General features: G+C 46.6%; 1 long non-coding RNA gene across 1 annotated transcript; it reads left to right on the forward strand.

Moving 5' to 3' along the window:
- The first annotated feature begins 17,089 nt into the window (after window positions 1-17,089).
- Window positions 17,090-162,432, forward strand: LOC138750510 (uncharacterized). The gene is made up of 3 exons (XR_011349369.1): window positions 17,090-17,245; window positions 28,593-28,721; window positions 161,821-162,432. It is a non-coding gene; the product is annotated as an uncharacterized lncRNA (long non-coding RNA).
- The last annotated feature ends 125,926 nt before the right edge of the window (window positions 162,433-288,358 follow it).

Here is a 288,358-nt window from a genome sequence, read left to right on the forward strand (position 1 = left end):
CCTGTTCAAAACAGGTTCACCAGAAGTCCCCACTGTTCCGCTGCAGTTCCCCACCATTTTTCAACTGTTCCCCAATTGTTCTCCACTGTTTCCCACTGCTCCTCACCTGTTCCCCAACTGTTCCCCACCTGTTCTGTAGCTGTTTACCACCGGTTCCCCACTATTCACCACGGAGACTCTATGTTCCCCACTGTTCCCCTCATTTCCCAATCTGTTTCCAATTTTTCCCAACTGTTCCCCCATTTTCCACAGTTCGCTATCTGTTCTCCACCGCTCCCCACTATTCCCCACTGTTCCACAGTTTTCCAAACTGTTCCCCATATGTTCCCTCAGTTCCGCACTGTTCTCCGCTACTCCCCACTATTCCCCTTCATTCCCCATTATTATGCAGTGTTCACCACAGTTCCACACTGTTCCCCATTTGTTCCTCACTATTACTTACATGTTCGACATATGTTACCCACATGTTCGACACATGTTCCCCACAAGTCCCAACTGTAACCCAGCAGTTCCACACCATGTTTTCAATGTTCCCCACTATTCTGCAGTTTTCCCGACAGTTCACCACTGTTCCTCATTCCCCTCTGTTCCTAACTGTTCCCCAGCTGTTCTCCATTTCTTCTCCATCTGTTACCCACTGTTCCCCCCATTCTCCACAGTTCCCCATCTGTTCCCCTTTCCTCATTGTTCACCCCTGCTCCCCACTATTCCCCTCTGTTACCCACTGCTTGGCAGTGTTCCCCAAGGTTCCCCACTCCTCCCATCTTTTCCTCACTTTTTCCCACCTGTTAGATACATGTTCCCCACAAGTCCCCATTTTTCACCTGCAGTTCCCCACAATCTCTCCACTGTTCCCCATCAGTTTCCCATCTAATACCCACTGTTCTCCAGCTGATCCCGCAATGTTCCCCACCTGTTCGACACACGTCCCCAGCAGTTCTCCACCATCTCTCCACTTTTCCCGACGGTTCCCCATCAGTTTAACATTCCTCAGTGTTGCCCCCCTGCTCTCCAATAATCCCCCCCATTCCCCATTATTCTGCAGTGTTCTCTACGGTGAGGAAGAGATGGGGAACAGTGGGGATCACTGAAGAACAGTGGAGAACAGTGGAACAGAGATGAATAGGGGGGGCAGTGGGGAACAGATATTGAACTGCGGAGAATGTGGGAACAGTGGGGAACAGATTGGGGTAATGTGGGGAACCATGTGGAACAGTTGTCAAAAGTGGGGAACTGGTGGAAAACAACTGGGGAACAGTGGGGAGCAGGTGGGGAACAGTGGGAAAAAGTTTAGAACAGCCGGTGAACATGTGTCAAACAGTGGGAACAGTTCTGGAACAGCTGGAGAACAGTGAGGGACAATTCGGGAACAGCTGGATAATAGTGGTGAACAGATGGGGAACAGCTGGAGAACAGTGCGGAACAGGTGTACCACATTTGTTCCACCCTGTTGCCCATTTTTCACAATGTTCCCCACTTTTCCCCATCTGTTCCCCCACTGTTCCCCATTTATCCCAGCCCATAAGTACGACCATGACTAACTTGGACATACAGCAGGTGGCACCACAACTGGGCGGCCAACCTTACTTTGTGACATGTCTTTGGGCTACATTAGACCAGTGATTCCGGCATCTTGGAGGCAACACCTTTTTGACCAGATACACACCTTGTCTCATCCATCCATCAGAACATCTGTCAAGCACATGTCAAATAAATATGTATAGCATGGACTAAAAAAAGCTGTCGCATAATGGGTCTGCACAGGTACCTCCTGCCAGACTGCCAAAATTCAGTGACACACTAAGGCACCTCTTCAACCTTTCCCGCTGGTACACAGGCGGTTGGAACACGTGCATGTGGACCTGCTTGGATCATTGCCATTATCTCAAATTTTGAGATACATTCTAACAGTCAAAGAACGTTTCACACGCTGGTCAGAGGCTGTCCCGTTGCCATCCAGTGACACTGAGACAAGGGCAAGAGCATTCATTGTCGATTGGATGGCTAGATTTGGTTTTCCGACACACATTACTTCAGACCGTGGAGCACAATTCATCCACGGTCCAACGGACTTGTGGAATGTTTCTACTAGCAACTGAAGTCCGCACTTAAGGCCCGACTCACCGGTCTCAGTTAGGTTGATGAGTTGCCATGGATTCTATTGGGAGTGCACATCTCTTCAAAGGAAGATATGCCTGCATTGTCCACAGAGATGGTTGATGGTACGGTCCTTACAGTTTCATGGCACATTCATTTCACAACCAATTTTGACCTGAATTTTCTTCATAGATTTGACATGGAGTCACGATTAGCAAACCTTTTCCTACCCACTGGCATGGATCACCTAAACAGAATGTGCCCCACCATTCCTGGACGCTGATTTTGTTTTTGTGCACAGATAGGTCCCAGGAGCGCTGTTAGAATTACCATATGAGGGCCCTTTCCATGTGGCGAAGAAGGATGGGCTTGTGTATACTTTGGACATTAGGGGACATTCACAGCTCTTTAGTGTGGACTCAAGCCTGCCCATGAGAATTCCGCTTCACCTATTTCAGTGCCCCCAGCCCAGACGGTGAGTGGGTCCACCTCAGGTGCCTGTAGCTGATGTTTTAGTTTCTGCAAAGGTTCTGGGGAGGGAACTGGGTGGTGTAGCAGCTGAGTAGTAGGCCGAGGGGGCAAGGTACTTTGGCGGGCATGTGAAATCGTAAGATAGACAGCGGGGAACTCACCCATTTAATTGACTGTCCACGTGTGGTGCTGCATGGCGAGGAACGGCATGCCGGATGGCACTGGACACTCACAGGGCTTAATTTAAATCTGCGATCCCGTGGTTCAGAAGCAAACTCATAATGATGTCCCATGGAGCCTGGGACACACTAAATAAAAGAAGCCTGTAAAGTCTGAATAAAGCAGTCTGTGTTGACTAACCTTGTGTGTGTGTGTGTGTGTGTGTGTGTGTGTGTGTGTGTGTGTGTGTGTGTGTGTGTGTGTGTGTGTGTGTGTGTGTGTGTGTGTGTGTGTGTTGCTTTAGTAGCTCTATCGAAGTAGCCGCTACATATATAAATTTTTGGGATGATTATCCCACTTACTGGATACTTTTCTTCCATCTCACAGCCTGTGGGAAGAAGCTATTCCCCAGCCTGGCAGTCCTGATTTTGATGATAGACGTGGTTAAAGATGCTGTGCACTGGATGGAAATGGTCTTTTTACAATTCCTTGAGCCCTGTTTAAACAACACTCCAGTAAATGTCATCTACAGAAGAAAGGGAGACCCCAGTGATCCTCACAACTCTTTGCATCATTCCTGTCTGATGCTCTACAGCTACTAGACCATCCAATGATGCATCCAGACAGGAGACTCAACTGCGCTCCTGTAAAATCTCATGATGAGAGCCGTTGGCCTTGACCTTCTCAGTCTCCTTGGGAAGTTTAGGCGCTTTCTGACCAATAAAGATGTGTGTTTGTTTTGTGTATTAATACGTGTGCTGTATGAATGTGAATTTTATGTGATTGCATTGTCTATCCTTGCTCTTTAACACTCTTTAGTGGATAGAAGTAGTTATTGTACTTCAGGATGTACAACCATGTACAGATTCTCCTTAAATAGCCATTTGGCCCAGATGTCTATTCAGTACAAGAATACTTTCAATCTCAGGCACATTTTGAACAATAACACCATTCATTTTGCAACAACCGCAACTTAATTTTGCCAGTTGTTCAATGGCAAGCGACATGGGGAAAACACCACTGTCAACTCTTCAACCTTAAAGGAGTAATTTTATTCAAATGGGCAGTAGATCAAGAGCTGGAAACAGTGAAATCAGACAGAGGTGAGTGACTGCTTAAAATTAGAAACATTTGTGTTCATGCTATAGAGTATAAGGCTGCCCAGGAGGAATATAATATATTTTCTTTAAGTTTGAGTGCCCTCACTCTGGAGATGGATGATGCCAACAGACATGTTGCTGGAAGGGTGAGAGAATTTATATGGTAGCCCACAGGAAGCTCAAGTTTAGATCCACAGAGCACAGATGTTTAGCACAGTGGCCACCCGGCCTGTATTTGGTCTTGCTGATATCGACGTCAACTGAGTCGACCAATTGTAGTAGACTAGGTTGGATGGGGTGCATGTGAAACACTGCCTCACCTGGAAGGTCTGATTGTGGTCTTGGATGGAGGTGGCAAGAAATGGAGGGACAATTTTGGAAATTTCTGCAGTTCCAATGGGGAGTGCTTCGGGTGGAGTGGGTTAGATGTAGCAGGTTAGAGGATGGTGCTGAAGATGGAAGTGTTCAAGGATAATGTGTCAGATGTGGCAGCTGATGGGTGGTAAGTGAGAAATTTGAGGGATTCTGTCCTTGTTCTGCCGGAGAGGAGGTGGGGTAAGGGCAGAAAGAGAATTGGAGATATGGGTGCAGGATTTTTCAATGACAGTGTGGGAAAATCTGCATTTATTGAAGAAATAAGATATTCTGGGTGTTCTGGAGTTGACGATCTCATCTTGGGACTGTTACAGGCCAAGACGACCACAAAACCTAGCAGCAATAGAAAATCACCAAGACAAAGGATACTTAAACAAAGGTCATTTTAAATTTTCTTTAAACAAAAAAAGGATCAAATTTTAACTTATCACAATTAACTTAACAGTCTTACATTACCCCTTTCTCATTCTAAGTGCAGGTGTATTTAATGTGCATAAAGTTCTTTGACGAAACTCCAAGTTCATCAGTGTCTATCAATTCTTATACTGTGCACAGAATTCAACATTTATGAATTTGCACCAAGCTTTGGTACTTAAAGGTAAATGGTTACCCCTCCAGGAAGGCTCTTGTTGGTTTCAGAGAGGGATTTCTTGCTCATTGGACACACAAAAACTGATTCCCTCTGATCAACCACTTTGGGGTCTTGTCAATGAAGCCCATCAGGGTTTTCCAAATGATCACCTCTTCTGCAGGTCACCATAGAGTTCCTTTTATTTCCCTTATTTCAGGTGAAACACTCTTGCCAGCCATTTCCTCTTGTTTGGACAACAAAGTTTTTCAACAGGCTGAACAGAGAACTCACAAACCATCTTCAAAATGGGGTTTCAACAAGATGCCAGCTTGCCATCTCTCTCTCTTAGAAAAAGCCAATTTGGTCTCTCCTCTCTGCTTGCAAAAGCACATGACCTTCTTAGAACAGCAAACTGCAACCAGCCAGATTACTGCACCGGACCCAAACTTCTGAGTCCTTTCATCAGTTGCTTTAAAATCAATAATCCATTTACCCCTGCTTTTGAAATTCTTTAGCAAAGCAGTCTCCTTGTTTTGTCTTTGCAAATGTTCTTGGCATCTGAATGACTCTCTATCAGCAAAGCTCTTGCATTTTAAATAAGAGCTGTTTTGTGAAGTGTTTGTGTTTGTTTGTGACCTACACGACTCCTACAATCCATCTCTTTCAAAAACATATCAATATGCAATGTGGTGTCCTTGCAAAAAAATTAAGTGGGAAGAGGTATAATCCAGGTGTCTCTGGTGAGTGGAGTGTGTAATAGTTTGAAACTTGAACCTCTCTCTATTTCAGGAGACAATTTGCTGTCATGTAATTAAAAAGTGTCATATCACACAAAATTGCTTTTTTCCTGCTGTGAGGCAGACAGATTCTCCATTGGCAGAAATTGCCTGAAATGCCTCTTGCGCTCAGAGAAAGAAGCAAAAGAGAGTCGTGCTCTGCCCCCACTCACCCCCACCACCCTGAACCCTGGGCCAAGTCATTGAGGGTTTGTGGATTCTCTTTCAATGCTCACAGACCAATCCAAGCCATTGGCAATGTGAGCTCCTGTTTTTAACCTCTGACATGATTAGGAACCATTTAACATCCAATCGTATCCCAAGTCTGATACCTGATATCCTTTTAGCCAGTTTCGAACCAGCCTCCAGCAATCCACAACCTAATGTGAGTCCCTTGACTGCTTTCTCCAGAAGCTCACAGCCTGGGTTCCTCTCCTCAAATTACCAACAGCCTGTCACCTATGTGGGTCGTTCAGTTGCAGAACCCCTCACTGGTCTGCTTCCATGGTCACTCACCCATGGATTGAATCCTCTGCTACTCAGTTGTTGATGGTGTGTGGTCTTCCTGTTTTCTGATGCCCTGTGTTTGTCCTCCGCTTACCCAGAGATCATGGTGGTGAGGAAATCTAACACATCTAAATAAAAATGTTACAACTTAGAGGATAATCTCGCATGTCTAGAGGGATGAAAAGAGCATTATTACAAATTGAAGCCTAATATTTGAATATTCAGGTGTCAAATTTGCAAAAGCATAGAGTATATATTTCTCAAGCTATATGCAATTTTTTCTAAAGGAATACAACTTCGAAATTTTTGCATGTCATCTTGGTAACCCTAAAAGTATATCTGATTTCCAAGTAAGTGCAATATATTTCCTCATCTCCGCTAATACTTATTTAACAAATTTCAATTGATATATTAATAGTTTTAATTTGGGCCTTGTTCCTTCAGTATTTCCCAATAAAAGTAAGGTTGGATTTTGCAGAAAACAACTCCTGTAACTTGTTCCAAAAAATTTGTAATTCTCCCCAAAAAGATCTTGCATTAGGACAAAGCTAAGTTGAATGCAAGAAAATTGCTACATCTTCACCACACCTAAAACATTCATCTGATCAGTCTGATTTTATTCTATACAATTTCTCTAGTGTAAGAAGTAACTGTAGAAGAAACACTAGTTGTGAATTCCTTCATCACTGCTGCAGTGTGGAACTCTGGTCAATAGATCCAAAATGCTGAGTTGAAGTGAATTAATACAACTCCCCTGGATCACGTGATCTCTATTGCCAAATCAGCTTCTTGTAGAGCTTTTCAAATCCAATTGCTTGAGTCACCTGACTCCCGGTGCAGCTTTCAATAAAAGCCTTACTGACATCTGCTTCATGACTGATGTAAAAATAATTATACTGAACTAATTTATATCTTACATTGAGATCCTTATATGGATCTTCCCATATTTGCCAATCGATTACAATATTCAGAACCATTTCCCACCTTTGTCTCATCTTAAGAACTCCTCATTTAAAAGTTCCTCCTTGTAATAAAGAGGACATCATAGAAGTAAATTTTTTAACAATTCCTCTTTATAAGGAATTTCTATTTCAGTACAACATGGTTGGCCCTAACTTATCCTTCAAATATGCTCTTATTTGGAAATAGCAAAAAAGAATGCTATGAGTTATATATTTATTTCTCAGTTGCTCAAATTACATTAATTGATCCCTTTCATTACTATCTTCAACATTCATAATCCCCTTACAAACCATCTATCCAAAAATTGATGATCCTTTGAAAAAGATATGAGGATTTTGAATCAAAGCTATTCTGGGTGCTGTACATCCACTTACACCAATTTCATCATTTATTTTATTCCATATATGTATCAAAAATGGTGTATCTCTATCACCAACCATTAATTTCGATTCCCACTTGTATATAAATTCTTCTGCTTTTCTCTATCTTATTTTATTTGATGGTCATTTTTCCCTTTCAAAAAAAGAAGCAAAATATCTCATTTGAGCTGCTCAATGACAATTTTTTTTAAATTAGGAAGCTGTGGTCCTCTCAATGCAGAATTTGCATTGGTTCAATAACATGGGATTCAATTAGAAATGGGTTAACGTAACATAAAACCACTATGCAGACTGTTTTCTAAGAATAGAATACCAGAGTAGGTCTTCCGCAAGATAAAGATCACAAGATGTAGGCCCATTGAGTGTGTTCCACCATTTTTCCACAGCCCCACTGCCCAGCTTTCTCTCCATAACCCTTGATTCCTTGACTAATCAAATACCTCTCAATCTCTGCCTGAAATACACCTAATGACCTCAGTTCCACGATTCACGACCCGCTGACAAAATAAATTTTTCCACATCTGTTTTATATTGACACCCATTTATGCTGAAATTATGCTCTCTTGTCCTTAAATCTCCTACCATGGGAAACTTCTTTGCCATATGTACTCTGTCCAGGCCTTCCAGCATTTCAAATGCCTCTGAGGTCCCCCTTAGATTAATTTAATTTTGTGAGGCGTACTTTAGAGACTAAATATTTGGGCTTTTAATGGTGACCTATTTAAATGAACAAAATCTGATTAGAATTCGTTTATGGAAAGTTTGGAAGTTGCCACAAAAAAAAACGGAGCATATAAATTAGATGTTGTAATGAAGAGAAATGAACAATACAATGAGCCTTGTGTCATAGTATCTGACTCAGTCTACCGTACATCACCGTTAAACCTTCTCCTCACTGTGAACCTGGTACCACGGTATCTCCCTTAATCTACCATCCATCCCCATTAACCTTCTCCCCATTGTGAACTTGGTGTCACAGTATCAAACACAGTTTATCGTACATTACTGTTCAACTGTATGACGGATGTGAACCCAGTGTCCCAATATTTGACACAGTTTATCGTTCATCACTGTTAAAACTTTTTCCCTCTGTTCACCTGGTGTCACAGTATCCATCTCAATTTACCATACATCACCATTCATCCTTCTCCCCACTGTGAACCTGGGGTCACAGTATTTGACACAGTTTATCGTTCATTACTGTGAAACCTTCTCGCCCTGTGAACCTAGGGTCAAAGTATCTTGCACAGTTTATGGTCCAGCAGTGATTGACCTTCTCCCCATTGTGAATCCGGTTTCACAGTATCTGCCCCTGTCTTCCGTTCATCACCATAAAACCACTCCCCACAGTGAATCCGGTGTCACAGTATCTCATGGAGTTTATAGTATCTGTCTCAATCTGCCGTACATCACCATTAAACCATCTCTCCACAGTGAACCCGGTGTCATAATATCTGGAACTGTTTATCGTGTATCACTGTTAAACATTCTCATTACTGTGAACCCAGTGTCACAGTATCTGACATAGTTTATTGTACATCAATGTGGAACCTTCTCCCCACTGTGAACCTGGTGTCATAGTATATGCCAGAGTTGATTATATATCACCATTAAAACTTCATAATATTGTGAACATCGTGTCACAGTATTGCCACAGTTTATCATACATCACTGTTCATCCTTCTCCCCACTGTAAACCCATTGTCTCTCTATCTGCCACAGATTATCGTACATCGCCATTAAACCTCTTTCCCCTTTGAACCTTCTGTCAAAATATCTGCTACACATAATCCTACACTCTTAAATCCATAACAAATGGTTATCAGGTGTCACAGTACCTGGGACTGTTTATCGTACATTACTGTTAAATCTTCCACCACTGTGAACTCAATGTCACAGTATCTGCCTCACTCTAATGAACATCATAAAACCTTCTCCCCACTGTGAACCTGGTGTCTCTGCATCTGCCATAATGTATCATATATCACTGTTAAACCTACTCACTACTGTGTACCTGGTGTGAACAGTATCTGTCAAAGTGTACCATACATCCTCATTAAACATTCTCCCCACTGTGTAACTGGTGTCACAGTATCTGCCTCAGTCTGCCATACATCACCATTAAACCTTCTCCTTACTGTGAACCTGGTGTTACAGTACCTGACACAGTTTATCATACAGCACTTTTAAACTTTCTCCCCTCCTTGTACCTGGTGTTACAGTATCTGACACAGTTTATTGTACATCACTTTTTTACCATTTCGCTACTGTGAACCCAGTGTCACAAAATATGCCTGAGTCTACCGTCTATCACCATTAAACCATTTCTCCACTTTAAACTCGAAGTCACCGTATCCACCAAAGTTTATCGCACGTCACCATTAAAACTTCTCACCACTGTGAAACCTTTGTCACAGGATCTGTCTAACTCTACTGAACATCACCGTTAATCTTTCTCCCCACTATGAGACCCTTGTTACTGTATTTGGCACAGTTATTGTACATCACTTAAACCCTCTCAACACTGTGTACCTGGTATCATAATATCTGCTTCACTCTACAGTACATCACTGTTAAACCAACTGTCAAATTGGAGTCACTGTATCTGGCAGGAAGACCATTCCACTTCTGGCTTTTAGCAGACGGACTATTCCACATTCGGCATATGACAGACAGACCATTCCACATCAGGCATTTTCCAGGAAGGCCATTCCACATCATAAATCTGACAGGCAGAACATTCCACATCTGGCTTCTGGCAGGGTGACCATTTGACATCCGGAATCTGCCAGGTGGACCATATCACATCCGCCAAATGTCATGAAGCTAATTCCACATGCGGCATCTTGCAGACGGAACATTTTACATCTGCCATCAGGCAGGCAGCCCATTCCACAAATGGCATATTCCTGGTGGAGCTTTCAAAATCTGGCATCTAGCAGGTAGACCATTCCACATCTGGCATCTGTCCAGAAGTTAATTCTACATCCGGCATCTGGCCGGTGAACCATTACACATCCGGCAGCTGGCAGATGGACCATTCCACGTCTGGCATTTTACAGGGGGACCATTGCATATCTGGCATCTGTTAGGTGGACGTTTCCATATCCAGCAAATGGCAGGAAGCTGATACGACATTTGACATCTGGCAGGCAGACCATTCCGCATCCGGCATCTGGCAAGTGGTCCATTCCAAATCCGGCATCTCGCAGGTAGACAATTCCACATCTGGCATCTGTCAGGCAGACTAGTCAATATCTGGCATTAAGTGGGTGGATAATACCACATCTGGCATCTGGCAGGCCGACACTCCACATCCTGCATCTGGGGAAATAAAACATTCCACATCTGGCATCTGGCAGGTGGTCTATTCCACTCCAGCATCAGCCAGGTAAACCATTCCATATCCATCATCTGGCAGAGGATCATTCCACATCCTGCAACTGACAAGCATACCATTTCACATCTGGCATCTGGCACGAATTCCATTCCACATTCGGCATCTGTCCAGAAGATCATTCTACATCTTGCATCTCGTCGGTGTACCATTACACATCTGGCACGAAGTCCATTCCACATCCGGATTCTCACAGAAGGACCATTCCACCTCCGGCATCTGGCAGGTGGACCATTCCACGTCTGGCATCTCGCAGGGGGACGATTCCACATCCAGCATTACACCTCCGCAATTCCGCGCCACATTGGCCCTTCCCCTATATGGTTACATGCCCTGGTGGCTGCCACTGACGAGTGTATCCTATGTTGGCCGGTACAGCCCTTAATATTAGCCAATGGGGATTTGCATTTGGAATTTGGACTATTACTTAAAGACTAGTGGTGGGTCGGGCTAAGTGGGATCCTGTGATGGTGCCTCCCCCCCCCCCCCCTGAAACCAGTATGCATTCCACAATATCGTATCGCTGGAGGGCAGGAAGAGATTACTGCCACCATCAATGCTTTGCAAGAAGAAGGAGTAGTGAGGCCCTCAACATTGCCCTTTAATAGCCCTGTTTGGCCAGTGCAGAAGTCGGATGGCTCCTGGAGGATGACAGTTGATTATTGTTTCTTGAACAAACATGCCCCACCACTTGCTTCGGCAGTTCCGGACATTGTTACCCTTATTGAAAACATTGCTACTAGGAACTCAGGAATATGTTATGCTGTCATTGATCTCGCTAACGTCTTCTTCAGTATTCTTACAGACGAGGTCTCACAGGATCAGTTCACCTTTACCTGGAGGGGACGTCAGTATACCTTCACCCACCTCCCTCAGGGCTATGTACACTCTCCCACTACTTCCTGGGCTATGGCTAATGGACGAGTGGTATGGATGCCTGATTGGCAAAAGAATGACTGGCTGGTACATGACCGCTCAGTATGGGGAAAACATTTGTGGCAGCTGTTGTGGGATGCTTCCCATCATCGTGAGATAACCGTATATCACGTTGACGCCCATACCAATGCGACGACGAACATGGCACAACATAATGCAGTATCAGATCAGCTTGCCACTATCAGCCATGCCGATACCGTCCCCCTGGATCGATGGGCACATGAACAGAGTAGCCATTTGGGGGAGAAGGGATCAGCTATGTGGCCTGTACACATGCCTTACCCATCCATCAGAACAATGTCCGCATGGTCGAGCGGACATGCCCAGCATGCCAGCTTTTGAAGTCCCGCACTGTTCCTCCTCGTCTGCATGGTCGAATAAGACGGGGAGCTCACTCACCTGCAGTCTGGCAAATTGATTACATAGGCCCAATGCCAGATTGTATGGGTAAACGTTACGTCCTAGTAATGATTGACACCTTTTTGGGCCTGCTTTTTGCTTTTCCCACCAAGACGGCTGACCAAGCTAGCACTATCCAAGGACTAAACCATTAAATTTCTTGTTATGATGTACCAGAAGTAATTCAGTCTGATAATGGCTCGCACTTCTCCGGGAAGGCAATCTGTGATTGGGCAGCTGACAACAGTATCTTATGGGTCCTTCTTTCTTTGGCTTGGCTTCGCGGATGAAGATTTATGGAGGGGTAGTGTCCACGTCAGCTGCAGGCTCATTTGTGCTGACAAGTCTGATGCGGGACAGGCAGACACGGTTGCAGCGGTTGCAAGGGAAAATTGGTTGGTTGGGGTTGGGTGTTGGGTTTTTCCTCCTTTGTCTTTTGTCAGTGAGGTGGACTCTGCGGTCTTCTTCAAAGGAGGTTGCTGTCCGCCGAACTGTGAGGCGCCAAGATGCAGGGTTTGAGGCGATATTAGCCCACTGGTGGTGGTCATGTGGCAGGCACTAAGAGATTTCTTTAGGCAGTCCTTGTACCTCTTCTTTGCTGCACCTCTGTCTCAGTGGCCAGTGGAGAGCTTGCCATATAACACGATCTTGGGAAGGCGATGGTCCTCCATTCTGGAGACGTGACCTACCCAGTGCAGTTGGATCTTCAGCAGCGTGGATTCGATGCTGTTGGCCTCTGCCATCTCGAGTACTTCGCTGTTGGAGATGAAGTCGCTCCAATGAATGTTGAGGATGGAGCGGAGACAACGCTGGTGGAAGCATTCTAGGAGCCGTAGGTTATGCCGGTAGAGGACCCATTATTAGGAGCCGAACAGGAGTGTGGGTATGACAACGGCTCTGTATACACTAATCTTTGTGAGGTTTTTCAGTTGGTTGTTTTTCCAGACTCTTTTGTGTAGTCTTCCAAAGGCGCTATTTGCCTTGGCGAGTCTGTTGTCTATATCGTTGTCGATCCTTGCATCCGATGAAATGGTGCAGCTGAGATAGGTAAACTGGTTGACCGTTTTGAGTTTTGTGTGCCCGATGGAGATATGGGGGGGCTGGTAGTCATGGTGGGGAGCTGGCTGATGGAGGACCTCAGTTTTCTTCAGGCTGACTTCCAGGCCAAACATTTTGGCAGTTTCCGCAAAACTGAGAGCTAGCTCTGAATGGGCAACTAAATTGGCATCGTCTGCGAAGAGTAGTTCACGGACAAGTTGCTCTTGTGTCTTGGTGTGAGCTTGCAGGCGCCTCAGATTGAAGAGACTGCTATCCGTGCGGTACCAAATGTAAACAGCGTCTTCATTGTTGAGGTCTTTCATGGCTTGTTTCAGCATCATGCTGAAGAAGATTGAAAAGAGGGTTGGTGCCAGAACGCAGCCTTGTTAATGGAGAAGGGTTCAGAGAGCTCTTTGCTGTATCTGACCCGACCTTGTTGGTTTTCGTGTAGTTGGATAACTTATGGGTCCACCATATTCCTTATTACTCACAGGATGCCGGGTTAGTTGAATGAATGAATGGCTTACTGAAGGAACAAATTCGTTTGTTAACACCACTGGGGACCCTGAAGGGGTCGTCGCCTTTCCACCGACTTCTTCACGCTTCTGAACTACAGCCTATTCCAGAGGAAAAACAGTCATTGCCCCCCATTCCCGAGCTAGAGAATGTCGGACAAAAGGTATGGGTGACACCATCAGGTAGTGGCCCTCCTGTAAAAGGAGAAATAGTGACACCTGCCCAGGGTAACACTCAGTGGATAGCTATTGAGGGACAGGATGGTTTAGTTTGTTTAAATACCGAACGCTAATGGCACTGTGAGTGACATATGTCAGGCTTCTTTGTTCCAGGTCCTCCATCTTGTGCTCCTGCTGATCTGGCTTAACCGGTGCTTTGATGCCAGCAATTGGATTTGTAATGTCGAGGACGTTCTGAGGGAGTTGCCCGTGGGGGACACGGCCCGATGTATCCACTAATATATCGGATATTGTTAAACATGTTTCAAAATCTGTTGGTGAGCTTCAGCGTCTGGGTCTTGTGGCCCACAAGGATAGTTTGAGTTTGATTGGAACCCTTTTCCATGGTGAGCTGGTCCATTTGGTGGATTGTGCCACATTATTCTCCGTTGGTTGTCGCATTTTTGCTTGTTTTTGTGATTATCATAGTTTTAGTTTCTCTTTTTCACTCCTTCTGTACTCAAATGCTTGTAAGGTCCCGTAAGTGACAGGCTGCGACCAAGGGGTGGAATGTAATGGAAGATTTAAACCGTGTTTTTTATTTTTGCAGCCTTTGCTCCTGCAAGGCAGAGAACCAGCTTGTTGCATATGAATTAGTAGACATTATCTAAATTTACACTATGGGGCCCAGGGATGCATATGAATCAGTAGACATTATCCAACTTCCACCATGAGGCCCAGAGATGCAGTTGTCTTTTATTGGTCGCAGACTGTCAGGAGACCTTGAAGATAATTAAATCATTTGTTCAAAGAGATAAGATCTGAAGTAAACAACTTTTGGGTAATATAAGCCATGGTCCCACTGCTTAAAGAGTCCCTCTTTGAGACTCTCCAAGAGGTGGCAACATCTCTCAGCAAGAAGAAGAACTTCAAGATTCCAACCAACGTTCCGGTCCGGGGAGGTGGAGAAGCTGCTACCGGCGCCCAGACAACCTACTACAAGTGTGCAGTCGTCGCCTCGCTTTGGCAGTTGGGACCAGTCCAGGCATTGATAAGTATAATTGGGAAGGGCTTGCATTTTGTAGTGTGAATTCAGCTAGCTATTTAATAATAAAGACTTGTATAAACTGAACTGTTCTCGGTGTGTATGTGTGTGTGTGTGTGTATGTGTCTATTTTCTTTCGGTAGCTCAAACACTGTGACCAATCTAAAAAGAACAAAATGAGAGGAATAAGTTTACCCAAGACAACGGGCATGTGGATGTAAGGGAACAGAAGGTAAGGGGTGTGGTACAGGTAAGGGTTAGTTTGTTGTGGAGAACATTTACAAAGGTCAGTACAGCCTTTATGGGATAAAAGGCCTGTACTGGGCAACAATGGTTGATGTTATAATGGATGCAGAAGCTCTGGGAAGGGGTAAGGGAGGGACTGGCCAGGAAGTCTGCAGATTCTGGGGCCGAGGGCAATGCACAAACATGCTGTGGAAACTCATGGATAGTTTTGTGAGGAGCAGGTCTTGCTTCATGAGTCAAATTGAGTTTTTCGAGGAGGTGTCAAAGGAAATAGATGAAGGTAAAGGTGTATATGGGCTGCACGTGGATTTTAGTAAGGTGCTTGACAAGGACCCCACGGTGGCCTCATTCAGAATGTCAGGAGGCAGGGGATCCATGGAGCCTTGGCTGTGTGGATTCAGAAATGGCTTGTCTGCAGAAAACAGAGGGTAGTAGTAGATGGAACAATGACTAGCGGCGCTCCAAGGTGATCTACTCTGGGACCCCAGCACTTTGTGATTTTTATGAATGATGATGAGTGGAAGGGTGGGTACGTCAGCAGATGACACAGACCTGCACACTGCCAGATGACCAAAATGCAGACATGCGTGAAGACATTACCTTGGACAATGAGGATTTGGAGGTGTTCCAGAAGGCCAAGAACGCACTGGCCAACATCACTCTTCCATTAGACGCCAGGCCAAAGACACCCACTACTCTCACAGTAGACGCTTCCAGCACAGCAGTAGGGGGTGCACTGGAGCAATTCATCGAAGGGCAATGGCAGCCCCTTTCCTTCTTTAGCAGACACCTCTGGCCACCCGAACTCAACTACAGCGTCTTTGACTGAGAGCAATTGGTACTGTACCTGGCAGTCAGGCACTTCAGGTATTTTTGGAAGGTAGACAATTCAGGATGTTCATGGACCAGAAGTCATTAATTTTTGCCTTCCATAAGGTGTTGGACCCGTGATCGGCCAGGCAGCAGCAGCTCCTCTCATGAATCTGAGTTCACTACAGACATTCAACACATTTTGTGTGATGCACTGCCCCACCCCACAACCAAGTCTGTCCAGGCCCTGTCCCAGGGAATCGACTATTTAGCCCAAGGCAGGGGACAGCAGGAAGACCCTGAGATACTTGCATGCAGGACAGCGGTTTCCAGGCTCAGGCTGGAGGATGTTGACCTCGACCCTGGTAAGTAGATGCTCCTCTGTGACATTCCAATGGAAACGCCGCCTCATCGTGCTGACCACATGGAGATGGCAGGTTTTCGATGAGTTGCACAACCTGACGCACCCAGCCATCAGAACTTTCAAAATGGTGGTCAGTAGGATTGTCTTGCTGAGCCTCCGGAAACAGGTTGTCACGGGGCCAAGATCTGCACACTCTGCCAGATGACCAAAATGCAGAATACGTGAAGGCACCATCCCCAGACATTCGAGTCAGCACCACGTAGGTTCAGCCATGTCTACATTAACATTGTAGGGTCACTACTAGCCTCCCGCGGGGCAAGTTATCTTCTCACCATGATTGCCAGCTCCATGAGGTTCCCCGAGGAGGTCCAGCTAACTGACACAACCACTTGTGTCCTCCATTAAATTGGAAGCAGTAATAAATATGAAGGAGCGATTGATAATATATAGTCTCCCTTGTAGTTTGGGTGCAATGTATTTCTTGAGATCAGAGGAATCCAGGAGCCAGGACAAAGTGATCCTGTGTTTCCCAAGGATTTGATAGAGTTGGGGTAGTAGGAAGTGGAAGGGCCGAAGTGTTTACTGCTCCTTCGACTGCCTCTCTTTTCTGTCTTGCGATGCTGATTGGGTGCGACTGTGTGTTCCATCGCTCGCTGATTAGTTGCTTCAATTGCACGAGCCAATGGACTGATTCGGTGAGGCCGCTTTTGGATTGGACGCTGAAGTAGGGTTAGATTGATGGGCGGATTCGCGGGCTGATTGGCTCTTGCTGTGAGGAGGCGGGACGTTGGCGGTGGCGTCGTCAGCTCGGGGTCCGTCGCGTCGCCGAGGGCGCTAACGGGAAGAAGTTGGCGGCGGCGCCGGTACCTTCCTCAGCCGCGCGGTCCAGAGAAAGCGGGCGACCCGCAGCCCGATGGGCCCCACCGTTGAGCGGCCGGTACCTACGGGGTGTTTGGGTGGAGCCGGCGCGTCGGTGCGAGGCCTGATGGCGCCAACAGGGCGAGGCCGGAGGACGCGGGGTAACTGGCAGCGGGGTGGCGGGGGGGGGGAGAAGGGGAGGGGCAAGAAGGAGATTTGCACGTCTTTAGTTGGCGCATGCGCGATGGGTTCGCCACTTGGCGTTCGGTTCGCGCATGTGCGGTTGATACGCATGTGCCAAATGACGGCCCTAAGCGAACCCTTTGGGCAAGCGCCAACTGATGACTCGCGCATGCGCACAGAAATTAAGATGGCTTCCCCCAGCCGATGGACCCCGAGACACTGAGTCACAAATTCAATCCGCACATTTTGGGTCTTTCGTTCCCTGTGTCTCTGTTCTCGTTTGTCAAACCATTTGATTTTAAAAATAGGCTCTAAGACTTCAGGCACCGCACACGGGGAAAACTCCGACTTGCGACCATTGTGAGATCTGACTGATCCTTCAGTGTCCATGACGGTCGCAGGTCGGGGAGGGCCGTCTTGGACTGTCCGAGTGTTGCTCCGATTTCGCTTTTTTTTTGCTCGCCCGGTCGCTTGGCGTGCTACAATCTCAGTGTTTATAAGGGGGAAATTCTTTTAATGTTTCATTTACTTTTGCTACATAATTCTTCCTAGATTATCTGTGTAACATTGAAGGTTATGGGTTTTCATGAACAGCAATCATGATTTTACTCATAATTTGATGACGAAATGGATGGGAAACTTTTTGCTAATACTCCATGTGAATTGAAATAAAACTGAAGTGACAAACTTAGGAAGGTTTGTTTACCCTTCTTTTAAAGCAGGATGTCCAGATGATTTTCATCTTGCTTGCTGAATTAAAATGTGATTTGTCTGTTCTTAATGGCAGCTGCCATATTGGCATTGCAAGGAAAGATGGGAAATGGGTCAGGTCCTTGGTGGTCCCAGTAATGCAATGGAGAAAGATGTCACAGGGCTGAATGTGGTTTAGGGAGGGAGAGGGTGTTAATTTTTAGGAAACATATGTGTTCCGCCACCTATCAGTATTTTTTCTCAAATAGAAACTCCTGCTGGTAGAAGCCATTTCCTACTTTGAACAGGCCCAATGTCATTATCTAAGCAGATATTGTTACGAGCCCAAAGGACCCCAAAACCAGGCAGCAAAAGACATTCACCAAGACAGGTGGTTTTTAAAACAGAAGTTATTTTTAATCAACTTTAAACATGAAAATAGAATGAAACTTTAACTTAACTAACCCAAATTAACCCCCTTCTAATTCTAAGCACACATGTTTGTAATGTGTTTAAATTTTATGAAAAGTTCTTTGGTTCACAGTCCAATCTCACTTCTCCATCTTCCAAGTTCTCTGGATGCAGGCAATTCTTCTGCTGTGCACATAATTGATCATGTATAAATTTCACCAGGTTTTGGTGCTCGAAAGGTAAATATTTACTGCTCAGGAAGGTTCTTGTAGGGTTTGCAGAGAGTGATTTGTTGTTCCAGGATTTCCATAACTGAGGTACCACCATTAGTCACGTCAATGTCTCGCTGATGAAACTTGCCCCGTCAGGGTTTTCCAGATGGTAACTTCTTTCTTTAAGTGACCACAGAGTTCCATTTCTCTTATTCCAAACAACAGGAGTTCTTTCTTCTGCTCAAGCTGTGGTTAGATAAACAAAACCGGTGAGTGACTTTCCTGTAAGCGCCCTGCAGAAAGGTACTTGTAGTCATCCTGGCTCCATTTCCAAACAATGGTCATTCATTTTATTACATCAGTTCAGTTAACACCTAACCAAAATCGCAAATATTACCAAATTCTCCAAATATATTTATTCATTACAATATCACGTAAGGAGCAACTGGGTCGATGAACTACCTTGGGTTCTATTAGGAGTATGAACAGCTCCAAAAGAAAATCTGTCTGCATCATCTGTAGAATTGATGTTTCGTCCGGCCCTTATGGTTCCAGAAGATATTCAGTTCAGAAACAATTCAGTCATGGACGTCCTTCAACAACTCCGCAAGGGTACTGCTAACAGCAAACCATCCTCTACCAACTGGCATGGCAAAACTAGGCAACAAGTCCCCCAATCACTATTAAACACTGAATTTGTATTTGTACGAAGACAGATTCCAGGGGCACCGTTACTAAAACCACATGAAGGACCATTTTGTTTGATTAAGAGATATGGAGTGGTATATACATTGGACATCGGAGGGCATCCACAGCTATTCAGCGTGGAGAGACTTAAACCTGCCATATGGACCCTACTTCACCAGTTCAGTACTATCAACCCAGGCGACATGAACGTCTGCCTAACTCAAGCATATCTGGTATCTTAAGTTACAGTGACGATTTTGGGGGGGCATGATATAGCGAGTGCACAGCGCGGTATTACGAATTGCCACCGTCAGTTCCTAGACTTAACTGACACATCACGGGCTAACTGTGTAAACATTTTTCATCACCCTATAAACTTTTTCCCATTGTAAACCCGGTGTCACGGTATCTGTCTCAGACTCCTGCAAATCACCGTTGAACCTCCTACCCACTGTGTACCCGGAGTCAGAGTATATGCCTCAGTCTACCGAACATCACCATTAAAATGTCTCCCCACTGTTAACTCTGTGTCACGGTATCTGCAACAATGTATTGCGTTTCACGTTTAAACCTCTTCCACACTGTGAACCTGGTGTCACAGTACCTGTCACAGTTCATTGAACCTCAACGTTAAACCATCTCACTAATGTGAACCCAGTTTCACGGTATCCGCCTCAGTCTACCATACATCACTGTTAAACCTTCTACCCACTGTGAATCCGGTATAACAGTATATGCCAGAGTTTATTTTGTATCACCGATAAACTTTCTCCCCACTGTGAACCTGGTTTTCACAGTATCTGACACAGTTTATCCTTCATCACTGATAAACCTTCTCATTGATCTGAATCCGGTGTCACAGTTTCTGTCTCAGTGCGCCATACATCATTGTTAAAGCTGTCTCCCACGGATCCCCACTGTTTCCCATCAGTTTCCCACTGTTCCTCAGCTATTTCCCACCATTCCCCACTTTTCCCCATGGTTCCCCACTCTTCCACTCATTTCCCAATCTGTTCCCCCATTCTCCACAGTTCGCTATCTGTTCTCCACTACTCCCCACTATTCACCCCTGTTCTCCACTGTTTCTTAGTGATCCCCACTTTTCCCCACTGTTCCTTAGTGATCCCCACTTTTTCCCATCTCTTCCATCCATTCATCAATTTTTCCCACTGTTGCCCTCAATACACCATTGTTCCCCAACTGTTCCCCACTGTTCCTCACTGTTCCCCACCTGTCACATACTTTTGACCAATGTTCCACACGTTCTCCAATGTTCGCCTTTTGTTCCCCATTGCTCGCCCCGGTTACCCTGTGTTCCCCACAGTTCTTCACTGTTCCCCACTTTTCTCCAGCTGTTCCCAATCTATTCCCCACTGTTGCCCTCTGTTCCCTACTGTTCTCCATTTCTCCCACTTTTCCCTACTGTTCCACATTTCTTCCCCACTGTTCCCCACATGTCCCAACTGTTACCAACTGTACCCCATGGTTCCCCATTGTTGCCCATCAGATGCTCCTCTGTTTCCAATCTGTGCCCCATTTTTCCACACTGTTTCTCACAGTTCTCCACTGTTCACCATCTGTTCCCCACTGCTCCCCAGAATTACCCACTGTTCCCCATGGGTCCACTCTGTTCCCCATCTGTCCCCACAGTTCTCCAGCTGTCCCCCCTGTTCCACACTGTTCCGTACTTTTCTCCACTGTTCTGCATCTGTTCTGCCAAGTGCAAGTGAGGACAAAAATGCAAGGTGAAGACAAATGAATGTGTGGCTGAGGGGCTGGTGTAAAAGACAGGGTTTTGGCTTCTTGGACCATTGGGCTATCTTTTGGGGAAGGCATGACCTTTACAAAAAGAATGGGTTACACCTAAACTCAAAAGGGATCAATGTATTGGCAGCTAGGTTTGGTGCAGCCGTCGGATGCGGTTTAAACTAATTTGGCACTGGGATGGGAACCTGTATGATAAGCAAAGGACAGGAAAGATAAAATAGGAAAAGTTGGGTTAGGCAGCGAAAGTAAAAATCAGAAAGAGCAAGGAGGGTGAAAAAAGCAAATCTGAAGGCTTTATATCTTAATGCAAGAAGCATTTCGAACAAGGTAGATGAATTGGCTGTGGAAATTGAGACAAACAAATACGATTTGATTGGGATTACAAAACATGGCTGCAAGGTGGGCAAGCCTGGGAACTTAACATCCCGGGGTATACAATATTTAGGAGGGGTAGACAAGAAAGAAAAGGGGGTGGGGTAGCTTTGATGGTGAGAGAAGTAACGGACACAATTGACAGGAAGGATATTAACTCGGAAGATACGGAATCTATATGGGTAGAACTGAGGAATAGCAAGGGGTGGAAAACGTTAGTGGGTGTGGTATATAAGCCTCCAAATAGTAATGTAGAGGTGAGGGAAGGAATAATAAGGGAAATTAGAGAAACGTGCAATAAGGGAACAGCTGTCATCATGGGAGACTTTAATTTACATATCGATTGGACTAGCCAAATGAGTAAAAATACTGAGGAGGTGGAATTCCTTGAATGTTTAAGGGATGGTTATCTAGACCAATATGTCGAGGAACCAACTCGGGAGCAGGCCATTTTAGACTGGGTATTATTCAATGAAAAGGGGCTAATCAGCAAACTTCTTGTACAAGGCCCTTTGGGTAGGAGCGATCACAATATGATCGAATTCTCACTCGACATGGAGAGTGAAGAAATTATCACCGAGACTAAGGTCCTGAATTAAATAAAGAGAATTATGATGGTATGAGACGGGAGTTAAGTAAGATTGATTGGGTGGTTTATGGTGGGGTGGGGGGGGTGACGGTGGATAGACAATGGAAAGCATTCAAAGATCTAATGGAAGAATTGCAGAAATCATTTATACCGGTTTGGCATAAAAATAAACCAAGAAAAGTGACTCAACTGGGGATAACAAGGGAAATTAGAGACAGCATTAGGACCAAAGGGAGAACATATCAATTGGGCAAAAAAAGTACCAAATCCGAAGATTGGGAACAGTTCAAGATGCAGCAAAGGAGGAGAAAGGGATTAATCAAGAGGGCAAAAATAAATTATGAAAGTAAGCTTGCGGCAAACATAAAACCAACTGCAAAAGCTTTTATAGATATGTCAAGAGGAAAAGATTGGTGAAATCCAGAGTAGGTCCCTTGCAGTCAGAGTCAGGGGAATATATAATGGGGAATAAGGAAATGGCAGACCAATTAAATTGTTACTTTAGATCTGTTTTACAAGAGAGGATACAATAACCTCCCAAGGATGTTGGGAAACATAGACACTAATGCAAGGGAGGAGCTGAAATAAATCAGTATCTCTAAGGACATGGTCTTGGGGAAATTGAAGGGATTGAAGGCCGATAAATCCCAAGGGCCTGATAATCTACATCCTAGGGTACTTAAAGAAGTGGACATTCAGATAGCAGATGCTTTAAAAATTATTTTCCAGAACTCAATAGACTCAGGATCAGTACCCATGGATTGGAGGGTAGCTAATATTACCCCACTATTTAAAAAAGGGGTAGAGAAAAAGTGGGGAATTATAGGCCGGTGAGCCTTACATCAGTAAGGGGCAAAATGATGAAATCCATTATTAAGGATGTAATAGCGGAGCATATGACTAGCAGAGAAGGGATCGGAGAGAATCAACATGGATTTACAAAAGGTAAATTGTGCTTGACAAATCTATTGAAATTCTTTGAGATGGTGAGAGGTAAAATAGATGAGGGAGAGCCAGTGGATGTGCTGTACCTGGATTTCCAAAAGGCCTTCGATAAGGTTCCACATAAATGACTGGCATGCAAAATCAAGGCTCATGGGATTGTGGGGGGAAGGTATTTATGTGGATTTAACTGGCTGGCAGATAGAAGACAGAGAGTTGGGATAAACGGCTAATTTTCTGAGTGGCAGGCGGTGACCAGTGGGGTGCCACAGGGATCTGTACTGGGACCCCAGCTGTTCACAATTTACATTAATGATCTGGATGAGAGGATTGGATGTAATACCTCCAAATTTGCAGACGACACTAAGCTAGGAGAGGTTGTGTGCACTGAAGAGGGGGTCAGGAAGCTCCAGTGTGATTTGGATAAATTGGGGGACTGGGTAGATACATGTCAAATGCACTACAATGTGGATAAATGTGAGGTTATCCACCTTGGTAACACAAACCAGAGGGCAGATTACAATTTGAATGGCAATAGATTGGGAGATGGGGAAGTACAGAGAGACCTAGGGGTTCTTGTGCACCAGTCACTGAAGGCGAGCATGCAGGTACAGCAGGTGGTTAAAAAGGCAAGTGGTATGTTGGCCTTCACATCAAGAGGATTTGAGTATAGGAATAAGGATACCTTACTGCAATTGTACAGAGCCCTGGTGAGACCACACCTGGAGTATTGTGTGCACGTTTGGTCGCCTTATCTGTTCTTGCAATGGAGTGCAAAGGTGATTCACCAGGCTTTATACCTGGAATGACAGGAATAACTTCTGAGGAAAGATTGCACAATTTGGGATTGTACTCGCTGGAGTTTAGAAGATTGAGAGGGGATCTCATAGAGACATATAAAGTTCTGGCAGGACTGGACAGAATGGATGAGGAAGGGATGTTTCCAATGGTGGGGGAGTCCAGAACCCGGGGCCATGGTTCGAGGATAATAGGCAAACCATTTTGAACCGAGATGAGGAGGAATTTCTTTACCCAGAGGCTGGTGAATCTGTGCAATTCATTGCCACACAGAGCAGTAGAGGCAGGTTCATTGAATATATTTAAGAGGGAATTAGATATATTTCTTCAGTATAAGGGAATTAGGGGTTACGGAGAGAAGGCAGGGACGGGGTACTGAAATTTAAGATCAGCCATGATCTCATTGAATGGCGGAGAAGGCTCGAAGGGCCGAATGACCTACTCCTGCTCTGATCTTCTATGTTTCTGCCCTGTTGCCCATTTTCCCCAATCTTCCCCTCTGTTTTACACTGCTCTCCACTGTGCCCCTCTATTCCTCATTCTTCCCCTCTTCCCTTAGTTCTTCACTGTTCCCCACTGTTCCATAGTGTTCACATTGTTCCCCATGGGTCCATAGTGTTCCCCATCATTTCCTAATCTGCTTCCCACTGTTCCCCACAGTTCCCCACTGTTCTCCATTTGAACACCCTGCTCCACACTATTCCCTATTTTTCCCCACTATTCTGCATCTGTTCCACCCTGTTCCCCACTGTTCTCCAGCTGTCTCCGTTCCACATTTATCCCACTGTTCCACAACTATTCCCCACTGTTCCTGACTTTTCCCTTCTGTTCCCCATCTGTTACCAACATTTGTCCACTGTTACTCGCTTGTTCTCCACTGTTCGTCACCTGTTCTCAACTGCTCCCCACTGTGCCCCTCTGTTCCCCACTGCTCCTCTTTCTTCCCCCTGTTGGGGAACAGAGGAGCACAGTGGAGAACAGAAAGGAAAAGTGGGGAACTGTGGGGAATAGTCAGGAACAGGTGTGAACCTCTGGGGAACAGGTATATATGGGGAACAGATGGGGTACAGTGGAGAACATTGGGAAAAATGGGCAACAGTGCAGAACAGTTGATGGGGACCAGTGGGTTAAATGGGGAACAGAGGGCAAAAGTGGGGAACAGTGGGAATAATGCAGAACAGTGGGGAAAAGTAGGGAACCATGGGGAAAAGTATGGAACCGGGGGGACAGCTGGAGAAGATTGTGGAAGCGTGGGGAACACTGTAGAAAAATGGGGATCGGAGGGGAATAGTGGGGAGTGGGAGGGAACGAGGAAAGGAGAACAGTGGGGAACAATGTTCCGCACTGTTCCCCAACGTACACCCTGGTTCCCCATTGTTGACCAGCAGAAGCTCATCTGTTTTCCAACTGTGCCCCACTTTTCCACACTGTTTCTCACACTACGCCACTGTTCACCATCCATTCCCCACCGTGAAATATAAAGTGTTCACAATCCTTACTCTGGAGATAAAAGTTTTGAAGAACAGGTTCATCTTTATTTCGAGTCTGCAGAGTCGGGTGTCCCTGGTCTGGAGACACACTGGAAGTTCAGAATCATCACTCTTTTGTACAGTCCCATGCTCAACATCACCCCACCTTCATTTACCTTCTTCCAATCAGAATCCCAATACATTACAACATTCTCCTTCTCCCTTCCATCAATCCAGGTATCACTCAGTTCTTCCCTCTTCATACATTGCATGTTCATGTCTCTATGAGGCAATCGCAGTACTAGCTATAGACTATCTTAGGTCACTGTACCAACCTGAACCAGTTCCTTGCATCCTTGGGGCTTGAGATAAGAAGGGGCCCACTGGCTAGTACTGTCTACTCTCAAGCTCTTATCTACATACTTTGCATTCCATCATTTTTCACAGAATGGTGCGAGTTTAATCATATTCAACTGTTTTTCACAATTCCTCCTTTTTTCTCGTTATCATGTGTTTCTGATTAAACTGCATTATTGTTCACCTTTTGTTTCCTCAAATTGTACGAGTTGAATTTGTCGTTGTTCATCTGCCATGGGATTTTTTAATACCACCTGCTTCGCTCCAGTAGCTGAGCAAATGGATCTTGTGATAAAACATCGTAGGATGGCTGATCCAATCAATAAGCCCACTAGAATCATTCAGCCAGATATAGCAAAGTGCATTAACCATGGCACCCAACCTCCGAAATTCCAATCTCCCCATGTCCAATCACCTCCTTTTTTATATTTATCTCTAGTCTCCTGGATCTTCTCTCTACACTTTTTAATATGGACCACCAAATCCGAGATATTAGCTGATTCATCCAGGATGTATGTGTAACATTCAGAACCAATTAAAGGACAAGTCCTCCCTTTCTCTGTCAAAATAAAATCAAGGGCCATGCATTTTTGGAGGACTGTAAGTTGCATGGTGGCCATTTCTGCATTTATTGCCCGGACTTGGGATTGGACTTCCCCAAGTACCAGGTTCGTATTATTTACTAGTTCATCTAGGGTGGCTGCTATTTTTGAATCTCAACCGCACTTTGTGCAGCTCCATATGTTGGGAAAAACCTCCACATGAGACGATCTCCTTCAGTCACCCTTTTGCTTTTCCCATGGGACAAGCCTAGTACAGGTAGCTGATTAAGTTCACGGACATGGGGAATTAAGTAAGCCAGGTAATAACATCCACTCCAACCTTTAGGTGTACAGGTCAATATAAATCCTTTTGTCCGATTCCAACATTCCTTTTCTCCAGGTAACCATGAATAAATTTTACGTCCACACACCCAATATGTGCCATTCACCGGGTGTGGGATTCACAGTCGTGTGATGGTCTAATTCTTCATGAAATTGGAAATTCCTAGTTGGTTTCTCAAAAGGAAGCATCTCTCCAGACTGAGGAGTTGGTGACTTTGTTGGCTTTGGTCGTATCGACCACCCTTTGTATTTATCTTCAGTGGTTGGATCACTGTTGCTGGGCAAGATCTATATATCAAATAATTTGTGTAGGGAGAGAGGGATTGCTACTAAGGGGACTCCTGACTTGCCATGGTGTGGTATTTTTGCACAAACCCAACAATCTGTTTGATTTTGGTTCTTAGCATAATTAGTACATAGAGAGATAAAATAATTTTTAGGTTTAACACGCAAAGTTATGATATGTAAAAGTCAAATTGAAATAGTAAGCGCAAAAGTTTCATTATTGTAGTTTTCTTTTCTGTTCCTTTTTACTCCTCTATCCTTCCTTCTGTGGCTGGTGGTGGGACCATAGGTCCCTTTATTCTTTTTTTAAAGATTTTTTTCTTCACACTATGAGCCATATTCACCAAAATACCCACAAACGTTTCCCTCTTGAATATATAGTGTCATTTTTCTCCTTTTCCCCCCCCTCCCTTCCCTCCCTCCTTCCCACCCCCCTCCCCACTCACTAAACATTAAACATATACAATACAATAAACCCATTAAACAATGTCATCACACAATAAAATAGACAAGAAAATTGTGTCATCTACTTTTACACACTGGGTCAGTTCATTTCATCTACTTCTCATTCTGTCATTTCAAGAGGTGGTGGTCTGCGGTAGGACCTCTCTTTTGTGTTCCATGTACGGTTCCCAAATTTGTTCGAATACTGTGATGTTATTTCTTAAATTATATGTTATTTTTCCAATGGAATACATTTATTCATTTCCATGTACCATTGCTGTATTCTCAGGCTATCTTCTGATTTCCAGGTTGACATTGTACATTTTTTTGCTACAGCTAAGGCTATCATAATAAATCTTTTTTGCGCTTCATACAATAGTACTAGATATGGTCTGTTCCACCGGGGCTGAAGCTTTTCTTCTTTCCACGAATTGATCAGGACCCAGTCACCAGCATTCACAGAGTGGATAGGGAAATCCAGAGGAGGGCTCTGCACCAGCAGACGCTTAGCTTTTAAATCTGCAAGAGAACAAGAGACTGCCAGTCAATAATTCCTTAAAAACACATCATTATTTTTGACTGTAGGTATTCCTTCTATCCGCCCCAAATATGGGAGTCCAAATAACATCTCGTAAGGGGATATTTTAATGTTTTGTCATGGGGCTGTCCGAATTCTGAGAAGAGTTATTGGTAAGCACTTGGTCCAGGGTAATTTAGTCTCTTCTTTTAGTTATGTAATTTGCATTTTTAAAGTGGCATTCATTTGTTCCACTCTGGATGCCTTGGAGTATGCAGCTTCCATTTTATCCCTAAGGTTTCACAGACCTGTAAATTTTAGAAGCGAGGTGCTTTCCCCGATCTGAATTGATGGATTCGGCTATTCCATATCGGGGTACAATTTTTTCCAGAATTATATGCTTGTTCAGTGGCATTGACGGTGGGGAACGCTTCAACCCATCTCGTGAAATGGTCCACTACTGCTAGTAGAAATTTCCATCGCTGGACCTTAGGGAGTTTGGTGAAATCCACTTGTATCCGCTGAAATGGCCAGATTGCTAAAGGTGGTACTCCTCCAGCATAGCTTTCATAACTTTCTTATTAACCTTTAAACAGATCACACAGCGGTTCACTGCCTGTCTTGCTAGGATATAGACTCCTCTGCAGGCATAAGTTTGTAAGAATGCATCACACAGTGCTTGCACTCCCCAGTGGGAGCATGAGTGCAGTTCCCCTAGTATCTGCTGGGTGATTTCTTTATTTAACAATTGTCTTCCATCGGGGAGCCACCATTTTCCGTCTTCTTTGCTCCCATCTTTTCCATTTTTTTCTTCTTCAGGGAGGGAAAAGATAGGACCTTCTTCAGCCCTTCTCTGAGAGGGATCAGAGCCATCAGGTGGATGTACTTTTCCTGATTGTGCCGCTTGTCGGGCCAGTTCATCAGCCATCCGATTTCCTCGTGCTTTTGGTGAGTTCCCCTTCTGATGACCTGGTACATGTACTGTGGCAATTCTTTCTGGTTTGATTAATGCTTCCAAAGTCTTTTCAGTTAGTTGCTCATGAGCCAGTTCTTTTCATCTTGTTGTTATCATCCCTCGTTCTTTCCAAATTTTCCTAAATGTGTGTACCACTCCAAATGCATATTTCAAATCTGTACATATGTACCTTCCTGCCCTCCCAACAGTCCCCACAAGTCCCCAGAGTTCCCCATCAGTTCCCTATCTGTTCTAAACTGTTTCCCACTGTTTGTCACCTATTCCACACCTGTTCTCCATTGTTCTGCCTGCTGTTTCCCACCAGTTCCCCACTTTTCACTACTGTTCACCATGGTCCCCCACTGTTCCCCTCATTTCCCAATCTGTTCCCCACTTTTCTCCACTGTTCTCTCATTCTCCACAGTTCGCTATCCGTTCCCCACTGCTCCCCACTATTCCCCTCTGTTGCCCACTGTTCCGCAGAGATCTCCACTGTTCCCCATCCCTTCCTTCCATTCCTCAATTTTCCCCACTTCTGCCCTCCATAGTACAGTTCCCCACCTTTTTTACATGTTCCCCACTGTTCCCCATTGTTCCCCACCTGTCACACACTTTTTACCACTGTTCCCCACATTCTCCAATGTTCGCCAAATGTTCCCCACTGGTCTCCACTGTTACTCTCTGTTCCCCACTGTTACTCATTCATCCCCACTGTTCCCCACTGTTCTGCCGTTTTGCCCAATTCTCCACTTTTTTCTAATCTGTTCCCCCTGCTCCTTTGGCTCCCCTCTGTTCTGCAGTGTTCCCCACGCTTCCCACTTTTTCCAATCCATATCCCCTGCTCCCTTTGGTTCCACTCTATTGTGCAGTGCTCCCCACGATTCCCCACTTTTTCCAACCTGTACACCATGCTCCCTTTGGTTCCCCTCTGTCCTGCAGTGTTCCCCATGGTTCCCCACTTTTTCCAATATTTTCCCCCTGCTCCCTTTGGTTCCCCACTCTTCTGCATTTTTCCACACGGTTCCCCACTTCTTCCAATCCGTTTCCCCTGCTCCCTTTGTTTACCCACTGTTCTGCCTTTTTCCACTCCGTTCCCCACTTTTTCAATCCGTTCCCCCTGCTCCCTTTGGTTCCCCACTGTTCTGCAGTGTTCCCCATGGTTCCCCACATTTTCCAATCTGTTTCCCCTGCTGCCTTTGGTTCCCCTCTGTTCTGCAGTTTCCCCACGGTTCTCCACATTTTTTCCAATCTGTTCCCCCTGCTCCCTTTGGTTCCCCTCTGTCCTGCAGTGTTCTCCATTGTTCCCCTCTTTTTCCAATCCGTTACCCCTGCTCCCTTTGGTTCCCCTCTGTTCTGCAGTGATCCCCACGGTTCCCCACTTTTTCCAACCCGTTCCCCCTGCTCCCTTTGGTTCCCCTCTTTCCTGCAGTGTTCCCCATGGTTCCCCACTTTTTCCAATCCGTTCCTCCTATTCCTTTGGTTCAGCTCTGTTCTGCAGTGTTTCCCACAGTTCCCCACTTTTTCCAATCTGTTCCCCCTGCTCCCTTTGGTTTCACTCTGTTCTGGAGTGTTCCCCACGCTTCCCCACTTTTTCCAATCCATTTCCCCTGCTCCCTTTGGTTCCAATCTATTGTGCAGTGCTCCTCACGATTCCCCACTTTTTCCAATCTGTTCCGCGTGCTCCCTTTGGTTCCCCTCTTTCCTGCAGTGTACCCCACGATTCCCCACTTTTTCCAATCCGTTCCCACTGCTCCCTTTGGTTCCCCACTCTTCTGCATTTTTCCACAGGGTTCCCCACTTTTTACAATCTGTTCCCCCTGCTCCCTTTGTTTCCCCACTCTTCTGCATTTTTCCACACTGTTCTCCACTTTTTCAAATCTGTTTCCCCTGCTTCCTTTGGTTCCCCACTGTTCTGCAGTTTTCCACAATTCTCCACTTTTTTCTAATCTGTCCCCCCTTCTCCTTTGGCTCCCCTCTGTTCTGCTGTTTTCCCCACGGTTCTCCACATTTTTTCCAATCTGTTCCACCTGCTCCCTTTGGTTCTCCTGTGTTCTGCAGTTTTCCCTACGCTTCCCCACTTTTTCCAATCCGTTCCCCCTACTTCCTTTGGTTCACCTCTGTTCTGCAGTGTTCCCCACGGTTCTCCACTTTTTCCAGTCTGTTCCCCCTGCACCCTTTGGTTGCCCTCTGTTCTGGAGTGTTCCCCACGCTTCCCACTTTTTCCAATCCATTTCCCCTGCTCCCTTTGGTTCCACTCTATTGTGCAGTGCTCCCCACGATTCCCCACTTTTTCCAACCTGTACACCATGCTCCCTTTGGTTCCCCTCTATCCTGCAGTGTTCCCCACGGTTATTCACTTTTGCCAACCCGTTCCCCCTGCTCCCTTTGGTTCCGCTCTGTTCTGCATTGTTCCCCACGGTTCTCCACATTTTTTCTAATCTGTTCCTATGCTCCCTTTGGTTCATCTCTGTTCTGCAGTTTCCCCATGGTTCTCCACATTTTTTCCAATCTGTTCCCCCTGCTCCCTTTGGTTCCCCTCTGTTCTGCAGTGTTTCCCACGATTCCACACCTTTTCTAACCTGTACCGCCTGCTCCCTTTGGTTCCCCTCTGTCCTGCAGTGTTCCCCACTGTTCCCCACTTTTTACAATCCGATCCAGCTGCTCCCTTTCGTTCCCCTCTGTCCTGCATTTTTCATCACGGTTCCCCACTTTTTCAGATCTGTTCCCCCTGCTCCCTTTCGTTCCCGTCTGTCCTGCATTTTTCCCCACGGTTCCCCACTTCACCAATCCATTCCCCCTGCTCCCTTTGGTTCCCCTCTGTTCTGCATTTTTCCACACGGTTCCCCACTTCTTACAATCCGTTTCCCCAGCTCCCTTTGTTTACCCACTGTTCTGCATTTTTCCACTCTGTTCTCCACTTTTTTTAATCAGTTCCCCCTGCTCCCTTTGATTCCCCACTGTTCTGCAGTGTTCCCCATGGTTCCCCACTTTTTCCAATCCGTTTCCCCTGCTCCCTTTTGTTCCCCTCTGTTCTGCAGTGTTCCCCACAGTTCCCCACTTTTTCCAATCCGTTCCCCCTGCTCCCTTTTGTTCCACTCTGTTCTGCAGTTTTCCCCACAGTACCCCACTTTTTGCAATCCGCTCCCCCTGCCTCCTTTGATTCCTCTCTGTTCTGCAGTGTTCCCCACGCTTCCCACTTTTTCCAATCCATATCCCCTGCTACCTTTGGTTCCACTCTATTGTGCAGTGCTCCCCACGATTCCCCACTTTTTCCAAACTGTACACCATGCTGCCTTTGGTTCCCCTCTGTCCTGCAGTGTTCCCCATGGTTCCCCACTTTTAGCAATATTTTCCCCCTGCTCCCTTTGGTTCCCCACTCTTCTGCATTTTTCCACACGGTTCCCCACTTCTTCCAATCCGTTTCCCCTGCTCCCTTTGTTTACCCACTGTTCTGCATTTTTCCACTCCGTTCCCCACTTTTTTCAATCCGTTCCCCCTGCTCCCTTTGGTTCCCCACTGTTCTGCAGTGTTCCCCATGGTTCCCCACATTTTCCAATCTGTTTCCCCTGCTGCCTTTGGTTCCCCTCTGTTCTGCAGTTTCCCCACGGTTCTCCACATTTTTTCCAATCTGTTCCCCCTGCTCCCTTTGGTTCCCCTCTGTCCTGCAGTGTTCTCCATTGTTCCCCACTTTTTCCAATCCGTTACCCCTGCTCCCTTTGGTTCCCCTCTGTTCTGCAGTGATCCTCACGGTTCCCCACTTTTCCCAACCCGTTCCCCCGGCTCACTTTGGTTCCCCTCGGTTCTGCATTGTTCCCCACGGTTCCCCACATTTCCGAGCTGTTCCCCCTGCTCCCTTTGGTTCCGATCTGTTCTGCATTGTTCCCCACGGTTCTCCACATTTTTTCTAATCTGTTCCCATGCTCCCTTTGGTTCACCTCTGTTCTGCAGTTTCCCCATGGTTCTCCACATTTTTTCCAATCTGTTCCCCCTGCTCCCTTTCGTTCCCCTCTGTCCTGCAGTGTTCCCCATGGGCCTCACTATTTACAATCCGTTCCTGCTGCTCCCTTGTTTCCCCTCTGTCCTGCAGTGTTCTCCACCGTTCCATACTTTTTTCAATCCGTTCCCCCTGCTCCCTTTGGTTCCCCTCTGTACTGCAGTGTTCCCCACGGTTCCCCACTTATTCCAATCCGTTTTCCCTGCTCCCTTTGTTAACCCACTGTTCTGCATTTTTCCACACCGTTCCCCACTTTTTTCACTCTGTTCCCCCTGCTCCTTTTGGTTCTCCACTGTTCTGCAGTATTTCCCACGGTACCCCACTTTTTCCAATCTGTTCTGCCAGCTCCTTTGGTTTCCCTCTGTTCTGCAGTGTTCCCAACATTTCACCACTTTTACCAATCTGTTCCCTCTTCTCCATTTGGTTCCCCTCTGTCCTGCATTTTTCTCCACGGTTCCCCACTTCACCAATCCATTCCCCCTGTTCCCTTTGGTTCCCCTCTGTTCTGCATTTTTCCACACGGTTCCCCACTTCTTACAATCCGTTTCCCCTGCTCCCTTTGTTTACCCACTGTTCTGCATTTTTCCACTCTGTTCCCCACTTTTTTCAATCCGTTACCCCTGCTACCTTTGGTTCCCCACTGTTCTGCAGTGTTACCCATGGTTCCCCACTTTTTCCAATCCGTTTCCCCTGCTCCCTTTTGTTACCCTCTGTTCTGCAGTGTTCCCCACAGTTCCCCACTTTTTCCTATCCGTTCCCCCTGCTCCCTTTTGTTCCACTCTGTTCTGCATTGTTCCCCACGGTTTCCCACATGTCCGAGCTGTTCCCCCTGCACCCTTTGGTTCCCCTCTGTTCTGCAGTGTTCCCCAAGGTTCCCCACTTTTTCCAACTTTTACCCCCTGCTCCCTTTGGTTCCCCTCTTTCCTGCAGTGTTCCCCATGGTTCCCCATTTTTTCCAATCCGTTCCTCCTATTCCTTTGGTTCAGCTCTGTTCTGCAGAGTTTCCCACGGTTCCCCACATTTTCCAATCTGTTCCCCCTGCTCCCTTTGGTTCCACTCTGTTCTGGAGTGTTCCCCACGCTTCCCCAATTATTCCAATCCATTTCCCCTGCTCCCTTTGGTTCCAATCTATTGTGCAGTGCTCCTCACGATTCCCCACTTTTTCCAATCTGTTCCCCGTGCTCCCTTATATTCCCCTCTGTCCTGCAGTGTTCCCCACGATTCCCCACTTTTTCCAATCCGTTCCCCCTGCTCCCTTTGGTTCCCCATTCTTTTGCATTTTTCCACAGGGTTCCCCACTTTTTACAATCTGTTCCCCCTGCCCCCTTTATTTCCCCACTCTTCTGCATTTTTCCACACTGTTTTCCACATTTTCAAATCTGTTTCCCCTGCTCCCTTTGGTTCCCCACTGTTCTGCAGTTTTCCCAATTCTCCACTTTTTTCTAATCTGTCCCCCCTGCTACTTTGGCTCCCCTCTGTTCTGCTGTTTTCCCCACGGTTCCCCATTTTTTTCCAATCTGTTCCACCTGCTCCCTTTGGTTCTCCTGTGTTCTGCAGTTTTCCCTACGCTTCCCCACTTTTTCCAATCCGTTCCCCCTGCTCCCTTTGGTTCCTCTCTATATGCAGTGTTCCCCACGATTCTCCACTTTTTTTCCATTCTGTACCCCCTGCTCCCTCTGGTTCCCCTCTGCCCTGCAGTGTTCCCCATGGTTCCCCACTTTTTCCATTCCGTTCCCCCTACTTCCTTTGGTTCACCTCTGTTCTGCAGTGTTCCCCACGGTTCTCCACTTTTTACAGTCTGTTCCCCCTGCACCCTTTGGTTGCCCTCTGTTCTGGAGTGTTCCCCACGCTTCCCACTTTTTCCAATCCATTTCCCCTGCTCCCTTTGGTTCCACTCTATTGTGCAGTGCTCCCCACGATTCCCCACTTTTTCCAACCTGTACACCATGCTCCCTTTGGTTCCCCTCTGTCCTGCAGTGTTCCCCACGGTTATTCACTTTTTCCAACCCGTTCCCCCGGCTCCCTTTGGTTCCCCTCTGTTCTGCATTGTTCCCCACGGTTCCCCACATTTCTGAGCAGTTCCCCCTGCTCCCTTTGGTTCATCTCTGTTCTGCATTGTTCCCCACGGTTCTCCACATTTTTTCTAATCTGTTCCTATGCTTCCTTTGGTTCATCTCTGTTCTGCAGTTTCCCCATGGTTCTCCACATTTTTTCCAATCTGTTCCCCCTGCTCCCTTTGGTTCCCCTCTGTTCTGCAATGTTTCCCACGATTCCACACCTTTTACAACCTGTACCGCCTGCTCCCTTTGGTTCCCCACTGTCCTGCATTTTTCTTCACGGTTCCCCACTTTTTCAGATCCGTTCCCCCTGCTCCCTTTCGTTCCCCTCTGTCCTGCATTTTTCCCCACGGTTCCCCACTTCACCAATCCATTCCCCCTGCTCCCTTTGGTTCCCCTCTTTTCTGCATTTTTCCACACGGTTCCCCACTTCTTACAATCCGTTTCCCCTGCTCCCTTTGTTTACCCACTGTTCTGCATTTTTCCACTCTGTTCCCCACTTTTTTCAATCCGTTACCCCTGCTACCTTTGGTTCCCCACTGTTCTGCAGTGTTCCCCATGGTTCCCCACTTTTTCCAATCCGTTTCCCCTGCTCCCTTTTGTTACCCTCTGTTCTGCAGTGTTCCCCACAGTTCCCCACTTTTTCCTATCTGTTCCCCCTGCTCCCTTTTGTTCCACTTTGTTCTGCATTGTTCCCCACGGTTTCCCACATTTCCGAGCTGTTCCCCCTGCACCCTTTGGTTCCCCTCTGTTCTGCAGTGTTCCCCAAGGTTCCCCACTTTTTCCAACTTTTACCCCCTGCTCCCTTTGGTTCCCCTCTTTCCTGCAGTGTTCCCCATGGTTCCCCATTTTTTCCAATCCGTTCCTCCTATTCCTTTGGTTCAGCTCTGTTCTGCAGTGTTTCCCACGGTTCCCCACATTTTCCAATCTGTTCCCCCTGCTCCCTTTGGTTCCACTCTGTTCTGGAGTGTTCCCCACGCATCCCCAATTATTCCAATCCATTTCCCCTGCTCCCTTTGGTTCCAATCTATTGTGCAGTGCTCCTCACGATTCCCCACTTTTTCCAATCTGTTCCCCGTGCTCCCTTTGGTTCCCCTCTGTCCTGCAGTGTTCCCCACGATTCCCCACTTTTTCCAATCCGTTCCCCCTGCTCCCTTTGGTTCCCCACTCTTCTGCATTTTTCCACACTGTTTTCCACTTTTTCAAATCTGTTTCCCCTGCTCCCTTTGGTTCCCCACTTTTCTGCAGTTTTCCCCAATTCTCCACTTTTTTCTAATCTGTCCCCCCTGCTACTTTGGCTCCCCTCTGTTCTGCTGTTTTCCCCACGGTTCCCCACATTTTTTCCAATCTGTTCCACCTGCTCCCTTTGGTTCTCCTGTGTTCTGCAGTTTTCCCTACGCTTCCCCACTTTTTCCAATCCGTTCCCCCTGCTCCCTTTGGTTCCTCTCTATATGCAGTGTTCCCCACGATTCTCCACTTTTTTTTCCATTCTGTACCCCCTGCTCCCTCTGGTTCCCCTCTGCCCTGCAGTGTTCCCCATGGTTCCCCACTTTTTCCATTCCGTTCCCCTACTTCCTTTGGTTCACCTCTGTTCTGCAGTGTTCCCCACGGTTCTCCACTTTTTCCAGTCTGTTCCCCCTGCACCCTTTGGTTGCCCTCTGTTCTGGAGTGTTCCCCACGCTTCCCACTTTTTCCAATCCATTTCCCCTGCTCCCTTTGGTTCCACTCTATTGTGCAGTGCTCCCCACGATTCCCCACTTTTTCCAACCTGTACACCATGCTCCCTTTGGTTCCCCTCTGTCCTGCAGTGTTCCCCACGGTTATTCACTTTTTCCAACCCGTTCCCCCGGCTCCCTTTGGTTCCCCTCTGTTCTGCATTGTTCCCCACGGTTCCCCACATTTCTGAGCAGTTCCCCCTGCTCCCTTTGGTTCATCTCTGTTCTGCGTTGTTCCCCACGGTTCTCCACATTTTTTTTAATCTGTTCCTATGCTCCCTTTGGTTCATCTCTGTTCTGCAGTTTCCCCATGGTTCTCCACATTTTTTCCAATCTGTTCCCCCTGCTCCCTTTGGTTCCCCTCTGTTCTGCAATGTTTCCCACGATTCCACACCTTTTACAACCTGTACCGCCTGCTCCCTTTGGTTCCCCTCTGTCCTGCATTTCTCTTCACGGTTCCCCAGTTTTTCAGATCCGTTCCCCCTGCTCCCTTTGTTTACCCACTGTTCTGCATTTTTCCACTCTGTTCCCCACTTTTTTCAATCCGTTCCCCCTGCTCCCTTTGGTTCCCCTCTGTTCTGCAGTGTTCCCCAAGGTTCCCCACTTTTTCCAACTTTTACCCCCTGCTCCCTTTGGTTCCCCTCTTTCCTGCAGTATTCCCCATGGTTCCCCATTTTTTCCAATCCGTTCCTCCTATTCCTTTGGTTCAGCTCTGTTCTGCAGTGTTTCCCACGGTTCCCCACTTTTTCCAATCCATTTCCCCTGCTCCCTTTGGTTCCAATCTATTGTGCAGTGCTCCTCACGATTCCCCACTTTTTCCAATCTGTTCCGCGTGCTCCCTTTGGTTCCCCTCTGTCCTGCAGTTTTCCCCACGATTCCCCACTTTTTCCATTCCGTTCCCCCTGCTCCCTTTGGTTCCCCACTCTATTGCATTTTTCCACAGGGTTCCCCACTTTTTACAATCTGTTCCCCCTGCTCCCATTGTTTCCCCACTCTTCTGCATTTTTCCACACTGTTCTCCACTTTTTCAAATCTGTTTCCCCTGCTTCCTTTGGTTTCCCACTGTACTGCAGTTTTCCACAATTCTCCACTTTTTTCTAATCTGTCCCCCCTTCTCCTTTGTCTCCCCTCTGTTCTGCTGTTTTCCCCACGGTTCTCCACATTTTTTCCAATCTGTTCCACCTGCTCCCTTTGGTTCTCCTGTGTTCTGCAGTTTTCCCTACGCTTCCCCACTTTTTCCAATCCGTTCCCCCTGCTCCCTTTGGTTCCTCTCTATATGCATTGTTCCCCACGATTCTCCACTTTTTTTCCATTCTGTACCCCCTGCTCCCTCTGGTTCCCCTCTGCCCTGCAGTGTTCCCCATGGTTCCCCACTTTTTCCATTCCGTTCCCCCTACTTCCTTTGGTTCACCTCTGTTCTGCAGTGTTCCCCATGGTTCTCCACTTTTTCCAGTCTGTTCCCCCTGCACCCTTTGGTTGCCCTCTGTTCTGGAGTGTTCCCCACGCTTCCCACTTTTTCCAATCCATTTCCCCTGCTCCCTTTGGTTCCACTCTATTGTGCAGTGCTCCCCACGATTCCCCACTTTTTCCAACCTGTACCCCCTGCTCCCTTTGGTTCCCCTCTGTCCTGCAGTGTTCCCCACGGTTATTCTCTTTTTCCAACCCGTTCCCCCGGCTACCTTTGGTTCCCCTCTGTTCTGCATTGTTCCCCACGGTTCCCCACATTTCTGAGCAGTTCCCCCTGCTCCCTTTGGTTCCGCTCTGTTCTGCATTGTTCCCCACGGTTCTCCACATTTTTTCCAATCTGTTCCCCCTGCTCCCTTTGGTTCCCCTCTGTTCTGCAGTGTTTCCCACGATTCCACACCTTTTCCAACCTGTACCGCCTGCTCCCTTTGGTACCCCTCTGTCCTGCAGTGTTCCCCACGGTTCCCCACTTTTTACAATCCGTTCCAGCTGCTCCCTTTCGTTCCCCTCTGTCCTGCATTTTTCATCACGGTTCCCCACTTTTTCAGATCCGTTCCCCCTGCTCCCTTTCGTTCCCCTCTGTCCTGCATTTTTCCCCACGGTTCCCCACTTCACCAATCCATTCCCCCTGCTCCCTTTGGTTCCCCTCTGTTCTGCATTTTTCCACACGGTTCCCCACTTCTTACAATCCGTTTCCCCTGCTCCCTTTGTTTACCCACTGTTCTGCATTTTTCCACTCTGTTCCCCACTTTTTTCAATACGTTCCCCCTGCTCCCTTTGGTTCCCCACTGTTCTGCAGTGTTCCCCATGTTTCCCCACTTTTTCCAATCCGTTTCCCCTGCTCCCTTTTGTTCCCCTCTGTTCTGCAGTTTTCCCCACAGTACCCCACTTTTTGCAATCCGCTCCCCCTACCTCCTTTGATTCCTCTCTGTTCTGCAGGGTTCCCCACGCTTCCCACTTTTTCCAATCCATATCCCCTGCTCCCTTTGGTTCCACTCTATTGTGCAGTGTTCCCCATGGGCCCAATTTTAACAATCCGTTCCTCCTGCTCCCTTTGGTTCCCCTCTGTCCTTCAGTTTCCCCACGGCTCTCCACATTTTTTCCAATCTGTTCCCCCTGCTCCCTTTGGTTCCCCTTTGTTCTGCCGTGTTCCACACGATTCTCCACATTTTTTACATTCTGTACCCCCTGCTCTCTCTGGTTCCCCTCTGCCCTGCAGTGTTCCCCATGGTTCCCCACTTTTTCCATTCCGTTCCCCCTACTTCCTTTGGTTCACCTCTGTTCTGCAGTGTTCCCCACGGTTCCCCACTTTTTCCAATCTGTTCCCCCTGCTCCCTTTCGTTCCTCTCTGTTTTGGAGTGTTCCCCACGCTTCCCCACTTTTTCCAATACATTTCCCCTGCTCGCTTTGGCTCCCCTCTGTCCTGCAGTGTTCCCCACTATTTCCCACTGTTTGCAACCTGTACCCCCTGCTCACTTTGGTTCCCTTCTGTTCTTCAGTTTCCCCACGGTTCTCCACATTTTTTCCAATCTGTTCCCCCTGCTCCCTTTGGTTCCCCTCTGTCCTGCAGTGTTCCCCGACGATTCCCCACTTTTTCCAATCCATTCCCCCTTCTCCCTTTGGTTCGCCTCTGTTCTGCAGTGTTCCCCACGGTTCCCCACTTTTTCCACTCTGTTCCCCCTGCTCCCTTTCGTTCCTCTCTGTTTTGGAGTGTTCCCCACGCTTCCCCACTTTTTCCAATCCATTTCCCCTGCTCCCTTTGGCTCCCCTCTGTCCTGCAGTGTTCCCCACTATTTCCCACTTTTTCCAACCTGTACCCCCTGCTCACTTTGGTTCCCTTCTGTTCTTCAGTTTCCCCACGGTTCTCCACATTTTTTCCAATCTGTTTCCCCTGCTCCCTTTGGTTCCCCTCTGTCCTGCAGTGTTCCCCACGATTCCCCACTTTTTCCAATCCATTTCCCCTTCTCCCTTTGGTTCGCCTCTGTTCTGCAGTGTTTTCCACAGTTCTCCACCTTTTCCAATCCGTTCCCCCTGCTCCCTTTGGTTCCGCACTCTTCTGCATTTTTCCACACGGTTCCCCACTTCTTCCAATCCATTTCCCCTGCTCCCTTTGGTTCCCCTCTGTTCTGCATTGTTCCCCACGGTTTCCCACATTTTCGAGCTGTTCCCCGGCACCCTTTGGTTCTGATCAGTTCTGCAATGTTGCCCACGTTTCACCACATTTTTTCTAATCTTTTCCCATGCTCCCTTTGGTTCACCTCTGTTCTGCAGTGTTCCCCACAGTTCTCCACCTTTTCCAACACATTCACCCGGCTCTCTTTGGTTTCCCACTGTTTTGCAGTGTTCCCCACGGTTTCCCAATTTTTCCAATCTGTTCCCCCTTCTTCCCTTGGGTCACCTCTGTTCTGCAGTGTTCCCTACTGTTCCCCAATTTTTCCAATCCTTTCCCCCTGCTCCCTTTGGTTCCCCACTGATCTGCAGAACTCCCCACGATTCCCCACTTTTTCCAATCTGTTCCCCCTGCTCCCTTTGGTTCCCCACTGTTCTGCATTGTTCCACACGGTTTCACACTTTTCCGAGCTGTTCCCCCTGCCTCCTTTGGTTCCGCAGTGTTCCCCACGGTTCTCCACATTTTTTCCAATCTGTTCCCCCTGTTCCCTTTGGTTCCCCTCTGTTCTGCAGAGTTCCCCACGCATCCCCACTTTTTCCAACTTTTACCCCCTGCTCTCTTTGGTTCCCCTCTGTCCTTCAGTGTTCCCCATGGGAACAATTTTTTAAATCCGTTCCCCCTGCTCCCTTTGGTTCCCCTCTGTCCTGCAGTTTCCCCACGCCTCTCCACATTTTTTCCAATCTGTTCCCCCTGCTCCCTTTGGTTCCCCTTTGTTCTGCCGTGTTCCACACGATTCTCCACATTTTTTACATTCTGTACCCCCTGCTCTCTCTGGTTCCCCTCTGTCCTGCAGTGTTCCCCATGGTTCCCCACTTTTTCCATTCCGTTCCCCCTACTTCCTTTGGTTCACCTCTGTTCTGCAGTGTTCCCCACGGTTCCCCACTTTTTCCAATCTGTTCCCCCTGCTCCCTTTCGTTCCTCTCTGTTTTGGAGTGTTCCCCACGCTTCCCCACTTTTTCCAATCCATTTCCCCTGCTCGCTTTGGCTCCCCTCTGTCCTGCAGTGTTCCCCACTATTTCCCACTTTTTCCAACCTGTACCCCCTGCTCACTTTGGTTCCCTTCTGTTCTTCACTTTCCCCACGGTTCTCCACATTTTTTCCAATCTGTTCCCCCTGCTCCCTTTGGTTCCCCTCTGTCCTGCAGTGTTCCCCGACGATTCCCCACTTTTTCCAATCCATTCCCCCTTCTCCCTTTAGTTCGCCTCTGTTCTGCAGTGTTCCCCACGGTTCCCCACTTTTTCCACTCTGTTCCCCCTGCTCCCTTTCGTTCCTCTCTGTTTTGGAGTGTTCCCCACGCTTCCCCACTTTTTCCAATCCATTTCCCCTGCTCCCTTTGGCTCCCCTCTGTCCTGCAGTGTTCCCCACTATTTCCCACTTTTTCCAACCTGTACCCCCTGCTCACTTTGGTTCCCTTCTGTTCTTCAGTTTCCCCACGGTTCTCCACATTTTTTCCAATCTGTTTCCCCTGCTCCCTTTGGTTCCCCTCTGTCCTGCAGTGTTCCCCACGATTCCCCACTTTTTCCAATCCATTTCCCCTTCTCCCTTTGGTTCGCCTCTGTTCTGCAGTGTTTTCCACAGTTCTCCACCTTTTCCAATCCGTTCCCCCTGCTCCCTTTGGTTCCGCACTCTTCTGCATTTTTCCACACGGTTCCCCACTTCTTCCAATCCATTTCCCCTGCTCCCTTTGGTTCCCCTCTGTTCTGCATTGTTCCCCACGGTTTCCCACATTTTCGAGCTGTTCCCCGGCACCCTTTGGTTCTGATCAGTTCTGCAATGTTGCCCACGTTTCACCACATTTTTTCTAATCTTTTCCCATGCTCCCTTTGGTTCACCTCTGTTCTGCAGTGTTCCCCACAGTTCTCCACCTTTTCCAACACATTCACCCGGCTCTCTTTGGTTTCCCACTGTTTTGCAGTGTTCCCCACGGTTTCCCAATTTTTCCAATCTGTTCCCCCTTCTTCCCTTGGGTCACCTCTGTTCTGCAGTGTTCCCTACTGTTCCCCAATTTTTCCAATCCTTTCCCCCTGCTCCCTTTGGTTCCCCACTGATCTGCAGAACTCCCCACGATTCCCCACTTTTTCCAATCTGTTCCCCCTGCTCCCTTTGGTTCCCCACTGTTCTGCATTGTTCCACACGGTTTCCCACTTTTCCGAGATGTTCCCCCTGCCTCCTTTGGTTCCGCAGTGTTCCCCACGGTTCTCCACATTTTTTCCAATCTGTTCCCCCTGTTCCCTTTGGTTCCCCTCTGTTCTGCAGAGTTCCCCACGCATCCCCACTTTTTCCAACTTTTACCCCCTGCTCCCTTTGGTTCCCCTCTGTCCTGCAGTGTTCCCCATGGGAACAATTTTTTAAATCCGTTCCCCCTGCTCCCTTTGGTTCCCCTCTGTTCTGCATTTTTCCACACGGTTCCCCACTTCTTACAATCCGTTTCCCCTGCTCCCTTTGTTTACCCACTGTTCTGCATTTTTCCACTCTGTTCCCCACTTTTTTCAATACGTTCCCCCTGCTCCCTTTGGTTCCCCACTGTTCTGCAGTGTTCCCCATGGTTCCCCACTTTTTCCAATCCGTTTCCCCCGCTCCCTTTTGTTCCCCTCTGTTCTGCAGTTTTCCCCACAGTACCCCACTTTTTGCAATCCGCTCCCCCTACCTCCTTTGATTCCTCTCTGTTCTGCAGGGTTCCCCACGCTTCCCACTTTTTCCAATCCATATCCCCTGCTCCCTTTGGTTCCACTCTATTGTGCAGTGTTCCCCATGGGCCCAATTTTAACAATCCGTTCCTCCTGCTCCCTTTGGTTCCCCTCTGTCCTGCAGTTTCCCCACGGCTCTCCACATTTTTTCCAATCTGTTCCCCCTGCTCCCTTTGGTTCCCCTTTGTTCGGCCGTGTTCCACACGATCCTCCACATTTTTTACATTCTGTACTCCCTGCTCTCTCTGGTTCCCCTCTGCCCTGCAGTGTTCCCCATGGTTCCCCACTTTTTCCATCCGTTCCCCCTACTTCCTTTGGTTCACCTCTGTTCTGCAGTGTTCCCCACGGTTCCCCCACTTTTTCCAATCTGTTCCCCCTGCTCCCTTTCGTTCCTCTCTGTTTTGGAGTGTTCCCCACGCTTCCCCACTTTTTCCAATCCATTTCCCCTGCTCGCTTTGGCTCCCCTCTGTCCTGCAGTGTTCCCCACTATTTCCCACTTTTTCCAACCTGTACCCCCTGCTCACTTTGGTTCCCTTCTGTTCTTCAGTTTCCCCACGGTTCTCCACATTTTTTCCAATCTGTTCCCCCTGCTCCCTTTGGTTCCCCTCTGTCCTGCAGTGTTCCCCGACGATTCCCCACTTTTTCCAATCCATTCCCCCTTCTCCCTTTGGTTTGCCTCTGTTCTGCAGTGTTCCCCACGGTTCCCCACTTTTTCCACTCTGTTCCCCCTGCTCCCTTTCGTTCCTCTCTGTTTTGGAGTGTTCCCCACGCTTCCCCACTTTTTCCAATCCATTTCCCCTGCTCCCTTTGGCTCCCCTCTGTCCTGCAGTGTTCCCCACTATTTCCCACTTTTTCCAACCTGTACCCCCTGCTCACTTTGGTTCCCTTCTGTTCTTCAGTTTCCCCACGGTTCTCCACATTTTTTCCAATCTGTTTCCCCTGCTCCCTTTGGTTCCCCTCTGTCCTGCAGTGTTCCCCACGATTCCCCACTTTTTCCAATCCATTTCCCCTTCTCCCTTTGGTTCGCCTCTGTTTTGCAGTGTTTTCCACAGTTCTCCACCTTTTCCAATCCGTTCCCCCTGCTCCCTTTGGTTCCGCACTCTTCTGCATTTTTCCACACGGTTCCCCACTTCTTCCAATCCATTTCCCCTGCTCCCTTTGGTTCCCCTCTGTTCTGCATTGTTCCCCACGGTTTCCCACATTTTCGAGCTGTTCCCCGGCACCCTTTGGTTCTGATCAGTTCTGCAATGTTGCCCACGTTTCACCACATTTTTTCTAATCTTTTCCCATGCTCCCTTTGGTTCACCTCTGTTCTGCAGTGTTCCCCACAGTTCTCCACCTTTTCCAACACATTCACCCGGCTCTCTTTGGTTTCCCACTGTTTTGCAGTGTTCCCCACGGTTTCCCAATTTTTCCAATCTGTTCCCCCTTCTTCCCTTGGGTCACCTCTGTTCTGCAGTGTTCCCTACTGTTCCCCAATTTTTCCAATCCTTTCCCCCTGCTCCCTTTGGTTCCCCACTGATCTGCAGAACTCCCCACGATTCCCCACTTTTTCCAATCTGTTCCCCCTGCTCCCTTTGGTTCCCCACTGTTCTGCATTGTTCCACACGGTTTCCCACTTTTCCGAGCTGTTCCCCCTGCCTCCTTTGGTTCCGCAGTGTTCCCCACGGTTCTCCACATTTTTTCCAATCTGTTCCCCCTGTTCCCTTTGGTTCCCCACTTTTCTGCAGTTTTCCCCAATTCTCCACTTTTTTCTAATCTGTCCCCCCTGCTACTTTGGCTCCCCTCTGTTCTGCTGTTTTCCCCACGGTTCCCCACATTTTTTCCAATCTGTTCCACCTGCTCCCTTTGGTTCTCCTGTGTTCTGCAGTTTTCCCTACGCTTCCCCACTTTTTCCAATCCGTTCCCCCTGCTCCCTTTGGTTCCTCTCTATATGCAGTGTTCCCCACGATTCTCCACTTTTTTTTCCATTCTGTACCCCCTGCTCCCTCTGGTTCCCCTCTGCCCTGCAGTGTTCCCCATGGTTCCCCACTTTTTCCATTCCGTTCCCCTACTTCCTTTGGTTCACCTCTGTTCTGCAGTGTTCCCCACGGTTCTCCACTTTTTCCAGTCTGTTCCCCCTGCACCCTTTGGTTGCCCTCTGTTCTGGAGTGTTCCCCACGCTTCCCACTTTTTCCAATCCATTTCCCCTGCTCCCTTTGGTTCCACTCTATTGTGCAGTGCTCCCCACGATTCCCCACTTTTTCCAACCTGTACACCATGCTCCCTTTGGTTCCCCTCTGTCCTGCAGTGTTCCCCACGGTTATTCACTTTTTCCAACCCGTTCCCCCGGCTCCCTTTGGTTCCCCTCTGTTCTGCATTGTTCCCCACGGTTCCCCACATTTCTGAGCAGTTCCCCCTGCTCCCTTTGGTTCATCTCTGTTCTGCATTGTTCCCCACGGTTCTCCACATTTTTTTTAATCTGTTCCTATGCTTCCTTTGGTTCATCTCTGTTCTGCAGTTTCCCCATGGTTCTCCACATTTTTTCCAATCTGTTCCCCCTGCTCCCTTTGGTTCCCCTCTGTTCTGCAATGTTTCCCACGATTCCACACCTTTTACAACCTGTACCGCCTGCTCCCTTTGGTTCCCCTCTGTCCTGCATTTCTCTTCACGGTTCCCCAGTTTTTCAGATCCGTTCCCCCTGCTCCCTTTGTTTACCCACTGTTCTGCATTTTTCCACTCTGTTCCCCACTTTTTTCAATCCGTTCCCCCTGCTCCCTTTGGTTCCCCTCTGTTCTGCAGTGTTCCCCAAGGTTCCCCACTTTTTCCAACTTTTACCCCCTGCTCCCTTTGGTTCCCCTCTTTCCTGCAGTATTCCCCATGGTTCCCCATTTTTTCCAAACCGTTCCTCCTATTCCTTTGGTTCAGCTCTGTTCTGCAGTGTTTCCCACGGTTCCCCACTTTTTCCAATCCATTTCCCCTGCTCCCTTTGGTTCCAATCTATTGTGCAGTGCTCCTCACGATTCCCCACTTTTTCCAATCTGTTCCGTGTGCTCCCTTTGGTTCCCCTCTGTCCTGCAGTTTTCCCCACGATTCCCCACTTTTTCCATTCCGTTCCCCCTGCTCCCTTTGGTTCCCCACTCTATTGCATTTTTCCACAGGGTTCCCCACTTTCTACAATCTGTTCCCCCTGCTCCCATTGTTTCCCCACTCTTCTGCATTTTTCCACACTGTTCTCCACTTTTTCAAATCTGTTTCCCCTGCTTCCTTTGGTTTCCCACTGTACTGCAGTTTTCCACAATTCTCCACTTTTTTCTAATCTGTCCCCCCTTCTCCTTTGTCTCCCCTCTGTTCTGCTGTTTTCCCCACGGTTCTCCACATTTTTTCCAATCTGTTCCACCTGCTCCCTTTGGTTCTCCTGTGTTCTGCAGTTTTCCCTACGCTTCCCCACTTTTTCCATTCCGTTCCCCCTACTTCCTTTGGTTCACCTCTGTTCTGCAGTGTTCCCCATGGTTCTCCACTTTTTCCAGTCTGTTCCCCCTGCACCCTTTGGTTGCCCTCTGTTCTGGAGTGTTCCCCACGCTTCCCACTTTTTCCAATCCATTTCCCCTGCTCCCTTTGGTTCCACTCTATTGTGCAGTGCTCCCCACGATTCCCCACTTTTTCCAACCTGTACACCATGCTCCCTTTGGTTCCCCTCTGTCCTGCAGTGTTCCCCACGGTTATTCACTTTTTCCAACCCGTTCCCCCGGCTCCCTTTGGTTCCCCTCTGTTCTGCATTGTTCCCCACGGTTCCCCACATTTCTGAGCAGTTCCCCCTGCTCCCTTTGGTTCATCTCTGTTCTGCATTGTTCCCCACGGTTCTCCACATTTTTTTTAATCTGTTCCTATGCTCCCTTTGGTTCATCTCTGTTCTGCAGTTTCCCCATGGTTCTCCACATTTTTTCCAATCTGTTCCCCCTGCTCCCTTTGGTTCCCCTCTGTTCTGCAATGTTTCCCACGATTCCACACCTTTTACAACCTGTACCGCCTGCTCCCTTTGGTTCCCCTCTGTCCTGCATTTCTCTTCACGGTTCCCCAGTTTTTCAGATCCGTTCCCCCTGCTCCCTTTGTTTACCCACTGTTCTGCATTTTTCCACTCTGTTCCCCACTTTTTTCAATCCGTTCCCCCTGCTCCCTTTGGTTCCCCTCTGTTCTGCAGTGTTCCCCAAGGTTCCCCACTTTTTCCAACTTTTACCCCCTGCTCCCTTTGGTTCCCCTCTTTCCTGCAGTATTCCCCATGGTTCCCCATTTTTTCCAAACCGTTCCTCCTATTCCTTTGGTTCAGCTCTGTTCTGCAGTGTTTCCCACGGTTCCCCACTTTTTCCAATCCATTTCCCCTGCTCCCTTTGGTTCCAATCTATTGTGCAGTGCTCCTCACGATTCCCCACTTTTTCCAATCTGTTCCGTGTGCTCCCTTTGGTTCCCCTCTGTCCTGCAGTTTTCCCCACGATTCCCCACTTTTTCCATTCCGTTCCCCCTGCTCCCTTTGGTTCCCCACTCTATTGCATTTTTCCACAGGGTTCCCCACTTTCTACAATCTGTTCCCCCTGCTCCCATTGTTTCCCCACTCTTCTGCATTTTTCCACACTGTTCTCCACTTTTTCAAATCTGTTTCCCCTGCTTCCTTTCGTTTCCCACTGTACTGCAGTTTTCCACAATTCTCCACTTTTTTCTAATCTGTCCCCCCTTCTCCTTTGTCTCCCCTCTGTTCTGCTGTTTTCCCCACGGTTCTCCACATTTTTTCCAATCTGTTCCACCTGCTCCCTTTGGTTCTCCTGTGTTCTGCAGTTTTCCCTACGCTTCCCCACTTTTTCCAATCCGTTCCCCCTGCTCCCTTTGGTTCCTCTCTATATGCATTGTTCCCCACGATTCTCCACTTTTTTTCCATTCTGTACCCCCTGCTCCCTCTGGTTCCCCTCTGCCCTGCAGTGTTCCCCATGGTTCCCCACTTTTTCCATTCCGTTCCCCCTACTTCCTTTGGTTCACCTCTGTTCTGCAGTGTTCCCCATGGTTCTCCACTTTTACCAGTCTGTTCCCCCTGCACCCTTTGGTTGCCCTCTGTTCTGGAGTGTTCCCCACGCTTCCCACTTTTTCCAATCCATTTCCCCTGCTCCCTTTGGTTCCACTCTATTGTGCAGTGCTCCCCACGATTCCCCACTTTTTCCAACCTGTACCCCCTGCTCCCTTTGGTTCCCCTCTGTCCTGCAGTGTTCCCCACGGTTATTCTCTTTTTCCAACCCGTTCCCCCGGCTACCTTTGGTTCCCCTCTGTTCTGCATTGTTCCCCACGGTTCCCCACATTTCTGAGCAGTTCCCCCTGCTCCCTTTGGTTCCGCTCTGTTCTGCATTGTTCCCCACGGTTCTCCACATTTTTTCCAATCTGTTCCCCCTGCTCCCTTTGGTTCCCCTCTGTTCTGCAGTGTTTCCCACGATTCCACACCTTTTCCAACCTGTACCGCCTGCTCCCTTTGGTACCCCTCTGTTCTGCAGTGTTCCCCACGGTTCCCCACTTTTTACAATCCGTTCCAGCTGCTCCCTTTCGTTCCCCTCTGTCCTGCATTTTTCATCACGGTTCCCCACTTTTTCAGATCCGTTCCCCCTGCTCCCTTTCGTTCCCCTCTGTCCTGCATTTTTCCCCACGGTTCCCCACTTCACCAATCCATTCCCCCTGCTCCCTTTGGTTCCCCTCTGTTCTGCATTTTTCCACACGGTTCCCCACTTCTTACAATCCGTTTCCCCTGCTCCCTTTGTTTACCCACTGTTCTGCATTTTTCCACTCTGTTCCCCACTTTTTTCAATACGTTCCCCCTGCTCCCTTTGGTTCCCCACTGTTCTGCAGTGTTCCCCATGTTTCCCCACTTTTTCCAATCCGTTTCCCCTGCTCCCTTTTGTTCCCCTCTGTTCTGCAGTTTTCCCCACAGTACCCCACTTTTTGCAATCCGCTCCCCCTACCTCCTTTGATTCCTCTCTGTTCTGCAGGGTTCCCCACGCTTCCCACTTTTTCCAATCCATATCCCCTGCTCCCTTTGGTTCCACTCTATTGTGCAGTGTTCCCCATGGGCCCAATTTTAACAATCCGTTCCTCCTGCTCCATTTGGTTCCCCTCTGTCCTGCAGTTTCCCCACGGCTCTCCACATTTTTTCCAATCTGTTCCCCCTGCTCCCTTTGGTTCCCCTTTGTTCTGCCGTGTTCCACACGATTCTCCACATTTTTTACATTCTGTACCCCCTGCTCTCTCTGGTTCCCCTCTGCCCTGCAGTGTTCCCCATGGTTCCCCACTTTTTCCATTCCGTTCCCCCTACTTCCTTTGGTTCACCTCTGTTCTGCAGTGTTCCCCACGGTTCCCCACTTTTTCCAATCTGTTCCCCCTGCTCCCTTTCGTTCCTCTCTGTTTTGGAGTGTTCCCCACGCTTCCCCACTTTTTCCAATACATTTCCCCTGCTCGCTTTGGCTCCCCTCTGTCCTGCAGTGTTCCCCACTATTTCCCACTGTTTCCAACCTGTACCCCCTGCTCACTTTGGTTCCCTTCTGTTCTTCAGTTTCCCCACGGTTCTCCACATTTTTTCCAATCTGTTCCCCCTGCTCCCTTTGGTTCCCCTCTGTCCTGCAGTGTTCCCCGACGATTCCCCACTTTTTCCAATCCATTCCCCCTTCTCCCTTTGGTTCGCCTCTGTTCTGCAGTGTTCCCCACGGTTCCCCACTTTTTCCACTCTGTTCCCCCTGCTCCCTTTCGTTCCTCTCTGTTTTGGAGTGTTCCCCACGCTTCCCCACTTTTTCCAATCCATTTCCCCTGCTCCCTTTGGCTCCCCTCTGTCCTGCAGTGTTCCCCACTATTTCCCACTTTTTCCAACCTGTACCCCCTGCTCACTTTGGTTCCCTTCTGTTCTTCAGTTTCCCCACGGTTCTCCACATTTTTTCCAATCTGTTTCCCCTGCTCCCTTTGGTTCCCCTCTGTCCTGCAGTGTTCCCCACGATTCCCCACTTTTTCCAATCCATTTCCCCTTCTCCCTTTGGTTCGCCTCTGTTCTGCAGTGTTTTCCACAGTTCTCCACCTTTTCCAATCCGTTCCCCCTGCTCCCTTTGGTTCCGCACTCTTCTGCATTTTTCCACACGGTTCCCCACTTCTTCCAATCCATTTCCCCTGCTCCCTTTGGTTCCCCTCTGTTCTGCATTGTTCCCCACGGTTTCCCACATTTTCGAGCTGTTCCCCGGCACCCTTTGGTTCTGATCAGTTCTGCAATGTTGCCCACGTTTCACCACATTTTTTCTAATCTTTTCCCATGCTCCCTTTGGTTCACCTCTGTTCTGCAGTGTTCCCCACAGTTCTCCACCTTTTCCAACACATTCACCCGGCTCTCTTTGGTTTCCCACTGTTTTGCAGTGTTCCCCACGGTTTCCCAATTTTTCCAATCTGTTCCCCCTTCTTCCCTTGGGTCACCTCTGTTCTGCAGTGTTCCCTACTGTTCCCCAATTTTTCCAATCCTTTCCCCCTGCTCCCTTTGGTTCCCCACTGATCTGCAGAACTCCCCACGATTCCCCACTTTTTCCAATCTGTTCCCCCTGCTCCCTTTGGTTCCCCACTGTTCTGCATTGTTCCACACGGTTTCCCACTTTTCCGAGCTGTTCCCCCTGCCTCCTTTGGTTCCGCAGTGTTCCCCACGGTTCTCCACATTTTTTCCAATCTGTTCCCCCTGTTCCCTTTGGTTCCCCTCTGTTCTGCAGAGTTCCCCACGCATCCCCACTTTTTCCAACTTTTACCCCCTGCTCCCTTTGGTTCCCCTCTGTCCTGCAGTGTTCCCCATGGGAACAATTTTTTAAATCCGTTCCCCCTGCTCCCTTTGGTTCCCCTCTGTCCTGCAGTTTCCCCACGGCTCTCCACATTTTTTCCAATCTGTTCCCCCTGCTCCCTTTGGTTCCCCTTTGTTCTGCCGTGTTCCACACGATTCTCCACATTTTTTACATTCTGTACCCCCTGCTCTCTCTGGTTCCCCTCTGCCCTGCAGTGTTCCCCATGGTTCCCCACTTTTTCCATTCCGTTCCCCCTACTTCCTTTGGTTCACCTCTGTTCTGCAGTGTTCCCCACGGTTCCCCACTTTTTCCAATCTGTTCCCCCTGCTCCCTTTCGTTCCTCTCTGTTTTGGAGTGTTCCCCACGCTTCCCCACTTTTTCCAATACATTTCCCCTGCTCGCTTTGGCTCCCCTCTGTCCTGCAGTGTTCCCCACTATTTCCCACTGTTTCCAACCTGTACCCCCTGCTCACTTTGGTTCCCTTCTGTTCTTCAGTTTCCCCACGGTTCTCCACATTTTTTCCAATCTGTTCCCCCTGCTCCCTTTGGTTCCCCTCTGTCCTGCAGTGTTCCCCGACGATTCCCCACTTTTTCCAATCCATTCCCCCTTCTCCCTTTGGTTCGCCTCTGTTCTGCAGTGTTCCCCACGGTTCCCCACTTTTTCCACTCTGTTCCCCCTGCTCCCTTTCGTTCCTCTCTGTTTTGGAGTGTTCCCCACGCTTCCCCACTTTTTCCAATCCATTTCCCCTGCTCCCTTTGGCTCCCCTCTGTCCTGCAGTGTTCCCCACTATTTCCCACTTTTTCCAACCTGTACCCCCTGCTCACTTTGGTTCCCTTCTGTTCTTCAGTTTCCCCACGGTTCTCCACATTTTTTCCAATCTGTTTCCCCTGCTCCCTTTGGTTCCCCTCTGTCCTGCAGTGTTCCCCACGATTCCCCACTTTTTCCAATCCATTTCCCCTTCTCCCTTTGGTTCGCCTCTGTTCTGCAGTGTTTTCCACAGTTCTCCACCTTTTCCAATCCGTTCCCCCTGCTCCCTTTGGTTCCGCACTCTTCTGCATTTTTCCACACGGTTCCCCACTTCTTCCAATCCATTTCCCCTGCTCCCTTTGGTTCCCCTCTGTTCTGCATTGTTCCCCACGGTTTCCCACATTTTCGAGCTGTTCCCCGGCACCCTTTGGTTCTGATCAGTTCTGCAATGTTGCCCACGTTTCACCACATTTTTTCTAATCTTTTCCCATGCTCCCTTTGGTTCACCTCTGTTCTGCAGTGTTCCCCACAGTTCTCCACCTTTTCCAACACATTCACCCGGCTCTCTTTGGTTTCCCACTGTTTTGCAGTGTTCCCCACGGTTTCCCAATTTTTCCAATCTGTTCCCCCTTCTTCCCTTGGGTCACCTCTGTTCTGCAGTGTTCCCTACTGTTCCCCAATTTTTCCAATCCTTTCCCCCTGCTCCCTTTGGTTCCCCACTGATCTGCAGAACTCCCCACGATTCCCCACTTTTTCCAATCTGTTCCCCCTGCTTCCTTTGGTTCCCCACTGTTCTGCATTGTTCCACACGGTTTCCCACTTTTCCGAGCTGTTCCCCCTGCCTCCTTTGGTTCCGCAGTGTTCCCCACGGTTCTCCACATTTTTTCCAATCTGTTCCCCCTGTTCCCTTTGGTTCCCCTCTGTTCTGCAGAGTTCCCCACGCATCCCCACTTTTTCCAACTTTTACCCCCTGCTCCCTTTGGTTCCCCTCTGTCCTGCAGTGTTCCCCATGGGAACAATTTTTTAAATCCGTTCCCCCTGCTCCCTTTGGTTCCCCTCTGTTCTGCATTTTTCCACACGGTTCCCCACTTCTTACAATCCGTTTCCCCTGCTCCCTTTGTTTACCCACTGTTCTGCATTTTTCCACTCTGTTCCCCACTTTTTTCAATACGTTCCCCCTGCTCCCTTTGGTTCCCCACTGTTCTGCAGTGGTCCCCATGGTTCCCCACTTTTTCCAATCCGTTTCCCCTGCTCCCTTTTGTTCCCCTCTGTTCTGCAGTTTTCCCCACAGTACCCCACTTTTTGCAATCCGCTCCCCCTACCTCCTTTGATTCCTCTCTGTTCTGCAGGGTTCCCCACGCTTCCCACTTTTTCCAATCCATATCCCCTGCTCCCTTTGGTTCCACTCTATTGTGCAATGTTCCCCATGGGCCCAATTTTAACAATCCGTTCCTCCTGCTCCCTTTGGTTCCCCTCTGTCCTGCAGTTTCCCCACAGCTCTCCACATTTTTTCCAATCTGTTCCCCCTGCTCCCTTTGGTTCCCCTTTGTTCTGCCGTGTTCCACACGATTCTCCACATTTTTTACATTCTGTACCCCCTGCTCTCTCTGGTTCCCCTCTGCCCTGCAGTGTTCCCCATGGTTCCCCACTTTTTCCATTCCGTTCCCCCTACTTCCTTTGGTTCACCTCTGTTCTGCAGTGTTCCCCACGGTTCCCCACTTTTTCCAATCTGTTCCCCCTGCTCCCTTTCGTTCCTCTCTGTTTTGGAGTGTTCCCCACGCTTCCCCACTTTTTCCAATCCATTTCCCCTGCTCGCTTTGGCTCCCCTCTGTCCTGCAGTGTTCCCCACTATTTCCCACTTTTTCCAACCTGTACCCCCTGCTCACTTTGGTTCCCTTCTGTTCTTCAGTTTCCCCACGGTTCTCCACATTTTTTCCAATCTGTTCCCCCTGCTCCCTTTGGTTCCCCTCTGTCCTGCAGTGTTCCCCGACGATTCCCCACTTTTTCCAATCCATTCCCCCTTCTCCCTTTAGTTTCCTCTGTTCTGCAGTGTTCCCCACGGTTCCCCACTTTTTCCACTCTGTTCCCCCTGCTCCCTTTCGTTCCTCTCTGTTTTGGAGTGTTCCCCACGCTTCCCCACTTTTTCCAATCCATTTCCCCTGCTCCCTTTGGCTCCCCTCTGTCCTGCAGTGTTCCCCACTATTTCCCACTTTTTCCAACCTGTACCCCCTGCTCACTTTGGTTCCCTTCTGTTCTTCAGTTTCCCCACGGTTCTCCACATTTTTTCCAATCTGTTTCCCCTGCTCCCTTTGGTTCCCCTCTGTCCTGCAGTGTTCCCCACGATTCCCCACTTTTTCCAATCCATTTCCCCTTCTCCCTTTGGTTCGCCTCTGTTCTGCAGTGTTTTCCACAGTTCTCCACCTTTTCAAATCCGTTCCCCCTGCTCCCTTTGGTTCCGCACTCTTCTGCATTTTTCCACACGGTTCCCCACTTCTTCCAATCCATTTCCCCTGCTCCCTTTGGTTCCCCTCTGTTCTGCATTGTTCCCCACGGTTTCCCACATTTTCGAGCTGTTCCCCGGCACCCTTTGGTTCTGATCAGTTCTGCAATGTTGCCCACGTTTCACCACATTTTTTCTAATCTTTTCCCATGCTCCCTTTGGTTCACCTCTGTTCTGCAGTGTTCCCCACAGTTCTCCACCTTTTCCAACACATTCACCCGGCTCTCTTTGGTTTCCCACTGTTTTGCAGTGTTCCCCACGGTTTCCCAATTTTTCCAATCTGTTCCCCCTTCTTCCCTTGGGTCACCTCTGTTCTGCAGTGTTCCCTACTGTTCCCCAATTTTTCCAATCCTTTCCCCCTGCTCCCTTTGGTTCCCCACTGATCTGCAGAACTCCCCACGATTCCCCACTTTTTCCAATCTGTTCCCCCTGCTCCCTTTGGTTCCCCACTGTTCTGCATTGTTCCACACGGTTTCCCACTTTTCCGAGATGTTCCCCCTGCCTCCTTTGGTTCCGCAGTGTTCCCCACGGTTCTCCACATTTTTTCCAATCTGTTCCCCCTGTTCCCTTTGGTTCCCCTCTGTTCTGCAGAGTTCCCCACGCATCCCCACTTTTTCCAACTTTTACCCCCTGCTCCCTTTGGTTCCCCTCTGTCCTGCAGTGTTCCCCATGGGAACAATTTTTTAAATCCGTTCCCCCTGCTCCCTTTGGTTCCCCTCTGTTCTGCATTTTTCCACACGGTTCCCCACTTCTTACAATCCGTTTCCCCTGCTCCCTTTGTTTACCCACTGTTCTGCATTTTTCCACTCTGTTCCCCACTTTTTTCAATACGTTCCCCCTGCTCCCTTTTGTTCCCCTCTGTTCTGCAGTTTTCCCCACAGTACCCCACTTTTTGCAATCCGCTCCCCCTACCTCCTTTGATTCCTCTCTGTTCTGCAGGGTTCCCCACGCTTCCCACTTTTTCCAATCCATATCCCCTGCTCCCTTTGGTTCCACTCTATTGTGCAGTGTTCCCCATGGGCCCAATTTTAACAATCCGTTCCTCCTGCTCCCTTTGGTTCCCCTCTGTCCTGCAGTTTCCCCACGGCTCTCCACATTTTTTCCAATCTGTTCCCCCTGCTCCCTTTGGTTCCCCTTTGTTCGGCCGTGTTCCACACGATTCTCCACATTTTTTACATTCTGTACTCCCTGCTCTCTCTGGTTCCCCTCTGCCCTGCAGTGTTCCCCATGGTTCCCCACTTTTTCCATCCGTTCCCCCTACTTCCTTTGGTTCACCTCTGTTCTGCAGTGTTCCCCACGGTTCCCCCACTTTTTCCAATCTGTTCCCCCTGCTCCCTTTCGTTCCTCTCTGTTTTGGAGTGTTCCCCACGCTTCCCCACTTTTTCCAATCCATTTCCCCTGCTCGCTTTGGCTCCCCTCTGTCCTGCAGTGTTCCCCACTATTTCCCACTTTTTCCAACCTGTACCCCCTGCTCACTTTGGTTCCCTTCTGTTCTTCAGTTTCCCCACGGTTCTCCACATTTTTTCCAATCTGTTCCCCCTGCTCCCTTTGGTTCCCCTCTGTCCTGCAGTGTTCCCCGACGATTCCCCACTTTTTCCAATCCATTCCCCCTTCTCCCTTTGGTTTGCCTCTGTTCTGCAGTGTTCCCCACGGTTCCCCACTTTTTCCACTCTGTTCCCCCTGCTCCCTTTCGTTCCTCTCTGTTTTGGAGTGTTCCCCACGCTTCCCCACTTTTTCCAATCCATTTCCCCTGCTCCCTTTGGCTCCCCTCTGTCCTGCAGTGTTCCCCACTATTTCCCACTTTTTCCAACCTGTACCCCCTGCTCACTTTGGTTCCCTTCTGTTCTTCAGTTTCCCCACGGTTCTCCACATTTTTTCCAATCTGTTTCCCCTGCTCCCTTTGGTGCCCCTCTGTCCTGCAGTGTTCCCCACGATTCCCCACTTTTTCCAATCCATTTCCCCTTCTCCCTTTGGTTCGCCTCTGTTCTGCAGTGTTTTCCACAGTTCTCCACCTTTTCCAATCCGTTCCCCCTGCTCCCTTTGGTTCCGCACTCTTCTGCATTTTTCCACACGGTTCCCCACTTCTTCCAATCCATTTCCCCTGCTCCCTTTGGTTCCCCTCTGTTCTGCATTGTTCCCCACGGTTTCCCACATTTTCGAGCTGTTCCCCGGCACCCTTTGGTTCTGATCAGTTCTGCAATGTTGCCCACGTTTCACCACATTTTTTCTAATCTTTTCCCATGCTCCCTTTGGTTCACCTCTGTTCTGCAGTGTTCCCCACAGTTCTCCACCTTTTCCAACACATTCACCCGGCTCTCTTTGGTTTCCCACTGTTTTGCAGTGTTCCCCACGGTTTCCCAATTTTTCCAATCTGTTCCCCCTTCTTCCCTTGGGTCACCTCTGTTCTGCAGTGTTCCCTACTGTTCCCCAATTTTTCCAATCCTTTCCCCCTGCTCCCTTTGGTTCCCCACTGATCTGCAGAACTCCCCACGATTCCCCACTTTTTCCAATCTGTTCCCCCTGCTCCCTTTGGTTCCCCACTGTTCTGCATTGTTCCACACGGTTTCCCACTTTTCCGAGCTGTTCCCCCTGCCTCCTTTGGTTCCGCAGTGTTCCCCACGGTTCTCCACATTTTTTCCAATCTGTTCCCCCTGTTCCCTTTGGTTCCCCTCTGTTCTGCAGAGTTCCCCACGCATCCCCACTTTTTCCAACTTTTACCCCCTGCTCCCTTTGGTTCCCCTCTGTCCTGCAGTGTTCCCCATGGGAACAATTTTTTAAATCCGTTCCCCCTGCTCCCTTTGGTTCCCCTCTGTTCTGCATTTTTCCACACGGTTCCCCACTTCTTACAATCCGTTTCCCCTGCTCCCTTTGTTTACCCACTGTTCTGCATTTTTCCACTCTGTTCCCCACTTTTTTCAATACGTTCCCCCTGCTCCCTTTGGTTCCCCACTGTTCTGCAGTGTTCCCCATGGTTCCCCACTTTTTCCAATCCGTTTCCCCTGCTCCCTTTTGTTCCCCTCTGTTCTGCAGTTTTCCCCACAGTACCCCACTTTTTGCAATCCGCTCCCCCTACCTCCTTTGATTCCTCTCTGTTCTGCAGGGTTCCCCACGCTTCCCACTTTTTCCAATCCATATCCCCTGCTCCCTTTGGTTCCACTCTATTGTGCAATGTTCCCCATGGGCCCAATTTTAACAATCCGTTCCTCCTGCTCCCTTTGGTTCCCCTCTGTCCTGCAGTTTCCCCACGGCTCTCCACATTTTTTCCAAACTGTTCCCCCTGCTCCCTTTGGTTCCCCTTTGTTCTGCCGTGTTCCACACGATTCTCCACATTTTTTACATTCTGTACCCCCTGCTCCCTCTGGTTCCCCTCTGTCCTGCAGTGTTCCCCGACGATTCCCCACTTTTTCCAATCCATTCCCCCTTCTCCCTTTAGTTCGCCTCTGTTCTGCAGTGTTCCCCACGGTTCCCCACTTTTTCCACTCTGTTCCCCCTGCTCCCTTTCGTTCCTCTCTGTTTTGGAGTGTTCCCCACGCTTCCCCACTTTTTCCAATCCATTTCCCCTGCTCCCTTTGGCTCCCCTCTGTCCTGCAGTGTTCCCCACTATTTCCCACTTTTTCCAACCTGTACCCCCTGCTCACTTTGGTTCCCTTCTGTTCTTCAGTTTCCCCACGGTTTTCCACATTTTTTCCAATCTGTTTCCCCTGCTCCCTTTGGTTCCCCTCTGTCCTGCAGTGTTCCCCACGATTCCCCACTTTTTCCAATCCATTTCCCCTTCTCCCTTTGGTTCGCCTCTGTTCTGCAGTGTTTTCCACAGTTCTCCACCTTTTCCAATCCGTTCCCCCTGCTCCCTTTGGTTCCGCACTCTTCTGCATTTTTCCACACGGTTCCCCACTTCTTCCAATCCATTTCCCCTGCTCCCTTTGGTTCCCCTCTGTTCTGCATTGTTCCCCACGGTTTCCCACATTTTCGAGCTGTTCCCCGGCACCCTTTGGTTCTGATCAGTTCTGCAATGTTGCCCACGTTTCACCACATTTTTTCTAATCTTTTCCCATGCTCCCTTTGGTTCACCTCTGTTCTGCAGTGTTCCCCACAGTTCTCCACCTTTTCCACACATTCACCCGGCTCTCTTTGGTTTCCCACTGTTTTGCAGTGTTCCCCACGGTTTCCCAATTTTTCCAATCTGTTCCCCCTTCTTCCCTTGGGTCACCTCTGTTCTGCAGTGTTCCCTACTGTTCCCCAATTTTTCCAATCCTTTCCCCCTGCTCCCTTTGGTTCCCCACTGATCTGCAGAACTCCCCACGATTCCCCACTTTTTCCAATCTGTTCCCCCTGCTCCCTTTGGTTCCCCACTGTTCTGCATTGTTCCACACGGTTTCCCACTTTTCCGAGCTGTTCCCTCTGCCTCCTTTGGTTCCGCAGTGTTCCCCACGGTTCTCCACATTTTTTCCAATCTGTTCCCCCTGTTCCCTTTGGTTCCCCTCTGTTCTGCAGAGTTCCCCACGCATCCCCACTTTTTCCAACTTTTACCCCCTGCTCCCTTTGGTTCCCCTCTGTCCTGCAGTGTTCCCCATGGGAACAATTTTTTAAATCCGTTCCCCCTGCTCCCTTTGGTTCCCCTCTGTTCTGCATTTTTCCACACGGTTCCCCACTTCTTACAATCCGTTTCCCCTGCTCCCTTTGTTTACCCACTGTTCTGCATTTTTCCACTCTGTTCCCCACTTTTTTCAATACGTTCCCCCTGCTCCCTTTGGTTCCCCACTGTTCTGCAGTGTTCCCCATGGTTCCCCACTTTTTCCAATCCGTTTCCCCTGCTCCCTTTTGTTCCCCTCTGTTCTGCAGTTTTCCCCACAGTACCCCACTTTTTGCAATCCGCTCCCCCTACCTCCTTTGATTCCTCTCTGTTCTGCAGGGTTCCCCACGCTTCCCACTTTTTCCAATCCATATCCCCTGCTCCCTTTGGTTCCACTCTATTGTGCAGTGTTCCCCATGGGCCCAATTTTAACAATCCGTTCCTCCTGCTCCCTTTGGTTCCCCTCTGTCCTGCAGTTTCCCCACGGCTCTCCACATTTTTTCCAATCTGTTCCCCCTGCTCCCTTTGGTTCCCCTTTGTTCGGCCGTGTTCCACACGATTCTCCACATTTTTTACATTCTGTACTCCCTGCTCTCTCTGGTTCCCCTCTGCCCTGCAGTGTTCCCCATGGTTCCCCACTTTTTCCATCCGTTCCCCCTACTTCCTTTGGTTCACCTCTGTTCTGCAGTGTTCCCCACGGTTCCCCACTTTTTCCAATCTGTTCCCCCTGCTCCCTTTCGTTCCTCTCTGTTTTGGAGTGTTCCCCACGCTTCCCCACTTTTTCCAATCCATTTCCCCTGCTCGCTTTGGCTCCCCTCTGTCCTGCAGTGTTCCCCACTATTTCCCACTTTTTCCAACCTGTACCCCCTGCTCACTTTGGTTCCCTTCTGTTCTTCAGTTTCCCCACGGTTCTCCACATTTTTTCCAATCTGTTCCCCCTGCTCCCTTTGGTTCCCCTCTGTCCTGCAGTGTTCCCCGACGATTCCCCACTTTTTCCAATCCATTCCCCCTTCTCCCTTTGGTTCGCCTCTGTTCTGCAGTGTTCCCCACGGTTCCCCACTTTTTCCACTCTGTTCCCCCTGCTCCCTTTCGTTCCTCTCTGTTTTGGAGTGTTCCCCACGCTTCCCCACTTTTTCCAATCCATTTCCCCTGCTCCCTTTGGCTCCCCTCTGTCCTGCAGTGTTCCCCACTATTTCCCACTTTTTCCAACCTGTACCCCCTGCTCACTTTGGTTCCCTTCTGTTCTTCAGTTTCCCCACGGTTCTCCACATTTTTTCCAATCTGTTTCCCCTGCTCCCTTTGGTTCCCCTCTGTCCTGCAGTGTTCCCCACGATTCCCCACTTTTTCCAATCCATTTCCCCTTCTCCCTTTGGTTCGCCTCTGTTCTGCAGTGTTTTCCACAGTTCTCCACCTTTTCCAATCCGTTCCCCCTGCTCCCTTTGGTTCCGCACTCTTCTGCATTTTTCCACACGGTTCCCCACTTCTTCCAATCCATTTCCCCTGCTCCCTTTGGTTCCCCTCTGTTCTGCATTGTTCCCCACGGTTTCCCACATTTTCGAGCTGTTCCCCGGCACCCTTTGGTTCTGATCAGTTCTGCAATGTTGCCCACGTTTCACCACATTTTTTCTAATCTTTTCCCATGCTCCCTTTGGTTCACCTCTGTTCTGCAGTGTTCCCCACAGTTCTCCACCTTTTCCAACACATTCACCCGGCTCTCTTTGGTTTCCCACTGTTTTGCAGTGTTCCCCACGGTTTCCCAATTTTTCCAATCTGTTCCCCCTTCTTCCCTTGGGTCACCTCTGTTCTGCAGTGTTCCCTACTGTTCCCCAATTTTTCCAATCCTTTCCCCCTGCTCCCTTTGGTTCCCCACTGATCTGCAGAACTCCCCACGATTCCCCACTTTTTCCAATCTGTTCCCCCTGCTCCCTTTGGTTCCCCACTGTTCTGCATTGTTCCACACGGTTTCCCACTTTTCCGAGCTGTTCCCCCTGCCTCCTTTGGTTCCGCAGTGTTCCCCACGGTTCTCCACATTTTTTCCAATCTGTTCCCCCTGTTCCCTTTGGTTCCCCTCTGTTCTGCAGAGTTCCCCACGCATCCCCACTTTTTCCAACTTTTACCCCCTGCTCCCTTTGGTTCCCCTCTGTCCTGCAGTGTTCCCCATGGGAACAATTTTTTAAATCCGTTCCTCCTGCTCCCTTTGGTTCCCCTCTGTCCTGCAGTTTCCCCACGGTTCTCCACATTTTTTCCAATCTGTTCCCCCTGCTCGCTTTGGCTCCCCTCTGTCCTGCAGTGTTCCCCACTATTTCCCACTGTTTCCAACCTGTACCCCCTGCTCACTTTGGTTCCCTTCTGTTCTTCAGTTTCCCCACGATTCTCCACATTTTTTCCAATCTGTTTCCCCTGCTCCCTTTGGTTCCCCTCTGTCCTGCAGTGTTCCCCACGATTCCCCACTTTTTCCAATCCATTTCCCCTTCTCCCTTTGGTTCGCCTCTGTTCTGCAGTGTTTTCCACAGTTCTCCACCTTTTCCAATCCGTTCCCCCTGCTCCCTTTGGTTCCGCACTCTTCTGCATTTTTCCACACGGTTCCCCACTTCTTCCAATCCATTTCCCCTGCTCCCTTTGGTTCCCCTCTGTTCTGCATTGTTCCCCACGGTTTCCCACATTTTCGAGCTGTTCCCCCGCACCCTTTGGTTCTGATCAGTTCTGCAATGTTGCCCACGTTTCACCACATTTTTTCTAATCTTTTCCAATGCTCCCTTTGGTTCACCTCTGTTCTGCAGTGTTCCCCACAGTTCTCCACCTTTTCCAACACATTCACCCGGCTCTCTTTGGTTTCCCACTGTTTTGCAGTGTTCCCCACGGTTTCCCAATTTTTCCAATCTGTTCCCCCTTCTTCCCTTGGGTCACCTCTGTTCTGCAGTGTTCCCTACTGTTCCCCAATTTTTCCAATCCTTTCCCCCTGCTCCCTTTGGTTCCCCACTGATCTGCAGAACTACCCACGATTCCCCACTTTTTCCAATCTGTTCCCCCTGCTCCCTTTGGTTCCCCACTGTTCTGCATTGTTCCACACGGTTTCCCACTTTTCCGAGCTGTTCCCCCTGCCTCCTTTGGTTCCGCAGTGTTCCCCACGGTTCTCCACATTTTTTCCAATCTGTTCCCCCTGTTCCCTTTGGTTCCCCTCTGTTCTGCAGAGTTCCCCACGCATCCCCACTTTTTCCAACTTTTACCCCCTGCTCCCTTTGGTTCCCCTCTGTCCTGCAGTGTTCCCCATGGGAACAATTTTTTAAATCCGTTCCCCCTGCTCCCTTTGGTTCCCCTCTGTTCTGCATTTTTCCACACGGTTCCCCACTTCTTACAATCCGTTTCCCCTGCTCCCTTTGTTTACCCACTGTTCTGCATTTTTCCACTCTGTTCCCCACTTTTTTCAATACGTTCCCCCTGCTCCCTTTGGTTCCCCACTGTTCTGCAGTGGTCCCCATGGTTCCCCACTTTTTCCAATCCGTTTCCCCTGCTCCCTTTTGTTCCCCTCTGTTCTGCAGTTTTCCCCACAGTACCCCACTTTTTGCAATCCGCTCCCCCTACCTCCTTTGATTCCTCTCTGTTCTGCAGGGTTCCCCACGCTTCCCACTTTTTCCAATCCATATCCCCTGCTCCCTTTGGTTCCCCACTGATCTGCAGAACTACCCACGATTCCCCACTTTTTCCAATCTGTTCCCCCTGCTCCCTTTGGTTCCCCACTGTTCTGCATTGTTCCACACGGTTTCCCACTTTTCCGAGCTGTTCCCCCTGCCTCCTTTGGTTCCGCAGTGTTCCCCACGGTTCTCCACATTTTTTCCAATCTGTTCCCCCTGTTCCCTTTGGTTCCCCTCTGTTCTGCAGAGTTCCCCACGCATCCCCACTTTTTCCAACTTTTACCCCCTGCTCCCTTTGGTTCCCCTCTGTCCTGCAGTGTTCCCCATGGGAACAATTTTTTAAATCCGTTCCCCCTGCTCCCTTTGGTTCCCCTCTGTTCTGCATTTTTTCACACGGTTCCCCACTTCTTACAATCCGTTTCCCCTGCTCCCTTTGTTTACCCACTGTTCTGCATTTTTCCACTCTGTTCCCCACTTTTTTTAATACGTTCCCCCTGCTCCCTTTGGTTCCCCACTGTTCTGCAGTGTTCCCCATGGTTCCCCACTTTTTCCAATCCGTTTCCCCTGCTCCCTTTTGTTCCCCTCTGTTCTGCAGTTTTCCCCACAGTACCCCACTTTTTGCAATCCGCTCCCCCTACCTCCTTTGATTCCTCTCTGTTCTGCAGGGTTCCCCACGCTTCCCACTTTTTCCAATCCATATCCCCTGCTCCCTTTGGTTCCACTCTATTGTGCAGTGTTCCCCATGGGCCCAATTTTAACAATCCGTTCCTCCTGCTCCCTTTGGTTCCCCTCTGTCCTGCAGTTTCCCCACGGCTCTCCACATTTTTTCCAATCTGTTCCCCCTGCTCCCTTTGGTTCCCCTTTGTTCTGCCGTGTTCCACACGATTCTCCACATTTTTTACATTCTGTACCCCCTGCTCTCTCTGGTTCCCCTCTGCCCTGCAGTGTTCCCCATGGTTCCCCACTTTTTCCATTCCGTTCCCCCTACTTCCTTTGGTTCACCTCTGTTCTGCAGTGTTCCCCACGGTTCCCCACTTTTTCCAATCTGTTCCCCCTGCTCCCTTTCGTTCCTCTCTGTTTTGGAGTGTTCCCCACGCTTCCCCACTTTTTCCAATCCATTTCCCCTGCTCGCTTTGGCTCCCCTCTGTCCTGCAGTGTTCCCCACTATTTCCCACTTTTTCCAACCTGTACCCCCTGCTCACTTTGGTTCCCTTCTGTTCTTCAGTTTCCCCACGGTTCTCCACATTTTTTCCAATCTGTTCCCCCTGCTCCCTTTGGTTCCCCTCTGTCCTGCAGTGTTCCCCGACGATTCCCCACTTTTTCCAATCCATTCCCCCTTCTCCCTTTGGTTCGCCTCTGTTCTGCAGTGTTCCCCACGGTTCCCCACTTTTTCCACTCTGTTCTCCCTGCTCCCTTTCGTTCCTCTCTGTTTTGGAGTGTTCCCCACGCTTCCCCACTTTTTCCAATCCATTTCCCCTGCTCCCTTTGGCTCCCCTCTGTCCTGCAGTGTTCCCCACTATTTCCCACTTTTTCCAACCTGTACCCCCTGCTCACTTTGGTTCCCTTCTGTTCTTCAGTTTCCCCACGGTTCTCCACATTTTTTCCAATCTGTTTCCCCTGCTCCCTTTGGTTCCCCTCTGTCCTGCAGTGTTCCCCACGATTCCCCACTTTTTCCAATCCATTTCCCCTTCTCCCTTTGGTTCGCCTCTGTTCTGCAGTGTTTTCCACAGTTCTCCACCTTTTCCAATCCGTTCCCCCTGCTCCCTTTGGTTCCGCACTCTTCTGCATTTTTCCACACGGTTCCCCACTTCTTCCAATCCATTTCCCCTGCTCCCTTTGGTTCCCCTCTGTTCTGCATTGTTCCCCACGGTTTCCCACATTTTCGAGCTGTTCCCCGGCACCCTTTGGTTCTGATCAGTTCTGCAATGTTGCCCACGTTTCACCACATTTTTTCTAATCTTTTCCCATGCTCCCTTTGGTTCACCTCTGTTCTGCAGTGTTCCCCACAGTTCTCCACCTTTTCCAACACATTCACCCGGCTCTCTTTGGTTTCCCACTGTTTTGCAGTGTTCCCCACGGTTTCCCAATTTTTCCAATCTGTTCCCCCTTCTTCCCTTGGGTCACCTCTGTTCTGCAGTGTTCCCTACTGTTCCCCAATTTTTCCAATCCTTTCCCCCTGCTCCCTTTGGTTCCCCACTGATCTGCAGAACTCCCCACGATTCCCCACTTTTTCCAATCTGTTCCCCCTGCTCCCTTTGGTTCCCCACTGTTCTGCATTGTTCCACACGGTTTCCCACTTTTCCGAGCTGTTCCCCCTGCCTCCTTTGGTTCCGCAGTGTTCCCCACGGTTCTCCACATTTTTTCCAATCTGTTCCCCCTGTTCCCTTTGGTTCCCCTCTGTTCTGCAGAGTTCCCCACGCATCCCCACTTTTTCCAACTTTTACCCCCTGCTCCCTTTGGTTCCCCTCTGTCCTGCAGTGTTCCCCATGGGAACAATTTTTTAAATCCGTTCCTCCTGCTCCCTTTGGTTCCCCTCTGTCGTGCAGTTTCCCCACGGTTCTCCACATTTTTTCCAATCTGTTCCCCCTGCTCCCTTTGGTTCCCCTCTGTTCTGCAGTGTTCCCCACGATTCTCCACATTTTTTACATTCTGTACCCACTGCTCCCTTTGGTTCCCCTCTGTTCTTCAGTGTTCCCCACGCTTCCCCACTTTTTCCAATCCGTACCCCCTTGTCCCTTTGGCTCCCCTTTTTTCTGCTGTGTTCGCCACAGTTCCCCACTTTTTCCAATCCGTTCCCTCTGCTCCCTTTTGTTCCCCTCTGTTCTGCAGTTTTCCCCACAGTTCCCCCTTTTTCCAATCCGCTCCCCATGCTCCCTTTGATTCCCCTCTGTTCTGCAGTGTTCCCCATGGTTCCCCACTTTTTCGAATTCGTTCCTCCTACTTCCTTTGGTTCACCTCTGTTCTGCAGTGTTCCCCACAGTTCTCCACCTTTTCCAATCCGTTCCCCCTGCTCACTTTGGTTCCCCACTCTTCTGCATTTTTCCACACGCTTCCCCACCTTTCCATTCCGTTTCCCCTACTCCCTTTGTTTACCCACTGTTCTGCATTTTTCCACTTCGTTCCCAACTTTTTTCAATCCGTTCCCCCTGCTCCCCTTGTTTCCCCACTGTGCTGCAGTGTTCCCCACGGTTCTCCACTTTTTCCAATCCGTTTCCCCTGCTCCATTTGGTTCCCCTCTGTCCTGCAGTGTTCTCCACGGATCCCCTCTTTTTCCAATCCGTTACCCCTGCTCCCTTTGGTTCCCCTCTATTCTGCAATGATCCCCACGGTTCCCCTCGTTTTCCAACACATTCCCCTGGCTCCCTTTGGTTCCCCGCTGTTCTGCATTGTTCCCCACGTTTCCCCACATTACCGAGCTGTTCCACCTGCTCCCTTTGTTTCCGCTCTGTTCTGCATTGTTCCGCACGATTTTCCACATTTTTTCTAATCTGTTCCCATGCTCTCTTTGGTTCACCTCTGTTCTGCAGTTTCCCCATGGATCTCCAGATTTTTTCCAATCTCTTCCCCCTGCTCCCTTTGGTTCGCCTCTGTTCTGCATTGTTTCCCACGATTCCACACTTTTTCCAACCTGTACCCCCTGCTCCCTTTGGTTCCCCTCTGTCCTGCAGTGTTCCCCACGGTTCCCCACTTTTTCCAATTCGTTCCACCTGCTCCCTTTCGTTCCCCTCTGTCCTGCATTTTTCCCCACGGTTCCCCACTTTTTTAAATCCGTTCCCCCTGCTCCCTTTCGTTCCCCTCTGTCCTGCATTTTTCCCAACGGTTCCGCACTTTACCAATCAATTCCCCCTGCTCCCTTTGGTTCCCCTCTGTTCTGCATTGTTCCACACGGTTCCCCACTTTTTCCAATCCATTCCCCTGGCTCCCTTTGGTTCCCCGCTGTTCTGCATTGTTCCCCACGTTTCCCCACATTACCGAGCTGTTCCATCTGCTCCCTTTGTTTCCGCTCTGTTCTGCAGTGTTCCCCACAGTTCTCCACCATGTTCAATCCGTTTCCCTTGCTCCCTTTGGTTCCCCTCTGTTCTGCATTGTTCCCCACGGTTCCACTCATTTCCGAGCTGTTCCCCCTGCACCCTTTGGTTCCCCTCTGTTCTGCAATGTTCCCCAAGGTTCCCCACTTTTTCCAACTTTTACCCCCTGCTCCCTTTGGTTCCCCTCTTTCCTGCAGTGTTCCCCATGGTTCCCCACTTTTTCCATTCCGTTCCCCCTACTTCCTTTGGTTCACCTCTGTTCTGCAGTGTTACCCATGGTTCTCCACTTTTTCCAGTCTGTTCCCCCTGCACCCTTTGGTTGCCCTCTGTTCTGGAGTGTTCACTACGCTTCCCACTTTTTCCAATCCATTTCCCCTGCTCCCTTTGGTTCCACTCTATTGTGCAGTGCTCCCCACGATTCCCCACTTTTTCCAACCTGTACACCATGCTCCCTTTGGTTCCCCACTGTCCTGCAGTGTTCCCCACGGTTATTCACTTTTTCCAACCCGTTCCCCCGGCTCCCTTTGGTTCCCCTCTGTTCTGCATTGTTCCCCACGGTTCCCCACATTTCTGAGCAGTTCCCCCTGCTCCCTTTGGTTCCGCTCTGTTCTGCATTGTCCCCACGGTTCTCCACATTTTTTCTAATCTGTTCCTATGCTCCCTTTGGTTCATCTCTGTTCTGCAGTTTCCCCATGGTTCTCCACATTTTTTCCAATCTGTTCCCCCTGCTCCCTTTGGTTCCCCTCTGTTCTGCAGTGTTTCCCACGATTCCACACCTTTTCCAACCAGTACCGCCTGCTCCCTTTGGTTCCCCTCTGTCCTGCAGTGTTCCCCACGCTTCCCCACTTTTTCCCATCCATTTCCCCTGCTCCCTTTGGTTCCAATCTATTGTGCAGTGCTCCTCACGATTCCCCACTTTTTCCAATCTGTTCCGCGTGCTCCCTTTGGTTCCCCTCTGTCCTGCAGTGTTCCCCACGATTCCCCACTTTTTCTAATCCATTCCCCCTGCTCCTTTTGGTTCCCCACACTTTTGCATTTTTCCACAGGGTTCCCCACTTTTTACAATCTGTTCCCCCTGCTCCCTTTGTTTCCCCACTCTTCTGCATTTTTCCACACTGTTCTCCACTTTTTCAAATCTGTTTCCCCTGCTCCCTTTGGCTCCCCTCTGTCCTGCAGTGTTCCCCACTATTTCCCACTTTTTCCAACCTGTACCCCCTGCTCACTTTGGTTCCCTTCTGTTCTTCAGTTTCCCCACAGTTCTCCACATTTTTTCCAATCTGTTCCCCCTGCTCCCTTTGGTTCCCCTCTGTCATGCAGTGTTCCCCACGATTCCCCACTTTTTCCAATCCATTCCCCCTTCTCCCTTTGGTTCGCCTCTGTTCTGCAGTGTTCCCCACGGTTCCCCACTTTTTCCAATCTGTTCCCCCTGCTCCCTTTCGTTCCTCTCTGTTTTGGAGTGTTCCCCACGCTTCCCCACTTTTTCCAATCCATTCCCCCTTCTCCCTTTGGTTTGCCTCTGTTCTGCAGTGTTTTCCACAGTTCTCCACCTTTTCCAATCCGTTCCCCCTGCTCCCTTTGGTTCCGCACTCTTCTGCATTTTTCCACACGGTTCCCCACTTCTTCCAATCCATTTCCCCTGCTCCCTTTGGTTCCCCTCTGTTCTGCATTGTTCCCCACGGTTTCCCACATTTTCGAGCTGTTCCCCCGCACCCTTTGGTTCTGATCAGTTCTGCAATGTTGCCCACGTTTCACCACATTTTTTCTAATCTTTTCCCATGCTCCCTTTGGTTCACCTCTGTTCTGCAGTGTTCCCCACAGTTTTCCACCTTTTCCAACACATTCACCCGGCTCTCTTTGGCTTCCCACTGTTTTGCATTTTTCCCCACGGTTCCCCACTTTTTCCAATCCATTCCCCCTGCTCCCTTTGGTTCCCCTCTGTTCTGCATTGTTCCACACGGTTCCCTACTTTTTCAAATCCGTTCCCACTGCTCCCATTGGTTTCCCTCTGTTGTGCAGTGTTCCCACAGTTCTCTACCATTTTCAATCCGTTTCCCTTGCTCCCTTTGGTTCCCCTCTGTTCTGCATTGTTCCCCACGGTTCCCCACATTTTCGAGCTGTTTCCTCTGCACCCTTTGGTTCCCCTCTGTTCTGCAATGTTCCCCAAGGTACCCCACTTTTTCCAACTTTTACCCCCTGCTCCCTTTGGTTCCCCTCTTTCCTGCAGTGTTCCCCATGGTTCCCCACTTCCAATCCGTTCCTCCTATTCCTTTGGTTCAGCTCTGTTCTGCAGTGTTTCCCACGGTTCCCCACTTTTTCCAATCTGTTCCCCCTGCTCCCTTTCGTTCCACTCTGTTCTGGAGTGTTCCCCACGCTTCCCCACTTTTTCCAATCCATTTCCCCTGCTCCCTTTGGTTCCAATCTATTGTGCAGTGCTCCTCACGATTCCCCATTTTTTCCAATCTGTTCCCCGTGCTCCCTTTGGTTCTCCTCTGTCCTGCAGTGTTCCCCACGATTCCCCACTTTTTCCAATCCGTTCCCCTTGCTCCCTTTGGTTCCCCACTCTTCTGCATTTTTCCACAGGGTTCCCCACTTTTTACAATCTGTTCCCCCTGCTCCCTTTGTTTCCCCACTCTTCTGCATTTTTCCACACTGTTCTCCACTTTTTCAAATCTGTTTCCCCTGCTTCCTTTGGTTCCCCACTGTTCTGCAGTTTTCCCCAATTCTCCACTTTTTTCTAATCTGTCCCCCCTTCTCCTTTGGCTCCCCTCTGTTCTGCTGTTTTCCCCTCGGTTCTCCACATTTTTTCCAAACTGTTCCACCTGCTCCCTTTGGTTCTCCTGTGTTTTGCAGTTTTCCCTACGCATCCTCACTTTTTCAAATCCGTTCCCCCTGCTCCCTATGGTTCCTCTCTATATGCAGTGTTCCCCACGATTCTCCACTTTTTTTCCATTCTGTACCCCCTGCTCCCTCTGGTTGTCCTCTGCCCTGCAGTGTTCCCCATGGTTCCCCACTTTTTCCATTCCGTTCCCCCTACTTCCTTTGGTTCACCTCTGTTCTGCAGTGTTCCCCACGGTTCTCCACTTTTTCCAGTCTGTTCCCCCTGCACCCTTTGGTTGCCCTCTGTTCTGGAGTGTTCCCCACGCTTCCCACTTTTTGCAATCCATTTCCCCTGCTCCCTTTGTTTCCACTCTATTGTGCAGTGCTCCCCACGATTCCCCACTTTTTCCAACCTGTACACCATGCTCCCTTTGGTTCCCCTCTGTCCTGCAGTGTTCCCCACGGTTATTCACTTTTTCCAACCCGTTCCCCCGGCTCCCTTTGGTTCCCCTCTGTTCTGCATTGTTCCCCACATTTCTGAGCAGTTCCCCCTGCACCCTTTGGTTCCCCTCTGTCCTGCAGTGTTCCCCACGCTTCCCCACTTTTTCCCATCCATTTCCCCTGCTCCCTTTGGTTCCAATCTATTGTGCAGTGCTCCTCACGATTCCCCACTTTTTCCAATCTGTTCCGCGTGCTCCCTTTGGTTCCCCTCTGTCCTGCAGTGTTCCCCACGATTCCCCACTTTTTCTAATCCGTTCCCCCTGCTCCTTTTGGTTCCCCACACTTTTGCATTTTTCCACAGGGTTCCCCACTTTTTACAATCTGTTCCCCCTGCTCCCTTTGTTTCCCCACTCTTCTGCATTTTTCCACACTGTTCTCCACTTTTTCAAATCTGTTTCCCCTGCTCCCTTTGGCTCCCCTCTGTCCTGCAGTGTTCCCCACTATTTCCCACTTTTTCCAACCTGTACCCCCTGCTCACTTTGGTTCCCTTCTGTTCTTCAGTTTCCCCACAGTTCTCCACATTTTTTCCAATCTGTTCCCCCTGCTCCCTTTGGTTCCCCTCTGTCCTGCAGTGTTCCCCACGATTCCCCACTTTTTCCAATCCATTCCCCCTTCTCCCTTTGGTTCGCCTCTGTTCTGCAGTGTTCCCCACGGTTCCCCACTTTTTCCAATCTGTTCCCCCTGCTCCCTTTCGTTCCTCTCTGTTTTGGAGTGTTCCCCACGCTTCCCCACTTTTTCCAATCCATTTCCCCTGCTCCCTTTGGCTCCCCTCTGTCCTGCAGTGTTCCCCACTATTTCCCACTTTTTCCAACCTGTACCCCCTGCTCACTTTGGTTCCCTTCTGTTCTTCAGTTTCCCCACGGTTCTCCACATTTTTTCCAATCTGTTTCCCCTGCTCCCTTTGGTTCCCCTCTGTCCTGCAGTGTTCCCCACGATTCCCCACTTTTTCCAATCCATTCCCCCTTCTCCCTTTGGTTCGCCTCTGTTCTGCAGTGTTCCCCACGGTTCCCCACTTTTTCCAATCTGTTCCCCCTGCTCCCTTTCGTTCCTCTCTGTTTTGGAGTGTTCCCCACGCTTCCCCACTTTTTCCAATCCATTCCCCCTTCTCCCTTTGGTTTGCCTCTGTTCTGCAGTGTTTTCCACAGTTCTCCACCTTTTCCAATCCGTTCCCCCTGCTCCCTTTGGTTCCGCACTCTTCTGCATTTTTCCACACGGTTCCCCACTTCTTCCAATCCATTTCCCCTGCTCCCTTTGGTTCCCCTCTGTTCTGCATTGTTCCCCACGGTTTCCCACATTTTCGAGCTGTTCCCCCGCACCCTTTGGTTCTGATCTGTTCTGCAATGTTGCCCACGTTTCACCACATTTTTTCTAATCTTTTCCCATGCTCCCTTTGGTTCACCTCTGTTCTGCAGTGTTCCCCACAGTTTTCCACCTTTTCCAACACATTCACCCGGCTCTCTTTGGTTTCCCACTGTTTTGCATTTTTCTCCACGGTTCCCCACTTTTTCCAATCCATTCCCCCTGCTCCCTTTGGTTCCCCTCTGTTCTGCATTGTTCCACACGGTTCCCTACTTTTTCAAATCCGTTCCCACTGCTCCCATTGGTTTCCCTCTGTTGTGCAGTGTTCCCCACAGTTCTCTACCATTTTCAATCCGTTTCCCTTGCTCCCTTTGGTTCCCCTCTGTTCTGCATTGTTCCCCACGGTTCCCCACATTTCCGAGCTGTTCCCTCTGCACCCTTTGGTTCCCCTCTGTTCTGCAATGTTCCCCAAGGTTCCCCACTTTTTCCAACTTTTACCCCCTGCTCCCTTTGGTTCCCCTCTTTCCTGCAGTGTTCCCCATGGTTCCCCACTTCCAATCCTTTCCTCCTATTCCTTTGGTTCAGTTCTGTTCTGCAGTGTTTCCCACGGTTCCCCACTTTTTCCAATCTGTTCCCCCTGCTCCCTTTCGTTCCACTCTGTTCTGGAGTGTTCCCCACGCTTCCCCACTTTTTCCAATCCATTTCCCCTGCTCCCTTTGGTTCCAATCTATTGTGCAGTGCTCCTCACGATTCCCCATTTTTTCCAATCTGTTCCCGTGCTCCCTTTGGTTCTCCTCTGTCCTGCAGTGTTCCCCACGATTCCCCACTTTTTCCAATCCGTTCCCCTTGCTCCCTTTGGTTCCCCACTCTTCTGCATTTTTCCACAGGGTTCCCCACTTTTTACAATCTGTTCCCCCTGCTCCCTTTGTTTCCCCACTCTTCTGCATTTTTCCACACTGTTCTCCACTTTTTCAAATCTGTTTCCCCTGCTTCCTTTGGTTCCCCACAGTTCTGCAGTTTTCCCCAATTCTCCACTTTTTTCTAATCTGTCCCCCCTTCTCCTTTGGCTCCCCTCTGTTCTGCTGTTTTCCCCACGGTTCTCCACATTTTTTCCAATCTGTTCCACCTGCTCCCTTTGGTTCTCCTGTGTTCTGCAGTTTTCCCTACGCATCCTCACTTTTTCAAATCCGTTCCCCCTGCTCCCTTTGGTTCTTCTCTATATGCAGTGTTCCCCACGATTCTCCACTTTTTTTCCATTCTGTACCCCCTGCTCCCTCTGGTTCCCCTCTGCCCTGCAGTGTTCCCCATGGTTCCCCACTTTTTCCATTCCGTTCCCCCTACTTCCTTTGGTTCACCTCTGTTCTGCAGTGTTCCCCACGGTTCTCCACTTTTTCCAGTCTGTTCCCCCTGCACCCTTTGGTTGCCTTCTGTTCTGGAGTGTTCCCCACGCTTCCCACTTTTTGCAATCCATTTCCCCTGCTCCCTTTGGTTCCACTCTATTGTGCAGTTCTCCCCACGATTCCCCACTTTTTCCAACCTGTACACCATGCTCCCTTTGGTTCCCTTCTGTCCTGCAGTGTTCCCCACGGTTATTCACTTTTTCCAACCCGTTCCCCCGGCTCCCTTTGGTTCCCCTCTGTTCTGCATTGTTCCCCACGGTTCCCCACATTTCTGAGCAGTTCCCCCTGCTCCCTTTGTTTCCGCTCTGTTCTGCATTGTTCCCCACGCATCTCCACATTTTTTCTAATCTGTTCCTATGCTCCCTTTGGTTCATCTCTGTTCTGCAGTTTCCCCATGGTTCTCCACATTTTTTCCAATCTGTTCCACCTGCTCCCTTTGGTTCCCCTCTGTTCTGCAGTGTTTCGCACGATTCCACACCTTTTCCAACCTTTACCGCCTGCTCCCTTTGGTTCCCCTCTGTCCTGCAGTGTTCCCCACGGTTCCCCACTTTTTACAATCCGTTCCAGCTAATCCCTTTCGTTCCCCTCTGTCCTACATTTTTCATCACGGTTCCCCACTTTTTCAGATCCGTTCCCCCTGCTCCCTTTCGTTCCCCTCTGTCCTGCATTTTTCCCCACAGTTCCCCACTTCACCAATCCATTCACCCTGCTCCGTTTGGTTTACCTCTGTTCTGCATTTTTCCACATGGTTCCCCACTTCTTACAATCCGTTTCCCCTGCTCCCTTTGTTTACCCACTGTTCTGCATTTTTCCACTCTGTTCCCCACTTTTTTCAATCCGTTCCCCCTGCTCCCTTTGGTTCCCCACTGTTCTGCAGTGTTCCCCCTGGTTCCCCACTTTTTCCAATCCGTTTCCCCTGCTCCCTTTTGTTCCCCTCTGTTCTGCATTGTTCCCCACGGTTTCCCACATTTCCGAGCTGTTCCCCCTGCACCCTTTGGTTCCCCTCTGTTCTGCAGTGTTCCCCAAGGTTCCCCACTTTTTCCAACTTTTACCCCCTGCTCCCTTTGGTTCCTATCTTTCCTGCAGTGTTCCCCATGGTTCCCCATTTTTTCCAATCCGTTCCTCCTATTCCTTTGGTTCAGCTCTGTTCTGCAGTGTTTCCCACGGTTCCCCACTTTTTCCAATCCATTTCCCCTGCTCCCTTTGGTTCCAATCTATTGTGCAGTGCTCCTCACGATTCCCCACTTTTTCCAATCTGTTCCGCGTGCTCCCTTTGGTTCCCCTCTGTCCTGCAGTGTTCCCCACGGTTCCCCACTTTTTCTAATCCGTTCCCCCTGCTCCTTTTGGTTCCCCACACTTTTGCATTTTTCCACAGGGTTCCCCACTTTTTACAATCTGTTCCCCCTGCTCCCTTTGTTTCCCCACTCTTCTGCATTTTTCCACACTGTTCTCCACTTTTTCAAATCTGTTTCCCCTGCTCCCTTTGGCGCCCCTCTGTCCTGCAGTGTTCCCCACTATTTCCCACTTTTTCCAACCTGTACCCCCTGCTCACTTTGGTTCCCTTCTGTTCTTCAGTTTCCCCACAGTTCTCCACATTTTTTCCAATCTGTTCCCCCTGCTCCCTTTGGTTCCCCTCTGTCCTGCAGTGTTCCCCACGATTCCCCACTTTTTCCAATCCATTCCCCCTTCTCCCTTTGGTTCGCCTCTGTTCTGCAGTGTTCCCCACGGTTCCCCACTTTTTCCAATCTGTTCCCCCTGCTCCCTTTCGTTCCTCTCTGTTTTGGAGTGTTCCCCACGCTTCCCCACTTTTTCCAATCCATTTCCCCTGCTCCCTTTGGCTCCCCTTTGTCCTGCAGTGTTCCCCACTATTTCCCACTTTTTCCAACCTGTACCCCCTGCTCACTTTGGTTCCCTTCTGTTCTTCAGTTTCCCCACGGTTCTCCACATTTTTTCCAATCTGTTCCCCCTGCTCCCTTTGGTTCCCCTCTGTCCTGCAGTGTTCCCCACGATTCCCCACTTTTTCCAATCCATTCCCCCTTCTCCCTTTGGTTTGCCTCTGTTCTGCAGTGTTTTCCACAGTTCTCCACCTTTTCCAATCCGTTCCCCCTGCTCCCTTTGGTTCCGCACTCTTCTGCATTTTTCCACACGGTTCCCCACTTCTTCCAATCCATTTCCCCTGCTCCCTTTGGTTCCCCTCTGTTCTGCATTGTTCCCCACGGTTTCCCACATTTTCGAGCTGTTCCCCCGCACCCTTTGGTTCTGATCTGTTCTGCAATGTTGCCCACGTTTCACCACATTTTTTCTAATCTTTTCCCATGCTCCCTTTGGTTCACCTCTGTTCTGCAGTGTTCCCCACAGTTTTCCACCTTTTCCAACATATTCACCCGGCTCTCTTTGGTTTCCCACTGTTTTGCATTTTTCTCCACGGTTCCCCACTTTTTCCAATCCATTCCCCCTGCTCCCTTTGGTTCTCCTCTGTTCTGCATTGTTCCACACGGTTCCCTACTTTTTCAAATCCGTTCCCACTGCACCCATTGGTTTCCCTCTGTTGCGCAGTGTTCCCCACAGTTCTCTACCATTTTCAATCCGTTTCCCTTGCTCCCTTTGGTTCCCCTCTGTTCTGCATTGTTCCCCACGGTTCCCCACATTTCCGAGCTGTTCCCTCTGCACCCTTTGGTTCCCCTCTGTTCTGCAATGTTCCCAAAGGTTCCCCACTTTTTCCAACTTTTACCCCCTGCTCCCTTTGGTTCCCCTCTTTCCTGCAGTGTTCCCCATGGTTCCCCACTTCCAATCCGTTCCTCCTATTCCTTTGGTTCAGCTCTGTTCTGCAGTGTTTCCCACGGTTCCCCACTTTTTCCAATCTGTTCCCCCTGCTCCCTTTCGTTCCACTCTGTTCTGGAGTGTTCCCCACGCTTCCCCACTTTTTCCAATCCATTTCCCCTGCTCCCTTTGGTTCCAATCTATTGTGCAGTGCTCCTCACGATTCCCCATTTTTTCCAATCTGTTCCCCGTGCTCCCTTTGGTTCTCCTCTGTCCTGCAGTGTTCCCCACGATTCCCCACTTTTTCCAATCCGTTCCCCTTGCTCCCTTTGGTTCCCCACTCTTCTGCATTTTTCCACAGGGTTCCCCACTTTTTACAATCTGTTCCCCCTGCTCCCTTTGTTTCCCCACTCTTCTGCATTTTTCCACACTGTTCTCCACTTTTTCAAATCTGTTTCCCCTGCTTCCTTTGGTTCCCCACTGTTCTGCAGTTTTCCCCAATTCTCCACTTTTTTCTAATCTGTCCCCCCTTCTCCCTTGGCTCCCCTCTGTTCTGCTGTTTTCCCCACGGTTCTCCACATTTTTTCCAATCTGTTCCACCTGCTCCCTTTGGTTCTCCTGTGTTCTGCAGTTTTCCCTACGCATCCTCACTTTTTCAAATCCGTTCCCCCTGCTCCCTTTGGTTCCTCTCTATATGCAGTGTTCCCCACGATTCTCCACTTTTTTTCCATTCTGTACCCCCTGCTCCCTCTGGTTCCCCTCTGCCCTGCAGTGTTCCCCATGGTTCCCCACTTTTTCCATTCCGTTCCCCCTACTTCCTTTGGTTCACCTCTGTTCTGCAGTGTTCCCCACGGTTCTCCACTTTTTCCAGTCTGTTCCCCCTGCACCCTTTGGTTGCCCTCTGTTCTGGAGTGTTCCCCACGCTTCCCACTTTTTGCAATCCATTTCCCCTGCTCCCTTTGGTTCCACTCTATTGTGCAGTGCTCCCCACGATTCCCCACTTTTTCCAACCTGTACACCATGCTCCCTTTGGTTCCCCTCTGTCCTGCAGTGTTCCCCACGGTTATTCACTTTTTCCAACCCGTTCCCCCGGCTCCCTTTGGTTCCCCTCTGTTCTGCATTGTTCCCCACGGTTCCCCACATTTCTGAGCAGTTCCCCCTGCTCCCTTTGGTTCCGCTCTGTTCTGCATTGTTCCCCACGCATCTCCACATTTTTTCTAATCTGTTCCTATGCTCCCTTTGGTTCATCTCTGTTCTGCAGTTTCCCCATGGTTCTCCACATTTTTTCCAATCTGTTCCACCTGCTCCCTTTGGTTCCCCTCTGTTCTGCAGTGTTTCCCACGATTCCACACCTTTTCCAACCTTTACCGCCTGCTCCCTTTGGTTCCCCTCTGTCCTGCAGTGTTCCCCACGGTTCCCCACTTTTTACAATCCGTTCCAGCTAATCCCTTTCGTTCCCCTCTGTCCTACATTTTTCATCACGGTTCCCCACTTTTTCAGATCCGTTCCCCCTGCTCCCTTTCGTTCCCCTCTGTCCTGCATTTTTCCCCACAGTTCCCCACTTCACCAATCCATTCACCCTGCTCCGTTTGGTTTACCTCTGTTCTGCATTTTTCCTCACCGTTCCCCACTTCTTACAATCCGTTTCCCCTGCTCCCTTTGTTTACCCACTGTTCTGCATTTTTCCACTCTGTTCCCCACTTTTTTCAATCCGTTCCCCCTGCTCCCTTTGGTTCCCCACTGTTCTGCAGTGTTCCCCATGGTTCCCCACTTTTTCCAATCCGTTTCCCCTGCTCCCTTTTGTTCCCCTCTGTTCTGCATTGTTCCCAACGGTTTCCCACATTTCCGAGCTGTTCCCCCTGCACCCTTTGGTTCCCCTCTGTTCTGCAGTGTTCCCCAAGGTTCCCCACTTTTTCCAACTTTTACCCCCTGCTCCCTTTGGTTCCCCTCTTTCCTGCAGTGTTCCCCATGGTTCCCCATTTTTTCCAATCCGTTCCTCCTATTCCTTTGGTTCAGCTCTGTTCTGCAGTGTTTCCCACGGTTCCCCACTTTTTCCAATCCATTTCCCCTGCTCCCTTTGGTTCCAATCTATTGTGCAGTGCTCCTCACGATTCCCCACTTTTTCCAATCTGTTCCGCGTGCTCCCTTTGGTTCCCCTCTGTCCTGCAGTGTTCCCCACGATTCCCCACTTTTTCCATTCCGTTCCCCCTGCTCCCTTTGGTTCCCCACTCTTTTGCATTTTTCCACAGGGTTCCCCACTTTTTACAATCTGTTCCCCCTGCTCCCTTTGTTTCCCCACTCTTCTGCATTTTTCCACACTGTTCTCCACGTTTTCAAATCTGTTTCCCCTGCTTCCTTTGGTTCCCAACTGTTCTGCAGTTTTCCACAATTCTCCACTTTTTTCTAATCTGTCCCCCCTTCTCCTTTGGCTCCCCTCTGTTCTGCTGTTTTCCCCACGGTTCTCCACATTTTTTCCAATCTGTTCCACCTGCTCCCTTTGGTTCTCCTGTGTTCTGCAGTTTTCCCTACGCTTCCCCACTTTTTCCAATCCGTTCCCCCTGCTCCCTTTGGTTCCTCTCTATATGCAGTGTTCCCCACGATTCTCCACTTTTTTTCCATTCTGTACCCCCTGCTCCCTCTGGTTCCCCTCTGCCCTGCAGTGTTCCCCATGGTTCCCCACTTTTTCCATTCCGTTCCCCCTACTTCCTTTGGTTCACCTCTGTTCTGCAGTGTTCCCCACGGTTCTCCACTTTTTCCAGTCTGTTCCCCCTGCACCCTTTGGTTGCCCTCTGTTCTGGAGTGTTCCCCACGCTTCCCACTTTTTGCAATCCATTTCCCCTGCTCCCTTTGGTTCCACTCTATTGTGCAGTGCTCCCCACGATTCCCCACTTTTTCCAACCTGTACACCATGCTCCCTTTGGTTCCCCTCTGTCCTGCAGTGTTCCCCACGGTTATTCACTTTTTCCAACCCGTTCCCCCGGCTCCCTTTGGTTCCCCTCTGTTCTGCATTGTTCCCCACGGTTCCCCACATTTCTGAGCAGTTCCCCCTGCTCCCTTTGGTTCCGCTCTGTTCTGCATTGTTCCCCACGCATCTCCACATTTTTTCTAATCTGTTCCTATGCTCCCTTTGGTTCATCTCTGTTCTGCAGTTTCCCCATGGTTCTCCACATTTTTTCCAATCTGTTCCACCTGCTCCCTTTGGTTCCCCTCTGTTCTGCAGTGTTTGCCACGATTCCACACCTTTTCCAACCTTTACCGCCTGCTCCCTTTGGTTCCCCTCTGTCCTGCAGTGTTCCCCACGGTTCCCCACTTTTTACAATCCGTTCCAGCTAATCCCTTTCGTTCCCCTCTGTCCTACATTTTTCATCACGGTTCCCCACTTTTTCAGATCCGTTCCCCCTGCTCCCTTTCGTTCCCCTCTGTCCTGCATTTTTCCCCACAGTTCCCCACTTCACCAATCCATTCACCCTGCTCCGTTTGGTTTACCTCTGTTCTGCATTTTTCCTCACGGTTCCCCACTTCTTACAATCCGTTTCCCCTGCTCCCTTTGTTTACCCACTGTTCTGCATTTTTCCACTCTGTTCCCCACTTTTTTCAATCCGTTCCCCCTGCTCCCTTTGGTTCCCCACTGTTCTGCAGTGTTCCCCATGGTTCCCCACTTTTTCCAATCCGTTTCCCCTGCTCCCTTTTGTTCCCCTCTGTTCTGCATTGTTCCCCACGGTTTCCCACATTTCCGAGCTGTTCCCCCTGCACCCTTTGGTTCCCCTCTGTTCTGCAGTGTTCCCCAAGGTTCCCCACTTTTTCCAACTTTTACCCCCTGCTCCCTTTGGTTCCCCTCTTTCCTGCAGTGTTCCCCATGGTTCCCCATTTTTTCCAATCCGTTCCTCCTATTCCTTTGGTTCAGCTCTGTTCTGCAGTGTTTCCCACGGTTCCCCACTTTTTCCAATCCATTTCCCCTGCTCCCTTTGGTTCCAATCTATTGTGCAGTGCTCCTCATGATTCCCCACTTTTTCCAATCTGTTCCGCGTGCTCCCTTTGGTTCCCCTCTGTCCTGCAGTGTTCCCCACGATTCCCCACTTTTTCCATTCCGTTCCCCCTGCTCCCTTTGGTTCCCCACTCTTTTGCATTTTTCCACAGGGTTCCCCACTTTTTACAATCTGTTCCCCCTGCTCCCTTTGTTTCCCCACTCTTCTGCATTTTTCCACACTGTTCTCCACGTTTTCAAATCTGTTTCCCCTGCTTCCTTTGGTTCCCCACTGTTCTGCAGTTTTCCACAATTCTCCACTTTTTTCTAATCTGTCCCCCCTTCTCCTTTGGCTCCCCTCTGTTCTGCTGTTTTCCCCACGGTTCTCCACATTTTTTCCAATCTGTTCCACCTGCTCCCTTTGGTTCTCCTGTGTTCTGCAGGTTTCCCTACGCTTCCCCACTTTTTCCAATCCGTTCCCCCTGCTCCCTTTGGTTCCTCTCTATATGCAGTGTTCCCCACGATTCTCCACTTTTTTTCCATTCTGTACCCCCTGCTCCCTCTGGTTCCCCTCTGCCCTGCAGTGTTCCCCATGGTTCCCCACTTTTTCCATTCCGTTCCCCCTACTTCCTTTGGTTCACCTCTGTTCTGCAGTGTTCCCCACGGTTCTCCACTTTTTCCAGTCTGTTCCCCCTGCACCCTTTGGTTGCCCTCTGTTCTGGAGTGTTCACCACGCTTCCCACTTTTTCCAATCCATTTCCCCTGCTCCCTTTGGTTCCACTCTATTGTGCAGTGCTCCCCACGATTCCCCACTTTTTCCAACCTGTACACCATGCTCCCTTTGGTTCGCCTCCGTCCTGCAGTGTTCCCCACGGTTATTCACTTTTTCCAACCCGTTCCCCCGGCTACCTTTGGTTCCCCTCTGTTCTGCATTGTTCCCCACGGTTCCCCACATTTCTGAGCAGTTCCCCCTGCTCCCTTTGGTTCCGCTCTGTTCTGCATTGTTCCCCACGGTTCTCCACATTTTTTCTAATCTGTTCCTATGCTCCCTTTGGTTCATCTCTGTTCTGCAGTTTCCCCATGGTTCTCCACATTTTTTCCAATCTGTTACCCCTGCTCCCTTTGGTTCCCCTCTGTTCTGCAGTGTTTCCCACGATTCCACACCTTTTCCAACCTGTACCGCCTGCTCCCTTTGGTACCCCTCTGTCCTGCAGTGTTCCCCACGGTTCCCCACTTTTTACAATCCGTTCCAGCTGCTCCCTTTCGTTCCCCTCTGTCCTGCATTTTTCATCACGGTTCCCCACTTTTTCAGATCCGTTCCCCCTGCTCCCTTTCGTTCCCCTCTGTCCTGCATTTTTCCCCACGGTTCCCCACTTCACCAATCCATTCCCCCTGCTCCCTTTAGTTCCCCTCTGTTCTGCATTTTTTCACACGGTTCCCCACTTCTTACAATCCGTTTCCCCTGCTCCCTTTGTTTACCCACTGTTCTGCATTTTTCCACTCTGTTCCCCACTTTTTTCAATACGTTCCCCCTGCTCCCTTTGGTTCCCCACTGTTCTGCAGTGTTCCCCATGGTTCCCCACTTTTTCCAATCCGTTTCCCCTGCTCCCTTTTGTTCCCCTCTGTTCTGCAGTTTTCCCCACAGTACCCCACTTTTTGCAATCCGCTCCCCCTACCTCCTTTGATTCCTCTCTGTTCTGCAGGGTTCCCCACGCTTCCCACTTTTTCCAATCCATATCCCCTGCTCCCTTTGGTTCCACTCTATTGTGCAGTGTTCCCCATGGGCCCAATTTTAACAATCCGTTCCTCCTGCTCCCTTTGGTTCCCCTCTGTCCTGCAGTTTCCCCACGGCTCTCCACATTTTTTCCAATCTCTTCCCCCTGCTCCCTTTGGTTCCCCTTTGTTCTGCCGTGTTCCACACGATTCTCCACATTTTTTACATTCTGTACCCCCTGCTCTCTCTGGTTCCCTTCTGCCCTGCAGTGTTCCCCATGGTTCCCCACTTTTTCCATTCCGTTCCCCCTACTTCCTTTGGTTCACCTCTGTTCTGCAGTGTTCCCCACGGTTCCCCACTTTTTCCAATCTGTTCCCCCTGCTCCCTTTCGTTCCTCTCTGTTTTGGAGTGTTCCCCACGCTTCCCCACTTTTTCCAATCCATTTCCCCTGCTCGCTTTGGCTCCCCTCTGTCCTGCAGTGTTCCCCACTATTTCCCACTTTTTCCAACCTGTACCCCCTGCTCACTTTGGTTCCCTTCTGTTCTTCAGTTTCCCCACGGTTCTCCACATTTTTTCCAATCTGTTCCCCCTGCTCCCTTTGGTTCCCCTCTGTCCTGCAGTGTTCCCCACGATTCCCCACTTTTTCCAATCCATTCCCCCTTCTCCCTTTGGTTCGCCTCTGTTCTGCAGTGTTCCCCACGTTTCCCCACTTTTTCCACTCTGTTCCCCCTGCTCCCTTTCGTTCCTCTCTGTTTTGGAGTGTTCCCCACGCTTCCCCACTTTTTCCAATCCATTTCCCCTGCTCCCTTTGGCTCCCCTCTGTCCTGCAGTGTTCCCCACTATTTCCCACTTTTTCCAACCTGTACCCCCTGCTCACTTTGGTTCCCTTCTGTTCTTCAGTTTCCCCACAGTTCTCCACATTTTTTCCAATCTGTTCCCCCTGCTCCCTTTGGTTCCCCTCTGTCCTGCAGTGTTCCTCACGATTCCCCACTTTTTCCAATCCATTTCCCCTTCTCCCTTTGGTTCGCCTCTGTTCTGCAGTGTTTTCCACAGTTCTCCACCTTTTCCAATCCGTTCCCCCTGCTCCCTTTGGTTCCGCACTCTTCTGCATTTTTCCACACGGTTCCCCACTTCTTCCAATCCATTTCCCCTGCTCCCTTTGGTTCCCCTCTGTTCTGCATTGTTCCCCACGGTTTCCCACATTTTCGAGCTGTTCCCCCGCACCATTTGGTTCTGATCAGTTCTGCAATGTTGCCCACGTTTCACCACATTTTTTCTAATCTTTTCCCATGCTCCCTTTGGTTCACCTCTGTTCTGCAGTGTTCCCCACAGTTCTCCACCTTTTCCAACACATTCACCCGGCTCTCTTTGGTTTCCCACTGTTTTGCAGTGTTCCCCACGGTTTCCCAATTTTTCCAATCTGTTCCCCCTACTTCCCTTGGGTCACCTCTGTTCTGCAGTGTTCCCTACTGTTCCCCAATTTTTCCAATCCTTTCCGCCTGCTCCCTTTGGTTCCCCACTGATCTGCAGAACTCCCCACGATTCCCCACTTTTTCCAATCTGTTCCCCCTGCTCCCTTTGGTTCCCCACTGTTCTGCATTGTTCCACACGGTTTCCCACTTTTCCGAGCTGTTCCCCCTGCCTCCTTTGGTTCCGCAGTGTTCTCCACGGTTCTCCACATTTTTTCCAATCTGTTCCCCCTGTTCCCTTTGGTTCCCCTCTGTTCTGGAGAGTTCCCCACGCATCCCCACTTTTTCCAACTTTTACCCCCTGCTCCCTTTGGTTCCCCTCTGTCCTGCAGTGTTCCCCATGGGAACAATTTTTTAAATCCGTTCCTCCTGCTCCCTTTGGTTCCCCTCTGTCCTGCAGTTTCCCCACGGTTCTCCACATTTTTTACATTCTGTACCCACTGCTCCCTTTGGTTCCCCTCTGTTCTTCAGTGTTCCCCACGCTTCCCCACTTTTTCCAATCCGTACCCCCTTGTCCCTTTGGCTCCCCTTTTTTCTGCTGTGTTCGCCACAGTTCCCCACTTTTTCCAATCCGTTCCCCCTGCTCCCTTTTGTTCCCCTCTGTTCTGCAGTTTTCCCCACAGTTCCCCCTTTTTCCAATCCGCTCCCCATGCTCCCTTTGATTCCCCTCTGTTCTGCAGTGTTTCCCATGGTTCCCCACTTTTTCGAATTCGTTCCTCCTACTTCCTTTGGTTCACCTCTGTTCTGCAGTGTTCCCCACAGTTCTCCACCTTTTCCAATCCGTTCCCCCTGCTCACTTTGATTCCCCACTCTTCTGCATTTTTCCACACGGTTCCCCACCTTTCCATTCCGTTTCCCCTACTCCCTTTGTTTACCCACTGTTCTGCATTTTTCCACTTCGTTCCCAACTTTTTTCAATCCGTTCCCCCTGCTCCCCTTGTTTCCCCACTGTGCTGCAGTGTTCCCCACGGTTCTCCACTTTTTCCAATCCGTTACCCCTGCTCCCTTTGGTTCCCCTCTATTCTGCAATGATCCCCACGGTTCCCCTCGTTTTCCAACCCATTCCCCTGGCACCCTTTGGTTCCCCGCTGTTCTGCATTGTTCCCCACGTTTCCCCACATTACCGAGCTGTTCCACCTGCTCCCTTTGTTTCCGCTCTGTTCTGCATTGTTCCGCACGATTTTTCACATTTTTTCTAATCTGTTCCCATGCTCTCTTTGGTTCACCTCTGTTCTGCAGTTTCCCCATGGTTCTCCAGATTTTTTCCAATCTCTTCCCCCTGCTCCCTTTGGTTCGCCTCTGTTCTGCAGTGTTTCCCACGATTCCACACTTTTTCCAACCTGTACCCCCTGCTCCCTTTGGTTCCCCTCTGTCCTGCAATGTTCCCCACGGTTCCCCACTTTTTCCAATCCGTTCCACCTGCTCCCTTTCGTTCCCCTCTGTCCTGCATTTTTCCCCACGGTTCCCCACTTTTTTAAATCCGTTCCCCCTGCTCCCTTTCGTTCCCCTCTGTCCTGCATTTTTCCCCACGGTTCCGCACTTTACCAATCAATTCCCCCTGCTCCCTTTGGTTCCCCTCTGTTCTGCATTGTTCCACACGGTTCCCCACTTTTTCCAATCTGTTCCCACTGCTCCCATTGGTTCCCCTCTGTTCTGCAGTGTTCCCCACAGTTCTCCACCATGTTCAATCCGTTTCCCTTGCTCCCTTTGGTTCCCCTCTGTTCTGCATTGTTCCCCACGGTTCCACTCATTTCCGAGCTGTTCCCCCTGCACCCTTTGGTTCCCCACTGTTCTGCAATGTTCCCCAAGGTTCCCCACTTTTTCCAACTTTTACCCCCTGCTCCCTTTGGTTCCCCTCTTTCCTGCAGTGTTCCCCATGGTTCCCCACTTTTTCCATTCCGTTCCCCCTACTTCCTTTGGTTCACCTCTGTTCTGCAGTGTTACCCATGGTTCTCCACTTTTTCCAGTCTGTTCCCCCTGCACCCTTTGGTTGCCCTCTGTTCTGGAGTGTTCACCACGCTTCCCACTTTTTCCAATCCATTTCCCCTGCTCCCTTTGGTTCCACTCTATTGTGCAGTGCTCCCCACGATTCCCCACTTTTTCCAACCTGTACACCATGCTCCCTTTGGTTCCCCTCTGTCCTGCAGTGTTCCCCACGGTTATTCACTTTTTCCAACCCGTTCCCCCGGCTCCCTTTGGTTCCGCTCTGTTCTGCATTGTCCCCACGGTTCTCCACATTTTTTCTAATCTGTTCCTATGCTCCCTTTGGTTCATCTCTGTTCTGCAGTTTCCCCATGGTTCTCCACATTTTTTCCAATCTGTTCCCCCTGCTCCCTTTGGTTCCCCTCTGTTCTGCAGTGTTTCCCACGATTCCACACCTTTTCCAACCTGTACCGCCTGCTCCCTTTGGTTCCCCTCTGTCCTGCAGTGTTCCCCACGCTTCCCCACTTTTTCCTATCCATTTCCCCTGCTCCCTTTGGTTCCAATCTATTGTGCAATGCTCCTCACGATTCCCCACTTTTTCCAATCTGTTCCGCGTGCTCCCTTTGGTTCCCCTCTGTCCTGCAGTGTTCCCCACGATTCCCCACTTTTTCTAATCCGTTCCCCCTGCTCCTTTTGGTTCCCCACACTTTTGCATTTTTCCACAGGGTTCCCCACTTTTTACAATCTGTTCCCCCTGCTCCCTTTGTTTCCCCACTCTTCTGCATTTTTCCACACTGTTCTCCACTTTTTCAAATCTGTTTCCCCTGCTCCCTTTAGCTCCCCTCTGTCCTGCAGTGTTCCCCACTATTTCCCACTTTTTCCAACCTGTACCCCCTGCTCACTTTGGTTCCCTTCTGTTCTTCAGTTTCCCCACAGTTCTCCACATTTTTTCCAATCTGTTCCCGCTGCTCCCTTTGGTTCCCCTCTGTCCTGCAATGTTCCTCACGATTCTCCACTTTTTCCAATCCATTCCCCCTTCTCCCTTTGGTTCGCCTCTGTTCTGCAGTGTTCCCCACGGTTCCCCACTTTTTCCAATCTGTTCCCCCTGCTCCCTTTCGTTCCTCTCTGTTTTGGAGTGTTCCCCACGCTTCCCCACTTTTTCCAATCCATTTCACCTGCTCCCTTTGGCTCCCCTCTGTCCTGCAGTGTTCCCCACTATTTCCAAACTGTACCCCCTGCTCACTTTGGTTCCCTTCTGTTCTTCAGTTTCCCCATGGTTCTCCACATTTTTTCCAATCTGTTCCCCCTGCTCCCTTTGGTTCCCCTCTGTCCTGCAGTGTTCCCCACGATTCCCCACTTTTTCCAATCCATTCCCCCTTCTCCCTTTGGTTTGCCTCTGTTCTGCAGTGTTTTCCACAGTTCTCCACCTTTTCCAATCCGTTCCCCCTGCTCCGTTTGGTTCCGCACTCTTCTGCATTTTTCCACACGGTTCCCCACTTCTTCCAATCCATTTCCCCTGCTCCCTTTGGTTCCCCTCTGTTATGCATTGTTCCCCACAGTTTCCCACATTTTCGAGCTGTTCCCCCGCACCCTTTGGTTCTGATCAGTTCTGCAATGTTGCCCACGTTTCACCACATTTTTTCTAATCTTTTCCCATGCTCCCTTTGGTTCACCTCTGTTCTGCAGTGTTCCCCACAGTTCTCCACCTTTTCCAACACATTCACCCGGCTCTCTTTGGTTTCCCACTGTTTTGCAGTGTTCCCCACGGTTTCCCAATTTTTCCAATCTGTTCCCCCTACTTCCCTTGGGTCACCTCTGTTCTGCAGTGTTCCCTACTGTTCCCCAATTTTTCCAATCCTTCCCCCTGCTCCCTTTGGTTCCCCACTGATCTGCAGAACTCCCCACGATTCCCCACTTTTTCCAATCTGTTCCCCCTGCTCCCTTTGGTTCCCCACTGTTCTGCATTGTTCCACACGGTTTCCCACTTTTCCGAGCTGTTCCCCCTGCCTCCTTTGGTTCCGCAGTGTTCCCCACGGTTCTCCACATTTTTTCCAATCTGTTCCCCCTGTTCCCTTTGGTTCCCCTCTGTTCTGCAGAGTTCCCCACGCATCCCCACTTTTTCCAACTTTTACCCCCTGCTCCCTTTGGTTCCCCTCTGTCCTGCAGTGTTCCCCATGGGAACAATTTTTTAAATCCGTTCCTCCTGCTCCCTTTGGTTCCCCTCTGTCCTGCAGTTTCCCCACGGTTCTCCACATTTTTTCCAATCTGTTCCCCCTGCTCCCTTTGGTTCCCCTCTGTTCTGCAGTGTTCCCCACGATTCTCCACATTTTTTACATTCTGTACCCACTGCTCCCTTTGGTTCCCCTCTGTTCTTCAGTGTTCCCCACGCTTCCCCACTTTTTCCAATCCGTACCCCCTTGTCCCTTTGGCTCCCCTTTTTTCTGCTGTGTTCGCCACAGTTCCCCACTTTTTCCAATCCGTTCCCCCTGCTCCCTTTTGTTCCCCTCTGTTCTGCAGTTTTCCCCACAGTTCCCCCTTTTTCCAATCCGCTCCCCATGCTCCCTTTGATTCCCCTCTGTTCTGCAGTGTTCCCCATGGTTCCCCACTTTTTCGAATTCGTTCCTCCTACTTCCTTTGGTTCACCTCTGTTCTGCAGTGTTCCCCACAGTTCTCCACCTTTTCCAATCTGTTCCCCCTGCTCACTTTGGTTCCCCACTCTTCTGCATTTTTCCATACGGTTCCCCACCTTTCCATTCCGTTTCCCCTACTCCCTTTGTTTACCCACTGTTCTGCATTTTTCCACTTCGTTCCCAACTTTTTTCAATCCGTTCCCCCTGCTCCCCTTGTTTCCCCACTGTGCTGCAGTGTTCCCCACGGTTCTCCACTTTTTCCAATCCGTTTCCCCTGCTCCATTTGGTTCCCCTCTGTCCTGCAGTGTTCTCCACGGATCCCCTCTTTTTCCAATCCGTTACCCCTGCTCCCTTTGGTTCCCCTCTATTCTGCAATGATCCCCACGGTTCCCCTCGTTTTCCAACCCATTCCCCTGGCACCCTTTGGTTCCCCGCTGTTCTGCATTGTTCCCCACGTTTCCCCACATTACCGAGCTGTTCCACCTGCTCCCTTTGTTTCCGCTCTGTTCTGCATTGTTCCGCACGATTTTCCACATTTTTTCTAATCTGTTCCCATGCTCTCTTTGGTTCACCTCTGTTCTGCAGTTTCCCCATGGTTCTCCAGATTTTTTCCAATCTCTTCCCCCTGCTCCCTTTGGTTCGCCTCTGTTCTGCAGTGTTTCCCACGATTCCACACTTTTTCCAACCTGTACCCCCTGCTCCCTTTGGTTCCCCTCTGTCCTGCAGTGTTCCCCACGGTTCCCCACTTTTTCCAATCCGTTCCACCTGCTCCCTTTCGTTCCCCTCTGTCCTGCATTTTTCCCCACGGTTCCGCACTTTACCAATCAATTCCCCCTGCTCCCTTTTGTTCCCCTCTGTTCTGCATTGTTCCATACGGTTCCCCACTTTTTCCAATCTGTTCCCACTGCTCCCATTGGTTCCCCTCTGTTCTGCAGTGTTCCCCACAGTTCTCCACCATGTTCAATCCGTTTCCCTTGCTCCCTTTGGTTCCCCTCTGTTCTGCATTGTTCCCCACGGTTCCACTCATTTCCGAGCTGTTCCCCCTGCACCCTTTGGTTCCCCTCTGTTCTGCAATGTTCCCCAAGGTTCCCCACTTTTTCCAACTTTTACCCCCTGCTCCCTTTGGTTCCCCTCTTTCCTGCAGTGTTCCCCATGGTTCCCCACTTTTTCCATTCCGTTCCCCCTACTTCCTTTGGTTCATCTCTGTTCTGCAGTGTTACCCATGGTTCTCCACTTTTTCCAGTCTGTTCCCCCTGCACCCTTTGGTTGCCCTCTGTTCTGGAGTGTTCACCACGCTTCCCACTTTTTCCAATCCATTTCCCCTGCTCCCTTTGGTTCCACTCTATTGTGCAGTGCTCCCCACGATTCCCCACTTTTTCCAACCTGTACACCATGCTCCCTTTGGTTCCCCTCTGTCCTGCAGTGTTCCCCACGGTTATTCACTTTTTCCAACCCGTTCCCCCGGCTCCCTTTGGTTCCCCTCTGTTCTGCATTGTTCCCCACGGTTCCCCACATTTCTGAGCAGTTCCCCCTGCTCCCTTTGGTTCCGCTCTGTTCTGCATTGTCCCCACGGTTCTCCACATTTTTTCTAATCTGTTCCTATGCTCCCTTTGGTTCATCTCTGTTCTGCAGTTTCCCCATGGTTCTCCACATTTTTTCCAATCTGTTCCCCCTGCTCCCTTTGGTTCCCCTCTGTTCTGCAGTGTTTCCCACGATTCCACACCTTTTCCAACCTGTTCCGCCTGCTCCCTTTGGTTCCCCTCTGTCCTGCAGTGTTCCCCACGCTTCCCCACTTTTTCCCATCCATTTCCCCTGCTCCCTTTGGTTCCAATCTATTGTGCAGTGCTCCTCACGATTCCCCACTTTTTCTAATCTGTTCCGCGTGCTCCCTTTGGTTCCCCTCTGTCCTGCAGTGTTCCCCACGATTCCCCACTTTTTCTAATCCGTTCCCCCTGCTCCTTTTGGTTCCCCACACTTTTGCATTTTTCCACAGGGTTCCCCACTTTTTACAATCTGTTCCCCCTGCTCCCTTTGTTTCCCCACTCTTCTGCATTTTTCCACACTGTTCTCCACTTTTTCAAATCTGTTTCCCCTGCTCCCTTTGGCTCCACTCTGTCCTGCAGTGTTCCCCACTATTTCCCACTTTTTCCAACCTGTACCCCCTGCTCACTTTGGTTCCCTTTTGTTCTTCAGTTTCCCCACAGTTCTCCACATTTTTTCCAATCCATTTCCCCTGCTCCCTTTGGTTCCACTCTATTGTGCAGTGCTCCCCACGATTCCCCACTTTTTCCAACCTGTACACCATGCTCCCTTTGGTTCGCCTCCGTCCTGCAGTGTTCCCCACGGTTATTCACTTTTTCCAACCCGTTCCCCCGGCTACCTTTGGTTCCCCTCTGTTCTGCATTGTTCCCCACGGTTCCCCACATTTCTGAGCAGTTCCCCCTGCTCCCTTTGGTTCCGCTCTGTTCTGCATTGTTCCCCACGGTTCTCCACATTTTTTCTAATCTGTTCCTATGCTCCCTTTGGTTCATCTCTGTTCTGCAGTTTCCCCATGGTTCTCCACATTTTTTCCAATCTGTTACCCCTGCTCCCTTTGGTTCCCCTCTGTTCTGCAGTGTTTCCCACGATTCCACACCTTTTCCAACCTGTACCGCCTGCTCCCTTTGGTACCCCTCTGTCCTGCAGTGTTCCCCACGGTTCCCCACTTTTTACAATCCGTTCCAGCTGCTCCCTTTCGTTCCCCTCTGTCCTGCATTTTTCATCACGGTTCCCCACTTTTTCAGATCCGTTCCCCCTGCTCCCTTTCGTTCCCCTCTGTCCTGCATTTTTCCCCACGGTTCCCCACTTCACCAATCCATTCCCCCTGCTCCCTTTGGTTCCCCTCTGTTCTGCATTTTTTCACACGGTTCCCCACTTCTTACAATCCGTTTCCCCTGCTCCCTTTGTTTACCCACTGTTCTGCATTTTTCCACTCTGTTCCCCACTTTTTTCAATACGTTCCCCCTGCTCCCTTTGGTTCCCCACTGTTCTGCAGTGTTCCCCATGGTTCCCCACTTTTTCCAATCCGTTTCCCCTGCTCCCTTTTGTTCCCCTCTGTTCTGCAGTTTTCCCCACTGTACCCCACTTTTTGCAATCCGCTCCCCCTACCTCCTTTGATTCCTCTCTGTTCTGCAGGGTTCCCCACGCTTCCCACTTTTTCCAATCCATATCCCCTGCTCCCTTTGGTTCCACTCTATTGTGCAGTGTTCCCCATGGGCCCAATTTTAACAATCCGTTCCTCCTGCTCCCTTTGGTTCCCCTCTGTCCTGCAGTTTCCCCACGGCTCTCCACATTTTTTCCAATCTCTTCCCCCTGCTCCCTTTGGTTCCCCTTTGTTCTGCCGTGTTCCACACGATTCTCCACATTTTTTACATTCTGTACCCCCTGCTCTCTCTGGTTCCCCTCTGCCCTGCAGTGTTCCCCACGGTTCCCCACTTTTTCCAATCCGTTCCACCTGCTCCCTTTCGTTCCCCTCTGTCCTGCATTTTTCCCCACGGTTCCCCACTTTTTTAAATCCGTTCCCCCTGCTCCCTTTCGTTCCCCTCTGTCCTGCATTTTTCCCCACGGTTCCGCACTTTACCAATCAATTCCCCCTGCTCCCTTTGGTTCCCCTCTGTTCTGCATTGTTCCACACGGTTCCCCACTTTTTCCAATCTGTTCCCACTGCTCCCATTGGTTCCCCTCTGTTCTGCAGTGTTCCCCACAGTTCTCCACCATGTTCAATCCGTTTCCCTTGCTCCCTTTGGTTCCCCTCTGTTCTGCATTGTTCCCCACGGTTCCACTCATTTCCGAGCTGTTCCCCCTGCACCCTTTGGTTCCCCACTGTTCTGCAATGTTCCCCAAGGTTCCCCACTTTTTCCAACTTTTACCCCCTGCTCCCTTTGGTTCCCCTCTTTCCTGCAGTGTTCCCCATGGTTCCCCACTTTTTCCATTCCGTTCCCCCTACTTCCTTTGGTTCACCTCTGTTCTGCAGTGTTACCCATGGTTCTCCACTTTTTCTAGTCTGTTCCCCCTGCACCCTTTGGTTGCCCTCTGTTCTGGAGTGTTCACCACGCTTCCCACTTTTTCCAATCCATTTCCCCTGCTCCCTTTGGTTCCACTCTATTGTGCAGTGCTCCCCACGATTCCCCACTTTTTCCAACCTGTACACCATGCTCCCTTTGGTTCCCCTCTGTCCTGCAGTGTTCCCCACGGTTATTCACTTTTTCCAACCCGTTCCCCCGGCTCCCTTTGGTTCCGCTCTGTTCTGCATTGTCCCCACGGTTCTCCACATTTTTTCTAATCTGTTCCTATGCTCCCTTTGGTTCATCTCTGTTCTGCAGTTTCCCCATGGTTCTCCACATTTTTTCCAATCTGTTCCCCCTGCTCCCTTTGGTTCCCCTCTGTTCTGCAGTGTTTCCCACGATTCCACACCTTTTCCAACCTGTACCGCCTGCTCCCTTTGGTTCCCCTCTGTCCTGCAGTGTTCCCCACGCTTCCCCACTTTTTCCTATCCATTTCCCCTGCTCCCTTTGGTTCCAATCTATTGTGCAATGCTCCTCACGATTCCCCACTTTTTCCAATCTGTTCCGCGTGCTCCCTTTGGTTCCCCTCTGTCCTGCAGTGTTCCCCACGATTCCCCACTTTTTCTAATCCGTTCCCCCTGCTCCTTTTGGTTCCCCACACTTTTGCATTTTTCCACAGGGTTCCCCACTTTTTACAATCTGTTCCCCCTGCTCCCTTTGTTTCCCCACTCTTCTGCATTTTTCCACACTGTTCTCCACTTTTTCAAATCTGTTTCCCCTGCTCCCTTTAGCTCCCCTCTGTCCTGCAGTGTTCCCCACTATTTCCCACTTTTTCCAACCTGTACCCCCTGCTCACTTTGGTTCCCTTCTGTTCTTCAGTTTCCCCACAGTTCTCCACATTTTTTCCAATCTGTTCCCGCTGCTCCCTTTGGTTCCCCTCTGTCCTGCAATGTTCCTCACGATTCTCCACTTTTTCCAATCCATTCCCCCTTCTCCCTTTGGTTCGCCTCTGTTCTGCAGTGTTCCCCACGGTTCCCCACTTTTTCCAATCTGTTCCCCCTGCTCCCTTTCGTTCCTCTCTGTTTTGGAGTGTTCCCCACGCTTCCCCACTTTTTCCAATCCATTTCACCTGCTCCCTTTGGCTCCCCTCTGTCCTGCAGTGTTCCCCACTATTTCCCACTTTTTCCAAACTGTACCCCCTGCTCACTTTGGTTCCCTTCTGTTCTTCAGTTTCCCCATGGTTCTCCACATTTTTTCCAATCTGTTCCCCCTGCTCCCTTTGGTTCCCCTCTGTCCTGCAGTGTTCCCCACGATTCCCCACTTTTTCCAATCCATTCCCCCTTCTCCCTTTGGTTTGCCTCTGTTCTGCAGTGTTTTCCACAGTTCTCCACCTTTTCCAATCCGTTCCCCCTGCTCCGTTTGGTTCCGCACTCTTCTGCATTTTTCCACACGGTTCCCCACTTCTTCCAATCCATTTCCCCTGCTCCCTTTGGTTCCCCTCTGTTATGCATTGTTCCCCACAGTTTCCCACATTTTCGAGCTGTTCCCCCGCACCCTTTGGTTCTGATCAGTTCTGCAATGTTGCCCACGTTTCACCACATTTTTTCTAATCTTTTCCCATGCTCCCTTTGGTTCACCTCTGTTCTGCAGTGTTCCCCACAGTTCTCCACCTTTTCCAACACATTCACCCGGCTCTCTTTGGTTTCCCACTGTTTTGCAGTGTTCCCCACGGTTTCCCAATTTTTCCAATCTGTTCCCCCTACTTCCCTTGGGTCACCTCTGTTCTGCAGTGTTCCCTACTGTTCCCCAATTTTTCCAATCCTTCCCCCTGCTCCCTTTGGTTCCCCACTGATCTGCAGAACTCCCCACGATTCCCCACTTTTTCCAATCTGTTCCCCCTGCTCCCTTTGGTTCCCCACTGTTCTGCATTGTTCCACACGGTTTCCCACTTTTCCGAGCTGTTCCCCCTGCCTCCTTTGGTTCCGCAGTGTTCCCCACGGTTCTCCACATTTTTTCCAATCTGTTCCCCCTGTTCCCTTTGGTTCCCCTCTGTTCTGCAGAGTTCCCCACGCATCCCCACTTTTTCCAACTTTTACCCCCTGCTCCCTTTGGTTCCCCTCTGTCCTGCAGTGTTCCCCATGGGAACAATTTTTTAAATCCGTTCCTCCTGCTCCCTTTGGTTCCCCTCTGTCCTGCAGTTTCCCCACGGTTCTCCACATTTTTTCCAATCTGTTCCCCCTGCTCCCTTTGGTTCCCCTCTGTTCTGCAGTGTTCCCCACGATTCTCCACATTTTTTACATTCTGTACCCACTGCTCCCTTTGGTTCCCCTCTGTTCTTCAGTGTTCCCCACGCTTCCCCACTTTTTCCAATCCGTACCCCCTTGTCCCTTTGGCTCCCCTTTTTTCTGCTGTGTTCGCCACAGTTCCCCACTTTTTCCAATCCGTTCCCCCTGCTCCCTTTTGTTCCCCTCTGTTCTGCAGTTTTCCCCACAGTTCCCCCTTTTTCCAATCCGCTCCCCATGCTCCCTTTGATTCCCCTCTGTTCTGCAGTGTTCCCCATGGTTCCCCACTTTTTCGAATTCGTTCCTCCTACTTCCTTTGGTTCACCTCTGTTCTGCAGTGTTCCCCACAGTTCTCCACCTTTTCCAATCTGTTCCCCCTGCTCACTTTGGTTCCCCACTCTTCTGCATTTTTCCACACGGTTCCCCACCTTTCCATTCCGTTTCCCCTACTCCCTTTGTTTACCCACTGTTCTGCATTTTTCCACTTCGTTCCCAACTTTTTTCAATCCGTTCCCCCTGCTCCCCTTGTTTCCCCACTGTGCTGCAGTGTTCCCCACGGTTCTCCACTTTTTCCAATCCGTTTCCCCTGCTCCATTTGGTTCCCCTCTGTCCTGCAGTGTTCTCCACGGATCCCCTCTTTTTCCAATCCGTTACCCCTGCTCCCTTTGGTTCCCCTCTATTCTGCAATGATCCCCACGGTTCCCCTCGTTTTCCAACCCATTCCCCTGGCACCCTTTGGTTCCCCGCTGTTCTGCATTGTTCCCCACGTTTCCCCACATTACCGAGCTGTTCCACCTGCTCCCTTTGTTTCCGCTCTGTTCTGCATTGTTCCGCACGATTTTCCACATTTTTTCTAATCTGTTCCCATGCTCTCTTTGGTTCACCTCTGTTCTGCAGTTTCCCCATGGTTCTCCAGATTTTTTCCAATCTCTTCCCCCTGCTCCCTTTGGTTCGCCTCTGTTCTGCAGTGTTTCCCACGATTCCACACTTTTTCCAACCTGTACCCCCTGCTCCCTTTGGTTCCCCTCTGTCCTGCAGTGTTCCCCACGGTTCCCCACTTTTTCCAATCCGTTCCACCTGCTCCCTTTCGTTCCCCTCTGTCCTGCATTTTTCCCCACGGTTCCGCACTTTACCAATCAATTCCCCCTGCTCCCTTTTGTTCCCCTCTGTTCTGCATTGTTCCACACGGTTCCCCACTTTTTCCAATCTGTTCCCACTGCTCCCATTGGTTCCCCTCTGTTCTGCAGTGTTCCCCACAGTTCTCCACCATGTTCAATCCGTTTCCCTTGCTCCCTTTGGTTCCCCTCTGTTCTGCATTGTTCCCCACGGTTCCACTCATTTCCGAGCTGTTCCCCCTGCACCCTTTGGTTCCCCTCTGTTCTGCAATGTTCCCCAAGGTTCCCCACTTTTTCCAACTTTTACCCCCTGCTCCCTTTGGTTCCCCTCTTTCCTGCAGTGTTCCCCATGGTTCCCCACTTTTTCCATTCCGTTCCCCCTACTTCCTTTGGTTCATCTCTGTTCTGCAGTGTTACCCATGGTTCTCCACTTTTTCCAGTCTGTTCCCCCTGCACCCTTTGGTTGCCCTCTGTTCTGGAGTGTTCACCACGCTTCCCACTTTTTCCAATCCATTTCCCCTGCTCCCTTTGGTTCCACTCTATTGTGCAGTGCTCCCCACGATTCCCCACTTTTTCCAACCTGTACACCATGCTCCCTTTGGTTCCCCTCTGTCCTGCAGTGTTCCCCACGGTTATTCACTTTTTCCAACCCGTTCCCCCGGCTCCCTTTGGTTCCCCTCTGTTCTGCATTGTTCCCCACGGTTCCCCACATTTCTGAGCAGTTCCCCCTGCTCCCTTTGGTTCCGCTCTGTTCTGCATTGTCCCCACGGTTCTCCACATTTTTTCTAATCTGTTCCTATGCTCCCTTTGGTTCATCTCTGTTCTGCAGTTTCCCCATGGTTCTCCACATTTTTTCCAATCTGTTCCCCCTGCTCCCTTTGGTTCCCCTCTGTTCTGCAGTGTTTCCCACGATTCCACACCTTTTCCAACCTGTTCCGCCTGCTCCCTTTGGTTCCCCTCTGTCCTGCAGTGTTCCCCACGCTTCCCCACTTTTTCCCATCCATTTCCCCTGCTCCCTTTGGTTCCAATCTATTGTGCAGTGCTCCTCACGATTCCCCACTTTTTCTAATCTGTTCCGCGTGCTCCCTTTGGTTCCCCTCTGTCCTGCAGTGTTCCCCACGATTCCCCACTTTTTCTAATCCGTTCCCCCTGCTCCTTTTGGTTCCCCACACTTTTGCATTTTTCCACAGGGTTCCCCACTTTTTACAATCTGTTCCCCCTGCTCCCTTTGTTTCCCCACTCTTCTGCATTTTTCCACACTGTTCTCCACTTTTTCAAATCTGTTTCCCCTGCTCCCTTTGGCTCCACTCTGTCCTGCAGTGTTCCCCACTATTTCCCACTTTTTCCAACCTGTACCCCCTGCTCACTTTGGTTCCCTTTTGTTCTTCAGTTTCCCCACAGTTCTCCACATTTTTTCCAATCCATTTCCCCTGCTCCCTTTGGTTCCACTCTATTGTGCAGTGCTCCCCACGATTCCCCACTTTTTCCAACCTGTACACCATGCTCCCTTTGGTTCGCCTCCGTCCTGCAGTGTTCCCCACGGTTATTCACTTTTTCCAACCCGTTCCCCCGGCTACCTTTGGTTCCCCTCTGTTCTGCATTGTTCCCCACGGTTCCCCACATTTCTGAGCAGTTCCCCCTGCTCCCTTTGGTTCCGCTCTGTTCTGCATTGTTCCCCACGGTTCTCCACATTTTTTCTAATCTGTTCCTATGCTCCCTTTGGTTCATCTCTGTTCTGCAGTTTCCCCATGGTTCTCCACATTTTTTCCAATCTGTTACCCCTGCTCCCTTTGGTTCCCCTCTGTTCTGCAGTGTTTCCCACGATTCCACACCTTTTCCAACCTGTACCGCCTGCTCCCTTTGGTACCCCTCTGTCCTGCAGTGTTCCCCACGGTTCCCCACTTTTTACAATCCGTTCCAGCTGCTCCCTTTCGTTCCCCTCTGTCCTGCATTTTTCATCACGGTTCCCCACTTTTTCAGATCCGTTCCCCCTGCTCCCTTTCGTTCCCCTCTGTCCTGCATTTTTCCCCACGGTTCCCCACTTCACCAATCCATTCCCCCTGCTCCCTTTGGTTCCCCTCTGTTCTGCATTTTTTCACACGGTTCCCCACTTCTTACAATCCGTTTCCCCTGCTCCCTTTGTTTACCCACTGTTCTGCATTTTTCCACTCTGTTCCCCACTTTTTTCAATACGTTCCCCCTGCTCCCTTTGGTTCCCCACTGTTCTGCAGTGTTCCCCATGGTTCCCCACTTTTTCCAATCCGTTTCCCCTGCTCCCTTTTGTTCCCCTCTGTTCTGCAGTTTTCCCCACTGTACCCCACTTTTTGCAATCCGCTCCCCCTACCTCCTTTGATTCCTCTCTGTTCTGCAGGGTTCCCCACGCTTCCCACTTTTTCCAATCCATATCCCCTGCTCCCTTTGGTTCCACTCTATTGTGCAGTGTTCCCCATGGGCCCAATTTTAACAATCCGTTCCTCCTGCTCCCTTTGGTTCCCCTCTGTCCTGCAGTTTCCCCACGGCTCTCCACATTTTTTCCAATCTCTTCCCCCTGCTCCCTTTGGTTCCCCTTTGTTCTGCCGTGTTCCACACGATTCTCCACATTTTTTACATTCTGTACCCCCTGCTCTCTCTGGTTCCCCTCTGCCCTGCAGTGTTCCCCATGGTTCCCCACTTTTTCCATTCCGTTCCCCCTACTTCCTTTGGTTCACCTCTGTTCTGCAGTGTTCCCCACGGTTCCCCACTTTTTCCAATCTGTTCCCCCTGCTCCCTTTCGTTCCTCTCTGTTTTGGAGTGTTCCCCACGCTTCCCCACTTTTTCCAATCCATTTCCCCTGCTCGCTTTGGCTCCCCTCTGTCCTGCAGTGTTCCCCACTATTTCCCACTTTTTTCAACCTGTACCCCCTGCTCACTTTGGTTCCCTTCTGTTCTTCAGTTTCCCCACGGTTCTCCACATTTTTTCCAATCTGTTCCCCCTGCTCCCTTTGGTTCCCCTCTGTCCTGCAGTGTTCCCCACGATTCCCCACTTTTTCCAATCCATTCCCCCTTCTCCCTTTGGTTCGCCTCTGTTCTGCAGTGTTCCCCACGGTTCCCCACTTTTTCCACTCTGTTCCCCCTGCTCCCTTTCGTTCCTCTCTGTTTTGGAGTGTTCCCCACGCTTCCCCACTTTTTCCAATCCATTTCCCCTGCTCCCTTTGGCTCCCCTCTGTCCTGCAGTGTTCCCCACTATTTCCCACTTTTTCCAACCTGTACCCCCTGCTCACTTTGGTTCCCTTCTGTTCTTCAGTTTCCCCACAGTTCTCCACATTTTTTCCAATCTGTTCCCCCTGCTCCCTTTGGTTCCCCTCTGTCCTGCAGTGTTCCCCACGATTCCCCACTTTTTCTAATCCGTTCCCCCTGCTCCTTTTGGTTCCCCACACTTTTGCATTTTTCCACAGGGTTCCCCACTTTTTACAATCTGTTCCCCCTGCTCCCTTTGTTTCCCCACTCTTCTGCATTTTTCCACACTGTTCTCCACTTTTTCAAATCTGTTTCCCCTGCTCCCTTTAGCTCCCCTCTGTCCTGCAGTGTTCCCCACTATTTCCCACTTTTTCCAACCTGTACCCCCTGCTCACTTTGGTTCCCTTCTGTTCTTCAGTTTCCCCACAGTTCTCCACATTTTTTCCAATCTGTTCCCGCTGCTCCCTTTGGTTCCCCTCTGTCCTGCAATGTTCCTCACGATTCTCCACTTTTTCCAATCCATTCCCCCTTCTCCCTTTGGTTCGCCTCTGTTCTGCAGTGTTCCCCACGGTTCCCCACTTTTTCCAATCTGTTCCCCCTGCTCCCTTTCGTTCCTCTCTGTTTTGGAGTGTTCCCCACGCTTCCCCACTTTTTCCAATCCATTTCACCTGCTCCCTTTGGCTCCCCTCTGTCCTGCAGTGTTCCCCACTATTTCCCACTTTTTCCAAACTGTACCCCCTGCTCACTTTGGTTCCCTTCTGTTCTTCAGTTTCCCCATGGTTCTCCACATTTTTTCCAATCTGTTCCCCCTGCTCCCTTTGGTTCCCCTCTGTCCTGCAGTGTTCCCCACGATTCCCCACTTTTTCCAATCCATTCCCCCTTCTCCCTTTGGTTTGCCTCTGTTCTGCAGTGTTTTCCACAGTTCTCCACCTTTTCCAATCCGTTCCCCCTGCTCCGTTTGGTTCCGCACTCTTCTGCATTTTTCCACACGGTTCCCCACTTCTTCCAATCCATTTCCCCTGCTCCCTTTGGTTCCCCTCTGTTATGCATTGTTCCCCACAGTTTCCCACATTTTCGAGCTGTTCCCCCGCACCCTTTGGTTCTGATCAGTTCTGCAATGTTGCCCACGTTTCACCACATTTTTTCTAATCTTTTCCCATGCTCCCTTTGGTTCACCTCTGTTCTGCAGTGTTCCCCACAGTTCTCCACCTTTTCCAACACATTCACCCGGCTCTCTTTGGTTTCCCACTGTTTTGCAGTGTTCCCCACGGTTTCCCAATTTTTCCAATCTGTTCCCCCTACTTCCCTTGGGTCACCTCTGTTCTGCAGTGTTCCCTACTGTTCCCCAATTTTTCCAATCCTTCCCCCTGCTCCCTTTGGTTCCCCACTGATCTGCAGAACTCCCCACGATTCCCCACTTTTTCCAATCTGTTCCCCCTGCTCCCTTTGGTTCCCCACTGTTCTGCATTGTTCCACACGGTTTCCCACTTTTCCGAGCTGTTCCCCCTGCCTCCTTTGGTTCCGCAGTGTTCCCCACGGTTCTCCACATTTTTTCCAATCTGTTCCCCCTGTTCCCTTTGGTTCCCCTCTGTTCTGCAGAGTTCCCCACGCATCCCCACTTTTTCCAACTTTTACCCCCTGCTCCCTTTGGTTCCCCTCTGTCCTGCAGTGTTCCCCATGGGAACAATTTTTTAAATCCGTTCCTCCTGCTCCCTTTGGTTCCCCTCTGTCCTGCAGTTTCCCCACGGTTCTCCACATTTTTTCCAATCTGTTCCCCCTGCTCCCTTTGGTTCCCCTCTGTTCTGCAGTGTTCCCCACGATTCTCCACATTTTTTACATTCTGTACCCACTGCTCCCTTTGGTTCCCCTCTGTTCTTCAGTGTTCCCCACGCTTCCCCACTTTTTCCAATCCGTACCCCCTTGTCCCTTTGGCTCCCCTTTTTTCTGCTGTGTTCGCCACAGTTCCCCACTTTTTCCAATCCGTTCCCCCTGCTCCCTTTTGTTCCCCTCTGTTCTGCAGTTTTCCCCACAGTTCCCCCTTTTTCCAATCCGCTCCCCATGCTCCCTTTGATTCCCCTCTGTTCTGCAGTGTTCCCCATGGTTCCCCACTTTTTCGAATTCGTTCCTCCTACTTCCTTTGGTTCACCTCTGTTCTGCAGTGTTCCCCACGGTTCCCCACTTTTTACAATCCGTTCCAGCTGCTCCCTTTCGTTCCCCTCTGTCCTGCATTTTTCATCACGGTTCCCCACTTTTTCAGATCCGTTCCCCCTGCTCCCTTTCGTTCCCCTCTGTCCTGCATTTTTCCCCACGGTTCCCCACTTCACCAATCCATTCCCCCTGCTCCCTTTGGTTCCCCTCTGTTCTGCATTTTTTCACACGGTTCCCCACTTCTTACAATCCGTTTCCCCTGCTCCCTTTGTTTACCCACTGTTCTGCATTTTTCCACTCTGTTCCCCACTTTTTTCAATACGTTCCCCCTGCTCCCTTTGGTTCCCCACTGTTCTGCAGTGTTCCCCATGGTTCCCCACTTTTTCCAATCCGTTTCCCCTGCTCCCTTTTGTTCCCCTCTGTTCTGCAGTTTTCCCCACTGTACCCCACTTTTTGCAATCCGCTCCCCCTACCTCCTTTGATTCCTCTCTGTTCTGCAGGGTTCCCCACGCTTCCCACTTTTTCCAATCCATATCCCCTGCTCCCTTTGGTTCCACTCTATTGTGCAGTGTTCCCCATGGGCCCAATTTTAACAATCCGTTCCTCCTGCTCCCTTTGGTTCCCCTCTGTCCTGCAGTTTCCCCACGGCTCTCCACATTTTTTCCAATCTCTTCCCCCTGCTCCCTTTGGTTCCCCTTTGTTCTGCCGTGTTCCACACGATTCTCCACATTTTTTACATTCTGTACCCCCTGCTCTCTCTGGTTCCCCTCTGCCCTGCAGTGTTCCCCATGGTTCCCCACTTTTTCCATTCCGTTCCCCCTACTTCCTTTGGTTCACCTCTGTTCTGCAGTGTTCCCCACGGTTCCCCACTTTTTCCAATCTGTTCCCCCTGCTCCCTTTCGTTCCTCTCTGTTTTGGAGTGTTCCCCACGCTTCCCCACTTTTTCCAATCCATTTCCCCTGCTCGCTTTGGCTCCCCTCTGTCCTGCAGTGTTCCCCACTATTTCCCACTTTTTTCAACCTGTACCCCCTGCTCACTTTGGTTCCCTTCTGTTCTTCAGTTTCCCCACGGTTCTCCACATTTTTTCCAATCTGTTCCCCCTGCTCCCTTTGGTTCCCCTCTGTCCTGCAGTGTTCCCCACGATTCCCCACTTTTTCCAATCCATTCCCCCTTCTCCCTTTGGTTCGCCTCTGTTCTGCAGTGTTCCCCACGGTTCCCCACTTTTTCCACTCTGTTCCCCCTGCTCCCTTTCGTTCCTCTCTGTTTTGGAGTGTTCCCCACGCTTCCCCACTTTTTCCAATCCATTTCCCCTGCTCCCTTTGGCTCCCCTCTGTCCTGCAGTGTTCCCCACTATTTCCCACTTTTTCCAACCTGTACCCCCTGCTCACTTTGGTTCCCTTCTGTTCTTCAGTTTCCCCACAGTTCTCCACATTTTTTCCAATCTGTTCCCCCTGCTCCCTTTGGTTCCCCTCTGTCCTGCAGTGTTCCCCACGATTCCCCACTTTTTCTAATCCGTTCCCCCTGCTCCTTTTGGTTCCCCACACTTTTGCATTTTTCCACAGGGTTCCCCACTTTTTACAATCTGTTCCCCCTGCTCCCTTTGTTTCCCCACTCTTCTGCATTTTTCCACACTGTTCTCCACTTTTTCAAATCTGTTTCCCCTGCTCCCTTTAGCTCCCCTCTGTCCTGCAGTGTTCCCCACTATTTCCCACTTTTTCCAACCTGTACCCCCTGCTCACTTTGGTTCCCTTCTGTTCTTCAGTTTCCCCACAGTTCTCCACATTTTTTCCAATCTGTTCCCGCTGCTCCCTTTGGTTCCCCTCTGTCCTGCAATGTTCCTCACGATTCTCCACTTTTTCCAATCCATTCCCCCTTCTCCCTTTGGTTCGCCTCTGTTCTGCAGTGTTCCCCACGGTTCCCCACTTTTTCCAATCTGTTCCCCCTGCTCCCTTTCGTTCCTCTCTGTTTTGGAGTGTTCCCCACGCTTCCCCACTTTTTCCAATCCATTTCACCTGCTCCCTTTGGCTCCCCTCTGTCCTGCAGTGTTCCCCACTATTTCCCACTTTTTCCAAACTGTACCCCCTGCTCACTTTGGTTCCCTTCTGTTCTTCAGTTTCCCCATGGTTCTCCACATTTTTTCCAATCTGTTCCCCCTGCTCCCTTTGGTTCCCCTCTGTCCTGCAGTGTTCCCCACGATTCCCCACTTTTTCCAATCCATTCCCCCTTCTCCCTTTGGTTTGCCTCTGTTCTGCAGTGTTTTCCACAGTTCTCCACCTTTTCCAATCCGTTCCCCCTGCTCCGTTTGGTTCCGCACTCTTCTGCATTTTTCCACACGGTTCCCCACTTCTTCCAATCCATTTCCCCTGCTCCCTTTGGTTCCCCTCTGTTATGCATTGTTCCCCACAGTTTCCCACATTTTCGAGCTGTTCCCCCGCACCCTTTGGTTCTGATCAGTTCTGCAATGTTGCCCACGTTTCACCACATTTTTTCTAATCTTTTCCCATGCTCCCTTTGGTTCACCTCTGTTCTGCAGTGTTCCCCACAGTTCTCCACCTTTTCCAACACATTCACCCGGCTCTCTTTGGTTTCCCACTGTTTTGCAGTGTTCCCCACGGTTTCCCAATTTTTCCAATCTGTTCCCCCTACTTCCCTTGGGTCACCTCTGTTCTGCAGTGTTCCCTACTGTTCCCCAATTTTTCCAATCCTTCCCCCTGCTCCCTTTGGTTCCCCACTGATCTGCAGAACTCCCCACGATTCCCCACTTTTTCCAATCTGTTCCCCCTGCTCCCTTTGGTTCCCCACTGTTCTGCATTGTTCCACACGGTTTCCCACTTTTCCGAGCTGTTCCCCCTGCCTCCTTTGGTTCCGCAGTGTTCCCCACGGTTCTCCACATTTTTTCCAATCTGTTCCCCCTGTTCCCTTTGGTTCCCCTCTGTTCTGCAGAGTTCCCCACGCATCCCCACTTTTTCCAACTTTTACCCCCTGCTCCCTTTGGTTCCCCTCTGTCCTGCAGTGTTCCCCATGGGAACAATTTTTTAAATCCGTTCCTCCTGCTCCCTTTGGTTCCCCTCTGTCCTGCAGTTTCCCCACGGTTCTCCACATTTTTTCCAATCTGTTCCCCCTGCTCCCTTTGGTTCCCCTCTGTTCTGCAGTGTTCCCCACGATTCTCCACATTTTTTACATTCTGTACCCACTGCTCCCTTTGGTTCCCCTCTGTTCTTCAGTGTTCCCCACGCTTCCCCACTTTTTCCAATCCGTACCCCCTTGTCCCTTTGGCTCCCCTTTTTTCTGCTGTGTTCGCCACAGTTCCCCACTTTTTCCAATCCGTTCCCCCTGCTCCCTTTTGTTCCCCTCTGTTCTGCAGTTTTCCCCACAGTTCCCCCTTTTTCCAATCCGCTCCCCATGCTCCCTTTGATTCCCCTCTGTTCTGCAGTGTTCCCCATGGTTCCCCACTTTTTCGAATTCGTTCCTCCTACTTCCTTTGGTTCACCTCTGTTCTGCAGTGTTCCCCACAGTTCTCCACCTTTTCCAATCTGTTCCCCCTGCTCACTTTGGTTCCCCACTCTTCTGCATTTTTCCACACGGTTCCCCACCTTTCCATTCCGTTTCCCCTACTCCCTTTGTTTACCCACTGTTCTGCATTTTTCCACTTCGTTCCCAACTTTTTTCAATCCGTTCCCCCTGCTCCCCTTGTTTCCCCACTGTGCTGCAGTGTTCCCCACGGTTCTCCACTTTTTCCAATCCGTTTCCCCTGCTCCATTTGGTTCCCCTCTGTCCTGCAGTGTTCTCCACGGATCCCCTCTTTTTCCAATCCGTTACCCCTGCTCCCTTTGGTTCCCCTCTATTCTGCAATGATCCCCACGGTTCCCCTCGTTTTCCAACCCATTCCCCTGGCACCCTTTGGTTCCCCGCTGTTCTGCATTGTTCCCCACGTTTCCCCACATTACCGAGCTGTTCCACCTGCTCCCTTTGTTTCCGCTCTGTTCTGCATTGTTCCGCACGATTTTCCACATTTTTTCTAATCTGTTCCCATGCTCTCTTTGGTTCACCTCTGTTCTGCAGTTTCCCCATGGTTCTCCAGATTTTTTCCAATCTCTTCCCCCTGCTCCCTTTGGTTCGCCTCTGTTCTGCAGTGTTTCCCACGATTCCACACTTTTTCCAACCTGTACCCCCTGCTCCCTTTGGTTCCCCTCTGTCCTGCAGTGTTCCCCACGGTTCCCCACTTTTTCCAATCCGTTCCACCTGCTCCCTTTCGTTCCCCTCTGTCCTGCATTTTTCCCCACGGTTCCGCACTTTACCAATCAATTCCCCCTGCTCCCTTTTGTTCCCCTCTGTTCTGCATTGTTCCACACGGTTCCCCACTTTTTCCAATCTGTTCCCACTGCTCCCATTGGTTCCCCTCTGTTCTGCAGTGTTCCCCACAGTTCTCCACCATGTTCAATCCGTTTCCCTTGCTCCCTTTGGTTCCCCTCTGTTCTGCATTGTTCCCCACGGTTCCACTCATTTCCGAGCTGTTCCCCCTGCACCCTTTGGTTCCCCTCTGTTCTGCAATGTTCCCCAAGGTTCCCCACTTTTTCCAACTTTTACCCCCTGCTCCCTTTGGTTCCCCTCTTTCCTGCAGTGTTCCCCATGGTTCCCCACTTTTTCCATTCCGTTCCCCCTACTTCCTTTGGTTCATCTCTGTTCTGCAGTGTTACCCATGGTTCTCCACTTTTTCCAGTCTGTTCCCCCTGCACCCTTTGGTTGCCCTCTGTTCTGGAGTGTTCACCACGCTTCCCACTTTTTCCAATCCATTTCCCCTGCTCCCTTTGGTTCCACTCTATTGTGCAGTGCTCCCCACGATTCCCCACTTTTTCCAACCTGTACACCATGCTCCCTTTGGTTCCCCTCTGTCCTGCAGTGTTCCCCACGGTTATTCACTTTTTCCAACCCGTTCCCCCGGCTCCCTTTGGTTCCCCTCTGTTCTGCATTGTTCCCCACGGTTCCCCACATTTCTGAGCAGTTCCCCCTGCTCCCTTTGGTTCCGCTCTGTTCTGCATTGTCCCCACGGTTCTCCACATTTTTTCTAATCTGTTCCTATGCTCCCTTTGGTTCATCTCTGTTCTGCAGTTTCCCCATGGTTCTCCACATTTTTTCCAATCTGTTCCCCCTGCTCCCTTTGGTTCCCCTCTGTTCTGCAGTGTTTCCCACGATTCCACACCTTTTCCAACCTGTTCCGCCTGCTCCCTTTGGTTCCCCTCTGTCCTGCAGTGTTCCCCACGCTTCCCCACTTTTTCCCATCCATTTCCCCTGCTCCCTTTGGTTCCAATCTATTGTGCAGTGCTCCTCACGATTCCCCACTTTTTCTAATCTGTTCCGCGTGCTCCCTTTGGTTCCCCTCTGTCCTGCAGTGTTCCCCACGATTCCCCACTTTTTCTAATCCGTTCCCCCTGCTCCTTTTGGTTCCCCACACTTTTGCATTTTTCCACAGGGTTCCCCACTTTTTACAATCTGTTCCCCCTGCTCCCTTTGTTTCCCCACTCTTCTGCATTTTTCCACACTGTTCTCCACTTTTTCAAATCTGTTTCCCCTGCTCCCTTTGGCTCCACTCTGTCCTGCAGTGTTCCCCACTATTTCCCACTTTTTCCAACCTGTACCCCCTGCTCACTTTGGTTCCCTTTTGTTCTTCAGTTTCCCCACAGTTCTCCACATTTTTTCCAATCCATTTCCCCTGCTCCCTTTGGTTCCACTCTATTGTGCAGTGCTCCCCACGATTCCCCACTTTTTCCAACCTGTACACCATGCTCCCTTTGGTTCGCCTCCGTCCTGCAGTGTTCCCCACGGTTATTCACTTTTTCCAACCCGTTCCCCCGGCTACCTTTGGTTCCCCTCTGTTCTGCATTGTTCCCCACGGTTCCCCACATTTCTGAGCAGTTCCCCCTGCTCCCTTTGGTTCCGCTCTGTTCTGCATTGTTCCCCACGGTTCTCCACATTTTTTCTAATCTGTTCCTATGCTCCCTTTGGTTCATCTCTGTTCTGCAGTTTCCCCATGGTTCTCCACATTTTTTCCAATCTGTTACCCCTGCTCCCTTTGGTTCCCCTCTGTTCTGCAGTGTTTCCCACGATTCCACACCTTTTCCAACCTGTACCGCCTGCTCCCTTTGGTACCCCTCTGTCCTGCAGTGTTCCCCACGGTTCCCCACTTTTTACAATCCGTTCCAGCTGCTCCCTTTCGTTCCCCTCTGTCCTGCATTTTTCATCACGGTTCCCCACTTTTTCAGATCCGTTCCCCCTGCTCCCTTTCGTTCCCCTCTGTCCTGCATTTTTCCCCACGGTTCCCCACTTCACCAATCCATTCCCCCTGCTCCCTTTGGTTCCCCTCTGTTCTGCATTTTTTCACACGGTTCCCCACTTCTTACAATCCGTTTCCCCTGCTCCCTTTGTTTACCCACTGTTCTGCATTTTTCCACTCTGTTCCCCACTTTTTTCAATACGTTCCCCCTGCTCCCTTTGGTTCCCCACTGTTCTGCAGTGTTCCCCATGGTTCCCCACTTTTTCCAATCCGTTTCCCCTGCTCCCTTTTGTTCCCCTCTGTTCTGCAGTTTTCCCCACTGTACCCCACTTTTTGCAATCCGCTCCCCCTACCTCCTTTGATTCCTCTCTGTTCTGCAGGGTTCCCCACGCTTCCCACTTTTTCCAATCCATATCCCCTGCTCCCTTTGGTTCCACTCTATTGTGCAGTGTTCCCCATGGGCCCAATTTTAACAATCCGTTCCTCCTGCTCCCTTTGGTTCCCCTCTGTCCTGCAGTTTCCCCACGGCTCTCCACATTTTTTCCAATCTCTTCCCCCTGCTCCCTTTGGTTCCCCTTTGTTCTGCCGTGTTCCACACGATTCTCCACATTTTTTACATTCTGTACCCCCTGCTCTCTCTGGTTCCCCTCTGCCCTGCAGTGTTCCCCATGGTTCCCCACTTTTTCCATTCCGTTCCCCCTACTTCCTTTGGTTCACCTCTGTTCTGCAGTGTTCCCCACGGTTCCCCACTTTTTCCAATCTGTTCCCCCTGCTCCCTTTCGTTCCTCTCTGTTTTGGAGTGTTCCCCACGCTTCCCCACTTTTTCCAATCCATTTCCCCTGCTCGCTTTGGCTCCCCTCTGTCCTGCAGTGTTCCCCACTATTTCCCACTTTTTTCAACCTGTACCCCCTGCTCACTTTGGTTCCCTTCTGTTCTTCAGTTTCCCCACGGTTCTCCACATTTTTTCCAATCTGTTCCCCCTGCTCCCTTTGGTTCCCCTCTGTCCTGCAGTGTTCCCCACGATTCCCCACTTTTTCCAATCCATTCCCCCTTCTCCCTTTGGTTCGCCTCTGTTCTGCAGTGTTCCCCACGGTTCCCCACTTTTTCCACTCTGTTCCCCCTGCTCCCTTTCGTTCCTCTCTGTTTTGGAGTGTTCCCCACGCTTCCCCACTTTTTCCAATCCATTTCCCCTGCTCCCTTTGGCTCCCCTCTGTCCTGCAGTGTTCCCCACTATTTCCCACTTTTTCCAACCTGTACCCCCTGCTCACTTTGGTTCCCTTCTGTTCTTCAGTTTCCCCACAGTTCTCCACATTTTTTCCAATCTGTTCCCCCTGCTCCCTTTGGTTCCCCTCTGTCCTGCAGTGTTCCTCACGATTCCCCACTTTTTCCAATCCATTTCCCCTTCTCCCTTTGGTTCGCCTCTGTTCTGCAGTGTTTTCCACATTTCTCCACCTTTTCCAATCCGTTCCCCCTGCTCCCTTTGGTTCCGCACTCTTCTGCATTTTTCCACACGGTTCCCCACTTCTTCCAATCCATTTCCCCTGCTCCCTTTGGTTCCCCTCTGTTCTGCATTGTTCCCCACGGTTTCCCACATTTTCGAGCTGTTCCCCCGCACCATTTGGTTCTGATCAGTTCTGCAATGTTGCCCACGTTTCACCACATTTTTTCTAATCTTTTCCCATGCTCCCTTTGGTTCACCTCTGTTCTGCAGTGTTCCCCACAGTTCTCCACCTTTTCAAACACATTCACCCGGCTCTCTTTGGTTTCCCACTGTTTTGCAGTGTTCCCCACGGTTTCCCAATTTTTCCAATCTGTTCCCCCTACTTCCCTTGGGTCACCTCTGTTCTGCAGTGTTCCCTACTGTTCCCCAATTTTTCCAATCCTTTCCCCCTGCTCCCTTTGGTTCCCCACTGATCTGCAGAACTCCCCACGATTCCCCACTTTTTCCAATCTGTTCCCCCTGCTCCCTTTGGTTCCCCACTGTTCTGCATTGTTCCACACGGTTTCCCACTTTTCCGAGCTGTTCCCCCTGCCTCCTTTGGTTCCGCAGTGTTCTCCACGGTTCTCCACATTTTTCCCAATCTGTTCCCCCTGTTCCCTTTGGTTCCCCTCTGTTCTGGAGAGTTCCCCACGCATCCCCACTTTTTCCAACTTTTACCCCCTGCTCCCTTTGGTTCCCCTCTGTCCTGCAGTGTTCCCCATGGGAACAATTTTTTAAATCCGTTCCTCCTGCTCCCTTTGGTTCCCCTCTGTCCTGCAGTTTCCCCACGGTTCTCCACATTTTTTACATTCTGTACCCACTGCTCCCTTTGGTTCCCCTCTGTTCTTCAGTGTTCCCCACGCTTCCCCACTTTTTCCAATCCGTACCCCCTTGTCCCTTTGGCTCCCCTTTTTTCTGCTGTGTTCGCCACAGTTCCCCACTTTTTCCAATCCGTTCCCCCTGCTCCCTTTTGTTCCCCTCTGTTCTGCAGTTTTCCCCACAGTTCCCCCTTTTTCCAATCCGCTCCCCATGCTCCCTTTGATTCCCCTCTGTTCTGCAGTGTTTCCCATGGTTCCCCACTTTTTCGAATTCGTTCCTCCTACTTCCTTTGGTTCACCTCTGTTCTGCAGTGTTCCCCACAGTTCTCCACCTTTTCCAATCCGTTCCCCCTGCTCACTTTGATTCCCCACTCTTCTGCATTTTTCCACACGGTTCCCCACCTTTCCATTCCGTTTCCCCTACTCCCTTTGTTTACCCACTGTTCTGCATTTTTCCACTTCGTTCCCAACTTTTTTCAATCCGTTCCCCCTGCTCCCCTTGTTTCCCCACTGTGCTGCAGTGTTCCCCACGGTTCTCCACTTTTTCCAATCCGTTACCCCTGCTCCCTTTGGTTCCCCTCTATTCTGCAATGATCCCCACGGTTCCCCTCGTTTTCCAACCCATTCCCCTGGCACCCTTTGGTTCCCCGCTGTTCTGCATTGTTCCCCACGTTTCCCCACATTACCGAGCTGTTCCACCTGCTCCCTTTGTTTCCGCTCTGTTCTGCATTGTTCCGCACGATTTTCCACATTTTTTCTAATCTGTTCCCATGCTCTCTTTGGTTCACCTCTGTTCTGCAGTTTCCCCATGGTTCTCCAGATTTTTTCCAATCTCTTCCCCCTGCTCCCTTTGGTTCGCCTCTGTTCTGCAGTGTTTCCCACGATTCCACACTTTTTCCAACCTGTACCCCCTGCTCCCTTTGGTTCCCCTCTGTCCTGCAGTGTTCCCCACGGTTCCCCACTTTTTCCAATCCGTTCCACCTGCTCCCTTTCGTTCCCCTCTGTCCTGCATTTTTCCCCACGGTTCCCCACTTTTTTAAATCCGTTCCCCCTGCTCCCTTTCGTTCCCCTCTGTCCTGCATTTTTCCCCACGGTTCCGCACTTTACCAATCAATTCCCCCTGCTCCCTTTGGTTCCCCTCTGTTCTGCATTGTTCCACACGGTTCCCCACTTTTTCCAATCTGTTCCCACTGCTCCCATTGGTTCCCCTCTGTTCTGCAGTGTTCCCCACAGTTCTCCACCATGTTCAATCCGTTTCCCTTGCTCCCTTTGGTTCCCCTCTGTTCTGCATTGTTCCCCACGGTTCCACTCATTTCCGAGCTGTTCCCCCTGCACCCTTTGGTTCCCCACTGTTCTGCAATGTTCCCCAAGGTTCCCCACTTTTTCCAACTTTTACCCCCTGCTCCCTTTGGTTCCCCTCTTTCCTGCAGTGTTCCCCATGGTTCCCCAATTTTTCCATTCCGTTCCCCCTACTTCCTTTGGTTCACCTCTGTTCTGCAGTGTTACCCATGGTTCTCCACTTTTTCCAGTCTGTTCCCCCTGCACCCTTTGGTTGCCCTCTGTTCTGGAGTGTTCACCACGCTTCCCACTTTTTCCAATCCATTTCCCCTGCTCCCTTTGGTTCCACTCTATTGTGCAGTGCTCCCCACGATTCCCCACTTTTTCCAACCTGTACACCATGCTCCCTTTGGTTCCCCTCTGTCCTGCAGTGTTCCCCACGGTTATTCACTTTTTCCAACCCGTTCCCCCGGCTCCCTTTGGTTCCGCTCTGTTCTGCATTGTCCCCACGGTTCTCCACATTTTTTCTAATCTGTTCCTATGCTCCCTTTGGTTCATCTCTGTTCTGCAGTTTCCCCATGGTTCTCCACATTTTTTCCAATCTGTTCCCCCTGCTCCCTTTGGTTCCCCTCTGTTCTGCAGTGTTTCCCACGATTCCACACCTTTTCCAACCTGTACCGCCTGCTCCCTTTGGTTCCCCTCTGTCCTGCAGTGTTCCCCACGCTTCCCCACTTTTTCCCATCCATTTCCCCTGCTCCCTTTGGTTCCAATCTATTGTGCAATGCTCCTCACGATTCCCCACTTTTTCCAATCTGTTCCGCGTGCTCCCTTTGGTTCCCCTCTGTCCTGCAGTGTTCCCCACGATTCCCCACTTTTTCTAATCCGTTCCCCCTGCTCCTTTTGGTTCCCCACACTTTTGCATTTTTCCACAGGGTTCCCCACTTTTTACAATCTGTTCCCCCTGCTCCCTTTGTTTCCCCACTCTTCTGCATTTTTCCACACTGTTCTCCACTTTTTCAAATCTGTTTCCCCTGCTCCCTTTAGCTCCCCTCTGTCCTGCAGTGTTCCCCACTATTTCCCACTTTTTCCAACCTGTACCCCCTGCTCACTTTGGTTCCCTTCTGTTCTTCAGTTTCCCCACAGTTCTCCACATTTTTTCCAATCTGTTCCCGCTGCTCCCTTTGGTTCCCCTCTGTCCTGCAATGTTCCTCACGATTCCCCACTTTTTCCAATCCATTCCCCCTTCTCCCTTTGGTTCGCCTCTGTTCTGCAGTGTTCCCCACGGTTCCCCACTTTTTCCAATCTGTTCCCCCTGCTCCCTTTCGTTCCTCTCTGTTTTGGAGTGTTCCCCACGCTTCCCCACTTTTTCCAATCCATTTCACCTGCTCCCTTTGGCTCCCCTCTGTCCTGCAGTGTTCCCCACTATTTCCCACTTTTTCCAAACTGTACCCCCTGCTCACTTTGGTTCCCTTCTGTTCTTCAGTTTCCCCATGGTTCTCCACATTTTTTCCAATCTGTTCCCCCTGCTCCCTTTGGTTCCCCTCTGTCCTGCAGTGTTCCCCACGATTCCCCACTTTTTCCAATCCATTCCCCCTTCTCCCTTTGGTTTGCCTCTGTTCTGCAGTGTTTTCCACAGTTCTCCACCTTTTCCAATCCGTTCCCCCTGCTCCGTTTGGTTCCGCACTCTTCTGCATTTTTCCACACGGTTCCCCACTTCTTCCAATCCATTTCCCCTGCTCCCTTTGGTTCCCCTCTGTTATGCATTGTTCCCCACAGTTTCCCACATTTTCGAGCTGTTCCCCCGCACCCTTTGGTTCTGATCAGTTCTGCAATGTTGCCCACGTTTCACCACATTTTTTCTAATCTTTTCCCATGCTCCCTTTGGTTCACCTCTGTTCTGCAGTGTTCCCCACAGTTCTCCACCTTTTCCAACACATTCACCCGGCTCTCTTTGGTTTCCCACTGTTTTGCAGTGTTCCCCACGGTTTCCCAATTTTTCCAATCTGTTCCCCCTACTTCCCTTGGGTCACCTCTGTTCTGCAGTGTTCCCTACTGTTCCCCAATTTTTCCAATCCTTCCCCCTGCTCCCTTTGGTTCCCCACTGATCTGCAGAACTCCCCACGATTCCCCACTTTTTCCAATCTGTTCCCCCTGCTCCCTTTGGTTCCCCACTGTTCTGCATTGTTCCACACGGTTTCCCACTTTTCCGAGCTGTTCCCCCTGCCTCCTTTGGTTCCGCAGTGTTCCCCACGGTTCTCCACATTTTTTCCAATCTGTTCCCCCTGTTCCCTTTGGTTCCCCTCTGTTCTGCAGAGTTCCCCACGCATCCCCACTTTTTCCAACTTTTACCCCCTGCTCCCTTTGGTTCCCCTCTGTCCTGCAGTGTTCCCCATGGGAACAATTTTTTAAATCCGTTCCTCCTGCTCCCTTTGGTTCCCCTCTGTCCTGCAGTTTCCCCACGGTTCTCCACATTTTTTCCAATCTGTTCCCCCTGCTCCCTTTGGTTCCCCTCTGTTCTGCAGTGTTCCCCACGATTCTCCACATTTTTTACATTCTGTACCCACTGCTCCCTTTGGTTCCCCTCTGTTCTTCAGTGTTCCCCACGCTTCCCCACTTTTTCCAATCCGTACCCCCTTGTCCCTTTGGCTCCCCTTTTTTCTGCTGTGTTCGCCACAGTTCCCCACTTTTTCCAATCCGTTCCCCCTGCTCCCTTTTGTTCCCCTCTGTTCTGCAGTTTTCCCCACAGTTCCCCCTTTTTCCAATCCGCTCCCCATGCTCCCTTTGATTCCCCTCTGTTCTGCAGTGTTCCCCATGGTTCCCCACTTTTTCGAATTCGTTCCTCCTACTTCCTTTGGTTCACCTCTGTTCTGCAGTGTTCCCCACAGTTCTCCACCTTTTCCAATCTGTTCCCCCTGCTCACTTTGGTTCCCCACTCTTCTGCATTTTTCCACACGGTTCCCCACCTTTCCATTCCGTTTCCCCTACTCCCTTTGTTTACCCACTGTTCTGCATTTTTCCACTTCGTTCCCAACTTTTTTCAATCCGTTCCCCCTGCTCCCCTTGTTTCCCCACTGTGCTGCAGTGTTCCCCACGGTTCTCCACTTTTTCCAATCCGTTTCCCCTGCTCCATTTGGTTCCCCTCTGTCCTGCAGTGTTCTCCACGGATCCCCTCTTTTTCCAATCCGTTACCCCTGCTCCCTTTGGTTCCCCTCTATTCTGCAATGATCCCCACGGTTCCCCTCGTTTTCCAACCCATTCCCCTGGCACCCTTTGGTTCCCCGCTGTTCTGCATTGTTCCCCACGTTTCCCCACATTACCGAGCTGTTCCACCTGCTCCCTTTGTTTCCGCTCTGTTCTGCATTGTTCCGCACGATTTTCCACATTTTTTCTAATCTGTTCCCATGCTCTCTTTGGTTCACCTCTGTTCTGCAGTTTCCCCATGGTTCTCCAGATTTTTTCCAATCTCTTCCCCCTGCTCCCTTTGGTTCGCCTCTGTTCTGCAGTGTTTCCCACGATTCCACACTTTTTCCAACCTGTACCCCCTGCTCCCTTTGGTTCCTCTCTGTCCTGCAGTGTTCCCCACGGTTCCCCACTTTTTCCAATCCGTTCCACCTGCTCCCTTTCGTTCCCCTCTGTCCTGCATTTTTCCCCACGGTTCCGCACTTTACCAATCAATTCCCCCTGCTCCCTTTTGTTCCCCTCTGTTCTGCATTGTTCCACACGGTTCCCCACTTTTTCCAATCTGTTCCCACTGCTCCCATTGGTTCCCCTCTGTTCTGCAGTGTTCCCCACAGTTCTCCACCATGTTCAATCCGTTTCCCTTGCTCCCTTTGGTTCCCCTCTGTTCTGCATTGTTCCCCACGGTTCCACTCATTTCCGAGCTGTTCCCCCTGCACCCTTTGGTTCCCCTCTGTTCTGCAATGTTCCCCAAGGTTCCCCACTTTTTCCAACTTTTACCCCCTGCTCCCTTTGGTTCCCCTCTTTCCTGCAGTGTTCCCCATGGTTCCCCACTTTTTCCATTCCGTTCCCCCTACTTCCTTTGGTTCATCTCTGTTCTGCAGTGTTACCCATGGTTCTCCACTTTTTCCAGTCTGTTCCCCCTGCACCCTTTGGTTGCCCTCTGTTCTGGAGTGTTCACCACGCTTCCCACTTTTTCCAATCCATTTCCCCTGCTCCCTTTGGTTCCACTCTATTGTGCAGTGCTCCCCACGATTCCCCACTTTTTCCAACCTGTACACCATGCTCCCTTTGGTTCCCCTCTGTCCTGCAGTGTTCCCCACGGTTATTCACTTTTTCCAACCCGTTCCCCCGGCTCCCTTTGGTTCCCCTCTGTTCTGCATTGTTCCCCACGGTTCCCCACATTTCTGAGCAGTTCCCCCTGCTCCCTTTGGTTCCGCTCTGTTCTGCATTGTCCCCACGGTTCTCCACATTTTTTCTAATCTGTTCCTATGCTCCCTTTGGTTCATCTCTGTTCTGCAGTTTCCCCATGGTTCTCCACATTTTTTCCAATCTGTTCCCCCTGCTCCCTTTGGTTCCCCTCTGTTCTGCAGTGTTTCCCACGATTCCACACCTTTTCCAACCTGTTCCGCCTGCTCCCTTTGGTTCCCCTCTGTCCTGCAGTGTTCCCCACGCTTCCCCACTTTTTCCCATCCATTTCCCCTGCTCCCTTTGGTTCCAATCTATTGTGCAGTGCTCCTCACGATTCCCCACTTTTTCTAATCTGTTCCGCGTGCTCCCTTTGGTTCCCCTCTGTCCTGCAGTGTTCCCCACGATTCCCCACTTTTTCTAATCCGTTCCCCCTGCTCCTTTTGGTTCCCCACACTTTTGCATTTTTCCACAGGGTTCCCCACTTTTTACAATCTGTTCCCCCTGCTCCCTTTGTTTCCCCACTCTTCTGCATTTTTCCACACTGTTCTCCACTTTTTCAAATCTGTTTCCCCTGCTCCCTTTGGCTCCACTCTGTCCTGCAGTGTTCCCCACTATTTCCCACTTTTTCCAACCTGTACCCCCTGCTCACTTTGGTTCCCTTTTGTTCTTCAGTTTCCCCACAGTTCTCCACATTTTTTCCAATCCATTTCCCCTGCTCCCTTTGGTTCCACTCTATTGTGCAGTGCTCCCCACGATTCCCCACTTTTTCCAACCTGTACACCATGCTCCCTTTGGTTCGCCTCCGTCCTGCAGTGTTCCCCACGGTTATTCACTTTTTCCAACCCGTTCCCCCGGCTACCTTTGGTTCCCCTCTGTTCTGCATTGTTCCCCACGGTTCCCCACATTTCTGAGCAGTTCCCCCTGCTCCCTTTGGTTCCGCTCTGTTCTGCATTGTTCCCCACGGTTCTCCACATTTTTTCTAATCTGTTCCTATGCTCCCTTTGGTTCATCTCTGTTCTGCAGTTTCCCCATGGTTCTCCACATTTTTTCCAATCTGTTACCCCTGCTCCCTTTGGTTCCCCTCTGTTCTGCAGTGTTTCCCACGATTCCACACCTTTTCCAACCTGTACCGCCTGCTCCCTTTGGTACCCCTCTGTCCTGCAGTGTTCCCCACGGTTCCCCACTTTTTACAATCCGTTCCAGCTGCTCCCTTTCGTTCCCCTCTGTCCTGCATTTTTCATCACGGTTCCCCACTTTTTCAGATCCGTTCCCCCTGCTCCCTTTCGTTCCCCTCTGTCCTGCATTTTTCCCCACGGTTCCCCACTTCACCAATCCATTCCCCCTGCTCCCTTTAGTTCCCCTCTGTTCTGCATTTTTTCACACGGTTCCCCACTTCTTACAATCCGTTTCCCCTGCTCCCTTTGTTTACCCACTGTTCTGCATTTTTCCACTCTGTTCCCCACTTTTTTCAATACGTTCCCCCTGCTCCCTTTGGTTCCCCACTGTTCTGCAGTGTTCCCCATGGTTCCCCACTTTTTCCAATCCGTTTCCCCTGCTCCCTTTGGTTCCCCTCTGTCCTGCAGTTTCCCCACGGTTCTCCACATTTTTTCCAATCTGTTCCCCCTGCTCCCTTTGGTTCCCCTCTGTTCTGCAGTGTTCCCCACGATTCTCCACATTTTTTACATTCTGTACCCACTGCTCCCTTTGGTTCCCCTCTGTTCTTCAGTGTTCCCCACGCTTCCCCACTTTTTCCAATCCGTACCCCCTTGTCCCTTTGGCTCCCCTTTTTTCTGCTGTGTTCGCCACAGTTCCCCACTTTTTCCAATCCGTTCCCCCTGCTCCCTTTTGTTCCCCTCTGTTCTGCAGTTTTCCCCACAGTTCCCCCTTTTTCCAATCCGCTCCCCATGCTCCCTTTGATTCCCCTCTGTTCTGCAGTGTTCCCCATGGTTCCCCACTTTTTCGAATTCGTTCCTCCTACTTCCTTTGGTTCACCTCTGTTCTGCAGTGTTCCCCACAGTTCTCCACCTTTTCCAATCTGTTCCCCCTGCTCACTTTGGTTCCCCACTCTTCTGCATTTTTCCACACGGTTCCCCACCTTTCCATTCCGTTTCCCCTACTCCCTTTGTTTACCCACTGTTCTGCATTTTTCCACTTCGTTCCCAACTTTTTTCAATCCGTTCCCCCTGCTCCCCTTGTTTCCCCACTGTGCTGCAGTGTTCCCCACGGTTCTCCACTTTTTCCAATCCGTTTCCCCTGCTCCATTTGGTTCCCCTCTGTCCTGCAGTGTTCTCCACGGATCCCCTCTTTTTCCAATCCGTTACCCCTGCTCCCTTTGGTTCCCCTCTATTCTGCAATGATCCCCACGGTTCCCCTCGTTTTCCAACCCATTCCCCTGGCACCCTTTGGTTCCCCGCTGTTCTGCATTGTTCCCCACGTTTCCCCACATTACCGAGCTGTTCCACCTGCTCCCTTTGTTTCCGCTCTGTTCTGCATTGTTCCGCACGATTTTCCACATTTTTTCTAATCTGTTCCCATGCTCTCTTTGGTTCACCTCTGTTCTGCAGTTTCCCCATGGTTCTCCAGATTTTTTCCAATCTCTTCCCCCTGCTCCCTTTGGTTCGCCTCTGTTCTGCAGTGTTTCCCACGATTCCACACTTTTTCCAACCTGTACCCCCTGCTCCCTTTGGTTCCTCTCTGTCCTGCAGTGTTCCCCACGGTTCCCCACTTTTTCCAATCCGTTCCACCTGCTCCCTTTCGTTCCCCTCTGTCCTGCATTTTTCCCCACGGTTCCGCACTTTACCAATCAATTCCCCCTGCTCCCTTTTGTTCCCCTCTGTTCTGCATTGTTCCACACGGTTCCCCACTTTTTCCAATCTGTTCCCACTGCTCCCATTGGTTCCCCTCTGTTCTGCAGTGTTCCCCACAGTTCTCCACCATGTTCAATCCGTTTCCCTTGCTCCCTTTGGTTCCCCTCTGTTCTGCATTGTTCCCCACGGTTCCACTCATTTCCGAGCTGTTCCCCCTGCACCCTTTGGTTCCCCTCTGTTCTGCAATGTTCCCCAAGGTTCCCCACTTTTTCCAACTTTTACCCCCTGCTCCCTTTGGTTCCCCTCTTTCCTGCAGTGTTCCCCATGGTTCCCCACTTTTTCCATTCCGTTCCCCCTACTTCCTTTGGTTCATCTCTGTTCTGCAGTGTTACCCATGGTTCTCCACTTTTTCCAGTCTGTTCCCCCTGCACCCTTTGGTTGCCCTCTGTTCTGGAGTGTTCACCACGCTTCCCACTTTTTCCAATCCATTTCCCCTGCTCCCTTTGGTTCCACTCTATTGTGCAGTGCTCCCCACGATTCCCCACTTTTTCCAACCTGTACACCATGCTCCCTTTGGTTCCCCTCTGTCCTGCAGTGTTCCCCACGGTTATTCACTTTTTCCAACCCGTTCCCCCGGCTCCCTTTGGTTCCCCTCTGTTCTGCATTGTTCCCCACGGTTCCCCACATTTCTGAGCAGTTCCCCCTGCTCCCTTTGGTTCCGCTCTGTTCTGCATTGTCCCCACGGTTCTCCACATTTTTTCTAATCTGTTCCTATGCTCCCTTTGGTTCATCTCTGTTCTGCAGTTTCCCCATGGTTCTCCACATTTTTTCCAATCTGTACCCCCTGCTCCCTTTGGTTCCCCTCTGTTCTGCAGTGTTTCCCATGATTCCACACCTTTTCCAACCTGTTCCGCCTGCTCCCTTTGGTTCCCCTCTGTCCTGCAGTGTTCCCCACGCTTCCCCACTTTTTCCCATCCATTTCCCCTGCTCCCTTTGGTTCCAATCTATTGTGCAGTGCTCCTCACGATTCCCCACTTTTTCTAATCTGTTCCGCGTGCTCCCTTTGGTTCCCCTCTGTCCTGCAGTGTTCCCCACGATTCCCCACTTTTTCTAATCCGTTCCCCCTGCTCCTTTTGGTTCCCCACACTTTTGCATTTTTCCACAGGGTTCCCCACTTTTTACAATCTGTTCCCCCTGCTCCCTTTGTTTCCCCACTCTTCTGCATTTTTCCACACTGTTCTCCACTTTTTCAAATCTGTTTCCCCTGCTCCCTTTGGCTCCACTCTGTCCTGCAGTGTTCCCCACTATTTCCCACTTTTTCCAACCTGTACCCCCTGCTCACTTTGGTTCCCTTTTGTTCTTCAGTTTCCCCACAGTTCTCCACATTTTTTCCAATCCATTTCCCCTGCTCCCTTTGGTTCCACTCTATTGTGCAGTGCTCCCCACGATTCCCCACTTTTTCCAACCTGTACACCATGCTCCCTTTGGTTCGCCTCCGTCCTGCAGTGTTCCCCACGGTTATTCACTTTTTCCAACCCGTTCCCCCGGCTACCTTTGGTTCCCCTCTGTTCTGCATTGTTCCCCACGGTTCCCCACATTTCTGAGCAGTTCCCCCTGCTCCCTTTGGTTCCGCTCTGTTCTGCATTGTTCCCCACGGTTCTCCACATTTTTTCTAATCTGTTCCTATGCTCCCTTTGGTTCATCTCTGTTCTGCAGTTTCCCCATGGTTCTCCACATTTTTTCCAATCTGTTACCCCTGCTCCCTTTGGTTCCCCTCTGTTCTGCAGTGTTTCCCACGATTCCACACCTTTTCCAACCTGTACCGCCTGCTCCCTTTGGTACCCCTCTGTCCTGCAGTGTTCCCCACGGTTCCCCACTTTTTACAATCCGTTCCAGCTGCTCCCTTTCGTTCCCCTCTGTCCTGCATTTTTCATCACGGTTCCCCACTTTTTCAGATCCGTTCCCCCTGCTCCCTTTCGTTCCCCTCTGTCCTGCATTTTTCCCCACGGTTCCCCACTTCACCAATCCATTCCCCCTGCTCCCTTTAGTTCCCCTCTGTTCTGCATTTTTTCACACGGTTCCCCACTTCTTACAATCCGTTTCCCCTGCTCCCTTTGTTTACCCACTGTTCTGCATTTTTCCACTCTGTTCCCCACTTTTTTCAATACGTTCCCCCTGCTCCCTTTGGTTCCCCACTGTTCTGCAGTGTTCCCCATGGTTCCCCACTTTTTCCAATCCGTTTCCCCTGCTCCCTTTTGTTCCCCTCTGTTCTGCAGTTTTCCCCACAGTACCCCACTTTTTGCAATCCGCTCCCCCTACCTCCTTTGATTCCTCTCTGTTCTGCAGGGTTCCCCACGCTTCCCACTTTTTCCAATCCATATCCCCTGCTCCCTTTGGTTCCACTCTATTGTGCAGTGTTCCCCATGGGCCCAATTTTAACAATCCGTTCCTCCTGCTCCCTTTGGTTCCCCTCTGTCCTGCAGTTTCCCCACGGCTCTCCACATTTTTTCCAATCTCTTCCCCCTGCTCCCTTTGGTTCCCCTTTGTTCTGCCGTGTTCCACACGATTCTCCACATTTTTTACATTCTGTACCCCCTGCTCTCTCTGGTTCCCCTCTGCCCTGCAGTGTTCCCCATGGTTCCCCACTTTTTCCATTCCGTTCCCCCTACTTCCTTTGGTTCACCTCTGTTCTGCAGTGTTCCCCACGGTTCCCCACTTTTTCCAATCTGTTCCCCCTGCTCCCTTTCGTTCCTCTCTGTTTTGGAGTGTTCCCCACGCTTCCCCACTTTTTCCAATCCATTTCCCCTGCTCGCTTTGGCTCCCCTCTGTCCTGCAGTGTTCCCCACTATTTCCCACTTTTTCCAACCTGTACCCCCTGCTCACTTTGGTTCCCTTCTGTTCTTCAGTTTCCCCACGGTTCTCCACATTTTTTCCAATCTGTTCCCCCTGCTCCCTTTGGTTCCCCTCTGTCCTGCAGTGTTCCCCACGATTCCCCACTTTTTCCAATCCATTCCCCCTTCTCCCTTTGGTTCGCCTCTGTTCTGCAGTGTTCCCCACGGTTCCCCACTTTTTCCACTCTGTTCCCCCTGCTCCCTTTCGTTCCTCTCTGTTTTGGAGTGTTCCCCACGCTTCCCCACTTTTTCCAATCCATTTCCCCTGCTCCCTTTGGCTCCCCTCTGTCCTGCAGTGTTCCCCACTATTTCCCACTTTTTCCAACCTGTACCCCCTGCTCACTTTGGTTCCCTTCTGTTCTTCAGTTTCCCCACAGTTCTCCACATTTTTTCCAATCTGTTCCCCCTGCTCCCTTTGGTTCCCCTCTGTCCTGCAGTGTTCCTCACGATTCCCCACTTTTTCCAATCCATTTCCCCTTCTCCCTTTGGTTCGCCTCTGTTCTGCAGTGTTTTCCACAGTTCTCCACCTTTTCCAATCCGTTCCCCCTGCTCCCTTTGGTTCCGCACTCTTCTGCATTTTTCCACACGGTTCCCCACTTTTTCCAATCCGTTTCCCCTGCTCCCTTTTGTTCCCCTCTGTTCTGCATTGTTCCCCACGGTTTCCCACATTTTCGAGCTGTTCCCCCGCACCATTTGGTTCTGATCAGTTCTGCAATGTTGCCCACGTTTCACCACATTTTTTCTAATCTTTTCCCATGCTCCCTTTGGTTCACCTCTGTTCTGCAGTGTTCCCCACAGTTCTCCACCTTTTCCAACACATTCACCCGGCTCTCTTTGGTTTCCCACTGTTTTGCAGTGTTCCCCACGGTTTCCCAATTTTTCCAATCTGTTCCCCCTACTTCCCTTGGGTCACCTCTGTTCTGCAGTGTTCCCTACTGTTCCCCAATTTTTCCAATCCTTTCCCCCTGCTCCCTTTGGTTCCCCACTGATCTGCAGAACTCCCCACGATTCCCCACTTTTTCCAATCTGTTCCCCCTGCTCCCTTTGGTTCCCCACTGTTCTGCATTGTTCCACACGGTTTCCCACTTTTCCGAGCTGTTCCCCCTGCCTCCTTTGGTTCCGCAGTGTTCTCCACGGTTCTCCACATTTTTTCCAATCTGTTCCCCCTGTTCCCTTTGGTTCCCCTCTGTTCTGGAGAGTTCCCCACGCATCCCCACTTTTTCCAACTTTTACCCCCTGCTCCCTTTGGTTCCCCTCTGTCCTGCAGTGTTCCCCATGGGAACAATTTTTTAAATCCGTTCCTCCTGCTCCCTTTGGTTCCCCTCTGTCCTGCAGTTTCCCCACGGTTCTCCACATTTTTTACATTCTGTACCCACTGCTCCCTTTGGTTCCCCTCTGTTCTTCAGTGTTCCCCACGCTTCCCCACTTTTTCCAATCCGTACCCCCTTGTCCCTTTGGCTCCCCTTTTTTCTGCTGTGTTCGCCACAGTTCCCCACTTTTTCCAATCCGTTCCCCCTGCTCCCTTTTGTTCCCCTCTGTTCTGCAGTTTTCCCCACAGTTCCCCCTTTTTCCAATCCGCTCCCCATGCTCCCTTTGATTCCCCTCTGTTCTGCAGTGTTTCCCATGGTTCCCCACTTTTTCGAATTCGTTCCTCCTACTTCCTTTGGTTCACCTCTGTTCTGCAGTGTTCCCCACAGTTCTCCACCTTTTCCAATCCGTTCCCCCTGCTCACTTTGATTCCCCACTCTTCTGCATTTTTCCACACGGTTCCCCACCTTTCCATTCCGTTTCCCCTACTCCCTTTGTTTACCCACTGTTCTGCATTTTTCCACTTCGTTCCCAACTTTTTTCAATCCGTTCCCCCTGCTCCCCTTGTTTCCCCACTGTGCTGCAGTGTTCCCCACGGTTCTCCACTTTTTCCAATCCGTTACCCCTGCTCCCTTTGGTTCCCCTCTATTCTGCAATGATCCCCACGGTTCCCCTCGTTTTCCAACCCATTCCCCTGGCACCCTTTGGTTCCCCGCTGTTCTGCATTGTTCCCCACGTTTCCCCACATTACCGAGCTGTTCCACCTGCTCCCTTTGTTTCCGCTCTGTTCTGCATTGTTCCGCACGATTTTCCACATTTTTTCTAATCTGTTCCCATGCTCTCTTTGGTTCCTCTCTGTTTTGGAGTGTTCCCCACGCTTCCCCACTTTTTCCAATCCATTTCCCCTGCTCCCTTTGGCTCCCCTCTGTCCTGCAGTGTTCCCCACTATTTCCCACTTTTTCCAACCTGTACCCCCTGCTCCCTTTGGTTCCCTTCTGTTCTTCAGTTTCCCCACGGTTCTCCACATTTTTTCCAATCTGATCCCCCTGCTCCCTTTGGTTCCCCTCTGTCCTGCAGTGTTCCCCACGATTCCCCACTTTTTCCAATCCATTCCCCCTTCTCCCTTTGGTTTGCCTCTGTTCTGCAGTGTTTTCCACAGTTCTCCACCTTTTCCAATCCGTTCCCCCTGCTCCGTTTGGTTCCGCACTCTTCTGCATTTTTCCACACGGTTCCCCACTTCTTCCAATCCATTTCCCCTGCTCCCTTTGGTTCCCCTCTGTTCTGCATTGTTCCCCACTGTTTCCCACATTTTCGAGCTGTTCCCCCGCACCCTTTGGTTCTGATCAGTTCTGCAATGTTGCCCACGTTTCACCACATTTTTTCTAATCTTTTCCCATGCTCCCTTTGGTTCACCTCTGTTCTGCAGTGTTCCCCACAGTTTTCCACCTTTTCCAACACATTCACCCGGCTCTCTTTGGTTTCCCACTGTTTTGCATTTTTCCCCACGGTTCCCCACTTTTTCCAATCCATTCCCCCTGCTCCCTTTGGTTCCCCTCTGTTCTGCATTGTTCCACACGGTTCCCTACTTTTTCAAATCCGTTCCCACTGCTCCCATTGGTTTCCCTCTGTTGTGCAGTGTTCCCCACAGTTCTCTACCATTTTCAATCCGTTTCCCTTGCTCCCTTTGGTTCCCCTCTGTTCTGCATTGTTCCCCACGGTTCCCCACATTTCCGAGCTGTTCCCTCTGCACCCTTTGGTTCCCCTCTGTTCTGCAATGTTCCCCAAGGTTCCCCACTTTTTCCAACTTTTACCCCCTGCTCCCTTTGGTTCCCCTTTTTCCTGCAGTGTTCCCCATGGTTCCCCACTTCCAATCCGTTCCTCCTATTCCTTTGGTTCAGCTCTGTTCTGCAGTGTTTCCCACGGTTCCCCACTTTTTCCAATCTGTTCCCCCTGCTCCCTTTCGTTCCACTCTGTTCTGGAGTGTTCCCCACGCTTCCCCACTTTTTCCAATCCATTTCCCCTGCTCCCTTTGGTTCCAATCTATTGTGCAGTGCTCCTCACGATTCCCCATTTTTTCCAATCTGTTCCCCGTGCTCCCTTTGGTTCTCCTCTGTCCTGCAGTGTTCCCCATGATTCCCCACTTTTTCCAATCCGTTCCCCTTGCTCCCTTTGGTTCCCCACTCTTCTGCATTTTTCCACAGGGTTCCCCACTTTTTACAATCTGTTCCCCCTGCTCCCTTTGTTTCCCCACTCTTCTGCATTTTTCCACACTGTTCTCCACTTTTTCAAATCTGTTTCCCCTGCTTCCTTTGGTTCCCCACTGTTCTGCAGTTTTCCCCAATTCTCCACTTTTTTCTAATCTGTCCCCCCTTCTCCTTTGGCTCCCCTCTGTTCTGCTGTTTTCCCCACGGTTCTCCACATTTTTTCCAATCTGTTCCACCTGCTCCCTTTGGTTCTCCTGTGTTCTGCAGTTTTCCCTACGCATCCTCACTTTTTCAAATCCGTTCCCCCTGCTCCCTTTGGTTCCTCTCTATATGCAGTGTTCCCCACGATTCTCCACTTTTTTTCCATTCTGTACCCCCTGCTCCCTCTGGTTCCCCTCTGCCCTGCAGTGTTCCCCATGGTTCCCCACTTTTTCCATTCCGTTCCCCCTACTTCCTTTGGTTCACCTCTGTTCTGCAGTGTTCCCCACGGTTCTCCACTTTTTCCAGTCTGTTCCCCCTGCACCCTTTGGTTGCCCTCTGTTCTGGAGTGTTCCCCACGCTTCCCACTTTTTGCAATCCATTTCCCCTGCTCCCTTTGGTTCCACTCCATTGTGCAGTGCTCCCCACGATTCCCCACTTTTTCCAACCTGTACACCATGCTCCCTTTGGTTCCCCTCTGTCCTGCAGTGTTCCCCACGGTTATTCGCTTTTTCCAACCCGTTCCCCCGGCTCCCTTTGGTTCCCCTCTGTTCTGCATTGTTCCCCACGGTTCCCCACATTTCTGAGCAGTTCCCCCTGCTCCCTTTGGTTCACCTCTGTTCTGCAGTGTTCCCCACAGTTTTCCACCTTTTCCAACACATTCACCCGGCTCTCTTTGGTTTCCCACTGTTTTGCATTTTTCTCCACGGTTCCCCACTTTTTCCAATCCATTCTCCCTGCTCCCTTTGGTTCCCCTATGTTCTGCATTGTTCCACACGGTTCCCTACTTTTTCAAATCCGTTCCCACTGATCCCATTGGTTTCCCTCTGTTGTGCAGTGTTCCCCACAGTTCTCTACCATTTTCAATCCGTTTCCCTTGCTCCCTTTGGTTCCCCTCTGTTCTGCATTGTTCCCCACGGTTCCCCACATTTCTGAGCAGTTCCCCCTGCTCCCTTTGGTTCACCTCTGTTCTGCAGTGTTCCCCACAGTTTTCCACCTTTTCCAACACATTCACCCGGCTCTCTTTGGTTTCCCACTGTTTTGCATTTTTCTCCACGGTTCCCCACTTTTTCCAATCCATTCCCCCTGCTCCCTTTGGTTCCTCTCTGTTCTGCATTGTTCCACACGGTTCCCTACTTTTTCAAATCCGTTCCCACTGCTCCCATTGGTTTCCCTCTGTTGTGCAGTGTTCCCCACAGTTCTCTACCATTTTCAATCCGTTTCCCTTGCTCCCTTTGGTTCCCCTCTGTTCTGCATTGTTCCCCACGGTTCCCCACATTTCCGAGCTGTTCCCTCTGCACCCTTTGGTTCCCCTCTGTTCTGCAATGTTCCCCAAGGTTCCCCACTTTTTCCAACTTTTACCCCCTGCTCCCTTTGGTTCCCCTCTTTCCTGCAGTGTTCCCCATGGTTCCCCACTTCCAATCCGTTCCTCCTATTCCTTTGGTTCAGCTCTGTTCTGCAGTGTTTCCCACGGTTCCCCACTTTTTCCAATCTGTTCCCCCTGCTCCCTTTCGTTCCACTCTGTTCTGGAGTGTTCCCCACGCTTCCCCACTTTTTCCAATCCATTTCCCCTGCTCCCTTTGGTTCCAATCTATTGTGCAGTGCTCCTCACGATTCCCCATTTTTTCCAATCCGTTCCCCTTGCTCCCTTTGGTTCCCCACTCTTCTGCATTTTTCCACAGGGTTCCCCACTTTTTACAATCTGTTCCCCCTGCTCCCTTTGTTTCCCCACTCTTCTGCATTTTTCCACACTGTTCTCCACTTTTTCAAATCTGTTTCCCCTGCTTCCTTTGGTTTCCCACTGTTCTGCAGTTTTCCCCAATTCTCCACTTTTTTCTAATCTGTCCCCCCTTCTCCTTTGGCTCCCCTCTGTTCTGCTGTTTTCCCCACGGTTCTCCACATTTTTTCCAATCTGTTCCACCTGCTCCCTTTGGTTCTCCTGTGTTCTGCAGTTTTCCCTACGCTTCCCCACTTTTTCCAATCCGTTCCCCCTGCTCCCTTTGGTTCCTCTCTATATGCAGTGTTCCCCACGATTCTCCACTTTTTTTCCATTCTGTACCCCCTGCTCCCTCTGGTTCCCCTCTGCCCTGCAGTGTTCCCCATGGTTCACCACTTTTTCCATTCCGTTCCCCCTACTTCCTTTGGTTCACCTCTGTTCTGCAGTGTTCCCCACGGTTCTCCATTTTTTCCAGTCTGTTCCCCCTGCACCCTTTGGTTGCCCTCTGTTCTGGAGTGTTCACCACTCTTCCCACTTTGTCCAATCCATTTCCCCTGCTCCCTTTGGTTCCACTCTATTGTGCAGTGCTCCCCACGATTCCCCACTTTTTCCAACCTGTACACCATGCTCCCTTTGGTTCGCCTCTGTCCTGCAGTGTTCCCCACGGTTATTCACTTTTTCCAACCCGTTCCCCCGGCTACCTTTGGTTTCCCTCTGTTCTGCATTGTTCCCCACGGTTCCCCACATTTCTGAGCAGTTCCCCCTGCTCCCTTTGGTTCCGCTCTGTTCTGCATTGTTCCCCACGGTTCTCCACATTTTTTCTAATCTGTTCCTATGCTCCCTTTGGTTCATCTCTGTTCTGCAGTTTCCCCATGGTTCTCCACACTTTTTCCAATCTGTTCCCCCTGCTCCCTTTGGTTCCCCTCTGTTCTGCAGTGTTTCCCACGATTCCACACCTTTTCCAACCTGTACCGCCTGCTCCCTTTGGTACCCCTCTGTCCTGCAGTGTTCCCCACGGTTCCCCACTCTTTACAATCCGTTCCAGCTGCTCCCTTTCGTTCCCCTCTGTCCTGCATTTTTCATCACGGTTCCCCACTTTTTCAGATCCGTTCCCCCTGCTCCCTTTCGTTCCCCTCTGTCCTGCATTTTTCCCCACGGTTCCCCACTTCACCAATCCATTCCCCCTGCTCCCTTTGGTTCCCCTCTGTTCTGCATTTTTCCACACGGTTCCCCACTTCTTACAATCCGTTTCCCCTGCTCCCTTTGTTTACCCACTGTTCTGCATTTTTCCACTCTGTTCCCCACTTTTTTCAATACGTTCCCCCTGCTCCCTTTGGTTCCCCACTGTTCTGCAGTGTTCCCCATGGTTCCCCACTTTATCCAATCCGTTTCCCCTGCTCCCTTTTGTTCCCCTCTGTTCTGCAGTTTTCCCCACATTACCCCACTTTTTGCAATCCGCTCCCCCTACCTCCTTTGATTCCTCTCTGTTCTGCAGGGTTCCCCACGCTTCCCACTTTTTCCAATCCATATCCCCTGCTCCCTTTGGTTCCACTCTATTGTGCAGTGTTCCCCATGGGCCCAATTTTAACAATCCGTTCCTCCTGCTCCCTTTGGTTCCCCTCTGTACTGCAGTTTCCCCACGGCTCTCCACATTTTTTCCAATCTGTTCCCCCTGCTCCCTTTGGTTCCCCTTTGTTCTGCCGTGTTCCACACGATTCTCCACATTTTTTACATTCTGTACCCCCTGCTCTCTCTGGTTCCCCTCTGCCCTGCAGTGTTCCCCATGGTTCCCCACTTTTTCCATTCCGTTCCCCCTACTTCCTTTGGTTCACCTCTGTTCTGCAGTGTTCCCCACGGTTCCCCACTTTTTCCAATCTGTTCCCCCTGCTCCCTTTCGTTCCTCTCTGTTTTGGAGTGTTCCCCACGCTTCCCCACTTTTTCCAATCCATTTCCCCTGCTCGCTTTGGCTCCCCTCTGTCCTGCAGTGTTCCCCACTATTTCCCACATTTTCCAACCTGTACCCCCTGCTCACTTTGGTTCCCTTCTGTTCTTCAGTTTCCCCACGGTTCTCCACATTTTTTCCAATCTGTTCCCCCTGCTCCGTTTGGTTCCCCTCTGTCCTGCAGTGTTCCCCACGATTCCCCACTTTTTCCAATCCATTCCCCCTTCTCCCTTTGGTTCGCCTCTGTTCTGCAGTGTTCCCCACGGTTCCCCACTTTTTCCAATCTGTTCCCCCTGCTCCCTTTCGTTCCTCTCTGTTTTGGAGTGTTCCCCACGCTTCCCCACTTTTTCCAATCCATTTCCCCTGCTCCCTTTGGCTCCCCTCTGTCCTGCAGTGTTCCCCACTATTTCCCACTTTTTCCAACCTGTACCCCCTGCTCACTTTGGTTCCCTTCTGTTCTTCAGTTTCCCCACGGTTCTCCACATTTTTTCCAATCTGTTCCCCCTGCTCCCTTTGGTTCCCCTCTGTCCTGCAGTGTTCCCCACGATTCCCCACTTTTTCCAATCCTTTTCCCCTTCTCCCTTTGGTTCGCCTCTGTTCTGCAGTGTTTTCCACAGTTCTCCACCTTTTCCAATCCGTTCCCCCTGCTCCCTTTGGTTCCGCACTCTTCTGCATTTTTCCACACGGTTCCCTACTTCTTCCAATCCATTTCCCCTGCTCCCTTTGGTTCCCCTCTGTTCTGCATTGTTCCCCACGGTTTCCCACATTTTCGAACTGTTCCCCCGCACCCTTTGGTTCTGATCAGTTCTGCAATGTTGCCCACGTTTCACCACATTTTTTCTAATCTTTTCCCATGCTCCCTTTGGTTCACCTCTGTTCTGCAGTGTTCCCCACAGTTCTCCACCTTTTCCAACACATTCACCCGGCTCTCTTTGGTTTCCCACTGTTTTGCAGTGCTCCCCACGGTTTCCCAATTTTTCCAATCTGTTCCCCCTACTTCCCTTGGGTCACCTCTGTTCTGCAGTGTTCCCTACTGTTCCCCAATTTTTCCAATCCTTTCCCCCTGCTCCCTTTGGTTCCCCACTGATCTGCAGAACTCCCCACGATTCCCCACTTTTTCCAATCTGTTCCCCCTGCTCCCTTTGGTTCCCCACTGTTCTGCATTGTTCCACACGGTTTCCCACTTTTCCGAGCTGTTCCCCCTGCCTCCTTTGGTTCCGCAGTGTTCCCCACGGTTCTCCACATTTTTTCCAATCTGTTCCCCCTGTTCCCTTTGGTTCCCCTCTGTTCTGCAGAGTTCCCCACGCATCCCCACTTTTTCCAACTTTTACCCCCTGCTCCCTTTGGTTCCCCTCTGTCCTGCAGTGTTCCCCATGGGAACAATTTTTTAAATCCGTTCCTCCTGCTCCCTTTGGTTCCCCTCTGTCCTGCAGTTTCCCCACGGTTCTCCACATTTTTTCCAATCTGTTCCCCCTGCTCCCTTTGGTTCCCCTCTGTTCTGCAGTGTTCCCCACGATTCTCCACATTTTTTACATTCTGTACCCACTGCTCCCTTTGGTTCCCCTCTGTTCTTCAGTGTTCCCCACAGTTCCCCCTTTTTCCAATCCGCTCCCCATGCTCCCTTTGATTCCCCTCTGTTCTGCAGTGTTCCCCATGGTTCCCCACTTTTTCGAATTCGTTCCTCCTACTTCCTTTAGTTCACCTCTGTTCTGCAGTGTTCCCCACAGTTCTCCACCTTTTCCAATCCGTTCCCCCTGCTCACTTTGGTTCCCCACTCTTCTGCATTTTTCCACACGGTTCCCCACCTTTCCATTCCGTTTCCCCTACTCCCTTTGTTTACCCACTGTTCTGCATTTTTCCACTTCGTTCCCAACTTTTTTCAATCCGTTCCCCCTGCTCCCCTTGTTTCCCCACTGTGCTGCAGTGTTCCCCACGGTTCTCCACTTTTTCCAATCCGTTTCCCCTGCTCCATTTGGTTCCCCTCTGTCCTGCAGTGTTCTCCACGGATCCCCTCTTTTTCCAATCCGTTACCCCTGCTCCCTTTGGTTCCCCTCTATTCTGCAATGATCCCCACGGTTCCCCTCGTTTTCCAACCCATTCCCCTGGCACCCTTTGGTTCCCCGCTGTTCTGCATTGTTCCCCACGTTTCCCCACATTACCGAGCTGTTCCACCTGCTCCCTTTGTTTCCGCTCTGTTCTGCATTGTTCCGCACGATTTTCCACATTTTTTCTAATCTGTTCCCATGCTCTCTTTGGTTCACCTCTGTTCTGCAGTTTCCCCATGGTTCTCCAGATTTTTTCCAATCTGTTCCCCCTGCTCCCTTTGGTTTCCCTCTGTCCTGCAGTTTCCCCACGGCTCTCCACATTTTTTCCAATCTGTTCCCCCTGCTCCCTTTGGCTCCCCTCTGTCCTGCAGTGTTCCCCACTATTTCCCACTTTTTACAACCTGTACCCCCTGCTCACTTTGGTTCCCTTCTGTTCTTCAGTTTCCCCACGGTTCTCCACATTTTTTCCAATCTGTTCCCCCTGCTCCCTTTGGTTCCCCTCTGTCCTGCAGTATTCCCCACGGTTCCCCACTTTTTCCAATCCGTTCCACCTGCTCCCTTCCGTTCCCCTCTGTCCTGCATTTTTCCCCACGGTTCCCCACTTTTTAAAATCCGTTCCCCCTGCTCCCTTTCGTTCCCCTCTGTCCTGCATTTTTCCCCACGGTTCAGCACTTTACCAATCAATTCCCCCTGCTCCCCTTGGTTCCCCTCTGTTCTGCATTGTTCCACACGGTTCCCCACTTTTTCCAATCCGTTCCCACTGCTCCCATTGGTTCCCCTCTGTTCTGCAGTGTTCCCCACAGTTCTCCACCATGTTCAATCCGTTTCCCTTGCTCCCTTTGGTTCCCCTCTCTTCTGCATTGTTCCCCACGGTTCCACACATTTCTGAGCTGTTCCCCCTGCACCCTTTGGTTCCCCTCTGTTCTGCAATGTTCCCCAAGGTTCCCCACTTTTTCCAACTTTTACCCCCTGCTCCCTTTGGTTCCCCTCTTTCCTGCAGTGTTCCCCATGGTTCCCCACTTTTTCCATTCCGTTCCCCCTACTTCCTTTGGTTCACCTCTGTTCTGCAGTGTTACCCATGGTTCTCCACTTTTTCCAGTCTGTTCCCCCTGCACCCTTTGGTTGCCCTCTGTTCTGGAGTGTTCACCACGCTTCCCACTTTTTCCAATCCATTTCCCCTGCTCCCTTTGGTTCCACTCTATTGTGAAGTGCTCCCCACGATTCCCCACTTTTTCCAACCTGTACACCATGCTCCCTTTGATTCCCCTCTGTCCTGCAGTGTTCCCCACGGTTATTCACTTTTTCCAACCCGTTCCCCCGGCTCCCTTTGGTTCCCCTCTGTTCTGCATTGTTCCCCACGGTTCCCCACATTTCTGAGCAGTTCCCCCTGCCCCCTTTGGTTCCGCTCTGTTCTGCATTGTCCCCACGGTTCTCCACATTTTTTCTAATCTGTTCCTATGCTCCCTTTGGTTCATCTCTGTTCTGCAGTTTCCCCATGGTTCTCCACATTTTTTCCAATCTGTTCCCCCTGCTCCCTTTGGTTCCCCTCTGTTCTGCAGTGTTTCCCACGATTCCACACCTTTTCCAACCTGTACCGCCTGCTCCCTTTGGTTCCCCTCTGTCCTGCAGTGTTCCCCACGCTTCCCCACTTTTTCCAATCCATTTCCCCTGCTTCCTTTGGTTCCAATCTATTGTGCAGTGCTCCTCACGATTCCCCACTTTTTCCAATCTGTTCCGCGTGCTCCCTTGGTTCCCCTCTGTCCTGCAGTGTTCCCCACGATTCCCCACTTTTTCTAATCCGTTCCCCCTGCTCCCTTTGGTTCCCCACACTTTTGCATTTTTCCACAGGGTTCCCCACTTTTTACAATCTGTTCCCCCTGCTCCCTTTGTTTCCCCACTCTTCTGCATTTTTCCACACTGTTCTCCACTTTTTCAAATCTGTTTCCCCTGCTCCCTTTGGCTCCCCTCTGTCCTGCAGTGTTCCCCACTATTTCCCACTTTTTCCAACCTGTACCCCCTGCTCACTTTGGTAACCTTCTGTTCTTCAGTTTCCCACGGTTCTCCACATTTTTTCCAATCTGTTCCCCCTGCTCCCTTTGGTTCCCCTCTGTCCTGCAGTGTTCCCCACTATTCCCCACTTTTTCCAATCCATTCCCCCTTCTCCCTTTGGTTCGCCTCTGTTCTGCAGTGTTCCCCACGGTTCCCCACTTTTTCCAATCTGTTCCCCCTGCTCCCTTTCGTTCCTCTCTGTTTTGGAGTGTTCCCACGCTTCCCCACTTTTTCCAATCCATTTCCCCTGCTCCCTTTGGCTCCCCTCTGTCCTGCAGTGTTCCCCACTATTTCCCACTTTTTCCAACCTGTACCCCCTGCTCACTTTGGTTCCCTTCTGTTCTTCAGTTTCCCCACGGTTCTCCACATTTTTTCCAATCTGTTCCCCCTGCTCCCTTTGGTTCCCCTCTGTCCTGCAGTATTCCCCACGGTTCCCCACTTTTTCCAATCCGTTCCACCTGCTCCCTTCCGTTCCCCTCTGTCCTGCATTTTTCCCCACGGTTCCCCACTTTTTAAAATCCGTTCCCCCTGCTCCCTTTCGTTCCCCTCTGTCCTGCATTTTTCCCCACGGTTCAGCACTTTACCAATCAATTCCCCCTGCTCCCCTTGGTTCCCCTCTGTTCTGCATTGTTCCACACGGTTCCCCACTTTTTCCAATCCGTTCCCACTGCTCCCATTGGTTCCCCTCTGTTCTGCAGTGTTCCCCACAGTTCTCCACCATGTTCAATCCGTTTCCCTTGCTCCCTTTGGTTCCCCTCTGTTCTGCATTGTTCCCCACGGTTCCACACATTTCTGAGCTGTTCCCCCTGCACCCTTTGGTTCCCCTCTGTTCTGCAATGTTCCCCAAGGTTCCCCACTTTTTCCAACTTTTACCCCCTGCTCCCTTTGGTTCCCCTCTTTCCTGCAGTGTTCCCCATGGTTCCCCACTTTTTCCATTCCGTTCCCCCTACTTCCTTTGGTTCACCTCTGTTCTGCAGTGTTACCCATGGTTCTCCACTTTTTCCAGTCTGTTCCCCCTGCACCCTTTGGTTGCCCTCTGTTCTGGAGTGTTCACCACGCTTCCCACTTTTTCCAATCCATTTCCCCTGCTCCCTTTGGTTCCACTCTATTGTGAAGTGCTCCCCACGATTCCCCACTTTTTCCAACCTCTACACCATGCTCCCTTTGATTCCCCTCTGTCCTGCAGTGTTCCCCACGGTTATTCACTTTTTCCAACCCGTTCCCCCGGCTCCCTTTGGTTCCCCTCTGTTCTGCATTGTTCCCCACGGTTCCCCACATTTCTGAGCAGTTCCCCCTGCCCCCTTTGGTTCCGCTCTGTTCTGCATTGTCCCCACGGTTCTCCACATTTTTTCTAATCTGTTCCTATGCTCCCTTTGGTTCATCTCTGTTCTGCAGTTTCCCCATGGTTCTCCACATTTTTTCCAATCTGTTCCCCCTGCTCCCTTTGGTTCCCCTCTGTTCTGCAGTGTTTCCCACGATTCCACACCTTTTCCAACCTGTACCGCCTGCTCCCTTTGGTTCCCCTCTGTCCTGCAGTGTTCCCCACGCTTCCCCACTTTTTCCAATCCATTTCCCCTGCTTCCTTTGGTTCCAATCTATTGTGCAGTGCTCCTCACGATTCCCCACTTTTTCCAATCTGTTCCGCGTGCTCCCTTGGTTCCCCTCTGTCCTGCAGTGTTCCCCACGATTCCCCACTTTTTCTAATCCGTTCCCCCTGCTCCCTTTGGTTCCCCACACTTTTGCATTTTTCCACAGGGTTCCCCACTTTTTACAATCTGTTCCCCCTGCTCCCTTTGTTTCCCCACTCTTCTGCATTTTTCCACACTGTTCTCCACTTTTTCAAATCTGTTTCCCCTGCTCCCTTTGGCTCCCCTCTGTCCTGCAGTGTTCCCCACTATTTCCCACTTTTTCCAACCTGTACCCCCTGCTCACTTTGGTAACCTTCTGTTCTTCAGTTTCCCACGGTTCTCCACATTTTTTCCAATCTGTTCCCCCTGCTCCCTTTGGTTCCCCTCTGTCCTGCAGTGTTCCCCACTATTCCCCACTTTTTCCAATCCATTCCCCCTTCTCCCTTTGGTTCGCCTCTGTTCTGCAGTGTTCCCCACGGTTCCCCACTTTTTCCAATCTGTTCCCCCTGCTCCCTTTCGTTCCTCTCTGTTTTGGAGTGTTCCCACGCTTCCCCACTTTTTCCAATCCATTTCCCCTGCTCCCTTTGGCTCCCCTCTGTCCTGCAGTGTTCCCCACTATTTCCCACTTTTTCCAACCTGTACCCCCTGCTCACTTTGGTTCCCTTCTGTTCTTCAGTTTCCCCACGGTTCTCCACATTTTTTCCAATCTGTTCCCCCTGCTCCGTTTGGTTCCCCTCTGTCCTGCAGTGTTCCCCACGATTCCCCACTTTTTCCAATCCATTCCCCCTTCTCCCTTTGGTTCGCCTCTGTTCTGCAGTGTTCCCCACGGTTCCCCACTTTTTCCAATCTGTTCCCCCTGCTCCCTTTCGTTCCTCTCTGTTTTGGAGTGTTCCCCACGCTTCCCCACTTTTTCCAATCCATTTCCCCTGCTCCCTTTGGCTCCCCTCTGTCCTGCAGTGTTCCCCACTATTTCCCACTTTTTCCAACCTGTACCCCCTGCTCACTTTGGTTCCCTTCTGTTCTTCAGTTTCCCCACGGTTCTCCACATTTTTTCCAATCTGTTCCCCCTGCTCCCTTTGGTTCCCCTCTGTCCTGCAGTGTTCCCCACGATTCCCCACTTTTTCCAATCCTTTTCCCCTTCTCCCTTTGGTTCGCCTCTGTTCTGCAGTGTTTTCCACAGTTCTCCACCTTTTCCAATCCGTTCCCCCTGCTCCCTTTGGTTCCGCACTCTTCTGCATTTTTCCACACGGTTCCCTACTTCTTCCAATCCATTTCCCCTGCTCCCTTTGGTTCCCCTCTGTTCTGCATTGTTCCCCACGGTTTCCCACATTTTCGAGCTGTTCCCCCGCACCCTTTGGTTCTGATCAGTTCTGCAATGTTGCCCACGTTTCACCACATTTTTTCTAATCTTTTCCCATGCTCCCTTTGGTTCACCTCTGTTCTGCAGTGTTCCCCACAGTTCTCCACCTTTTCCAACACATTCACCCGGCTCTCTTTGGTTTCCCACTGTTTTGCAGTGCTCCCCACGGTTTCCCAATTTTTCCAATCTGTTCCCCCTACTTCCCTTGGGTCACCTCTGTTCTGCAGTGTTCCCTACTGTTCCCCAATTTTTCCAATCCTTTCCCCCTGCTCCCTTTGGTTCCCCACTGATCTGCAGAACTCCCCACGATTCCCCACTTTTTCCAATCTGTTCCCCCTGCTCCCTTTGGTTCCCCACTGTTCTGCATTGTTCCACACGGTTTCCCACTTTTCCGAGCTGTTCCCCCTGCCTCCTTTGGTTCCGCAGTGTTCCCCACGGTTCTCCACATTTTTTCCAATCTGTTCCCCCTGTTCCCTTTGGTTCCCCTCTGTTCTGCAGAGTTCCCCACGCATCCCCACTTTTTCCAACTTTTACCCCCTGCTCCCTTTGGTTCCCCTCTGTCCTGCAGTGTTCCCCATGGGAACAATTTTTTAAATCCGTTCCTCCTGCTCCCTTTGGTTCCCCTCTGTCCTGCAGTTTCCCCACGGTTCTCCACATTTTTTCCAATCTGTTCCCCCTGCTCCCTTTGGTTCCCCTCTGTTCTGCAGTGTTCCCCACGATTCTCCACATTTTTTACATTCTGTACCCACTGCTCCCTTTGGTTCCCCTCTGTTCTTCAGTGTTCCCCACAGTTCCCCCTTTTTCCAATCCGCTCCCCATGCTCCCTTTGATTCCCCTCTGTTCTGCAGTGTTCCCCATGGTTCCCCACTTTTTCGAATTCGTTCCTCCTACTTCCTTTAGTTCACCTCTGTTCTGCAGTGTTCCCCACAGTTCTCCACCTTTTCCAATCCGTTCCCCCTGCTCACTTTGGTTCCCCACTCTTCTGCATTTTTCCACACGGTTCCCCACCTTTCCATTCCGTTTCCCCTACTCCCTTTGTTTACCCACTGTTCTGCATTTTTCCACTTCGTTCCCAACTTTTTTCAATCCGTTCCCCCTGCTCCCCTTGTTTCCCCACTGTGCTGCAGTGTTCCCCACGGTTCTCCACTTTTTCCAATCCGTTTCCCCTGCTCCATTTGGTTCCCCTCTGTCCTGCAGTGTTCTCCACGGATCCCCTCTTTTTCCAATCCGTTACCCCTGCTCCCTTTGGTTCCCCTCTATTCTGCAATGATCCCCACGGTTCCCCTCGTTTTCCAACCCATTCCCCTGGCACCCTTTGGTTCCCCGCTGTTCTGCATTGTTCCCCACGTTTCCCCACATTACCGAGCTGTTCCACCTGCTCCCTTTGTTTCCGCTCTGTTCTGCATTGTTCCGCACGATTTTCCACATTTTTTCTAATCTGTTCCCATGCTCTCTTTGGTTCACCTCTGTTCTGCAGTTTCCCCATGGTTCTCCAGATTTTTTCCAATCTGTTCCCCCTGCTCCCTTTGGTTTCCCTCTGTCCTGCAGTTTCCCCACGGCTCTCCACATTTTTTCCAATCTGTTCCCCCTGCTCCCTTTGGCTCCCCTCTGTCCTGCAGTGTTCCCCACTATTTCCCACTTTTTACAACCTGTACCCCCTGCTCACTTTGGTTCCCTTCTGTTCTTCAGTTTCCCCACGGTTCTCCACATTTTTTCCAATCTGTTCCCCCTGCTCCCTTTGGTTCCCCTCTGTCCTGCAGTATTCCCCACGGTTCCCCACTTTTTCCAATCCGTTCCACCTGCTCCCTTCCGTTCCCCTCTGTCCTGCATTTTTCCCCACGGTTCCCCACTTTTTAAAATCCGTTCCCCCTGCTCCCTTTCGTTCCCCTCTGTCCTGCATTTTTCCCCACGGTTCCGCACTTTACCAATCAATTCCCCCTGCTCCCCTTGGTTCCCCTCTGTTCTGCATTGTTCCACACGGTTCCCCACTTTTTCCAATCCGTTCCCACTGCTCCCATTGGTTCCCCTCTGTTCTGCAGTGTTCCCCACAGTTCTCCACCATGTTCAATCCGTTTCCCTTGCTCCCTTTGGTTCCCCTCTGTTCTGCATTGTTCCCCACGGTTCCACACATTTCTGAGCTGTTCCCCCTGCACCCTTTGGTTGCCCTCTGTTCTGCAATGTTCCCCAAGGTTCCCCACTTTTTCCAACTTTTACCCCCTGCTCCCTTTGGTTCCCCTCTTTCCTGCAGTGTTCCCCATGGTTCCCCACTTTTTCCATTCCGTTCCCCCTCCTTCCTTTGGTTCACCTCTGTTCTGCAGTGTTACCCATGGTTCTCCACTTTTTCCAGTCTGTTCCCCCTGCACCCTTTGGTTGCCCTCTGTTCTGGAGTGTTCACCACGCTTCCCACTTTTTCCAATCCATTTCCCCTGCTCCCTTTGGTTCCACTCTATTGTGAAGTGCTCCCCACGATTCCCCACTTTTTCCAACCTGTACACCATGCTCCCTTTGATTCCCCTCTGTCCTGCAGTGTTCCCCACGGTTATTCACTTTTTCCAACCCGTTCCCCCGGCTCCCTTTGGTTCCCCTCTGTTCTGCATTGTTCCCCACGGTTCCCCACATTTCTGAGCAGTTCCCCCTGCCCCCTTTGGTTCCGCTCTGTTCTGCATTGTCCCCACGGTTCTCCACATTTTTTCTAATCTGTTCCTATGCTCCCTTTGGTTCATCTCTGTTCTGCAGTTTCCCCATGGTTCTCCACATTTTTTCCAATCTGTTCCCCCTGCTCCCTTTGGTTCCCCTCTGTTCTGCAGTGTTTCCCACGATTCCACACCTTTTCCAACCTGTACCGCCTGCTCCCTTTGGTTCCCCTCTGTCCTGCAGTGTTCCCCACGCTTCCCCACTTTTTCCAATCCATTTCCCCTGCTTCCTTTGGTTCCAATCTATTGTGCAGTGCTCCTCACGATTCCCCACTTTTTCCAATCTGTTCCGCGTGCTCCCTTTGGTTCCCCTCTGTCCTGCAGTGTTCCCCACGATACCCCACTTTTTCTAATCCGTTCCCCCTGCTCCCTTTGGTTCCCCACACTTTTGCATTTTTCCACAGGGTTCCCCACTTTTTACAATCTGTTCCCCCTGCTCCCTTTGTTTCCCCACTCTTCTGCATTTTTCCACACTGTTCTCCACTTTTTCAAATCTGTTTCCCCTGCTCCCTTTGGCTCCCCTCTGTCCTGCAGTGTTCCCCACTATTTCCCACTTTTTCCAACCTGTACCCCCTGCTCACTTTGGTAACCTTCTGTTCTTCAGTTTCCCACGGTTCTCCACATTTTTTCCAATCTGTTCCCCCTGCTCCCTTTGGTTCCCCTCTGTCCTGCAGTGTTCCCCACTATTCCCCACTTTTTCCAATCCATTCCCCCTTCTCCCTTTGGTTCGCCTCTGTTCTGCAGTGTTCCCCACGGTTCCCCACTTTTTCCAATCTGTTCCCCCTGCTCCCTTTCGTTCCTCTCTGTTTTGGAGTGTTCCCACGCTTCCCCACTTTTTCCAATCCATTTCCCCTGCTCCCTTTGGCTCCCCTCTGTCCTGCAGTGTTCCCCACTATTTCCCACTTTTTCCAACCTGTACCCCCTGCTCACTTTGGTTCCCTTCTGTTCTTCAGTTTCCCCACGGTTCTCCACTTTTTTTCCAATCTGTTCCCCCTGCTCCCTTTGGTTCCACTCTATTGTGCAGTGCTCCCCACGATTCCCCACTTTTTCCAACCTGTACACCATGCTCCCTTTGATTCCCCTCTGTCCTGCAGTGTTCCCCACGGTTATTCACTTTTTCCAACCCGTTCCCCCGGCTCCCTTTGGTTCCCCTCTGTTCTGCATTGTTCCCCACGGTTCCCCACATTTCTGAGCAGTTCCCCCTGCCCCCTTTGGTTCTGCTCTGTTCTGCATTGTCCCCACGGTTCTCCACATTTTTTCTAATCTGTTCCTATGCTCCCTTTGGTTCATCTCTGTTCTGCAGTTTCCCCATGGTTCTCCACATTTTTTCCAATCTGTTCCCCCTGCTCCCTTTGGTTCCCCTCTGTTCTGCAGTGTTTCCCACGATTCCACACCTTTTCCAACCTGTACCGCCTGCTCCCTTTGGTTCCCCTCTGTCCTGCAGTGTTCCCCACGCTTCCCCACTTTTTCCAATCCATTTCCCCTGCTTCCTTTGGTTCCAATCTATTGTGCAGTGCTCCTCACGATTCCCCACTTTTTCCAATCTGTTCCGCGTGCTCCCTTTGGTTCCCCTCTGTCCTGCAGTGTTCCCCACGATTCCCCACTTTTTCTAATCCGTTCCCCCTGCTCCCTTTGGTTCCCCACACTTTTGCATTTTTCCACAGGGTTCCCCACTTTTTACAATCTGTTCCCCCTGCTCCCTTTGTTTCCCCACTCTTCTGCATTTTTCCACACTGTTCTCCACTTTTTCAAATCTGTTTCCCCTGCTCCCTTTGGCTCCCCTCTGTCCTGCAGTGTTCCCCACTATTTCCCACTTTTTCCAACCTGTACCCCCTGCTCACTTTGGTAACCTTCTGTTCTTCAGTTTCCCACGGTTCTCCACATTTTTTCCAATCTGTTCCCCCTGCTCCCTTTGGTTCCCCTCTGTTCTGCATTGTTCCCCACGGTTTCCCACATTTTCGAGCTGTTCCCCCGCACCCTTTGGTTCTGATCAGTTCTGCAATGTTGCCCACGTTTCACCACATTTTTTCTAATCTTTTCCCATGCTCCCTTTGGTTCACCTCTGTTCTGCAGTGTTCCACACAGTTTTCCACCTTTTCCAACACATTCACCCGGCTCTCTTTGGTTTCCCACTGTTTTGCATTTTTCCCCACGGTTCCCCACTTTTTCCAATCCATTCCCCCTGCTCCCTTTGGTTCCCCTCTGTTCTGCATTGTTCCACACGGTTCCCTACTTTTTCAAATCCGTTCCCACTGCTCCCATTGGTTTCCCTCTGTTGTGCAGTGTTCCCCACAGTTCTCTACCATTTTCAATCCGTTTCCCTTGCTCCCTTTGGTTCCCCTCTGTTCTGCATTGTTCCCCACGGTTCCCCACATTTCCGAGCTGTTCCCTCTGCACCCTTTGGTTCCCCTCTGTTCTGCAATGTTCCCCAAGGTTCCCCACATTTTCCAACTTTTACCCCCTGCTCCCTTTGGTTCCCCTCTTTCCTGCAGTGTTCCCCATGGTTCCCCACTTCCAATCCGTTCCTCCTATTCCTTTGGTTCAGCTCTGTTCTGCAGTGTTTCCCACGGTTCCCCACTTTTTCCAATCTGTTCCCCCTGCTCCCTTTCGTTCCACTCTGTTCTGGAGTGTTCCCCACGCTTCCCCACTTTTTCCAATCCATTTCCCCTGCTCCCTTTGGTTCCAATCTATTGTGCAGTGCTCCTCACGATTCCCCATTTTTTCCAATCTGTACCCCGTGCTCCCTTTGGTTCTCCTCTGTCCTGCAGTGTTCCCCACGATTCCCCACTTTTTCCAATCCGTTCCCCTTGCTCCCTTTGGTTCCCCACTCTTCTGCATTTTTCCACAGGGTTCCCCACTTTTTACAATCTGTTCCCCCTGCTCCCTTTGTTTCCCCACTCTTCTGCATTTTTCCACACTGTTCTCCTCTTTTTCAAATCTGTTTCCCCTGCTTCCTTTGGTTCCCCACTGTTCTGCAGTTTTCCCCAATTCTCCACTTTTTTTCCAATCTGTTCCACCTGCTCCCTTTGGTTCTCCTGTGTTCTGCAGTTTTCCCTACGCATCCCCACCTTTTCCAATCCGTTCCCCCTGCTCCCTTTGGTTCCTCTCTATATGCAGTGTTCCCCACGATTCTCCACTTTTTTTCCATTCTGTACCCCCTGCTCCCTCTGGTTCCCCTCTGCCCTGCAGTGTTCCCCATGGTTCCCCACTTTTTCCATTCCGTTCCCCCTACTTCCTTTGGTTCACCTCTGTTCTGCAGTGTTCCCCACGGTTCTCCACTTTTTCCAGTCTGTTCCCCCTGCACCCTTTGGTTGCCCTCTGTTCTGGAGTGTTCCCCACGCTTCCCACTTTTTCCAATCCATTTCCCCTGCTCCCTTTGGTTCCACTCTATTGTGCAGTGCTCCCCACGATTCCCCACTTTTTCCAACCTGTACACCATGCTCCCTTTGGTTCCCCTCTGTCCTGCAGTGTTCCCCACGGTTATTCACTTTTTCCAACCCGTTCCCCCGGCTCCCTTTGGTTCCCCTCTGTTCTGCATTGTTCCCCACGGTTCCCCACATTTCTGAGCAGTTCCCCCTGCTCCCTTTGGTTCCGCTCTGTTCTGCATTGTTCCCCACGCATCTCCACATTTTTTCTAATCTGTTCCTATGCTCCCTTTGGTTCATCTCTGTTCTGCAGTTTCCCCATGGTTCTCCACATTTTTTCCAATCTGTTCCCCCTGCTCCCTTTGGTTCCCCTCTGTTCTGCAGTGTTTCCCACGATTCCACACCTTTTCCAACCTTTACCGCCTGCTCCCTTTGGTTCCCCTCTGTCCTGCATTGTTCCCCACGGTTCCCCACTTTTTACAATCCGTTCCCCCTGCTCCCTTTCGTTCCCCTCTGTCCTACATTTTTCATCACGGTTCCCCACTTTTTAAGATCCGTTCCCCCTGCTCCCTTTCGTTCCCCTCTGTCCTGCATTTTTCCCCACGGTTCCCCACTTCACCAATCCATTCCCCCTGCTCCCTTTGGTTCCCCTCTGTTCTGCATTTTTCCACACGGTTCCCCGCTTCTTACAATCCGTTTCCCCTGCTCCCTTTGTTTACCCACTGTTCTGCATTTTTCCACTCTGTTCCCCACTTTTTTCAATCCGTCCCCCCTGCTCCCTTTGGTTCCCCACTGTTTTGCAGTGTTCCCCATGGTTCCCCACTTTTTCCAATCCGTTTCCCCTGCTCCCTTTTGTTCCCCTCTGTTCTGCAGTGTTCCCCACAGTTCCCCACTTTTTCCAATCCGTTCCCCCTGCTCCCTTTTGTTCCACTCTGTTCTGCAGTTTTCCCCACAGTACCCCACTTTTTGCAATCCACTCGACCTGCCTCCTTTGATTCCTCTCTGTTCTGCAGTGTTCCCCACGCTTCCGACTTTTTCCAATCCATATCCCCTGCTCCCTTTGGTTCCACTCTATTGTGCAGTGTTCCCCATGGGCCCAATTTTAACAATCCGTTCCTCCTGCTCCCTTTGGTTCCCCTCTGTCCTGCAGTTTCCCCACGGTTCTCCACATTTTTTCCAATCTGTTCCCCCTGCTCCCTTTGGTTCCCCTTTGTTCTGCCGTGTTCCACACGATTCTCCACATTTTTTACATTCTGTACCCCCTGCTCCCCATGGTTCCCCACTTTTTCCATTCCGTTCCCCCTACTTCCTTTGGTTCACCTCTGTTCTGCAGTGTTCCCCACGGTTCCCCACTTTTTCCAATCTGTTCCCCCTGCTCCCTTTCGTTCCTCTCTGTTTTAGAGTGTTCCCCACGCTTCCCCACTTTTTCCAATCCATTTCCCCTGCTCCCTTTGGCTCCCCTCTGTCCTGCAGTGTTTCCCACTATTCCCCACTTTTTCCAATCTGTTCCCCCTTCTCCCTTTGGTTCCCCTCTGTCCTGCAATGTTCCCCACGATTCCCCACTTTTTCCAATCCGTTCCCCCTGCTCCCTTTAGTTCGCTTCTGTTCTGCAGTGTTCCCCACGGTTCTCCACCTTTTCCAACACATTCCCCCGGCTCTCTTTGGTTTCCCACTGTTTTGCAGTGTTCCCCACGGTTTCCCAATTTTTCCAATCTGTTCCCACGACTTCCCTTGGGTCACCTCTGTTCTGCAGTGTTCCCCACTGTTCCCCAATTTTTCCAATCCTTTCCCCCTGCTCCCTTTGGTTCCCCAGTGATCTGCAGAACTTCCCACGATTCCCCACTTTTTCCAATCTGTTCCCCCTGCTCCCTTTGGTTCCCCACTGTTCTGCATTGTTCCACACGGTTTCCCACATTTTCCAATCTGTTCCCCCTGCTCCCTTTGTTTCCTCACTCTTCTGCATTTTTCCACACTGTTCACCACTTTTTCAAATCTGTTTCCCCTGCTCCCTTTGGTTCCCCACTGTTCTGAAGTTTTCCCCAATTCTCCACATTTTTCTAATCTGTCCCCCCTGCTCCTTTGGCTCCCCTCTGTTCTGCTGTTTTCCCCACGGTTCCCCACATTTTTTCCAATCTCTTCCACCTGCTCCCTTTGGTTCTCCTGTGTTCTGCAGTTTTCCCTACGCTTCCCCACTTTTTCCAATCCGTTCCCCCTGCTCTCTTTGGTTCCTCTCTATATGCAGTGTTCCCCACGATTCTCCACTTTTTTTCCATTCTGTACCCCCTGCTCCCTCTGGTTCCCCTCTGCCCTGCAGTGTTCCCCATGGTTCCCCACTTTTTCCATTCCGTTCCCCCTACTTCCTTTGGTTCACCTTTGTTCTGCAGTGTTCCCCATGGTTCTCCACTTTTTCCAGTCTGTTCCCCCTCCACCCTTTGTTTGCCCTCTGTTCTGGAGTGTTCACCACGCTTCCCACTTTTTCCAATCCATTTCCCCTGCTCCCTTTGGTTCCACTCTATTGTGCAGTGCTCCCCACGATTCCCCACTTTTTCCAACCTGTACACCATGCTCCCTTTGGTTCCCCTCTGTCCTGCAGTGTTCCCCACGGTTATTCACTTTTTCCAACCCGTTCCCCCGGCTCCCTTTGGTCCCCCTCTGTTCTGCATTGTTCCCCACGGTTCCCCACATTTCTGAGCAGTTCCCCCTGCTCCCTTTGGTTCCGCTCTGTTCTGCATTGTTCCCCACGGTTCTCCACATTTTTTCTAATCTGTTCCTATGCTCCCTTTGGTTCATCTCTGTTCTGCAGTTTCCCCATGGTTCTCCACATTTTTTCCAATCTGTTCCCCCTGCTCCCTTTGGTTCCCCTCTGTTCTGCAGTGTTTCCCACGATTCCACACCTTTTCCAACCTGTACCGCCTGCTCCCTTTGGTTCCCCTCTGTCCTGCAGTGTTCCCCACGCTTCCCCACTTTTTGCAATCCATTTCCCCTGCTCCCTTTGGTTCCAATCTATTGTGCAGTGCTCCTCACGATTCCCCACTTTTTCCAATCTGTTCCGCGTGCTCCCTTTGGTTCCCCTCTATCCTGCAGTGTTCCCCACGATTCCCCACTTTTTCCAATCCGTTCCCCCTGCTCCCTTTCGTTCCCCTCTGTCCTGCATTTTTCCCCACGGTTCCCCACTTTTTTAAATCCGTTCCCCCTGCTCCCTTTGTTTCCCCACTCTTCTGCATTTTTCCACACTGTTCTCCACTTTTTCAAATCTGTTTCCCCTGCTTCCTTTGGTTCCCCACTGTTCTGCAGTTTTCCCCAATTCTCCACTTTTTTCTAATCTGTCCCCCCTTCTCCTTTGGCTCCCCTCTGTTCTGCTGTTTTCCCCACGGTTCTCCACATTTTTTCCAATCTGTTCCACCTGCTCCCTTTGGTTCTCCTGTGTTCTGCAGTTTTCCTACGCATCCCCACTTTTTCCAATCCGTTCCCCCTGCTCCCTTTGGTTCCTCTCTATATGCAGTGTTCCCCACGATTCTCCACTTTTTTTCCATTCTGTACCCCCTGCTCCCTCTGGTTCTCCTCTGCCCTGCAGTGTTCCCCATGGTTCCCCACTTTTTCCATTCCGTTCCCCCTACTTCCTTTGGTTCACCTCTGTTCTGCAGTGTTCCCCACGGTTCTCCACTTTTTCCAGTCTGTTCCCCCTGCACCCTTTGGTTGCTCTCTCTTCTGGAGTGTTCCCCACGCTTCCCACTTTTTCCAATCCATTTCCCCTGCTCCCTTTGGTTCCACTCTATTGTGCAGTGCTCCCCACGATTCCCCACTTTTTCCAACCTGTACACCATGCTCCCTTTGGTTCCCCTCTGTCCTGCAGTGTTCCCCACGGTTATTCACTTTTTCCAACCCGTTCCCCCGGCTCCCTTTGGTTCCCCTCTGTTCTGCATTGTTCCCCACGGTTCCCCACATTTCTGAGCAGTTCCCCCTGTTCCCTTTGGTTCCGCTCTGTTCTGCTTTGTTCCCCACGGTTCTCCACATTTTTTCTAATCTGTTCCTATGCTCCCTTTGGTTCATCTCTGTTCTGCAGTTTCCCCATGGTTCTCCACATTTTTTCCAATCTGTTCCCCCTGCTCCCTTTGGTTCCCCTCTGTTCTGCAGTGTTTCCCACGATTCCACACCTTTTCCAACCTTTACCGCCTGCTCCCTTTGGTTCCACTCTGTCCTGCAGTGTTCCCCACGGTTCCCCACTTTTTACAATCCGTTCCAGCTAATCCCTTTCGTTCCCCTCTGTCCTACATTTTTCATCACGGTTCCCCACTTTTTAAGATCCGTTCCCCCTGCTCCCTTTCGTTCCCCTCTGTCCTGCATTTTTCCCCACGGTTCCCCACTTCACCAATCCATTCCCCCTGCTCCCTTTGGTTCCCCTCTGTTCTGCATTTTTCCACACGGTTCCCCACTTCTTACAATCCGTTTCCCCTGCTCCCTTTGTTTACCCACTGTTCTGCATTTTTCCACTCTGTTCCCCACTTTTTTCAATCCGTCCCCCCTGCTCCCTTTGGTTCCCCACTGTTTTGCAGTGTTCCCCATGGTTCCCCACTTTTTCCAATCCGTTTCCCCTGCTCCCTTTTGTTCCCCTCTGTTCTGCAGTGTTCCCCACAGTTCCCCACTTTTTCCAATCCGTTCCCCCTGCTCCCTTTTGTTCCACTCTGTTCTGCAGTGTTCCCCACAGTTCCCCACTTTTTCCAATCCGTTCCCCCTGCTCCCTTTTGTTCCACTCTGTTCTGCAGTTTTCCCCACAGTACCCCACTTTTTGCAATCCGCTCGACCTGCCTCCTTTGATTCCTCTCTGTTCTGCAGTGTTCCCCACGCTTCCGACTATTTCCAATCCATATCCCCTGCTCCCTTTGGTTCCACTCTATTGTGCAGTGTTCCCCATGGGCCCAATTTTAACAATCCGTTCCTCCTGCTCCCTTTGGTTCCCCTCTGTCCTGCAGTTTCCCCACGGTTCTCCACATTTTTTCCAATCTGTTCCCCCTGCTCCCTTTGGTTCCCCTTTGTTCTGCCGTGTTCCACACGATTCTCCACATTTTTTACATTCTGTACCCCCTGCTCCCTCTGGTTCCCCTCTGCCCTGCAGTGTTCCCCATGGTTCCCCACTTTTTCCATTCCGTTCCCCCTACTTCCTTTGGTTCACCTCTGTTCTGCAGTGTTCCCCACGGTTCCACACTTTTTCCAATCTGTTCCCCCTGCTCCCTTTCATTCCTCTCTGTTTTGGAGTGTTCCCCACGCTTCCCCACTTTTTCCAATCCATTTCCCCTGCTCCCTTTGGCTCCCCTCTGTCCTGCAGTATTCCCCACTATTCCCCACTTTTTCCAATCTGTTCCCCCTTCTCCCTTTGGTTCCCCTCTGTCCTGCAGTGTTCCCCACGATTCCCCACTTTTTCCAATCCGTTCCCCCTGCTCCCTTTAGTTCGCCTCAGTTCTGCAGTTTTCCCCACAGTTCTCCACCTTTTCCAACACATTCCCCCGGCTCTCTTTGGTTTCCCACTGTTTTGCAGTGTTCCCCACGGTTTCCCAATTTTTCCAATCTGTTCCCACGACTTCCCTTGGGTCACCTCTGTTCTGCAGTGTTCCCCACTGTTCCCCAATTTTTCCAATCCTTTCCCCCTGCTCCCTTTGGTTCCCCAGTGATCCGCAGAACTTCCCACGATTCCCCACTTTTTCCAATCTGTTCCCCCTGCTCCCTTTCGTTCCCCACTGTTCTGCAGTGTTCGCCAACGGTTCCCCACTTTTTCCAACCTGTATTTCCTGTTCCCTTTGGTTCCCCTCTGTCCTGCAGTGTTCCCCACGGTTCCACACTTTTTCCAATCTGTTCGCCGTGCTCTCTTTGGTTCCCCTCTGTTCTACAGTGTTCACCACAGTTCCCCACTTATTCCAATCTGTTCCCCCTGCTCCCTTTGGTTCCCCTCCGTCCTGCACTGTCCTCCATGGTTTCCCAATTTTTCCAATCTCTTCCCCGTGCTCCTTTAGTTCCCCTCTGTTGTGCAATGTTCCGAACGGTTCCCCACTTTTTCCAATCCGTTCCCCCTGCTTCCTTTGATTCCCCTCTGTTCTGCAGTGTTCCACACTGTTCCCCACTTTTTCCAATCCGTTCACCCTGCACCCGTTGTTTCTCCACTCTTCTGCATTTTTCCACACCGTTCCCTACTTTTTCCAATCCGTTACCCCTGCTCCCTTTGGTTCCCCTCTGTTCTGCAGTGTTCTCCATGGTTCCCAACTTTTTCCAATCTGTTCCTCCTGCTCCCTTTGGTTCCCCACTGTTCTGCATTTTTCCACACTGTTCCCCACTTTTTCCAATCTGATCCCCCTGCTCCCTTTGATTCCCCACTGTTCTGCAGTGTTCCCCACTTCTCAACTTTTTTCCGATATGTTCGCCCTGCTCCCTTTCGTTCCCCTCTGTTCTGCAGTGTTTCCCACGGTTCCCCACTTTTTCCAATCCGTTCCCACTGCTCCCTTTGGTTCCCCATTGTTTTGCAGTGTTCGCCACGGTTCCCCTTTCCTAATTGTTCCCCACTATTCCCCTCTGTTCCCCATTGTTCTGCAGTGTTCCTCATGGTTCCACACTGTACCCCATTTGTTCCTCACTGTTTCCCACCTGTTCAAAACAGGTTCACCAGAAGTCCCCACTGTTCCTCTCAATTCCCTACTGAACCCCACATTACTTCACTCTTCCCTCCTGTTGTCCAGCAGGTCCCGAACTGTTTCCCACTGTTCCCGCATTTTCCACAGTTCGCTATCTGTTCTCCACCGCTCCCCACTATTCCCCACTGTTCCGCAGTTTTCCAAACTGTTCACCATATGTTCCCTGAGGTCCGCATTATTCTCCGCTACTCCCCACTATTCCCCTCCATTCCCAATTATTATGCAGTGTTCACCAGAGTTCCACACTGTTGCCCATTTGTTCCTCACTGTTAATCACATGTTCAACATATTTTACCCACATGTTCGACACATGTTCCCCACAAGTCCCAACTGTAACTCAGCAGTTCCACACTATGTCTCCAATGTTCCCCACTATTCTGCAGTTTTCCCTACAGTTCTCCACTGTTCCTCAATATTCCCCTCTGTTCCTAACTGTTCCCCAGCTGTTCTCCATTTCTTTTCCATCTGTTACTCACTGTTCCCCCATTCTCCACTGTTCCCCATCTGTTCCCCTTTCCTCATTGTTAACCCCCTGCTTCCCACTATTCTCCTCTATTTCCCACTGCCCAGCAGTATTTTCCACGGTACCCCACACTATCCCATCTGTTCCTCACTGTTCCCCACCTGTTCCTCAACAGTTTACCACAATTTCTAGTCTGTTCCCCATCTGTTCTCCACTGTTCCTCACAAGTTCCCCACTGTTCACCACTTAGACACTATGTTCCCCCACTGTTCCCTTTGGATCCCCACTGTTCCCCTCATTTCCCAATCTGTTTCCCATTTTTCCCCACTGTTCCCCCATTCTCCACAGTTCACCATCTGTTCACCAGTGCTCCCCACTATTCCCCTCTGTTCTGCAGATTTTCCCACAGTTCCCCATCTGTTCCTTCAATTCCTCATTTTTCTCCCCTATTCCCCACTATTCCCCTCCGTTCCCCATTGTTATGCAGTGTTCATCCCAGTTCCACACTGTTCCCCACATGTTTGACACATGTTCACCACTTGTTTGACACATGTTCCACACTATTCCCCTCTGTTCACCAGCAGTTCTCTCCATTCCTTAATGTTACCCTCTGTTACCCACTCTTCTCCACTGATCCCCACTGTTCCTCAATGATCCCCCTCTGTTATCCACTGTTCCACACAGTTCCTCACTGTTTCCCAGCTGTTCTCTATCTCATTTCCATCTGTTACCCACTGTTCCCCACATTCTCCAATGTTCTGCATTTGTTCACCTTTCCTCGTTATTCACCCATGCACCCCACTCTTTCCCTCTGTTCTGCACTGTTCTCAACTGTTCAACATTTGTTCCCCTTTCCTCATTGTTCACCCCTGCTCCCCACTATTCCCTCTGTTACCCACTGCTTGGCAGTGTTCCCCAAGGTTCCCCACTCCTCCCCATCTTTTCTTCATTTTTTCCCACCTGTTAGATACATGTTCCCACAAGTCCCCATTTTTCACCTGCAGTTCCCCACCATCTCTCCACTGTTCCCCATCAGTTCCCCATCTAATACCCACTGTTTTCAAGCTGTTTCCGCAATGTTCCCCTCCTGTTCGACACATGTCCCCAGCAGTTCTCCACCATTTCTCCACTTTTCCCTACGGTTCCCCGTCATTTTAACATTCCTCAGTGTTCCCCACCCCCCTGCTCTCCAATATTCCCCTCCATTACCCATTATTCTGCAGTGTTCTGCACGGTTCCACATTGTTCCCTACTATTCCCCACTGATCCACATCTGTTCTTCCCCGTTGCCCATATTCCCAAATGTTCCTCACAGTTCCCCATTTTTCCCCATTAATACCACTGTTGCCCATCTGTTCGTCACTGTTGCCCAATTTTAGTAATATTCCCACTGTTCACTATCAGTTCCCCACTGTTCCTCAATTGTTCCCCACAGTTTCCCACTTTAACCTTCTTATTCCCACAGTTCCACATATGTTCCGCCATCTTGCCCATTTTCCCCAATGTTTCCCACTGTTCCCCATCTTTTCCCACTGTTTCCCATTTACCCACTGTTCCCCACTGTTTCACACCTGTTCTCCACTGTTCCACAACTGTTCCCCACAGTTCCTTACATTTCCCCACTGTTCCCCACCAATCCCATCTGTTTCCCAGAAGTTTCCCAACTGTTCCCTAGGGTTGCCCACTGTCCCCAATAGTTCCTCACTGTTCCCTACCTGTTCGACACATGTTCCCCAGCAGTTGTCCATCATTTCACCACTGTTCCCCACTGATCCCCAGAGTTCCACATCAGTTCCCCATCTGTACTAAACTGTTTCACACTGTCCCTCCACATCAGTTCCCCATCTGTACTAAACTGTTTCACACTGTCCCTCACCTTTTCCCCATCTGTTCCTCACTGTTCCCGACCTGTTCGACACATGTTCCCCAGCAGTTGCCCACCATTTCTGCACTGTTCCTCACTGATCGCCACAGTTCCACATCAGTTCTCCATTTGTTCTAAACATTTTCCCACCGTCCCTCACCTTTTTCGACTGTTCCCCACCTGTGTCCCACCAGTTCTGCACTTTTCAACACTGTTTCCCAAGATTCCCCACTGTTCACCTCATTCCCAATCTGTTCCCCATTTTTCCCCACTCTTCCCCCATTCTCCATTGTTCACCATCTGTTCCACACTGTTCTTCCTGCTCCCCACAGTTTGGCAGCTGTTTTCCAGCAGTTCCCCTTTTACCACTGTAGCCTACTGTTCCGGATCTGCTCCCCACTGTACCCCACTTTTTTCCACATGTTCCCCAACTGTTTCCTACTCTTCCCCATCAATCCCAACTGTTTACCAGCAGTTTCCCACCTGTCCCCCTTGGTTTACCTGTGTTCCCCATCAATTCCCCATCTGTTCCCCGCTGTTCTCCAGCTGTTCCTAAACTGTTCCCCACTGTTCACCACTGTTCCCCTTTGTTCCCCATTTTTCTTACTGTTCCACATCTGTTCCCCAACTTTTCCCCACTTTCCCACCAATCCCAACTTTATCCCAGCATTTTCCCACATATTACCCACAGTTCCCCACTGTTTCCCATCAGATTCCCAACTGTTCCCCCAACACTCTTTTGCTCACCTCTGTTCTGCAGTGTTCCCCATCAGTTCCCCTTTCCTCGTTGTTCCACCCTGCTCCCCAATATTCCCCTGTTCATCATTTTTCTAGAGTTTTCCCCACGGTTCCACACTTTTCCCCACTGTTTCACACCTGTTCTCCTTTATTTAACAACTGCTCCACAATTACTTTTCCCCACTGTTCCCCATCTGTTCTGCATTGTTGCCCAATTTTTGCAATGTTCCCCAATCTTCATATTCAGTTCCCCACTGTCCCACAACTATTCCACACTGTTCCACACAGTTCCCCACTTTTCCCCTCTGTTCCCCATTTATACCACTGTTCCCCACTGTTTTACAACTGTTCTCCACTATTCCACAACTATTCCCCAAATGTTCCTTACTTTTCCCCACTGTTCCCCAATTGTTCCTCACTATTCCCTACCTGTTCGACACATGTTCCCCATCAGTTCCCCACTGTTCTCCAGCTGTTCCCGATCTGTTCCCCATTTTTCCCACTGTTCCCCATGGGTCCACACTGTTCCCCAACAGTTACCAATCTGCTTCCCACTGTTCCACACAGTTCACCACTTTTCCCCACTGTTTCTCTTTTTTCCCACCTTTCCACCTCTGTTCACCACCATTCCCGACTGTCCCCCAATGTTCCCCAATATTCTCCAGCTGTTCCCCACAGTTCCGCATAATTCTTCACTGTACTCCACTGTTCTTCACCTGTTCTGCATGGTCCCCACTGTTCTCCAGCTGTAACCAAACTGTTCCCCACCTTTTCCCAACTATTTCCCAAAGTTCATCGCTGTTCCCCACTGTTCCCCTTTGTTCCCAACTCTTCCTCATTTTCCCCACTGTTCCCTACTGTTCCACATCTGTTCCGCACTGTTCCACACAGTTCTTCACTATTCTCTCGCCGTACCCTAATTGTTCCCCATTTATCCCACTGATCCCTATTGTTCCACATCTGTTACCCACAATTCTTCACTGTACCATGCTGTTCTTCACCTGTTTCCCAACTGTTACGCACTGTTCGCCACCAATCCCAACTGTTTTCCAGCATTTTCCCACCTGTTCCCCACGGTTCCCCATGGATCCCCATTGACACCTCATTTCCCAATCTGTTCCCCACTGTTCCCCCGTTCTCCACAATTCCCTATCTGGTCTCCACTATTCCCCGCTGTTGCCCACTGTTCTCTTCTGTTCTGCAGAGATCTCCACTGTTCCCCATCCCTTCCTTCCATTCCTCAATTTTCCCCAATGTTGCCCTCTATACACCACTGTTCCTCAACTTTTTCCCAAGTGTTCCCTGCTGTTCCCCACCTGTCACACACTTTTTAACAGTTAACCACATTCTCCAGTGTTCACCATATGTTCCCTACTTCTCTCCCCTGTTACCCTCTGTTCTCCACTGTTACTCATTCTCCCCATTACCCACTGTTCCCTCACAGTTCCTCACTGTTCTCCAGCTGTTCCCAAATGTTACCCATCCTTTCTCCACTGTTCTCCATTTTCCCCACTGTTCCCTACTGTTCCACACTTGTTCTCCACTGTTCCCCAGCTGCTCTCAAACTGTTCACCACTGTTCTCCATTTTTCCCACTGTTTCCTACTGTTCCACACCTCTTCTCCACTGTTCCCCAGCTGCTCTCAAACTGTTCACCACTGTTCCCCATTTTTCCCACTGTTCCCTACTGTTCCACACCTGTTCTCCACTGTTCCCCAGCTGCTCTCAAACTGTTCACCACTGTTCTCCATTTTTCCCACTGTTTCCTACTGTTCCACACCTGTTCTCCACTGTTCCCCAGCTGCTCTCAAACTGTTCACCACTGTTCCCCATTTTTCCCACTGTTCCCTACTATTCCACACCTGTTCTCCACTGTTCCCCAGCTGCTCTCAAACTGTTCACCACTGTTCTCCATTTTTCCCACTGTTTCCTACTGTTCCACACCTGTTCTCCACTGTTCCCCAGCTGCTCTCAAACTGTTCACCACTGTTCTCCATTTTTCCCACTGTTTCCTACTGTTCCACATCTGTTCTCCACTGTTCCCCAGCTGCTCTCAAACTGTTCACCACTGTTCCCCATTTTTCCCATTGTTCCCTAATGCTCCATATCTGTTCCACACTGATCCCCACAGTTCTTCACTGTTCCCCACTGTACTCCAGCTATTCACAAACTGTCCCCCACTCTTCCCCATTTGTTCTACCGTTCCCTAATGTTCCACATCTATTTCCCACAATTATTCACTATACCACACTGCTTTTCACCTTTCTCCAACTGTTCCACACTTTTCCCCACCAATCCCAACTGTTTTCCAGCAGTTTCCCTCCTGTTCCTCACGGTTCCACACTGTTCCCCATCAGTTCCCCCTGGTCCCTACTGTTCCCCTCTGTTCTCATCTGTTCTGCAGTGTTCCCCACTGTTTCCCATCTGTTCCTTTCCTCATTGATCCCCCCTGCTCCCCAATATTCCCCTCTGATCCCCATTGTCCTACAGTGTTCCCCATGCTTCCAGACTGTTCCACATCTGTTCCACACTGTTGCCCATTTTTCTCCACTGTTCTCCATCTGTTCCCCACTCTTCCCATTTTCCCCCATGTTCTGCACTGTTTCCCAATGTTCTCTAGCTGTTCCCCATCTGTTCCCTAATTTTTTCCACAGTTACCCAATGTTCCCCCATTCCCCACTGTTCACCTCTGTTCCCCACTGTTCCCCAGAGTTCTTCACTGTTCCACACTTTTCCCAACTGTAGCCGAACTGTTCCCCATTTTTCCCACTGTTCGCCATCTGATCACCACTGTTCCCGACTATTCCCCACAGTTCTCCACTGTTCCGCTCTGTTGCCTACTGTTCCCCATGGTTCTTCACTGTTCTCCACCTCTCCACTGTTATCCAGATGTTCCCGAACTGTTTCCTACTGTTCGCCACTTTTCTCCACTGTTCCTCACTGTTCCCCAATGTTCTCCACAGTTCTGCAGTGTACCCCACTATACTCCATCTGTTCCCCTTGTTCCTCATTGTCCTCACTGTTCTCCACTATTTCACACCTGTTCCCTACTGATCCCAACTGTTCCCTTTAGATCCCCACTTTTCCCCACTGTTTCCCATTTTTGCCATTGTTCCACATCTGTTCACCACCATTACTGACTGTTCCTGACTATTCCCCACTATTCCCCATCAGTCCCCCATCTGTACCCCACTGTTCCTCCTATTCCCCAATGTTCTCCACTGTTCCCCTCATTACCCATCAGTTACCCACTTTTCTCCACTATTACCCCGTTCTCCACAGTTCGCTATCTATTACCCACTGTTACTCATTCTTCCCTTTGACCCCTCAGTTTCCCACCAGCTCCCATGGTTCCCCACTGTTGCCCATTTGTTCCCCACTGTTATCCAGCTGTTTCCCATCAGTTCCCCACTTTTCACCACTGTTCCACATGGTTCCCCACTTTTCCCCTCATTTCCCAATCTGTTCCCCACTGTTCCCACATTCTCCACAGTTCAATATCTGTTCCCCATTGCTCCCCCCTATTTGTCTCTGTTCCACTGTTCTCCACTGTTCCTCTGTGATCCCCACTTTTCCCCATGTCTTCCTTCTGTACCTCAATTTTCCCCACTGTTGCCCACTATACACCACTGTTCCCTAATTGTGCCCTGTGTTTCCCACTGTTCTTCACAGTTCTCCATCTGTCACACACATTTGACCACTGTTCCCCACATTCTCCAATGTTCACATTCTGTTCCCCACTGCTCTCCCCGTTACCCTGTATACCCCACTGTTACTCATTCTTCCCCTCTGTTTCCCACTGTCTCCCACAGTTCCTCACTGTTCCCCACTTCTCTCCATCTATTCTAAACTGTTCCCTACTTTTCCACTCTGTTCACCACTGTTCCCCTCTGTTCCCAACTGTTCCCCATTTCTCCCACTTTCCCCTATTGTTCCTCACTGTTCCCGACTGTACCCCACAGATCCCAACTGTTACCCACTGCACCCCATGTTTCCCATTGTTGCCCATCAGATACTCCTATTTTTCCCATCTGTGACCTAAATTTCCACACTGTTTCCCACAGTTCTCCACTGTTCACCATCTGTTCCCCACTGCTCCCCACTGTCCTCAACAGTTCCCCAGTTTTCACCAATGTTTCCCAGAGTTGCTCACAGTTCCCCAGCTGTTCGACACATGTTCCCGATAGTTCCCCACATTTCTCCACTGTTCATTAATGTTCCACATCAGTTCCCCATCTGTTCTAAACTGTTTCCCACTGTCCCTCATCTTTTCCCCACTGTTCCCCACCGTTTTCCTACTGTTCCAAACCTGTTCCCACTGTTCCCCAGCTATTCCACACCTCTTCGCCACTGTTCCCCAACTGTCTCCCACCAATTCCCCACTTTTCCCCCATTCTCCACCGTTCACCATCTCTTCCACACTGTTCCCCTGCTCCCCACAGTTCGGCTCTGTTTTCCAGCTGTTCACCAATTTTTCCACTGTACCCTACTGTTCCACCTCTTTACTCCACAGTTCATCACTGTCCCCCACTGTTCTTCACCTGTTCCCAAATGTTCCCTATTCTTCTCCACCAATCCCAACTGTTTCCTACCAGTTTCCCACCTGTTTCCCCATGGTTCCCCACTGTTCCCCATCAGTTCCCCTCTGTTCTCCAGCTGTTCCCAAACAGTTCTCTACTGTTTCACATCTGTTCCCCACAGTTCTGCACTGTAGCCCATTGTTCTTCACCTGTTCCCCAACTTTCCCCACTGTTCCCCACCAATCCCAACTGTTTTCTAGCAGTATCCCACCTATTACCCACAGTTCCCCACTGATTCCCATCAATCCCCCTGCTCCCTTTTGTTCCCCTCTGTTCTGCAGTGTTCCCCACTCTTTCCCATCTGTTTCCCTTTCCTCATTGTTCCACCCTGCTCCCCAATATTCCCGTGTTCTCCATTTTACTGCAGTGATCACCACGGTTCCACACCATTCCCTACTTTTCCCCACACTTGATCTCATGACAAGATCTACCTTGGTGAAAGCACAGAAATTGTGCAGATGGGCAGCGAAATCTCGCATATGAGGTATAGGGTACCTGTCGGCTGTAGTTATTGATCCTACGGTAATCGCTGCAGGGTGTCCATCCACCTGTTTTCTTGGGTGCCATGTTTAACAGTGATGCCCAAGGACTGTTGGAGCGCTGAATGATACCTAATTCCTCAATTGCAGTTCACTCTGCCCTTGCCTGCGCAGTTTATCAGGTGGAAGATGACGAACCCTGGCGTAATTTGGTGGGCCTGAAGTGTCTATGTAATGGGACACACCCTGGGCTGTTTAGGAGATATTGAAATTAGGTGAGAGAGTACAGGGAAATTCGTTGAGCAGAGCAGCATGTGCACATTTGTTCAAGGTATGCACCCTGAGGTGGGAAACTCTCCCTTTGCTGCATCCCAGAGGGTATGTTTGAAAAGTGGTAGCAGGAACCAATTTCCTCCACTTCACATCTACTGACAAGTCATGGGACCTTAAAAAATCTGCACCCAAAATAGGCTGTGCAATGGAAGCCAATAGGCAATTCCAATGGAATGTCACACCTCCTATCCCAATCGTGACCTATCCTGTGCCAAAGCAGGAAATTTTCGTCCCATTTGTGTTTGAAGAGTCAGGTGGTGTTGTTTATGTGGGTTTTATTTCAAAATAGGTTGGTGGGAGCAAACGAACCTCGGCACTCGTGTCTACAAGAAACTTGTGCTTACCAGCGCAGTCTTGGAAGATACAATGGGGCGTACTTGTGCCAGCTGCCATGGCCATAAATGGTAGACGGCCTTATCGTTTCCTGCCTTTTTTCTGTAATAGGTACATGTCGGGACACATTTATGGGCATTTTTTCACCAACGGCCATGGTAAAAACACCATTCTCACCGCCTGTCAGCACGTTCATCCTTCTTTAACTGAACTGAAGATATAGTTGGCTCATAGGAAACGGGATATGGATCTGCTGCGAAAACAGTCTGTACGTGAGCAGACTCTAGCGTTGGAGTGTGATCCAGCCTGTCAGTCTCCTGCGCTACGTCATGGGGATGGTGGAAATCCATGTTAATGATTGGTATTGTGACACGACCTGGGAGTTTGGACAGGAATAGAGTCTCAAAAAGTAAACAATGAGAATAACCATCTGCTAATGCGAGCATCTCATTCATTAAATCGGATAGATTCCTATCACCTAGGTCCTCCATATTTAAAAGTCGTGCTCATGTCTAGTCAATTCCAGCGAGTCCAGGAGAAATTGGCGGAACCTGGTTTACTGGTTTTCTGCCAGGGGATTGGCAACATATTCTATTACTTGAGACGCTGCAGCAGTGTCCGATGCACCTATTACATGGCAGAATTTCATGTCCTCTGCCATTATGCCACAAGACAAATCTGGGTTTCAGCCTGATTAAGCCATACCCGAGGTTGATGGGTCCAGAAAGGAGGGAAGTGAAGTTCCACCACATTAACTGCAGCCGTGATGGCAACAGCTGCTGCCGTCCTTGTGTACATGGTAACTGGAGATTCAAGTTTCCCTGAATCTTGCATTTGGGGTCCCCAATTGTAGAGGCGACTTCGGTAGAGCTACTAAAGTAATACACACACAAACACACATACATCAAGTTAGTCAACACAAGACTGCTTTATTCAGACTTTACAGACTTCTTTTAGGAACAGTGGGGAACAGTGAGGGAACAGTGGGGAACAGAGGGGAAAAGTGGTGTATAGTGGGCAACAGAGGTGAAAATTGAGGAATGAAAGGAAGAGATGAGGAAAAGTGGGGATCGCTGAGGAACAATGGAGAACAGTGGGGAACAGAGACAAATGGGAGGAACAGTGGGGAACAGATTGGGAAATGAGGGGAAGAGTGGGGAATCATGGGGAACGGTGGTGAATAGTGGGGAACTGGTGGGGAACAGCTGGGGAATAGTGGGGAACAGGTGTACCACATCTGTTCCACCCTGTTGCCCATTCTTCACAATGTTCCCCACTTTGCCCCATCTGTTCCCCACTGTTCCCTATTTATCCCAGCCCATAAGTATGACATTCCTTAAATGGCAATTATTACCCCTTCTGGGCTTTTTGAATTTCTCAGGATGCCACTTGGGTTGAAGAATGTTGTTCAAACCTGCCAGCAGCTTATTGGCACTTAGGGCAGATATTTAGAATTCCCTTAAATCTACTTGGAAACATCTGGTAAAAACAATGGCGTCATGAATATTCTGTCCAGACCGACTGTATATCATATTCAGGATGAGATTGATATTCCTGAATTAGCCAGTGTCCAGGCAATGGACCCCGATGGTCAGCCATATAGTACGACCATGACTAACTTGGACATACTGCAGGTGGCATCATAACTGGGCGGCCAACCTTACTTTGTGACATGTCTTTGGGCTACATTAGACCAGTGATTCCAGATATCTTGGAGGCAACGCCTTTTTGACCAGATACACACCTTGTCTCATCTGTCCATCAGAACATCTGTCAAGCTCATGTCAAATAAATATGTATGGCATGGACTAAAAAAGAGTGTTGCATAATGGGTCTGCACAGGTACCTCCTGCCAGACTGCCAAAATTCAGCGGCACAATAAGGCACCTCTTCAACATTTCCCGGTGGTACACAGGCGGTTGGAACACGTGCATGTGGACCTGCTTGGATCATTGCCATTATCTCAAATTTTGAAATACATTCTAACAGTCATAGAACATTTCACACGCTGGTCAGGGGCTGTCCCGTTGCCATCCAGTGACACTGAGACAAGGGCAAGAGCATTCACTGTCGATTGGATGGCTAGATTTGGTTTTCCAACACACATTACTTCAGATCGTTGAGCACAATTCATCCACAGTCCAACAGACTTGTGGAACGTTTCTACTGGCAACTGAAGTCCGCACTTAAGGCCTGACTCACCAGTCCCAATTAGGTCGATGAGTTGCCATGGATTCTATTCGGAGTGCACATCTCTTCAAAGGAAGATATGTCCGCATTGTCCACAGAGATGGTTTATGGTACAGTTCTTACAGTTTCATGGGACATTCATTTCACCACCAACTCTGACCTGAATTTCCTTCACAGCTTTGACATGGAGTCATGATCAGCAAACTTTTTCCTACCCACTGGCATGGATCACCTAAACAGAATGTGCCCCACCATTCCTGGACGCTGATTTTGTTTTTGTGCGCAGACAGGTCCCAGGAGCGCCATTACAATTAACGTATGAGGGCCCTTTCCATGTGGTGAAGAAGGATGGGCTTGTGTATACTTTGGACATAAGGGGACATTCGCAGCTGTTTCGTGTAGACTCAAGCCTGCCCATGTGAAGCCCGCTTCACCTATTTCAGTGCCCCCAGCCCAGACGGCGAGGGGGTCCACCTCAGGTGCATGCAGCTGATGTTTTAGTTTCTGTGAAGGTTCTGGGGGGGATCTGGGTGGTTTAGCAGCTGTGTAGTGGGCCGAGCGGGTAAGGTTCTTTGGCACGCGAGTGAAAATATAAGACAGACAGTTGGGAACTCATCCATTTAATTGACTGTCCAGGCGTGGTGCTTCGTGGCGTGGAACGGCACGTTGATCTGTGGATTCTCCTGCCGGATGGCACGGGACACTCACACGGCTTCATTTAAATCTGCGGTCCTGTGGTTCAGAATCAAACTCATAATGATGTCCCATGGAGCCCAGGACACACTAAATCAAAGAAGCCTGTAAAGTCTGAATAAAGCAGTCTTGTGTTGACTAACCTGGTGTGTGTGTGTGGGTGTGTTGCTTTAGTAGCCCTATCGAAGTAGCCGCTACATATATAAATATTTGGGATGATTATCCCACTTTCAGGATACTTTTCTTCCATCTCACAGCCTGTGGGAAGAAGCTATTCCCCAGCCTGGCAGTCCTGATTTTGATGATGGACGTGGTTAAAGATGCTGTGCACTGGATGGAAATGGTCTTTTTACAATTCCTTGAGCCCTATTTAAACAACACTCCCAGTAAATGTCATCTACAGAAGAAAGTGAGACCCCAGTGATCCTCACAACTCTTTGCATCATTCCTGTCTGATGCTTTACAGCTACTAGACCATCCAATGATGCAGCCAGACAGGAGACTCAACTGCGCTCCTGTAAAATCTCAGGATGAGAGCCGTTGGCCTTGACCTCCTCAGTCTCCTTGTGAGGTTTACGCACTTCCTGACCAATAAGGAGGTGTGATTGTTTTGTGTATTAATACATGTTCTGTATAGATGTAACAATCTTTAGTGGAGAGAATTACTCATTGTACTTCAGGGTGTACAATCAGGTACAGAATGTCCTTAAATAGCCATTTGGCCCAGATGTCTATTCAGTACAAGAATACTTTCAATCTCAGGGAGATTTTGAACAATCACACCATTCATTTTGCAACAAGCGCAACTTAATTTTGCCAGTTGTTCAATGGCAAGCGACATGGGGAAAACACCACTGTCAACTCTTCTACCTTAAAGGAGTAATTTTATTCAAATGGGCAGTAGATCAAGAGATGGAAACTGAAATCAGACAGAGGTGAGTGATTGGTTAAAATTAGAAACATTCGTATTCATGCTATAGAGTTTAAGGCTGCCCAGGAGGAATATAATATGTTTTCTTTAAGTTTGTGTGCCCTCAGCCTGCCAAAGGATGGGGCCAACAGACATGTTGCTGGAAGGGTTTGAGAAACGATATGGTAGGCCACAGGAAGCTCAAGGTTAGATCCACAGAGCACAGGTGTTTAGCAAAATGGCTACCCAGTCTGTATTTGGTCTTGGTGATATCGAGGTCAACTGAGTCGACCAAATGTAGTAGATTAGGTTGGATGGGGTGCATGTGAAACAGTGCCTCACCTGGAAGGTCTGATTGTGGCCTTGGATGGAGGTGGCAGGAAATGGAGGGACAAGTTTGGAAATTTCTGCAATTCCAAAGGGGAGTGCGTCAGGTGGTGGTGGGTGGAGAGGGAAGTGCTGTCGAGGGAGATGGAAGTGCTGTCGAGGGAGTCACAGAAAGACGTGCCCCTGTGAAAAGAGGATCTGAGTGGAGTGGGTTAGATGTAGCAGGTTAGAGAATGGTGCTGACGTTGGAAGTGTTCAAGGATAATGTGTCAGATGTGGCAGCTGATGGGTGGTAAGCGAGAAATCTGAGGATTCTGTCCTTGTTCTGCCGGAGAGGAGGTGGGGTAAGGGCAGAAAGAAAATTGGAGATATGGGTGCAGGCTTTATGGGGGAATCTGCATTTATTGAAGAAATAAGACATTTTGGGTGTTCTGGAGTAGAAAACCTCCTTGGGACTTTTACAAGCCCAGAGGACCCAAAACCTAGCAGCAATAGAAAATCACCAAGACAAAAGATACTTAAACAAACGTCATTTTTAATTTTCTTTAAACAAAAAAACAGGATCAAACGTTAACTTATCACTATTAACTTAACAGCCTTAAATTGCCCCGTTCTAATTCTCAGTGCAGGTGTATTTAATGTGCATAAAGTTCTTTGACACAACTCCATGTTCACTGGTGTCTATCAATTCTTATACTGTGCAAAGAATTCAACATTTATGAATTTGCACCAAGCTCTGGTGCTTAAAAGTGAATGGTTACCCCTCCAGGAAGGCTCTTGTTGGTTTCAGAGAGGGATTTCTTGCTCATTGGACACACAAAAACTGATTCCCTCTGATCAGCCACTTTGGGGTCTTGTCAATGAAACCCGTCACGGTTTTCCAAATGATCACCTCTTCTGCAGGTCACCATAGAGTTCCTTTTGTTTTCCTTATTTCAGGTGAAACACTCAGGCCAGCCATTTCCTATAGTTTGGATTAAAAGTTTTTCAACAGGCTGAACTGAGAACTCACAAACCGTCTTCAGCTTGCCATCTCTCTATTAGAAAAAGCATATTTGGTCTCTCCTCTATGCTTGCAAAAGCACATGACCTTCTTAGAACAGCAAACTGCAACCAGCCAGATTACTGCACTGGACCCAAACTTCTGAGTCCATTCATCAGTTGATTTAAAATCAATAATCCATTTACACCTGCTTTTGAAATTCTTTAGCAAAGCAGTCTCCTTGTTTTGTCTTTGCAAAGGCTCTTGGCACCTGAATGACTCTCTATCAGCAAAGCTCTTGCATTTTAAATAAGAGCTGTTTTGTGAAGTGTTTGTGTTTGTTTGTGGCCTCCACGACTCCTACAATAATCTCTTTCAAAAACATATCAATATACAATGTGGTGTCCTTGCAAAAAAATAAAGTGGGAAGAGGTATAATCCAGGTAGCTCTGGTGACTGGAGTTTGTAATAGTTTGAAACTTGAACCTCTCTCTCTATTTACTGTCATATAATTAAAAAGTGTCTTATCACACAAAATTGCCTTTTTCCTGCTGTGAGGAGACAGATTCGCCATTGATTTTAATTATCTTTAAATATGAATATGGAATTACACTTCAACTTATGACTGTTTTACTACTTTAAATTACTTTACTTAACTTACCCCCCTTCTAATTCTAAGTGCACGTGTGTGTAATGTGTGTGTAAGTTCAGAAAAGTTCTTTGGTTCACAGTCCAATCTCACTTCTCATTCCTCAAAGTTCACTGGTTGCAGGCCATTCTTATACTGTGCACAGAATTTAACATATGTAAAATTCACCAGGCTTTGGTGCTCGAAAGGTAAAAAAAAACATTACAGTTCAGGAAGGTTCTTGCTGGTTTTCAGAGAGAGGTGTGTTGTTCAGGGAAGTATTAGGGTGTTTCTGACTCGTCGTATCTGCATCTGAATTCTGATATCTCTTCAGAAAAGCTCTGATAGCTTTAGCATGGAGCAGAGCTGAGCCAGGACTTTGGAGGTATTTAAGGGAGTGTGTGGGCAGGGTTTGTTCTGGACCAACAATCTCACCAAATGACTCTGCTTGAAATCAAGATTCAAACCATTTTGAGGAATACAACAGGAATTGTTCAACAAAAGCCTGAGTTTTCTTTCAATAGTGGAAATTATTTTTTTTTAAAAGCCCGTTAATATTCCTGATACAGATCTTTGTATTTATCTTTCAGGTTGCTATCTGTTGTTAACTTGGAGGCCTTTAATGAGGTGACTGGGAGGAATCTTTGCTTTAACCCAGCAGTTCTCTTGCAATTTTCCAGCTGTAGGATGAGGTGCAGTTGCTTGCAAGTTTAGCAAGTGGGATTAAGATGTGAAACTGCAAGTCACAGCACCATTTTTGTTTTTGAAAATGCAAATATGAAAATTTTAACTTTGGTCTCCTTGGTTTGCTTAATTTTACAGAGGAGACGTTGGGTCAAGCTGAGAAGAGAGAGTTGGATGCCCATTTGGTGAAGCTGCACAGGCAAAAAAGAAAACACAAAACGAGGGACTGAAAAAATAATGAAGCAAACTGAAGAGCTGTTGCAACCAAACCCAAGTAAAGAATTTAATTTTGTGAGGCGTACTTTAGAGACCAAATGATTTGGGCTTTTAATGGTGACCTATTTAAATGAACTAAATCTGATTAGAATTTAACTTTATGGAAAGTTTGGAAGTTGCCACAAGAAAAATGGAGCATATAAATTAGATGTTGTAATGAAGAGAAATTAACAATACAATGAGCCTTGTGTCATAGTCTCTACCTCAGTCTACCGTACATCACGTTAAACCTTCTCCCCACTGTGAACCTGGTGCCACAGTATCTCCCTTAATGTACCATCCATCCCCGTTAACCTTCTCCCCACTGTGAATGCGGTATCTCCCGCTGTTTATTGTACATCACTGTTATACCTACTCCATACTCTGAAATCTGTGTCACAGTATCGGTCTCCATCTACCTACATTCCCATTAACATTCTCCCTATTGTGAACTTGGTGTCACAGTATCAAACACAGTTTATCGTACATTACTGTTCAACCGTATGACGGATGTGAACCCAGTGTCACAATATTTGACACAGTTTATCGTTCATCACTGTTTAAACTCATTCCCTCTATTCAACTAGTGTCACAGTATCCATCTCAATTTACCGTACATCACCATTAAACTTTCTCCCCACTGTGAACCTGGAGTCACAGTATTTGACACAGTTCATCGTTCATTACTGTGACAGCTTCTCGCACTGTGAACCTAAGATCAAAGTATCTTGCACAGTTTATCGTCCAGCAGTGATTGACCTTCTCCCCATTGTGAATCCGGTTTCACAGTATCTGCCTCTGTCTTCTGTTCATCACCATTAAACCACTCCCCACAGTGAATCCGGTGTCACAGTATCTCATGGAGTTTATAGTATCTGTCTCAGTCTGCCGTACATCACCATTAAACCATCTCTCCACAGTGAACCCGGTGTCATAATATCTGGAACTGTTTATCGTGTATCACTGTTAAACATTCTCATTACTGTGAACCCGGTGTCACAGTATCTGACGTAGTTTATTGTACATCAATGTTGAACCTTCTCCCCACTGTGAAACTGGGGTCATAGTATATGCCAGAGTTTATTATACATCACCATTAAAACTTCATAATATTGTGAACATCATGTCACAGTATTGCCACAATTTATCATACATCACTGTTCATCCTTCTCCCCACTGTAAACCCATTGTCTCTCTATCTGCCACAGATTATCGTACATCGCCATTAAACCTCTTTCCTCTTTGAACCTTCTGTCAAAATATCTGCTACACATAATACTACACTGTTAAATCCACTAACAAATGGTTATCAGGTGTCACAGAACCTGGGACTGTTTATCGTACTGTTAAATCTTCCACCACTGTGAACTCAATGTCACAGTATCTGTCTCACTCTAACAAACATCATAAAACCTTCTCCTCACTGTGAACCTGGTGTCTCTGCATCTGCCATAATGTATCATCTTTGGCTTGGCTTCGCGGACGAAGATTTATGGAGGGGGTAAAAAGTCCACGTCAGCTGCAGGCTCGTTTGTGGCTGACAAGTCCGATGCGGGACAGGCAGACACGATTGCAGCGGTTGCAAGGGAAAATTGGTTGGTTGGGGTTGGGTGTTGGGTTTTTCCTCCTTTGCCTTTTGTCAGTGAGGTGGGCTCTGCGGTCTTCTCCAAAGGAGGTTGCTTCCCGCCAAACTGTGAGGCGCCAAGATGCACGGTTTGAGGCGTTATCAGCCCACTGGCGGTGGTCAATGTGGCAGGCACAAAGAGATTTCTTTAGGCAGTCCTTGTACCTTTTCTTTGGTGCACCTCTGTCACGGTGGCCAGTGGAGAGCTCGCCATATAACACGATCTTGGGAAGGCGATGGTCCTCCATTCTGGAGACGTGACCCATCCAGCGCAGCTGGATCTTCAGCAGCGTGGACTCGATGCTGTCGACCTCTGCCATCTCGAGTACTTCGACGTTAGGGGTGTAAGCGCTCCAATGGATGTTGAGGATGGAGCGGAGACAACGCTGGTGGAAGCGTTCTAGGAGCCGTAGGTGGTGCCGGTAGAGGACCCATGATTCGGAGCCGAACAGGCGTGTGGGTATGACAACGGCTCTGTATACGCTTATCTTTGTGAGGTTTTTCAGTTGGTTGTTTTTCCAGACTTGTAGTCTTCCAAAGGCGCTATTTGCCTTGGCGAGTCTGTTGTCTATCTCAATGTATCATATATCACTGTTAAACCTACTCACTACTGTGTACCTGGTGTGAACAGTATCTGTCAAAGTGTACCATACATCCTCATTAAACATTCTCCCCACTGTGTAACTGGTGTCACAGTATCTGCCTCAGTCTGCCATACATCACCATTGTTTTATCTCTCAAATGTGAATCCAGTGTCACAGTATTTGCTACATTATATTGGACATCACTGTTAAACCTTCTCACTGCTGCTGTGAACCCTGTCTCACAGTATCTTCCTCATTCTTCCGTATATCACCGTTAAACCTTCTGCCCGGTGAACCCGGTGTAACATTATTTGCCTATGTCTGCCATGCATCACCGTTAAACCTTCTCACTACTGTGAGCCCAGTGTCTGAGTACCTGCCTCAGTCAACCATATACCACCATTGAACATTCTCACGTCTGTGAACTTGGTGTCTCAGTATCTGTCACAGTTTATCTTACAGCACCGTTAAACCTTATGCCAACTGGAAACCTCTTGTCAGAGTTTCTGCCACAGTTTATTGTACAAAACTGTAAACTTTCTGCCCACTGTGAACCCAGTGTAACGGTCTCTGCCTCAGTCTGCCGTACATCACCATTAAACCTTCTTACTGTGAACATGGTGTTACAGTATCTGACACAGTTTATCGTACATCACTTTTTAACCATTTCACTACTGTGAACACAGTGTCACAAAATATGCCTGAGTCTACCATATATCACCATTAAACCATCTCTCCACTTTAAACTCGGTCACCATATCCACCAAAGTTTATCGTACATCACTATTTAAACTTCTCAACACTGTGAAACCTTTGTCACAGGATCTGTCTAACATCACCGTTAATCTTTCTCCCCACTATGAGACCCGTGTTACTGTATTTGGCACAGTTTATTGTACATCACTGTTAAACCCTCTCAACACTGTGTACCTGGTATCATAATATCTGCTTCAGTTTACAGTACATCACTGATAAACCATCTCCTAACTGTCAAATTGGAGTCACTGCATCTGGCAGGAAGACCATTCTACATCCGGCATCTGGCAGGTGGACCATTGGAAATCCGACATATTGAAGAAGAACCATTCCAGATCCAGCAACTGGCAGGAAGACCATTCTCCTTCTTGCTTCTGGCAGGCAGACTATTCCTCATCCAGCATATGTCAGATGGACCATTCCATATCGGACATTTTCCAGGAAGGCCATTCCACATCATGAATCTGACAGGTAGAACATTCCACATCCGGCATCTGGCAAAGGACCATTCCACATTCTGTAAGTTGCTAGCAGTCCATTCCACATCCAGAAACTGGCACGAAGTCCATTCCACATCCGGATTCTCACATGAGGACCATTCCACCTCCAACATTTGGCAGGTGTACCATTCCACATCCGGAATCTGGCAGAGGAACATTCCACATCCAGCATCTGACAGGCAGACCATTCCACATCCGGCATCTGGCAGGTAGTCAATTCTAAATCCGGCATCTCGTTGGCAGACCAGTCCAAATCTGGCATCTGGCAGGCCAACCGCTCCACATTCAGCATCTGGCAAGAATACCATTCCACATCTGGCATTTGGCAGCAAACCAATCCACATCTGGCAATTGAAAGCTGGACCATTCCACATCTGGCATTCTACAGGAGTACCATTCTACAATCGGCATCTGGCAGGCAGACAATTTCACATCAGGCATTTTTCAGGCAGACCATTCCATATCTGGCATCTGTCGACCATTCAACATCCAGTGTTTGGCAGGTGGACCATTTCACATCTGGCATCTGTTAATTGGACAATTTCACATCTGGCAGTAGGACCATACCATATCTGGCATCTGGTAGGTGGACCATTCCGTCTGCAATTTGTCAGGATGACCATTCCACCTCTGCATCTGGCAGATGGACTATTCCACATTAACATCAGCCAGGCAGGACATTCCACATCTGTCATCTGGCAGGAGGACAATTCCACCTCTGATATCTGGCAAGTGGACAATTTCACATCTGAAATCTGGTAGGCAGACAATTCCACATCTGGCATCTGACAGGATGACCATTCAACCTCAGGCATCTGGCAGATGGACTATTCCACTACAGCATCAGCCAGGTGGCTCATTCCACATCCAGCATCTGGCAGGAGTACCATTATACATTCAGCATCTGGCAGGCATACCATTTGACAGGCATTTTTCAGATGGATCATTCCATATCTGGTATCTGTCGACCATTCACCATCCAGCATCTGGCAGGTGGACCATTTCACATCTGGCATCTGTCAAGGGAACCATTCCACATATGGCAGGAGGACAATACCATATCTGGCACCTTCTAGGCGGACCATTCCACATTTGCAATTTGTCAGGATGACCATTCAACCTCCAGCATCTGGCAGGTGGACTATTCCACACCAGCATCAGCCACGCAGACCATTCCACATCTGGCATCTGGCATGAATTCCATTCCACATCCAGCATCTGTCCAGAAGATAATTCTACATTTGGCATATGGCCGGTGAACCATTACACATCTGGCAACTGGCAAGTGGACGTTTCCATATCCAGCAAATGGCAGGAAGCTGATATGACATTTGACATCTGACATGCAGACCATTCTGCATCCGGCATCTGACAAGTGGACCATTCCACATCCGGCAACTGCCAGTTGGACTGTTTGACATCTGACATCTTTAAGGAAGACCATTCCACATCTAGCATTTGGCAGGAGGACTATTCCATTTAAGGCATCTGGCAGGCGGAACTTTCCAAACCTGGCATCTGGCCATAAGACCATTCTACATCTGGCATCTGGCAGGCGGACCATTCCACATCCAGCATCTGGCAGGTTGACCATTCCACATCCAGCATCTGGCAGGTTGACCATTTCACATCCAGCATCTGGCAGGTGGTCCATTCCACATCCGGTATATGGCAGGCGGACCATTCCACGTCCAGCATCTTGCATATGGACTATTCCACATCCGGCATCCTGAAGTGCTCTCGGCAATGGGTAAAGTAGTACCTCTCACTTTGTTCGTTTTAGATTGGTCACAATGTTTGAGCTTCTGAAAGAAAACAGACACACACACTGAGAGCACTTTAGTTTATACAAAACTTTATTACTAAATGTGAAGCTGAATTCAAAGTACAATATCACATCTCCAGGTCACACTGATAAAATTACTCACATAACAAGCTTACGCTGTGGGACTCAGGAACATAAAATGTACAATATGGGATTTACAAAGAAAACATGATTATACAGTGGAACTCACTCACGTAACAAGGTTACACTGTGGAACTCACTAACAAAACATTTTCAATGTCGAACCCAGTGATATAACAAGGTCAGAATGTGGGACTCACTCACATAACAAGGTAGGACGGTGGGTAAAAATTACATCACGTTCCTTCTGTGGAACTCATTCAAATAACAAAGTTAAGTTGTGTAATCCCCCTCAATAAGAAAATTAAACTGTGGGAATCTCTCATGTAATAGGTTTGCAATGTGGAACTCACTAGCACATCAATATCACACTGTGGAACTAACTCAAATAGCAAGGTCACACTGTGAAAGTCACCAACATAACAATCTCACACTTTAGTACACTTTACTTAACAAGGTTACACAGTGCAACTCATTAACATAACATGGCTGGAATGTGGAATTCACACACATAACCATCCACATTGTGAAAATTGTTCATATCAAAAGGTCACACTGTAAAAACCACTTACTTTACATTTACAATCTCGAACTCACTGACATAACAAGGTGAAACTGTGGGACTCACTCACAGAAAAAGTTCACTCTGTTTGACTAACTCACTTTAATGTTTACACAGTAGAACTCGCTCACATAACATGATAACACTATGGGAATACCTCAAATAACAAGGTCACACTGTGGAACTGACTAACAAAATGTTTACATGGTGGGAATCTCACACATAACAACGTCACACTGTCAAACTCACTAACATACCAATTTTACACTCTGAGATTCACTAACTAGAGGTTGACAGTGTGGAATTCACTCCCATCACTCACATAACACGGTTACACTGTGGGACTCAGGAACATAAAATGTATAATATGGGATTTACAAAGAAAACATGATTATACAATGGAACTCACTCACGTAACAAGGTTACACTGTGGAACTCACTAACAAAACATTTTCAATGTCGAACCCAGTGATATAACAAGGTCAGAATGTGGGACTCACTCACATAACAAGGTAGGACGGTGGGTAAAAATTACATCACGTTCCTTCTGTGGAACTCATTCAAATAACAAAGTTAAGTTGTGTAATCCCCCTCAATAAGAAAATTAAACTGTGGGAATCTCTCATGTAATAGGTTTGCAATGTGGAACTCACTAGCACATCAATATCACACTGTGGAACTAACTCAAATAGCAAGGTCACACTGTGAAAGTCACCAACATAACAATCTCACACTTTGGTACACTTTACTTAACAAGGTTACACAGTGCAACTCATTAACATAACATGGCTGGAATGTGGAATTCACACACATAACCATCCACATTGTGAAAATTGTTCATATCAAAAGGTCACACTGTAAAAACCACTCACTTTACATTTTCAATCTCGAACTCACTGACATAACAAGGTGAAACTGTGGGACTCACTCACAGAACAAGTTCACCCTGTTTGACTAACTCACTTTAATGTTTACACAGTAGAACTCGCTCACATAACATGATAACACTATGGGAATACCTCAAATAACAAGGTCACACTGTGGAACTGACTAACAAAATGTTTACATGGTGGGAATCTCACACATAACAACGTCACACTGTCAAACTCACTAACATACCAATTTTACACTCTGAGATTCACTAACTAGAGGTTGACAGTGTGGAATTCACTCCCATCACTCACATAACACGGTTACACTGTGGGACTCAGGAACATAAAGTGTATAATATGGGATTTACAAAGAAAACATGATTATACAGTGGAACTCACTCACGTAACAAGGTTACACTGTGGAACTCACTAACAAAACATTTTCAATGTCGAACACCAGTGATATAACAAGGTCAGAATGTGGGACTCAATCACATAACAAGGTTAGACGGCAGGTAAAAATCACATCACATGTTCATTCTGTGGAACTCATTCACATTGTGGAATCCCCCTCAATAAGAAAGTTAAACTGTGGAAATCTCTCACATAATAAGTTTACAATGTGGAACTCATGACCTCAGCAATGTCACACTGTGGAACTGATTCACATAACAAGGTCAAATTGTGGGACTCACTCACGTAACATTTACAATGTGGGATTCTCTAAGTAAACCAAATTATACTGTGCAACTCTCACACATAACAAATTTACACCATTGAACTATCTCACATGACATTTTCAAATGTCGAATACACTGACATAAAAAGTTCATTCTGTGGAACTCATTCACCTCCTCAATAAGAAGGTGAAATAAACTGTGGGAATATCTCACATAATAAATTTACCCTTTGGAACTCACTAGAACACCAAGGTCACAGTGTTGAAGTGACTAACATAACAAGCTCACACTGGTACTCAATTAGTTCACAAGGTTTCACTGTGGGACTCACTGACATAACATGGTTTGAATGTGGAACTCACTCACAGAACCAGTCCGCACTGTGAAAATCATTCCTATCACCAGGTCACACTGTGAAAATCACTCACTTTACATTTTCAATGTCGAACTCACTGACATAACAGGTCAAACTGTGCGACTCACTCACAGAACATGAGAACACTATGGGAATCCCTCAAATAACAATGTTACACCGTGAAACTGACCCAGATAACAAGCTTACACTGTGGAACTCTCTCACATAAAAAATTTACACTGTGGGAATCACTAACATAACATTTTCAATATAGAATTTAGTGAAATTACAAGGTCACACTGTGTAAATTATTCACAAAACAAGTTTACACTGTGGGAGTCACTAACATGAAGTTTACAATATGGGATTCACTAAGTGAACAAAATTATACTGTGCAACTCTCTCACATGACAATGTTACACTGTGGAACTAACTCACATAACACAGTTACACTGTGGAGCTGACTCACGTAACACATTTACACTGTGGAACTCACTCACCAAAAAAGGTTGCACTGAGGAACTCACTAACATCACATTTTCAATCTCGAATATAGTGGAATTACAAGGTTACACAGTGAAACTCACCCACATAACAAGTTTACACGGTGGGAATCACACACATTACAATGTCACAATGTCAAATTCACTCACATTACAAGATCAAATTGTGGTACACACTCACCTAACAAGGTCACACTGTGGAACTCACTCACCTAAAAAAGTTGCACTGAGGAACTCACTAACATAACATTTTCAATATCGAATTTAGCAAAATTACAAGAAAACACTGTGAAACTACGACACATAACAATTTTACATGGTGGAAATCACTCACATAACAAGGTTACACTGTGTAAATTACTCACACAACAAGTTTACACTGTGGGACACACTCACCTAAAAAGGTTACACTGAGGAACTCACTAACAACACATTTTCAATATCAAATTTAGCGAAATTAAAAGGCAACATTGTGAAACTCACTTACTACAGAACAAGCTTATCACATTGTCAAACTCACTCTATACCAATGTTACACTCTGATACTCACTAAGTAGATAGGTTGACACTGTGGAATTCACTTCCATAACAACGTCTCACTTTAAAACTCTCTCATATTACAAGGTCAAATGGGGGGACACACTGACATAACAAGGTCACACTGTGTAAATTACTCACACAACAAGTTTACACTGTGGGACACACTAACATATAGCTTAGAATATGGGTTTCACTAAGTAAACAAAAGTATACTGTGCAAAACTCTCACATGACGTTTACACTGTAGAACTGATTCACATGACACTGTTACACTGTGGAACTCACTCACAAAACAAGGTTATACTGTGTAACTCACTCACCTAAATAGGTTTCACTGAAGAACTCACTAACATCACATTTTCAATATCGAATTTAGCGAAATTAAAAGGTAACACTGTGAAACACACCCACATAACAAGTTTACACTGTGGGAATCTCACACTTAACAATGTCACACACTCAAACTCACTCTCTACCAATGTTACACTCTGAGGCTCACTAACTAGACAGGTTGACACTGTGGAATTCACTTCCATAACAACGTCACACTTTCAAACTCTCTCATATAACAAGGTCAAACCGTGGGACTCACTCACATAACAATGTCACACTGTGTAAATTACATAACACGGTTACACTGTGGAACTCACTCACCTAAAAAAGTTGCACTGAGGAACTCACGAACAAACAATATCAAATTAAGCAAAATTACAAGGTTACACAGTGAAACTCAGACACATTACAAGTTTACATGGTGGGAATCACTCACATAATAAGGTCACACAGTCTTAATTACTCACACAACAAGTTTACACTGTGGGACACACTAACATATAGTTTGGAATATGGGTTACGCTAAGTAAACAAAATTATACTGTGCAACTCTCTCATATGACAAGTTTACACTGTGGAACTGACTCACATAACACGGTTACACTGTGGAACTCACTCACTTAACAAATTTATACTGTCAATCTCCGGATGTGGATTTGTTTGCTGCCAAATGCCAGATGTGGAATGGTACTCCTGCCAGATACTGAATGTGGAGTGGTTGGCCTGCCAGGTACCAGATTTGGACTGGTCTCCCAGTGAGATGCCAGATTTAGAATTAACTACCTGCCAGATGCTAGATGTGGAATGGTCTGCCTGTAAGATGCTGAATCTGGTATCATCTTCCTGCCATTTGCTGGACATGGACTGCTCTGCCTAACAGATGCCAGATGTGGAATTGTCCATCTGTAAGATGCTGGATGTGGAATGTTCCTCTGACACATTCCGGATTTGGAATGGTACATCTGCCAGATGGTCCTCATGTGAGAATGTGGATGTACAATATAATTCGTACCAGATGCAAGATGTGGAATTGTCCACCTGCAAGATGTCGGAGATATAATTGTCCACCTGCGAGATGCCAGATGTGGAATATTCCACCTGCCAGATGCCAGAGGTGGAATGGTCCTTCTGTGAGAATCCGGATGTGGAATGGACTTTGTACCAGATGCCGGACGTTTAATGGTACAGCGGCGAGATGCCGGATGTAGAATGATCTTCTGGACGGATGCCGGATGTGGAATGAAATTCGTGCCAGATGCCAGATGTGAAATGGTACAGCGGTGAGTTTACAGTGTGGGACTCACTCACCTAAAAAGGTTACACTGAGGAATTCACTAACATGACATTTTCAATCTCGAATTTAGCGAAATACAAGGTAACACTGTGAAACTCACCCACATAACAAATTTACACGGTGGGAATCTCACATATAACAATGTCACACTGTCGCACACACTCCAAACCAATGTTACACCCTGATACTCACAAAGTAGAAAGGTTGACACTGTGGAAATCACTTCGATAACAATGTCACACTTTCAAACTCACTCACAAAACAAATTTAAACTCTGGGAATCTCTCACATAATAAGGTGAATTTTTGGGACGCACATAATAAGGTCACACTGTGTAAATTACTCACAGAACAAATTTACACTGTGGGACTCACTAACATAAAGTTTACAATATGGGATTCCCTAAGTACCCAAAATTGTACTGTGTAAATCTCTCACACGACAAGTTTACACTGTGGAACTCACTCACCTAAAAAAGTTGCACTGAGGAACTCACTTACATAACTTTTTCAAGATTGAATTGAGCAAAATTACAAGGTTACACAGTGAAACTCAGACACATTACAAGTTTACATGGTGGGAATCACTCACATAAGAAGGTCACGCTGTCTAAATTACTCACACAACAAGTTTAACCTGTGGGACACACTAACATATAGTTTGGAATATGGGTTACACTAAGTAAACAAAATTATACTGTGCAACTCTCTCATATGACAAGTTTACACTGTGGAACTGACTCACATAACACGGTTACAAAGTGGAACTCACTCACATCACATTTTCAATATCGAATTTAGGAAAATTACAAGGTTAGACTGTGAAACTCAGACACATAATCAGTTTACATGGTGGGAATCACTCACATAATAAGGTCATACTGTCTAAATTACTCAAACAACATTTACACTGTGGGACTAACTCACATGAAGTTTACAACATGGGATTCCCCAAGTGAACAAAATTATACGGTCCAACTCTCTCACACGACAAGTTTACACTGTGGAACTGACTCACATAACACGGTTACACTGTGGAACTCACTCGCATAACAAATTTAAACTGTCAATCGCCGGATGTGGATTTGTATCTGCCAAATGCCAGATGTGGAATGGTACAACTACCAGATACTGAATATGGAGTGGTTGGCCTGCCAGATGCCAGATTTAGACTGGTCTGCCAGTGAGATGCCCGATTTAGAATTGACTACCTGCCAGATGTTAGATGTGGAATGGTTTGCCTGTAAGATGCTGAATCTGGTATCATCTTCCTGCCATTTGCTGGACATGGACTGCTCTGCCTAACAGATGCCAGATGTGGAATTATCCATCTGGAAGATGCTGGATGTGGAATGTTCCTCTGACACATTCCGGATTTGGAATGGTACATCTGCCAGATGGTCCTCATGTGAGAATGTGGATGTACAATATAATTCGTGCCAGATGCTAGATGTGGAATTGTCCACCTGCAAGATGTCGGAGGTATAATTGTACACCTGCGAGTCGCAAGATGTGGAATGTCCTTCTGTGAGAATCCGGATGTGGAATGGACTTTGTACCAGATGCCGGACGTGTAATGGTACAGCGGCGAGATGCCGGATGTAGAATGATCTTCTGGACGGATGCCGGATGTGGAATGAAATTCGTGCCAGATGCCAGATGTGAAATGGTATGCTTGTCAGTTGCAGGATGTGGAATGATCCTCTGCCAGATGCTGGATATGGAATGGTCTGCCTGGCTGATGCTGGAGTGGAATAGACCACCTGCCAGTTGCAGGATGGGAAATGGTTTGCTGCCGGATGCCAGATGTAGAATGGTTTTCTTTTCCCAGATGCAGGATGTGGAGTGGTCGGCCTGCCAGATGCCAGATGTGGCATTCTCCACCCACTTGATGCCAGATATTGACTAGTCTGCCTGATAGATGCCAGATGTGGACTGGTCTGCCAGTGAGATGTCGCATTTAGAATTGACTACCTGCCAGATGCTGGATGTGGAATGGTCTGCCTGTAAGATGCTGAATCTGGTATCATCTTCCTGCCATTTGCTGGAATTGGACTGCTCAGCCTAACAGATGATGGATGTGGAATTGTCCACCTGGAAGATGCTGGATGTGGAATGTTCCTCTGCCACATTCCGGATGTGGAATGGTACATCTGCCAGATGCCAGAGGTGGAATGTTCCTCATGTGAGACTCTGGTTGTACAATATAATTCGTGCCAGATGCCAGATGTGGAATGGTCCACCTGTCAGATGCCGGAGGTGGAATGGTCCTTCTGTGAGAATCCGGATGTGGAATGGACTTCATGACAGATGCTGGATGTGAAATGGTACAGCGGCGAGATGCCAGAGTAGAATGATCTTCTGGACAGATACCGGATGTGGAATGGAATTCGTGCCAGATGCCAGATGTGAAATGATACAACGGCGAGTTTACAGTGTGGGACTCACTCACCTAAAAAGGTTACACTGAGGAACTCACTAACAAAACATGTTCAATATCGAATTTAGCAAAATTACAAGGTAACACTGTGAAACTCACCCGCATAACAAGTTTACACTGTGGGAATCTCACACATAACAATGTCACACTGTCAAACTCACTCTCTAGCAATGTTACACTCTGAGGCCCACTAACTAGACAGGCTGACACTGTGGAATTCACTTCCATAACAATGTCACACTTTCAAACTCACTGACATTACAAGTTTACTCTGTGGGAATTTCTCACATAATAAGGTCAATTTGTGGGACTCACATAATAAGGTCACACTGTGAAAATTACCCACATAACAAATTTACACTGTGGGACTCACTAACATAAAGTTTACAATATGGGATGCCCTAAATACCCAAAATTATACTGTGGAACACTCCAAAATAACACGGTTACACTGTGGAACACACACACCTGAACATGTTTCATTGAGGAACTCACTAATATAACATGTTCAATATCGAATTTGGCAAAATTACAAGGTAACACTGTGAAACACACCCACATAACAAGTTTACACTGTGGGAATCTCACACATAAAAATGTCACACAGTCAAACTCACTCTCTACCAATGTTACACTCTGAGGCTCACTAACTAGACAGGTTGACACTGTGGAATTCACTTCCATAACAACGTCACACTTTCAAACTCTCTCATATAACAAGGTCAAACGGTGGGACTCACTCACATAACAAATTTATACTGTCCATCGCCAGATGTGGATTTGTTTGCTGCCAAATGCCAGATGTGGAATGGTACTCCTGCCAGATACTGAATGTGGAGTGTTTGGCCTGCCAGATGCCAGATTTGGACTGGTCTGCCAGTGAGATGCCGGATTTAGAATTGACTACCTGCCACATGCTAGATGTGGAATGGTCTGCCAGTAAGATGCTGAATCTGGTATCATCTTCCTGCCATTTGCTGGACATGGACTGCTCTGCCTAACAGATGCCAGATGTGGAATTGTCCATCTGGAAGATGCTGGATGTGGAATGTTCCTCTGACACATTACGGATTTGGAATGGTACATCTGCCAGATGGTCCTCATGTGAGAATGTGGATTTACAATATAATTCGTGCCAAATGCTAGATGTGGAATTGTGCACCTGCAAGATGTCGGAGGTATAATTGTCCACCTGCAAGACGGCAGATGTGGAATGTTCCACCTGCCAGATGCCGGAGGTGGAATGGTCCTTCTGTGAGAATCCGGATGTGGAATGGACTTTGTAGAATGATCTTCTGGACGGGATGCCGGATGTGGAATGAAATTCGTGCCAGATACCAGATGTGAAATGGTATCCTTGTCAGTTGCAGGATGTGGAATGGTCCTCTGCCAGATGCTGGCTATGGAATGGTCTGCCTGGCTGAAGCTGGAGTGGAATAGACCACCTGCCAGTTGCAGGATGGGGAATGGTTTGCTGCCAGATTCCAGATGTAGAATGGGTTTATTTTCCCCAGATGCAGGATGTGGAGTGGTCGGCCTGCCAGATGCCAGATGTGGCATTGTCCACCCACTTGATGCCAGATATTGACTAGTCTGCCAGATAGATGCCAGATGTGGACTGGTCGATAGCGAGATGCCGCATTTAGAATTGACTACCTGCCAGATGCTGGATGTGGAATGGTCTGCCTGTAAGATGCTGAATCTGCTATCATCTTCCTGCCATTTGCTGGAATTGGACTGCTCAGCCTAACAGATGATGGATGTGGAATTGTCCACCTGGAAGATGCTGGATGTGGAATGTTCGTCAGACACATTCCGGATGTGGAATGGTACATCTGCCAGTTGCTGGAGGTGGAATGTTCCTCATGTGAGACTCTGGAATTACAATATAATTCGTGCCAGATGCCAGATGTGGAATTGTATGCTTGCCAGATCCCGGAGGTGGAATTGTCCACCTGCAAAAGCCCAAATGTGGAATGCTCTGCCTGCCAGATGCCAGATGTGGAATGGTCCACCTGTCAGATGCCGGAGGTGGAATCGTCCTTCTGTGAGAATCCGGATGTGGAATGGACTTCATGACAGATGCTGGATGTGTAATGGTACAGCGGCGAGATGCCAGAGTAGAATGATCTTCTGGACAGTTACCGGATGTGGAATGGAATTCGTGACAGATGCCGGATGTGAAATGGTACAGCGGTGAATTTACAGTGTGGGACTCACTCACCTAAAAAGGTTACACTGAGGAACTCATTAACATCACATTTTCAATATCGAATTTAGCGAAATTAAAAGGTAACTCTGTGAAACTCAGACACATAACAAGTTTACACGGTGGGACTCTCACACATAACAATGTCACATTGTCAAACTCACTCTATGCCAATGTTACACTCTGAGGCCCACTAAGTAGACAGGTTGACACTGTGGAATTCACATCCATAACAATGTTAAACTTTCAAACTCACTGACATTACAAGGTCAAATGGTGAGACTCACTCACACTGTGGAACACACTCACCTAAAAAAGTTGCACTGAGGAACTAACTAACATAACATTTTCAATACTGAATTTTGCAAAATTACAAGGTTACACTGTGAAACTCACCCACATAAAAAATTTACACCTTGGGAATCTCACACATAAAATGTCACACTGTCGAACTCACTCCATACCAATGTTACTCCCTGAGACTCACTAAGTAGAAAGGTTGACACTATGGAAATCACTTCAATAACAATGTCACACTTTCAAACTCACTCACAAAACAAATTTAAACTCTGGGAATCTCTCACATAATAAGGTGAATTTGTGGGACTCACATAATAAGGTCACACTGTGTAAATCACTCACATAACAAATTTACACTGTGGGACTCACTAACATAAAGTTTACAATATGGGATTCCCTCAGTACCCAAAATTATACTGTGCAACTCTCTCACATGACAAGTTTACACTGTGGAACACACTCACCTAAAAAAGTTGCACTGAGGAACTCACTAACATAACTTTTTCAATGTCGAATTTAGCAAAATTACAAGGTTACACTGTGAAACTCAGACACATAACAAGTTTACATGGTGGGAATCAATCACATGACAAGGTCACACTATGTAAATTACTCACAGAAGTTTACACTGTGGGACACACTAACATATAGTTTGGAATATAGGTTACACTAAGTAAACAAAATTATACTGTGCAACTCTCTCATATGACAAGTTTACACTGTGGAACTGACTCACATAACACGGTTACACTGGGGAACTCACTCACATAACAAATTTATACTGTCAATCGCCAGATGTGGATTTGTTTGCTGCCAAATGCCAGATGTGGAATGGTACTCCTGCCAGATACTAAATGTGGAATGGTTGGCCTGCCAGATGCCAGATGCCAGATTTGGACTGGTCTGCCAGTGAGATGCCGGATTTAGCATTGACTACCTGCCAGATGCTGGATGTGGAATGGTCTGCCTGTAAGATGCTGAATCTGGTATCATCTTCCTGCCATTTGCTGGACATGGACTGCTCTGCCTAACAGATGCCAGATGTGGAATTGTGCATCTGGAAGATGCTGGATGTGGAATGTTCCTCTGACACATTCCGGATTTGGAATGGTACATCTGCCAGATGGTCCTCATGTGAGAATGTGGATGTACAATATAATTCGTGCCAGATGCTAGATGTGGAATTGCCCACCTGCAAGATATCGGAGGTATAATTGTCCACCTGCGAGTCGCCAGATGTGGAATGCTCCACCTGCCAGATGCCGGAGGTAGAATGGTCCTTCTGTGAGAATCCGGATGTGGAATGGACTTTGTACCAGATGCCGGACGTGTAATGGTGCAGCGTCGAGATGCCGGATGTAGAATGATCTTCTGGACGGATGCCGGATGTGGAATGAAATTCGTGCCAGATGCCAGATGTGAAATGGTATGCTTGTCAGTTGCAGGATGTGGAATGGTCCTCTGCCAGATGCTGGATATGGAATGGTCTGCCTGGCTGATGCTGGAGTGGAATAGACCATCTGCCAGTTGCAGGATGGGGAATGGTTTGCTGCCAGATGCCAGATGTAGAATGGTATTTTTTCTCCCAGATGCAGGATGTGGAGTGGTCGGCCTGCCAGAATCCAGATGTGGCATTGTCCACCAACTTGATGCCAGATATTGACTAGTCTGCCTGATAGATGCCAGATGTGGACTGGTCTGCCAGCGAGATGCCGCATTTAGAATTGACTACCTGCCAGATGCTGGATGTGGAATGGTCTGCCTGTAAGATGCTGAATCTGGTATTATCTTCCTGCCATTTGCTGGAATTGGACTGCTCAGCCTAACAGATGATGGATGTGGAATTGTCCACCTGGAAGATGCTGGATGTGGAATGTTCGTCTGACACATTCCGGATGAGTAATGGTACATCTGCCAGATGCCGGAGGTGGAATGTTCCTCATGTGAGACTCTGGAATTATAATATAATTTGTGCCAGATGCCAGATGTGGAATTGTATGCTTGCCAGATCCCGGAGGTGGAATTGTCCACCTGCAAAAGCCCAAATGTGGAATGGTCTGCCTGCCAGATGCCAGATGTGGAATGGTACACCTGCCAAATGCCAGATGTGGATTGGTCCACCTGCCAGATGCCGGAGGTGGAATGGTCCTTCTGTGAGAATCCGGATGTGGAATGGACTTCCTGACAGATGCTGGATGTGTAATGGTACAGCGGCGAGATGCCAGAGTAGAATGATCTTCAGGACAGATACCAGATGTGGAATGGAATTCGTGCCAGATGCCAGATGTGAAAGTGTACAGCGGCGAGTTTACAGTGTGGGACTCACTCACCTAAAAAGGTTACACTGAGGAATTCACTAACATAACATTTTCAATGTCGAATTTAGCGAATTACAAGGTAACACTGTGAAACTCAACCACATAACAAGTTTACACGGTGAGAATCTCACATATAACAATGTCACACTGTCGAACACACTCTATGCCAATGTTACACTCTGAGGCCCACTAAGTAGACAGGTTGACACTGTGGAATTCACTTCCATAACAATGTCACACTTTCAAACTCACTGACATTACAAGGTCAAATGGTGAGACTCACTCACACTGTGGAACACACTCACCTAAAAAAGTTGCACTGAGGAACTCACCAACAAACAATATCGAATTTAGCAAAATTACAAGGTTACACATTGAAACTCAGACACATAACAAGTTTACATGGTGGGAATCACTCACATAACAAGGTCACACTGTGTAAATGACTCACACAACAAGTTTACACTGTGGGACTAACTCACATGAAGTTTACAATATGGGATTCCCCAAGTGAACAAAATTATACGGTGCAACTCTCTCACACGACAAGTTTACACTGTGGAAATAACTCACATAACATGGTTACACTGTGGGAATCTCTCACCTAAAAAGGTTACACTGAGGAACTCATTAAAATCACATTTTGAATATCGAATTTAGCGAAATTAAAAGGTAACTCTGTGAAACTCAGACACATAACAAGTTTACACGGTGGGACTCTCACACATAACAATGTCACATTGTCAAACTCACTCTATGCCAATGTTACACTCTGAGGCCCACTAAGTAGACAGGTTGACACTGTGGAATTCACTTCCATAACAATGTTAAACTTTCAAACTCACTGACATTACAAGGTCAAATGGTGAGACTCACTCACACTGTGGAACACACTCACCTAAAAAAGTTGCACTGAGGAACTCACTAACATAACATTTTCAATACTGAATTTAGCAAAATTACAAGGTTACACTGTGAAACTCACCCACATAAAAAATTTACACCTTGGGAATCTCACACATAAAATGTCACACTGTCGAACTCACTCCATACCAATGTTACACCCTGAGACTCACTAAGTAGAAAGGTTGACACTATGGAAATCACTTCAATAACAATGTCACACTTTCAAACTCACTCACAAAACAAATTTAAACTCTGGGAATCTCTCACATAATAAGGTGAATTTGTGGGACTCACATAATAAGGTCACACTGTGTAAATCACTCACATAACAAATTTACACTGTGGGACTCACTAACATAAAGTTTACAATATGGGATTCCCTCAGTACCCAAAATTATACTGTGCAACTCTCTCACATGACAAGTTTACACTGTGGAACACACTCACCTAAAAAAGTTGCACTGAGGAACTCACTAACATAACTTTTTCAATGTCGAATTTAGCAAAATTACAAGGTTACACTGTGAAACTCAGACACATAACAAGTTTACATGGTGGGAATCAATCACATGACAAGGTCACACTATGTAAATTACTCACAGAAGTTTACACTGTGGGACACACTAACATATAGTTTGGAATATAGGTTACACTAAGTAAACAAAATTATACTGTGCAACTCTCTCATATGACAAGTTTACACTGTGGAACTGACTCACATAACACGGTTACACTGGGGAACTCACTCACATAACAAATTTATACTGTCAATAGCCAGATGTGGATTTGTTTGCTGCCAAATGCCAGATGTGGAATGGTACTCCTGCCAGATACTAAATGTGGAATGGTTGGCCTGCCAGATGCCAGATTTGGACTGGTCTGCCAGTGAGATGCCGGATTTAGCATTGACTACCTGCCACATGCTAGATATGGAATGGTCTGCCTGTAAGATGCTGAATCTGGTATCATCTTCCTGCCATTTGCTGGACATGGACTGCTCTGCCTAACAGATGCCAGATGTGGAATTGTCCATCTGGAAAATGCTGGATGTGGAATGTTCCTCTGACACATTCCGGATTTGGAATGGTACATCTGCCAGATGGTCCTCATGTGAGAATGTGGATGTACAATATAATTCGTGCCAGATGCTAGATGTGGAATTGCCCACCTGCAAGATATCGGAGGTATAATTGTCCACCTGCGAGTCGCCAGATGTGGAATTTTCCACCTGCCAGATGCCGGAGGTAGAATGGTCCTTCTGTGAGAATCCGGATGTGGAATGGACTTTGTACCAGATGCCGGACGTGTAATGGTACAGCGGCGAGATGCCGGATGTAGAATGATCTTCTGGACGGATGCCGGATGTGGAATGAAATTCGTGCCAGATGCCAGATGTGATATGGTATGCTTGTCAGTTGCAGGATGTGGAATGGTCCTCTGCCAGATGCTGGATATGGAATGGTCTGCCTGGCTGATGCTGGAGTGGAATAGACCATCTGCCAGTTGCAGGATGGGGAATGGATTGCTGCTAGATGCCAGATGTAGAATGGTATTTTTTCTCCCAGATGCAGGATGTGGAGTGGTCGGCCTGCCAGATGCCAGATGTGGCATTGTCCACCCACTTGATGCCAGATATTGATAGTCTGCCTGATAGATGCCAGATGTGGAATGGTCTGCCAGCGAGATGTCGCATTTAGAATTGACTACCTGCCAGATGCTGGATGTGGAATGGTCTGCCTGTAAGATGGTGATTCTGGTATCATATTCCTGCCATTTGCTGAAATTGGACTGCTCAGCCTAACAGATGATGGATGTGGAATTGTCCACCTGGAAGATGCTGGATGTGGAATATTCCTCTGACACATTCCGCATGAGGAATGGTACATCTGCCAGATGCCGGAGGTGGAATGTTCCTCATGTGAGACTCTGGATGTATAATATAATTCGTGCCAGATGCCAGATGTGGAATTGTATGCTTGCCAGATCCCGGAGGTGGAATTGTCCACCTGCAAAAGCCCAAATGTGGAATGGTCTGCCTGCCAGATGCCAGATGTGGAATGGTACACCTGCCAAATGCCAGATGTGGAATGGTCCACCTGCCAGATGCCGGAGGTGGAATGGTCCTTCTGTGAGAATCCGGATGTGGAATGGACTTCCTGACAGATGCTGGATGTGTAATGGTACAGCGGCGAGATGCCAGAGTAGAATGATCTTCAGGACAGATACCAGATGTGGAATGGAATTCGTGCCAGATGCCAGATGTGAAAGTGTACAGCGGCGAGTTTACAGTGTGGGACTCACTCACCTAAAAAGGTTACACTGAGGAATTCACTAACATAACATTTTCAATGTCGAATTTAGCCAATTACAAGGTAACACTGTGAAACTCAACCACATAACAAGTTTACACGGTGAGAATCTCACATATAACAATGTCACACTGTCGAACACACTCTATGCCAATGTTACACTCTGAGGCCCACTAAGTAGACAGGTTGACACTGTGGAATTCACTTCCATAACAATGTTACACTTTCAAACTCACTGACATTACAAGGTCAAATGGTGAGACTCACTCACACTGTGGAACACACTCACCTAAAAAAGTTGCACTGAGGAACTCACCAACAATCAATATCGAATTTAGCAAAATTACAAGGTTACACAGTGAAACTCAGACACATAACAAGTTTACATGGTGGGAATCACTCACATAACAAGGTCACACTGTGTAAATGACTCACACAACAAGTTTACACTGTGGGACTAACTCACATGAAGTTTACAATATGGGATTCCCCAAGTGAACAAAATTATACGGTGCAACTCTCTCACACGACAAGTTTACACTGTGGAAATAACTCACATAACATGGTTACACTGTGGGAATCTCTCACCTAAAAAGGTTACACTGAGGAACACATTAAAATCACATTTTGAATATCGAATTTAGCGAAATTAAAAGGTAACTCTGTGAAACTCAGACACATAACAAGTTTACACGGTGGGACTCTCACACATAACAATGTCACATTGTCAAACTCACTCTATGCCAATGTTACACTCTGAGGCCCACTAAGTAGACAGGTTGACACTGTGGAATTCACTTCCATAACAATGTTAAATTTTCAAACTCACTGACATTACAAGGTCAAATGGTGAGACTCACTCACTCTGTGGAACACACTCACCTAAAAAAGTTGCACTGAGGAACTCACTAACATAACATTTTCAATACTGAATTTAGCAAAATTACAAGGTTACACTGTGAAACTCACCCACATAAAAAATTTACACCTTGGGAATCTCACACATAAAATGTCACACTGTCGAACTCACTCCATACCAATGTTACACCCTGAGACTCACTAAGTAGAAAGGTTGACACTATGGAAATCACTTCAATAACAATGTCACACTTTCAAACTCACTCACAAAACAAATTTAAACTCTGGGAATCTCTCACATAATAAGGTGAATTTGTGGGACTCACATAATAAGGTCACACTGTGTAAATCACTCACATAACAAATTTACACTGTGGGACTCACTAACATAAAGTTTACAATATGGGATTCCCTCAGTACCCAAAATTATACTGTGCAACTCTCTCACATGACAAGTTTACACTGTGGAACACACTCACCTAAAAAAGTTGCACTGAGGAACTCACTAACATAACTTTTTCAATGTCGAATTTAGCAAAATTACAAGGTTAGACTGTGAAACTCAGACACATAACAAGTTTACATGGTGGGAATCAATCACATGACAAGGTCACACTATGTAAATTACTCACTGAAGTTTACACTGTGGGACACACTAACATATAGTTTGGAATATAGGTTACACTAAGTAAACAAAATTATACTGTGCAACTCTCTCATATGACAAGTTTACACTGTGGAACTGACTCACATAACACGGTTACACTGTGGAACTCACTCACGTAACAAATTTATACTGTCAATCGCCGGATGTGGATTTGTTTGCTGCCAAATGCCAGATGTGGAATGGTACTCCTGCCAGATACTGAATGTGGAGTGGTTGGCCTGCCAGATGCCAGATTTGGACTGGTCTGCCAGTGAGATGCGGATTTAAAATTGTCTACCTGCCAGATGCTAGATGTGGAATGGTCTGCCAGTAAGATGCTGAAACTGGTATCATCTTCCTGCCATTTGCTGGACATGGACAGCTCTGCCTAACAGATGCCAGATGTGGAATTGTCCATCTGGAAGATGCTGGATGTGGAATGTTCCTCTGCCACATTCCGGATTTGGAATGGTACATCTGCCAGATGGTCCTCATGTGAGAATGTAGATTTACAATATAATTCGTGCCAGATGCTAGATGTGGAATTGTGCACCTGCAAGATGTCGGAGGTATAATTGTCCACCTGCGAGACGGCAGATGTGGAATGTTCCACCTGCCAGATGCCGGAGGTGGAATGGTCCTTCTGTGAGAATCCGGATGTGGAATGAACTTTGTACCAGATGCCGGACGTGTAATGGTATAGCGGCGAGATGCCGGATGTAGAATGATCTTCTGGACGGATGCCGGATATGGAATGAAATTCGTGCCAGATGCCAGATGTGAAATGGTATGCTTGTCAGTTTCAGGGTGTGGAATGGTCCTCTGCCAGATGCTGGATATGGAATGGTCTGCCTGGCTGATGCTGGTGTGGAATAGACCACCTGCCAGTTGCAGGATGGGGAATGGTTTGCTGCCAGATGCCAGATATAGAATGTTTTTTTTTCCCAGATGCAGCATGTGGAGTGGTCGGACTGCCTGATGCCAGATGTGGCATTGTCCACCCACTTGATGCCAAATATTGACTAGTCTGCCTGATAGATGCCAGATGTGGACTGGTCTGCCAGCGAGATGCCGCATTTAGAATTGACTACCTGCCAGATGCTGGATGTGGAATGGTCTGCCTGTAAGATGCTGAATCTGGTATCATCTTCCTGCCATTTGCTGGAATTGGACTGCTCAGCCTAACAGATGATGGATGTGGAATTGTCCACCTGGAAGATGCTGTATGTGGAATGTTCCTCTGACACATTCCGGATGTGGAATGGTACATCTACCAGATGCCGGAGGTGGAATGTTCCTCATGTGAGACTATGGATGTACAATATAATTTGTGCCAGATGCCAGATGTGGAATTGTATGCTTGCCAGATCCCGGAGGTGGAATTGTCCACCTGCAAAAGCCCAAATGTGGAATGGTCTGCCTGCCAGATGCCAGATGTGGAATGGTCCACCTGTCAGATGCCGGAGGTGGAATGGTCCTTCTGTGAGAATCCGGATGTGGAATGGACTTCATGACAGATGCTGGATGTGTAATGGTACAGCGGCGAGATGCCAGAGTAGAATGATCTTCTGGACAGTTACCGGATGTGGAATGGAATTCGTGCCAGATGCCGGATGTGAAATGGTACAGCGGTGAATTTACAGTGTGGGACTCACTCACCTAAAAAGGTTGCACTGAGGAACTCACGAACATAACTTTTTCAATATCGCATTTAGTAAAATTACAGGGTTACACTGTGAAACTCAGAAACATAACAAGTTTACATGGTGGGAATCACTCACAATAAGGTCACACTGTGTAAATGATTCACAAATCAAGTTAACACTGTGGGACTCACTTACATGAAGTTTACAATATGGGATTCCCTAAGTGAACAAAATTGGACTGTGAAACTCTCTAACATGACAAGTTTACACTGTGGAACTGACTCACATAACACGGTAACACTGTGTAATTCGCTCACTTTAAACGGTTACACTGTGGAACTCACCTAAAAAGGTTACACTGAGGAACTGACTAACATAACATTTTCAATATCGAATTTAGCAAAATTACAAGGTTACACTGTGAAACTCAGATACATAACAGGTTTACATGGTGGGAATCTCTCACACAACAAGGTCAAATTTTGGGACTCACATAATAAGGTCACACTGTGTAAATGACTCCCATAACAAGTTTACATTGTGGGACTCACTCACCTAAAAAGGTTACACTGAGGAACTCATTAACATCACATTTTCAATATCGAATTTAGCGAAATTAAAAGGTAACACTGTGAAACTCAGACACATAACAAGTTTACATGGTGGGACTCTCACACATAACAATGTCACATTTTCAAACTCACTGACATTACAAGTTTACTCTGTGGGAATTTCTCACATAAAAAGGTCAATTTGTGGGACTCACATAATAAGGTCACATTGTGAAAATTACTCACAGAACAAATTTACACTGTGGGACTCACTAACATAAAGTTTACAATATGGGATGCCCTAAGTACCCAAAATTATACTGTGGAACTCTCCAAAATAACACGGTTACACTGTGGAACACACTCACCTAAACATGTTTCATTGAGGAACTCATTAATATAACATGTTCAATATCGAATTTAGCAAAATTACAAGGTTAGACTGTGAAACTCACCCACATAACAAATTTACACTGTGGGAATCTCACACATAACAATGTCACACAGTTAAACTCACTCTCTCCAATGTTACACTCTGAGGCTCACTAACTAGACAGGTTGACACTGTGGAATTCACTTCCATAACAACGTCACACTTTCAAACTCTCTCATATAACAAGGTCAAACGGTCGGACTCACTCACATTACAAGGTCACACTGTGTAAATTACATAACAAGTTTACACTGTGGGACACACTAACATATAGTTTAGAATATGGGTTTCACAAAGTAAACAAAATTATACTGTGCATTTCTCTTACATGACGTTTACACTGTGAAAATGACTCACATAACACGGTTACACTGTGGAACTCATCTACATCACACGGTTACAAAGTGGAACTCACTCACATAACAAGGTTATACTGTGGAACTCACTCACCTAAAAAAGTTGCACTGAGGAACTCACTAATATAACTTTTTCAATTTCGAATTTACCAAAATTACATGGTTACACTGTGAAACTCAGGCACATAACCAGTTTACATGGTGGGAATCACTCACACAACAAAGTCAAATTTTGGGACTCACATAATACGGTCACACTGTGTAAGTTACTCCCATAACAAGTTTACACCATGGGACTTACTCACCTAAAAAGATTACACTGAGGAACTCATTAACATCACATTTTCAAAATCGAATTTAGCGAAATTAAAAGGTAACACTGTGAAACTCAGACACATAACAAGTTTACACGTTGGGACTCTCACACATAACAATGTCACACAGTCAAACTCACTCTATACCAATGTTACACTCTGAGGCTCACTAACTAGACAGGTTGACACTGTGGAATTCACTTCCATAACAACGTCACACTTTCAAACTCTCTCATATAACAAGGTCAAACGGTGGGACTCACTCACATAACAAGGTCACACTGTGTAAATTACATAACACGGTTACACTGTGGAACTCACTCACCTAAAAAAGTTGCACTGAGGAACTCACGAACAAACAATATCGAATTTAGCAAAATTACAAGGTTACAGTGAAACTCAGACACATTACAAGTTTACATGGTGGGAATCACTCACATAATAAGGTCACACTGTGTAAATTCTTTTCTTTGGCTTGGCTTCGCGGACGAAGATTTATGGAGGGGGTAAAAAAGTCCACGTCAGCTGCAGGCTCGTTTGTGGCTGACCAGTCCGATGCGGGACAGGCAGACACGATTGCAGCGGTTGCAAGGGAAAATTGGTTGGTTGGGGTTGGGTGTTGGGTTTTTCCTCCTTTGCCTTTTGTCAGTGAGGTGGGCTCTGCGGTCTTCTTCAAAGGAGGCTGCTGCCCGCCAAACTGTGAGGCGCCAAGATGCACGGTTTGAGGCGTTATCAGCCCACTGGCGGTGGTCAATGTGGCAGGCACCAAGAGATTTCTTTAGGCAGTCCTTGTACCTTTTCTTTGGTGCACCTCTGTCACGGTGGCCAGTGGAGAGCTCGCCATATAATACGATCTTGGGAAGGCGATGGTCCTCCATTCTGGAGACGTGACCCATCCAGCGCAGCTGGATCTTCAGCAGCGTGGACTCGATGCTGTCGCCCTCTGCCATCTCGAGTACCTCGACGTTAGGGGTGTGAGCGCTCCAATGGATGTTGAGGATGGAGCGGAGACAACGCTGGTGGAAGCGTTCTAGGAGCCGTAGGTGGTGCCGGTAGAGGACCCATGATTCGGAGCCGAACAGGAGTGTGGGTATGACAACGGCTCTGTATACGCTTATCTTTGTGAGGTTTTTCAGTTGGTTGTTTTTCCAGACTCTTTTGTGTAGTCTTCCAAAGGCGCTATTTGCCTTGGCGAGTCTGTTGTCTATCTCATTGTCGATCCTTGCATCTGATGAAATGGTGCAGCCGAGATAGGTAAACTGGTTGACCGTTTTGAGTTTTGTGTGCCCGATGGAGATGTGGGGGGGCTGGTAGTCATGGTGGGGAGCTGGCTGATGGAGGACCTCAGTTTTCTTCAGGCTGACTTCCAGGCCAAACATTTTGGCAGTTTCCGCAAAGCAGGACGTCAAGCGCTGAAGAGCTGGCTCTGAATGGGCAACTAAAGCGGCATCATCTGCAAAGAGTAGTTCACGGACAAGTTTCTCTTGTGTCTTGGTGTGAGCTTGCAGGCGCCTCAGATTGAAGAGACTGCCATCCGTGCGGTACCGGATGTAAACAGCGTCTTCATTGTTGGGGTCTTTCATGGCTTGGTTCAGCATCATGCTGAAGAAGATTGAAAAGAGGGTTGGTGCGAGAACACAGCCTTGCTTCACTCCATTAACTGTGTAAATTACTCACACAACAAGTTTACTCTGTGGGACACACTAACATATAGTTTGGAATATGGGTTACACTAAGTAAACAAAATTATACTGTGCAACTCTCTCATATGACAAGTTTACACTGTGGAACTGACTCACATAACAAGTTTATACTGTCCATCGCCGGATGTGGATTTGTTTGCTGCCAAATGCCAGATGTGGAATGGTACTCCTACCAGATTCTGAATGTGGAGTGGTTGGCCTGCCAGATGCCAGATTTAGACTGATCTGCCAGTGAGATGCCCGATTTAGAATTGACTACCTGCCACATGCTAGATGTGGAATGGTTTGCCTGTAAGATGCTGAATCTGGTATCATCTTCCTGCCATTTGCTGGACATGGACTGCTCTGCCTAACAGATGCCAGATGTGGAATTGTCCATCTGGAAGATGCTGGATGTGGAATGTTCCTCTGACACATTCCGGATTTGGAATGGTACATCTGCCAGATGGTCCTCATGTGAGAATGTGGATTTACAATATAATTCGTGCCAGATGCTAGATGTGGAATTGTGCACCTGCAAGATGTCGGAGGTATAATTGTCCACCTGCGAGACGGCAGATGTGGAATGTTCCACCTGCCAGATGCCGGAGGTGGAATGGTCCTTCTGTGAGAATCCGGATGTGGAATGGACTTTGTACCAGATGCCGGACGTGTAATGGTATAGCGGCGAGATGCCGGATGTAGAATGATCTTCTGGACGGATGCCGGATCTGGAATGAAATTCGTGCCAGATGCCAGATGTGAAATGGTATGCTTGTCAGTTGCAGGATGTGGAATGGTCCTCTGCCAGATGCTGGATATGGAATGGTCTGCCTGGCTGATGCTGGAGTGGAATAGACCATCTGCCAGTTGCAGGATGGGGAATGGATTGCTGCTAGATGCCAGATGTAGAATGGTATTTTTTCTCCCAGATGCAGGATGTGGAGTGGTCGGCCTGCCAGATGCCAGATGTGGCATTGTCCACCCACTTGATGCCAGATATTGATAGTCTGCCTGATAGATGCCAGATGTGGAATGGTCTGCCTGTAAGATGCTGAATCTGGTATCATATTCCTGCCATTTGCTGAAATTGGACTGCTCAGCCTAACAGATGATGGATGTGGAATTGTCCACCTGGAAGATGCTGGATGTGGAATATTCCTCTGACACATTCCGCATGAGGAATGGTACATCTGCCAGATGCCGGAGGTGGAATGTTCCTCATGTGAGACTCTGGATGTATAATATAATTCGTGCCAGATGCCAGATGTGGAATTGTATGCTTGCCAGATCCCGGAGGTGGAATTGTCCACCTGCAAAAGCCCAAATGTGGAATGGTCTGCCTGCCAGATGCCAGATGTGGAATGGTACACCTGCCAAATGCCAGATGTGGAATGGTCCACCTGCCAGATGCCGGAGGTGGAATGGTCCTTCTGTGAGAATCCGGATGTGGAATGGACTTCCTGACAGATGCTGGATGTGTAATGGTACAGCGGCGAGATGCCAGAGTAGAATGATCTTCAGGACAGATACCAGATGTGGAATGGAATTCGTGCCAGATGCCAGATGTGAAAGTGTACAGCGGCGAGTTTACAGTGTGGGACTCACTCACCTAAAAAGGTTACACTGAGCAATTCACTAACATAACATTTTCAATGTCGAATTTAGCGAATTACAAGGTAACACTGTGAAACTCAACCACATAACAAGTTTACACGGTGAGAATCTCACATATAACAATGTCACACTGTCGAACACACTCTATGCCAATGTTACACTCTGAGGCCCACTAAGTAGACAGGTTGACACTGTGGAATTCACTTCCATAACAATGTTACACTTTCAAACTCACTGACATTACAAGGTCAAATGGTGAGACTCACTCACACTGTGGAACACACTCACCTAAAAAAGTTGCACTGAGGAACTCACCAACAAACAATATTGAATTTAGCAAAATTACAAGGTTACACAGTGAAACTCAGACACATAACAAGTTTACATGGTGGGAATCACTCACATAACAAGGTCACACTGTGTAAATGACTCACACAACAAGTTTACACTGTGGGACTAACTCACATGAAGTTTACAATATGGGATTCCCCAAGTGAACAAAATTATACGGTGCAACTCTCTCACACGACAAGTTTACACTGTGGAAATAACTCACATAACATGGTTACACTGTGGGAATCTCTCACCTAAAAAGGTTACACTGAGGAACACATTAAAATCACATTTTGAATATCGAATTTAGCGAAATTAAAAGGTAACTCTGTGAAACTCAGACACATAACAAGTTTACACGGTGGGACTCTCACACATAACAATGTCACATTGTCAAACTCACTCTATGCCAATGTTACACTCTGAGGCCCACTAAGTAGACAGGTTGACACTGTGGAATTCACTTCCATAACAATGTTAAATTTTCAAACTCACTGACATTACAAGGTCAAATGGTGAGACTCACTCACTCTGTGGAACACACTCACCTAAAAAAGTTGCACTGAGGAACTCACTAACATAACATTTTCAATACTGAATTTAGCAAAATTACAAGGTTACACTGTGAAACTCACCCACATAAAAAATTTACACCTTGGGAATCTCACACATAAAATGTCACACTGTCGAACTCACTCCATACCAATGTTACACCCTGAGACTCACTAAGTAGAAAGGTTGACACTATGGAAATCACTTCAATAACAATGTCACACTTTCAAACTCACTCACAAAACAAATTTAAACTCTGGGAATCTCTCACATAATAAGGTGAATTTGTGGGACTCACATAATAAGGTCACACTGTGTAAATCACTCACATAACAAATTTACACTGTGGGACTCACTAACATAAAGTTTACAATATGGGATTCCCTCAGTACCCAAAATTATACTGTGCAACTCTCTCACATGACAAGTTTACACTGTGGAACACACTCACCTAAAAAAGTTGCACTGAGGAACTCACTAACATAACTTTTTCAATGTCGAATTTAGCAAAATTACAAGGTTAGACTGTGAAACTCAGACACATAACAAGTTTACATGGTGGGAATCAATCACATGACAAGGTCACACTATGTAAATTACTCACTGAAGTTTACACTGTGGGACACACTAACATATAGTTTGGAATATAGGTTACACTAAGTAAACAAAATTATACTGTGCAACTCTCTCATATGACAAGTTTACACTGTGGAACTGACTCACATAACACGGTTACACTGTGGAACTCACTCACGTAACAAATTTATACTGTCAATCGCCGGATGTGGATTTGTTTGCTGCCAAATGCCAGATGTGGAATGGTACTCCTGCCAGATACTGAATGTGGAGTGGTTGGCCTGCCAGATGCCAGATTTGGACTGGTCTGCCAGTGAGATGCGGATTTAAAATTGTCTACCTGCCAGATGCTAGATGTGGAATGGTCTGCCAGTAAGATGCTGAAACTGGTATCATCTTCCTGCCATTTGCTGGACATGGACAGCTCTGCCTAACAGATGCCAGATGTGGAATTGTCCATCTGGAAGATGCTGGAAGTGGAATGTTCCTCTGCCACATTCCGGATTTGGAATGGTACATCTGCCAGATGGTCCTCATGTGAGAATGTAGATTTACAATATAATTCGTGCCAGATGCTAGATGTGGAATTGTGCACCTGCAAGATGTCGGAGGTATAATTGTCCACCTGCGAGACGGCAGATGTGGAATGTTCCACCTGCCAGATGCCGGAGGTGGAATGGTCCTTCTGTGAGAATCCGGATGTGGAATGAACTTTGTACCAGATGCCGGACGTGTAATGGTATAGCGGCGAGATGCCGGATGTAGAATGATCTTCTGGACGGATGCCGGATATGGAATGAAATTCGTGCCAGATGCCAGATGTGAAATGGTATGCTTGTCAGTTTCAGGGTGTGGAATGGTCCTCTGCCAGATGCTGGATATGGAATGGTCTGCCTGGCTGATGCTGGTGTGGAATAGACCACCTGCCAGTTGCAGGATGGGGAATGGTTTGCTGCCAGATGCCAGAGAAACAATGTTTTTTTTTTCCCAGATGCAGCATGTGGAGTGGTCGGACTGCCTGATGCCAGATGTGGCATTGTCCACCCACTTGATGCCAAATATTGACTAGTCTGCCTGATAGATGCCAGATGTGGACTGGTCTGCCAGCGAGATGCCGCATTTAGAATTGACTACCTGCCAGATGCTGGATGTGGAATGGTCTGCCTGTAAGATGCTGAATCTGGTATCATCTTCCTGCCATTTGCTGGAATTGGACTGCTCAGCCTAACAGATGATGGATGTGGAATTGTCCACCTGGAAGATGCTGGATGTGGCAGAGATCTTTCTCCTAAGTAACATAAAAAATAAAGAATTTGGAATTGACTTGGAGGATGCACAAAAAAGATTTGTTAAGATAGCCCTAGCTGTAGCAAAAAAATGTATTATGTCAACCTGGAAATTGGAAGATAATTTGAAAATACAACAATGGTATATAGAAATGAATAAATGTATTCCATTAGAAAAAATAACATATAGTTTAAGAAATAATATTGAAATATTCGAACAAGTATGGGAGCCTTACATTAAATACAATAGCGAAAACCTACCGGGAACAAACATTACCTAAGTTGATGGAAGGAGAAGAGAAGAAAAAAAATGGACTCAGTAGAATTTCTGGTGTATTTTTGTTGAATGACAACATTGTCTAACTGAAATAATGCAACCTAGATTGTATAACTAAAATGGATGAGAGGGGGGAGGGATGGGGGGGTGGCTTGGGAGGAGGGAGGGGGGAGGGAGAAAAAGTCACTGTAAATGTGTGGAAAAGAAAAAGTGTATATCATGGCTATTGTGATTTATGGTGTGAAAAATAAAAAATTAAAAAAAAAAAAAAAAAAAAAAAAAAAAAAAAGAAGAAAAAAAAAAAAAAAAAAAAAAAAAAGAAGATGCTGGATGTGGAATGTTCCTCTGACACATTCCGGATGTGGAATGGTACATCTACCAGATGCCGGAGGTGGAATGTTCCTCATGTGAGACTATGGATGTACAATATAATTCGTGCCAGATGCCAGATGTGGAATTGTATGCTTGCCAGATCCCGGAGGTGGAATTGTCCACCTGCAAAAGCCCAAATGTGGAATGGTCTGCCTGCCAGATGCCAGATGTGGAATGGTCCACCTGTCAGATGCCGGAGGTGGAATGGTCCTTCTGTGAGAATCCGGATGTGGAATGGACTTCATGACAGATGCTGGATGTGTAATGGTACAGCGGCGAGATGCCAGAGTAGAATGATCTTCTGGACAGTTACCGGATGTGGAATGGAATTCGTGCCAGATGCCGGATGTGAAATGGTACAGCGGTGAATTTACAGTGTGGGACTCACTCACCTAAAAAGGTTGCACTGAGGAACTCACGAACATAACTTTTTCAATATCGCATTTAGTAAAATTACAGGGTTACACTGTGAAACTCAGAAACATAACAAGTTTACATGGTGGGAATCACTCACAATAAGGTCACACTGTGTAAATGATTCACAAATCAAGTTAACACTGTGGGACTCACTTACATGAAGTTTACAATATGGGATTCCCTAAGTGAACAAAATTGGACTGTGAAACTCTCTAACATGACAAGTTTACACTGTGGAACTGACTCACATAACACGGTAACACTGTGTAATTCGCTCACTTTAAACGGTTACACTGTGGAACTCACCTAAAAAGGTTACACTGAGGAACTGACTAACATAACATTTTCAATATCGAATTTAGCAAAATTACAAGGTTACACTGTGAAACTCAGATACATAACAGGTTTACATGGTGGGAATCTCTCACACAACAAGGTCAAATTTTGGGACTCACATAATAAGGTCACACTGTGTAAATGACTCCCATAACAAGTTTACATTGTGGGACTCACTCACCTAAAAAGGTTACACTGAGGAACTCATTAACATCACATTTTCAATATCGAATTTAGCGAAATTAAAAGGTAACACTGTGAAACTCAGACACATAACAAGTTTACATGGTGGGACTCTCACACATAACAATGTCACATTTTCAAACTCACTGACATTACAAGTTTACTCTGTGGGAATTTCTCACATAAAAAGGTCAATTTGTGGGACTCACATAATAAGGTCACATTGTGAAAATTACTCACAGAACAAATTTACACTGTGGGACTCACTAACATAAAGTTTACAATATGGGATGCCCTAAGTACCCAAAATTATACTGTGGAACTCTCCAAAATAACACGGTTACACTGTGGAACACACTCACCCAAACATGTTTCATTGAGGAACTCATTAATATAACATGTTCAATATCGAATTTAGCAAAATTACAAGGTTAGACTGTGAAACTCACCCACATAACAAATTTACACTGTGGGAATCTCACACATAACAATGTCACACAGTTAAACTCACTCTCTCCAATGTTACACTCTGAGGCTCACTAACTAGACAGGTTGACACTGTGGAATTCACTTCCATAACAACGTCACACTTTCAAACTCTCTCATATAACAAGGTCAAACGGTCGGACTCACTCACATTACAAGGTCACACTGTGTAAATTACATAACAAGTTTACACTGTGGGACACACTAACATATAGTTTAGAATATGGGTTTCACAAAGTAAACAAAATTATACTGTGCATTTCTCTTACATGACGTTTACACTGTGGAAATGACTCACATAACACGGTTACACTGTGGAACTCATCTACATCACACGGTTACAAAGTGGAACTCACTCACATAACAAGGTTATACTGTGGAACTCACTCACCTAAAAAAGTTGCACTGAGGAACTCACTAATATAACTTTTTCAATTTCGAATTTACCAAAATTACATGGTTACACTGTGAAACTCAGGCACATAACCAGTTTACATGGTGGGAATCACTCACACAACAAGGTCAAATTTTGGGACTCACATAATACGGTCACACTGTGTAAGTTACTCCCATAACAAGTTTACACCATGGGACTTACTCACCTAAAAAGATTACACTGAGGAACTCATTAACATCACATTTTCAAAATCGAATTTAGCGAAATTAAAAGGTAACACTGTGAAACTCAGACACATAACAAGTTTACACGTTGGGACTCTCACACATAACAATGTCACACAGTCAAACTCACTCTATACCAATGTTACACTCTGAGGCTCACTAACTAGACAGGTTGACACTGTGGAATTCACTTCCATAACAACGTCACACTTTCATACTCTCTCATATAACAAGGTCAAACGGTGGGACTCACTCACATAACAAGGTCACACTGTGTAAATTACATAACACGGTTACACTGTGGAACTCACTCACCTAAAAAAGTTGCACTGAGGAACTCACGAACAAACAATATCGAATTTAGCAAAATTACAAGGTTACAGTGAAACTCAGACACATTACAAGTTTACATGGTGGGAATCACTCACATAATAAGGTCACACTGTGTAAATTCTTTTCTTTGGCTTGGCTTCGCGGACGAAGATTTATGGAGGGGGTAAAAAAGTCCACGTCAGCTGCAGGCTCGTTTGTGGCTGACCAGTCCGATGCGGGACAGGCAGACACGATTGCAGCGGTTGCAAGGGAAAATTGGTTGGTTGGGGTTGGGTGTTGGGTTTTTCCTCCTTTGCCTTTTGTCAGTGAGGTGGGCTCTGCGGTCTTCTTCAAAGGAGGCTGCTGCCCGCCAAACTGTGAGGCGCCAAGATGCACGGTTTGAGGCGTTATCAGCCCACTGGCGGTGGTCAATGTGGCAGGCACCAAGAGATTTCTTTAGGCAGTCCTTGTACCTTTTCTTTGGTGCACCTCTGTCACGGTGGCCAGTGGAGAGCTCGCCATATAATACGATCTTGGGAAGGCGATGGTCCTCCATTCTGGAGACGTGACCCATCCAGCGCAGCTGGATCTTCAGCAGCGTGGACTCGATGCTGTCGCCCTCTGCCATCTCGAGTACCTCGACGTTAGGGGTGTGAGCGCTCCAATGGATGTTGAGGATGGAGCGGAGACAACGCTGGTGGAAGCGTTCTAGGAGCCGTAGGTGGTGCCGGTAGAGGACCCATGATTCGGAGCCGAACAGGAGTGTGGGTATGACAACGGCTCTGTATACGCTTATCTTTGTGAGGTTTTTCAGTTGGTTGTTTTTCCAGACTCTTTTGTGTAGTCTTCCAAAGGCGCTATTTGCCTTGGCGAGTCTGTTGTCTATCTCATTGTCAATCCTTGCATCTGATGAAATGGTGCAGCCGAGATAGGTAAACTGGTTGACCGTTTTGAGTTTTGTGTGCCCGATGGAGATGTGGGGGGGCTGGTAGTCATGGTGGGGAGCTGGCTGATGGAGGACCTCAGTTTTCTTCAGGCTGACTTCCAGGCCAAACATTTTGGCAGTTTCCGCAAAGCAGGACGTCAAGCGCTGAAGAGCTGGCTCTGAATGGGCAACTAAAGCGGCATCATCTGCAAAGAGTAGTTCACGGACAAGTTTCTCTTGTGTCTTGGTGTGAGCTTGCAGGCGCCTCAGATTGAAGAGACTGCCATCCGTGCGGTACCGGATGTAAACAGCGTCTTCATTGTTGGGGTCTTTCATGGCTTGGTTCAGCATCATGCTGAAGAAGATTGAAAAGAGGGTTGGTGCGAGAACACAGCCTTGCTTCACTCCATTAACTGTGTAAATTACTCACACAACAAGTTTACTCTGTGGGACACACTAACATATAGTTTGGAATATGGGTTACACTAAGTAAACAAAATTATACTGTGCATTTCTCTTACATGACGTTTACACTGTGGAACTGACTCACATAACAAGTTTATACTGTCCATCGCCGGATGTGGATTTGTTTGCTGCCAAATGCCAGATGTGGAATGGTACTCCTACCAGATTCTGAATGTGGAGTGGTTGGCCTGCCAGATGCCAGATTTAGACTGATCTGCCAGTGAGATGCCCGATTTAGAATTGACTACCTGCCACATGCTAGATGTGGAATGGTTTGCCTGTAAGATGCTGAATCTGGTATCATCTTCCTGCCATTTGCTGGACATGGACTGCTCTGCCTAACAGATGCCAGATGTGGAATTGTCCATCTGGAAGATGCTGGATGTGGAATGTTCCTCTGACACATTCCGGATTTGGAATGGTACATCTGCCAGATGGTCCTCATGTGAGAATGTGGATTTACAATATAATTCGTGCCAGATGCTAGATGTGGAATTGTGCACCTGCAAGATGTCGGAGGTATAATTGTCCACCTGCGAGACGGCAGATGTGGAATGTTCCACCTGCCAGATGCCGGAGGTGGAATAGTCCTTCTGTGAGAATCCGGATGTGGAATGGACTTTGTACCAGATGCCGGACGTGTAATGGTATAGCGGCGAGATGCCGGATGTAGAATGATCTTCTGGACGGATGCCGGATCTGGAATGAAATTCGTGCCAGATGCCAGATGTGAAATGGTATGCTTGTCAGTTGCAGGATGTGGAATGGTCCTCTGCCAGATGCTGGATATGGAATGGTCTGCCTGGCTGATGCTGCTGTGGAATGGACCACCTGCCAGTTGCAGGATGGGGAATGGTTTGCTGCCAGATGCCAGATATAGAATGTTTTTTTTTTTCCCAGATGCAGCATGTGGAGTGGTCGGACTGCCTGATGCCAGATGTGGCATTGTCCACCCACTTGATGCCAAATATTGACTAGTCTGCCTGATAGATGCCAGATGTGGACTGGTCTGCCAGCGAGATGCCGCATTTAGAATTGACTACCTGCCAGATGCTGGATGTGGAATGGTCTGCCTGTAAGATGCTGAATCTGGTATCATCTTCCTGCCATTTGCTGGAATTGGACTGCTCAGCCTAACAGATGATGGATGTGGAATTGTCCACCTGGAAGATGCTGGATGTGGAATGTTCCTCTGACACATTCCGGATGTGGAATGGTACATCTACCAGATGCCGGAGGTGGAATGTTCCTCATGTGAGACTATGGATGTACAATATAATTCGTGCCAGATGCCAGATGTGGAATTGTATGCTTGCCAGATTCCGGAGGTGGAATTGTCCACCTGCAAAAGCCCAAATGTGGAATGGTCTGCCTGCCAGATGCCAGATGTGGAATGGTCCACCTGTCAGATGCCGGAGGTGGAATCGTCCTTCTGTGAGAATCCGGATGTGGAATGGACTTCATGACAGATGCTGGATATGTAATGGTACAGCGGCGAGATGCCAGAGTAGAATGATCTTCTGGACAGTTACCGGATGTGGAATGGAATTCGTGCCAGATGCCGGATGTGAAATGGTACAGCGGTGAATTTACAGTGTGGGACTCACTCACCTAAAAAGGTTGCACTGAGGAACTCACGAACATAACTTTTTCAATATCGCATTTAGTAAAATTACAGGGTTACACTGTGAAACTCAGACACATAACAAGTTTACATGGTGGGAATCACTCACAATAAGGTCACACTGTGTAAATGATTCACAAATCAAGTTAACACTGTGGGACTCACTTACATGAAGTTTACAATATGGGATTCCCTAAGTGAACAAAATTGGACTGTGAAACTCTCTAACATGACAAGTTTACACTGTGGAACTGACTCACATAACACGGTAACACTGTGTAATTCGCTCACTTTAAACGGTTACACTGTGGAACTCACCTAAAAAGGTTACACTGAGGAATTGACTAACATAACATTTTCAATATCGAATTTAGCAAAATTACAAGGTTACACTGTGAAACTCAGATACATAACAGGTTTACATGGTGGGAATCTCTCACACAACAAGGTCAAATTTTGGGACTCACATAATAAGGTCACACTGTGTAAATGACTCCCATAACAAGTTTACATTGTGGGACTCACTCACCTAAAAAGGTTACACTGAGGAACTCATTAACATCACATTTTCAATATCGAATTTAGCGAAATTAAAAGGTAACACTGTGAAACTCAGACACATAACAAGTTTACATGGTGGGACTCTCACACATAACAATGTCACATTTTCAAACTCACTGACATTACAAGTTTACTCTGTGGGAATTTCTCACATAAAAAGGTCAATTTGTGGGACTCACATAATAAGGTCACATTGTGAAAATTACTCACAGAACAAATTTACACTGTGGGACTCACTAACATAAAGTTTACAATATGGGATGCCCTAAGTACCCAAAATTATACTGTGGAACTCTCCAAAATAACACGGTTACACTGTGGAACACACTCACCTAAACATGTTTCATTGAGGAACTCACTAATATAACATGTTCAATATCGAATTTAGCAAAATTACAAGGTTACACAGTGAAACTCAGACACATTACAAGTTTACATGGTGGGAATCACTCACATAATAAGGTCACACTGTCTAAATTACTCACACAACAAGTTTAACCTGTGGGACACACTAACATATAGTTTGGAATATGGGTTACACTAAGTAAACAAAATTATACTGTGCAACTCTCTCATATGACAAGTTTACACTGTGGAACTGACTCACATAACACGGTTACACTGTGGAACTCATCTACATCACACGGTTACAAAGTGGAACTCACTCACATAACAAGGTTATACTGTGGAACTCACTCACCTAAAAAAGTTGCACTGAGGAACTCACTAATATAACTTTTTCAATTTCGAATTTAGCAAAATTACATGGTTACACTGTGAAACTCAGGCACATAACCAGTTTACATGGTGGGAATCACTCACACAACAAGGTCAAATTTTGGGACTCACATAATACGGTCACACTGTGTAAGTTACTCCCATAACAAGTTTACACCATGGGACTTACTCACCTAAAAAGATTACACTGAGGAACTCACTAACATAACATTTTCAATACTGAATTTTGCAAAATTACAAGGTTACACTGTGAAACTCACCCACATAACAAATTTACACCTTGGGAATTTCACACATAAAATGTCACACTGTCGAACGCACTCCATACCAATGTTACACCCTGAAACTCACTAAGTAGAAAGGTTGACACTGTGGAAATCACTTCTAAAACAATGTCACACTTTCAAACTCACTGACATTACAAGTTTACTCTGTGGGAATTTCTCACATAATAAGGACAACTTGTGGGACTAACATAATAAGGTCACAATGTGAAAATGACTCACGTAACAAATTTACACTGTGGGACTCACTAACATAAAGTTTACAATATGGGATGCCCTAAATACCCAAAATTATACTGTGGAACTCTCCAACATAACACGGTTACACTGTGGAACACACACACCAGAACATGTTTCATTGAGGAACTCACTAACATAACATGTTCAATATCGAATTTAGCAAAATTACAAGGTAACACTGTGAAACTCACCCACATAACAAGTTTACACTGTGGGAATCTCACACTTAACAATGTCACACAGTCAAACTCACTCTCTACCAATGTTACACTCTGAGGCTCACTAACTAGACAGGTTGACACTGTGGAATTCACTTCCATAACAACGTTGCACTTTCAAACTCTCTCATATAACAAGGTCAAATGGTGGGACTCACTCACATAACAAGGTCACACTGTGTAAATTACATAACACGGTTACACTGTGGAACTCACTCACCTAAAAAATTTGCACTGAGGAACTCACGTACAAACAATATCGAATTTAGCAAAATTATAAGGTTACACAGTGAAACTCAGACACATTACAAGTTTACATGGTGGGAATCACTAACATAATAAGGTCACACAGTCTTAATTACTCACACAACAAGTTTACTCTGTGGGACACACTAACATATAGTTTGGAATATGGGTTACACTAAGTAAACAAAATTATACTGTGCAACTCTCTCATATGACAAGTTTACACTGTGGAACTGACTCACATAACACGGTTACACTGTGGAACTCACTCACATAACAAATTTATACTGTCCATCGCCGGATGTGGATTTGTTTGCTGACAAATGCCAGATGTGGAATGGTACTCCTGCCAGATACTGAATGTGGAGTGTTTGGCCTGCCAGATGCCAGATTTGGACTGGTCTGCCAGTGAGATGCCGGATTTAGAATTGACTACCTGCCACATGCTAGATGTGGAATGGTCTGCCAGTAAGATGCTGAATCTGGTATCATCTTCCTGCCATTTGCTGGACATGGACTGCTCTGCCTAACAGATGCAAGATGTGGAATTGTCCATCTGGAAGATGCTGGATGTGGAATGATCCTCTGACACATTCCGGATTTGGAATGGTACATCTGCCAGATGGTCCTCATGTGAGAATGTGGATGTACAATATAATTCGTGCCAGATGCTAGATGTGGAATTGTCCACCTGCAAGATGTCGGAAGGATAATTGTCCACCTGCAAGTCGCCAGATATGGAATGTTCCACCTGCCAGATGCCGGAGGTGGAATGGTCCTTCTGTGAGAATCCAGATGTGGAATGGACTTTGTACCAGATGCCGGATGTGTAATCGTACAGCGGCGAGATGCCGGATGTAGAATGATCTTCTGGACGGGATGCCGGATGTGGAATGCAAGTCCTGCCAGATGCCAGATGTGAAATGGTATGCTTGTCAGTTTCAGGATGTGGAATGGTCCCCTGCCAGATGCTGGCTATGGAATTGTCTGCCTGGCTGATGCTGGAGTGGAATAGACCACCTGCCAGTTGCAGGATGGGGAATGGTTTGCTGCCAGATTCCAGATGTAGTATGTTTTTTTTTCCCAGATGCAGCATGTGGAGTGGTCGGACTGCCTGATGCCAGATGTGGCATTGTCCACCCACTTGATGCCAAATATTGACTAGTCTGCCTGATAGATGCCAGATGTGGACTGGACGCTAGCGAGATGCCTCATTTAGAATTGACTACCTGCCAGATGCTGGATGTGGAATGGTCTCCCTGTAAGATGCTGAATCTGGTATCATCTTCCTGCCATTTGCTGGAATTGGACTGCTCAGCCTAACAGATGATGGATGTGGAATTGTCCACCTGGAAGATGCTGGATGTGGAATGTTCCTCTGACACATTCTGGATGTGGAATGGTACATCTGCCAGATGCCGGAGGTGGAATGTTCGTCATGTGAGACTCTGGATGTACAATATAATTCGTGCCAGATGCCAGATGTGGAATTGTATGCTTGCCAGATTCCGGAGGTGGAATTGTCCACCTGCAAAAGCCCAAATGTGGAATGGTCTGCCTGCCAGATGCCAGATGTGGAATGGTCCACCTGCCAGATGTCAGATATGGAATGGTCCACCTGCCAGATGCCGGAGGTGGAATGGTCCTTCTGTGTGAATCCGGATGTGGAATGGACTTCATGACAGTTGCTGGATGTGTAATGGTACAGCGGCGAGATGCCAGAGTAGAATGATCTTCTGGACAGATACCGGATGTGGAATGGAATTCGTGCTAGATGCCAGATGTGAAATGGTACAGCGGCGAGTTTACAGTGTGCGACTCACTCATCTAAAAAGGTTGCCCTGAGGAATTCACTAACGAAACATTTTCAATGTCGAATTTAGTGAAATACAAGGTAACACTGTGAAACTCACCCACATAACAAGTTTACACGGTGGGAATCTCACATATAACAATGTAACACTGTCGAACACACTTCATACCAATGTTACACCCTGATACTCACTAAGTAGAAAGGTTGACACTATGGAAATCACTTCGATAACAATGTCACACTTTCAAACTCACTCACATAACAAGTTTACACTCTGGAAATCTCTCACATAATAAGGTGAATTTGTGGGATGCACATAATAAGGTCACACTTTGTAAATTACTCACAGAACAAATTTACACTGTGGGACTCACTAACATAAAGTTTACAATATGGGATGCCCTAAGTACCCAAAATTATACTGTGGAACTCTCCAAAATAACACGGTTACACTGTGGAACACACTCATCTAAACATGTTTCATTGAGGAACTCACTAACATAACATGTTCAATATCGAATTTAGCAAAATTACAAGGTAACACTGTGAAACTCACCCACATAACAAGTTTACACTGTGGGAATCTCACACATAACAATGTCACACAGTCAAACTCACTCTCTACCAGTGTTACACTCTGAGGCTCACTAACTAGACAGGTTGACACTGTGGAATTCACTTCCATAACAACGTCACACTTTCAAACTCTCTCAGATAAAAAGGGCAAACGGTGGGACTCACTCACATTACAAGGTCACACTGTCTAAATTACTCACACAACAAGTTTACTCTGTGGGACACACTAACATATAGTTTAGAATATGGGTTTCACAAAGTAAACAAAATTATACTGTGCATTTCTCTTACATGACGTTTACACTGTGGAAATGACTCACATAACACGGTTACACTGTGGAACTCATCTACATCACACGGTTACAAAGTGGAACTCACTCACATAACAAGTTTACACTGTGGAACTCACTCACCTAAAAAAGTTGCACTGAGGAACTCACTAATATAACTTTTTCAATTTCGAATTTAGCAAAATTACATGGTTACACTGTGAAACTCAGGCACATAACCAGTTTACATGGTGGGAATCACTCACACAACAAGGTCAAATTTTGGGACTCACATAATACGGTCACACTGTGTAAGTTACTCCCATAACAAGTTTACACCATGGGACTTACTGACCTAAAAAGATTACACTGAGGAACTCATTAACATCACATTTTCAAAATTGAATTTAGCGAAATTAAAAGGTAACACTGTGAAACTCAGACACATAACAAGTTTACACGTTGGGAATCTCACACATAACAATGTCACACAGTCAAACTCACTCTATACCAATGTTATATTCTGAGGCCCACTAACTAGACAGGTTGACACTGTGGAATTCACTTCCATAACAATGTCACACTTTCAAACTCACTGACATTACAAGTTTACTCTGTGGGAATTTCTCACATAATAAGGACAACTTGTGGGACTAACATAATAAGGTCACACTGTGAAAATTATTCACATAACAAATTTACACTGTGGGACTCACTAACATAAAGTTTACAATATGGGATGCCCTAAATACCCAAAATTATAATGTGGAACGCTCCGACATAACACGGTTACACTGTGGAACACACACACCAGAACATGTTTCATTGAGGAACTCACTAACATAACATGTTCAATATCGAATTTAGCAAAATTACAAGGTAACACTGTGAAACACACCCACATAACAAGTTTACACTGTGGGAATCTCACACTTAACAATGTCACACACTCAAACTCACTCACATAACAAGTTTACATTCTGATACTCACTAAGTAGAAAGGTTGACACTATGGAATTCACTTCGATAACAAGGTCACACTGTGTAAATGACTCACACAACAAGTTTACACTGTGGGACTAACTCACATGAAGTTTACAATATGGGATTCCCCAAGTGAACAAAATTATACGGTGCAACTCTCTCATATGACAAGTTTACACTGTGGAACTGACTCACATAACACGGTTACACTGGGGAACTCACTCACATAACAAATTTATACTGTCAATCGCCAGATGTGGATTTGTTTGCTGCCAAATGCCAGATGTGGAATGGTACTCCTGCCAGATACAAAATGTGGAATGGTTGGCCTGCCAGATGCCAGATTTGGACTGGTCTGCCAGTGAGATGCCGGATTTAGCATTGACTACCTGCCAGATGCTAGATATGGAATGGTCTGCCTGTAAGATGCTGAATCTGGTATCATCTTCCTGCCATTTGCTGGACATGGACTGCTCTGCCTAACAGATGCCAGATGTGGAATTGTCCATCTGGAAGATGCTGGATGTGGAATGTTCCTCTGACACATTCCGGATTTGGAATGGTACATCTGCCAGATGGTCCTCATGTGAGAATGTGGATGTACAATATAATTCGTGCCAGATGCTAGATGTGGAATTGCCCACCTGCAAGATATCGGAGGTATAATTGTCCACCTGCGAGTCGCCAGATGTGGAATGTTCCACCTGCCAGATGCCGGAGGTAGAATGGTCCTTCTGTGAGAATCCGGATGTGGAATGGACTTTGTACCAGATGCCGGACGTGTAATGGTACAGCGGCGAGATGCCGGATGTAGAATGATCTTCTGGACGGATGCCGGATGTGGAATGAAATTCGTGCCAGATGCCAGATGTGAAATGGTATGCTTGTCAGTTTCAGGATGTGGAATGGTCCTCTGCCAGATGCTGGATATGGAATAGTCTGCCTGGCTGATGCTGGTGTGGAATAGACCACCTGCCAGTTGCAGGATGGGGAATGGTTTGCTGCCAGATGCCAGATATAGAATGGTTTTTTTTCCCAGATGCAGCATGTGGAGTGGTCGGACTGCATGATGCCAGATGTGGCATTGTCCACCCACTTGATTCCCAGATATTGACTAGTCTGCCTGATAGATGCCAGATGTGGACTGGTCTGCCAGCGAGATGTCGCATTTAGAATTGACTTCCTGCCAGATGCTGGATGTGGAATGGTCTGCCTGTAAGATGCTGAATCTGGTATCATCTTCCTGCCATTTGCTGGAATTCGACTGCTCAGCCTAACAGATAATGGATGTGGAATATTCCACCTGGAAGATGCTGGATGTGGAATGTTCCTCTGACACATTCCGCATGTGGAATGGTACATCTGCCAGATGACGGAGGTGGAATGTTCCTCATGTGAGGCTCTGGATGTACAATATAATTTGTGCCAGATGCCAGATGTGGATATGTATGCTTGCAAGATCCCGGAGTTGGAATTGTCCACCTGCAAACACACAAATGTGGAATGGTCTGCCTGCCAGATGCCAGATGTGGAATGGTCCACCTGCCAGATGCCGGAGGTGGAATGGTCCTTCTGTGAGAATCCGGATGTGGAATGGACTTCATGACAGATGCTGGATGTGTAATGGAACAGCGGCGAGATGCCAGAGTATAATGATCTTCTGGACAATATACCGGATGTGGAATGGAATTCGTGCCAGATGCCAGATTTGAAATGGTACAGCGGTGAGTTTACAGTGTGGGACTCACTCACCTAAAAAGGTCACGCTGAGGAATTCACTAACATAACATTTTCAATACTGAATTTAACGAAATTACAAGGTTACACTGTGAAACTCACCCACATAACAAGTTTACACGGTGGGAATCTCACATATAACAATGTAACACTGTCGAACACACTCCATACCAATGTTACACTCTGATACTCACTAAGTAGAAAGGTTGACACTATGGAATTCACTTCGATAACAAGGTCACACTGTGTAAATGACTCACACAACAAGTTTACACTGTGGGACTAACTCACATGAAGTTTACAATATGGGATTCCACAAGTGAACAAAATTATACGGTGCAACTCTCTCACACGACAAGTTTACACTGTGGAAATAACTCACATAACACGGTTACACTGTGGGAATCTCTCACCTAAAAAGGTTACACTGAGGAACTCATTAAAATCACATTTTGAATATCGAATTTAGTGAAATTAAAAGGTAACTCTGTGAAACTCAGACACATAACAAGTTTACACGGTGGGACTCTGACACATAACAATGTCACACTGTCAAACTCACTCTATACCAATGTTACACTCTGAGGCTCACTAACTAGACAGGTTGACACTGTGGAATGCACTTCCATAACAATGTCACACTTTCAAACTCACTGACATTACAAGGTCAAATGGTGAGACTCACTCACACTGTGGAACACACTCACCTAAAAAAGTTGCACTGAGGAACTCACTAACATAACATTTTCAATACTGAATTTAGCGAAATTACAAGGTTACACTGTGAAACTCACCCACATAAAAAAATTACACCTTGGGAATCTCACACATAAAATGTCACATTGTCGAACGCACTCCATACCAATATTACACCCTGAGACTCACTAAGTAGAAAGGTTGACACTATGGAATTCACTTCGATAACAATGTCACACTTTCAAACTCACTCACATAACAAGTTTACATTCTGGGAATCTCTCACATAATAAGGTGAATTTGTGGGATGCACATAATAAGGTCACACTGTGTAAATTACTCACAGAACAAATTTACACTGTGGGACTCACTAACATAAAGTTTACAATATGGGATTCCCTAAGTACCCAAAATTATACTGTGCAAATCTCTCACATGACAAGTTTACACTGTGGAACTCACTCACATAACAAGTTTACACTGTGGAACTTACTCACCTAAAAAAGTTGCACTGAGGAACTCACTAATATAACTTTTTCAATTTCGAATTTAGCAAAATTACATGGTTACACTGTGAAACTCAGGCACATAACCAGTTTACATGGTGGGAATCACTCACACAACAAGGTCAAATTTTGGGACTCACATAATACGGTCACACTGTGTAAGTTACTCCCATAACAAGTTTACACCATGGGACTTACTCACCTAAAAAGATTACACTGAGGAACTCATTAACATCACATTTTCAAAATCGAATTTAGCGAAATTAAAAGGTAACACTGTGAAACTCAGACACATAACAAGTTTACACGTTGGGACTCTCACACATAACAATGTCACACAGTCAAACTCACTCTATACCAATGTTATACTCTGAGGCCCACTAACTAGACAGGTTGACACTGTGGAATTCACTTCCATAACAATGTCACACTTTCAAACTCACTGACATTACAAGTTTACTCTGTGGGAATTTCTCACATAATAAGGACAACTTGTGGGACTAACATAATAAGGTCACACTGTGAAAATTATTCACATAACAAATTTACACTGTGGGACTCACTAACATAAAGTTTACAATATGGGATGCCCTAAATACCCAAAATTATACTGTGGAACGCTCCGACATAACACGGTTACACTGTGGAACACACACACCAGAACATGTTTCATTGAGGAACTCACTAACATAACATGTTCAATATCGAATTTAGCAAAATTACAAGGTAACACTGTGAAACACACCCACATAACAAGTTTACACTGTGGGAATCTCACACTTAACAATGTCACACACTCAAACTCACTCTCTACCAATGTTACACTCTGAGGCTCACTAACTAGACAGGTTGACACTGTGGAATTCACTTCCATAACAACGTCACACTTTCAAACTCTCTCATATAACAAGGTCAAACCGTGGGACTCACTCACATAACAATGTCACACTGTGTAAATTACATAACACGGTTACACTGTGGAACTCACTCACCTAAAAAAGTTGCACTGAGGAACTCACGAACAAACAATATCAAATTTAGCAAAATTACAAGGTTACACAGTGAAACTCAGACACATTACAAGTTTACATGGTGGGAATCACTCACATAATAAGGTCACACTGTCTAAATTACTCACACAACAAGTTTACTCTGTGGGACACACTAACATATAGTTTGGAATATGGGTTACACTAAGTAAACAAAATTATACTGTGCAACTCTCTCATATGACAAGTTTACACCATGGAACTGACTCACATAACACGGTTACACTGGGGAACTCACTCACATAACAAATTTATACTGTCAATCGCCAGATGTGGATTTGTTTGCTGCCAAATGCCAGATGTGGAATGGTACTCCTGCCAGATACTAAATGTGGAATGGTTGGCCTGCCAGATGCTAGATATGGAATGGTCTGCCTGTAAGATGCTGAATCTGGTATCATCTTCCTGCCATTTGCTGGACATGGACTGCTCTGCCTAACAGATGCCAGATGTGGAATTGTCCATCTGGAAGATGCTGGATGTGGAATGTTCCTCTGACACATTCCGGATTTGGAATGGTACATCTGCCAGATGGTCCTCATGTGAGAATGTGGATGTACAATATAATTCGTGCCAGATGCTAGATGTGGAATTGCCCACCTGCAAGATATCGGAGGTATAATTGTCCACCTGCGAGTCGCCAGATGTGGAATGTTCCACCTGCCAGATGCCGGAGGTAGAATGGTCCTTCTGTGAGAATCCGGATGTGGAATGGACTTTGTACCAGATGCCGGACGTGTAATGGTACAGCGGCGAGATGCCGGATGTAGAATGATCTTCTGGACGGATGCCGGATGTGGAATGAAATTCGTGCCAGATGCCAGATGTGAAATGGTATGCTTGTCAGTTTCAGGATGTGGAATGGTCCTCTGCCAGATGCTGGATATGGAATAGTCTGCCTGGCTGATGCTGGTGTGGAATAGACCACCTGCCAGTTGCAGGATGGGGAATGGTTTGCTGCCAGATGCCAGATATAGAATGTTTTTTTTTCCCAGATGCAGCATGTGGAGTGGTCGGACTGCCTGATGCCAGATGTGGCATTGTCCACCCACTTGATCCCAGATATTGACTAGTCTGCCTGATAGATGCCAGATATGGACTGGTCTGCCAGCGAGATGCCGCATTTAGAATTGACTACCTGCCAGATGCTGGATGTGGAATGGTCTGCCTGTAAGATGCTGAATCTGGTATCATCTTCCTGCCATTTGCTGGAATTCGACTGCTCAGCCTAACAGATAATGGTTGTGGAATTGTCCACCTGGAAGATGCTGGATGTGGAATGTTCCTCTGACACATTCCGCATGTGGAATGGTACATCTGCCAGATGACGGAGGTGGAATGTTCCTCATGTGAGGCTCTGGATGTACAATATAATTTGTGCCAGATGCCAGATGTGGATATGTATGCTTGCAAGATCCCGGAGTTGGAATTGTCCACCTGCAAACACACAAATGTGGAATGGTCTGCCTGCCAGATGCCAGATGTGGAATGGTCCACCTGCCAGATGCCGGAGGTGGAATGGTCCTTCTGTGAGAATCCGGATGTGGAATGGACTTCATGACAGATGCTGGATGTGTAATGGAACAGCGGCGAGATGCCAGAGTATAATGATCTTCTGGACAATATACCGGATGTGGAATGGAATTCGTGCCAGATGCCAGATTTGAAATGGTACAGCGGTGAGTTTACAGTGTGGGACTCACTCACCTAAAAAGGTCACGCTGAGGAATTCACTAACATAACATTTTCAATACTGAATTTAGCGAAATTACAAGTTACACTGTGAAACTCACCCACATAACAAGTTTACACGGTGGGAATCTCACATATAACAATGTAACACTGTCGAACACACTCCATACCAATGTTACACTCTGATACTCACTAAGTAGAAAGGTTGACACTATGGAAATCACTTCGATAACAATGTCACACTTTCAAACTCACTCACATAACAAGTTTACACTCTGGGAATCTCTCACATAATAAGGTGAATTTGTGGGATGCACATAATAAGGTCACACTGTGTAAATTACTCACAGAACAAATTTACACTGTGGGACTCACTAACATAACGTTTACAATATGGGATTCCCTAAGTTCCCAAAATTATACTGTGCAAATCTCTCACATGACAAGTTTACACTGTGGAACTCACTCACATAACAAGTTTACACTGTGGAACTCACTCACCTAAAAAAGTTGCACTGAGGAACTCACTAATATAACTTTTTCAATTTCGAATTTAGCAAAATTACATGGTTACACTGTGAAACTCAGGCACATAACCAGTTTACATGGTGGGAATCACTCACACAACAAGGTCAAATTTTGGGACTCACATAATACGGTCACACTGTGTAAGTTACTCCCATAACAAGTTTACACCATGGGACTTACTGACCTAAAAAGATTACACTGAGGAACTCATTAACATCACATTTTCAAAATTGAATTTAGCGAAATTAAAAGGTAACACTGTGAAACTCAGACACATAACAAGTTTACACGTTGGGACTCTCACACATAACAATGTCACACAGTCAAACTCACTCTATACCAATGTTATACTCTGAGGCCCACTAACTAGACAGGTTGACACTGTGGAATTCACTTCCATAACAATGTCACACTTTCAAACTCACTGACATTACAAGTTTACTCTGTGGGAATTTCTCACATAATAAGGACAACTTGTGGGACTAACATAATAAGGTCACACTGTGAAAATTATTCACATAACAAATTTACACTGTGGGACTCACTAACATAAAGTTTACAATATGGGATGCCCTAAATACCCAAAATTATACTGTGGAACGCTCCGACATAACACGGTTACACTGTGGAACACACACACCAGAACATGTTTCATTGAGGAACTCACTAACATAACATGTTCAATATCGAATTTAGCAAAATTACAAGGTAACACTGTGAAACACACCCACATAACAAGTTTACACTGTGGGAATCTCACACTTAACAATGTCACACACTCAAACTCACTCTCTACCAATGTTACACTCTGAGGCTCACTAACTAGACAGGTTGACACTGTGGAATTCACTTCCATAACAACATCACACTTTCAAACTCTCTCATATAACAAGGTCAAACCGTGGGACTCACTCACATAACAATGTCACACTGTGTAAATTACATAACACGGTTACACTGTGGAACTCACTCACCTAAAAAAGTTGCACTGAGGAACTCACGAACAAACAATATCAAATTTAGCAAAATTACAAGGTTACACAGTGAAACTCAGACACATTACAAGTTTACATGGTGGGAATCACTCACATAATAAGGTCACACTGTCTAAATTACTCACACAACAAGTTTACTCTGTGGGACACACTAACATATAGTTTGGAATATGGGTTACACTAAGTAAACAAAATTATACTGTGCAACTCTCTCATATGACAAGTTTACACCATGGAACTGACTCACATAACACGGTTACACTGGGGAACTCACTCACATAACAAATTTATACTGTCAATCGCCAGATGTGGATTTGTTTGCTGCCAAATGCCAGATGTGGAATGGTACTCCTGCCAGATACTAAATGTGGAATGGTTGGCCTGCCAGATGCTAGATATGGAATGGTCTGCCTGTAAGATGCTGAATCTGGTATCATCTTCCTGCCATTTGCTGGACATGGACTGCTCTGCCTAACAGATGCCAGATGTGGAATTGTCCATCTGGAAGATGCTGGATGTGGAATGTTCCTCTGACACATTCCGGATTTGGAATGGTACATCTGCCAGATGGTCCTCATGTGAGAATGTGGATGTACAATATAATTCGTGCCAGATGCTAGATGTGGAATTGCCCACCTGCAAGATATCGGAGGTATAATTGTCCACCTGCGAGTCGCCAGATGTGGAATGTTCCACCTGCCAGATGCCGGAGGTAGAATGGTCCTTCTGTGAGAATCCGGATGTGGAATGGACTTTGTACCAGATGCCGGACGTGTAATGGTACAGCGGCGAGATGCCGGATGTAGAATGATCTTCTGGACGGATGCCGGATGTGGAATGAAATTCGTGCCAGATGCCAGATGTGAAATGGTATGCTTGTCAGTTTCAGGATGTGGAATGGTCCTCTGCCAGATGCTAGATATGGAATAGTCTGCCTGGCTGATGCTGGTGTGGAATAGACCACCTGCCAGTTGCAGGATGGGGAATGGTTTGCTGCCAGATGCCAGATATAGAATGTTTTTTTTTCCCAGATGCAGCATGTGGAGTGGTCGGACTGCCTGATGCCAGATGTGGCATTGTCCACCCACTTGATCCCAGATATTGACTAGTCTGCCTGATAGATGCCAGATATGGACTGGTCTGCCAGCGAGATGCCGCATTTAGAATTGACTACCTGCCAGATGCTGGATGTGGAATGGTCTGCCTGTAAGATGCTGAATCTGGTATAATCTTCCTGCCATTTGCTGGAATTCGACTGCTCAGCCTAACAGATAATGGATGTGGAATTGTCCACCTGGAAGATGCTGGATGTGGAATGTTCCTCTGACACATTCCGCATGTGGAATGGTACATCTGCCAGATGACGGAGGTGGAATGTTCCTCATGTGAGACTCTGGATGTACAATATAATTTGTGCCAGATGCCAGATGTGGATATGTATGCTTGCAAGATCCCGGAGTTGGAATTGTCCACCTGCAAACACACAAATGTGGAATGGTCTGCCTGCCAGATGCCAGATGTGGAATGGTCCACCTGCCAGATGCTGGAGGTGGAATGGTTCTTCTGTGAGAATCCGGATGTGGAATGGACTTCATGACAGATGCTGGATGTGTAATGGAACAGCGGCGAGATGCCAGAGTATAATGATCTTCTGGAAAATATACCGGATGTGGAATGGAATTCGTGCCAGATGCCAGATTTGAAATGGTACAGCGGTGAGTTTACAGTATGGGACTCACTCACCTAAAAAGGTCACGCTGAGAAAATCACTAACATAACATTTTCAATACTGAATTTAGCGAAATTACAAGGTTACACTGTGAAACTCACCCACATAACAAGTTTACACGGTGGGAATCTCACATATAACAATGTAACACTGTCGAACACACTCCATACCAATGTTACACTCTGATACTCACTAAGTAGAAAGGTTGACACTATGGAATTCACTTCGATAACAAGGTCACACTGTGTAAATGACTCACACAACAAGTTTACACTGTGGGACTAACTCACATGAAGTTTACAATATGGGATTCCACAAGTGAACAAAATTATACGGTGCAACTCTCTCACACGACAAGTTTACACTGTGGAAATAACTCACATAACACGGTTACACTGTGGGAATCTCTCACCTAAAAAGGTTACACTGAGGAACTCATTAAAATCACATTTTGAATATCGAATTTAGTGAAATTAAAAGGTAACTCTGTGAAACTCAGACACATAACAAGTTTACACGGTGGGACTCTCACACATAACAATGTCACACTGTCAAACTCACTCTATACCAATGTTACACTCTGAGGCTCACTAACTAGACAGGTTGACACTGTGGAATGCACTTCCATAACAATGTCACACTTTCAAACTCACTGACATTACAAGGTCAAATGGTGAGACTCACTCACACTGTGGAACACACTCACCTAAAAAAGTTGCACTGAGGAACTCACTAACATAACATTTTCAATACTGAATTTAGCGAAATTACAAGGTTACACTGTGAAACTCACCCACATAAAAAATTTACACCTTGGGAATCTCACACATAAAATGTCACATTGTCGAACACACTCCATACCAATATTACACCCTGAGACTCACTAAGTAGAAAGGTTGACACTATGGAATTCACTTCGATAACAATGTCACACTTTCAAACTCACTCACATAACAAGTTTACATTCTGGGAATCTCTCACATAATAAGGTGAATTTGTGGGATGCACATAATAAGGTCACACTGTGTAAATTACTCACAGAACAAATTTACACTGTGGGACTCACTAACATAAAGTTTACAATATGGGATTCCCTAAGTACCCAAAATTATACTGTGCAAATCTCTCACATGACAAGTTTACACTGTGGAACTCACTCACATAACAAGTTTACACTGTGGAACTCACTCACCTAAAAAGTTGCACTGAGGAACTCACTAATATAACTTTTTCAATTTCGAATTTAGCAAAATTACATGGTTACACTGTGAAACTCAGGCACATAACCAGTTTACATGGTGGGAATCACTCACACAACAAGGTCAAATTTTGGGACTCACATAATACGGTCACACTGTGTAAGTTACTCCCATAACAAGTTTACACCATGGGACTTACTCACCTAAAAAGATTACACTGAGGAACTCATTAACATCACATTTTCAAAATCGAATTTAGCGAAATTAAAAGGTAACACTGTGAAACTCAGACACATAACAAGTTTACACGTTGGGACTCTCACACATAACAATGTCACACAGTCAAACTCACTCTATACCAATGTTATACTCTGAGGCCCACTAACTAGACAGGTTGACACTGTGGAATTCACTTCCATAACAATGTCACACTTTCAAACTCACTGACATTACAAGTTTACTCTGTGGGAATTTCTCACATAATAAGGACAACTTGTGGGACTAACATAATAAGGTCACACTGTGAAAATTATTCACATAACAAATTTACACTGTGGGACTCACTAACATAAAGTTTACAATATGGGATGCCCTAAATACCCAAAATTATACTGTGGAACGCTCCGACATAACACGGTTACACTGTGGAACACACACACCAGAACATGTTTCATTGAGGAACTCACTAACATAACATGTTCAATATCGAATTTAGCAAAATTACAAGGTAACACTGTGAAACACACCCACATAACAAGTTTACACTGTGGGAATCTCACACTTAACAATGTCACACACTCAAACTCACTCTCTACCAATGTTACACTCTGAGGCTCACTAACTAGACAGGTTGACACTGTGGAATTCACTTCCATAACAACGTCACACTTTCAAACTCTCTCATATAACAAGGTCAAACCGTGGGACTCACTCACATAACAATGTCACACTGTGTAAATTACATAACACGGTTACACTGTGGAACTCACTCACCTAAAAAAGTTGCACTGAGGAACTCACGAACAAACAATATCAAATTTAGCAAAATTACAAGGTTACACAGTGAAACTCAGACACATTACAAGTTTACATGGTGGGAATCACTCACATAATAAGGTCACACTGTCTAAATTACTCACACAACAAGTTTACTCTGTGGGACACACTAACATATAGTTTGGAATATGGGTTACACTAAGTAAACAAAATTATACTGTGCAACTCTCTCATATGACAAGTTTACACCATGGAACTGACTCACATAACACGGTTACACTGGGGAACTCACTCACATAACAAATTTATACTGTCAATCGCCAGATGTGGATTTGTTTGCTGCCAAATGCCAGATGTGGAATGGTACTCCTGCCAGATACTAAATGTGGAATGGTTGGCCTGCCAGATGCTAGATATGGAATGGTCTGCCTGTAAGATGCTGAATCTGGTATCATCTTCCTGCCATTTGCTGGACATGGACTGCTCTGCCTAACAGATGCCAGATGTGGAATTGTCCATCTGGAAGATGCTGGATGTGGAATGTTCCTCTGACACATTCCGGATTTGGAATGGTACATCTGCCAGATGGTCCTCATGTGAGAATGTGGATGTACAATATAATTCGTGCCAGATGCTAGATGTGGAATTGCCCACCTGCAAGATATCGGAGGTATAATTGTCCACCTGCGAGTCGCCAGATGTGGAATGTTCCACCTGCCAGATGCCGGAGGTAGAATGGTCCTTCTGTGAGAATCCGGATGTGGAATGGACTTTGTACCAGATGCCGGACGTGTAATGGTACAGCGGCGAGATGCCGGATGTAGAATGATCTTCTGGACGGATGCCGGATGTGGAATGAAATTCGTGCCAGATGCCAGATGTGAAATGGTATGCTTGTCAGTTTCAGGATGTGGAATGGTCCTCTGCCAGATGCTAGATATGGAATAGTCTGCCTGGCTGATGCTGGTGTGGAATAGACCACCTGCCAGTTGCAGGATGGGGAATGGTTTGCTGCCAGATGCCAGATATAGAATGTTTTTTTTTCCCAGATGCAGCATGTGGAGTGGTCGGACTGCCTGATGCCAGATGTGGCATTGTCCACCCACTTGATCCCAGATATTGACTAGTCTGCCTGATAGATGCCAGATATGGACTGGTCTGCCAGCGAGATGCCGCATTTAGAATTGACTACCTGCCAGATGCTGGATGTGGAATGGTCTGCCTGTAAGATGCTGAATCTGGTATCATCTTCGTGCCATTTGCTGGAATTCGACTGCTCAGCCTAACAGATAATGGATGTGGAATTGTCCACCTGGAAGATGCTGGATGTGGAATGTTCCTCTGACACATTCCGCATGTGGAATGGTACATCTGCCAGATGACGGAGGTGGAATGTTCCTCATGTGAGACTCTGGATGTACAATATAATTTGTGCCAGATGCCAGATGTGGATATGTATGCTTGCAAGATCCCGGAGTTGGAATTGTCCACCTGCAAACACACAAATGTGGAATGGTCTGCCTGCCAGATGCCAGATGTGGAATGGTCCACCTGCCAGATGCTGGAGGTGGAATGGTTCTTCTGTGAGAATCCGGATGTGGAATGGACTTCATGACAGATGCTGGATGTGTAATGGAACAGCGGCGAGATGCCAGAGTATAATGATCTTCTGGAAAATATACCGGATGTGGAATGGAATTCGTGCCAGATGCCAGATTTGAAATGGTACAGCGGTGAGTTTACAGTATGGGACTCACTCACCTAAAAAGGTCACGCTGAGAAAATCACTAACATAACATTTTCAATACTGAATTTAGCGAAATTACAAGGTTACACTGTGAAACTCACCCACATAACAAGTTTACACGGTGGGAATCTCACATATAACAATGTAACACTGTCGAACACACTCCATACCAATGTTACACTCTGATACTCACTAAGTAGAAAGGTTGACACTATGGAATTCACTTCGATAACAAGGTCACACTGTGTAAATGACTCACACAACAAGTTTACACTGTGGGACTAACTCACATGAAGTTTACAATATGGGATTCCACAAGTGAACAAAATTATACGGTGCAACTCTCTCACACGACAAGTTTACACTGTGGAAATAACTCACATAACACGGTTACACTGTGGGAATCTCTCACCTAAAAAGGTTACACTGAGGAACTCATTAAAATCACATTTTGAATATCGAATTTAGTGAAATTAAAAGGTAACTCTGTGAAACTCAGACACATAACAAGTTTACACGGTGGGACTCTCACACATAACAATGTCACACTGTCAAACTCACTCTATACCAATGTTACACTCTGAGGCTCACTAACTAGACAGGTTGACACTGTGGAATGCACTTCCATAACAATGTCACACTTTCAAACTCACTGACATTACAAGGTCAAATGGTGAGACTCACTCACACTGTGGAACACACTCACCTAAAAAAGTTGCACTGAGGAACTCACTAACATAACATTTTCAATACTGAATTTAGCGAAATTACAAGATTACACTGTGAAACTCACCCACATAAAAAATTTACACCTTGGGAATCTCACACATAAAATGTCACATTGTCGAACACACTCCATACCAATATTACACCCTGAGACTCACTAAGTAGAAAGGTTGACACTATGGAATTCACTTCGATAACAATGTCACACTTTCAAACTCACTCACATAACAAGTTTACATTCTGGGAATCACTCACATAATAAGGTGAATTTGTGGGATGCACATAATAAGGTCACACTGTGTAAATTACTCACAGAACAAATTTACACTGTGGGACTCACTAACATAAAGTTTACAATATGGGATTCCCTAAGTACCCAAAATTATACTGTGCAAATCTCTCACATGACAAGTTTACACTGTGGAACTCACTCACATAACAAGTTTACACTGTGGAACTCACTCACCTAAAAAGTTGCACTGAGGAACTCACTAATATAACTTTTTCAATTTCGAATTTAGCAAAATTACATGGTTACACTGTGAAACTCAGGCACATAACCAGTTTACATGGTGGGAATCACTCACACAACAAGGTCAAATTTTGGGACTCACATAATACGGTCACACTGTGTAAGTTACTCCCATAACAAGTTTACACCATGGGACTTACTCACCTAAAAAGATTACACTGAGGAACTCATTAACATCACATTTTCAAAATCGAATTTAGCGAAATTAAAAGGTAACACTGTGAAACTCAGACACATAACAAGTTTACACGTTGGGACTCTCACACATAACAATGTCACACAGTCAAACTCACTCTATACCAATGTTATACTCTGAGGCCCACTAACTAGACAGGTTGACACTGTGGAATTCACTTCCATAACAATGTCACACTTTCAAACTCACTGACATTACAAGTTTACTCTGTGGGAATTTCTCACATAATAAGGACAACTTGTGGGACTAACATAATAAGGTCACACTGTGAAAATTATTCACATAACAAATTTACACTGTGGGACTCACTAACATAAAGTTTACAATATGGGATGCCCTAAATACCCAAAATTATACTGTGGAACGCTCCGACATAACACGGTTACACTGTGGAACACACACACCAGAACATGTTTCATTGAGGAACTCACTAACATAACATGTTCAATATCGAATTTAGCAAAATTACAAGGTAACACTGTGAAACACACCCACATAACAAGTTTACACTGTGGGAATCTCACACTTAACAATGTCACACACTCAAACTCACTCTCTACCAATGTTACACTCTGAGGCTCACTAACTAGACAGGTTGACACTGTGGAATTCACTTCCATAACAACGTCACACTTTCAAACTCTCTCATATAACAAGGTCAAACCGTGGGACTCACTCACATAACAATGTCACACTGTGTAAATTACATAACACGGTTACACTGTGGAACTCACTCACCTAAAAAAGTTGCACTGAGGAACTCACGAACAAACAATATCAAATTTAGCAAAATTACAAGGTTACACAGTGAAACTCAGACACATTACAAGTTTACATGGTGGGAATCACTCACATAATAAGGTCACACTGTCTAAATTACTCACACAACAAGTTTACTCTGTGGGACACACTAACATATAGTTTGGAATATGGGTTACACTAAGTAAACAAAATTATACTGTGCAACTCTCTCATATGACAAGTTTACACCGTGGAACTGACTCACATAACACGGTTACACTGGGGAACTCACTCACATAACAAATTTATACTGTCAATCGCCAGATGTGGATTTGTTTGCTGCCAAATGCCAGATGTGGAATGGTACTCCTGCCAGATACTAAATGTGGAATGGTTGGCCTGCCAGATGCTAGATATGGAATGGTCTGCCTGTAAGATGCTGAATCTGGTATCATCTTCCTGCCATTTGCTGGACATGGACTGCTCTGCCTAACAGATGCCAGATGTGGAATTGTCCATCTGGAAGATGCTGGATGTGGAATGTTCCTCTGACACATTCCGGATTTGGAATGGTACATCTGCCAGATGGTCCTCATGTGAGAATGTGGATGTACAATATAATTCGTGCCAGATGCTAGATGTGGAATTGCCCACCTGCAAGATATCGGAGGTATAATTGTCCACCTGCGAGTCGCCAGATGTGGAATGTTCCACCTGCCAGATGCCGGAGGTAGAATGGTCCTTCTGTGAGAATCCGGATGTGGAATGGACTTTGTACCAGATGCCGGACGTGTAATGGTACAGCGGCGAGATGCCGGATGTAGAATGATCTTCTGGACGGATGCCGGATGTGGAATGAAATTCGTGCCAGATGCCAGATGTGAAATGGTATGCTTGTCAGTTTCAGGATGTGGAATGGTCCTCTGCCAGATGCTGGATATGGAATAGTCTGCCTGGCTGATGCTGGTGTGGAATAGACCACCTGCCAGTTGCAGGATGGGGAATGGTTTGCTGCCAGATGCCAGATATAGAATGTTTTTTTTTCCCAGATGCAGCATGTGGAGTGGTCGGACTGCCTGATGCCAGATGTGGCATTGTCCACCCACTTGATCCCAGATATTGACTAGTCTGCCTGATAGATGCCAGATATGGACTGGTCTGCCAGCGAGATGCCGCATTTAGAATTGACTACCTGCCAGATGCTGGATGTGGAATGGTCTGCCTGTAAGATGCTGAATCTGGTATCATCTTCCTGCCATTTGCTGGAATTGGACTGCTCAGCCTAACAGATAATGGATGTGGAATTGTCCACCTGGAAGATGCTGGATGTGGAATGTTCCTCTGACACATTCCGCATGTGGAATGGTACATCTGCCAGATGACGGAGGTGGAATGTTCCTCATGTGAGGCTCTGGATGTACAATATAATTTGTGCCAGATGCCAGATGTGGATATGTATGCTTGCAAGATCCCGGAGTTGGAATTGTCCACCTGCAAACACACAAATGTGGAATGGTCTGCCTGCCAGATGCCAGATGTGGAATGGTCCACCTGCCAGATGCCGGAGGTGGAATGGTCCTTCTGTGAGAATCCGGATGTGGAATGGACTTCATGACAGATGCTGGATGTGTAATGGAACAGCGGCGAGATGCCAGAGTATAATGATCTTCTGGACAATATACCGGATGTGGAATGGAATTCGTGCCAGATGCCAGATTTGAAATGGTACAGCGGTGAGTTTACAGTGTGGGACTCACTCACCTAAAAAGGTCACGCTGAGGAATTCACTAACATAACATTTTCAATACTGAATTTAGTGAAATTACAAGGTTACACTGTGAAACTCACCCACATAACAAGTTTACACGGTGGGAATATCACATATAACAATGTAACACTGTCGAACACACTCCATACCAATGTTACACTCTGATACTCACTAAGTAGAAAGGTTGACACTATGGAAATCACTTCGATAACAATGTCACACTTTCAAACTCACTCACATAACAAGTTTACACTCTGGGAATCTCTCACATAATAAGGTGAATTTGTGGGATGCACATAATAAGGTCACACTGTGTAAATTACTCACAGAACAAATTTACACTGTGGGACTCACTAACATAACGTTTACAATATGGGATTCCCTAAGTTCCCAAAATTATACTGTGCAAATCTCTCACATGACAAGTTTACACTGTGGAACTCACTCACAGAACAAGTTTTCACTGTGGAACTCACTCACCTAAAAAAGTTGCACTGAGGAACTCACTAATATAACTTTTTCAATTTCGAATTTAGCAAAATTACATGGTTACACTGTGAAACTCAGGCACATAACCAGTTTACATGGTGGGAATCACTCACACAACAAGGTCAAATTTTGGGACTCACATAATACGGTCACACTGTGTAAGTTACTCCCATAACAAGTTTACACCATGGGACTTACTCACCTAAAAAGATTACACTGAGGAACTCATTAACATCACATTTTCAAAATCGAATTTAGCGAAATTAAAAGGTAACACTGTGAAACTCAGACACATAACAAGTTTACACGTTGGGACTCTCACACATAACAATGTCACACAGTCAAACTCACTCTATACCAATGTTATACTCTGAGGCCCACTAACTAGACAGGTTGACACTGTGGAATTCACTTCCATAACAATGTCACACTTTCAAACTCACTGACATTACAAGTTTACTCTGTGGGAATTTCTTACATAATAAGGACAACTTGTGGGACTAACATAATAAGGTCACACTGTGAAAATTATTCACATAACAAATTTACACTGTGGGACTCACTAACATAAAGTTTACAATATGGGATGCCCTAAATACCCAAAATTATACTGTGGAACGCTCCGACATAACACGGTTACACTGTGGAACACACACACCAGAACATGTTTCATTGAGGAACTCACTAACATAACATGTTCAATATCGAATTTAGCAAAATTACAAGGTAACACTGTGAAACACACCCACATAACAAGTTTACACTGTGGGAATCTCACACTTAACAATGTCACACACTCAAACTCACTCTCTACCAATGTTACACTCTGAGGCTCACTAACTAGACAGGTTGACACTGTGGAATTCACTTCCATAACAACATCACACTTTCAAACTCTCTCATATAACAAGGTCAAACCGTGGGACTCACTCACATAACAATGTCACACTGTGTAAATTACATAACACGGTTACACTGTGGAACTCACTCACCTAAAAAAGTTGCACTGAGGAACTCACGAACAAACAATATCAAATTTAGCAAAATTACAAGGTTACACAGTGAAACTCAGACACATTACAAGTTTACATGGTGGGAATCACTCACATAATAAGGTCACACTGTCTAAATTACTCACACAACAAGTTTACTCTGTGGGACACACTAACATATAGTTTGGAATATGGGTTACACTAAGTAAACAAAATTATACTGTGCAACTCTCTCATATGACAAGTTTACACCATGGAACTGACTCACATAACAAATTTATACAGTCAATCGCCAGATGTGGATTTGTTTGCTGCCAAATGCCAGATGTGGAATGGTACTCCTGCCAGATACTAAATGTGGAATGGTTGGCCTGCCAGATGCCAGATTTGGACTGTCTGCCAGTGAGATGCCGGATTTAGCATTGACTACCTGCCAGATGCTAGATATGGAATGGTCTGCCTGTAAGATGCTGAATCTGGTATCATCTTCCTGCCATTTGCTGGACATGGACTGCTCTGCCTAACAGATGCCAGATGTGGAATTGTCCATCTGGAAGATGCTGGATGTGGAATGTTCCTCTGACACATTCCGGATTTGGAATGGTACATCTGCCAGATGGTCCTCATGTGAGAATGTGGATGTACAATATAATTCGTGCCAGATGCTAGATGTGGAATTGCCCACCTGCAAGATATCGGAGGTATAATTGTCCACCTGCGAGTCGCCAGATGTGGAATGTTCCACCTGCCAGATGCCGGAGGTAGAATGGTCCTTCTGTGAGAATCCGGATGTGGAATGGACTTTGTACCAGATGCCGGACGTGTAATGGTACAGCGGCGAGATGCCGGATGTAGAATGATCTTCTGGACGGATGCCGGATGTGGAATGAAATTCGTGCCAGATGCCAGATGTGAAATGGTATGCTTGTCAGTTTCAGGATGTGGAATGGTCCTCTGCCAGATGCTGGATATGGAATAGTCTGCCTGGCTGATGCTGGTGTGGAATAGACCACCTGCCAGTTGCAGGATGGGGAATGGTTTGCTGCCAGATGCCAGATATAGAATGTTTTTTTTTCCCAGATGCAGCATGTGGAGTGGTCGGACTGCCTGATGCCAGATGTGGCATTGTCCACCCACTTGATCCCAGATATTGACTAGTCTGCCTGATAGATGCCAGATGTGGACTGGTCTGCCAGCGAGATGCCGCATTTAGAATTGACTACCTGCCAGATGCTGGATGTGGAATGGTCTGCATGTAAGATGCTGAATCTGGTATCATCTTCCTGCCATTTGCTGGAATTCGACTGCTCAGCCTAACAGATAATGGATGTGGAATTGTCCACCTGGAAGATGCTGGATGTGGAATGTTCCTCTGACACATTCCGCATGTGGAATGGTACATCTGCCAGATGACGGAGGTGGAATGTTCCTCATGTGAGACTCTGGATGTACAATATAATTTGTGCCAGATGCCAGATGTGGATATGTATGCTTGCAAGATCCCGGAGTTTGAATTGTCCACCTGCAAACACACAAATGTGGAATGGTCTGCCTGCCAGATGCCAGATGTGGAATGGTCCACCTGCCAGATGCTGGAGGTGGAATGGTTCTTCTGTGAGAATCCGGATGTGGAATGGACTTCATGACAGATGCTGGATGTGTAATGGAACAGCGGCGAGATGCCAGAGTATAATGATCTTCTGGAAAATATACCGGATGTGGAATGGAATTCGTGCCAGATGCCAGATTTGAAATGGTACAGCGGTGAGTTTACAGTATGGGACTCACTCACCTAAAAAGGTCACGCTGAGAAAATCACTAACATAACATTTTCAATACTGAATTTAGCGAAATTACAAAGTTACACTGTGAAACTCACCCACATAACAAGTTTACACGGTGGGAATCTCACATATAACAATGTAACACTGTCGAACACACTCCATACCAATGTTACACTCTGATACTCACTAAGTAGAAAGGTTGACACTATGGAATTCACTTCGATAACAAGGTCACACTGTGTAAATGACTCACACAACAAGTTTACACTGTGGGACTAACTCACATGAAGTTTACAATATGGGATTCCACAAGTGAACAAAATTATACGGTGCAACTCTCTCACACGACAAGTTTACACTGTGGAAATAACTCACATAACACGGTTACACTGTGGGAATCTCTCACCTAAAAAGGTTACACTGAGGAACTCATTAAAATCACATTTTGAATATCGAATTTAGTGAAATTAAAAGGTAACTCTGTGAAACTCAGACACATAACAAGTTTACACGGTGGGACTCTCACACATAACAATGTCACACTGTCAAACTCACTCTATACCAATGTTACACTCTGAGGCTCACTAACTAGACAGGTTGACACTGTGGAATGCACTTCCATAACAATGTCACACTTTCAAACTCACTGACATTACAAGGTCAAATGGTGAGACTCACTCACACTGTGGAACACACTCACCTAAAAAAGTTGCACTGAGGAACTCACTAACATAACATTTTCAATACTGAATTTAGCGAAATTACAAGGTTACACTGTGAAACTCACCCACATAAAAAATTTACACCTTGGGAATCTCACACATAAAATGTCACATTGTCGAACACACTCCATACCAATATTACACCCTGAGACTCACTAAGTAGAAAGGTTGACACTATGGAATTCACTTCGATAACAATGTCACACTTTCAAACTCACTCACATAACAAGTTTACATTCTGGGAATCTCTCACATAATAAGGTGAATTTGTGGGATGCACATAATAAGGTCACACTGTGTAAATTACTCACAGAACAAATTTACACTGTGGGACTCACTAACATAAAGTTTACAATATGGGATTCCCTAAGTACCCAAAATTATACTGTGCAAATCTCTCACATGACAAGTTTACACTGTGGAACTCACTCACATAACAAGTTTACACTGTGGAACTCACTCACCTAAAAAGTTGCACTGAGGAACTCACTAATATAACTTTTTCAATTTCGAATTTAGCAAAATTACATGGTTACACTGTGAAACTCAGGCACATAACCAGTTTACATGGTGGGAATCACTCACACAACAAGGTCAAATTTTGGGACTCACATAATACGGTCACACTGTGTAAGTTACTCCCATAACAAGTTTACACCATGGGACTTACTCACCTAAAAAGATTACACTGAGGAACTCATTAACATCACATTTTCAAAATCGAATTTAGCGAAATTAAAAGGTAACACTGTGAAACTCAGACACATAACAAGTTTACACGTTGGGACTCTCACACATAACAATGTCACACAGTCAAACTCACTCTATACCAATGTTATACTCTGAGGCCCACTAACTAGACAGGTTGACACTGTGGAATTCACTTCCATAACAATGTCACACTTTCAAACTCACTGACATTACAAGTTTACTCTGTGGGAATTTCTCACATAATAAGGACAACTTGTGGGACTAACATAATAAGGTCACACTGTGAAAATTATTCACATAACAAATTTACACTGTGGGACTCACTAACATAAAGTTTACAATATGGGATGCCCTAAATACCCAAAATTATACTGTGGAACGCTCCGACATAACACGGTTACACTGTGGAACACACACACCAGAACATGTTTCATTGAGGAACTCACTAACATAACATGTTCAATATCGAATTTAGCAAAATTACAAGGTAACACTGTGAAACACACCCACATAACAAGTTTACACTGTGGGAATCTCACACTTAACAATGTCACACACTCAAACTCACTCTCTACCAATGTTACACTCTGAGGCTCACTAACTAGACAGGTTGACACTGTGGAATTCACTTCCATAACAACGTCACACTTTCAAACTCTCTCATATAACAAGGTCAAACCGTGGGACTCACTCACATAACAATGTCACACTGTGTAAATTACATAACACGGTTACACTGTGGAACTCACTCACCTAAAAAAGTTGCACTGAGGAACTCACGAACAAACAATATCAAATTTAGCAAAATTACAAGGTTACACAGTGAAACTCAGACACATTACAAGTTTACATGGTGGGAATCACTCACATAATAAGGTCACACTGTCTAAATTACTCACACAACAAGTTTACTCTGTGGGACACACTAACATATAGTTTGGAATATGGGTTACACTAAGTAAACAAAATTATACTGTGCAACTCTCTCATATGACAAGTTTACACCATGGAACTGACTCACATAACACGGTTACACTGGGGAACTCACTCACATAACAAATTTATACTGTCAATCGCCAGATGTGGATTTGTTTGCTGCAAAATGCCAGATGTGGAATGGTACTCCTGCCAGATACTAAATGTGGAATGGTTGGCCTGCCAGATGCTAGATATGGAATGGTCTGCCTGTAAGATGCTGAATCTGGTATCATCTTCCTGCCATTTGCTGGACATGGACTGCTCTGCCTAACAGATGCCAGATGTGGAATTGTCCATCTGGAAGATGCTGGATGTGGAATGTTCCTCTGACACATTCCGGATTTGGAATGGTACATCTGCCAGATGGTCCTCATGTGAGAATGTGGATGTACAATATAATTCGTGCCAGATGCTAGATGTGGAATTGCCCACCTGCAAGATATCGGAGGTATAATTGTCCACCTGCGAGTCGCCAGATGTGGAATGTTCCACCTGCCAGATGCCGGAGGTAGAATGGTCCTTCTGTGAGAATCCGGATGTGGAATGGACTTTGTACCAGATGCCGGACGTGTAATGGTACAGCGGCGAGATGCCGGATGTAGAATGATCTTCTGGACGGATGCCGGATGTGGAATGAAATTCGTGCCAGATGCCAGATGTGAAATGGTATGCTTGTCAGTTTCAGGATGTGGAATGGTCCTCTGCCAGATGCTAGATATGGAATAGTCTGCCTGGCTGATGCTGGTGTGGAATAGACCACCTGCCAGTTGCAGGATGGGGAATGGTTTGCTGCCAGATGCCAGATATAGAATGTTTTTTTTTCCCAGATGCAGCATGTGGAGTGGTCGGACTGCCTGATGCCAGATGTGGCATTGTCCACCCACTTGATCCCAGATATTGACTAGTCTGCCTGATAGATGCCAGATATGGACTGGTCTGCCAGCGAGATGCCGCATTTAGAATTGACTACCTGCCAGATGCTGGATGTGGAATGGTCTGCCTGTAAGATGCTGAATCTGGTATCATCTTCCTGCCATTTGCTGGAATTCGACTGCTCAGCCTAACAGATAATGGATGTGGAATTGTCCACCTGGAAGATGCTGGATGTGGAATGTTCCTCTGACACATTCCGCATGTGGAATGGTACATCTGCCAGATGACGGAGGTGGAATGTTCCTCATGTGAGACTCTGGATGTACAATATAATTTGTGCCAGATGCCAGATGTGGATATGTATGCTTGCAAGATCCCGGAGTTGGAATTGTCCACCTGCAAACACACAAATGTGGAATGGTCTGCCTGCCAGATGCCAGATGTGGAATGGTCCACCTGCCAGATGCTGGAGGTGGAATGGTTCTTCTGTGAGAATCCGGATGTGGAATGGACTTCATGACAGATGCTGGATGTGTAATGGAACAGCGGCGAGATGCCAGAGTATAATGATCTTCTGGAAAATATACCGGATGTGGAATGGAATTCGTGCCAGATGCCAGATTTGAAATGGTACAGCGGTGAGTTTACAGTATGGGACTCACTCACCTAAAAAGGTCACGCTGAGAAAATCACTAACATAACATTTTCAATACTGAATTTAGCGAAATTACAAGGTTACACTGTGAAACTCACCCACATAACAAGTTTACACGGTGGGAATCTCACATATAACAATGTAACACTGTCGAACACACTCCATACCAATGTTACACTCTGATACTCACTAAGTAGAAAGGTTGACACTATGGAATTCACTTCGATAACAAGGTCACACTGTGTAAATGACTCACACAACAAGTTTACACTGTGGGACTAACTCACATGAAGTTTACAATATGGGATTCCACAAGTGAACAAAATTATACGGTGCAACTCTCTCACACGACAAGTTTACACTGTGGAAATAACTCACATAACACGGTTACACTGTGGGAATCTCTCACCTAAAAAGGTTACACTGAGGAACTCATTAAAATCACATTTTGAATATCGAATTTAGTGAAATTAAAAGGTAACTCTGTGAAACTCAGACACATAACAAGTTTACACGGTGGGACTCTCACACATAACAATGTCACACTGTCAAACTCACTCTATACCAATGTTACACTCTGAGGCTCACTAACTAGACAGGTTGACACTGTGGAATGCACTTCCATAACAATGTCACACTTTCAAACTCACTGACATTACAAGGTCAAATGGTGAGACTCACTCACACTGTGGAACACACTCACCTAAAAAAGTTGCACTGAGGAACTCACTAACATAACATTTTCAATACTGAATTTAGCGAAATTACAAGATTACACTGTGAAACTCACCCACATAAAAAATTTACACCTTGGGAATCTCACACATAAAATGTCACATTGTCGAACACACTCCATACCAATATTACACCCTGAGACTCACTAAGTAGAAAGGTTGACACTATGGAATTCACTTCGATAACAATGTCACACTTTCAAACTCACTCACATAACAAGTTTACATTCTGGGAATCACTCACATAATAAGGTGAATTTGTGGGATGCACATAATAAGGTCACACTGTGTAAATTACTCACAGAACAAATTTACACTGTGGGACTCACTAACATAAAGTTTACAATATGGGATTCCCTAAGTACCCAAAATTATACTGTGCAAATCTCTCACATGACAAGTTTACACTGTGGAACTCACTCACATAACAAGTTTACACTGTGGAACTCACTCACCTAAAAAGTTGCACTGAGGAACTCACTAATATAACTTTTTCAATTTCGAATTTAGCAAAATTACATGGTTACACTGTGAAACTCAGGCACATAACCAGTTTACATGGTGGGAATCACTCACACAACAAGGTCAAATTTTGGGACTCACATAATACGGTCACACTGTGTAAGTTACTCCCATAACAAGTTTACACCATGGGACTTACTCACCTAAAAAGATTACACTGAGGAACTCATTAACATCACATTTTCAAAATCGAATTTAGCGAAATTAAAAGGTAACACTGTGAAACTCAGACACATAACAAGTTTACACGTTGGGACTCTCACACATAACAATGTCACACAGTCAAACTCACTCTATACCAATGTTATACTCTGAGGCCCACTAACTAGACAGGTTGACACTGTGGAATTCACTTCCATAACAATGTCACACTTTCAAACTCACTGACATTACAAGTTTACTCTGTGGGAATTTCTCACATAATAAGGACAACTTGTGGGACTAACATAATAAGGTCACACTGTGAAAATTATTCACATAACAAATTTACACTGTGGGACTCACTAACATAAAGTTTACAATATGGGATGCCCTAAATACCCAAAATTATACTGTGGAACGCTCCGACATAACACGGTTACACTGTGGAACACACACACCAGAACATGTTTCATTGAGGAACTCACTAACATAACATGTTCAATATCGAATTTAGCAAAATTACAAGGTAACACTGTGAAACACACCCACATAACAAGTTTACACTGTGGGAATCTCACACTTAACAATGTCACACACTCAAACTCACTCTCTACCAATGTTACACTCTGAGGCTCACTAACTAGACAGGTTGACACTGTGGAATTCACTTCCATAACAACGTCACACTTTCAAACTCTCTCATATAACAAGGTCAAACCGTGGGACTCACTCACATAACAATGTCACACTGTGTAAATTACATAACACGGTTACACTGTGGAACTCACTCACCTAAAAAAGTTGCACTGAGGAACTCACGAACAAACAATATCAAATTTAGCAAAATTACAAGGTTACACAGTGAAACTCAGACACATTACAAGTTTACATGATGGGAATCACTCACATAATAAGGTCACACTGTCTAAATTACTCACACAACAAGTTTACTCTGTGGGACACACTAACATATAGTTTGGAATATGGGTTACACTAAGTAAACAAAATTATACTGTGCAACTCTCTCATATGACAAGTTTACACCGTGGAACTGACTCACATAACACGGTTACACTGGGGAACTCACTCACATAACAAATTTATACTGTCAATCGCCAGATGTGGATTTGTTTGCTGCCAAATGCCAGATGTGGAATGGTACTCCTGCCAGATACTAAATGTGGAATGGTTGGCCTGCCAGATGCTAGATATGGAATGGTCTGCCTGTAAGATGCTGAATCTGGTATCATCTTCCTGCCATTTGCTGGACATGGACTGCTCTGCCTAACAGATGCCAGATGTGGAATTGTCCATCTGGAAGATGCTGGATGTGGAATGTTCCTCTGACACATTCCGGATTTGGAATGGTACATCTGCCAGATGGTCCTCATGTGAGAATGTGGATGTACAATATAATTCGTGCCAGATGCTAGATGTGGAATTGCCCACCTGCAAGATATCGGAGGTATAATTGTCCACCTGCGAGTCGCCAGATGTGGAATGTTCCACCTGCCAGATGCCGGAGGTAGAATGGTCCTTCTGTGAGAATCCGGATGTGGAATGGACTTTGTACCAGATGCCGGACGTGTAATGGTACAGCGGCGAGATGCCGGATGTAGAATGATCTTCTGGACGGATGCCGGATGTGGAATGAAATTCGTGCCAGATGCCAGATGTGAAATGGTATGCTTGTCAGTTTCAGGATGTGGAATGGTCCTCTGCCAGATGCTGGATATGGAATAGTCTGCCTGGCTGATGCTGGTGTGGAATAGACCACCTGCCAGTTGCAGGATGGGGAATGGTTTGCTGCCAGATGCCAGATATAGAATGTTTTTTTTTCCCAGATGCAGCATGTGGAGTGGTCGGACTGCCTGATGCCAGATGTGGCATTGTCCACCCACTTGATCCCAGATATTGACTAGTCTGCCTGATAGATGCCAGATATGGACTGGTCTGCCAGCGAGATGCCGCATTTAGAATTGACTACCTGCCAGATGCTGGATGTGGAATGGTCTGCCTGTAAGATGCTGAATCTGGTATCATCTTCCTGCCATTTGCTGGAATTGGACTGCTCAGCCTAACAGATAATGGATGTGGAATTGTCCACCTGGAAGATGCTGGATGTGGAATGTTCCTCTGACACATTCCGCATGTGGAATGGTACATCTGCCAGATGACGGAGGTGGAATGTTCCTCATGTGAGGCTCTGGATGTACAATATAATTTGTGCCAGATGCCAGATGTGGATATGTATGCTTGCAAGATCCCGGAGTTGGAATTGTCCACCTGCAAACACACAAATGTGGAATGGTCTGCCTGCCAGATGCCAGATGTGGAATGGTCCACCTGCCAGATGCCGGAGGTGGAATGGTCCTTCTGTGAGAATCCGGATGTGGAATGGACTTCATGACAGATGCTGGATGTGTAATGGAACAGCGGCGAGATGCCAGAGTATAATGATCTTCTGGACAATATACCGGATGTGGAATGGAATTCGTGCCAGATGCCAGATTTGAAATGGTACAGCGGTGAGTTTACAGTGTGGGACTCACTCACCTAAAAAGGTCACGCTGAGGAATTCACTAACATAACATTTTCAATACTGAATTTAGTGAAATTACAAGGTTACACTGTGAAACTCACCCACATAACAAGTTTACACGGTGGGAATATCACATATAACAATGTAACACTGTCGAACACACTCCATACCAATGTTACACTCTGATACTCACTAAGTAGAAAGGTTGACACTATGGAAATCACTTCGATAACAATGTCACACTTTCAAACTCACTCACATAACAAGTTTACACTCTGGGAATCTCTCACATAATAAGGTGAATTTGTGGGATGCACATAATAAGGTCACACTGTGTAAATTACTCACAGAACAAATTTACACTGTGGGACTCACTAACATAACGTTTACAATATGGGATTCCCTAAGTTCCCAAAATTATACTGTGCAAATCTCTCACATGACAAGTTTACACTGTGGAACTCACTCACAGAACAAGTTTTCACTGTGGAACTCACTCACCTAAAAAAGTTGCACTGAGGAACTCACTAATATAACTTTTTCAATTTCGAATTTAGCAAAATTACATGGTTACACTGTGAAACTCAGGCACATAACCAGTTTACATGGTGGGAATCACTCACACAACAAGGTCAAATTTTGGGACTCACATAATACGGTCACACTGTGTAAGTTACTCCCATAACAAGTTTACACCATGGGACTTACTGACCTAAAAAGATTACACTGAGGAACTCATTAACATCACATTTTCAAAATTGAATTTAGCGAAATTAAAAGGTAACACTGTGAAACTCAGACACATAACAAGTTTACACGTTGGGACTCTCACACATAACAATGTCACACAGTCAAACTCACTCTATACCAATGTTATACTCTGAGGCCCACTAACTAGACAGGTTGACACTGTGGAATTCACTTCCATAACAATGTCACACTTTCAAACTCACTGACATTACAAGTTTACTCTGTGGGAATTTCTTACATAATAAGGACAACTTGTGGGACTAACATAAAAAGGTCACACTGTGAAAATTATTCACATAACAAATTTACACTGTGGGACTCACTAACATAAAGTTTACAATATGGGATGCCCTAAATACCCAAAATTATACTGTGGAACGCTCCGACATAACACGGTTACACTGTGGAACACACACACCAGAACATGTTTCATTGAGGAACTCACTAACATAACATGTTCAATATCGAATTTAGCAAAATTACAAGGTAACACTGTGAAACACACCCACATAACAAGTTTACACTGTGGGAATCTCACACTTAACAATGTCACACACTCAAACTCACTCTCTACCAATGTTACACTCTGAGGCTCACTAACTAGACAGGTTGACACTGTGGAATTCACTTCCATAACAACATCACACTTTCAAACTCTCTCATATAACAAGGTCAAACCGTGGGACTCACTCACATAACAATGTCACACTGTGTAAATTACATAACACGGTTACACTGTGGAACTCACTCACCTAAAAAAGTTGCACTGAGGAACTCACGAACAAACAATATCAAATTTAGCAAAATTACAAGGTTACACAGTGAAACTCAGACACATTACAAGTTTACATGGTGGGAATCACTCACATAATAAGGTCACACTGTCTAAATTACTCACACAACAAGTTTACTCTGTGGGACACACTAACATATAGTTTGGAATATGGGTTACACTAAGTAAACAAAATTATACTGTGCAACTCTCTCATATGACAAGTTTACACCATGGAACTGACTCACATAACAAATTTATACAGTCAATCGCCAGATGTGGATTTGTTTGCTGCCAAATGCCAGATGTGGAATGGTACTCCTGCCAGATACTAAATGTGGAATGGTTGGCCTGCCAGATGCCAGATTTGGACTGTCTGCCAGTGAGATGCCGGATTTAGCATTGACTACCTGCCAGATGCTAGATATGGAATGGTCTGCCTGTAAGATGCTGAATCTGGTATCATCTTCCTGCCATTTGCTGGACATGGACTGCTCTGCCTAACAGATGCCAGATGTGGAATTGTCCATCTGGAAGATGCTGGATGTGGAATGTTCCTCTGACACATTCCGGATTTGGAATGGTACATCTGCCAGATGGTCCTCATGTGAGAATGTGGATGTACAATATAATTCGTGCCAGATGCTAGATGTGGAATTGCCCACCTGCAAGATATCGGAGGTATAATTGTCCACCTGCGAGTCGCCAGATGTGGAATGTTCCACCTGCCAGATGCCGGAGGTAGAATGGTCCTTCTGTGAGAATCCGGATGTGGAATGGACTTTGTACCAGATGCCGGACGTGTAATGGTACAGCGGCGAGATGCCGGATGTAGAATGATCTTCTGGACGGATGCCGGATGTGGAATGAAATTCGTGCCAGATGCCAGATGTGAAATGGTATGCTTGTCAGTTTCAGGATGTGGAATGGTCCTCTGCCAGATGCTGGATATGGAATAGTCTGCCTGGCTGATGCTGGTGTGGAATAGACCACCTGCCAGTTGCAGGATGGGGAATGGTTTGCTGCCAGATGCCAGATATAGAATGTTTTTTTTTCCCAGATGCAGCATGTGGAGTGGTCGGACTGCCTGATGCCAGATGTGGCATTGTCCACCCACTTGATCCCAGATATTGACTAGTCTGCCTGATAGATGCCAGATGTGGACTGGTCTGCCAGCGAGATGCCGCATTTAGAATTGACTACCTGCCAGATGCTGGATGTGGAATGGTCTGCATGTAAGATGCTGAATCTGGTATCATCTTCCTGCCATTTGCTGGAATTCGACTGCTCAGCCTAACAGATAATGGATGTGGAATTGTCCACCTGGAAGATGCTGGATGTGGAATGTTCCTCTGACACATTCCGCATGTGGAATGGTACATCTGCCAGATGACGGAGGTGGAATGTTCCTCATGTGAGACTCTGGATGTACAATATAATTTGTGCCAGATGCCAGATGTGGATATGTATGCTTGCAAGATCCCGGAGTTTGAATTGTCCACCTGCAAACACACAAATGTGGAATGGTCTGCCTGCCAGATGCCAGATGTGGAATGGTCCACCTGCCAGATGCTGGAGGTGGAATGGTTCTTCTGTGAGAATCCGGATGTGGAATGGACTTCATGACAGATGCTGGATGTGTAATGGAACAGCGGCGAGATGCCAGAGTATAATGATCTTCTGGAAAATATACCGGATGTGGAATGGAATTCGTGCCAGATGCCAGGTTTGAAATGGTACAGCGGTGAGTTTACAGTATGGGACTCACTCACCTAAAAAGGTCACGCTGAGAAAATCACTAACATAACATTTTCAATACTGAATTTAGCGAAATTACAAAGCTACACTGTGAAACTCACCCACATAACAAGTTTACACGGTGGGAATCTCACATATAACAATGTAACACTGTCGAACACACTCCATACCAATGTTACACTCTGATACTCACTAAGTAGAAAGGTTGACACTATGGAATTCACTTCGATAACAAGGTCACATTGTGTAAATGACTCACACAACAAGTTTACACTGTGGGACTAACTCACATGAAGTTTACAATATGGGATTCCACAAGTGAACAAAATTATACGGTGCAACTCTCTCACACGACAAGTTTACACTGTGGAAATAACTCACATAACACGGTTACACTGTGGGAATCTCTCACCTAAAAAGGTTACACTGAGGAACTCATTAAAATCACATTTTGAATATCGAATTTAGTGAAATTAAAAGGTAACTCTGTGAAACTCAGACACATAACAAGTTTACACGGTGGGACTCTCACACATAACAATGTCACACTGTCAAACTCACTCTATACCAATGTTACACTCTGAGGCTCACTAACTAGACAGGTTGACACTGTGGAATGCACTTCCATAACAATGTCACACTTTCAAACTCACTGACATTGCAAGGTCAAATGGTGAGACTCACTCACACTGTGGAACACACTCACCTAAAAAAGTTGCACTGAGGAACTCACTAACATAACATTTTCAATACTGAATTTAGCGAAATTACAAGGTTACACTGTGAAACTCACCCACATAAAAAATTTACACCTTGGGAATCTCACACATAAAATGTCACATTGTCGAACGCACTCCATACCAATATTACACCCTGAGACTCACTAAGTAGAAAGGTTGACACTATGGAATTCACTTCGATAACAATGTCACACTTTCAAACTCACTCACATAACAAGTTTACATTCTGGGAATCTCTCACATAATAAGGTGAATTTGTGGGATGCACATAATAAGGTCACACTGTGTAAATTACTCACAGAACAAATTTACACTGTGGGACTCACTAACATAAAGTTTACAATATGGGATTCCCTAAGTACCCAAAATTATACTGTGCAAATCTCTCACATGACAAGTTTACACTGTGGAACTCACTCACATAACAAGTTTACACTGTGGAACTCACTCACCTAAAAAAGTTGCACTGAGGAACTCACTAATATAACTTTTTCAATTTCGAATTTAGCAAAATTACATGGTTACACTGTGAAACTCAGGCACATAACCAGTTTACATGGTGGGAATCACTCACACAACAAGGTCAAATTTTGGGCTCACATAATACGGTCACACTGTGTAAGTTACTCCCATAACAAGTTTACACCATGGGACTTACTCACCTAAAAAGATTACACTGAGGAACTCATTAACATCACATTTTCAAAATCGAATTTAGCGAAATTAAAAGGTAACACTGTGAAACTCAGACACATAACAAGTTTACACGTTGGGACTCTCACACATAACAATGTCACACAGTCAAACTCACTCTATACCAATGTTATACTCTGAGGCCCACTAACTAGACAGGTTGACACTGTGGAATTCACTTCCATAACAATGTCACACTTTCAAACTCACTGACATTACAAGTTTACTCTGTGGGAATTTCTCACATAATAAGGACAACTTGTGGGACTAACATAATAAGGTCACACTGTGAAAATTATTCACATAACAAATTTACACTGTGGGACTCACTAACATAAAGTTTACAATATGGGATGCCCTAAATACCCAAAATTATACTGTGGAACGCTCCGACATAACACGGTTACACTGTGGAACACACACACCAGAACATGTTTCATTGAGGAACTCACTAACATAACATGTTCAATATCGAATTTAGCAAAATTACAAGGTAACACTGTGAAACACACCCACATAACAAGTTTACACTGTGGGAATCTCACACTTAACAATGTCACACACTCAAACTCACTCTCTACCAATGTTACACTCTGAGGCTCACTAACTAGACAGGTTGACACTGTGGAATTCACTTCCATAACAACATCACACTTTCAAACTCTCTCATATAACAAGGTCAAACCGTGGGACTCACTCACATAACAATGTCACACTGTGTAAATTACATAACACGGTTACACTGTGGAACTCACTCACCTAAAAAAGTTGCACTGAGGAACTCACAAACAAACAATATCAAATTTAGCAAAATTACAAGGTTACACAGTGAAACTCAGACACATTACAAGTTTACATGGTGGGAATCACTCACATAATAAGGTCACACTGTCTAAATTACTCACACAACAAGTTTACTCTGTGGGACACACTAACATATAGTTTGGAATATGAGTTACACTAAGTAAACAAAATTATACTGTGCAACTCTCTCATATGACAAGTTTACACCATGGAACTGACTCACATAACACGGTTACACTGGGGAACTCACTCACATAACAAATTTATACTGTCAATCGCCAGATGTGGATTTGTTTGCTGCCAAATGCCAGATGTGGAATGGTACTCCTGCCAGATACTAAATGTGGAATGGTTGGCCTGCCAGATGCTAGATATGGAATGGTCTGCCTGTAAGATGCTGAATCTGGTATCATCTTCCTGCCATTTGCTGGACATGGACTGCTCTGCCTAACAGATGCCAGATGTGGAATTGTCCATCTGGAAGATGCTGGATGTGGAATGTTCCTCTGACACATTCCGGATTTGGAATGGTACATCTGCCAGATGGTCCTCATGTGAGAATGTGGATGTACAATATAATTCGTGCCAGATGCTAGATGTGGAATTGCCCACCTGCAAGATATCGGAGGTATAATTGTCCACCTGCGAGTCGCCAGATGTGGAATGTTCCACCTGCCAGATGCCGGAGGTAGAATGGTCCTTCTGTGAGAATCCGGATGTGGAATGGACTTTGTACCAGATGCCGGACGTGTAATGGTACAGCGGCGAGATGCCGGATGTAGAATGATCTTCTGGACGGATGCCGGATGTGGAATGAAATTCGTGCCAGATGCCAGATGTGAAATGGTATGCTTGTCAGTTTCAGGATGTGGAATGGTCCTCTGCCAGATGCTGGATATGGAATAGTCTGCCTGGCTGATGCTGGTGTGGAATAGACCACCTGCCAGTTGCAGGATGGGGAATGGTTTGCTGCCAGATGCCAGATATAGAATGTTTTTTTTTCCCAGATGCAGCATGTGGAGTGGTCGGACTGCCTGATGCCAGATGTGGCATTGTCCACCCACTTGATCCCAGATATTGACTAGTCTGCCTGATAGATGCCAGATATGGACTGGTCTGCCAGCGAGATGCCGCATTTAGAATTGACTACCTGCCAGATGCTGGATGTGGAATGGTCTGCCTGTAAGATGCTGAATCTGGTATCATCTTCCTGCCATTTGCTGGAATTGGACTGCTCAGCCTAACAGATAATGGATGTGGAATTGTCCAACTGGAAGATGCTGGATGTGGAATGTTCCTCTGACACATTCCGCATGTGGAATGGTACATCTGCCAGATGACGGAGGTGGAATGTTCCTCATGTGAGGCTCTGGATGTACAATATAATTTGTGCCAGATGCCAGATGTGGATATGTATGCTTGCAAGATCCCGGAGTTGGAATTGTCCACCTGCAAACACACAAATGTGGAATGGTCTGCCTGCCAGATGCCAGATGTGGAATGGTCCACCTGCCAGATGCCGGAGGTGGAATGGTCCTTTTGTGAGAATCCGGATGTGGAATGGACTTCATGACAGATGCTGGATGTGTAATGGAACAGCGGCGAGATGCCAGAGTATAATGATCTTCTGGACAATATACCGGATGTGGAATGGAATTCGTGCCAGATGCCAGATTTGAAATGGTACAGCGGTGAGTTTACAGTGTGGGACTCACTCACCTAAAAAGGTCACGCTGAGGAATTCACTAACATAACATTTTCAATACTGAATTTAGCGAAATTACAAGGTTACACTGTGAAACTCACCCACATAACAAGTTTACACGGTGGGAATCTCACATATAACAATGTAACACTGTCGAACACACTCCATACCAATGTTACACTCTGATACTCACTAAGTAGAAAGGTTGACACTATGGAAATCACTTCGATAACAATGTCACACTTTCAAACTCACTCACATAACAAGTTTACACTCTGGGAATCTCTCACATAATAAGGTGAATTTGTGGGATGCACATAATAAGGTCACACTGTGTAAATTACTCACAGAACAAATTTACACTGTGGGACTCACTAACATAACGTTTACAATATGGGATTCCCTAAGTTCCCAAAATTATACTGTGCAAATCTCTCACATGACAAGTTTACACTGTGGAACTCACTCACATAACAAGTTTACACTGTGGAACTCACTCACCTAAAAAAGTTGCACTGAGGAACTCACTAATATAACTTTTTCAATTTCGAATTTAGCAAAATTACATGGTTACACTGTGAAACTCAGGCACATAACCAGTTTACATGGTGGGAATCACTCACACAACAAGGTCAAATTTTGGGACTCACATAATACGGTCACACTGTGTAAGTTACTCCCATAACAAGTTTACACCATGGGACTTACTGACCTAAAAAGATTACACTGAGGAACTCATTAACATCACATTTTCAAAATTGAATTTAGCGAAATTAAAAGGTAACACTGTGAAACTCAGACACATAACAAGTTTACACGTTGGGACTCTCACACATAACAATGTCACACAGTCAAACTCACTCTATACCAATGTTATACTCTGAGGCCCACTAACTAGACAGGTTGACACTGTGGAATTCACTTCCATAACAATGTCACACTTTCAAACTCACTGACATTACAAGTTTACTCTGTGGGAATTTCTCACATAATAAGGACAACTTGTGGGACTAACATAATAAGGTCACACTGTGAAAATTATTCACATAACAAATTTACACTGTGGGACTCACTAACATAAAGTTTACAATATGGGATGCCCTAAATACCCAAAATTATACTGTGGAACGCTCCGACATAACACGGTTACACTGTGGAACACACACACCAGAACATGTTTCATTGAGGAACTCACTAACATAACATGTTCAATATCGAATTTAGCAAAATTACAAGGTAACACTGTGAAACACACCCACATAACAAGTTTACACTGTGGGAATCTCACACTTAACAATGTCACACACTCAAACTCACTCTCTACCAATGTTACACTCTGAGGCTCACTAACTAGACAGGTTGACACTGTGGAATTCACTTCCATAACAACGTCACACTTTCAAACTCTCTCATATAACAAGGTCAAACCGTGGGACTCACTCACATAACAATGTCACACTGTGTAAATTACATAACACGGTTACACTGTGGAACTCACTCACCTAAAAAAGTTGCACTGAGGAACTCACGAACAAACAATATCAAATTTAGCAAAATTACAAGGTTACACAGTGAAACTCAGACACATTACAAGTTTACATGGTGGGAATCACTCACATAATAAGGTCACACTGTCTAAATTACTCACACAACAAGTTTACTCTGTGGGACACACTAACATATAGTTTGGAATATGGGTTACACTAAGTAAACAAAATTATACTGTGCAACTCTCTCATATGACAAGTTTACACCATGGAACTGACTCACATAACAAATTTATACAGTCAATCGCCAGATGTGGATTTGTTTGCTGCCAAATGCCAGATGTGGAATGGTACTCCTGCCAGATACTAAATGTGGAATGGTTGGCCTGCCAGATGCCAGATTTGGACTGTCTGCCAGTGAGATGCCGGATTTAGCATTGACTACCTGCCAGATGCTAGATATGGAATGGTCTGCCTGTAAGATGCTGAATCTGGTATCATCTTCCTGCCATTTGCTGGACATGGACTGCTCTGCCTAACAGATGCCAGATGTGGAATTGTCCATCTGGAAGATGCTGGATGTGGAATGTTCCTCTGACACATTCCGGATTTGGAATGGTACATCTGCCAGATGGTCCTCATGTGAGAATGTGGATGTACAATATAATTCGTGCCAGATGCTAGATGTGGAATTGCCCACCTGCAAGATATCGGAGGTATAATTGTCCACCTGCGAGTCGCCAGATGTGGAATGTTCCACCTGCCAGATGCCGGAGGTAGAATGGTCCTTCTGTGAGAATCCGGATGTGGAATGGACTTTGTACCAGATGCCGGACGTGTAATGGTACAGCGGCGAGATGCCGGATGTAGAATGATCTTCTGGACGGATGCCGGATGTGGAATGAAATTCGTGCCAGATGCCAGATGTGAAATGGTATGCTTGTCAGTTTCAGGATGTGGAATGGTCCTCTGCCAGATGCTGGATATGGAATAGTCTGCCTGGCTGATGCTGGTGTGGAATAGACCACCTGCCAGTTGCAGGATGGGGAATGGTTTGCTGCCAGATGCCAGATATAGAATGTTTTTTTTTCCCAGATGCAGCATGTGGAGTGGTCGGACTGCATGATGCCAGATGTGGCATTGTCCACCCACTTGATTCCCAGATATTGACTAGTCTGCCTGATAGATGCCAGATGTGGACTGGTCTGCCAGCGAGATGTCGCATTTAGAATTGACTTCCTGCCAGATGCTGGATGTGGAATGGTCTGCCTGTAAGATGCTGAATCTGGTATCATCTTCCTGCCATTTGCTGGAATTGGACTGCTCAGCCTAACAGATAATGGATGTGGAATTGTCCACCTGGAAGATGCTGGATGTGGAATGTTCCTCTGACACATTCCGCATGTGGAATGGTACATCTGCCAGATGACGGAGGTGGAATGTTCCTCATGTGAGGCTCTGGATGTACAATATAATTTGTGCCAGATGCCAGATGTGGATATGTATGCTTGCAAGATCCCGGAGTTGGAATTGTCCACCTGCAAACACACAAATGTGGAATGGTCTGCCTGCCAGATGCCAGATGTGGAATGGTCCACCTGCCAGATGCCGGAGGTGGAATGGTCCTTCTGTGAGAATCCGGATGTGGAATGGACTTCATGACAGATGCTGGATGTGTAATGGAACAGCGGCGAGATGCCAGAGTATAATGATCTTCTGGACAATATACCGGATGTGGAATGGAATTCGTGCCAGATGCCAGATTTGAAATGGTACAGCGGTGAGTTTACAGTGTGGGACTCACTCACCTAAAAAGGTCACGCTGAGGAATTCACTAACATAACATTTTCAATACTGAATTTAGCGAAATTACAAGGTTACACTGTGAAACTCACCCACATAACAAGTTTACACGGTGGCAATCTCACATATAACAATGTCACACTGTCGAACACACTCCATACCAATGTTACACTCTGATACTCACTAAGTAGAAAGGTTGACACTATGGAAATCACTTCGATAACAATGTCACACTTTCAAACTCACTCACATAACAAGTTTACACTCTGGGAATCTCTCACATAATAAGGTGAATTTGTGGGATGCACATAATAAGGTCACACTGTGTAAATTACTCACAGAACAAATTTACACTGTGGGACTCACTAACATAACGTTTACAATATGGGATTCCCTAAGTTCCCAAAATTATACTGTGCAAATCTCTCACATGACAAGTTTACACTGTGGAACTCACTCACATAACAAGTTTACACTGTGGAACTCACTCACCTAAAAAAGTTGCACTGAGGAACTCACTAATATAACTTTTTCAATTTCGAATTTAGCAAAATTACATGGTTACACTGTGAAACTCAGGCACATAACCAGTTTACATGGTGGGAATCACTCACACAACAAGGTCAAATTTTGGGACTCACTTAATACGGTCACACTGTGTAAGTTACTCCCATAACAAGTTTACACCATGGGACTTACTGACCTAAAAAGATTACACTGAGGAACTCATTAACATCACATTTTCAAAATCGAATTTAGCGAAATTAAAAGGTAACACTGTGAAACTCAGACACATAACAAGTTTACACGTTGGGACTCTCACACATAACAATGTCACACAGTCAAACTCACTCTATACCAATGTTATACTCTGAGGCCCACTAACTAGACAGGTTGACACTGTGGAATTCACTTCCATAACAATGTCACACTTTCAAACTCTCTCATATAACAAGGTCAAACCGTGGGACTCACTCACATAACAAGGTCACACTGTGTAAATTACATAACACGGTTACACTGTGGAACTCACTCACCTAAAAAAGTTGCACTGAGGAACTCACGAACAAACAATATCAAATTTAGCAAAATTACAAGGTTACACAGTGAAACTCAGACACATTACAAGTTTACATGGTGGGAATCACTCACATAATAAGGTCACACTGTCTAAATTACTCACACAACAAGTTTACTCTGTGGGACACACTAACATATAGTTTGGAATATGGGTTACACTAAGTAAACAAAATTATACTGTGCAACTCTCTCATATGACAAGTTTACACCATGGAACTGACTCACATAACAAATTTATACTGTCAATCGCCAGATGTGGATTTGTTTGCTGCCAAATGCCAGATGTGGAATGGTACTCCTGCCAGATACTAAATGTGGAATGGTTGGCCTGCCAGATGCCAGATTTGGACTGTCTGCCAGTGAGATGCCGGATTTAGCATTGACTACCTGCCAGATGCTAGATATGGAATGGTCTGCCTGTAAGATGCTGAATCTGGTATCATCTTCCTGCCATTTGCTGGACATGGACTGCTCTGCCTAACAGATGCCAGATGTGGAATTGTCCATCTGGAAGATGCTGGATGTGGAATGTTCCTCTGACACATTCCGGATTTGGAATGGTACATCTGCCAGATGGTCCTCATGTGAGAATGTGGATGTACAATATAATTCGTGCCAGATGCTAGATGTGGAATTGCCCACCTGCAAGATATCGGAGGTATAATTGTCCACCTGCGAGTCGCCAGATGTGGAATGTTCCACCTGCCAGATGCCGGAGGTAGAATGGTCCTTCTGTGAGAATCCGGATGTGGAATGGACTTTGTACCAGATGCCGGACGTGTAATGGTACAGCGGCGAGATGCCGGATGTAGAATGATCTTCTGGACGGATGCCGGATGTGGAATGAAATTCGTGCCAGATGCCAGATGTGAAATGGTATGCTTGTCAGTTTCAGGATGTGGAATGGTCCTCTGCCAGATGCTGGATATGGAATAGTCTGCCTGGCTGATGCTGGTGTGGAATAGACCACCTGCCAGTTGCAGGATGGGGAATGGTTTGCTGCCAGATGCCAGATATAGAATGTTTTTTTTCCCCAGATGCAGCATGTGGAGTGGTCGGACTGCCTGATGCCAGATGTGGCATTGTCCACCCACTTGATCCCAGATATTGACTAGTCTGCCTGATAGATGCCAGATGTGGACTGGTCTGCCAGCGAGATGCCGCATTTAGAATTGACTACCTGCCAGATGCTGGATGTGGAATGGTCTGCATGTAAGATGCTGAATCTGGTATCATCTTCCTGCCATTTGCTGGAATTCGACTGCTCAGCCTAACAGATAATGGATGTGGAATTGTCCACCTGGAAGATGCTGGATGTGGAATGTTCCTCTGACACATTCCGCATGTGGAATGGTACATCTGCCAGATGACGGAGGTGGAATGTTCCTCATGTGAGACTCTGGATGTACAATATAATTTGTGCCAGATGCCAGATGTGGATATGTATGCTTGCAAGATCCCGGAGTTTGAATTGTCCACCAGCAAACACACAAATGTGGAATGGTCTGCCTGCCAGATGCCAGATGTGGAATGGTCCACCTGCCAGATGCTGGAGGTGGAATGGTTCTTCTGTGAGAATCCGGATGTGGAATGGACTTCATGACAGATGCTGGATGTGTAATGGAACAGCGGCGAGATGCCAGAGTATAGTGATCTTCTGGACAATATACCGGATGTGGAATGGAATTCGTGCCAGATGCCAGATTTGAAATGGTACAGCGGTGAGTTTACAGTGTGGGACTCACTCACCTAAAAAGGTCACGCTGAGGAATTCACTAACATAACATTTTCAATACTGAATTTAGCGAAATTACAAGGTTACACTGTGAAACTCACCCACATAACAAGTTTACACGGTGGGAATCTCACATATAACAATGTAACACTGTCGAACACACTCCATACCAATGTTACACTCTGATACTCACTAAGTAGAAAGGTTGACACTATGGAAATCACTTCGATAACAATGTCACACTTTCAAACTCACTCACATAACAAGTTTACACTCTGGGAATCTCTCACATAATAAGGTGAATTTGTGGGATGCACATAATAAGGTCACACTGTGTAAATTACTCACAGAACAAATTTACACTGTGGGACTCACTAACATAACGTTTACAATATGGGATTCCCTAAGTTCCCAAAATTATACTGTGCAAATCTCTCACATGACAAGTTTACACTGTGGAACTCACTCACATAACAAGTTTACACTGTGGAACTCACTCACCTAAAAAAGTTGCACTGAGGAACTCACTAATATAACTTTTTCAATTTCGAATTTAGCAAAATTACATGGTTACACTGTGAAACTCAGGCACATAACCAGTTTACATGGTGGGAATCACTCACACAACAAGGTCAAATTTTGGGACTCACATAATACGGTCACACTGTGTAAGTTACTCCCATAACAAGTTTACACCATGGGACTTACTGACCTAAAAAGATTACACTGAGGAACTCATTAACATCACATTTTCAAAATTGAATTTAGCGAAATTAAAAGGTAACACTGTGAAACTCAGACACATAACAAGTTTACACGTTGGGACTCTCACACATAACAATGTCACACAGTCAAACTCACTCTATACCAATGTTATACTCTGAGGCCCACTAACTAGACAGGTTGACACTGTGGAATTCACTTCCATAACAATGTCACACTTTCAAACTCACTGACATTACAAGTTTACTCTGTGGGAATTTCTCACATAATAAGGACAAATTGTGGGACTAACATAATAAGGTCACACTGTCAAAATTATTCACATAACAAATTTACACTGTGGGACTCACTAACATAAAGTTTACAATATGGGATGCCCTAAATACCCAAAATTATACTGTGGAACGCTCCGACATAACACGGTTACACTGTGGAACACACACACCAGAACATGTTTCATTGAGGAACTCACTAACATAACATGTTCAATATCGAATTTAGCAAAATTACAAGGTAACACTGTGAAACACACCCACATAACAAGTTTACACTGTGGGAATCTCACACTTAACAATGTCACACACTCAAACTCACTCTCTACCAATGTTACACTCTGAGGCTCACTAACTAGACAGGTTGACACTGTGGAATTCACTTCCATAACAACGTCACACTTTCAAACTCTCTCATATAACAAGGTCAAACCGTGGGACTCACTCACATAACAATGTCACACTGTGTAAATTACATAACACGGTTACACTGTGGAACTCACTCACCTAAAAAAGTTGCACTGAGGAACTCACGAACAAACAATATCAAATTTAGCAAAATTACAAGGTTACACAGTGAAACTCAGACACATTACAAGTTTACATGGTGGGAATCACTCACATAATAAGGTCACACTGTCTAAATTACTCACACAACAAGTTTACTCTGTGGGACACACTAACATATAGTTTGGAATATGGGTTACACTAAGTAAACAAAATTATACTGTGCAACTCTCTCATATGACAAGTTTACACCGTGGAACTGACTCACATAACACGGTTACACTGGGGAACTCACTCACATAACAAATTTATACTGTCAATCGCCAGATGTGGATTTGTTTGCTGCCAAATGCCAGATGTGGAATGGTACTCCTGCCAGATACTAAATGTGGAATGGTTGGCCTGCCAGATGCTAGATATGGAATGGTCTGCCTGTAAGATGCTGAATCTGGTATCATCTTCCTGCCATTTGCTGGACATGGACTGCTCTGCCTAACAGATGCCAGATGTGGAATTGTCCATCTGGAAGATGCTGGATGTGGAATGTTCCTCTGACACATTCCGGATTTGGAATGGTACATCTGCCAGATGGTCCTCATGTGAGAATGTGGATGTACAATATAATTCGTGCCAGATGCTAGATGTGGAATTGCCCACCTGCAAGATATCGGAGGTATAATTGTCCACCTGCGAGTCGCCAGATGTGGAATGTTCCACCTGCCAGATGCCGGAGGTAGAATGGTCCTTCTGTGAGAATCCGGATGTGGAATGGACTTTGTACCAGATGCCGGACGTGTAATGGTACAGCGGCGAGATGCCGGATGTAGAATGATCTTCTGGACGGATGCCGGATGTGGAATGAAATTCGTGCCAGATGCCAGATGTGAAATGGTATGCTTGTCAGTTTCAGGATGTGGAATGGTCCTCTGCCAGATGCTAGATATGGAATAGTCTGCCTGGCTGATGCTGGTGTGGAATAGACCACCTGCCAGTTGCTGGATGGGGAATGGTTTGCTGCCAGATGCCAGATATAGAATGTTTTTTTTTCCCAGATGCAGCATGTGGAGTGGTCGGACTGCCTGATGCCAGATGTGGCATTGTCCACCCACTTGATCCCAGATATTGACTAGTCTGCCTGATAGATGCCAGATATGGACTGGTCTGCCAGCGAGATGCCGCATTTAGAATTGACTACCTGCCAGATGCTGGATGTGGAATGGTCTGCCTGTAAGATGCTGAATCTGGTATCATCTTCCTGCCATTTGCTGGAATTCGACTGCTCAGCCTAACAGATAATGGATGTGGAATTGTCCACCTGGAAGATGCTGGATGTGGAATGTTCCTCTGACACATTCCGCATGTGGAATGGTACATCTGCCAGATGACGGAGGTGGAATGTTCCTCATGTGAGACTCTGGATGTACAATATAATTTGTGCCAGATGCCAGATGTGGATATGTATGCTTGCAAGATCCCGGAGTTGGAATTGTCCACCTGCAAACACACAAATGTGGAATGGTCTGCCTGCCAGATGCCAGATGTGGAATGGTCCACCTGCCAGATGCTGGAGGTGGAATGGTTCTTCTGTGAGAATCCGGATGTGGAATGGACTTCATGACAGATGCTGGATGTGTAATGGAACAGCGGCGAGATGCCAGAGTATAATGATCTTCTGGAAAATATACCGGATGTGGAATGGAATTCGTGCCAGATGCCAGATTTGAAATGGTACAGCGGTGAGTTTACAGTATGGGACTCACTCACCTAAAAAGGTCACGCTGAGAAAATCACTAACATAACATTTTCAATACTGAATTTAGCGAAATTACAAGGTTACACTGTGAAACTCACCCACATAACAAGTTTACACGGTGGGAATCTCACATATAACAATGTAACACTGTCGAACACACTCCATACCAATGTTACACTCTGATACTCACTAAGTAGAAAGGTTGACACTATGGAATTCACTTCGATAACAAGGTCACACTGTGTAAATGACTCACACAACAAGTTTACACTGTGGGACTAACTCACATGAAGTTTACAATATGGGATTCCACAAGTGAACAAAATTATACGGTGCAACTCTCTCACACGACAAGTTTACACTGTGGAAATAACTCACATAACACGGTTACACTGTGGGAATCTCTCACCTAAAAAGGTTACACTGAGGAACTCATTAAAATCACATTTTGAATATCGAATTTAGTGAAATTAAAAGGTAACTCTGTGAAACTCAGACACATAACAAGTTTACACGGTGGGACTCTCACACATAACAATGTCACACTGTCAAACTCACTCTATACCAATGTTACACTCTGAGGCTCACTAACTAGACAGGTTGACACTGTGGAATGCACTTCCATAACAATGTCACACTTTCAAACTCACTGACATTACAAGGTCAAATGGTGAGACTCACTCACACTGTGGAACACACTCACCTAAAAAAGTTGCACTGAGGAACTCACTAACATAACATTTTCAATACTGAATTTAGCGAAATTACAAGGTTACACTGTGAAACTCACCCACATAAAAAATTTACACCTTGGGAATCTCACACATAAAATGTCACATTGTCGAACACACTCCATACCAATATTACACCCTGAGACTCACTAAGTAGAAAGGTTGACACTATGGAATTCACTTCGATAACAATGTCACACTTTCAAACTCACTCACATAACAAGTTTACATTCTGGGAATCACTCACATAATAAGGTGAATTTGTGGGATGCACATAATAAGGTCACACTGTGTAAATTACTCACAGAACAAATTTACACTGTGGGACTCACTAACATAAAGTTTACAATATGGGATTCCCTAAGTACCCAAAATTATACTGTGCAAATCTCTCACATGACAAGTTTACACTGTGGAACTCACTCACATAACAAGTTTACACTGTGGAACTCACTCACCTAAAAAGTTGCACTGAGGAACTCACTAATATAACTTTTTCAATTTCGAATTTAGCAAAATTACATGGTTACACTGTGAAACTCAGGCACATAACCAGTTTACATGGTGGGAATCACTCACACAACAAGGTCAAATTTTGGGACTCACATAATACGGTCACACTGTGTAAGTTACTCCCATAACAAGTTTACACCATGGGACTTACTCACCTAAAAAGATTACACTGAGGAACTCATTAACATCACATTTTCAAAATCGAATTTAGCGAAATTAAAAGGTAACACTGTGAAACTCAGACACATAACAAGTTTACACGTTGGGACTCTCACACATAACAATGTCACACAGTCAAACTCACTCTATACCAATGTTATACTCTGAGGCCCACTAACTAGACAGGTTGACACTGTGGAATTCACTTCCATAACAATGTCACACTTTCAAACTCACTGACATTACAAGTTTACTCTGTGGGAATTTCTCACATAATAAGGACAACTTGTGGGACTAACATAATAAGGTCACACTGTGAAAATTATTCACATAACAAATTTACACTGTGGGACTCACTAACATAAAGTTTACAATATGGGATGCCCTAAATACCCAAAATTATACTGTGGAACGCTCCGACATAACACGGTTACACTGTGGAACACACACACCAGAACATGTTTCATTGAGGAACTCACTAACATAACATGTTCAATATCGAATTTAGCAAAATTACAAGGTAACACTGTGAAACACACCCACATAACAAGTTTACACTGTGGGAATCTCACACTTAACAATGTCACACACTCAAACTCACTCTCTACCAATGTTACACTCTGAGGCTCACTAACTAGACAGGTTGACACTGTGGAATTCACTTCCATAACAACGTCACACTTTCAAACTCTCTCATATAACAAGGTCAAACCGTGGGACTCACTCACATAACAATGTCACACTGTGTAAATTACATAACACGGTTACACTGTGGAACTCACTCACCTAAAAAAGTTGCACTGAGGAACTCACGAACAAACAATATCAAATTTAGCAAAATTACAAGGTTACACAGTGAAACTCAGACACATTACAAGTTTACATGGTGGGAATCACTCACATAATAAGGTCACACTGTCTAAATTACTCACACAACAAGTTTACTCTGTGGGACACACTAACATATAGTTTGGAATATGGGTTACACTAAGTAAACAAAATTATACTGTGCAACTCTCTCATATGACAAGTTTACACCGTGGAACTGACTCACATAACACGGTTACACTGGGGAACTCACTCACATAACAAATTTATACTGTCAATCGCCAGATGTGGATTTGTTTGCTGCCAAATGCCAGATGTGGAATGGTACTCCTGCCAGATACTAAATGTGGAATGGTTGGCCTGCCAGATGCTAGATATGGAATGGTCTGCCTGTAAGATGCTGAATCTGGTATCATCTTCCTGCCATTTGCTGGACATGGACTGCTCTGCCTAACAGATGCCAGATGTGGAATTGTCCATCTGGAAGATGCTGGATGTGGAATGTTCCTCTGACACATTCCGGATTTGGAATGGTACATCTGCCAGATGGTCCTCATGTGAGAATGTGGATGTACAATATAATTCGTGCCAGATGCTAGATGTGGAATTGCCCACCTGCAAGATATCGGAGGTATAATTGTCCACCTGCGAGTCGCCAGATGTGGAATGTTCCACCTGCCAGATGCCGGAGGTAGAATGGTCCTTCTGTGAGAATCCGGATGTGGAATGGACTTTGTACCAGATGCCGGACGTGTAATGGTACAGCGGCGAGATGCCGGATGTAGAATGATCTTCTGGACGGATGCCGGATGTGGAATGAAATTCGTGCCAGATGCCAGATGTGAAATGGTATGCTTGTCAGTTTCAGGATGTGGAATGGTCCTCTGCCAGATGCTGGATATGGAATAGTCTGCCTGGCTGATGCTGGTGTGGAATAGACCACCTGCCAGTTGCAGGATGGGGAATGGTTTGCTGCCAGATGCCAGATATAGAATGTTTTTTTTTCCCAGATGCAGCATGTGGAGTGGTCGGACTGCCTGATGCCAGATGTGGCATTGTCCACCCACTTGATCCCAGATATTGACTAGTCTGCCTGATAGATGCCAGATATGGACTGGTCTGCCAGCGAGATGCCGCATTTAGAATTGACTACCTGCCAGATGCTGGATGTGGAATGGTCTGCCTGTAAGATGCTGAATCTGGTATCATCTTCCTGCCATTTGCTGGAATTGGACTGCTCAGCCTAACAGATAATGGATGTGGAATTGTCCACCTGGAAGATGCTGGATGTGGAATGTTCCTCTGACACATTCCGCATGTGGAATGGTACATCTGCCAGATGACGGAGGTGGAATGTTCCTCATGTGAGGCTCTGGATGTACAATATAATTTGTGCCAGATGCCAGATGTGGATATGTATGCTTGCAAGATCCCGGAGTTGGAATTGTCCACCTGCAAACACACAAATGTGGAATGGTCTGCCTGCCAGATGCCAGATGTGGAATGGTCCACCTGCCAGATGCCGGAGGTGGAATGGTCCTTCTGTGAGAATCCGGATGTGGAATGGACTTCATGACAGATGCTGGATGTGTAATGGAACAGCGGCGAGATGCCAGAGTATAATGATCTTCTGGACAATATACCGGATGTGGAATGGAATTCGTGCCAGATGCCAGATTTGAAATGGTACAGCGGTGAGTTTACAGTGTGGGACTCACTCACCTAAAAAGGTCACGCTGAGGAATTCACTAACATAACATTTTCAATACTGAATTTAGTGAAATTACAAGGTTACACTGTGAAACTCACCCACATAACAAGTTTACACGGTGGGAATATCACATATAACAATGTAACACTGTCGAACACACTCCATACCAATGTTACACTCTGATACTCACTAAGTAGAAAGGTTGACACTATGGAAATCACTTCGATAACAATGTCACACTTTCAAACTCACTCACATAACAAGTTTACACTCTGGGAATCTCTCACATAATAAGGTGAATTTGTGGGATGCACATAATAAGGTCACACTGTGTAAATTACTCACAGAACAAATTTACACTGTGGGACTCACTAACATAACGTTTACAATATGGGATTCCCTAAGTTCCCAAAATTATACTGTGCAAATCTCTCACATGACAAGTTTACACTGTGGAACTCACTCACATAACAAGTTTACACTGTGGAACTCACTCACCTAAAAAAGTTGCACTGAGGAACTCACTAATATAACTTTTTCAATTTCGAATTTAGCAAAATTACATGGTTACACTGTGAAACTCAGGCACATAACCAGTTTACATGGTGGGAATCACTCACACAACAAGGTCAAATTTTGGGACTCACATAATACGGTCACACTGTGTAAGTTACTCCCATAACAAGTTTACACCATGGGACTTACTGACCTAAAAAGATTACACTGAGGAACTCATTAACATCACATTTTCAAAATTGAATTTAGCGAAATTAAAAGGTAACACTGTGAAACTCAGACACATAACAAGTTTACACGTTGGGACTCTCACACATAACAATGTCACACAGTCAAACTCACTCTATACCAATGTTATACTCTGAGGCCCACTAACTAGACAGGTTGACACTGTGGAATTCACTTCCATAACAATGTCACACTTTCAAACTCACTGACATTACAAGTTTACACTGTGGGAATTTCTTACATAATAAGGACAACTTGTGGGACTAACATAATAAGGTCACACTGTGAAAATTATTCACATAACAAATTTACACTGTGGGACTCACTAACATAAAGTTTACAATATGGGATGCCCTAAATACCCAAAATTATACTGTGGAACGCTCCGACATAACACGGTTACACTGTGGAACACACACACCAGAACATGTTTCATTGAGGAACTCACTAACATAACATGTTCAATATCGAATTTAGCAAAATTACAAGGTAACACTGTGAAACACACCCACATAACAAGTTTACACTGTGGGAATCTCACACTTAACAATGTCACACACTCAAACTCACTCTCTACCAATGTTACACTCTGAGGCTCACTAACTAGACAGGTTGACACTGTGGAATTCACTTCCATAACAACATCACACTTTCAAACTCTCTCATATAACAAGGTCAAACCGTGGGACTCACTCACATAACAATGTCACACTGTGTAAATTACATAACACGGTTACACTGTGGAACTCACTCACCTAAAAAAGTTGCACTGAGGAACTCACGAACAAACAATATCAAATTTAGCAAAATTACAAGGTTACACAGTGAAACTCAGACACATTACAAGTTTACATGGTGGGAATCACTCACATAATAAGGTCACACTGTCTAAATTACTCACACAACAAGTTTACTCTGTGGGACACACTAACATATAGTTTGGAATATGGGTTACACTAAGTAAACAAAATTATACTGTGCAACTCTCTCATATGACAAGTTTACACCATGGAACTGACTCACATAACAAATTTATACAGTCAATCGCCAGATGTGGATTTGTTTGCTGCCAAATGCCAGATGTGGAATGGTACTCCTGCCAGATACTAAATGTGGAATGGTTGGCCTGCCAGATGCCAGATTTGGACTGTCTGCCAGTGAGATGCCGGATTTAGCATTGACTACCTGCCAGATGCTAGATATGGAATGGTCTGCCTGTAAGATGCTGAATCTGGTATCATCTTCCTGCCATTTGCTGGACATGGACTGCTCTGCCTAACAGATGCCAGATGTGGAATTGTCCATCTGGAAGATGCTGGATGTGGAATGTTCCTCTGACACATTCCGGATTTGGAATGGTACATCTGCCAGATGGTCCTCATGTGAGAATGTGGATGTACAATATAATTCGTGCCAGATGCTAGATGTGGAATTGCCCACCTGCAAGATATCGGAGGTATAATTGTCCACCTGCGAGTCGCCAGATGTGGAATGTTCCACCTGCCAGATGCCGGAGGTAGAATGGTCCTTCTGTGAGAATCCGGATGTGGAATGGACTTTGTACCAGATGCCGGACGTGTAATGGTACAGCGGCGAGATGCCGGATGTAGAATGATCTTCTGGACGGATGCCGGATGTGGAATGAAATTCGTGCCAGATGCCAGATGTGAAATGGTATGCTTGTCAGTTTCAGGATGTGGAATGGTCCTCTGCCAGATGCTGGATATGGAATAGTCTGCCTGGCTGATGCTGGTGTGGAATAGACCACCTGCCAGTTGCAGGATGGGGAATGGTTTGCTGCCAGATGCCAGATATAGAATGTTTTTTTTTCCCAGATGCAGCATGTGGAGTGGTCGGACTGCCTGATGCCAGATGTGGCATTGTCCACCCACTTGATCCCAGATATTGACTAGTCTGCCTGATAGATGCCAGATGTGGACTGGTCTGCCAGCGAGATGCCGCATTTAGAATTGACTACCTGCCAGATGCTGGATGTGGAATGGTCTGCATGTAAGATGCTGAATCTGGTATCATCTTCCTGCCATTTGCTGGAATTCGACTGCTCAGCCTAACAGATAATGGATGTGGAATTGTCCACCTGGAAGATGCTGGATGTGGAATGTTCCTCTGACACATTCCGCATGTGGAATGGTACATCTGCCAGATGACGGAGGTGGAATGTTCCTCATGTGAGACTCTGGATGTACAATATAATTTGTGCCAGATGCCAGATGTGGATATGTATGCTTGCAAGATCCCGGAGTTTGAATTGTCCACCTGCAAACACACAAATGTGGAATGGTCTGCCTGCCAGATGCCAGATGTGGAATGGTCCACCTGCCAGATGCTGGAGGTGGAATGGTTCTTCTGTGAGAATCCGGATGTGGAATGGACTTCATGACAGATGCTGGATGTGTAATGGAACAGCGGCGAGATGCCAGAGTATAATGATCTTCTGGAAAATATACCGGATGTGGAATGGAATTCGTGCCAGATGCCAGATTTGAAATGGTACAGCGGTGAGTTTACAGTATGGGACTCACTCACCTAAAAAGGTCACGCTGAGAAAATCACTAACATAACATTTTCAATACTGAATTTAGCGAAATTACAAAGTTACACTGTGAAACTCACCCACATAACAAGTTTACACGGTGGGAATCTCACATATAACAATGTAACACTGTCGAACACACTCCATACCAATGTTACACTCTGATACTCACTAAGTAGAAAGGTTGACACTATGGAATTCACTTCGATAACAAGGTCACATTGTGTAAATGACTCACACAACAAGTTTACACTGTGGGACTAACTCACATGAAGTTTACAATATGGGATTCCACAAGTGAACAAAATTATACGGTGCAACTCTCTCACACGACAAGTTTACACTGTGGAAATAACTCACATAACACGGTTACACTGTGGGAATCTCTCACCTAAAAAGGTTACACTGAGGAACTCATTAAAATCACATTTTGAATATCGAATTTAGTGAAATTAAAAGGTAACTCTGTGAAACTCAGACACATAACAAGTTTACACGGTGGGACTCTCACACATAACAATGTCACACTGTCAAACTCACTCTATACCAATGTTACACTCTGAGGCTCACTAACTAGACAGGTTGACACTGTGGAATGCACTTCCATAACAATGTCACACTTTCAAACTCACTGACATTGCAAGGTCAAATGGTGAGACTCACTCACACTGTGGAACACACTCACCTAAAAAAGTTGCACTGAGGAACTCACTAACATAACATTTTCAATACTGAATTTAGCGAAATTACAAGGTTACACTGTGAAACTCACCCACATAAAAAATTTACACCTTGGGAATCTCACACATAAAATGTCACATTGTCGAACGCACTCCATACCAATATTACACCCTGAGACTCACTAAGTAGAAAGGTTGACACTATGGAATTCACTTCGATAACAATGTCACACTTTCAAACTCACTCACATAACAAGTTTACATTCTGGGAATCTCTCACATAATAAGGTGAATTTGTGGGATGCACATAATAAGGTCACACTGTGTAAATTACTCACAGAACAAATTTACACTGTGGGACTCACTAACATAAAGTTTACAATATGGGATTCCCTAAGTACCCAAAATTATACTGTGCAAATCTCTCACATGACAAGTTTACACTGTGGAACTCACTCACATAACAAGTTTACACTGTGGAACTCACTCACCTAAAAAAGTTGCACTGAGGAACTCACTAATATAACTTTTTCAATTTCGAATTTAGCAAAATTACATGGTTACACTGTGAAACTCAGGCACATAACCAGTTTACATGGTGGGAATCACTCACACAACAAGGTCAAATTTTGGGCTCACATAATACGGACACACTGTGTAAGTTACTCCCATAACAAGTTTACACCATGGGACTTACTCACCTAAAAAGATTACACTGAGGAACTCATTAACATCACATTTTCAAAATCGAATTTAGCGAAATTAAAAGGTAACACTGTGAAACTCAGACACATAACAAGTTTACACGTTGGGACTCTCACACATAACAATGTCACACAGTCAAACTCACTCTATACCAATGTTATACTCTGAGGCCCACTAACTAGACAGGTTGACACTGTGGAATTCACTTCCATAACAATGTCACACTTTCAAACTCACTGACATTACAAGTTTACTCTGTGGGAATTTCTCACATAATAAGGACAACTTGTGGGACTAACATAATAAGGTCACACTGTGAAAATTATTCACATAACAAATTTACACTGTGGGACTCACTAACATAAAGTTTACAATATGGGATGCCCTAAATACCCAAAATTATACTGTGGAACGCTCCGACATAACACGGTTACACTGTGGAACACACACACCAGAACATGTTTCATTGAGGAACTCACTAACATAACATGTTCAATATCGAATTTAGCAAAATTACAAGGTAACACTGTGAAACACACCCACATAACAAGTTTACACTGTGGGAATCTCACACTTAACAATGTCACACACTCAAACTCACTCTCTACCAATGTTACACTCTGAGGCTCACTAACTAGACAGGTTGACACTGTGGAATTCACTTCCATAACAACATCACACTTTCAAACTCTCTCATATAACAAGGTCAAACCGTGGGACTCACTCACATAACAATGTCACACTGTGTAAATTACATAACACGGTTACACTGTGGAACTCACTCACCTAAAAAAGTTGCACTGAGGAACTCACAAACAAACAATATCAAATTTAGCAAAATTACAAGGTTACACAGTGAAACTCAGACACATTACAAGTTTACATGGTGGGAATCACTCACATAATAAGGTCACACTGTCTAAATTACTCACACAACAAGTTTACTCTGTGGGACACACTAACATATAGTTTGGAATATGAGTTACACTAAGTAAACAAAATTATACTGTGCAACTCTCTCATATGACAAGTTTACACCATGGAACTGACTCACATAACACGGTTACACTGGGGAACTCACTCACATAACAAATTTATACTGTCAATCGCCAGATGTGGATTTGTTTGCTGCCAAATGCCAGATGTGGAATGGTACTCCTGCCAGATACTAAATGTGGAATGGTTGGCCTGCCAGATGCTAGATATGGAATGGTCTGCCTGTAAGATGCTGAATCTGGTATCATCTTCCTGCCATTTGCTGGACATGGACTGCTCTGCCTAACAGATGCCAGATGTGGAATTGTCCATCTGGAAGATGCTGGATGTGGAATGTTCCTCTGACACATTCCGGATTTGGAATGGTACATCTGCCAGATGGTCCTCATGTGAGAATGTGGATGTACAATATAATTCGTGCCAGATGCTAGATGTGGAATTGCCCACCTGCAAGATATCGGAGGTATAATTGTCCACCTGCGAGTCGCCAGATGTGGAATGTTCCACCTGCCAGATGCCGGAGGTAGAATGGTCCTTCTGTGAGAATCCGGATGTGGAATGGACTTTGTACCAGATGCCGGACGTGTAATGGTACAGCGGCGAGATGCCGGATGTAGAATGATCTTCTGGACGGATGCCGGATGTGGAATGAAATTCGTGCCAGATGCCAGATGTGAAATGGTATGCTTGTCAGTTTCAGGATGTGGAATGGTCCTCTGCCAGATGCTAGATATGGAATAGTCTGCCTGGCTGATGCTGGTGTGGAATAGACCACCTGCCAGTTGCAGGATGGGGAATGGTTTGCTGCCAGATGCCAGATATAGAATGTTTTTTTTTCCCAGATGCAGCATGTGGAGTGGTCGGACTGCCTGATGCCAGATGTGGCATTGTCCACCCACTTGATCCCAGATATTGACTAGTCTGCCTGATAGATGCCAGATATGGACTGGTCTGCCAGCGAGATGCCGCATTTAGAATTGACTACCTGCCAGATGCTGGATGTGGAATGGTCTGCCTGTAAGATGCTGAATCTGGTATCATCTTCCTGCCATTTGCTGGAATTCGACTGCTCAGCCTAACAGATAATGGATGTGGAATTGTCCACCTGGAAGATGCTGGATGTGGAATGTTCCTCTGACACATTCCGCATGTGGAATGGTACATCTGCCAGATGACGGAGGTGGAATGTTCCTCATGTGAGACTCTGGATGTACAATATAATTTGTGCCAGATGCCAGATGTGGATATGTATGCTTGCAAGATCCCGGAGTTGGAATTGTCCACCTGCAAACACACAAATGTGGAATGGTCTGCCTGCCAGATGCCAGATGTGGAATGGTCCACCTGCCAGATGCTGGAGGTGGAATGGTTCTTCTGTGAGAATCCGGATGTGGAATGGACTTCATGACAGATGCTGGATGTGTAATGGAACAGCGGCGAGATGCCAGAGTATAATGATCTTCTGGAAAATATACCGGATGTGGAATGGAATTCGTGCCAGATGCCAGATTTGAAATGGTACAGCGGTGAGTTTACAGTATGGGACTCACTCACCTAAAAAGGTCACGCTGAGAAAATCACTAACATAACATTTTCAATACTGAATTTAGCGAAATTACAAGGTTACACTGTGAAACTCACCCACATAACAAGTTTACACGGTGGGAATCTCACATATAACAATGTAACACTGTCGAACACACTCCATACCAATGTTACACTCTGATACTCACTAAGTAGAAAGGTTGACACTATGGAATTCACTTCGATAACAAGGTCACACTGTGTAAATGACTCACACAACAAGTTTACACTGTGGGACTAACTCACATGAAGTTTACAATATGGGATTCCACAAGTGAACAAAATTATACGGTGCAACTCTCTCACACGACAAGTTTACACTGTGGAAATAACTCACATAACACGGTTACACTGTGGGAATCTCTCACCTAAAAAGGTTACACTGAGGAACTCATTAAAATCACATTTTGAATATCGAATTTAGTGAAATTAAAAGGTAACTCTGTGAAACTCAGACACATAACAAGTTTACACGGTGGGACTCTCACACATAACAATGTCACACTGTCAAACTCACTCTATACCAATGTTACACTCTGAGGCTCACTAACTAGACAGGTTGACACTGTGGAATGCACTTCCATAACAATGTCACACTTTCAAACTCACTGACATTACAAGGTCAAATGGTGAGACTCACTCACACTGTGGAACACACTCACCTAAAAAAGTTGCACTGAGGAACTCACTAACATAACATTTTCAATACTGAATTTAGCGAAATTACAAGGTTACACTGTGAAACTCACCCACATAAAAAATTTACACCTTGGGAATCTCACACATAAAATGTCACATTGTCGAACACACTCCATACCAATATTACACCCTGAGACTCACTAAGTAGAAAGGTTGACACTATGGAATTCACTTCGATAACAATGTCACACTTTCAAACTCACTCACATAACAAGTTTACATTCTGGGAATCACTCACATAATAAGGTGAATTTGTGGGATGCACATAATAAGGTCACACTGTGTAAATTACTCACAGAACAAATTTACACTGTGGGACTCACTAACATAAAGTTTACAATATGGGATTCCCTAAGTACCCAAAATTATACTGTGCAAATCTCTCACATGACAAGTTTACACTGTGGAACTCACTCACATAACAAGTTTACACTGTGGAACTCACTCACCTAAAAAGTTGCACTGAGGAACTCACTAATATAACTTTTTCAATTTCGAATTTAGCAAAATTACATGGTTACACTGTGAAACTCAGGCACATAACCAGTTTACATGGTGGGAATCACTCACACAACAAGGTCAAATTTTGGGACTCACATAATACGGTCACACTGTGTAAGTTACTCCCATAACAAGTTTACACCATGGGACTTACTCACCTAAAAAGATTACACTGAGGAACTCATTAACATCACATTTTCAAAATCGAATTTAGCGAAATTAAAAGGTAACACTGTGAAACTCAGACACATAACAAGTTTACACGTTGGGACTCTCACACATAACAATGTCACACAGTCAAACTCACTCTATACCAATGTTATACTCTGAGGCCCACTAACTAGACAGGTTGACACTGTGGAATTCACTTCCATAACAATGTCACACTTTCAAACTCACTGACATTACAAGTTTACTCTGTGGGAATTTCTCACATAATAAGGACAACTTGTGGGACTAACATAATAAGGTCACACTGTGAAAATTATTCACATAACAAATTTACACTGTGGGACTCACTAACATAAAGTTTACAATATGGGATGCCCTAAATACCCAAAATTATACTGTGGAACGCTCCGACATAACACGGTTACACTGTGGAACACACACACCAGAACATGTTTCATTGAGGAACTCACTAACATAACATGTTCAATATCGAATTTAGCAAAATTACAAGGTAACACTGTGAAACACACCCACATAACAAGTTTACACTGTGGGAATCTCACACTTAACAATGTCACACACTCAAACTCACTCTCTACCAATGTTACACTCTGAGGCTCACTAACTAGACAGGTTGACACTGTGGAATTCACTTCCATAACAACGTCACACTTTCAAACTCTCTCATATAACAAGGTCAAACCGTGGGACTCACTCACATAACAATGTCACACTGTGTAAATTACATAACACGGTTACACTGTGGAACTCACTCACCTAAAAAAGTTGCACTGAGGAACTCACGAACAAACAATATCAAATTTAGCAAAATTACAAGGTTACACAGTGAAACTCAGACACATTACAAGTTTACATGGTGGGAATCACTCACATAATAAGGTCACACTGTCTAAATTACTCACACAACAAGTTTACTCTGTGGGACACACTAACATATAGTTTGGAATATGGGTTACACTAAGTAAACAAAATTATACTGTGCAACTCTCTCATATGACAAGTTTACACCGTGGAACTGACTCACATAACACGGTTACACTGGGGAACTCACTCACATAACAAATTTATACTGTCAATCGCCAGATGTGGATTTGTTTGCTGCCAAATGCCAGATGTGGAATGGTACTCCTGCCAGATACTAAATGTGGAATGGTTGGCCTGCCAGATGCTAGATATGGAATGGTCTGCCTGTAAGATGCTGAATCTGGTATCATCTTCCTGCCATTTGCTGGACATGGACTGCTCTGCCTAACAGATGCCAGATGTGGAATTGTCCATCTGGAAGATGCTGGATGTGGAATGTTCCTCTGACACATTCCGGATTTGGAATGGTACATCTGCCAGATGGTCCTCATGTGAGAATGTGGATGTACAATATAATTCGTGCCAGATGCTAGATGTGGAATTGCCCACCTGCAAGATATCGGAGGTATAATTGTCCACCTGCGAGTCGCCAGATGTGGAATGTTCCACCTGCCAGATGCCGGAGGTAGAATGGTCCTTCTGTGAGAATCCGGATGTGGAATGGACTTTGTACCAGATGCCGGACGTGTAATGGTACAGCGGCGAGATGCCGGATGTAGAATGATCTTCTGGACGGATGCCGGATGTGGAATGAAATTCGTGCCAGATGCCAGATGTGAAATGGTATGCTTGTCAGTTTCAGGATGTGGAATGGTCCTCTGCCAGATGCTGGATATGGAATAGTCTGCCTGGCTGATGCTGGTGTGGAATAGACCACCTGCCAGTTGCAGGATGGGGAATGGTTTGCTGCCAGATGCCAGATATAGAATGTTTTTTTTTCCCAGATGCAGCATGTGGAGTGGTCGGACTGCCTGATGCCAGATGTGGCATTGTCCACCCACTTGATCCCAGATATTGACTAGTCTGCCTGATAGATGCCAGATATGGACTGGTCTGCCAGCGAGATGCCGCATTTAGAATTGACTACCTGCCAGATGCTGGATGTGGAATGGTCTGCCTGTAAGATGCTGAATCTGGTATCATCTTCCTGCCATTTGCTGGAATTGGACTGCTCAGCCTAACAGATAATGGATGTGGAATTGTCCACCTGGAAGATGCTGGATGTGGAATGTTCCTCTGACACATTCCGCATGTGGAATGGTACATCTGCCAGATGACGGAGGTGGAATGTTCCTCATGTGAGGCTCTGGATGTACAATATAATTTGTGCCAGATGCCAGATGTGGATATGTATGCTTGCAAGATCCCGGAGTTGGAATTGTCCACCTGCAAACACACAAATGTGGAATGGTCTGCCTGCCAGATGCCAGATGTGGAATGGTCCACCTGCCAGATGCCGGAGGTGGAATGGTCCTTCTGTGAGAATCCGGATGTGGAATGGACTTCATGACAGATGCTGGATGTGTAATGGAACAGCGGCGAGATGCCAGAGTATAATGATCTTCTGGACAATATACCGGATGTGGAATGGAATTCGTGCCAGATGCCAGATTTGAAATGGTACAGCGGTGAGTTTACAGTGTGGGACTCACTCACCTAAAAAGGTCACGCTGAGGAATTCACTAACATAACATTTTCAATACTGAATTTAGTGAAATTACAAGGTTACACTGTGAAACTCACCCACATAACAAGTTTACACGGTGGGAATATCACATATAACAATGTAACACTGTCGAACACACTCCATACCAATGTTACACTCTGATACTCACTAAGTAGAAAGGTTGACACTATGGAAATCACTTCGATAACAATGTCACACTTTCAAACTCACTCACATAACAAGTTTACACTCTGGGAATCTCTCACATAATAAGGTGAATTTGTGGGATGCACATAATAAGGTCACACTGTGTAAATTACTCACAGAACAAATTTACACTGTGGGACTCACTAACATAACGTTTACAATATGGGATTCCCTAAGTTCCCAAAATTATACTGTGCAAATCTCTCACATGACAAGTTTACACTGTGGAACTAACTCACATAACAAGTTTACACTGTGGAACTCACTCACCTAAAAAAGTTGCACTGAGGAACTCACTAATATAACTTTTTCAATTTCGAATTTAGCAAAATTACATGGTTACACTGTGAAACTCAGGCACATAACCAGTTTACATGGTGGGAATCACTCACACAACAAGGTCAAATTTTGGGACTCACATAATACGGTCACACTGTGTAAGTTACTCCCATAACAAGTTTACACCATGGGACTTACTGACCTAAAAAGATTACACTGAGGAACTCATTAACATCACATTTTCAAAATTGAATTTAGCGAAATTAAAAGGTAACACTGTGAAACTCAGACACATAACAAGTTTACACGTTGGGACTCTCACACATAACAATGTCACACAGTCAAACTCACTCTATACCAATGTTATACTCTGAGGCCCACTAACTAGACAGGTTGACACTGTGGAATTCACTTCCATAACAATGTCACACTTTCAAACTCACTGACATTACAAGTTTACTCTGTGGGAATTTCTTACATAATAAGGACAACTTGTGGGACTAACATAATAAGGTCACACTGTGAAAATTATTCACATAACAAATTTACACTGTGGGACTCACTAACATAAAGTTTACAATATGGGATGCCCTAAATACCCAAAATTATACTGTGGAACGCTCCGACATAACACGGTTACACTGTGGAACACACACACCAGAACATGTTTCATTGAGGAACTCACTAACATAACATGTTCAATATCGAATTTAGCAAAATTACAAGGTAACACTGTGAAACACACCCACATAACAAGTTTACACTGTGGGAATCTCACACTTAACAATGTCACACACTCAAACTCACTCTCTACCAATGTTACACTCTGAGGCTCACTAACTAGACAGGTTGACACTGTGGAATTCACTTCCATAACAACATCACACTTTCAAACTCTCTCATATAACAAGGTCAAACCGTGGGACTCACTCACATAACAATGTCACACTGTGTAAATTACATAACACGGTTACACTGTGGAACTCACTCACCTAAAAAAGTTGCACTGAGGAACTCACGAACAAACAATATCAAATTTAGCAAAATTACAAGGTTACACAGTGAAACTCAGACACATTACAAGTTTACATGGTGGGAATCACTCACATAATAAGGTCACACTGTCTAAATTACTCACACAACAAGTTTACTCTGTGGGACACACTAACATATAGTTTGGAATATGGGTTACACTAAGTAAACAAAATTATACTGTGCAACTCTCTCATATGACAAGTTTACACCATGGAACTGACTCACATAACAAATTTATACAGTCAATCGCCAGATGTGGATTTGTTTGCTGCCAAATGCCAGATGTGGAATGGTACTCCTGCCAGATACTAAATGTGGAATGGTTGGCCTGCCAGATGCCAGATTTGGACTGTCTGCCAGTGAGATGCCGGATTTAGCATTGACTACCTGCCAGATGCTAGATATGGAATGGTCTGCCTGTAAGATGCTGAATCTGGTATCATCTTCCTGCCATTTGCTGGACATGGACTGCTCTGCCTAACAGATGCCAGATGTGGAATTGTCCATCTGGAAGATGCTGGATGTGGAATGTTCCTCTGACACATTCCGGATTTGGAATGGTACATCTGCCAGATGGTCCTCATGTGAGAATGTGGATGTACAATATAATTCGTGCCAGATGCTAGATGTGGAATTGCCCACCTGCAAGATATCGGAGGTATAATTGTCCACCTGCGAGTCGCCAGATGTGGAATGTTCCACCTGCCAGATGCCGGAGGTAGAATGGTCCTTCTGTGAGAATCCGGATGTGGAATGGACTTTGTACCAGATGCCGGACGTGTAATGGTACAGCGGCGAGATGCCGGATGTAGAATGATCTTCTGGACGGATGCCGGATGTGGAATGAAATTCGTGCCAGATGCCAGATGTGAAATGGTATGCTTGTCAGTTTCAGGATGTGGAATGGTCCTCTGCCAGATGCTGGATATGGAATAGTCTGCCTGGCTGATGCTGGTGTGGAATAGACCACCTGCCAGTTGCAGGATGGGGAATGGTTTGCTGCCAGATGCCAGATATAGAATGTTTTTTTTTCCCAGATGCAGCATGTGGAGTGGTCGGACTGCCTGATGCCAGATGTGGCATTGTCCACCCACTTGATCCCAGATATTGACTAGTCTGCCTGATAGATGCCAGATGTGGACTGGTCTGCCAGCGAGATGCCGCATTTAGAATTGACTACCTGCCAGATGCTGGATGTGGAATGGTCTGCATGTAAGATGCTGAATCTGGTATCATCTTCCTGCCATTTGCTGGAATTCGACTGCTCAGCCTAACAGATAATGGATGTGGAATTGTCCACCTGGAAGATGCTGGATGTGGAATGTTCCTCTGACACATTCCGCATGTGGAATGGTACATCTGCCAGATGACGGAGGTGGAATGTTCCTCATGTGAGACTCTGGATGTACAATATAATTTGTGCCAGATGCCAGATGTGGATATGTATGCTTGCAAGATCCCGGAGTTTGAATTGTCCACCTGCAAACACACAAATGTGGAATGGTCTGCCTGCCAGATGCCAGATGTGGAATGGTCCACCTGCCAGATGCTGGAGGTGGAATGGTTCTTCTGTGAGAATCCGGATGTGGAATGGACTTCATGACAGATGCTGGATGTGTAATGGAACAGCGGCGAGATGCCAGAGTATAATGATCTTCTGGAAAATATACCGGATGTGGAATGGAATTCGTGCCAGATGCCAGATTTGAAATGGTACAGCGGTGAGTTTACAGTATGGGACTCACTCACCTAAAAAGGTCACGCTGAGAAAATCACTAACATAACATTTTCAATACTGAATTTAGCGAAATTACAAAGTTACACTGTGAAACTCACCCACATAACAAGTTTACACGGTGGGAATCTCACATATAACAATGTAACACTGTCGAACACACTCCATACCAATGTTACACTCTGATACTCACTAAGTAGAAAGGTTGACACTATGGAATTCACTTCGATAACAAGGTCACATTGTGTAAATGACTCACACAACAAGTTTACACTGTGGGACTAACTCACATGAAGTTTACAATATGGGATTCCACAAGTGAACAAAATTATACGGTGCAACTCTCTCACACGACAAGTTTACACTGTGGAAATAACTCACATAACACGGTTACACTGTGGGAATCTCTCACCTAAAAAGGTTACACTGAGGAACTCATTAAAATCACATTTTGAATATCGAATTTAGTGAAATTAAAAGGTAACTCTGTGAAACTCAGACACATAACAAGTTTACACGGTGGGACTCTCACACATAACAATGTCACACTGTCAAACTCACTCTATACCAATGTTACACTCTGAGGCTCACTAACTAGACAGGTTGACACTGTGGAATGCACTTCCATAACAATGTCACACTTTCAAACTCACTGACATTGCAAGGTCAAATGGTGAGACTCACTCACACTGTGGAACACACTCACCTAAAAAAGTTGCACTGAGGAACTCACTAACATAACATTTTCAATACTGAATTTAGCGAAATTACAAGGTTACACTGTGAAACTCACCCACATAAAAAATTTACACCTTGGGAATCTCACACATAAAATGTCACATTGTCGAACGCACTCCATACCAATATTACACCCTGAGACTCACTAAGTAGAAAGGTTGACACTATGGAATTCACTTCGATAACAATGTCACACTTTCAAACTCACTCACATAACAAGTTTACATTCTGGGAATCTCTCACATAATAAGGTGAATTTGTGGGATGCACATAATAAGGTCACACTGTGTAAATTACTCACAGAACAAATTTACACTGTGGGACTCACTAACATAAAGTTTACAATATGGGATTCCCTAAGTACCCAAAATTATACTGTGCAAATCTCTCACATGACAAGTTTACACTGTGGAACTCACTCACATAACAAGTTTACACTGTGGAACTCACTCACCTAAAAAAGTTGCACTGAGGAACTCACTAATATAACTTTTTCAATTTCGAATTTAGCAAAATTACATGGTTACACTGTGAAACTCAGGCACATAACCAGTTTACATGGTGGGAATCACTCACACAACAAGGTCAAATTTTGGGCTCACATAATACGGACACACTGTGTAAGTTACTCCCATAACAAGTTTACACCATGGGACTTACTCACCTAAAAAGATTACACTGAGGAACTCATTAACATCACATTTTCAAAATCGAATTTAGCGAAATTAAAAGGTAACACTGTGAAACTCAGACACATAACAAGTTTACACGTTGGGACTCTCACACATAACAATGTCACACAGTCAAACTCACTCTATACCAATGTTATACTCTGAGGCCCACTAACTAGACAGGTTGACACTGTGGAATTCACTTCCATAACAATGTCACACTTTCAAACTCACTGACATTACAAGTTTACTCTGTGGGAATTTCTCACATAATAAGGACAACTTGTGGGACTAACATAATAAGGTCACACTGTGAAAATTATTCACATAACAAATTTACACTGTGGGACTCACTAACATAAAGTTTACAATATGGGATGCCCTAAATACCCAAAATTATACTGTGGAACGCTCCGACATAACACGGTTACACTGTGGAACACACACACCAGAACATGTTTCATTGAGGAACTCACTAACATAACATGTTCAATATCGAATTTAGCAAAATTACAAGGTAACACTGTGAAACACACCCACATAACAAGTTTACACTGTGGGAATCTCACACTTAACAATGTCACACACTCAAACTCACTCTCTACCAATGTTACACTCTGAGGCTCACTAACTAGACAGGTTGACACTGTGGAATTCACTTCCATAACAACATCACACTTTCAAACTCTCTCATATAACAAGGTCAAACCGTGGGACTCACTCACATAACAATGTCACACTGTGTAAATTACATAACACGGTTACACTGTGGAACTCACTCACCTAAAAAAGTTGCACTGAGGAACTCACAAACAAACAATATCAAATTTAGCAAAATTACAAGGTTACACAGTGAAACTCAGACACATTACAAGTTTACATGGTGGGAATCACTCACATAATAAGGTCACACTGTCTAAATTACTCACACAACAAGTTTACTCTGTGGGACACACTAACATATAGTTTGGAATATGAGTTACACTAAGTAAACAAAATTATACTGTGCAACTCTCTCATATGACAAGTTTACACCATGGAACTGACTCACATAACACGGTTACACTGGGGAACTCACTCACATAACAAATTTATACTGTCAATCGCCAGATGTGGATTTGTTTGCTGCCAAATGCCAGATGTGGAATGGTACTCCTGCCAGATACTAAATGTGGAATGGTTGGCCTGCCAGATGCTAGATATGGAATGGTCTGCCTGTAAGATGCTGAATCTGGTATCATCTTCCTGCCATTTGCTGGACATGGACTGCTCTGCCTAACAGATGCCAGATGTGGAATTGTCCATCTGGAAGATGCTGGATGTGGAATGTTCCTCTGACACATTCCGGATTTGGAATGGTACATCTGCCAGATGGTCCTCATGTGAGAATGTGGATGTACAATATAATTCGTGCCAGATGCTAGATGTGGAATTGCCCACCTGCAAGATATCGGAGGTATAATTGTCCACCTGCGAGTCGCCAGATGTGGAATGTTCCACCTGCCAGATGCCGGAGGTAGAATGGTCCTTCTGTGAGAATCCGGATGTGGAATGGACTTTGTACCAGATGCCGGACGTGTAATGGTACAGCGGCGAGATGCCGGATGTAGAATGATCTTCTGGACGGATGCCGGATGTGGAATGAAATTCGTGCCAGATGCCAGATGTGAAATGGTATGCTTGTCAGTTTCAGGATGTGGAATGGTCCTCTGCCAGATGCTGGATATGGAATAGTCTGCCTGGCTGATGCTGGTGTGGAATAGACCACCTGCCAGTTGCAGGATGGGGAATGGTTTGCTGCCAGATGCCAGATATAGAATGTTTTTTTTTCCCAGATGCAGCATGTGGAGTGGTCGGACTGCCTGATGCCAGATGTGGCATTGTCCACCCACTTGATCCCAGATATTGACTAGTCTGCCTGATAGATGCCAGATATGGACTGGTCTGCCAGCGAGATGCCGCATTTAGAATTGACTACCTGCCAGATGCTGGATGTGGAATGGTCTGCCTGTAAGATGCTGAATCTGGTATCATCTTCCTGCCATTTGCTGGAATTGGACTGCTCAGCCTAACAGATAATGGATGTGGAATTGTCCACCTGGAAGATGCTGGATGTGGAATGTTCCTCTGACACATTCCGCATGTGGAATGGTACATCTGCCAGATGACGGAGGTGGAATGTTCCTCATGTGAGGCTCTGGATGTACAATATAATTTGTGCCAGATGCCAGATGTGGATATGTATGCTTGCAAGATCCCGGAGTTGGAATTGTCCACCTGCAAACACACAAATGTGGAATGGTCTGCCTGCCAGATGCCAGATGTGGAATGGTCCACCTGCCAGATGCCGGAGGTGGAATGGTCCTTTTGTGAGAATCCGGATGTGGAATGGACTTCATGACAGATGCTGGATGTGTAATGGAACAGCGGCGAGATGCCAGAGTATAATGATCTTCTGGACAATATACCGGATGTGGAATGGAATTCGTGCCAGATGCCAGATTTGAAATGGTACAGCGGTGAGTTTACAGTGTGGGACTCACTCACCTAAAAAGGTCACGCTGAGGAATTCACTAACATAACATTTTCAATACTGAATTTAGCGAAATTACAAGGTTACACTGTGAAACTCACCCACATAACAAGTTTACACGGTGGGAATCTCACATATAACAATGTAACACTGTCGAACACACTCCATACCAATGTTACACTCTGATACTCACTAAGTAGAAAGGTTGACACTATGGAAATCACTTCGATAACAATGTCACACTTTCAAACTCACTCACATAACAAGTTTACACTCTGGGAATCTCTCACATAATAAGGTGAATTTGTGGGATGCACATAATAAGGTCACACTGTGTAAATTACTCACAGAACAAATTTACACTGTGGGACTCACTAACATAACGTTTACAATATGGGATTCCCTAAGTTCCCAAAATTATACTGTGCAAATCTCTCACATGACAAGTTTACACTGTGGAACTCACTCACATAACAAGTTTACACTGTGGAACTCACTCACCTAAAAAAGTTGCACTGAGGAACTCACTAATATAACTTTTTCAATTTCGAATTTAGCAAAATTACATGGTTACACTGTGAAACTCAGGCACATAACCAGTTTACATGGTGGGAATCACTCACACAACAAGGTCAAATTTTGGGACTCACATAATACGGTCACACTGTGTAAGTTACTCCCATAACAAGTTTACACCATGGGACTTACTGACCTAAAAAGATTACACTGAGGAACTCATTAACATCACATTTTCAAAATTGAATTTAGCGAAATTAAAAGGTAACACTGTGAAACTCAGACACATAACAAGTTTACACGTTGGGACTCTCACACATAACAATGTCACACAGTCAAACTCACTCTATACCAATGTTATACTCTGAGGCCCACTAACTAGACAGGTTGACACTGTGGAATTCACTTCCATAACAATGTCACACTTTCAAACTCACTGACATTACAAGTTTACTCTGTGGGAATTTCTCACATAATAAGGACAACTTGTGGGACTAACATAATAAGGTCACACTGTGAAAATTATTCACATAACAAATTTACACTGTGGGACTCACTAACATAAAGTTTACAATATGGGATGCCCTAAATACCCAAAATTATACTGTGGAACGCTCCGACATAACACGGTTACACTGTGGAACACACACACCAGAACATGTTTCATTGAGGAACTCACTAACATAACATGTTCAATATCGAATTTAGCAAAATTACAAGGTAACACTGTGAAACACACCCACATAACAAGTTTACACTGTGGGAATCTCACACTTAACAATGTCACACACTCAAACTCACTCTCTACCAATGTTACACTCTGAGGCTCACTAACTAGACAGGTTGACACTGTGGAATTCACTTCCATAACAACGTCACACTTTCAAACTCTCTCATATAACAAGGTCAAACCGTGGGACTCACTCACATAACAATGTCACACTGTGTAAATTACATAACACGGTTACACTGTGGAACTCACTCACCTAAAAAAGTTGCACTGAGGAACTCACGAACAAACAATATCAAATTTAGCAAAATTACAAGGTTACACAGTGAAACTCAGACACATTACAAGTTTACATGGTGGGAATCACTCACATAATAAGGTCACACTGTCTAAATTACTCACACAACAAGTTTACTCTGTGGGACACACTAACATATAGTTTGGAATATGGGTTACACTAAGTAAACAAAATTATACTGTGCAACTCTCTCATATGACAAGTTTACACCATGGAACTGACTCACATAACACGGTTACACTGGGGAACTCACTCACATAACAAATTTATACTGTCAATCGCCAGATGTGGATTTGTTTGCTGCCAAATGCCAGATGTGGAATGGTACTCCTGCCAGATACTAAATGTGGAATGGTTGGCCTGCCAGATGCCAGATTTGGACTGTCTGCCAGTGAGATGCCGGATTTAGCATTGACTACCTGCCAGATGCTAGATATGGAATGGTCTGCCTGTAAGATGCTGAATCTGGTATCATCTTCCTGCCATTTGCTGGACATGGACTGCTCTGCCTAACAGATGCCAGATGTGGAATTGTCCATCTGGAAGATGCTGGATGTGGAATGTTCCTCTGACACATTCCGGATTTGGAATGGTACATCTGCCAGATGGTCCTCATGTGAGAATGTGGATGTACAATATAATTCGTGCCAGATGCTAGATGTGGAATTGCCCACCTGCAAGATATCGGAGGTATAATTGTCCACCTGCGAGTCGCCAGATGTGGAATGGTCCACCTGCCAGATGCCGGAGGTAGAATGGTCCTTCTGTGAGAATCCGGATGTGGAATGGACTTTGTACCAGATGCCGGACGTGTAATGGTACAGCGGCGAGATGCCGGATGTAGAATGATCTTCTGGACGGATGCCGGATGTGGAATGAAATTCGTGCCAGATGCCAGATGTGAAATGGTATGCTTGTCAGTTTCAGGATGTGGAATGGTCCTCTGCCAGATGCTGGATATGGAATAGTCTGCCTGGCTGATGCTGGTGTGGAATAGACCACCTGCCAGTTGCAGGATGGGGAATGGTTTGCTGCCAGATGCCAGATATAGAATGTTTTTTTTTCCCAGATGCAGCATGTGGAGTGGTCGGACTGCCTGATGCCAGATGTGGCATTGTCCACCCACTTGATCCCAGATATTGACTAGTCTGCCTGATAGATGCCAGATGTGGACTGGTCTGCCAGCGAGATGTCGCATTTAGAATTGACTTCCTGCCAGATGCTGGATGTGGAATGGTCTGCCTGTAAGATGCTGAATCTGGTATCATCTTCCTGCCATTTGCTGGAATTGGACTGCTCAGCCTAACAGATAATGGATGTGGAATTGTCCACCTGGAAGATGCTGGATGTGGAATGTTCCTCTGACACATTCCGCATGTGGAATGGTACATCTGCCAGATGACGGAGGTGGAATGTTCCTCATGTGAGGCTCTGGATGTACAATATAATTTGTGCCAGATGCCAGATGTGGATATGTATGCTTGCAAGATCCCGGAGTTGGAATTGTCCACCTGCAAACACACAAATGTGGAATGGTCTGCCTGCCAGATGCCAGATGTGGAATGGTCCACCTGCCAGATGCCGGAGGTGGAATGGTCCTTCTGTGAGAATCCGGATGTGGAATGGACTTCATGACAGATGCTGGATGTGTAATGGAACAGCGGCGAGATGCCAGAGTATAATGATCTTCTGGACAATATACCGGATGTGGAATGGAATTCGTGCCAGATGCCAGATTTGAAATGGTACAGCGGTGAGTTTACAGTGTGGGACTCACTCACCTAAAAAGGTCACGCTGAGGAATTCACTAACATAACATTTTCAATACTGAATTTAGCGAAATTACAAGGTTACACTGTGAAACTCACCCACATAACAAGTTTACACGGTGGGAATCTCACATATAACAATGTAACACTGTCGAACACACTCCATACCAATGTTACACTCTGATACTCACTAAGTAGAAAGGTTGACACTATGGAAATCACTTCGATAACAATGTCACACTTTCAAACTCACTCACATAACAAGTTTACACTCTGGGAATCTCTCACATAATAAGGTGAATTTGTGGGATGCACATAATAAGGTCACACTGTGTAAATTACTCACAGAACAAATTTACACTGTGGGACTCACTAACATAACGTTTACAATATGGGATTCCCTAAGTTCCCAAAATTATACTGTGCAAATCTCTCACATGACAAGTTTACACTGTGGAACTCACTCACATAACAAGTTTACACTGTGGAACTCACTCACCTAAAAAAGTTGCACTGAGGAACTCACTAATATAACTTTTTCAATTTCGAATTTAGCAAAATTACATGGTTACACTGTGAAACTCAGGCACATAACCAGTTTACATGGTGGGAATCACTCACACAACAAGGTCAAATTTTGGGACTCACATAATACGGTCACACTGTGTAAGTTACGCCCATAACAAGTTTACACCATGGGACTTACTGACCTAAAAAGATTACACTGAGGAACTCATTAACATCACATTTTCAAAATTGAATTTAGCGAAATTAAAAGGTAACACTGTGAAACTCAGACACATAACAAGTTTACACGTTGGGACTCTCACACATAACAATGTCACACAGTCAAACTCACTCTATACCAATGTTATACTCTGAGGCCCACTAACTAGACAGGTTGACACTGTGGAATTCACTTCCATAACAATGTCACACTTTCAAACTCACTGACATTACAAGTTTACTCTGTGGGAATTTCTCACATAATAAGGACAACTTGTGGGACTAACATAATAAGGTCACACTGTGAAAATTATTCACATAACAAATTTACACTGTGGGACTCACTAACATAAAGTTTACAATATGGGATGCCCTAAATACCCAAAATTATACTGTGGAACGCTCCGACATAACACGGTTACACTATGGAACACACACACCAGAACATGTTTCATTGAGGAACTCACTAACATAACATGTTCAATATCGAATTTAGCAAAATTACAAGGTAACACTGTGAAACACACCCACATAACAAGTTTACACTGTGGGAATCTCACACTTAACAATGTCACACACTCAAACTCACTCTCTACCAATGTTACACTCTGAGGCTCACTAACTAGACAGGTTGACACTGTGGAATTCACTTCCATAACAACGTCACACTTTCAAACTCTCTCATATAACAAGGTCAAACCGTGGGACTCACTCACATAACAATGTCACACTGTGTAAATTACATAACACGGTTACACTGTGGAACTCACTCACCTAAAAAAGTTGCACTGAGGAACTCACGAACAAACAATATCAAATTTAGCAAAATTACAAGGTTACACAGTGAAACTCAGACACATTACAAGTTTACATGGTGGGAATCACTCACATAATAAGGTCACACTGTCTAAATTACTCACACAACAAGTTTACTCTGTGGGACACACTAACATATAGTTTGGAATATGGGTTACACTAAGTAAACAAAATTATACTGTGCAACTCTCTCATATGACAAGTTTACACCATGGAACTGACTCACATAACACGGTTACACTGGGGAACTCACTCACATAACAAAATTTATACTGTCAATCGCCAGATGTGGATTTGTTTGCTGCCAAATGCCAGATGTGGAATGGTACTCCTGCCAGATACTAAATGTGGAATGGTTGGCCTGCCAGATGCCAGATTTGGACTGTCTGCCAGTGAGATGCCGGATTTAGCATTGACTACCTGCCAGATGCTAGATATGGAATGGTCTGCCTGTAAGATGCTGAATCTGGTATCATCTTCCTGCCATTTGCTGGACATGGACTGCTCTGCCTAACAGATGCCAGATGTGGAATTGTCCATCTGGAAGATGCTGGATGTGGAATGTTCCTCTGACACATTCCGGATTTGGAATGGTACATCTGCCAGATGGTCCTCATGTGAGAATGTGGATGTACAATATAATTCGTGCCAGATGCTAGATGTGGAATTGCCCACCTGCAAGATATCGGAGGTATAATTGTCCACCTGCGAGTCGCCAGATGTGGAATGTTCCACCTGCCAGATGCCGGAGGTAGAATGGTCCTTCTGTGAGAATCCGGATGTGGAATGGACTTTGTACCAGATGCCGGACGTGTAATGGTACAGCGGCGAGATGCCGGATGTAGAATGATCTTCTGGACGGATGCCGGATGTGGAATGAAATTCGTGCCAGATGCCAGATGTGAAATGGTATGCTTGTCAGTTTCAGGATGTGGAGTGGTCCTCTGCCAGATGCTGGATATGGAATAGTCTGCCTGGCTGATGCTGGTGTGGAATAGACCACCTGCCAGTTGCAGGATGGGGAATGGTTTGCTGCCAGATGCCAGATATAGAATGTTTTTTTTTCCCAGATGCAGCATGTGGAGTGGTCGGACTGCATGATGCCAGATGTGGCATTGTCCACCCACTTGATTCCCAGATATTGACTAGTCTGCCTGATAGATGCCAGATGTGGACTGGTCTGCCAGCGAGATGTCGCATTTAGAATTGACTTCCTGCCAGATGCTGGATGTGGAATGGTCTGCCTGTAAGATGCTGAATCTGGTATCATCTTCCTGCCATTTGCTGGAATTGGACTGCTCAGCCTAACAGATAATGGATGTGGAATTGTCCACCTGGAAGATGCTGGATGTGGAATGTTCCTCTGACACATTCCGCATGTGGAATGGTACATCTGCCAGATGACGGAGGTGGAATGTTCCTCATGTGAGGCTCTGGATGTACAATATAATTTGTGCCAGATGCCAGATGTGGATATGTATGCTTGCAAGATCCCGGAGTTGGAATTGTCCACCTGCAAACACACAAATGTGGAATGGTCTGCCTGCCAGATGCCAGATGTGGAATGGTCCACCTGCCAGATGCCGGAGGTGGAATGGTCCTTCTGTGAGAATCCGGATGTGGAATGGACTTCATGACAGATGCTGGATGTGTAATGGAACAGCGGCGAGATGCCAGAGTATAATGATCTTCTGGACAATATACCGGATGTGGAATGGAATTCGTGCCAGATGCCAGATTTGAAATGGTACAGCGGTGAGTTTACAGTGTGGGACTCACTCACCTAAAAAGGTCACGCTGAGGAATTCACTAACATAACATTTTCAATACTGAATTTAGCGAAATTACAAGGTTACACTGTGAAACTCACCCACATAACAAGTTTACACGGTGGGAATCTCACATATAACAATGTCACACTGTCGAACACACTCCATACCAATGTTACACTCTGATACTCACTAAGTAGAAAGGTTGACACTATGGAAATCACTTCGATAACAATGTCACACTTTCAAACTCACTCACATAACAAGTTTACACTCTGGGAATCTCTCACATAATAAGGTAAATTTGTGGGATGCACATAATAAGGTCACACTGTGTAAATTACTCACAGAACAAATTTACACTGTGGGACTCACTAACATAACGTTTACAATATGGGATTCCCTAAGTTCCCAAAATTATACTGTGCAAATCTCTCACATGACAAGTTTACACTGTGGAACTCACTCACATAACAAGTTTACACTGTGGAACTCACTCACCTAAAAAAGTTGCACTGAGGAACTCACTAATATAACTTTTTCAATTTCGAATTTAGCAAAATTACATGGTTACACTGTGAAACTCAGGCACATAACCAGTTTACATGGTGGGAATCACTCACACAACAAGGTCAAATTTTGGGACTCACATAATACGGTCACACTGTGTAAGTTACTCCCATAACAAGTTTACACCATGGGACTTACTGACCTAAAAAGATTACACTGAGGAACTCATTAACATCACATTTTCAAAATTGAATTTAGCGAAATTAAAAGGTAACACTGTGAAACTCAGACACATAACAAGTTTACACGTTGGGACTCTCACACATAACAATGTCACACAGTCAAACTCACTCTATACCAATGTTATACTCTGAGGCCCACTAACTAGACAGGTTGACACTGTGGAATTCACTTCCATAACAATGTCACACTTTCAAACTCACTGACATTACAAGTTTACTCTGTGGGAATTTCTCACATAATAAGGACAACTTGTGGGACTAACATAATAAGGTCACACTGTGAAAATTATTCACATAACAAATTTACACTGTGGGACTCACTAACATAAAGTTTACAATATGGGATGCCCTAAATACCCAAAATTATACTGTGGAACGCTCCGACATAACACGGTTACACTGTGGAACACACACACCAGAACATGTTTCATTGAGGAACTCACTAACATAACATGTTCAATATCGAATTTAGCAAAATTACAAGGTAACACTGTGAAACACACCCACATAACAAGTTTACACTGTGGGAATCTCACACTTAACAATGTCACACACTCAAACTCACTCTCTACCAATGTTACACTCTGAGGCTCACTAACTAGACAGGTTGACACTGTGGAATTCACTTCCATAACAACATCACACTTTCAAACTCTCTCATATAACAAGGTCAAACCGTGGGACTCACTCACATAACAATGTCACACTGTGTAAATTACATAACACGGTTACACTGTGGAACTCACTCACCTAAAAAAGTTGCACTGAGGAACTCACAAACAAACAATATCAAATTTAGCAAAATTACAAGGTTACACAGTGAAACTCAGACACATTACAAGTTTACATGGTGGGAATCACTCACATAATAAGGTCACACTGTCTAAATTACTCACACAACAAGTTTACTCTGTGGGACACACTAACATATAGTTTGGAATATGGGTTACACTAAGTAAACAAAATTATACTGTGCAACTCTCTCATATGACAAGTTTACACCATGGAACTGACTCACATAACACGGTTACACTGGGGAACTCACTCACATAACAAATTTATACTGTCAATCGCCAGATGTGGATTTGTTTGCTGCCAAATGCCAGATGTGGAATGGTACTCCTGCCAGATACTAAATGTGGAATGGTTGGCCTGCCAGATGCTAGATATGGAATGGTCTGCCTGTAAGATGCTGAATCTGGTATCATCTTCCTGCCATTTGCTGGACATGGACTGCTCTGCCTAACAGATGCCAGATGTGGAATTGTCCATCTGGAAGATGCTGGATGTGGAATGTTCCTCTGACACATTCCGGATTTGGAATGGTACATCTGCCAGATGGTCCTCATGTGAGAATGTGGATGTACAATATAATTCGTGCCAGATGCTAGATGTGGAATTGCCCACCTGCAAGATATCGGAGGTATAATTGTCCACCTGCGAGTCGCCAGATGTGGAATGTTCCACCTGCCAGATGCCGGAGGTAGAATGGTCCTTCTGTGAGAATCCGGATGTGGAATGGACTTTGTACCAGATGCCGGACGTGTAATGGTACAGCGGCGAGATGCCGGATGTAGAATGATCTTCTGGACGGATGCCGGATGTGGAATGAAATTCGTGCCAGATGCCAGATGTGAAATGGTATGCTTGTCAGTTTCAGGATGTGGAATGGTCCTCTGCCAGATGCTGGATATGGAATAGTCTGCCTGGCTGATGCTGGTGTGGAATAGACCACCTGCCAGTTGCAGGATGGGGAATGGTTTGCTGCCAGATGCCAGATATAGAATGTTTTTTTTTCCCAGATGCAGCATGTGGAGTGGTCGGACTGCCTGATGCCAGATGTGGCATTGTCCACCCACTTGATCCCAGATATTGACTAGTCTGCCTGATAGATGCCAGATATGGACTGGTCTGCCAGCGAGATGCCGCATTTAGAATTGACTACCTGCCAGATGCTGGATGTGGAATGGTCTGCCTGTAAGATGCTGAATCTGGTATCATCTTCCTGCCATTTGCTGGAATTGGACTGCTCAGCCTAACAGATAATGGATGTGGAATTGTCCACCTGGAAGATGCTGGATGTGGAATGTTCCTCTGACACATTCCGCATGTGGAATGGTACATCTGCCAGATGACGGAGGTGGAATGTTCCTCATGTGAGGCTCTGGATGTACAATATAATTTGTGCCAGATGCCAGATGTGGATATGTATGCTTGCAAGATCCCGGAGTTGGAATTGTCCACCTGCAAACACACAAATGTGGAATGGTCTGCCTGCCAGATGCCAGATGTGGAATGGTCCACCTGCCAGATGCCGGAGGTGGAATGGTCCTTCTGTGAGAATCCGGATGTGGAATGGACTTCATGACAGATGCTGGATGTGTAATGGAACAGCGGCGAGATGCCAGAGTATAATGATCTTCTGGACAATATACCGGATGTGGAATGGAATTCGTGCCAGATGCCAGATTTGAAATGGTACAGCGGTGAGTTTACAGTGTGGGACTCACTCACCTAAAAAGGTCACGCTGAGGAATTCACTAACATAACATTTTCAATACTGAATTTAGCGAAATTACAAGGTTACACTGTGAAACTCACCCACATAACAAGTTTACACGGTGGGAATCTCACATATAACAATGTAACACTGTCGAACACACTCCATACCAATGTTACACTCTGATACTCACTAAGTAGAAAGGTTGACACTATGGAAATCACTTCGATAACAATGTCACACTTTCAAACTCACTCACATAACAAGTTTACACTCTGGGAATCTCTCACATAATAAGGTGAATTTGTGGGATGCACATAATAAGGTCACACTGTGTAAATTACTCACAGAACAAATTTACACTGTGGGACTCACTAACATAACGTTTACAATATGGGATTCCCTAAGTTCCCAAAATTATACTGTGCAAATCTCTCACATGACAAGTTTACACTGTGGAACTCACTCACATAACAAGTTTACACTGTGGAACTCACTCACCTAAAAAAGTTGCACTGAGGAACTCACTAATATAACTTTTTCAATTTCGAATTTAGCAAAATTACATGGTTACACTGTGAAACTCAGGCACATAACCAGTTTACATGGTGGGAATCACTCACACAACAAGGTCAAATTTTGGGACTCACATAATACGGTCACACTGTGTAAGTTACTCCCATAACAAGTTTACACCATGGGACTTACTGACCTAAAAAGATTACACTGAGGAACTCATTAACATCACATTTTCAAAATTGAATTTAGCGAAATTAAAAGGTAACACTGTGAAACTCAGACACATAACAAGTTTACACGTTGGGACTCTCACACATAACAATGTCACACAGTCAAACTCACTCTATACCAATGTTATACTCTGAGGCCCACTAACTAGACAGGTTGACACTGTGGAATTCACTTCCATAACAATGTCACACTTTCAAACTCACTGACATTACAAGTTTACTCTGTGGGAATTTCTCACATAATAAGGACAACTTGTGGGACTAACATAATAAGGTCACACTGTGAAAATTATTCACATAACAAATTTACACTGTGGGACTCACTAACATAAAGTTTACAATATGGGATGCCCTAAATACCCAAAATTATACTGTGGAACGCTCCGACATAACACGGTTACACTGTGGAACACACACACCAGAACATGTTTCATTGAGGAACTCACTAACATAACATGTTCAATATCGAATTTAGCAAAATTACAAGGTAACACTGTGAAACACACCCACATAACAAGTTTACACTGTGGGAATCTCACACTTAACAATGTCACACACTCAAACTCACTCTCTACCAATGTTACACTCTGAGGCTCACTAACTAGACAGGTTGACACTGTGGAATTCACTTCCATAACAACGTCACACTTTCAAACTCTCTCATATAACAAGGTCAAACCGTGGGACTCACTCACATAACAATGTCACACTGTGTAAATTACATAACACGGTTACACTGTGGAACTCACTCACCTAAAAAAGTTGCACTGAGGAACTCACGAACAAACAATATCAAATTTAGCAAAATTACAAGGTTACACAGTGAAACTCAGACACATTACAAGTTTACATGGTGGGAATCACTCACATAATAAGGTCACACTGTCTAAATTACTCACACAACAAGTTTACTCTGTGGGACACACTAACATATAGTTTGGAATATGGGTTACACTAAGTAAACAAAATTATACTGTGCAACTCTCTCATATGACAAGTTTACACCATGGAACTGACTCACATAACACGGTTACACTGGGGAACTCACTCACATAACAAATTTATACTGTCAATCGCCAGATGTGGATTTGTTTGCTGCCAAATGCCAGATGTGGAATGGTACTCCTGCCAGATACTAAATGTGGAATGGTTGGCCTGCCAGATGCCAGATTTGGACTGTCTGCCAGTGAGATGCCGGATTTAGCATTGACTACCTGCCAGATGCTAGATATGGAATGGTCTGCCTGTAAGATGCTGAATCTGGTATCATCTTCCTGCCATTTGCTGGACATGGACTGCTCTGCCTAACAGATGCCAGATGTGGAATTGTCCATCTGGAAGATGCTGGATGTGGAATGTTCCTCTGACACATTCCGGATTTGGAATGGTACATCTGCCAGATGGTCCTCATGTGAGAATGTGGATGTACAATATAATTCGTGCCAGATGCTAGATGTGGAATTGCCCACCTGCAAGATATCGGAGGTATAATTGTCCACCTGCGAGTCGCCAGATGTGGAATGGTCCACCTGCCAGATGCCGGAGGTAGAATGGTCCTTCTGTGAGAATCCGGATGTGGAATGGACTTTGTACCAGATGCCGGACGTGTAATGGTACAGCGGCGAGATGCCGGATGTAGAATGATCTTCTGGACGGATGCCGGATGTGGAATGAAATTCGTGCCAGATGCCAGATGTGAAATGGTATGCTTGTCAGTTTCAGGATGTGGAATGGTCCTCTGCCAGATGCTGGATATGGAATAGTCTGCCTGGCTGATGCTGGTGTGGAATAGACCACCTGCCAGTTGCAGGATGGGGAATGGTTTGCTGCCAGATGCCAGATATAGAATGTTTTTTTTTCCCAGATGCAGCATGTGGAGTGGTCGGACTGCCTGATGCCAGATGTGGCATTGTCCACCCACTTGATCCCAGATATTGACTAGTCTGCCTGATAGATGCCAGATGTGGACTGGTCTGCCAGCGAGATGTCGCATTTAGAATTGACTTCCTGCCAGATGCTGGATGTGGAATGGTCTGCCTGTAAGATGCTGAATCTGGTATCATCTTCCTGCCATTTGCTGGAATTGGACTGCTCAGCCTAACAGATAATGGATGTGGAATTGTCCACCTGGAAGATGCTGGATGTGGAATGTTCCTCTGACACATTCCGCATGTGGAATGGTACATCTGCCAGATGACGGAGGTGGAATGTTCCTCATGTGAGGCTCTGGATGTACAATATAATTTGTGCCAGATGCCAGATGTGGATATGTATGCTTGCAAGATCCCGGAGTTGGAATTGTCCACCTGCAAACACACAAATGTGGAATGGTCTGCCTGCCAGATGCCAGATGTGGAATGGTCCACCTGCCAGATGCCGGAGGTGGAATGGTCCTTCTGTGAGAATCCGGATGTGGAATGGACTTCATGACAGATGCTGGATGTGTAATGGAACAGCGGCGAGATGCCAGAGTATAATGATCTTCTGGACAATATACCGGATGTGGAATGGAATTCGTGCCAGATGCCAGATTTGAAATGGTACAGCGGTGAGTTTACAGTGTGGGACTCACTCACCTAAAAAGGTCACGCTGAGGAATTCACTAACATAACATTTTCAATACTGAATTTAGCGAAATTACAAGGTTACACTGTGAAACTCACCCACATAACAAGTTTACACGGTGGGAATCTCACATATAACAATGTAACACTGTCGAACACACTCCATACCAATGTTACACTCTGATACTCACTAAGTAGAAAGGTTGACACTATGGAAATCACTTCGATAACAATGTCACACTTTCAAACTCACTCACATAACAAGTTTACACTCTGGGAATCTCTCACATAATAAGGTGAATTTGTGGGATGCACATAATAAGGTCACACTGTGTAAATTACTCACAGAACAAATTTACACTGTGGGACTCACTAACATAACGTTTACAATATGGGATTCCCTAAGTTCCCAAAATTATACTGTGCAAATCTCTCACATGACAAGTTTACACTGTGGAACTCACTCACATAACAAGTTTACACTGTGGAACTCACTCACCTAAAAAAGTTGCACTGAGGAACTCACTAATATAACTTTTTCAATTTCGAATTTAGCAAAATTACATGGTTACACTGTGAAACTCAGGCACATAACCAGTTTACATGGTGGGAATCACTCACACAACAAGGTCAAATTTTGGGACTCACATAATACGGTCACACTGTGTAAGTTACGCCCATAACAAGTTTACACCATGGGACTTACTGACCTAAAAAGATTACACTGAGGAACTCATTAACATCACATTTTCAAAATTGAATTTAGCGAAATTAAAAGGTAACACTGTGAAACTCAGACACATAACAAGTTTACACGTTGGGACTCTCACACATAACAATGTCACACAGTCAAACTCACTCTATACCAATGTTATACTCTGAGGCCCACTAACTAGACAGGTTGACACTGTGGAATTCACTTCCATAACAATGTCACACTTTCAAACTCACTGACATTACAAGTTTACTCTGTGGGAATTTCTCACATAATAAGGACAACTTGTGGGACTAACATAATAAGGTCACACTGTGAAAATTATTCACATAACAAATTTACACTGTGGGACTCACTAACATAAAGTTTACAATATGGGATGCCCTAAATACCCAAAATTATACTGTGGAACGCTCCGACATAACACGGTTACACTATGGAACACACACACCAGAACATGTTTCATTGAGGAACTCACTAACATAACATGTTCAATATCGAATTTAGCAAAATTACAAGGTAACACTGTGAAACACACCCACATAACAAGTTTACACTGTGGGAATCTCACACTTAACAATGTCACACACTCAAACTCACTCTCTACCAATGTTACACTCTGAGGCTCACTAACTAGACAGGTTGACACTGTGGAATTCACTTCCATAACAACGTCACACTTTCAAACTCTCTCATATAACAAGGTCAAACCGTGGGACTCACTCACATAACAATGTCACACTGTGTAAATTACATAACACGGTTACACTGTGGAACTCACTCACCTAAAAAAGTTGCACTGAGGAACTCACGAACAAACAATATCAAATTTAGCAAAATTACAAGGTTACACAGTGAAACTCAGACACATTACAAGTTTACATGGTGGGAATCACTCACATAATAAGGTCACACTGTCTAAATTACTCACACAACAAGTTTACTCTGTGGGACACACTAACATATAGTTTGGAATATGGGTTACACTAAGTAAACAAAATTATACTGTGCAACTCTCTCATATGACAAGTTTACACCATGGAACTGACTCACATAACACGGTTACACTGGGGAACTCACTCACATAACAAAATTTATACTGTCAATCGCCAGATGTGGATTTGTTTGCTGCCAAATGCCAGATGTGGAATGGTACTCCTGCCAGATACTAAATGTGGAATGGTTGGCCTGCCAGATGCCAGATTTGGACTGTCTGCCAGTGAGATGCCGGATTTAGCATTGACTACCTGCCAGATGCTAGATATGGAATGGTCTGCCTGTAAGATGCTGAATCTGGTATCATCTTCCTGCCATTTGCTGGACATGGACTGCTCTGCCTAACAGATGCCAGATGTGGAATTGTCCATCTGGAAGATGCTGGATGTGGAATGTTCCTCTGACACATTCCGGATTTGGAATGGTACATCTGCCAGATGGTCCTCATGTGAGAATGTGGATGTACAATATAATTCGTGCCAGATGCTAGATGTGGAATTGCCCACCTGCAAGATATCGGAGGTATAATTGTCCACCTGCGAGTCGCCAGATGTGGAATGTTCCACCTGCCAGATGCCGGAGGTAGAATGGTCCTTCTGTGAGAATCCGGATGTGGAATGGACTTTGTACCAGATGCCGGACGTGTAATGGTACAGCGGCGAGATGCCGGATGTAGAATGATCTTCTGGACGGATGCCGGATGTGGAATGAAATTCGTGCCAGATGCCAGATGTGAAATGGTATGCTTGTCAGTTTCAGGATGTGGAGTGGTCCTCTGCCAGATGCTGGATATGGAATAGTCTGCCTGGCTGATGCTGGTGTGGAATAGACCACCTGCCAGTTGCAG

This window comes from Narcine bancroftii, unplaced genomic scaffold, assembly GCF_036971445.1.
Source record: "Narcine bancroftii isolate sNarBan1 unplaced genomic scaffold, sNarBan1.hap1 Scaffold_157, whole genome shotgun sequence".
Lineage (NCBI taxonomy): Eukaryota > Metazoa > Chordata > Chondrichthyes > Torpediniformes > Narcinidae > Narcine > Narcine bancroftii.